This window comes from Oncorhynchus nerka, linkage group LG6 (genome assembly GCF_034236695.1).
Source record: "Oncorhynchus nerka isolate Pitt River linkage group LG6, Oner_Uvic_2.0, whole genome shotgun sequence".
Classification (NCBI taxonomy): domain Eukaryota; kingdom Metazoa; phylum Chordata; class Actinopteri; order Salmoniformes; family Salmonidae; genus Oncorhynchus; species Oncorhynchus nerka.
Window position 1 is genome coordinate 37,035,948 of NC_088401.1, and position 214,136 is coordinate 37,250,083.

The 214,136-nt window shown below is 42.5% G+C and overlaps 1 protein-coding gene across 1 annotated transcript; it reads left to right on the forward strand.

Moving 5' to 3' along the window:
* Positions 1-14,096: 14,096 nt before the first annotated feature.
* Positions 14,097-142,972, forward strand: LOC115130434 (E3 ubiquitin-protein ligase RNF152-like). Its single transcript, XM_029661580.2, has 2 exons — positions 14,097-14,324; positions 138,941-142,972. Exon 2 carries the CDS (start codon positions 139,406-139,408, stop codon positions 140,045-140,047), a length of 642 nt encoding a protein of 213 aa, XP_029517440.1. The 5' UTR covers positions 14,097-14,324; positions 138,941-139,405; the 3' UTR covers positions 140,048-142,972.
* Positions 142,973-214,136: the final 71,164 nt, after the last annotated feature.

The window sequence follows — 214,136 nt, forward strand, 5'->3', positions numbered from 1 at the left end:
AGAGCAGGACATACCTGGCGTTTAATTAATTTCTAGGAATAAGGTGATTTCAGAAGAAATGAAATTGACAAACTCTTTATCTGAGAGTAAAATGGGGTTAAGACGCCATTGATACCACCTAGGAGGTCACGGGGGAAACTCTAGTTCAAGCACTAATGGTGAATGGTCAGAAATAACAATACTCTCATAAGTACGCCGCCGACGATACGTTTTTTGTCCAAAAAGAAGTAATCAATGCGGGAGTATGTTTAATGAACATGAGAATAAAAGGAATACTGTCTATCTATAGGGTGTAGGAAACGCCAGGCCTCACACATAGCATATTTCTGAAGAAAAGATTGAATAAGTTGGGCACATTTAGATGGGCCTGTAGTTCTTTGTGAGGACTTGTCAATAACTGGGGACATTGTACAGTTGAAATCCCCCCTAACATCAACAAAATGGAATCTAAATTGTGTATAGCAGATAAAAAGGAATAAATGAAACTCGTGCCATCCCAATTGGGAGCATAAACACTAGCCAAAACAAGAGAGAGGTAGACAATGGTTACTATGACGTATCGTCCCTTAGGATCAGCAATAACCTCAGAAGCTACAAAGGGAGTAGATTATCAACCAAAATGGCAGCACCTATTGATTTACTATGAAGGTTAGAGTGGAACACTTGACCAACCCAGTCCCTATGCATCCTAAAATGCTCACCAGTCCTCAAGTGAGTCTCTTGTAGAAATGCAACATTTGCATTCAAACCCTTTAAGTGTGTCAGCACCCTCTTATGCTTCACAGGGTGGTTAACCCCCTTGATGTTCCACGAAATGTACTTGATCGTATTATTTTGGCCACCCTGAGCACTCCCGTTATACAACCCTGTCATTAGAGCATAGAGTGGAAAAGAAACAAATACCCAAAAAGCCCAGAATAACTTGTCTCAGAATAATAATGTACGGTGTAAGATACTTGGAAAAAGTACAGAAAAAAAACTAAAAAGACAGAATGACCACATTAGAACTGAACAATTCAACCTCCTTCCTCCCCCCAACCACCTCCCCCCATCGCAGACAGTACCTCCCCAAACGAGGTACAAGCCTAAATATGTCTGTGAGAGTGCGGTGTTAAACCCACACTCTTTAAAGTCACATTTATGTTAGTGAATCAAGCAGTAAAAAGAGAGAAAAAATGTAATAAAAATTAAATAAAAGTGAATCCCTTGTGCAATTGAAATTACAAGAGCACCACTTGTAGATATATATAATTATATTCCCAGTCTTATAACAGGCATTGAGAAAGAAAACAAATAAAATGTATCAAGGCTCTCAACCAAAACCTAATAAGAAGTAAGCAAATCGTAGTAAAACGATCAAAAAATATATAATAATAATTGTCTAGTTTGACAAAAAAACAACTTACAGCCAAGACCAAAAAACTGTGTGTGTGCAACGTTGAAAGTTTGCTGGGCATAAATGACGCTCAAAACCGCCCAAAACATGTTGCCTCAGTACAAATGGATGCAGTAAACAAATAACCAGAAATATTTTGAGTCACTGAGACACTATGTAAACAAACTGAATAGGTGAATGAGATAACCTGGTAAAACAAAGGAGTTAAGTAAAACATTAATACAATGAAATTAAAATGACTGAATGCTTGTAAGGCCAGCACACTAGATGATCAAAACATTAGGTCACATCAAATAAGCCTGAATGGGTTCACCAACTCCCCAACTATACAATAATAGTATGTTATAACTAAACATAATTGTACCACGGGTGGGCTATTTACTTACTATCCACAGTTCGATCTATGGGCAAGTTCAAGACTTCTTGATGTGACGTTGAATGTGAGCCATAGCCTCATCCGGAGAATCAAATGTGTAGTCTTTACCATCATGACACAGCCATAAACAGGCAGGAATTGCAGTCCGGACTTAGTAGTCCGTAGTAGTCGTTTGGCCTGCCCGAATGCTGCGCGCTAGCTGGAAACAGTGGGGGAGTAGTCCTGGTAAATAGAGAAGCTCTGTCCTTGAAAGCTCAGAGTGGTATTGCGGGCTCGTCGAATCTCCATCTTCTCATGGAAAAATTGCACTCAAAGAATGATGTCACGGGGCCTCTCACCATCCCAGTGCTTTGGGCGCAGCGACCGGTGTGCATGATCAATCAGGGGCTACTCATCCATGGCAAGAACATCCTTCAGCAGCCCAGAAACTAAATCTGTGGCGCGAGGCATTTCTGCTGACTCTGGGACCGATACCAGTCTCAGATTATTGCAGCGAGAGAATCCCTCTAAACTCACACAACTCTCCTGCACCTTTTTCAGATCCACAGCCAGGCATTTCACATCAGCCTCCAGGGAGGTAGTTAAGTCAGAGACATTGGTAGCAGAATCGTTGTAGTGTGCAACTCTGTTGTTGTTTGGAGTGATGTGATTGCTGGCACCATCTCGTTCCACAGGATGATTAGATCTGCTTTTAAAGTATCAGAAACCTCCTGTATTCGGGCCTCATTTGAAACAACTACTTCCGTTTTCATTTAAACTATCTCAGAGCGTAGTAGTTTGATGGCCTCGAGAATGTTCATTTCAGCGGCGCCGGGCCAAGCCGTACCCCCGGGTAAAGTGTGAGTCCCCAGGCCCTCAGACTCAGGAGAGGGTGGTGATAAGAGTGGGTCTTGTAAGCCAGGTTTTCTCAAAGTCATGTTTTTGGCCTTATGTTTCGTCGACATGCTGACATTCGAAAGCAAAGTAGTCTTGGTTTTTACGGAAAGGGATCACCAAACTAATATTTGAAAATAAATACGGTTCTGCTTCAAAATTCACATAAACTTTAAGAATACTGCAGGAGCAAATGGAAAACACGTTAGTAGCACATGGCGGTGTAGAACTTTTAGAGGATCTGGGGACTCATGTCAAATCTTTTCAGGATCCTGAGCGGGAAAAGGTCTTGTCGTACCCTCTTCACAACTGTCTTTGTATGTTTGGGCCATGATAGTTCGTTGGTGATGTGGACACCATGGAACTTGAAACTCTCGACCGGCTCTACTTCAGCCTTCAGGAAGTACAGGAGGGGACTAAGCATGCACCCCTGAGGGGCCATCACGAAGTCCATGATCCAGTTGTAGAGGGAGGTGTTTCGTCCCAGGGTCCATTGCTTAGTGATGAGCTTTGTGGATATTATGGTGGTGAGCTGAGCTGTAGTCAACCAACAGCATTCTCACATAGGACTTTTGTCCAGGTGGGAAAGGGCAGTTTGGAGTGTTGATTGAGATTGTGTCATCTGTGGATCTGTTGGTGCGGTATGTTAATTGGAGTAGGTCTAGGGTTTCCAACATGATGGTTTTATGAGCCATGACCAGCCTTTCAAAGCATTTAATAGCTAATGACGTGAGTGCTACGGGGCGGTAATCATTTAGGCAGGTTACCTTCGCTTTCTTGGGCACATGGACTATGGTGGTCTGTTTGAAACATGTAGGTCAGGGAGAGTGAAGACACTTGCCAGTTGGTCTTTGCATGCTTTGAGTACACGTCCTGGTAATCTGTCTGGCCCCGCGACTTTGTGAATGTTGACCTGTTTAAAGGTCTTGCTGACATCGGCTACAGAGAGTGTGATTAGGGTTGCAAAGGGTCGGAAACTTTCTGGTAAATTTCCGGAATTCTTCCGGAAATTTTCCATGGGAAGTTAAGCCCTGGAATTTGGGGAATTTTGCTTAAATTCATCATAATTTAGCTTATAACAGTGAACCTTTTTTTGTGTGATACACATAAGGCAACTCTAGGTCTTGTGGCATATTTTGGTTAAACTATCCCCAATTCAATGGAATTGCAACCCTCTGCATGCACAGTGCATTCTTCCATCACATGTGCAGTACACTCTTCCATCACATGTACAGCTGATTCTCAAGATCTTGCACACTAATGAGATGCTATTGAGCCCACACTACTATACTGTCTGAGCAATGGACTACATGCTTTCTGGTAAGTTTTGATTGCAATATTGGGTGGGGTGAATATATTTTATATGACACATTATTTTTTTGCTAACTAGTAAATAGTAGCCTACAGCAAAGTGTGTTTAAATCATTTCTAACTTGTTACCAATTTCTGCTAGTTAATGTTTGCTTCCATGTGGGTTTTAGCTTGCTTGAGCCTGCTAACTGACGAGTGTTAATTCACCTGTTTTATTTTAAAACATGTATCTTACAAAGGAGTTGTTTAATCTAACTGCTTAACTGTTTATCTGTATTTGGAATTGTATTTGGTGTTCTTTTACTATTTTTTTCTAAACTTTACAGGAAAATGTCACGGGCACTATCTGTTGTGTGGAGACATTTCACTGCAACTAATGTAGAAGGAAATGTTGCGTACATTTACAAATACTGTGCCAAATCATATGTTATTTTGACTCAATGGAGGAACGTAGTCAGAGAAAGGCTGATGAACGTCTTGCTTGAGCTGTGTATGCAACTGGTTCAAATCTGATGCTCACAGGCAATGTGCATTGGAAGAAATTTCTGAATGTTCTTCGCCCAGCATACACCCATCCAGCCAGACATGCTTTATCCAGTCATTTTCTGGATGCAGAGTTCTACAGAATTCAAGTGAAGGTCAAGCAAATTATAGAGAAAGCAGACTGTAATTGCAATCATCTCTGATGGGTTATCGAATGTTCGTGGGCAAGGATTAATTACCTACATCATCTCCACCCCTCAACCAGTAATCTACAAGAGCACAGACACAAGGGACAACAGACACACCGGTCTCTACATTGCAGATTGCCTGAAGGGAGTCATCAATGACCTTGGACCACAGAAGGTATTTGCACTGGTGAAAGACAATGCTGTGAACATGAAGGCTGATTGGTCTAAAGTGGAGGAGTCCTACCCTCACATCACACCCATTGGCTGTGCTGCTCATGCATTGAATCTGCTCCTCAAGGACATCGTGGCACTGAAAACAATGGATACATTCTACAAGGGAGCAAAGGAAATGATTAGGTATGTGAAGGGTCATCAAGTTATAGCAGCAATCTACCTCACCAAGCAAAGTGAGAAGAATAAGAGCACCACATTGAAGCTGCCCAGCAAAACCCGTTGGGGTGGTGTTGTCATCATGTTTGACATGAGAGGAGGGGAAAGAGTCTCTCCAAGAAATGGCCATATCACAGTCTGCCGATATGGACAGCCCCATCAAGAGGATCCTCTTGGATGATGTATTTTGGGAGAGAGTGGTAAGCAGCCTGAAACTCCTGAAACCTATAGCAGAAGCCATTTCACGGATTGAGGGAGACAATGCCATCCTGTCTGATGTTCAGACTCTGCTTGCAGATGTAAGAGAAGAAATCCGTACTGCCCTACCCACTTCACTGTTGTTCCAAGCAGAGGAAACTTCAGTTCTGAAATACATCAAAAAGCATGAAGATCTCTGCATGAAGCCCATACACGCTGCAACGTACATGTTGGACCTCAAGTATGCTGGCAAGAGCATCCTGCCTGGTGCAGAGATCAACAAGGCCTATGGTGTCATCACTAAAGTGTCTCGCCACCTTTGTCTGGATGAGGGTAAGATTGTTGGCAGTCTGGCGAAGTACACGTGCAAGCAATGGCTTTTTGATGGAGATGCAATATGGCAGTCGTTCCATCATATCCCATCAGCCACCCGGTAGAAGGGACTTTGTGGATCTGAGGCCCTTTCCCCTGTTGCCTCCAAATCCCACCAACATCAGCCGCCTCAGAGAGCAACTGGTCCTTGTTTGGGAACACACACACCAAAGCACGGAACAGGCTGACCAATACAAGGGTTGAAAAATTGGTAGCCATCCTGTCAAACTTGAGGCTTTTTGAGCCTGACAACGAGCCATCCTCAGCAAGGTTGGAAAGTGACAGTGAAGATGAGGCCTCAGAGTCTGATGTTCAAGAGGTGGACATTGAGGAGGTCCAGGGAGAACACATGGAAGCCTGAGAGGAAGACAACCAAAGGTTTTGTTTCTACACTATCATTTTACAGATGTACAGTATGTTGAAAAGGTTTTTGGGAGATGCGATGGATCATTGGGGATCTATCAATATTCCCTTTCTTTTGTTGTTCAGTGAAATCATCCCATGTTCAATTCATAACTAAATAGTTTTTTTTTCTATTGGAAGGATTTAATCATTTGCAATTAGGTCTACTTATTAAAAGGTAAAACGTGTATGATTCTGTCTCCATATAATATGGTAAATATATCCAATGCAAAAAACATCTACATTTAAATGGTATTAATATTCATTTGTATATATTTTCGTTAATTCCCAAATATTCCCATTAATTCTCACAGAAAGTTTCCACCTCTGAATTTTCCCCAAAATGTGCAACCCTAAGCGTGATCACACAGTTGTCTGGAACAACTCGTGCTCTCCTGCATGCTTCAGTGTTGCTTGCCTCGAAGCGAGCATAAAGGGCCTTTAGCTCATCTGGTAGGCTCGCGTCACTGGGAATCTCGTGGCTGGGTTTCCCTTTTGTAGTCCATAATATTTTTCATGCCTTGCCACATCTGACGAGCGTCCACTGATGGATTGTGTGTTTCAGTGATGAGTTGAGAGGGCTTTCTGCTGAAGGACTGATTAATATGCCAATGCTGCATGTCAAGAGGATGCGTTGTCCCACAAATGTTGCTTTAAAAGTGGCAAGCACTCTGATGCCAGTCACTAAACTATACAGGATCTGTATGGTTTACTTGATCTCATCTGCACACAAAGCCCCCCGTGAGGGATGCATGATGGGATTGGGATGAGGGATGGTGTGATGGTGGTGTTGTGTGTTATTGTATTTTTGTCTGTACTGAGCAAAGCTGTCACACAAGTAGGCGCAGCAATATGGAGGCTGGATGGCTAACCTTCTCATTGCATTTTTGGAATCCCAAATGGCACCCTATTCCCTATAGTGTACTACTTTTGACCAGGCACCGGCTCTTGTCAGAAGGCATGCACTATATAGGGGATATGGTGCCATTTGGAATGCACTCTAGGTCGATAATCCTAGATGCCATAGGAAAACCATTTTATCTTTCTGAAGAACCAAAAATCTTGTTTTTTACCAAACCAGAAAGGTTTTGGACTCCAGAATCGGAATTGAATAGTTTTAAGCCTTATTTGCATATTTCCCAGAGTGCCTTTTGAGTGAATTTGAGAGTTACTATAACACCCATGACTGTGTTTGCTAGTGGTAGACATTATTATTGCATTGTCTGGTAGCTTTCAACAAATGAGATCTTAAGAGAGCGTTTCCTAAACTCTTTTACCTTAGCATTACACAGCTGTTTCAAGTAATCAACTAATAATTTAGCTTTGATCATTTGATTCAGGTGTGTGGTGTTAGGGAAAAACACAAAACCTCCACCCCTTGAGGTCCTGAGGAATGAGTTTGGGAACCGCTGTCATAAGTGAATATGTTGTCATTTAAATGGTATAATTTAAAGCAAGGCAATACAGTACATAATTCAAAAGCCCTTCTTTTGAGGGCCTAGTTTCACCCTAATACAGTCTGAAACTCCTAGTTCACAGGCCACATCAGGACTGCAAATAACATTATGCTGGCTTGCAAAGTGATGTGTGATTCCTATTGGAATCCAGCCAGATTGTTTAAACATCGAAACTGGAACAACCATTTCAGTAACGGATGCAATAAATCCAAGAAACAGATTGGAATAGTATAGAAAAATATGTGTTAATGACATTTGAGTCGCATGGGACGAATCACACAATTTACATGCAAAAACATAGATTGAAACAAACAATTAAAAAACCTACCTAGAGCATAGGTGTGGTTTTGGTTAAACTCGGGTTATGGACACCAACACTGAGGTTATTTTACACCACTGAGTGTTCATTTAACTCTTTACAGTGTTAATGAAAGCCTTGAATCAACACTATAAATGTTACACTGAAAAATCAACACTGGCCAATTTGCTGTGTGCTATGAAAGAGAATGAGGAGGGGTCAAAAGTAGTGCACTATACAGGGAATAGGGTGCCATTTGGGATGAAGCTAAGTATGGGGCTGTTGGGATGTGAACTGAACACATTTGTGGTGGCTTGCATCTCATTGTCATTGTGTTATTTTATGGGACAGATGTGTGAGACAAGGGTGAGAGACTGGAACAAGGAATTGCTTTAGCGCGTCATACCTACTGTATTTCTGTCTGCTTGAATGGCAAATAGCTCATATACACATGAAACTTGAAATTACCCCAGGAGTCGATAGAACATCGCTCAGAGATGCACAAATACGATATAACATTCAAAAGAGGGAATCGTACTTTAATGTACTAAATAAGGCATAGGATACCATTTGGGACACACCCAATCGTCCATAAGATGTCCCAAACTCCCTCAGCCCCTGCAGCAACATCACTCATTTACAGGCTCCAGGGTAGATGGCTATAACAAAGGCTTGAGTGAATCATCGCACATTTAAATTACATTATCGTCCATAATTAAAGCAAAGAACAGCTTTCCACTGCACTGATAGGAGCAGGGAAGTCCAGAGGGATGTGGGTTCAGCAGTGGACCCCAGAGGGATGTTGGTTCATTTCCCAGACACATCAGGTATTCATTCCCACACCTATAATGTTTTTTATTAACAATTAATCTCAATTAAAACAAATTTCCCCCATTCAACCTAGAGTTAGAGTTTCATTACAAGGAATGTAAAGTAGCCTATGCAGAACATACTGTATCACTGACACCAGCGTCATGGCTCTGACTGAACCATGGTTGTATGTCTCACCCTTATGGAAAATCACAAGATGAAATCTTGTAAAAACATGTGTTTTGGAACACTTCGCGTGTTGATGTGGATTTTCACGTGATCGCAAAACCTTTCACATGTCGATTCAAAGTTTCATATGGGATTTCACAGATGCCCTGCAAACAAAAATGGTCTTTATGATACACACAGTGCTTTAATCTTACGTATTTGACTACATTGCGTGTTTATTTATACAATCATTATTATTCAACATGTCCTTACCTGGAATTTGAACTCACAACCTTTTGGTACACTGCATTCTAATCTTCCTGCTACGCCACCATGTCTGTGTCAATAACAGATTTCACCTGTGTTCCTGTATTCCTACACTTTGGACTTCAAAGTCAATCTCAGCTTTGTTAAAAATCCACGATTATATTTATCATAGAGATTCAGGAGTAACATTAAAAAGGAATAATATGCCAAATCAGCATTCAACAACAATACAGAAAACCCTCAAATTGCTGAAATAAGTCAATTAAATTAGTGATGAGAGAATAGTCAGAATAAATGATAACTGAAATAGCAGTGCAGATGCCACTCTTTTAGTAGGTGCAAAAGAGTATAGTATAATGTGTGTTGGACCGTTACAGCCTTTGTAGTGCAGCAGAAAGGTCAGTTTAATTCAAATCCAGAGCTTGTGAATTCAAATCCCAGGTTGGTTCATACCTTAGCTGAAAAATGATAACACATGCAAATGCATGTCATCGTGTGAAGTTTAAAAAACGTTTCACATGTTAAGTGTTTCAAAAATACATTTTCACATGTGAAATGTCACAAACTGTTTTTTTGAAATATCCTAAATGTTTTTTAATAAGTTACCAGCTACTGAATTGGTTGTGAAAATAGTGGAAACAAGTTTTAATGTACCTTAACAGCTGAACTGTATTTTTACAGTAAACATTACTGTAAAACAACTAACTGTATTCAGGAAATACAAAAAAATTCAAATTCAATTTTTTTTCAATAATTGATCTCATATTGGTCAGCACCCTTGGGCCGCAACCGCACCTAGAATTTGAACTCACAACCTCTTTGATGCCAGCAAACTGAATTTACTGCTTCACCAACAGGTTTATTTGCAAGAACACATTTCTGCACTTTTCAAAAAGTTTCCTGGAATCGAGTCAATAATTGTGCCATTATCTGACAACACCAACAAAAAAGTAGCTGTGCTCGGGGACACTTGACATTAAGGTCTAGATTCAATCAGATAAAGCATGAACATGCTATTGCCAACATCAGCATAGCTGGTGCATATCCGTAAGTGTGCATTAACACTTGAGATTTGAACCGGCAACCTCTTGGTCTGAATTGCATTATTGTCTCAGCAGTTCCACAAGATGGTTATTTGCTACCAAGAACATAGATCCACACACTCTCATATAATTCAATCTAGTACAGGCTTATCTGAAACACAAACGAGATAGAATAAAACAAGGAATTTTTCAAACTATTGAATAGTTTGGGGTAGGCCTCGTCTCTGACAAATGCTCCTCATAGCCAGATGCTGATGACAGGTTGCCCTATGCTGGGGAAAGGAGTTCCAATGATGGGCGTTAAGGTTATTATGCTGGTGGTGATGGGGAGGTGGAAGGTCGTTGGAAGACTGTTGCTGCAAATCAACAAGTGGGTGACACAAGGTTTGAGTTTACTTATGAATACTCCCCTAGTTTCATGCCCATTGGTTGAAAGGAAAGATATTTTTGCACGGGTGAGCCAATAGGTTAACCAGCAACAGTGGCGGGATTGCATTAGTATGCCATGCTCATAGGCTGAAGTTAATAGGTGAATGACATTCCACATGCTTGCTAATAGGAAAGGAGGAGGAAATTATGACACCCGATAAATACCTGTCATGCTGATGAGGTAACATAGACACTATCATATACATACTGTACCTGATATGCTCATAAGGTATCATTATAACCACTACCATATAAATCCCTGATTTGCTGATGTGAGATAGGAAGCGATGTGATTTGAGTTTACTAGATTCATGAAAAGTGATGATCCATTCAGACCAGCCTTATTGATTAAACTTTAGTAACTACATCAGTACGGTTATGGTACAGTGTTGTTCCCAGGTGCTCATCTACGTAAACGTGCCTTAGGAATGCTGCAAGAAGGCATGAGGACTGCAGACGTGGCCAGGGCAATAAATTGCAATGTCCGTACTGTGAGACGCCTAAGACAGCGCTACAGGGAGACAGGACAGACAGCTGATCGTCCTCGTAGTGGCAGGCAACTTGTAACAAAACCTGCACAGGATCTGTACATCCGAACATCACACCTTCGGGACAGGTACAGGATGGCAACAAAAACTGCCCGAGTTACTTTTTATTTTTTTATTTCACCTTTATTTAACCAGGTAGGCTAGTTGAGAACAAGTTCTCATTTGCAACTGCGACCTGGCCAAGATAAAGCATAGCAGTGTGAACAGACAACACAGAGTTACACATGGAGTAAACGATTAACAAGTCAATAACACAGTAGAAAAAAGGGGAGTCTATATACATTGTGTGATAAGGCATGAGGAGGTAGGTGAATAATTACAATTTTGCAGATTAACACTGGAGTGATAAATGATCAGATGGTCATGTACAGGTAGAGATATTGGTGTGCAAAAGAGCAGAAAAGTAAATAAATAAAAACAGTATGGGGATGAGGTAGGTAAAAATGGGTGGGCTATTTACCGATAGACTATGTACAGCTGCAGCGATCATTTAGCTGCTCAGATAGCAGATGTTTGAAGTTGGTGAGGGAGATAAAAGTCTCCAACTTCAGCGATTTTTGCAATTCGTTCCAGTCACAGGCAGCAGAGAACTGGAACGAAAGGCGGCCAAATGAGGTGTTGGCTTTAGGGATGATCAGTGAGATGCACCTGCTGGAGCGCGTGCTACGGATGGGTGTTGCCATCGTGACCATTGAACTGAGATAAGGCGGAGCTTTACCTAGCATGGACTTGTAGATGACCTGGAGCCAGTGGGTCTGGCGACGAATATGTAGCGAGGGCCAGCCGACTAGAGCATACAAGTCGCAGTGGTGGGTGGTATAAGGTGCTTTAGTGACAAAACGGATGGCACTGTGATAAACTGCATCCAGTTTGCTGAGTAGAGTGTTGGAAGCAATTTTGTAGATGACATCGCCGAAGTCGAGGATCGGTAGGATAGTCAGTTTTACTAGGGTAAGTTTGGCGGCGTGAGTGAAGGAGGCTTTGTTGTGGAATAGAAAGCCGTCTCTTGATTTGATTTTCGATTGGAGATGTTTGATATGAGTCTGGAAGGAGAGTTTACAGTCTAGCCAGACACCTAGGTACTTATAGATGTCCACATATTCAAGGTCGGAACCATCCAGGGTGGTGATGCTGGGTGCAGGCAGCGAACGGTTGAAAAGCATGCATTTGGTTTTACTAGCGTTTAAGAGCAGTTGGAGGCCACGGAAGGAGTGTTGTATGGCATTGAAGCTCGTTTGGAGGTTAGATAGCACAGTGTCCAAGGACGGGCCGGAAGTATATAGAATGGTGTCGTCTGCGTAGAGGTGGATCAGGGAATTGCCCACAGCAAGAGCAACATCATTGATATACACAGAGAAAAGAGTCGGCTGGAACTAAAGGGCCGAGCCAGAACCCTGAAAATTTGCCAGAGACAATTATTCCTCCTCCACCAAACTTTACCGTTGGCACTATGCATTGGGGCAGGTAGTGTTCTCCTGGCATCTACCAAACTCAGATTCATCCGTCAAACTGTCAGATGGTGAAGCATGATTCATCACTCCAGAGAACACGTTTCCACTGATCCAGAGTCCAATGGCGGTGAGCTTTACACCATTCCAGCCGACGCTTGGCATGGCGCATGGTGTGTGCGGCTGCTCGGCCATGGAAACCCATTTCATGAAGTTGCTGACAAACCGTTCTTGTGCTGATGTTGCTTCCAGACTCAGTTCGGAGTTGCTTCCAGAGGCAGTTTGGAACTGGGTATTGAGTGTTGCAACTGAGGACAGACGTTTTTCCGCGCTATGCGCTTCAGCACTTGGCAGTCCCATTGTGTGAGCTTCTGTGGCCTACCGGTTCGTGTTCGAGACGTTGTTGTTCCTAGACGTTTCCACTTCACAATAACAGCAGTTACAGTTGAACGGGACAGCTCTAACAGGGCAAAACTGACTTGTTGGAAAGGCTCTTCAGTAAGGCCATTCTACTGCCAATGTTTGTCTCTGGAGATTCTATGGCTGTGTGCTTGATTTTATACACCTGTCAGCAACAGGTGTAGCTGAAATAGACAAATCCTTCTAATTTGAAGAGGTGTTCACATCATTTTGTATATGTAGTGTTTTTACTTTATTTTTACTGCAACTTTAGGCAAAGCGCAGAATTGTATTCTTGGTAATAAATGTCTAGACAATCTCCATTATGTCCATAGACCTGGAGGCGCAGCATGAACTTCAGGTAGCTAGCAACTAATAGTGAGGTTGACTCCCAAGTAATCAGCATACTAACATTAACACCTTCATTTAGCTGTAAAAATACGGAAACTACTTGTAGATTTACCATCATACAGTGTTCTGAGAATGTCCTAAAAAAGTCCCTGGGACATCCCTGGAACAATAATGTAACTAGACAAAACCTGGAGGGGACCATAACTTTACATTTTATTTAATTTCTGTCATACCTTTTTAAGTAAAGTATTCTAAATTACATTTGACATCTCAGCTTTCACATGTGCTCAAATGTTGTCACATGTATAGTGTTATGGTACAGTATCACATTCCTCATGTTGTCACATTTATTTCACATGAGATCGTGTTTTCACATGTCATGTGTAGTTTCGTGTTCTCACATGTTGACATTTTGCATCCACATGTTGTCACATTTATTTCACATTCATTTAATGTGTGAGATCATGTACTCATGTGCTTACATGTCACATGTTGCTTCACGTGTATTCACATGTTATCACATTAAATCACATCTGATCACTGAAATGCATCTGTTTTTTTTGTAAGGATCACTGATGTAATGGACAGGTCGTAGACATTCAGTGAATAAAGAAATTCAGTGTTAACATGAAACTGACAAAGGTGAAGACCATTAATAAAAAGCCAACTTTCCCTTACTTGACTACGCAACGGATCACCTACATTGTGTCACACAAGGTGGCTCTCTCTACACATCGGAAGTGCTAAACTCAAATTGAATTGTTTCACAATACCTAGCAGTTAAACAGAACGGTCTTCATAATAGAGGAGAATTAATATTAGAGGGCGTATCCATCTGTGCGGAGGCTGATATATCAAGGGTAAGAGAGCGCGGAGGGAGGGTCTTCGTTTGGTTGGTAGGAACAGGCACACTGTAAACAACCACTCGGTGAAGTAGCCCACTCAAACTACATCAAGGCGAAGCCAGCATTTTTTAAGTCGCTGTCTATCCAGTGTAGTCTATACTCGTGCGGCAGAGACAGCCCAGGTAAAGACATAACATATCAAACAGACACTGAAGCCGAAAGTGGATTGCAGCTGTACTTTCAGTATAGATGTCACACAGCGGATATATAAGGTGAGATTGAGATGATATTGTTGACGTGCATATTGTATGGTATGCTTTATTGTTTGAGTTGTCTAAACAATATAAACTTATTTATTGGATAAGGCTACAAATGTTCAGTAACATACACTGTCTGCAGCTTGCTACCCTCGTTAGCTTGGTGCTTTATCCTTTCTCTGATAATAATGTTACAGGAAACGTTAAACATGTGTTATGACACCGATTGCTGCAATAACACATTGATTGCCCCTTTATATTTTAAAATCAGTTAGCCTACACATCAAGCTTCAGTTTGGTTGACAAATAAGTGTATCATGCAATGCATTGATGGGGAGGTCAAAATTCCAATATATCACGTTTTTTTTTAGAAAGCTAATTGGTATTTCAAAATGTCTACCCTGTTAATAGTGTTATGTAAAAACTGTGTTACAGTCTTTTTGTAGTTGCTTCTATTTGACTTCAGAGCCCAATCTGCTCCCTGATATGGAGAGAGAACAGAGAAAGATAGACAGACCATGACATAATAGGAAGGTTTTGCATTGTCTCCAGTCCATCGCATGATTTGCCTATTGCTTGTGGGCCTAGGATATAGAGTAGGGCCTAGTCTGATTTAATCAGGCTGTAATACACAATTAATTGGTATATATCTACAGCCTGAAACGAATGCCTGCAAATTCGTGTAAATGTTCCTTACAAGCCAGAATGTTGAATACAATTAAATGTAAACTTACTCTACTGGTTGTCTGTGCGGTATGTCCTTCAGCTGCTTGAAATTTGAGACAAAATATCTACAGGAAAATATAGTTGTTTACCCAACATTTTAGAGAGCCTGTAGGTATGTAGTTCGTTTTGGCACCTAGGTTAATTTTGTTTTATATTAGATATTTAGTTTTCTCTCGTCAATAGCTATTGAACCAAGCATGCCATGACAGTGACATCCGAATATTGCTGTATATACCAATTTATTCAAGTTTTAATGTTATGTGCACATGTACATTGAAATGCCTTCCTTGCAAGATCTAAACCCAACAATGCAGTATTTCATATCAATGTAGTGCTAAATATAACATAAGGTAGAACAAGAACACACAAGATATCAAAATAATAAATAAGAACATGAGAAAGTAAGAAGCTATATACAGTACAGGGTCAGTTCCAATACCACTATCCTGATCACTAGGCATCAGGATTCATGATAAATAGAGTAACAGCAGCGTATGTGTGCAGAGTCAGTATAAATGTGTGAGAAAATTGTGTGTGTGTGTGTGTTGGAGTGTCAGTGTGCTTGAGTGTATAGAGACAGTGTAAAAAACAAATACAAAGAACAACTCAGTGCATGTAGCCATTTGGTTGCTATTTTGCAGACTTATGGCTTGGAGATAGAAGCTGTTACGGAGCCTGTTGGTGTCAGACTTGATGCACCGGTTACTGCTTGCTGAGTTGAAGCAGAAAGAACAGGCTATGGCTTGGGTGGCTGGAGTCATTAACAATTTTCCAGGCCATCCTTTCACACCATCTGATATACAGGTGCTGGATGGCAGAGAGCTCCGTCCCAGTGATATACTGGGCTGTCTGCACCACCCTCTGTAGTACCATGCGATCGAGGGCAGTGCTGTTGCCATACCAAGCAATGATGCATCCAGTTAAGATGCTCTCAGTGGTGCAGCTGTATAACTTTTTGAGGATTTGAAGGCCCATGCCAAACCTATCCAACTCCTGAGGGCGAAGAGGTGCTGTTGCACCTTCACAACTGTGCATTTGTGTGTGGACCAATTTAAGTCCTTAGTGATTTGGACACAGAGGGACTTAAATCCTTAATTGTGTATTACAGCCTGATTAATCAGGCTAGATAAAGAGCTTATTCTGTAGACAGCAATTCAGGCTTTGATGGTGGATGTATGATATTGACCCTTTCAACATGTACATGTTTCATAATTCTATCTAGTTTTTTGGGGGGCAAAATAGCCCAATAATGTATTTTCAGGAATGTTGGCAAGTTTACCAAAAGTCATAGTAGAGAGAATTATTTATTTCAGCTTTTATTTCTTTCATCACATTCCCAGCAGGTCAGAAGTTTACATACACTCAATTAGTATTTGGTAGCATTGCCTTTAAATGGTTTAACTTGGGTCAAATGTTTTGGCCCATTCCTCCTGACAGAGCTGGTGTAACTGAGTCAGATTTGTTGGCCTCCTTGCTAGCACACACTTTTTCAGTTCTGCCCACAACATGTCGGTAGGATTGAGGTCAGGGCTTTGTGATGCCCACTCCAATTCCTTGACTTTGTTGTCCTTAAGCCATTTTGCCACAACTTTGGAAGTATGCTTGGGGTCATTGTCCATTTGGAAGACCCATTTGCGACCAAGCTTTAACTTCCTGACTGATGTCTTGAGATGTTGCTTCAATATATCCACAAAATTTCCCGACCTCATGATGCCATCTTTTTGTGAAGTGCATCAGTCCCTCCTGCAGCAAAGCACCCTCACAACATGATGCTGCCACCCCCGTGCTTCACGGTTGGAATGGTGTTCTTCGGCTTGCAAGCGTACCCCTTTATCCTCCAAACATAATGATGGTCATTATGGCCAAACAGTTCTATTTTGCTTCACCAGACCAGAGGACATTTCTCCAAAAAGTATGATCTTTGTCTCCATGTGCAGTTCCAAACTGTTGTCAGGCTTTTTTATTGCGGTTTTGGAGCAGTGGCTTCTTCCTTGCTGAGGAGCGTTTCAGGTTATGTCGATACAGGCCTCGTTTGAATGTGGATACAGATACTGTTGTACCTGTTTCCTCCAGCACAAGGTCCTTTGCTGTTGTTCGCACAAAAGCACATGAATCTCTAAGAGACAGAATGCATCTCCTTCCTGAGTGGTATGACGGCTGCGTGGTCCCATGGTGTTTATACTTGCGTATTATTCTTTGTACAGATGAATGTGGTACCTTCAGGCATTTGGAAATTGCTCCCAAGGATGAACCAGACTTGTGAAGGTCCACAATTCTTTTTATGAGGTCTTGGCTGATTTCTTTTGATTTTCCCATGATGTCAAGCAAAGAGGCACTAAGTTTGAAGGTAGGCCTTGAAATACATCCACAGGTACACCTCCAATTGACTCATGATGTCAATTAGCCTATCAGAAGCTTCCAAAGTCATGACATAATTTTCTGGTGTTTTCCAAGCTGTTTAAAGGCACAGTCAACATCTTGTATGTACACTTTTGACCCACTGGAATTGTAATACAGTGAATTATAAGTGAAATCATCTGTCTGTTAACAATTGTTGGAAAAATGACTTGTGTCATAACCGACTTGCCAAAACTATAGTTTGTTAATTAACAAGAAATTTGTGGAGTGGTTGAGAAACAAGCTTTAATTACTCCAAACGAAGCGTATGTAAACTTCCGACTGTATATGTGCATATTTACCTCAATTACCTAGTACCCCTGCATATCGACTTGGTACTGGTACCTCGTGTATATAGCCAAGTTATTTTTACTTTTTGTTTAATTATTCCTTTTTAAATGTTTCTTTTTCTTCTATTTTTTTTCTTTGCATTTCACTGTTAGTCTACACCTGTTTTTTATTAAGCATGTGACAAGTAACATTTGAATTGATAATTTCACAAATGCAAAATATAGACTTACTGTACACGTTTATCCGGCTTTATCACAGTTGCAGGCAACAGTATTTTTCAGTTAGCACACATTTCTGGCGACCTTCTTCTGTTACACACAGGTGTTCGGATTATGCTAGATAACTAATTAGCACAGGTGGTCGCCTCTGTCTTCCGTAAACAGGAGCTGTAACATGGAGATATGGCCGTGTGGGAACACTAACCATATAAAGGTGTGTAGTAATTTAACCTTTTATTTTTTTGAAAATGATTTCTTGCTGATATGAAAGATAAGGACCTTATGCTTCCAATACCGTATGGCAAGCAAAGCGTGTTCACTTGCAGAATGAGCGTCGGGGCTCTTAACAAAAGTCCCCTCGGCTTAAGGCAGTTAGCGTATATGAATGGGGTCGGTGGCAAAGAGCTTTGATAAGATAATACTGAATATTTGAAAGTCTGTTTTAACAGTAAAGGATACTAATACAATATGTAAATAAGAACCATTGATGGCATTGACTTGTAAGCATAATCAGAAATGACAAGGATAGCAAAACAAGATATTGTTTTCAAAACCGGATGTTTTAGAGAACCACACATAGCAGAGATACAACATTTGGGGGGAGATTTTCAGTTTCAACATTTCTTTAGCCCCATCCCTCAGCAGTTTACCAAAACAAGAGTTGGAGGTGTCCACTTTGCCCTTTGTTCCCAAACCCCTACTTTCTTTAGATAAATATATGGATACTATCCATTGGATAGTTATGTTTCTTAACTGTGTTGACAAGTATTTTCCAATACAAATTAAAAGGCTGGAAGGTAAGAACGCTGGAGGTCTGTATCATTTTAGGTTCACAAAGGTGGGCATGGCACTTTGGTCGATATTTTTGCATACACAGTAGCTGAGGAGTGATGTCAGTGGGAGTATTAAAAATAAATTAAAAAATACACATTTCTCCAGTATAAATAGAGCAGTGATTGACACCCAGTCTTATTTAATCAATGCGTTGGTGGGAGGACATATGACAAAGAATACCAATTAAATTTAGGTTTCAGAATGAATATGCCTCTGTTGATTTTACAGTTGGATAATCTTCAATGCCAGGGCTTTCATCATCTCTTTCATACATCCTTCTATATTCACACCCTTCAGGTGTTTGTCTAACATCTCCTGGGAACCTTCCTCCCTTTCTCTCCTCCTCCTGTTCTTAATAGACTTTCTACCCAACTCTCTCTTTCTCACCACCTCTCTTCATATCTCCCTCTCTCTCTGTGTCTCTCGGTCTCTCCCCCCTCTCTCTACCCCCCCCCCTCTCGATCTCTCCCCCTCTGTGTCTCTCGGTCTCTCCCCTCCCTCTCTCTATCTCTACCTCTCTCTCTCTCCCTGTCCCATTTTCCAAAACTGCTCCACCACCTCCACTGTTCCCTTCATTAATTTCTCCTTTCCCAAGATGGCTTTCTCAGTACCTCTCCTCCTCCTCCTCCTTTTCTCCTCTCTTCCCTCCATTTGCATCCTGGCGCTACGCTCCACGCGTCTGGCTGGAGTCAGATGGCTAATTGTGTCCCATCTGTTGGGAGAGGTCTGTGCTAAATCCATGCTAAGGCCCTATTCTGAGATGAAGGATTCTCTGAGGAGCGGAGTGGCGAAACAGATTTCTACTTTTCAATTCATATTACCTCCTTGCCTTACCTTTCGTTGTGGCTGGCAACATCACATTCTTGGTCCACAGCTCAAATTGACTGTAAATATCACAGTAGCCACTAAGCCACAGTAAGAACAAACTATTTAACAATCCTATCAACTTTTCTTCTAAAACATGTTACAGTGGTTAATAATGCAACAATTCACAAGCATGTGCAGACAATTAAAGGGTATATTTTCTAATCTTTACACATTAAATTAGCAAACAATACACAGCTAAATCCTGCTAGCTAGCTAACTAACTCTATGCTTAATGATCTAGTAACGTTTACCCCCCCCATATGAATGACACTGTTTGCATACAGTGTCATTCATACTATAATATAGGCTACACAACTAGGTAACGTTAGCTAGCTAAAAAAAATAATTTCTGCATCCTCACATAAACGTTGTGGCTGTAGCTTAATGCTAATGTTCAGCTGAACCATAGCTGGAAAGGAGAGCTCTTAGGCTTACACTGGCTACAGTATTAAAGTTACCTTAGAACAAACCAGGCTTAATTTTATCAATATCATGGAAGTCATTACAGGGCTGGACATTAACTTTGTCCTTTGGACAAGTAAGACTGATTATTTATTTTTTTGGTCTGAAAGCTCAAGTCAATTATCCCCCTAAAATGAATGGTCTGTACACCGTGGGCCAAAAAAGGTGACTGAAAATTGTCTTTTGGATGCAAGGAACCACTGCACAAAATACATTTAATTATTATCACTGGTATTGACAATGGAAGGCTGCCGGTCTCTGATTCCTGTATTATATCTCCTGCCATTGTGGCTTTGAGCAATGCACTTGGGGAAAACCATCCACGCCGCGGACACCAACACCTTCTTCGCCCGCTTTGAGGATAACACAGTGCCCCCGACGCGGCCCGTTACCATGGACTGTGAGCTCTCCTTCTCGGTGGCCGACTCGAGTAAGACATTTAAGCGTGTTAATAACACTCTCACTGCTGCCGACCCAGACGGCATCCCTAGCCGCATCCTCAGAGCATGCACAGACCAGCTGGCTGGAGTGTTTACGGACATATTCCCAGTCTGCTGTCCCCACATGGTTCAAGATGGCCACCGTTGTTCCTGTACCCAAGAAAGCAAAGCTAACTGAACTAAATTACTATCACCCATAGCACTCACTTCTGTCATCATGAAGTACTTTGAGTGGCTAGTCAAGGCTCATATCACCTCTACCTTACCTGACACCCTAGACCCACTTAAATTTGCTTACAACCTCAATAGATCCACAGACGATGCAATCACAATAGCACTGCCATATCCCATCTTTACAAGAAGGATACCTATGTAAGAATGGTATTCATTGACTATAGCTCTGTATTCAACAACATAGTATTCCATAGTAGCACCATAGTAGCTCATCATTAAAACAAATCAATCAAATCAAATTTTATTTGTCACATACACATGGTTAGCAGATGTTAATGCGAGTGTAGCGAAATGCTTGTGCTTCTAGTTCCGACAATGCAGTAATAACCAACAAGTAATCTAACTAACAATTCCTAAACTACTGTCTTATACACAGTCTAAGGGGATAAAGAATATGTACATATGGATATATGAATGAGTGATGGTACAGAGCAGCATAGGCAAGATACAGTAGATGGTATCGAGTACAGTATATACATATGAGATGAGTATGTAAACAAAGTGGCATAGTTAAAGTGGCTAGTGATACATGTATTACATAAGGATGCAGTCGATGAGATAGAGTACAGTATATACGTATGCATATGAGATGAATAATGTAGGGTAAGTAACATTATATAAGGTAGCATTGTTTAAAGTGGCTAGTGATATATTTACATCATTTCCCATTATTAAAGTGGCTGGAGTTGAGTCAGTGTCAGTGTGTTGGCAGCAGCCACTCACTGTTAGTGGTGGCTGTTTAACAGTCTGATGGCCTTGAGATAGAAGCTGTTTTTCAGTCTCTCGGTCCCAGCTTTGATGCACCTGTACTGACCTCGCCTTCTGGATGATAGCGGGGTGAACAGGCAGTGGCTCGGGTGGTTGATGTCCTTGATGATCTTTATGGCCTTCCTGTAACATCGGGTGGTGTAGGTGTCCTGGAGGGCAGGTAGTTTGCCCCCGGTGATGCGTTGTGCAGACCTCACTACCCTCTGGAGAGCCTTACGGTTGTGGGCGGAGCAGTTGCCGTACCAGGCGGTGATACAGCCCGCCAGGATGCTCTCGATTGTGCATCTGTAGAAGTTTGTGAGTGCTTTTGGTGACAAGCCGAATTTCTTCAGCCTCCTGAGGTTGAAGAGGCGCTGCTGCGCCTTCTTCACGATGCTGTCTGTGTGAGTGGACCAATTCAGTTTGTCTGTGATGTGTATGCCAAGGAACTTAAAACTTGCTACCCTCTCCACTACTGTTCCATCGATGTGGATAGGGGGGTGTTTTCTCTGCTGTTTCCTGAAGTCCACAATCATCTCCTTAGTTTTGTTGACGTTGAGTGTGAGGTTATTTTCCTGACACCACACTCCGAGGGCCCTCACCTCCTCCCTGTAGGCCGTCTCGTCGTTGTTGGTAATCAAGCCTACCACTGTTGTGTCGTCCGCAAACTTGATGATTGAGTTGGAGGCGTGCGTGGCCACGCAGTCGTGGGTGAACAGGGAGTACAGGAGAGGGCTCAGAACGCACCCTTGTGGGGCCCCAGTGTTGAGGATCAGCGGGGAGGAGATGTTGTTGCCTACCCTCACCACCTGGGGGCTGCCCGTCAGGAAGTCCAGTAACCAGTTGCACAGGGCGGGGTCGAGACCCAGGGTCTCGAGCTTGATGACGAGCTTGGAGGGTACTATGGTGTTGAATGCCGAGCTGTAGTCGATGAACAGCATTCTCACATAGGTATTCCTCTTGTCCAGATGGGTTAGGGCAGTGTGCAGTGTGGTTGAGATTGCATCGTCTGTGGACCTATTTGGGCGGTAAGCAAATTGGAGTGGGTCTAGGTTGTCAGGTAGGGTGGAGGTGATATGGTCCTTGACTAGTCTCTCAAAACACTTCATGATGACGGAAGTGAGTGCTACGGGGCGGTAGTCGTTTAGCTCAGTTACCTTAGCTTTCTTGGGAACAGGAACAATGGTGGCCCTCTTGAAGCATGTGGGAACAGCAGACTGGTATAGGGATTGATTGAATATATCCGTAAACACACCGGACAGCTGGTCTGCGCATGCTCTGAGGGCGCGGCTGGGGATGCCGTCTGGGCCTTCAGCCTTGCGAGGGTTAACACGTTTAAATGTCTTACTCACCTCGGCTGCAGTGAAGGAGAGACCGCATGTTTTCGTTGCAGGCCGTGTCAGTGGCACTGTATTGTCCTCAAAGCGGGCAAAAAAGTTATTTAGTCTGCCTGTGAGCAAAACATCCTGGTCCGTGACTGGGCTGGATTTCTTCCTATAGTCCGTGATTGACTGTAGACCCTGCCACATGCCTCTTGTGTCTGAGCCGTTGAATTGAGATTCTACTTTGTCTCTGTACTGACGCTTAGCTTGTTTGATAGCCTTGCGGAGGGAATAGCTGCACTGTTTGTATTCGGTCATGTTACCAGACACCTTGCCCTGATTAAAAGCAGTGGTTCGCGCTTTCAGTTTCACACGAATGCTGCCATCAATCCACGGTTTCTGGTTAGGGAATGTTTTAATCGTTGCTATGGGAACGACATCTTCAACGCACGTTCTAATGAACTCGCACACCGAATCAGCGCATTCGTCAATGTTGTTATCTGACGCAATACGAAACATATTCCAGTCCACGTGATGGAAGCAGTCTTGGAGTGTGGAGTCAGCTTGGTCGGACCAGCGTTGGACAGACCTCAGCGTGGGAGCCTCTAGTTTTAGTTTCTGTCTGTAGGCAGGGATCAACAAAATGGAGTCGTGGTCAGCTTTTCCGAAAGGGGGGCGGGGCAGGGACTTATATGCTTCGCGGAAGTTAGAGTAACAATGATCCAAGGTTTTTCCACCCCTGGTTGCGCAATCGATATGCTGATAAAATTTAGGGAGTCTTGTTTTCAGATTAGCCTTGTTAAAATCCCCAGCTACAATGAATGCAGCCTCCGGATAAATGGTTTCCAGTTTGCAAAGAGTTAAATAAAGTTAGGTCAGAGCCATCGATGTGTCTGCTTGGGGGGGGATATATACGGCTGTGATTATAATCGAAGAGAATTCTCTTGGTAGATAATGCGGTCTACATTTGATTGTGAGGAATTCTAAATCAGGTGAACAGAAGGATTTGAGTTCCTGTATGTTTCTTTCATCACACCATGTCTCGTTAGCCATAAGGCATACGCCCCCGCCCCTCTTCTTACCAGAAAGGTGTCTGTTTCTGTCGGCGCGATGCGTGGAGAAACCCGTTGGCTGCACCGCTTCGGATAGCGTCTCTCCAGTGAGCCATGTTTCCGTGAAGCACAGAACGTTACAGTCTCTGATGTCCCTCTGGAATGCTACCCTTGCTCGGATTTCATCAACCTTGTTGTCAAGAGACTGGACATTGGCAAGAAGAATGCTAGGGAGTGGTGCACGGTGTGCCCGTCTCCGGAGTATGACCAGAAGACCGCCTCGTTTCCCTCCCTCGTTTTTTTTGGGTCGCTGCATGCGATCCATTCCGTTGTCCTGTTTGTAAGGCAGAACACAGGATCCGCGTCGCGAAAAACATATTCTTGGTCGTACTGATGGTGAGTTGACGCTGATCTTATATTCAGTAGTTCTTCTCGACTGTATGTAATGAAACCTAAGATGACCTGGGGTACTAATGTAAGTAAATAAATAACACGTAAAAAAAACAAAAAACTGCATAGTTTCCTAGGAACGCGAAGCGAGGCGGCCATCTCTGTCGGCGCCGGAAGTAGGCTTGAGGCCCTGGGTCTGAACCCCGCCCTGTGCAACTGGATCCTGGACGTCCTGACGGGCCGCCCCCCAGGTGGTGAAGGTAGGAAACAACAGCTCCACTTCGCTGATCCTCAACAGTGGTGCCCCACAAGGGTGTGTGCTCAGCCCCTCCTATACTCTCTGTTCACTTATGACCGCATGGCCATGCACGCCTCTAACTCAATCATCAAGTTTGCAGACGACACAACAGTAGTAGGCCTGATTACCAACAATGACAAGACAGCCTACAGGGAGGAGGTGAGGGCCCTGGGTGTGTGGTGCCAGGAAAATGACTTCACTCTACGTCAACAAAACAAAGGAGCTGATTGTGGACTTAAGGAAACAGTAGAGGGAGCACCCCCTCATTCACATCGACTGGACCGCAGTGGAGATGGTGGAAAGCTTCAAGTATTTCAGCGTACACATCACTGACAAACTGAAATGGTCCACCCACACAGATAGTGTGATGAAGAAGGTGCAACAGCACCTCTTCAACCTTAGGCTGAAGAAATTTGGCTTGGCACCTAAAACCCTCATAAACTTCTACAGATGCACAATTGAGAGCATCCTGTCGAGCTGTATCTCCTCCCGGTACAGCAACTACATGCCCGCAACCGCAGGGCTCTCCAGAGGGTGGTGCGGTCTGCACAACGCATCATCGGGTGCAAACTACCTGCCCTCCAGGACACCTACAGTGCCCGATGTGACCGGTAGGCCAAAAGGATCAGGGACAACAACCACCCGAGCCACTGCCTTTTCACCCTGCTATCATCCAGAAGGCGAGGTCAGTACAGGTGCATCAAAGCTGGCACCGAGAGACTGAAATACAGCTTCTATCTCAAGGCCAACAGACTGTTAAATTGCATTCACTAGCACATTAGAGGCTGCGGCCCTATATACATAGACTTGAAATCACTGGCCAATTTAATAATGCAACACTAGTCACTTTAATAATGTTTACATATTTTGCATTACCCATCTCATATGTGTATATACTGTATTCTATTGTACTGCATTTTAGTCTATGCCGCGCTGACATTTCGTGTCCAAATATTTATATATTCCTAATTTCATTCCTTTACTTAAATTTGTGTGTGTTGAGTGTATTGCTGTGAAATGGTTAGATATTGCTGCACTCTTGGAGCTGGAAACACAAGCATTTCACAACACCCGCAATAACATATACTTAACACGTGTATGGGATTTTGATATCCCCCCACAAAGTAAAATACTGCACTGAAGGATACTGTATAAAACACATGTGGTCTGCCAACCATCCATCTGGAGAGCTACTGTGTGTGCTGGCTCTTGACTCAACCTTAATCAAACACACCAGAGTCATCGTATCAAGGTCCTGTTGAGCAGTTGATTTCTGGGGTGTTTGAGCAGGGCTGGGGAAGAAGCCTGCACACCCAGTAGCTCTCCTGGAATCTCCTGGATAATGGTTGGCCACCCTGCAACATTACAATTCCCACCAAATACTTTTTAAGTCTGTTATTAAATAATTCCCTCACTCAATGAACCAGGGATCAAGTGGCTAACGTGGGCGAGGTAGCTAACGAAGATGTTTATCTATATTTAAGTCTCGAATATTCAGTGTTCCGGCCAGGGAGATATTGACAGTATAGACAATAGGCTACTTGTCAATTAGGCTATTCTAATATATATTTTTGTATTACTTTGTCAGAATTACATAGCCACTATTGAATAGAGGAGAATCCTAACCAATTTTGAGCACTTGGGAGACTGTTTTACAACTGGAGTATGCAGCATTGGTTTCATCAACTGCACACCTGCATCAACTGTTTGTCGGCCATTTGTGGTTATAGTCTACACGAGTGCCGGTGGAAAGTTATTTTAGGACATCAGACATGACAAGAACATTAATACATGCTAATAGCTAAATAGTTAACCATCCAAACTACACTATGTTTTGAATTGGCTAACTCGTTAGTCTGTTTTAGGCTTTATCATTATTGTACCTGCTCGCTCTCTCTCTCCTCTGGCAATGGCCCATTGGCACACATGCAGGTGAGCTATACTGCAACTGAGCAAATAACCCATGAACTAGCAATGAATATCAACAAATGTGCACAGGCAGCTAGGTTCACTTTGGTCTCAAAAATGCATCTTGCGTCTTGCATGATTGAAAGACCGCTCGTGCCTGTCAATGAAAGCCATCAATAATTATACTCCTATGTGCTGTGAGATCTGTCAATGCAGGCCTACAATTATACTCCAGTGCACTCTGCAGAGATTGGGAGGTAAGTGCATAACACATCGTATCCGATGGACACTTTGGCCGTGTCTAGATTTGACAGTTCATATATTTCTGTATTGTGATAATGGAGTTCTGATCATGGACTTCCGAACACATCATGAATCTACATTTATATTTAAATATGTCCACTATTTCCATGTTGTGTCCATTCCCGATCTATATTCAAGTGCCAGTATGCATTCTACAAACTGTGGAATAGGCAGCATATGATAATAACATAACAACTGATGGCAGTAGCTAACTACTGTAGCTAAGTAGCCAGCTAACCGCTGTAGCTAGCCACCGAGTTAGCAAGCAACACTAAAGGGATTGCAAATAAGTCTCTCGTAATTTATTTAAAAATATTAGCTAGCTGGCTAGCATTTATGAGGCCGGGCAAACACGTTCCCCACACTCTAGAAATGTATTTCCTCCAACGTTATAATGAAAAGGTGCCTCTAGGGCACAAAATACATGTTTTCTGGAGACTTGTGGGAGGAATGCTGATGACGTTGCCCACTATGCGATTTTGGTAGCCGGATTGCGTCCAGACTGTGGAGGAATCTTCAAAAAATGACAGATCTGAACAGAATCCGACCACAAAGCGGCTTTTGTGCGTCTTGACCCGTCTTGTCAATGAGCTCTTCGTATTCTGATAGCAGAAGTCGCATGTAATGTCAAGTGTAGATGACCTTTGATACAATTCTGATTGGAGTAGCCTAATTGTCTGATATTGGGATCTTTCATAATGTTTTTTTACATGTCCATTCAAACAACTTAATCCCTTAATCTATAATCTGCTTGTCCGGCAATTATTTTTACTTGCCCTGGGCAAGTGGACAAGCTTTAATGTCGAGCCCTGCATCATATGAAGTAAAAGCAAATTGCTATAAAAACATTTGCTGTAAGAGTGCTGGCTCAACAAGATATTTCTGTTTACACTATCCTGCTTGGAGGGGAGCAATTGTTGGACGAGTGTCGTGTGCTACCTCTGTAGGTAGCGGTCAAGACGTGACAAGTTCATAAATTTACATTGCATTATGTGTTCCCGAAGAGACTTTTAGCAAAAATACAAGTGTGAAGACCCTCTCATTTGTGTCAGGATTTTTACCATATTGACTCAGTTCTGCTGGGGGCAATGGCACCATGTTAACCACTTTCAGTGGGCTCAGATTCACAGAAACACATCTTAGTTTTTTTCTAGTTGTTCATGGACTCTTACTTGTGCTGTTAGGCTTGGGATGTGATTGAGACATTCCTGTGGCATTGACTGACTTGACAGAAATGTGCTAAATAATGCTCCCTCCCTCTCCCATTCTGTAATATTTTGTACATGTATCAACGAGTTGTATTGGTAACCTCACTCCTCAGCTTGAAATGCCTCCACCTGCACCATCACGTTCTTGTTAGCGTTGTTGAGGGCAGAAATGCGTGTTTGTGAGACAGAGGACACAAGATGAATCCCAGTGAGTGAGGGAGATACAGTATACTGTTAATCAAGCAACAGAGCCCCATTACATAAGGATTGGGCTGAAGTGCAGACAGATTTACATTTACATTTAAGTCATTTAGCAGACGCTCTTATCCAGAGCGACTTACAAATTGGTGCTTTCACCTTATGACATCCAGTGGAACAGCCACTTTACAATAGTGCATCTAGGTCTTTTAAGGGGGGAGAAGGATTACTTTATCCTATCCTAGGTATTCCTTAAAGAGGTGGGGTTTCAGGTGTCTCCGGAAGGTGGTGATTGACTCCGCTGTCCTGGCGTCGTGAGGGAGTTTGTTCCACCATTGGGGGGCCAGAGCAGCGAACAGTTTTGACTGGGCTGAGCGGGAACTGTACTTCCTCAGTGGTAGGGAGGCGAGCAGGCCAGAGGTGGATGAACGCAGTGCCCTTGTTTGGGTGTAGGGCCTGATCAGAGCCTGGAGGTAGTGAGGTGCCGTTCCCCTCACAGCTCCGTAGGCAAGCACCATGGTCTTGTAGCGGATGCGAGCTTCAACTGGAAGCCAGTGGAGAGAGCGGAGGAGCGGGGTGACGTGAGAGAACTTGGGAAGGTTGAACACCAGACGGGCTGCGGCGTTCTGGATGAGTTGTAGGGGTTTAATGGCACAGGCAGGGAGCCCAGCCAACAGCGAGTTGCAGTAATCCAGACGGGAGATGACAAGTGCCTGGATTAGGACCTGCGCCGCTTCCTGTGTGAGGCAGGGTCGTACTCTGCGGATGTTGTAGAGCATGAACCTACAGGAACGGGCCACCGCCTTGATGTTATTTGAGAACGACAGGGTGTTGTCCAGGATCACGCCAAGGTTCTTAGCGCTCTGGGACGAGGACACAATGGAGTTGTCAACCGTGATGGCGAGATCATGGAACGGGCAGTCCTTCCCCGGGAGGAAGAGCAGCTCCGTCTTGCCGAGGTTCAGCTTGAGGTGATGATCCGTCATCCACACTGATATGTCTGCCAGACATGCAGAGATGCGATTCGCCACCTGGTCGTCAGAAGGGGGAAAGGAGAAGATTAATTGTGTGTCGTCTGCATAGCAATGATAGGAGAGACCATGTGAGGTTATGACAGAGCCAAGTGACTTGGTGTATAGCGAGAATAGGAGAGGGCCTAGAACAGAGCCCTGGGGGACACCAGTGGTGAGAGCACGTGGTGAGGAGACGGATTCTCGCCACGCCACCTGGTAGGAGCGACCTGTCAGGTAGGACGCAATCCAAGCGTGGGCCGCGCCGGAGATGCCCAACTCGGAGAGGGTGGAGAGGAGGATCTGATGGTTCACAGTATCGAAGGCAGCCGATAGGTCTAGAAGGATGAGAGCAGAGGAGAGAGAGTTAGCTTTAGCAGTGCGGAGCGCCTCCGTGATACAGAGAAGAGCAGTCTCAGTTGAATGACTAGTCTTGAAACCTGACTGATTTGGATCAAGAAGGTCATTCTGAGAGAGATAGCGGGAGAGCTGGCCAAGGACGGCACGTTCAAGAGTTTTGGAGAGAAAAGAAAGAAGGGATACTGGTCTGTAGTTGTTGACATCGGAGGGATCGAGTGTAGGTTTTTTCAGAAGGGGTGCAACTCTCGCTCTCTTGAAGACGGGAGGGACGTAGCCAGCGGTCAGGGATGAGTTGATGAGCGAGGTGAGGTAAGGGAGAAGGTCACCGGAGATGGTCTGGAGAAGAGAGGAGGGGATAGGGTCAAGCGGGCAGGTTGTTGGGCGGCCGGCCGTCACAAGACGTGAGATGTCATCTGGAGAGAGAGGGGAGAAAGAGGTCAGAGCACAGGGTAGGGCAGTGTGAGCAGAACCAGCGGTGTCGTTTGACTTAGCAAACGAGGATCGGATGTCGTCGACCTTCTTTTCAAAATGGTTGACGAAGTCATCTGCAGAGAGGGAGGAGGGGGGAGGGGGAGGAGGATTCAAGAGGGAGGAGAAGGTGGCAAAGAGCTTCCTAGGGTTAGAGGCAGATGCTTGGAATTTAGAGTGGTAGAAAGTGGCTTTAGCAGCAGAGACAGAGGAGGAAAATGTAGAGAGGAGGGAGTGAAAGGATGCCAGGTCTGCAGGGAGGCGAGTTTTCCTCCATTTCCGCTCGGCTGCCCGGAGCCCTGTTCTGTGAGCTCGCAATGAGTCGTCGAGCCACGGAGCGGGAGGGGAGGACCGAGCCGGCCTGGAGGATAGGGGACATAGAGAGTCAAAGGATGCAGAAAGGGAGGAGAGGAGGGTTGAGGAGGCAGAATCAGGAGATAGGTTGGAGAAGGTTTGAGCAGAGGGAAGAGATGATAGGATGGAAGAGGAGAGAGTAGCGGGGAGAGAGAGCGAAGGTTGGGACGGCGCGATACCATCCGAGTAGGGGCAGTGTGGGAAGTGTTGGATGAGAGCGAGAGGGAAAAGGATACAAGGTAGTGGTCGGAGACTTGGAGGGGAGTTGCAGTGAGGTTAGTGGAGGAACAGCATCTAGTAAAGATGAGGTCGAGCGTATTGCCTGCCTTGTGAGTAGGGGGAAGGTGAGAGGGTGAGGTCAAAAGAGGAGAGGAGTGGAAAGAAGGAGGCAGAGAGGAATGAGTCAAAGGTAGACGTGGGGAGGTTAAAGTCGCCCAGAACTGTGAGAGGTGAGCCGTCCTCAGGAAAGGAGCTTATCAAGGCATCAAGCTCATTGATGAACTCTCCGAGGGAACCTGGAGGGCGATAAATGATAAGGATGTTAAGCTTGAAAGGGCTGGTAACTGTGACAGCATGGAATTCAAAGGAGGCGATAGACAGATGGGTAAGGGGAGAAAGAGAGAATGACCACTTGGGAGAGATGAGGATCCCGGTGCCACCACCCCGCTGACCAGAAGCTCTCGGGGTGTGCGAGAGCACGTGGGCGGACGAAGAGAGAGCAGTAGGAGTAGCGGTGTTGTCTGTGGTGATCCATGTTTCCGTCAGAGCCAAGAAGTCGAGGGACTGGAGGGAGACATAGGCTGAGATGAACTCTGCCTTGTTGGCCGCAGATCGGCAGTTCCAGAGGCTACCGGAGACCTGGAACTCCACGTGGGTCGTGCGCGCTGGGACCACCAGATTAGGGTGGCTGCGGCCATGCGGTGTGGAGCGTTTGTATGGTCTGTGCAGAGAGGAGAGAACAGGGATAGACAGACACATAGTTGACAGGCTAGAGAAGAGGCTACGCTAATGCAGAGGAGATTGGAATGACAAGTGGACTACACGTCTCGAATGTTCAGAAAGTTAAGCTTACGTAGCAAGAATCTAATTGACTAAAATGATCAAGTCTTCACTCTTTCTCTCTCTCACGTCTTCTCAAATTCAAGCTGCTTTATTGGCATGAAAAACATTGCGTCAATATTGCCAAAGGAAAACTGTATACAATATACATGGTAAAAAATAATGAAGAATTATAATATAAAAATAATACAAATAACAGTAACAGTCAATAGTAGAAATATAATAAATATGAAAAGGCTAAACATGAAAAATGAAACTACAACTAACTTAACTGTTATCCTCAACATTACATCAGTACTACAACTACAGTCATCATCATCACTATTACTACTACTACTACCATCATCATCATCATTATTCAACTGCTATTTTTACCATCACCCCTACTACCCATACCACTACTATTTGGAATAATGACCACAACAATCATAATAATAATAATACTAATAGTAATAACAATAATACGAATAATTATTATGTTACTGCTTACTATGCCGATGTTATAATTCAGTGTCCCTCAGCCTATGGCAAGGCAAATACATATTTGGTTGGAAGAGGAGCCGTTGCTCCTTCGACCCATGAGTATTTTTAGTTTTTTCTCTGGGTTTAATAAATAAAAATGTGGAATAAATGTAGTAGTTTCTGTGAATAATTCATGTCTTGGTGACAAATATTTCTCACAGTAAAGGAGAAAGTGCATCTCTGTTTCTACCTCCCCTCTCGTGTAGTGACCACATACACCCTCCTCTTCGGGTAGCCATGTTTTTTTTTCAGTCTGCCAGTTTCTATTGCCAGTTTGGTGGTCACTCAGCCTGTACTTGGTAAGGATCTGTCTCTGCTTCGTATCTCTGACAGTGTAGAGATAATCGGCCAATTCATATTCTCTGTTGGGGCCAGATAGTAATTTAGTCGGCTTTGGGATTTTGTTTTGTTTTTCGTTGTAAATATTGTTGTAAATATGAGTCCTTTAATTGGTTAATGATTTTGTTTATTTGAGTTCTGGTGTTAGCTTGGTTGGTTAGGTCCAACACCAGCTGACTGAGAGGGCTCGTTTCTGGGCTCAGCTCTTGGGTTTGAAGTGCTTTAAATCGGAGACTTGAATTTGGACTTGAATTTAGTTGTAGACAAAATTGTAATGATCTTTTTTTGTACTTTCATTATCACTAGAAAGCGACCTAATCCTGCACTAAATGCATTAGTTGGGGCAGGGCCTAAACTTTGGTTTTAGAAGTGGGGGGGGACATAATTATTATTATTATATTAGCTTTTTATCAGGTTGGATAAACACTTGAAACAGCCTACCCGACTGCTCGGAGGCATTCACATGGTCCTAAAGCACACCATTTCCTTGCGCAAGCGCTCTCTCTCACTCTTGCATGCTCTCTCTTCCTATATACATTCTTTCTTTCGCTCTCACAATCTCTAACTCTTCCTATATCCCTCCTCTCTCACTCTCATACACTCTCTCTCTCCTCTCTCTTTCTCTCTCCCTCTCTCCCTCTCTCTCTCTCTCTCTCTCTCTCTCTCTCTCTCTCTCTCTCTCTCTCTCTCTCTCTCTCAATCTTTATATATCCCCCTGTCTCTCTCCGCTTTATTGGCATGGAAAACATATGCTTATATTTCCAATGCAAGTAAAATAGATGATAAACAATAAAAATGTACAGTTGTAACTAGTGCGATGAGAGTCGGGAAGCAAGTTCAGTGAGTGTGTGTTTAAAAAAATAAACACAACATAATTAGAAACAAAAACAACGCACAGACATGACACAGAAATAATAACTCCTGGGGAAGGACCCAAAGGGAGTGACATATATAGGGCAGGTAATCAGGGAAGTGATGGAGTCCAGGTGAGTCTGCCGCACAGGTTTGTGTAACGATGGGGACAGGTGTGCGCCATAATGAGCAGCCTGGTGACCTGCAGGAGAGGGAGCACACGTGACAACAGTAAACATTACACTCACAAAATGTACAAAGGAATAGACATTTCAAATGTCATATTATACAGTGTTGTAACAATGTGTAAAGAGTTAAAGTACAAAATAAAATAAATAAACATACAGTGCATTCGAAAAGTATTCAGAACCCTTTACTTTTTTTTGTTACGTTACAGCCTTATTCTAAAATGTATACAAAAAAATTATATTAATCAATCTACACACAATACCTCATAATGACAGCATTTTTGCAAATGAGAAAAAAACCATGAAACATTTCCATAAGTATTCAGACCCTACTTTGAAGCACCTTTGGCAGCAATTACAGCCTCAAGTTTTCTTGGGCACGCCTGTATTTGGGAAGTTTGTCCCATTCTTCTATGCAGATCCTCTCAAGCTCTCTCAGGTTGGATGGGGAGCGTCGCTGCACAGCTATTTCAAAGTCTCTCCAGGGATGTTCGATCGGTTTCAAGGCTGGGCTCTGGCTGGACCACTCAAGGACATTCAGAATCTTGTCCCGATGTCACTCCTTTATTGTCTTGGCTGTGTGCTTAGGGTCCTTGTCCTGTTGGGAGGTGAACTTTTGCCCCAGTCTTTGGTCCTGAGCACTCTGGAGCAGGTTTTCATCAAGGATCTCTCTGTACTTTTCTCCCTTCATCCTTCTCTCGATCATCACAAGTCTCCTGGTCCCTGCCGCTGAAAAACATCCCCACAGCATGATGCTGCCATCAACCTGCTTCAGGGTAGGTCTTAGAGTTTTTAGGTGCCTTTTTGCAAACTCCAAGTGGGCTGTCATGTGTCTTTTACTGAGGAGTGGCTTCCGGCTGGCCACTCTACCAGGCCTGATTTGTGGAGCGTTGCAGATGGTTGTCCTTCTGGAAGATATTCCTATCTCCACAGAGGAACTCTGGAGCGCTGTCAGAGTGGCCATCAGGTTCTTGGTCACCTCCCCGATCAAGGCCCTTGTTCTTCACTGGTTGTCTTGTGGCAACTGGTCACAAATATGGAAGCTGTGATGGCACACTGGTATTTCACCCAATAGATATGGGAGTTTATCAAAGTTGGATTTGTTTTCAAATTTGTTGTGGTTCTATGTAATCTGAGGGAAATATGTGTCTAATATGGTCATATATTTGGCAGGTTAGGAAGTGCAGCTCAGTTTCCACCTCATTTTGTGGGAGAGTGTGCACATAGCCTGTCTTCTCTTAAGAGCCAGGTCTGCCTAGGGTGGTCTCTCAATAGCAAGGCTATACTCCCTGAGTCTATACATAGTCAAAGATTTCCTTCATTTTGGGTCAGTTACAGTGGTCAGGTATTATGCCACTGTGTACTATCTGTTTATGGCCAAATAGCTTTCTATTAAAATAATTATATATATATATATATATATATTCTTTCCAATGTGTAATTATCTTTTTATTTTCTCATGATTTGATTGGGTCTAATTTTGTTGCTGTCCTGGGCCTCTGGTCTGTTTGTGTACAGAGCCCCAGGACCAGCTTGCTTAGGGGACTCTTTTCCAGGTTCATCTCTGTGTAGGTGATGGCTTTGCTATAGAAGGTTTGGGAATCGCTTCCTTTTAGGTGGTTATAGAATTTTAACGACTCTTTTCTGGATTTTGATAATTAGCGGTTATTGACCTATTTTTGCCATGCATGCATTATTTGGTGTTTTATGTTTTACTTGGAGGATATTTCTGCTGATGTCTCAATTTGGTGTTTGTCCCATTTTGTGAATTCTTGGTTGGTGAGTGGACCCCAGACTTCACAACCATAATTGGTAATGGGTTCTATAACTAATTCAATTATTTTTTGCCAGATTCAAATTGGTATGTCGAATGATGTTCCTTTTGATGGCGTAGAAGGCCCTTCTTGCCTTGTCTCTAAGATCGTAAACAGCTTTGTGGAAGTTACCTGTGGCGCTGATATTTAGGCCAAGGTATGTATAGTTTTCGTGTATTCTAAGGCAATGGTGTCTATATGGAATTTTTATTTGTGGTCCTGGCAACAAGATCTTTTTTTGGAACACCATTATTTTTGTCTCACTGAGATTTACTGTCAGGGCACAGGTCTGACAGAATCTGTGGAGACGATCTAGTGCCCTCGCCAATTTGTTGATACGCTATATGACAAATGATGTGGACACCTACTCGTCGAACATCTCATTGCAAAATCATGGGCATCAATATGGAGTTGGTCCCCCCTATGCTGCTATACAGACTCCACTCTTTTGGGAAGGCTTTCCACTAGATGTTGGAACATTGCTGAGGGGATTTGCTTCTATTCAGCTATGAGCATTCGTGAAGTCGGGCACTGGTGTTGGGTGATTAGGCCTTTTTATTTTTATTTTTTTAAAAGAATTTTACCCCCTTTTTTGTCCCCAATTTCGTAGTGTCCAATTGTTGTAGTAGCTCCTATCTTGTCTCATCGCTACAACTCCCGTACGGGCTCGGGAGAGACGAAGGTTGAAAGTCATGCATCCTCCGATACACAACCCAACCTAGCCGCACTGTTTCTTAACACAGCGCGCATCCAACCCGTAAGCCAGCCGCCCCAATGTGTCGGAAGAAAAACTGTGCACCTGGCAACCTTGGTTAGCGTGCACTGCGCCCGGCCCGCCACAGGAGTCGCTGGTGTGCGATGAGACAAGGACATCCCTACCGACTAAGCCCTCCCTAACCCGGACGACGCTAGGCCAATTGTGCGTCGCCCAACGGACCTCCCGGTCGCGGCCGGTTACGACAGAGCCTGGGCGCGAACCCAGGGTCTCTGATGGCACAGCTGGTAACTTCTTCCATTTAAGATTGATGGAGGCCACTGTTTTCTTGGAGACCTTCAATGCTGCATACATTTTTTAGGTATCTTTCCACAGATCTGTGCCTGTCTCAGAGCTCTACAGACAATTAATGGGGTTGATGTGCAGGCCAGTTACACCCCTCCAGCCGATGCTTAGCATTGCGCATGGTGTTCTTAGGCTTGTGTGCAGCTGCTTGGTCATGGAAACCCATTTCATGAAGCTCCCGATGAGCAGTTCTTGTGCTGACGTTGCTTCCATAGGCAGTTTGGAACTCGGTAGTGAGTATTGCAACCGAGGACAGACGATTTTTAAGCGCTATGCGCTTCAGCACTCGGTGGTCCTGTTCTGTGAGCTTGTGTGGCCCAGCACTTCGCTGCGGAGCCGTTGTTGCTCCTAGATATTTGCACTTCACAATAACAGCACTTACAGTTAATTTCTCTAGGGTCTGTGGGACGCTAGCGTCCCACCTGGCCAACATCCAGTGAAATTGCAGAGCACCAATTTCCAAAAGAGAAATACTTATTATAAAAATTCATAAAACATACAAGTGTTAAACATCGGTTTAAAGATTAACTTCTTGTTAATCCAACCGCTGTGTCAGATTTCAAAAAGGCTTTACGGTGAAAGCATAACATTCTGAGAACAGCGCCCAGCTGACAAATCATTACAAACAGTTACCAGCCAAGTAGAGGAGTTACAAAAGTAAAATGAATCACGATAGAATTAATCACTTACCTTTGAAGATCTTCATATGGTTGCACTCACAAGACTCCCATTTACTTAATAAATGTTTGTTTTGTTCGATAAAGTCCCTGTTTATACCCAATAACCTCAGTTTTGTGTCGAGTTTTGTTCAGTAATCCACAGGCTCAAAGGCAGTCACAACAGGCAGACGAAAAATCAGAAAAGCATCATTAAAGTTCATAGAAACATGTCAAACAATGTTTATAATCAATCCTCCGGTTGTTTTTAGTCATAATAATTAATAATATTTCAACCGGGCAATAGCTTCGTAAATAGAAAAGGAAAACAAGAAAGGCGCACTCTCGGTCGTGCGCAGGAAACAACTCTGGGGACTTTCCCAGACCACTCATTCAGAGTGGTCTAACTCCCTCATTTTTCAAAATACAAGCCTGAAACCATTTCTAAAGACGGTTTACATCTAGTGGAAGCCATAGGAAGTGCAATATGAGTCCTAAGTCATTGGTATCTGTATTGGCAGTCAATGGAAAACTACAAATAAAAAATCGCACTTTCTAGATGGATTTTTCTCAGGTTTTCAACCTACCATATCAGTTCTGTTAAAATCACAGACATTATTTTAACAGTTCTGGAAACTTTAGAGTGTTTTCTATCTAAATCTACCAATTATATGCGTATCCTAGCTTCTGGGCCCGAGAAACGAGCAGTTTACTTTGGGCACACCTTTCACCCGAAGGTGAAAATAGTGCCCCCTACCCTAGTGAGGTTAACTTTGGAAGCTATAGTAGCTTAGAATTTTGAGAAACGGACTTATTAGAATCAAATCAAATTTTACTGGTAACATATACATGTTTAGCAGATATTAATGCGAGTGTAGCGAAATGTTTGTGCTTCTAGTTCCGACAGTGCAGTAATATCTAACAATTCCTCAACAACTACCCAATACACACATCTAAAGGGATGGAATAAGAATATGTACTTATAAATATATGGCTGAGCGATGGCCGACCGGCATAAGGAAAGAGGCAATAGATGGTATGAGATACATTACTCATCTTATATGTATGTACTGTAAGGTATGTAAACATTATAAAAGTGGCTAATTGCTGTTTACCCTTTTGCGTTTAGGGAGCAGTATTTTCGAATTTGGCAAAAAAAACATACCCGTTTGACACCACCTATTTCTCAGCCCCAGAAACTAGAATATGCTTATAATTGTCCGATTAGGATAGAAAACACTCTAAAGTTTCCAAAACTGTAAAAATATTGTCTGTGAGTATAACAGAACTGATATTGCAGGCGAAAGCCTGAGGAAAATCCAATCAGGAAGTGCCTCTTATTTTGAAACCTCAGTGTTCCTATGCATACCTATCCTCCATTTAAAGGGAGATCAACCAGATTCCTTTTTCCATGGCTTCCCTGAGGTGTCACCAGTCTTTAGACGTAGTTTCAGGCTTTTATTTAGAAAAATGAGCATGAAGGATCACATTGCGTAAGTGGATGGGTGGGGGGCTCTCGGAATGAGTTTTGCGCAACTGAGTAAAGCGGCCATTGTTTCTCCCGCTGTTATTGAAAAAGCTACACACTCGGTTGATATATTATCGAATATATATTTTAAAAACAACTTGAGGATTGATTATAAAAAACGTTTGACATGTTTCTATGGACATTATGGATATTATTTGGAATATACATCTGCGTTGTCGTGACCGCTCTTTCCTGTGGATTTCTGAACATAACGCGACAAACAAACGTCGCTATTTTGGGTATAAAAATAATCTTTATGGAACAAAAGGAACATTTGTCGTGTAACTGGGAGTCTCGTGAGTGAAAACATCCGAATATCATCAAAGGTAAACAATTGTTTTGATTGCTTTCCTGATTTTCGTGATATAGCTAGTTAATGCTTAGTGTACATAATGTTATGTTAAGCTATCGATAAACTTACACAAACGCTTGGATTGCTTTTGCTGTAAAGCATAATTTCAAAATATGAGACGACAGGTGGATTAACAAAAGGCTAAGCTGTGTTTTGCAATATTGCGCTTGTGATTTCATGAATATGAATATTTTTTAGTAATATTATTTTGACTGTGGCGCTATGCTATTCAGCCGTTGCTGATGACGGTACCGTGATGGGTAGCGTCAATGCCTTGAGATAGAAGCTGTTTTTCAGTCTCTCGGTTCCAGCTTTGATGCACCTGTACTGACCTCGCCTTCTGGATGGTAGCGGGGTGAACAGGTAGTGGCTCGGGTGGTTGTTGTCCTTGGATGATCTTTTTGGCCTTCCTGTGACATCGGGTGCTGTAGGTGTCCTGGAGGGCAGGTAGTTTGTCCCCGGTGATGCGCTGTGCAGACCGCACAACCCTCTGGAGAGCCTTGCAGTTGCCATACCAGGCAGTGTGATACAGTTGCGCCTTCTTCACCACACTGTCTGTGTGGGTGGACCATTTCAGTTTGTCTGTGTATGCCAAGGAACTTAAAACTTTACACCTTCTCCACTACTGTCCCTTCGATGTGGATAGGGGGGTGCACCCTCTGCTGTTTCCTGAAGTCCATGATCATCTCCTTTGCTTTATTGACGTTGAGTGAGAGGTTGTTTTCCTGACACCACACTCCAAGTGCCCTCACCTCCTCCCTGTAGGCTGTCTCGTTGTTGGTAATCAACCCCACTGCTGTTGTTGTCTGCAAACTTGATGATTGAGTTTGGGGCGTGCATGGCCACGCGGTCATGGGTGAACCGGGAGTACAGGAGGGGCTGAGCACGCAACCTTGTGGGGCCCAAGTGTTGAGGGTCAGCGAAGTGGAGATATTGTTTCCTACCTTCACCACCTGGGGGGACCCTGTCAAAGTCCAGGACCCAATTGCACAGGGTGGGTTTGAGACACAGGGCCTCCAGCTTAATGATGAGCTTGGATGGTACTATGATGTGTAATGCTGAGCTCTAGTCAATGAACAGCATTCTTACATAGGTATTCCTCTTGTCCAGATGGGATAGGGCAGTGTGCAGTGTGAAAGCGATTGCATTGTCTGTGTAGCTGTTGGGGCGGTATGCCAACTGAAGTGAGTCTAGTGTGGCCGGTAAGGTGGAGGTGATATGATCCTTGACTAGTCTCTTGTGAGTGCTACGAGGCGATAGTCATTTAGTTCAGTTATCATTGTGTTCTTGGTGGCCATCTTGAAGCATGTGGGGACAGCAGACTGGGATAGGGAGCAATTTAATATGTCTCTGAACACACCAGCCAGCTGGTCTGCGCATGCTCTAAGGACATGACTAGGGATGCTGTCTGGGCCAGCAGCCTTGCGAGGGTTCACACATTTAAATGTCTTACTCATGTCGGCCACGGAGAAGGAGACAGGGGGGCCGCAGTCCTTGTTAGCGGGCCGCGTCGGTGGCACTGTATTAACCTCAAAGCGGGCAAAGAAGGTGTTTAGTTTGTATGGAAACAATCCGTCGGTGTCTGTGACGCGGCTGGTTTTCATTTTGTAGTCTGTAATTGCCTGTAGACGCTGCCACACACGTCTCGTGTCTGAGCCGTTGAATTGCGACTCCACTTTGTCACTTTGTCACTATACTGACATTTCACTTGTTTGTTTGCCTTGTGGGGGGAATAACTACACTGTTTATAGTTGGCCATATTCCCAGTCCTCTTTCCATGGTTAAATTCGGTGGTTCGCTATTTCAGTTTTGCACGAATGCCGCCATACATACATGGTTTCTGGTTAGGGTAGGTATTAATAGTCATAGTGGGTACAACATCTCCAAAGCACTTCCTTATAAACTCACTCACCGAGTCAGCGTATAGATCGATGTTATTCTCTGAGGCTGCCCTGAACATTTCCCAGTCCGTGTGATCAAAACAATCTTGAAGTGTGGATTCCGATTGGTCAGACCAGCATTGAATGGTTCTAGTCACGGGTACATCCTGATTGAGTTTCTGCCTATAGGATGGTAGGAGCCAGATGGAGTCGTGGTCCCTATACAGAAAGGGGGTATCCTATGACAGTGCCAGGTTTAAAGTCACTGAGCTCCTCAGTAAGGCCATTCTACTGCCAATGTTTGTCTATGGAGATTGCATGGCGGTGTGCTCGATTTTATGCACTTGTCAGCAACGGGTGTGGCTGAAATAGCCAAATCTACTAATTTGAAGGGGGGTTCACATACTCTCACTCTCTCTATCTAAAATGAGTTTTCCATGCATACAAACAATAGGCATATTGATACACCGACTGTATCCCAAATGGCTCCCTATTTATACAACGGGTGGGTCTAATCCTGAATGCTGATTGGTTAAAACCACATTCCATCCGGTTTCTATTCCACAAGTTGCCACCGGTTAAATCTACGACCTTAAAATGCCTATTTACTCTGTTCCATCTGACTGCACAATCCACTGTCTCATCAGCCCAGCCAGGTAACTTATAAACACTATAAAAAGCATCTAAACATTATCTCACATTTCTTTTAGTCTAACATTTTGTTTTCAACAGTGGAGATTTGTATAAATATTGCTGTTGGTCTCTGACATTTGCAGCATTGTTTCAATATTCAAATTCGATCTCCTGCTGTCCCCTACTAATGAACGTGTCGGGAGTCGGAGACAGACAGGCAGGCAGCATTTCTCAGCCAGTCGAAATCATGAATTAGCTGGCATTTTTTTATGGATATATTCCACAAATGTCAATTGAAAAAAGGTTAAACGAAATGCAGCTAATATGCAGCCTTTCCAGCTTAGTTTGAAGTGACTGTGTTACTGCAGTTGCGTTATTTGATAGCTCCTCTGAACAACAATGTCCTTACGAGTGAGCACATTTTCTATGACAGGCAAAATTGCGCCTCATTAGCTCATTTTTATGGATGTACCCAAATAAATGTCACTAGAAAACAGCTTTAAAAAAATGCAAATTAAGCTACTTTGCTGTTATTCTGGCGTTACTTTTTGACGTGACTGTTAATTAGCTGTAGTTGGCTAACTACAGTAGCAAGCAAGGAATAAGAACATTGCCAGTCAGTATGGCAATGCAACATTTAGAACGCGTCCATAGATACAGAACAAAAAGACTGGCTCTTGTCTCAAGCGACCCTATATTTGTGTCGGGACTATATCTTGTGGAAGGATGAAATTGTATGAATAAATTAATCAATAACATTTTTAATTACAATGTCAATCATTCTTTGAATATGTTGGCAACCCGTTGTATAGAACACAATGCCCTCGAAGCGGGTGTTTGGACAAAAAAACGTAGTGCACTGTATAGGGAAATAGGTTGCCATTTTGGATTTACTCACCCACTGACTTATCCTTAATGACAATATTAAATGCATTTCCGAGGCCTTTCTTGAGCTCCGGTATTTAATAAATACTGTTTTTCTTTCTTTCTCACCTACTAGTTTTGCTGCAATGTCTCCAAATGTAATCAATCACCATCTCTAAGGTGTTCTTGTTTTAGACATCTTCTTGTTAATTATTACTGTTATTTCTAGCTTCCTGGATGTATTGTAAACTTGGTCTGCGTCCCAAATGGCACCATATGCCCTACATAGTGCTCTACTTTTGACCAGAGCGCTATGGGAACCCAATTGGAGCTGATAAAAAGTAGATCACTACATGGGGAATAGGGTGCAATTTGGGGCACAGTGGGCAACAGCAAATGCGTCCATTGTTGTCAGATCAAATTAATTTACTCTGCTTCCAGCGTGCTACTAAGACAGGGGTAAGGTAGAGAGGTAGCATCTGCCGTGGTGGCAGTGATTATTTTAGCATCTGCAGCGGTGGTAGTGGTTATTTTGTTGTACTGTGTGCTGTAGCTAACCCTTCACAACATTGAAAGCTGAAAGAAATTACCACACTAACAGTTGTTGTCAGAGAACAGTTTCAGTGCACACCATGGCTTCACAGCACAGGTGGTCTTCTGTTACATTTTGTTTTGTTCTGAACAGACCTTGTTGATTTGCGTACGTACGTACTGTACGTTAGTAGGTAGTGTACTGGCCAGTGTGTGTGGGAGGTTGGGGACACTGCAGTGACAGTGGTGAATGAATGGCACGGTTTGATACTGTTCAATTAATTACATTCCAGCCACTACTATTAGCCATCTTACCCTCACCAGCCTCTATTGTGTCATGTGCTGGGTCAATTCAGTTGTAACATTGATGCTTTGGCAATATTAACTCAATGTTTTTCAGGCAAATAAAGCAATTTGAATTTGAGAGAGAAACATAGAGATTGCGATGAATGGATGTCACAGTAACATTGATAGTTGCAGTGTAATATCCCTGAGCTGTGAATGTCTAACCCTATACAAACTATATAATGATGTAGAGACAGAGAACAGCGATATGACCCCTAAGTGTGTCATTAGTGCGTCCCAAATGGCACCCTTATCCCTTCATAGTTCACTCTTTTGACTCGGACCCATAAGGCTCTGGTTAAAAGTAGTGCTCTTTAAAGGGAATAGGGTGCCATTTGGGACACACATGTTGTAATTTACTTGGTACAGTCATTGACCTGACACTGCTCATGACCCATGACCTTTTTATTATCCAGTCAATGATATACAGCCAATGGACTAATCTAGCATAGTTCACTTCCTACCACTCAGATGTGTGGCTTATTCTCTCTCTCTTTCTGCTTATTCAGATTGAGGAAGGTTGGATGAGCGTCTGCAGAGCAGACTGGCGAAGAAATGTTTTCTTTTCAATGTATTTTTTTATTACATCCTAGCCTTCACGTTTGTTCTCCATGGAAAACAATTTTGAAAGTTGAATTTATGTTCCCAAAATGTAATAATGATGGTGTTGCTGCTTCCTGTTGACAAGACATTTTGATAATAGCGCAATGTCAAAACACAGTTTTATCATTTCCAAATCCATAACCAATATGCATAAACAGTTTGTGATATATTGAAAACTGAAATGTACTATCTAAACATACAGTTGAAGTCATACGTTTACATACACCATAGCCAAATATATTTAAACTTAGTTTTTCACCATTCCTGACATTTAATCCTTGTAAATATTCCCTGTCTTAGGTCAGTTAGGATCACCACTTTATTTTAAGAATATGAAATGTCAGAATAATAGCAGAGAGAATGATTTCTTTCAGATCTGATTTCTTTCATCACATTCCCAGTGGGTCAGACGTTTACATACACTCAATTAGTATTTGGTAGCATTGCCTTTAAATTGTTTAACTTGGGTCAAACATTTTGGGTAGCCTTCCACAAGCTTCCCACAATACGTTGGGTGAATTTTGACCCAAGTTCCTCCTGACAAAGCTGGGGTAACTGAGTCAGGTTTGTAGGCCTCCTTGCTCATACACGCTTTTTCAGTTCTGCCCACATATTATCTATAGGATTGAGGTCAGGGCTTTGTGGTGGCCACTCCAATGTCTTGACTTTGTTGTCCTTAAGCAATTTTGCCACAACTTCGGAAGTATGCTTGGGGTCATTGTCCATTTGGAAGACCCATTTGCGACTTTAACTGATGTCTTGAGATTATATATATCAATATATCCATATAATCTTCCATCCACATACTTTTCTCACCTCAAGATTTTGTGAAGTGCACCAGTCCTTCCTGCAGAAAAGCACCCCCACAACATGATGCTGCCACCCCCATGATTTACGGTTGGTATTCTTCGGCTTGCAAGCCTTCCCCTTTTTCCTCCAAACATAACGATGGTCATTATGGCCAAGCAGTTTCTGTTTGGCCACATTTCTCCAAAAAAGTACGATCTTTGTCCCCATGTGCAGTTGCAAACCGTAGTCTGGCTTTTTATGGCGGTTTTGGAGCAGTGGCTTCTTCCTTGCTGAGCGCCCTTTCAGGTTCTGTCGATATAGGACTTGTTTTAGTGTGGATATATATACTTTTGTACCCGTTTCCTCCAGCATCTTCACAAGGTCCTTTGCTGTTGTTCTGGGATTCATTTAAACTTTTCACACCAAAGTACGTTCATCTCTAGGAGAATGCGTCTCCTTCCTGAGTGGTATGACGGCCGCGTGGTCCCATGGTGATTATACTTGCGTTCTATTGTTTCTACAGATTAGTGTGGTACCTTCAGGCATTTGGAAATTGCTCCCAAGGATGAACCAGGCTTGTGGAGGTCTACTATTTTTTTATGAGTTTTTTGGATGATTTCTTTCGATTTGTCTCATGAAGTCAAGCAAAGAGACACTGAGTTTGAAGGTAGGCCTTGAAATGCATCCACAGGTACACCTCCAATTGACTCAAAGGATGTCAATTAGCCTATCGGAAGCTTCTAAAGCCATGACATAATTTTCTGGAATTTTCCAAGCTGTTTAAAGGCACAGTCAACTTAGTGTATGTATACATCTGACACACTGGGGTTGTGATACAGTGAATTATAAGTGAAATCATCTGTCTGTAAACAATTGTTGGAAAAATGACTTGTGTCATGCACAAAGTTTATGTCCTAACCGACTTACCAAAACTATAGATTGTTAACAAGAAATTTGTGGAGTGGTAGAAAAACGACTTTTAATGACTCTAACCTTAGTTGGACTTCAACTGTACATGTACAACAATACATGTACAGTTGATATCACATCATAATCATATCACATTAAAAGCGAGGACCTAATAAACTGCACACACATCAAAAACAGTACTGTTCTAGCAATAAATTACTTACAGTAGGGCAAAAAAGTATTTATACAGCCACCAATTGTGCAAGTTCTCCCACTTAAAAAGATGAGAGGTCTGTAATTTTCATCATAGGTACACTTCAACTATGACAGACAAAATGAGAAAAATAAATCCAGAAAATCACATTGTAGGATTTTTAATGAATTTATTTGCAAATTATGGTGGAAAATAAGTATTTGGTCACCAACAAACAAGCAAGGTTTCTGGCTCTCACAGACCTGTAACTTCTTCTTTAAGACGCCCCTCTGTCCTCCACTCGTTACCTGTATTAATGGCACCTGTTTGAACTTGTTATCAGTGTAAAAGACGCCTGTCCACAACCTCAAACAGTCACACTCCAGACTCCACTATGGCCAAGACCAAAGAGCTGTCAAAGGACACCAGAAACAGAATTGTAGACCTGCACCGGGCTGGGAAGACTGAATCTGCAATAGGTAAGCAGCTTGGTTTGAAGAAATCAACTGTGGGAGCAATTATTAGGAAATGGAAGACATACAAGACCACTGATAATCTCCCTCGATCTGGGGCTCCACGCAAGATCTCACCCCGTGGGGTGATCACAAGAACGGTGAGCAAAAATCCCAGAACCACACGGGGGGACCTAGTGAATGACCTGCAGAGAGCTGGGACCAAAGTAACAAAGCCTACCATCAGTAACACACTACGCCGCCAGGGACTCAAATCCTGCAGTGCCAGACGTGTCCCCCTGCTTAAGCCAGTACATGACCAGGCCTGTCTGAAGTGTGCTAGAGAGCATTTGGATGATCCAGAAGAAGATTGGGAGAATGTCATATGGTCAAATGAAACCAAAATATAACTTTTTGGTAAAAACTCAACTCGTCGTGTTTGGAGGACAAAGAATGCTGAGTTGCATCCAAAGAACACCATACCTACTGTGAAGCATAGGGGTGGAAACATCATGCTTTGGGGCTGTTCTTCTGCAAAGGGACCAGGACGACTGATCCGTGTAAAGGAAAGAATGAATGGGGCCATGTATCGTGAGATTTGGAGTGAAAACCTCCTTCCATCAGCAAGGGAATTGAAGATGAAACGTGGCTGGGTCTTTCAGCATGACAATGATCCTAACCACACCGCCCGGGCAACGAAGGAGTGGCTTCGTAAGAAGAAGCATTTCAAGATCCTGGAGTGACCTAGTCAGTCTCCAGATCTCAACCCCATAGAACATCTTTGGAGGGAGTTGAAAGTCCGTGTTGCCCAGCTACAGCCCCAAAACATCACTGCTCTAGAGGAGATCTGCATGGAGATATGGGCCAAAATACCAGCAACAGTGTGTGAACCTTGTGAAGACTTACAGAAAACGTTTGACCTCTGTCATTGCCAACAAAGGGTATATAACAAAGTATTGAGAAACTTTTGTTATTGACCAAATACTTATTTTCCACCATAATTTGCAAATAAATTCCTAAAATATCCTACAATGTGATTTTCTGGATTTTTTCCCCCTCATTTTGTCTGTCATAGTTGAAGTGTACCTATGATGAAAATTACAGGCCTCTCATCTTTTTAAGTGGGAGAACTTGCACAATTGGTGGCTGACTATATACTATTTTGCCCCACTGTATAAAATTGTCAGATATTAAAAAAAAAATTATACAGACTAGCTAAAAGAAAATGTGAAAATTGACAAATTGTCTGGTGACTCATTCGGCCATGTGGACAATAGGCTTTTTTGCTCATCTCAGTCATGAAGAGGAATAACTTTGTAGGTGTTTCTGATTAATAAAAAATGCCATGCTGGTGGGTGGTAACAACATAATATAATAAAAAACACAGCCCTGAAAATAAATAGTGTCATATCATAGGAAAAGACACCGCAAATTAAACAAATTTGCTCAAAGTGGACAGTTCAGATTTGTCACTTCAAAGCCAACTATATCATACTTTGACTAAAACAATGACTAAATTGACTTAAATCAATATCGTCTTTCAGCTTGAAACAGTGGATTTCTTCTGGTGTGGGTGTTTTAATGCAATTTCACATAACTCAAAACAAGTCTCATATGTCTACACATTTCAGCTGTTTCAACAAACATTGCTCTGCTATTATGATTTTTACTGTAGGAGACTTTGGCTCAACAACAAAATTCTGTTTACTCTGTCGTGCCTGGAGGGGGGCAAGTCTAGGGACATTGTTGTGTGCCATCTACGGAGGTGGTGTACGAGACATGATAATATGCATCTCGTACATGTCTTAGATTACAGTAATACGTCGAGCTGCAGGTATTTGTTTTATACCTCGAATCTATCATAGTGTAACAACGGCCTCTCTCTCTCTCTCGCGATTCAGCCATTTGAGCATTTCTGCATTAAACAGAGGATGAAAAGAAACTATTCTAGTTTGAAATGGCTGGCCTGAGGAGAGCGCGTATCTTGCCTCCCAGACCTGGAATACTACATCCACTCCTTTGTTCCCCGCACAGCAGGGTTCCCTGTTGCTGCTGACCAAGATGACCAAAGGCATGACCGGTGATGGAGAAGAGGAAGGAAAGGGTAGTCTGAAAAGACGGGCTGTACGGCCTCCTCTTCCTGGTATCCTGATGGCTACTGTCCAATCACTGGAAAATAAACTTTGAACTCCAAGGAGGGCTTCATTCTGAGAGGACATCAGGGAATGCTATGTCTTTGTTTTTACAGAGACATGGCTTGCTATAAAACCAGATGGCTCTTCCATTTTCCATACAGAGAAATCTGTACCATGCTGAGAGCCCATACTGCAGCATTCAATGTCAGCAGAACGAACCCAGATGACTCGGTGGCAAGGCAAGCTCCGAAATCCATTCCGGACACAAAAAGAACTTGAATCGATGTTCAACAACTCATACTCGTGACGCATGTGGCAAGGACCACAGACTATCATGTACTACAAAGGCAAATCTAGCTGTGAGGTGACCCCCGAAGCCTCCCTCCCAGACAAGCTTAACACATTATATGCTCGCTTCAAGGCTGACAATACCAAGCCATCCAGGAAGGCTCTCGCTGCTCAGGACGACCAGGTTGCTTTCGCTTACTGAAGCTGATCTGAGAAATTTAAATGCAGGGGACATCTTCTCTGACATCTTCAACAACCTGTCCCTGTCCTAGGCTGTAGTCCCCAGCTGCTTCAAGGAGAGCACCATCGTCCCAGCCCCCCCCCCCCCCCCCCAAAAAACAAGGTGACAGCCCAAGTCACTGCTGCCCCATCACTCTCTCTCTGGTCATCATGAAGTGCCTCAAAAGTCTGCTCATAGCCCACATCAAGGCCAGCAAGCCAGGCACACTGAACCCGCACCAACAGATCCACGGAAGATGCCATTTCCATCGCTATTCACACTGCTCTTATTGTTCCCTCCAAACTTGACACCAAGCTCAAAGCCCTGGGTCTGGATACTCTGCAACTGTGTCCTGGACTTCCTGATGGGCAGATCCAGACTGACTCTTAACACAGGGTCCCCCCCAGGGGTGTTTCCTCAGCCCTCTGCTGTACTCCCTGTTCACCCTAGACTGTGTGGCTTCATATGACACCTACTCTATCATATTTTTTTGCTGATGACACCAGGGTTTTAGGCATGATAACCAACAATGACGAGACAGCCTATAGAGAAGAGGTAAGTGAACAACAACCTCTTCCTCAACGTGAGCAAAACAAAGGAATTGATTGTTGTTTTCAGGAAGCAGAGAACATGCCCCGATCCACATTGACGGGACTGAAGTTGAGTCAGCAGTTTCTCGGCATCCACATCACCGAGGACTTGACATGGACCAACACCACCACCACTCTTGTCAAGAGGGCGCAACAGCATCTCTACTTCCTAAGGCGGCTGTATAAATTTGGCATGCCACCCTGGTTCCTCTCCAAACACACCGCTGAATCATCAAGAGTTTCTTGACTGGTTGCATCATGGCCTAGTACAGAAGTTGCTCCGTCCACGACTGCAAAGACCTCCAGTGGGTGGTGAAGATGGCCCAGTACATCACAGGGACCGTACTCCCATCCATCAAGAACATCTACTAGAAACAGTGCCTGAGGAAGGCACGCAGCATTATGAAGGACCCCACACACTCCAGCCTTGAGCAATTCACTCCCTTACTTTTGGGCAGACGGTATCAGAGCATGAGGTCTGATACCAACAGGCTCAGAGAGAGTTTCTATTTACAAGCCATCAGACTGCTGAACACTTGAACTGGACTGACCACCTGCACTGACTCTCCACACCTTAGTACACATGCACTCACTCACGCACACAGGCACTAATCCACACATGCACACTTCCACACATATACAGTGGGGTCTGAAATGATTGACACCCTTTATAAAAGGTTAGGGTTGTATATTGTATGCTCAAAAAAATGTGGAAATTATTGTGGATGCTACCTTGATTACGGATGATCCTGAATCATACTATAATTATTATAATATAATTATAATAATAATATATTATACTTACGCAAAAAGAAAACATATTCTACTGCCATTTACTGTGTTTGGATTATTTTATTAATGCTTGTAGTTGCATTTTCAAGAAAGAACTTGTAAGTAAGCATTTCGTTGTACGGTGAATACAATGCGTATCTTGTACATATGACTAATACTTGAAACTTGTCTCTTTTCCACCCTTCTGTCAGACATAATCAACATATTTTGCAAGATTGTATCCTGTGATTCTAATCATGAATGTGTCCCAAATGGCAGTCTATTCCATATGGGCCCTGGTCAAAAGTTGTGCATTATAATGTGAAAAGGTTGCCGTTTGGGGCGCACGCCATGTCTGCCTCTGAAATCGTTGTGTTGACATCACGTTACTGTGTAGTTAGCAACAGCATCATCAGCCAGACAGACACAACAGTGCATTCAGAAAGTATTCAGACCACTTCCTTTTTCCATTTTGGTATTTTACAGCCTTATTCTAAAATATTTTTAAAACAAGAATCCCCAGCAACCTACACACAGTTCCCCATAATGACAAAGCACAAACATGTTTTTAGAAATGTTTGCAAATGTATAAAACATACAAATCAGAATGACCTTATTTACATAAGTGTTCAGAACCCTTGTTATAACTTGATTGGAATCCACCTGTAGTAAATTCAATTGATTGGACATGATTTGAAAGGGCACACACCTGTGCATTTAAGGTCCCACAGTTGACAGTGCATGTTAGAGCAAAAACCAAGCCATGAGGTCGACGGAATTGTTTGTAGAGCTCTGAAACAGGATTGTGTCGAGGCACAGATCTGGGGAAGGGTACCAAAGCATTTCTGCAGCATTAAAGGTCCCCAAGAACACAGTGGCCTCCATCATTCTTATATGGAAGAAGTTTGGAACCACCAAGACTCTTCCTAGAGCTTGCCGCCTGGCCAAACTGAGGGCCTTGGTCAGGGAGATGACTCTAACAAAGATCCTGAGTTCCTCTGTAGAGATGGGAGAACTTAACAGAAGGATAACCATCTCTGCAGCACTCCACCAATCAGGCCTTTATGGTAGAGTGGCCAGACGGAAGCCATTTCCCAGTAAAAGGCACATGACAGCCCACTTGGAGTTTGCCAAAAGGCACCTAAAAAGAACTCACACCATGAGAAACAAGATTCTCTGGTCTGATGCAACCAAGATTAAACTCTTTGTCTTGAATGCCAAACATCACTTCTGGAGGAAACCTGGCACCATCCCTACGGTGAAGCATGGTGATGGCAGCTTTGTGCGGTGGTGATGTTTTTTAGCAGCAGGGACTGGGAGAGTAGTCAAGATTGAGGGAAAGATGAGAGATCCTTGATGAAAACCTGCTCCAGAGTACTCAGTACCTCCGACTGGGGTGAAGGTTCACCTTCCAACGGGACAACGACCCTAAGCACACAGCCAAGACAATGCAGGAGCGGCTTTGGTACAAGTCTGAGTGGTCAGCCAGAGGCCGGACTTCTCTGGAGAGACCTGAAAATAGCTTTGCGGCAACGCTCCCCATCCAACCTAACAGATCTTGAGAGGATCTGCAGAGAAGAATGGGAGAAATTCCACAAAAACAGGTGTGCCCAGGCTGTAATCTCTGTCAAAGGTGCTTCAACAAAGTAGAGTAATAGGTCTGAATACTTATGTAAATTTGATATATATTTTTTTATCCATTTGCAACAATGTTTAAAAAAAAAACTGTTTTGGCTTTGTCATTATGGGGTATTGTGTGTAGATTGAGGAGGAAAACAATTGAAGGCTGTAACGTAACAAAATGTGGAAATAGTCAAGGGGTCTGAATACTTTCAGAATGGGAATAGGGTGCCATTTGATATGCCAACTGTCTGGCTCTCACATTCACAGCTTCATTATTTAATGTGGAAATTGACACAAAACAGTGGTAATTTCTCCTCATAAAAACGTTATGAGGAACATCAGTACGACGACCAACACAGTGGTAATGTTGTGATTGTAGTGTACGGTAACTTAAGCATATAGTGTCCTTGTAATGATGGGGCGGTGAGTCGGAAGCAGGTGCAGGTGAAACGTTTTTAATCAAACAAAACCAAGAACACGACACTAACAGAAGGCAGTACGCCGATACACAAGTACATTTGCTTTTGATCGATCTGTTCTTTTTAAAATTTTAAATAAATTATTGGAAAAATGTAACACAAAAAAAACCACTCCCCGATGCTTCCCTTAGGTGAGGTGTTACTGACTCTGTTTTCATGTTGGTGCGTGTTTCATTTATAAAAACACTTACTTCATGACTCTCAGTGCACTCGTTACAGAATAACACCTCACCTAAGGGAAGCATCAGGGAGTGTTTTTTTGTTTTTTTTATGTCAGTGTAAATGACGTCGGGTCCGGAAGCCGCTACAGTCTCTCATGCCTCCGCCGCATCGCCAGTCTCCTCTTCTTACACCGGCTCTCCAGGCTCCCCTGCCTTAGACAGTCTGTCAGGTTCCCGCGCCCCAGCCAGCTCGACAGGTATCTGCGCCTCAACCGGCGTGCCATGTTCAAGCACTTCGGCAGGGGTGACCGGTCTGCTCCTGATCCCCGGGTTCGTCCCCTTTGTCGGCGTCGGGGAGTGTGTACAGTAACGTATACTGCCTCTCTGGCCTCTAGGTCATCAGGCTGCTGATTATCCCACACATGTCACCATCGCCAAGCGCACCAGGGCCTCATGACACTCACCTGGACTCCATAACCTTTTTGATTTTCTTCCCTAAACAGTTGAAGTCGGAAGTTTACATACACTTAGGTTGGAGTCATTAAAACTTGTTTTTCAACCACTCCACAAATGTCTTGTCCTAACAAACTTGCCAGAACTATAGTTTGTTAACAACTACTTTGTGCATGACACAAGTAATTTTTCCAACAACTGTTTACAGACAGATGATTTCACTTATTCACAGTATCACAATTCCAGTGAGTCAGACATTTACATACACTAAGTTGACTGTGCCTTTAAACAGCTTGGAAAATTCCATAAAATCATGTCATGGCTTTAGAAGCTTCTGATAGGCTAATTGACATCATTTGATTCAATCGGAGGTGTACCTGTGGATGTATTTCAAGGCCTACCTTCGAATTCAGTGCCTCTTTGCTTGACATCATGGGAAAATCAAAAGAACTCAGCCAAGCCCTCAGAAAAATAATTGTAGACCTCCACAAGTCTGGTTCATCCTTGGGAGCAATTTCCAAACGCCTGAAGGTACCACGTTCATCTGTACAAACAATAGTACGCAAGTATAAACACCATGGGACCACAGCAGCCGTCATACCGCTCAGGAAGGAGACACGTTCTGTCTCCTAGAAATGAAGTACTTTGGTGCGAAAAGGGGGATGCTTGCAAGCCGAAGAACACCATCCCAACCGTGAAGCATGGGGGTACTTCGCTGCAGGAGGGACTGGTGCACTTCACAAAATAAATGGCATCATGAGGAATAAAAATTATGTGGATATATTGCAGCAACATCTCAAGACATCAGTCAGGAAGTTAAAGCTTGGTTGCAAATGGGTCTTCCAAATGGACAATGACCCCAAGCATACTTCCAAAGTTGTGGCAAAATGGCTTAAGGACAACAAAGGCAAGGCATTGGAGTGGCCATCACAAAGCCCTGACCTCAATCCTATAGAACATTTGTGGGCAGAACTGAAAACGCGTGTGCGAACAGGGAGGCCTACAAACCTGACTCAGTTACACCAGCTCTGTCAGGAGGAATGGGCGGAATTCACCCAACGGAATTCACCCAGGAGGAATTCACCCAACTTGTTGTGGGAGGCTTCCTGAAACGTCCCAAGTTAAACAATTTAAAGGCAATGCTACCAAATACTAATTGAGTGTATGGTAATGTCTGACCCACTGGGGATGTGATGAAAGAGTAATAGCTTAAATAAATCACTCTCTACTATTATTCTGACATTTCACATTCTTAAAATAAAGCGGTGATCCTAACTGACCTAAGACAGGGACTTTTTTACTAGGATTAAATGTCAGGAATTGTGAAAAACTGAGTTAAAATGTATTTGGCTCAGGTGTATGTAAACTTTCGACTTCAACTGTATCTGTCACTGACTCATGTCGGTGCGTTGTTTGTGTTTATTGTTCTGTTTATTTATAAAAATACTCACTCCCTGTACTTGATTCCTGACTCAGTCCTGGAGGTTAGGGGCCTATCCCAAATGCCACCCTATTCCCTGAACAGTGCACTACAATTTTACTAGAGCCCTTGTCAAAAATCGGGTGTCATTTAGGACGTAACCGATCTTGTGCTTGGTATGTAAGTGGGGTTTTGTTTCATTTCTCCCTTCTGTTCACTGACCAGGTAGCTGGATATTTTATTCTCCCTCTATTTTTGCTCCCTCTCTGCCTGCCTAGCCATAGGCATATCATTTTACTTTCAGATTTGACTCGGGATTGAATCAGAATGTTAATTCCCCTACTGAAGAATTGCCTTGCTGTAGTGATATCTAGGTTCAGCTGCAGTCAACAGGGTCGTTTTTTTTGCTGGGTAGGACTTACTGGGAGAGACTGGGCTGCTGGAAAGGAGGGAAGGGGCTTTAGGGGAATCTTTAATAGGTTATTATCCCTGGAGGGGAAGTGTGTGAGTGTTTGTTGAAACGGCCGCCCAACTGTGTTGATTCTGCTGGGGTGGAGTCGTTGAAACGCATACGCCTGTGGAGCTCCAGATTGTGGATTTATTTCCTGGTTCCGTAAGGGCACAGAGCATGTGTCTCAAGTTGCACCATATTCCCTACATAAGGGCACTACTTTCGATCAGGGCCCATAGGGATCTAGACAAAGTAGTGCACTATGTAGGGAATAGGTTGCTATTTGGAATGTAGAAACAAACATCTCCCATAGGGCTGCTTCTCAGTGAAACCTTGCCAATGATCTAAAAAAGGAGAATGAGGGAGAGAGCAAGAGGCAGAGTCAAATCACAGTAGCTTTACACAGAGGATGCTTTTTCAAGTCTGTTATACTTTCATATTTTCAAACCATCTCAGTCAGTTTAGACAGACTTTAGTGTACTGCCACGCTTTCGCTCTCTTTATCCCCTTTTTAATTTCTCTTACTACCACAATGATGATTCTGTGTTGTGTGTGTGTGTGTGTGTGTGTGTGTGTGTGTGTGTTTGTTACACTGTGCAGTCTTTCCAATTTAGACTCACAATCTTACTTATGTGCTTGGCAGTTGCAGCCTGATCTTGGCTGTGTTTTACACACTAATGTCGGTAGATATAGGCGATAGATGTTAGCTTTTGTATGGGATCTGTCTAACATGGATAATGCCATACTTGACTGTTGCTGTATGTTGTACAGTAGTAGGTGTGTGTGTGTGTGTGTGTGTGTGTGGGTATGCTCTTGATTCATTAATTCATATACACACAGACAGAATGCCTCATTGACTTTACCTATCTTTCTTTATTTGCTTAAACTGCTAACAGTATGACAAACAGGCCAATCTGGCTACCGTGATAATTGATCATCAAATCAAATTATTTATATAGCACATTTCAGACATGGAATGCAACCCAATGTGCTTTACAGGAAAAAACTCTGACAAAACAATGAGAATAAAAGCTGAAATATTTAATACACAAAGTTAAGATAAATACAAAAGAATGACACCAACTGAACAACTAAGGAAAAGCTAAAAATGTGTTTTTAAGATCTCTTTTTAAATATGTCCACAGTTTTGGCAACCCTCAGGTTCTCTGGCAGGCTATTCCAGAGGCTGGGGGCATAATAACTAAAGGCTGCCTCTCCATGCCTATTGGTCATAGGCTTTGGGATAGTTTAAAGACCAGTGCCAGAGGACCTGATGACCTACTGGGTACATAACTTAAAAGCATGTCTGACATGTATTGGGGAGCACAATTTTGGATTGATTTAAAAACCAATAGAAGAAGCTTAAACTCACAGGCAGCCAATGCAGAGATCTTAAAACCGGTGTAATGTGTGCTCTCTTTGGTTTTGTTTAGTACCCGTGCTGCACCATTCTGTATGTTTCGCAATTGACTTTCTTGGCTTTCTTGGGTAGACCAGACAGGAGAGCATTACAATAGTCAAGCCTGCATGTAATAAACGCATGGATGAGTCTCCCCATCAGCCTGAGAGAGAAATGGCCGCACCTTGGCAATGTTCCTTCGGTGGTAAAAAAACAATTTTTATCACATTCCTTATGTAGTTCAGAATCTAAAATAACACTTCGTTTTTTTTAACTGGTGTTTTATCTTTATTGCCCATGAATTAAAATGTGCGGCTAGATTCTCTCTCTGTGCTTTGGCTCCAACAATATGTACCTCGGTCTTGATTTAGCTGGAGGGTTGTGAGCCATCCAAGTATTTAAATCACTAATAAAGTAATAATTTATCTGTGGAGGTAAAATCCTCTGGTGACACAAATGTAAAGTTGTGTATCATCTGCGTAGAAGTGAAAATCAATGCTGTGCTTTCTGATAATGCTGCCGAGGGTAACATATATAAACTGAAAAGTACCGGTCCCAAAGTCTAACCTTGTGGAATGCCACACGTGATATGTATTTTCTCTGAGTCATGTTCACCAAGGGTGACAAACTCTTGCCAGGTTAAATAGGTATTAAACCAATTTAGATATGGACTGGAGAGGCAGACCCACTTCTCCAGTCTGTCCAGAAGGACATCATGGTCAATAGTGTTGAATGCAGCACTTAAATCTAAGAGAACAACAGAGAGCTGTTTGGCATCTTTTACCACTTTATTTAAGGCTGTCTTTGTGCTGTGGTGGGTACGAAAACCAGATTGGAATTTTTCAAAAATACATTTGACACTTTGAAAATCATTTAGCTATTTAAACACCAATTTCTCCAGAATTGTGCTTATAATAGAAGATTGAAGGTTGTTCGAAAATTGCTAAGAGCTGAAGAATCTAGATTACTTTCATTCAGAAGGGGTTTCACCATAGCAGTTTTTAGTGCAATGGGGAAAGTGCCTGTGAACAGGGAGAGATTAACAATAGCTTGCACTTTTTCAGATATGAAATGACATTTTTTTGAAGGGGGTGGGGATAGGATCGAGAAGGCAGATAGAAGGCTTAAGTTGTGATATCAAATCTAATTTTATTTGTCACATGCGTCGAATACAACAGCTTGTAGACCTTACAGTGAAATGCTTACTTACAAGCCCTTAACCAACAATGCCGTTCAAGAAAAAGTTCCGAAAATATATACTAAATAAACGAAAGGAAAAAAATTAACTCAGCTAAAAAAGTTATGAAAAATTAGGACACTAAAAGAGGCCTTTCTAGTGGTCCCTGCTCATCTGTGTGAACATGCCTTAGGCATGCTGCAAGGAGACATGAGGACTGCAGATGTAGCCAGGGAAATAAATTGCGATGTCCGTACTGTGAGACGCCTAAGACAGTGCTACAGGGAGACAGGAAGGAAAGCTGATTGTCTTCGCAGTGGCAGACCATGTGGAACAACACCTGCACAGGATCTGAACATCCTAACATCACACCTGCGGGACAGGACCAGGATGGTAACAACAACTGCCCGAGTTACACCAGGAATACACAATCCTACATCAGTGCACAGACTGTCCGCAATAGGCTAAGGGAGGCTGGACTGAGGGCTTGTAGGCTTGTTTTAAGGCAGGTCCTCACCAGACATCACCGGCAACAATGTCGCCTATGGTCACAAACCCACCGCCGCTGGACCAGACAGGACTGGCAAAAAGTGCTCTTCATTGACGAGTCGTGGCTTTGTCTCACCAGGGGTGATGGTCGGATTCGCGTTTATCGTCAAAGGAGCGTTATACCGAGGCCTGTACTCTGGAGCGGGATCGATTTGGAGGTGGAGGGTCCGTCATGGTCTGGGGAGGTGTGTCACAGCATCATCGGACTGAGCTGTTGTTATTGCAGGCAATCTCAACGCTGTGCATTACAGGGAAGACATCCTCCTCTCTCAGGTGGTACCCTTCCTGCAGGCTCATCCTGACATGACCCTCCATCATGACAATGCAACCAGCCATACTGCTCGTTCTGTGTGTGATTTCCTGCAAGACAGGGATGTCAGTGTTCTGCCATTGCCAGCGAAGAGCCCGGATCTCAATCCCATTGAGTACGCCTGGGACCTGTTGAATCGGAGGGTGAGGGATAGGGGCATTCCCCCCCAGAAATGTCCGGGAACTTGCAGGTGCCTTGGTGGAAGAGTGTGTTAACATCTCACAGCAAGAACTGGCGCAGTCCATGAGGAGGAGTTGCACTGTGGTACTTAATGCAGCTGGTGGCCACACCATATACTAACTGTTACTTTTGATTTTGACCCCCCCTCTTTGTTCAGGGACACATTATTCAATATCTGTAAGTCACATGTCTGTAGAACTTGTTCAGTTTATGTCTCAGTTGTTGAATCTTGTTATGTTCATATAAATATTTACATATGTTAAGTTTGCTGAAAATAAACGCAGTTGACACTGAGAGGACATTTATTTTTTTGCTGAGTTTTATATATCAAAAAGTAACAATAAGAGGACATAACAATAACAAGGCTATATACGCGGGGTACCGGTATTGAGTCAGTGTGCTGGGGTACAGGTTAGTCGAGGTCATTTGTAAAGTGACTATGCATACATTATAAACAGCAGTGTAAAAACAAACTGTTTCATCAAACTTCTCATCAAATCAAAATCAAATGAAATTGTATTAGGTGTAGACCCTTACTTATAAGCCCCTAACCAAAAATGCAGTTAAAAAAATTCAAATAAGAAAGGAAATAAATGGAACAAGTAATTAAAGAGCTGCAGTAAAATAACAATAGCGATACTATATCCAGGTGGTACAGAGTCAATGTGCAGGGGAAACCGGGTAATTGAGGTAACATGTACATGTAGGCAGAGTTATTAAAGTGACTATGTATAGATAATAACAGAGTAGCAGTGGCGTAAAAGAGGGGGGGGGGCGGCAATGCAAATAGTCTGGGTAGTCATTTGATTAGATGTTCAGGAGTCTTATGGCTTAGGGTAGAAGCTGTTTAGAAGCCTCTTGGGTCTAGACTTGGCTCCCGGTACCGCTTGCCGTGCGGTAGCAGAGAGAACAGTCTATGACTAGGGTGGCTGGAGTCTTTGACAATTTTTAGGGCCTTCCTCTGACACCACCTGATAGAGGTCCTGAATGGCAGGAAGCTTGGCCCCAGTGATGTACTGGGCCGTACGCACTATACTCTGTAGTGCCTTGCGGTTGGAGGCCGAGCAGTTGCCATACCAGGCAGTGATGCAACCAGTCAAGATGCTCTCGATGGTGCAGCTGTAGAACCTTTTGAGTATCTGAGGACCCATGCCAAATCTTGTCAGTCTCCTGAGGGGGAATAGGTTTTGTCGTGCCATCTTCACGACTGTCTTGGTGTGCTTAGACCATGTTAGTTTGTTGGGGATGTGGACGCCAAGGAACTTGAAGCACTCAACCTGGTCCACTACAGTCCCGTCGGTGAGAATGGGGGCTTGCTCGGCCCTCCTTTTCCTATAGTCCACAATCATCTCCTTTGTCTTGATCACATTGAGGGAGAGGTTATTGTCCTGGCACCACATGGCCAGGTGTCTGACCTCTCCCTATAGGCTGTCTCGTCGTTGTCGGTGATCAGGCCTACCACCTTTTGTGTCATCTGCAAACTAAATGATGGTGTTGGAGTCATGCCTGGCTGTGCCATCATGAGCAAAGAGGGAGTACATAAGGGGACTAAGCATGCACCACTGAGGGGCCCCCATGTTGAGAATCAGCGTGACGGGTATGTTGTTACCTACCTTTACCACCTGGGGGTGACCCGTCAGGAAGTCCAGGATCCAGTTGCAGAGGGAGGTGTTTAGTCCCAGGGTCCTTAGCTTAGTGATGAGCTTTGAGGGCACTATGGTGTTGAACGCTGAGCTGTAGTCAATGAATAGCATTCTCACATATGTGTTCCTTTTTTTCTAGGTGGGAAAGGGAAGTGTGGACTGCATCATCTGTGAATCTGTTAGGGCAGTATGCAAGTTGGGTTAGGTCTAGGGTTTCTGGGATAATGGTGTTGATGTGAGCCATGACCAGCCTTTCAAAGTACTTTATGGCTACAGACGTGAGTGCTATTACCTTAGTGTTCTTGTGCACAGGGACTATGGTGGTCTGCTTAAAACATGTTATTACAGACTCGGACAGGGAGAGGTTGAAAATGTCAGTGAAGACACTTGCCAGTTGGTCAGCGCATGCTGCGGTACACATCCTGGTAATTCGTCTGGCCCTGCGGCTTTGTGAATGTTCAACTGTTTAAAGGTCTTTCTCACATTGGCTGCAGAGAGCGTGGTCACACAGACGTCCGGAACAGCTAGTGCTCTCATGCATGTTTCAGCGTTATTTGCCTCTAAGCGAGCATAGAAGTAGTTTAGTTCCTCTGGTAGGCTCGTGTCACTGGGCAGCTCTCGGCTGTGCTTCCTTTTGTAGTTTGTAATGGTTTGCAAGCCCTGCCACATCCGACAAGCGTCGGCGCCGGTGTATAATGATTTGATCTTAGTACTGTATTGAAGCTTTGCCTGTTTGATGGTTAGTCGGAGGGCATAGCAGGACTGCTCATAAGCTTCCGGATGACAGTCCTTGAAAGCGGCAGCTCTAGCCTTTAGCTCAGTGCGGATATTGCCTATAATCCATGGCTTCTGGTTGGGGTATGTATGCACTGTCACTGTCTTGCTTGATACCGAGCCTAATGTTGGTTATCTTTGAAATATGCCGCAAACTCATCACATTTAGATGTCGAGGGATGTTCACATAAATCCTACCCCCAAAAACCTATCAGGCCATCAATGTTCGAGAAGAGCACTCTAAGTATTCTGATTTAATAGTGATCATGTTAGAAAAATGAGCCTGTCTGGTATTTCTAATTGCCTTGTTATATATTCCAAGTTGCTCTCTCAGAATATCATAATGGACCTGCAACTGTGACTTTATCCACTTCCGCTCTGCCTTTCTGCAATTCCACTTTTAATTGATTAGTTTCCTCACTCATCCAAGGGGCTCTCCGATTGGATGTTGGCTTTTTCAACTTTACTGGAACTATGACATCAATGATTTCCCTCTATTTGCTCATAAAGTTGTAAACTAAATCATCCTGCACATTATGTGTTCACTTCACTCCAGAGTGTCTCCATGGCAGCCCTTACATTAGGCTGTGGTGCTCTGCCAGCACCTTGCCAGAGGGGAGGTGGACAGTAGATGGTGGATGGCCACGGTCACATGTGTGTCCCCTAGTCTGAACCCTGTGACCTCCCTCTGGCTGTACTGCCTGTCGACAGATGTTATTCTAGCTGCTGGTGATATACTCCAGGGGCCGGATTCACGAAACCTTCTTAAAAAGAAATGTCTTCTTAACTGCCATCATTTCCTTAAATATACACTTAAGCAAATTTGCTATTCCTCAATAAAGTGGAAATTATTTTCCTATGTTTCTTCCTTAGAAAGAAGAAATGTGATTCTTGAGAATAATGTTCTATGATTTCTTCTTGGAAATGTACTTAACTTTAGGACAGCTAAACTCTTGTCTTGTGAGGAATGTATACTTTTGTCACCATTAACGTTTTCTTGCGCCACAGACACAGTGGGCTACCGGACATTTAAATAGACCAAGAAAACTAATTATCTACCTAGCTAATAATTAACAATATATTACCATGTTCTAGAAGTGTTGAAAAGCTAGCGTTAGCTCGTGAATTTGCAAAAAAGATCTTGGCTCACTTAGCCCCTGGTGAAGGATGGAATCAGGGGTTGGGGTTCTAATGGGCGAAGGGAGCAATAGGGCAGTTCTGGCAATGGCAGATGGGCTTGTCCATCTTTAGCCTAGTGGGCCGGTCTAAATTTGGGGTTTTGGTACAGAATGATAATTATTAGGCTAATAATGGGGGCCTCAAAGAAAAAATGGGCTGGTGTGCGACCGAGAAAAAAAAATGGTTGGGTGTATTAGGAATGCTGATTTCTGGTCCCAGTCTGTCCCTGGAAGGAAGTGTGTGGATTTGCAATGAGATTTGAAGGCATAGTTGAGCAGAGAGCCTGGGGCTGAAACCTTTTAATGGTCCTTCACTATATCAAACCAGCTAAACCATTCCAGCCAGGCTCATGTTGATGTTGAACTTTTCCAAGATGAGATGCTGTTTATTTTCTTATGTGAGGCTTGTGAGCATCTATACGTGTTGTACAATTTGAATTAATTGGACTGTAATCTAATACCTACCACAGAGTTTTTCAAACCTCTGCATCTCAAATAGCACACTATTCCCTATGAAGTGCACTACGTTTGACCAGGGCTCTGTTCAAAAGTAATACGCTACATATGAAATAGGGTGCCATTTGAGATGTAAACACTGGCATTCTGGATATGGGTGCATATATACAACAGTTTATTCTGAATACTAATTGTTATTAAAATCCTTCCCTACCTGGTGAAGAACAGTGTCTGCTCCCCAAATGACACCATGTTCCCTCTCTCTATAAACTGCTCACTGGGTCCTGCACTGCAGCTTCCCTCTGCTCCAGCCTCTCCAACCTAATGTGTGTATATGCGTGGGTACTGTATTTACGATAGGTTAGGGAAAAAAGCAGAAGGCAAATTCCTATCTATTATGGACATGATATCTTATCTTACATACAGTTGAAGTTGGAAGTTTAAATACACTTAGGTTGGAAAAACTTGTTTTTCAACCACTCCAAAAATGTCTTGTTAAGCAAACTACGGTTTTGGCAAGTCGGTTAGGACATCTACTTTGTGCATGACACAAGTCATTTGTCCAACAATTGTTTACAGATATTTAAACAGCTTGGAAAATTCCAGAAAATGATGTCCTGACTTTAGAAGCTTCTGATTTATGGCTAATTTATATAATTTGAGTCATTTGGAATTGTCCCTGTGGATGTATTTTAAGGCCTACCTTCAAACTCAGTGCCTCTTTGCTTGACATCATGGGAAAATCAAAAGAAATCAGCCAAGATCACAGAAAAAAAATGTAGACCTCCACAAGTCTGGTTCATCCTCGGGAGTAATTTCCAAACACCTGAAGGTACTACGTTCGTCTGTACAAAGAATAGTATGCAAGTATGAACACCATGGGACCATGCAGCCGTCATACCGCTCAGGAAGGAGACGCATTCTGTCTCCTACAGATGAACGTACTTTGGTGTGAAAAGTTTAAATGAATCTCAGAACAACATCAAAGGACCCTGTGAAGATGTTGGAGGAAACGGGTACAAAAGTATCTATATCCACAGTAAAATGAGTCCTATATCGACATAACCTGAAAGGCCGCTCAGCAAGGAAGAAGCCACTGCTCCAAAACCGCCATAAAAAAGCCAGACTACGGTTTGCAACTGCACATGGAGACAAAGATCGTACTTTTTGGAGAAATGTCCTCTGGTCTGATGAAACAAATATAGAACTGTTTGGCTGTAATGATCATTGTTATGTTTGGAGGAAAAAGGGGGATGCTTGCAAGCCGAAGAACACCATCCCAACCGTGAAGCATGGGGGTGCTTTGCTGCAGGAGGGACAAGTGCACTTCACAAAATACATGGCATCATGAGGATGGAAAATTACGTGGATATATTGAAGCAACATCTCAAGACACCAGTCAGGAAGTTAAAGCTTGATGGCAAATAGGTCTTAAGAGGCAAATAGGTCTTAATAGGTCCATATAGGCTTAAGGACAACAAAGTCAAGGTAATGGAGTGGCCATCACAAAGCCCTGACCTCAATCCTATAGAAAATGTGTGGGCAGAACTGAGAAAGTGTGTGCGAGCAAGAAAGCCTACAAACCTGACTCAGTTACACCAGCTCTGTCAGGAGGAATGGGACAAAACACAAATAAAGTTAAACAATTTGAAGGCAATGCTACCAAATACTAATTGAGTGTATGTAAACTTCTGACCCACTGGGAATGTGATGAAAGAAATAAATGCTGAAATAAATCACTCTACTATTATTCTGACATTCCACAATCTTAAAATAAAGTGGTGATCCTAACTGATCTAAGGCAGGGAATTTTTACGATGATTAAATGTCAGGAATTGTGAAAAACTGAGTTTAAATTTATTTTGCTAAGGTGTATGTAAACTTCCGACTTCAACTGTAGTTAACTTTAATCGGAGCCCTATGGGCCCCGGTCAAAATAAGTGCACTACATAGGGAATAGGGTCCCATTTGAAACGCAGCCTATGACAGTGTGTACCTGGTAATGAGGAAAGCATTTATTGTGCAGCAGGCAGCAACTAGCGAGGTAATCAGTAATTAATTGCTTTAATGCCTGGACAGCACTGTAATGGTTCTGGAGATTAACAATTAGACTTGTACAAGGTGTGTGCCTTGTCCTTCTTTCTGTCTCTTTCTCATTTTCTTGCTTGCTCTGGCTCTCTCTCTACCTCTCTTTCTCTACCTCCAAAGAGATGAGCAGTAGGAGATTATGAAATTCTGAAATTGCAGCTGGCTTTTGTGAAATAATAGAGCTGTAATTAGGAAGAGCAGGGAAATGTTAGAGCCAATCTAGCCAGATCTGTCTGGTTTAGCCAACAATTCTGGTGTTGGTTGTTATGCCAAACATGTAGCCATGTAATGACAATTTACGATTAATGAGTTGGCTGAGGCACAAATAGATATAGCAGGCTAGGGAAATCAAATCTACCTTAGTTCCTTCCCACAGATCCCAAATCCAACAATCATTATGCTACAGACAACAGTCCTGTCTGTCTGCCTGCCTGCACGCTTATTCTCCCTCCTTTTCCATTCCCCCTAATTACTACAGAAAGCTGGGCTGTAGAACCAAAGCTACGTAAGATGATGCAGATGACAAGATAGAAAGAATGAATGAATGAAGGAGAAATAGAGCAGCAGAAAAGAAGAGCTGAGAGAAAGGGAGAGTGAGTGGTGGAAAGAAAAAAGCCAGGGACAGAGAATAAGTTGTCTGGCTTGTCTTGACATTTCTCTCTGTCTCCCCGGGGATAAATCCCTGGGTTTTAAACGATCTAGACTACTGATGGAGGAAAGGTGTGGAGAAGGAGAGAGGGAGAGCAAAGGGGAGAGGGGGGGAGAGGAAGAAAGGAGGAAAGAGTGACATGAGAGGAGGGGATAGGGAGAGAGAAACTACTTACACACACAGCAGGTAATGCTACTAGCACATAACATATGCAACTTTATAGTACAGCATTTCTCTGTACCAGTGACTGTACCATAGTCCTCCTCCTTTTTTAGCCAGCTCTTTTTTAACCAGCTCAAGTTTAAGACAAATACAACATCTAAAAGCACCACTGGAGATACAACTCACCAGTATATCGTTGCCTCCCTGTTAATGCAGTCTGTTTCTGCATATTATCTGCTGTCACTCTCTCTCTCTGTCTGTCCGTCTGTCACCCGGTCCATCTGTCTGTCTTTGCTTCTCCTTGTGCTCTTCTGTTGTCACTCCTAAGTGTTAATTGCTGTTACATATAGAGCCAACATACAGTGCCTTGCAAAAGTATTTATCCCCCTTGGCATTTTTCCTATTTTGTTGCATTGCAACCTGTAATTTTAAATTGATTTTTATTTCGATTTCATGAAATTGACATACACAAAATAGTCCAAATTGGTGAAGTGAAATGAAAAAAACTATTAAAAAAAATTAAAAACAGAAAAGTGGTGTGTGCATATGTATTCACCCCCTTTGCTATGAAGCCCCTAAATAAGATCTGGTGCAAACAATTACATTCAGAAGTCACATCATTTGTTAAAATAAATTCCACCTGTGTTCAATCTAAGTGTCACATGATCTGTCACATGATCTCAGTGTATATATACACCTGTTCTGATAGGCCCCAGAGTCTGCAACACCACCAAGCAAGCGGCACCATGAAGACCAAGGAGCTCTTCAAACAGGTCAGGGACAAAGTTGTGGAGAAGTAAAGATCAGGGTTGGGTTAAAAAAAATTATCAGAAACTTTGAACACCCATTGGAGCACCATTAAATCCATTATAAAAAAATGGAAAGAATATGGCACTCCAACAAACCTGCTAAGAGAGGGCCGCCCACCAAAACTCACAGACCAGGCAAGGAGGGCATTAATCAGAGGCAACAAAGAGACCAAAGATAACCCTGAAGGAGCTGCAAAGCATAGGACCACTTTAAGCCGTAAACTCCACAGAGCTGGGCTTTATGGACGAGTAGCCAGAAAAAAAGCTGTTGCTTAAAGAAAAAAGTAAGCAAACACGTTTGGTGTTCGCCAAAAGGCATGTGAGAGACTCCCAAAACATATGGATGAAGGTACGCTGGTCAGTTGAGACTAAAAATTAGCTTTTTGGCCATCAAGGAAAACGCTGTGTCTGGCGCAAACACAACACCTCTCATCACCCTGAGAATACCATCCCCACAGTGAAGCATGATGGTGCTAGCATCTTGCTGTGCAAGCACCACCATGTTTCTTCGCATCTTCAAAGTGGTAGGCATGTTGTGTAAATCAAATGATACAAACCCCCCAAATTAAATTTTTATTCCAGGTTGTAAGGTAACACAATAGGAAAAATGCCAAGGGGGGTGAATACTTTCGCAAGCCAATGTATTAAGGCAGTACATCTATCCCTCTGCTTTCTTCCGACCTCCACTGCACTCACCTCTGAGCGGTCTCTGCTAAGCCTAGCATCCTTTCCCACAGAACTTGTACTAGAAGACCAGGGAATCACACTGCCTGTGCTGGGCCCATCAACATCCCAGTTGTGAATGAATAAACACATGTATTAGATAAAGAAGAAAGTTTATAGAATAAATGCCTAAGAGATTACCATTGGCTCATAATACGTTATGAAAGCCTAACTACTTACATTATATTGCAAATATAAGTGCCTGGCTGTCATACATGCCCCCCCGTATCCTAAGGGTTAATTAATATTACAAATATAATATAGAACCAAAATATCAATAAACTGACAGTACTGTACATTTCGCTCTCTCGCTGTCACTCTGGGTGTTTCTCAATATGCATACTACCGTGCTCCACACTCTCATGCTCCAAGTAGAATCTCTGTGGACATTCTCTTGACTATGTTTTTGTCAGGACGAGAGTGTGGAGAATGCATAAAACATTTAAGAAACATCTGCTCTCCCCCTACTGTATTACCTCGCGCTGCATCTCCCCATTCTCTGAAACGTCTTCCAGCCAGGACAATGGCAACAATAGAGACAAAACAAGACATACACAAAGCAAAAATTTTACTTCATAATTATCAGCAAGATACAGTTCAAGTCAGAAGTTTACATAAACCTAAGTGTAAGTCATTAAAACTTGTTTTTCAACCAATCCACACATTTCTTGTTAACAAACTATAGTTTTCTTAAGTTGGTTAGGAGATCTACTTTGTGCATAAAACAAGTAATCTTTTCAACAATTGTTTAAAGACAGATTATTTTATTTATAATTTACTGTGTCACAATTCCAGTGGGTCAGAAGTTTACATGCACTAAGTTGACTGTGCCTTTAAACAGCTTGGAAAATTCCAGAAAATTATGTAATGGCTTTAGAAGCTTTTGATAAGCTAATTGTCATCATTTGAGTCAATTGGAGGTGTACCTGTGGATGTATTTCAAGGCCTACCTTCAAACTCAGTGCCTCTTTGCTTGATATCATGGGAAAATCAAAAGAAATCAGCCAAGACCTCAGAAAAAAAAATTGTAGACCTCCACAAGTCTGGTTCATCCTCGGGAGTAATTTCCAAACACCTGAAGGTACTACGTTCGTCCGTACAAAGAATAGTACGCCAGTATGAACACAATGGGACCACGCAGCCATCACAACACTCAAGAAGGAGATGCGTTCGGTCTCCTAGAGATGAATGTACTTTGGTGCAAAAAGTGCAAATCAATCCCAGAACAACAGTAAAGGACCTTGTGCTGGAGGAAACAGGTACAAAAGTATCTATATCCACAGTAAAACGAGTCCTATATCGACATAACCTGAAAGGCCGCACAGCAAGGAAGAAGCCACTGCTCCAAAACCACCATTAAAAAGCCAGACTACGGTTTGCAACTCCAAACCGGAACAAAGATTGTACTTTTTGGAGAATGTGCTCTGGTCTGATGAAACAAAAATGTAACTGTTTGGCCATAATAACCCTCGTTATGTTTGGAGGAAAAAGGGGGAGGCTTGCAAGCCGAAGAACACCATCCCAACCAAGAAGCACGGGGGTGGCAGCATCATGTTGTGGGGGTGCTTTGCTGCAGGAGGGACTGGTGCACTTCACAAAATACATGGCATCGTGATGATGGAAAGTTCTGTGGATATATCAGTCAGGAAGGTAAAGCTTGGTCGCAAATGGTTCTTCCAAATGGATTTTCCAAAAATAAAATATTAAGATGTGTTAAAGAACACAGACACTGAGCAGAGGAACTCTGCCTAGAAGGCCAGCATCCTAGAGTCACCTCTTCACTGTTGATGTTGAGACTGGTGTTTTGCTGGTACTATTTAATTAAGCTAACAGTTTAGGACTTGTGAGGCGTCTGTTTCTCAAACTAGACACTCTGACGTACTTGTCCTCTTGCTCAGTTGTGCACCGGGGCCTACCACTCCTCTTTCTATTCCGGTTAGAGCCAGTGCACTGTTCTGTGAAGGGAGTAGTACACAGCTTTGTACAAGATTTTCAGTTTCTTGGCAATTTCTCGCATGGAATAGCCTTCATTTCTCAGAACAAGAATAGACTGACGAGTTTCGGAAGAAAGGTTTTTGTTTCTGGCCATTTTGAGCCTGGAATCGAACCCACAAATGCTGATGCTCCAGACACTCAACTACTCTAAAGAAGGCCAGTTGCCAGTTGCTTCTTTAATCAGAACAACAGTTTTCAGTTGTGCTAACCTACTGTAATTGCAAAAGGGTTTTCTAATGATAAATTAGCCTTTTAAAATTATAAACTTGGATTAGCTAACACAACGTGCCATTGGAACACAGGAGTGATAGTTGCTGATAATAGGCCTCTGTACGCTTATGTAGATATTCCGTAAAATTCAGTTTCCAGCTACAATAGTAATTTACAACATTAACAATGTCTACACTGTATTTCTGATCAATTTGATGTTCTTTACTATCTATATATATATATAACATGGTCCGGCCCTTCTGTCATTTGCCAGATGGCCAATCCACCCATGGGCAGGTTGATGTATTAGTTATTACACACAGTAGAGTAGAGTTGGCCTATAATTTGGTTTTAACTTGATGTAATTAGGAGATTAAGGCCTCAGCAGTTTTCCCCCAGCTAATTTGTTTAGAAGATGCTAATTTCCCCCAGGTGCCTTGCAGGAGTGCCGGTGGTGACAGCTAGCTCAAACACAACACTGACTCAAACGTAACAATGGCCTACAGGTGTCCACAGTGTTACTTTTTGTGGTTTGTCACAGTTTCGTTTTACCGCAGCTTACCTCACACACATGTGAGCATACACACCCACACAATGCTAATAGCCACTGAATAGAGCTGTAAGGGGAGGTACTGTGTGTCATCAGTGGGCTGTAATGAATGGTGATAAATGGGTGGTTTGGCTGGTAGTGTGTACCTCCCAGCATTCCCTCACAATGGGAGACAGAGACAGCCGAGCCACGTTTCAATCAGCAGCCAGACGCCTGGACATCATATGAGCTGACAGCACAGACATAACTAAAACACATCCAGCTTCTGTGAGATATGGGGCTCCAGAGATCAGGGTTTATAGACTGAGAGGGGGAAGTGAGGAGTGAGAGCGACAGAGAAAGACAGTGAGAGATACCTATTTCAGACAGAATTTACAGTGTTTTCTGTAAAAAAGAAGGCAATGTATATATGACCCCTTTCAAACAGTCCTTTATTTGCCACTTTCTTGCAGGTATAATTTATATACACCCCAGTGTAGCCTGCATCGCGGCGGGATGAGAGTAGGGGGTGTGCCAATGTGGCCATAGCCTGCTTGTATTCGTAATCATATCCATAATTGACTGTTGATAGTCTGATAGAGGGTTCCAGACTGAGACCATTTAGTCAAATTTTGTGACTGTTTGACTTGGCTGTGCGAGTAAAAATATGTATTGGTCGCATCGGTGCAAGCTGCACTTTCTAAACAGGTCACCTCAATCAAAATTTCCTGTCATTTGGCTAAAAAGATGAAAGTGATTGCCCAGCCCCTGTGCCGGTTTTGCTGGAGCCTGCTTCTGAGATGAGCTAGCCAATCTCAGTCCCATCTGCCCTCTGGGAGAGAAAAATGTGTTCTGAATTTACAGGGAAACACAGCTATAGAAGAGAAGATGGTCCCAGATTTCTGTAGGTATCATTTGTATTTATAAACTCTTATAAATTTACTGTTAGTACATGGCTACTAATAGTAATCTAGCTACTGTGTTTTGAGTTTCACTTCCTCAGGTGATTAAGTAGTCCCAAATTCAGGAGATGTTTTATGGCTCGGTTTTGAGAGTGGTAGGCAGAATCTTTAAAGAAGGTACCGCAATCATGACTACCTCTGTTGGTGGGTTTTACTGTGCAACATTTGTTACCACCTACATCTTTCAGATATAACGAAAATATGGTATAAAGACGACGCAATGGTAAAGATTGCTCATATGCCTCACATAAAGCTCATTCTTGCGGGAAGCTGCTTCAGACCACCAAGTGCGAACAGTCAGTATCTGGATAACATGTGTGAAGTGCTTGATAATGTATGTGATATCAACAGAGGTATATTTTCAGGCTGATTTTAAATATTGACTGGCTTTCATCAAGCAGCCCACTCAAGAAAAAGCTTCAAACTGTAAACAGTGCCTGCATCCTGATTCAGGTTATCAGTCAACCTACCAGGGTAGTTACAAACAGCACGGGAATTAAATAATCAAAATGTATTGATCACATTTTTACTAATGCTGCAGAAATTTGCTTTCTACATCCATTGGATGTAGTGATCACAATATAGTAGCCAGGAAAATAACCTCACACTCAACGTCAACAAAACAAAGGAGATGATTGTGGACTTCAGGAAACAGCAGAGGGAGCACCCCCCTATCCACATCGACGGGACAGTAGTGGAGAGGGTAGTAAGTTTTAAGTTCCTCGGCGTACACATCATGGACAAACTGAATTGGTCCACCCACACAGCCAGCGTTGTGAAGAAGGCGCAGCAGCGCCTCTTCAACCTCAGGAGAATGAAGAAATTTGGCTTGTCACCAAAAGCACTCACAAACTTCTACAGATGCACAATCGAGAGCATCCTGTCGGGCTGTATCGCCGCCTGGTACGGCAACTGCTCCACCCACAGCTGTAAGGCTCTCCAGAGGGTAGTGAGGTCTGCACAACGCATCACCGGGGGCAAACTACCTGCCCTCCAGGACACCTACACCACCGGAAGGCCATAAAGATCATCAAGGACAACAACCACCCGAGCCACTGCCTGTTCACCCCACTATCATCCAGAAGGCGAGGTCAGTACAGGTGCATCAAAGCAGGGACCGAGAGACTGAAAAACAGCTTCTATCTCAAGGCCATCAGACTGTTAAACAGCCACCACTAACATTGAATGGCTGCTGCCAACATACTGACTCAACTCCAGCCACTTTAATAATGGAAATTGATGTAAAAAATGTATCACTCGCCACATTAAACAATGCCTCTTAATATAATGTTTACATACCCTACATTACCCATCTCATATGTATATACTGTACTCTATATCATCTACTGCATCTTTATGTAATACATGTATCACTAGCCACTTTAAACTATGCCACTGTTTATATACCCTACATTACTCATCTCATATGTATATACTGTACTCTATAGCATCTCCTGCATCTTTATGTAATACATGTATCACTAGCCACTTTAAACTATGCCACTTTGTTTACATACCCTACATTACTCATCTCATATGTATATACTGTTCTCGATACCATCTACTGCATCTTGCCTATGCCGTTCTGTACCATCACTCATTCATATATCTTTATGTACATATTCCTTATCCCTTTACACTTGTGTGTATAAGGTAGTAGATGTGGAATTGTTAGGTTAGATTACTCGTTGGTTATTACTGCATTGTCGGAACTAGAAGCACAAGCATTTCGCTACACTCGCATTAACATCTGCTAACCATGTGTATGTGACAAATAACATTTGATTTGATATCTAGGAGTTCCAAAGGCTGTGTTTAATATAGTGTATAAGAGGTCATACAATACGTTTTGTAGTGGTTCCTATTTTGTTGATGTAAAAAAATATTTGTTGTGTAATGAGGAGCAACCAGACGCTTCACTTGACACATTTATGAAATTGCTTATCCCAGTTAATAATAAGCATGCACCCACTAAGAAAATTACTGCAAAACTGTTAAATCCCCGTGGATTGATGAGGAATTGAAAAATTGTATGTTTGAGAAAGATTAGGCAAAAGGAATGGCAAATATGTCCGGCTGTACAAACAATTGGCAAATGTAGAAACCATGTAACTAAACTGAATAAAAAGATAAAAGAAGAAAAAACTACTATGAACCAAAGATAAATTATATAAAGAATATCAAAAAGCTTTGAAACACTAATGAAATTTTGGGCAAAAAGGAAAACTCTTCTCCATCATTCATTGTCTATCAACAATGACAACAATTTTGCCACTGCTATTTGCCATAACTTCAATCTAAGCCAACTAGAAAGTGTGTGCCCTCAGGGCTGGAGGGAAGCAAAAGTAATTCCGCTACCCAAGAATAGTAAAGACCCCTTTACCGGCTCACTATCAGTACAAACCCTTAGTAAACTTTTGGATATTTTTTGTTTGTTTACCCACCTACAATGCCATTTTACTGTAAACAAATTGACAACAGACTTTCAGCACGCTTACAGGGAAGGACATTTAACAAGCACATCACAAATGACTGATGTTTATCTGAGAGATATTGATTATACAAATATTGTGGGAGCTCTTTTGTTAGACTTCAGTGTGGCTTTTGACATTATGTGTTATGGCTTTACACCACTTGCTATATTGTGGATAAAGAGTTACCTGTCTAACAGAACACAGAGGGTGTTTTTTAATGGAAGCCTCTCCAACATAATCCAGGTATAATAATAAATTCCCCAGGGCAGCTGTCTAGGCCCCTTACCTTTCTCAATCTTTACAAGCCAGTGTGTCCATGTATGCGGATGTGTCAACACTATACACGTCAGCTACTAAAGCGAGTGAAATCACTGCAACACTTAACAAAGAGCTGCAATTATTTTCAGAATGGGTGGCAAGGAATAAGTTAGTCTTAAATATTTAAAAACTAAAAGCATTGTATTTGGGACAAATCATTCATTAAACCCTAAACCTCAACTAAATCTTGTAATGAAAAATGTGGAAATTGTGCAAGTTGAGGGGACTAAACTGCTTGTAGTAACCCCAGATTGTAAACTGTCATGGTCAAAACATGTTGATACAACAGTAGCTAAGATGGGGAGAAGTGTGTCCATAACAAAGCGCTACTCTGCCTTTTTAACAACATTATCTACAAGGCAGGTCCTACAGTGTCTATTTTTGTCACACCTGGACTACTGTTCAGTCGTGTGGTCAGGTGCCACAAAGAGGGACCTCGGGAAGTACAATTGGCTCAGGACAGGGCAGCATGGCTGGCCCTTAAATGTAAACAGAGAGCTAGCATTAATAATATGCATGTCAATCTCTCAAGTGGAGGAGAGTGACCAAAAACTTGTTTTTGTAGGAAGTGTTGACATGCTTAATGCCCTTAGGTGTCTGTTTTAAACTACTAGCACATAGCTTGGACACCCATGCATACCCCACAAGACATGCCACCAAAGACATGCCTCCACAATCCCCAAATCAAGAAAACTAGGGGAGGCGCACGGTACTAGCATTAGAATCAGTAGAATAAGATTTAAAAACAGATAAGGTGTATTTTTATGGAACAATTGGGACTGTGGAGACACACACACACACACACATAGATATGATAACACACGCACTCGACACAAATAAAATAAAAGTGATCATGCAAGAAGAGCACACCTGTATCATTTAGGACAAACAGGATTGGCTCCATCGCCGGATTGTCCTGTAATTCTTGCTTTCTTATTGGACATCATGCAGTTGATTTGGTTTTGCAGTTCAAACACGTACACATGGATTTTGTAGATATGTAATAGTAGAGTAGTGGCCTGAGGGACCACAATGTGTTGTAAAAAGTGTTATGAAATGTAATGTCATGTAATGTTTAAAATTGTATTAATGTTGCTGGACCCTAGGAAGAGTAGCTGCTGCCAAGGCAGCATGGGGCTCCTTAATAAATACAAATGTAGGATTTATGTAAAAGGGACTAGGGAGAAAGGGGGGTGGAGCATATGGAGAAGAAGAAGAAAAGGGAGAGGGAGGAGTGGGGGTAGAGAAAGATGGCGTGAGAGTATGTGTTTTAAAAAGAATGGAAAACTGTGAAGGAGATTTGTTCCCTGCCCCGAGGTACAGTGTAACTCAAGGTTTCGCAACATAGGCTAGTAATAATGACAGCCTAAACACACGCATGTCCCTCCAGCTCACCAGTCAGCATAACTCAGAGGAGAAACATTTCTCTATTCCACTTTCAGACACACTTTTTGTGTCACAAAGCATAACACACATATCATTTTCCCGATGCAGTATATTTCCATTACTATTGTGTTTTAGTCCAATAAGACTGGTTTAAACAGGCTGCTCTATCTGCGGTTGTAGCTGACCACTGACAAAATCTACAGATAACCATCTGCTTTCTGTCGAGAGAGAGAGACATATTTTGCAGATTCAAGGTTATCATTTTTGATGTTTATTGCTTTGAACTGAACAAATTGGAAGGACACATTTTACAAACAGTATTTTAGGAAAATTATAAATGAGTCCCATTGAGCACATCTTAAGGCTGGTCTACGCACCACATGAGGGACAGAGTTTTACAGTGTGTGTGTTGCAAATGTATTTTGTGCACTTGATGCATGTGTACTGTGTCTTCCTGTCCTTCTTGGATCTACACACATCGGAGTATCTATATCCACAGTAAAACGAGTTCTATATCGACATAACCTGAACGGCCGCTCAGTCAGGAAGAAGTCACTGCTCCAAATCCGCCATAAAAAAGCCAGACTATGGTTTGCAACTGCACATGGGGACAGAGATCATACTTTTTGGAGAAATGTGGCCAAACAGAAACTGCTTGGCCATAATGACCATCATTATGTTTGGAGGAAAAATGGGGAGGCTTGCAAGCTGAAGAACACCATCCCATCCGTGAAGCACGGGGGTGGCAGAATCATGTTGTGGGGGTGCTTTGCTGCAGGAGGCACTGGTGCACTTCACAAAATAGATGGCATCATGAGGCAGGACATTTATGTGGATATATTGAAGCAACATCTCAAGACATCAGTCAGGAAGTTAAAGCTTGATCGCAAATGGGTCTTCCAAACAGACAATGACCCCAAGCATACTTCCAAAGTTGTGGCAAAATGGCTTAAGGACAACAAAGTCAAGGCATTGGAGTGGCCATCACAAAGCCCTGACCTCAATCCTCTAGAAAATATATGGGCAAAACTGAGAAAGCGTGTGCGAGCAAGGCCTATACAACCCTGACTCAGTTACACGAGCTCTGTCAGGAGGAATGGGCCAAAATTCTCCCAACCTGTTTTGGGAAATTAAACAATTTTAAAGGCAATACTAGCAAATACTAATTGAGTGTATGTAAACTTCTGACCCACTGGGAATGTGATGAAAGAATAAAAGCTGAAAAATCATTCTCTCTACTATTATTCTGACATTTCACATTCTTAAAATAAAGTGGTGATCCTAACTGACCTAAAACAGGGATTTTTTACAAGGATTAAATGTCAGGAATTGTGAAACTGAGTTTAAATGTATTTGGCTAAGGTGTATATAAACTTCCGACTTCAACTGTACATCAGGCCGTGGTAGGAGAGTCAGACACACACACACACACACACACACACACACACACACACACACACACACACACACACACACATACATGCAACAACATCACTTACACTTACTTCGGGTAGTGGATTTGATGGTTCTGTGGTTCGGGCAGATGGTACATCAGCATCCTCCTCACGATGGCTGCAGAAGCTAGGATCCTTGGGATATGTTGCCTCCTCTGGATTTGAGGTCTTACCAATGCCTTGTCCTGGTCCTTGAGAAAGATCAGTCTCTTCTGGAGCTTCCCTCTGTTCCAATCTGGGTTCAACGCTATCCAGATGACAAATGCGTTGCATGACGAGATGTTGAAGAATATCACAAGTGGCCAACGTAGGGTTCTTCTTCTGCAGCTGTAGCCAGTCACCAGCTTGTCTAAATTGTCCACCCCTCCTTTTGTGGCATTGTAATCCATTATGATTTCTGTTTTTTTTATATTCCTGGCCACAGAGTCTTCGATCCCTATGCAGCGTACTCATGAGTACCACATTTTGTCTTTCTTTGGCACGTAGGTCACTAGGGACGTGTCGGCCGTGAACACAAACTTCGAGAGAATTGATTGGCCTGTTCCGTTTATTCAACTCCTGATGTGGGTTCTCTGGCTTGTTTTTTCTTACTGTTCCTACCATCGTCAGCTGCCTCTTGAGGAGCTCCTGTCCCAGCTTTTGCGGAGTAAAAATAGTTATCGCTTGTGATGTTGTGCCCACAGAGTCCCTGTGTCATATCTAGGACAACCCACACCCCTTGGTTCTTCTCAGGGGCTCCTCCATCTGGCTTCCCCATATACACTTGCAAGTTCCACACATATGAGCATCACAGGCAGCATCACAGGCAGCCCAGATCTTGACTCCATATTTTGCGGGTTTAGACTGCATGTACTGCAGGAAGGGGCAGCAGCACATAAATGGCATACGCTGCACATCAACAGCAACGTTGGGCGTCGGGTGGTAAAACCAGGGAAGGCGGTCCAACCACTTGTCCCAAACTGACCTGATTGCAGCTAGCTTGTCTCTCCACTGCTGAGCTGGTCTGGTGTCTCAATTATCAAAGCGGATAATCCTGGAATTAATGTGGAAGTTTTCCAGACACATTTTTGCACGGAAAAGTTCTCTGCCAGTTTCTGCATCCCACAGGGATTCTGTGGATTCCCCATTGGATGTCTTTTACGCTGCTGCTACTCTCTGGTAACATCTATGCATAGTCACTTTAACGCTACCTACATGTACATATTACCTTGACTATCCTCTGTACCGGTACCCCCCGTATATAGCCTCGCTACAGTTATTTTATTGCTGCTCTTTAATACATTTTTTGCTTATCTATTTTTTACTTAACACTTATTTTTCTTAACTGCATTGTTGGTTATTAAGGGCTTGTAAGTAAGCATTTCACCTTACACCTGTTGTGTTTGGCACAAGTGACAAATAAAATTTGATTTTAACACCAAGGATAAGAACGCTGAATTATGCATGTAAATGAGTTTGGTCCATCTTTCTCCAAAAACACATTTTCTGGATGGTGTCTGGGATGAACAGCTCAAAAGAAGACTATGTCCTGCACATGAGTAACCACCATCCGATTCGGCCCTGGTTGCATCCTTATCACATTGGCAGTCATGCGGGGGTGGCTCATTCTTTGGGCAAGAACAATTTTTGGACATACACATTTCTTCTCCTGCAGGCTGTTGATGAACTGGTTGCTGACGGGCTGGTCCTGGGGCTGGTTGAGGGTCAATCTCATCTTCTTCCAACTCACTGTCAGACTCTGAATTTTCATACTCAGAAAATTCTTAATCTTCCAAAGTGGAAGATGTTCCTTCCACACTAGTTTCTCTCTCTGCAAAAAAAAGTCTAAGGCCCTCTGAGCAGAGATTATTTTTGCCATATTGATTGATTGTGGTAAGGAGCCACAAATGCAAAGCTATTATTTGTTGTATCCCTCCCCCATTTTCACCTGGCTGGGTAGAGTGTGGGAAAATACTGAATTTGTATTGAAATAATGTATCAAAATCATATATAGTAATGACATTGTGTTGTTATACACACTACAAAGGGTAAACAGTGCGAGAAAAGCGGGAGAGGCAGACAGGCAGGGAGACAAACAGGTTATTGGTGCCTTGTTGAAACAGCAGGCCCAGAGAGGAAGAAGACAGAGTGGAGGCACACAGCAAACCTTTTTGTTTCATTTTTACTTGTTTTCACCTACACACACTTATTACCATCGGGTCCAGTAGACCCAAACACCACATATGTCACATAAATATGTAGGAGTGTGCACTCAATGAAAATGTGTTCTTCATGTAAAGTCTCAGGTTGAAAAAATAATTAATTGTATCATTTTCTTTTAGTAAACATTGAAAATGGGTCCCACAGTCCCTAACACCTAAACCTATTTTATTTCAGTTAAGAAGAAGTAGAATTTATAATTCTTTCTATTTTGGTGTCTTGTTACCATGACAATGGCTGCTCCAAAGGATGGGATACATTTAGGTTAACCACTGATTAATAATATATAAATATCCAGTATTTCTCCTGCGTTTAACAAGAGAAACATCTTTAAAGTAGGATAGGTTATGTTTCGGTCACACTTTATTTATAAAGTCCCATATCAACCTGGACTCAGGTTCATCATCAATTTTGTATGTTATTTTACGAAATACAATTTGTATAATATGTTACGAATTGCAATTTGTATTATATGTTTCAAATTTGCAATATGTATAATGTGTTACGAATTCCAATTTGTTGTGGCTAACGTTACCTAGGTGGCTAATGCTAAAGTTAGCTAGGTGGCTAACATTAGCTAGGTGACTAACATTAGCTAGGGTTAGAGTTAAGGTTAGGAGTTAGGTTAAAAGGTTAGGGTTAGTGAATGGGTAAGCTAAGTAGTAAGAAGTTGCAAAGTTGCTCAAATGCTAAAGTTGTCCTTGACAAGATTCAAACACACAACCTTTGGGTTGTTGAATGTTTGTTATACTCTCGTCGCCCATCCATCCATCCACCTGGACCAACCACCCTCCTTTTTTGTTTGTTTTTGACTTAAGTAACCTTCTGCCTCATGTCACCATACTAAACGTAACATACAGGATCATACTAATTTGATTGAGCCGGATTTACTTTTACTTTGTTACGTCTGGTCTATGAGACCAGGCTGCCCATATACATGATCTACAGATGGTCATACTATTAACACACCATATGTTGATAAGCAACTGCTTGCTAAGGTTACAATTAGGGTTAGGTTTAGAATAAGGGTAAATGTTAGGGTTGGAGATACGGTAAGGATTAAGGTTAGGGTTAGTGCATAGTTTGTTGAACTGTTGTTGACAGTTAGTTGAACATCTACAAACCATCTACTTGGGACTATCCAAATAAAGTGTTACCCATGTTTCTACTATGATGACTAGCAGCTGGCTTAGAATGTGTGACGTGTGAGTGTACAGTATGTGTACCTCTCATCAACACAGTATGACTTCCCTCTTTCTGGATGTGTCCTGCTGCTCCACATTGACTGGCTTTGCTGACTGTGCATTGTATAGGTCCTCTTTATGTGTCTTTCATTGACTGTGTTTAGGCTGTGGTGTGTTATTCATTGACTTTATATGTGTGTGTGTGTTTCATTGACTCCTCTCTTAATGTATGTGTTTGCCTGGTTCTTAACGACCAGCTCATAGTGTGTCATTCCCATCGATTGGTTCTCTGGTGGTGATCCTCTTAAGGCTTTTGTTACTGTGCTGATTTCAGTCTCACACTGCTGAAGTGTGTGTGTGTGTGAAGGGTTGTGTACAGTGGAAAAAGAACACCAGGTGTTAGCACTTTACAGTCATTAGGTTCCATTCAGACTGATGCTGTTGTGTGAGTGAGTCCCAAATGGCACCATATTCCCATCATAGTGCCCTACTTTTGACCAGGCCCCATGTGGTTAAAAGTAGTGCACTATGGAGGAGATGGGGTGCAATTTGGGACATACTTTCAAACAATAGGGCTTTTGTGTGAAGATCGTCACTAAATGGATGTGGTATTAACCAGGGTAGAACCCTCACTCATTGAAGCCACGAAGTTCAAGGTTGATCACGGCACTTCAGGAATTATTTGCAAAAAACAGGATACCCAATTATAGTGAAGTGGAAAATGGCAATCATCCTGTAAATAAATAACAATTTAGAAGACAATCATGGTACCAATAATTACTTGTATTACGCCAGATGTCCTTGAACTGATTATGTTAAATCACACACAGACGTTAAGGATCATTTAGTAGCTAATGGCAGCCTGCAATACCCCGGTCGGCCTGCAACCTAAGATACTCAAGAGGTGGCAGCACTGAGCTAGCTTGCAACCTCACTTCCTTGAGTAGCTCAAACTGCGCATGTTACAGTTGAAGTCAGAAGTTTACATAGACCTTAGCCAAACACATTAAAACTCAGTTTCACAATTCTTGACATTTAATCAGAGTAAATCAAATCAAATCAAATGTATTTATATAGCCCTTCGTACATCAGCTGATATCTCAAAGTGCTGTACAGAAACCCAGCCTAAAACCCCAAACAGCAAGCAATGCAGGTGTAGAAGCACGGTGGCTAGGAAAAACTCCCTAGAAAGGCCAAAACCTAGGAAGAAACCTAGAGAGGAACCAGGCTATGTGGGGTGGCCAGTCCTCTTCTGGCTGTGCCAGGTGGAGATTATAACAGAACATGGCCAAGATGTTCAAATGTTCATAAATAACCAGCATGGTCGAATAATAATAAGGCAGAACAGTTGAAACTGGAGCAGCAGCACAGTCAGGTGGACTGGGGACAGCAAGGTGTCATCATGTCAGGTAGTCCTGGGGCACGGTCCTAGGGCTCAGGTCCTCCGAGAGAGAGAAAGAAAGAGAGAATTAGAGAGAGCATATGTGGGGTGGCCAGTCCTCTTCTGGCTGTGCCGGGTGGAGATTATAACAGAACATGGCCAAGATGTTCAAATGTTCATAAATGACCAGCATGGTCGAATAGTAGTAAGGCAGAACAGTTGAAACTGGAGCAGCAGCATGGCCAGGTGGACTGGGGACAGCAAGGAGTCATCATGTCAGGTAGTCCTGGGGCATGGTCCTAGGGCTCAGGTCAGTTGAAACTGGAGCAGCAGCATGGCCAGGTAGACTGGGGACAGCAAGGAGTCATCATGTCAGGTAGTCCTGGGGCATGGTCCTAGGGCTCAGGTCCTCCGAGAGAGAGAAAGAAAGAGAGAAGGAGAGAATTGTTCCACTGGATGTCATAAGGTGAATGCACCAATTTGTAAGTCGCTCTGGATAAGAGCGTCTGCTAAATGACTTAAATGTAAATGTAAATGTAATTAGAGAACGCCACTTAGATTCACACAGGACACCGAATAGGACAGGAGAAGTACTCCAGATATAACAAACTGACCCCAGCCCCAGACACATAAACTACTGCAGCATAAATACTGGAGGCTGAGACAGGAGGGGTCAGGAGACACTGTGGCCCCATCCGAGGACACCCCCGGACAGGGCCAAACAGGAAGGATATAACCCCACCCACTTTGCCAAGCACAGCCCCCACACCACTAGAGGGATATCTTCAACCACCAACTTACCATCCTGAGACAAGGCTGAGTATAGCCCACAAAGATCTCCGCCACGGCACAACCCAAGGGGTAAAAATTTGCTGTCTTAGGCCAGTTTGGATCAACACTTTATTTCAAGAATGTGAAATGTCAGAATAATAGTAGAGATAATTATATATTTCAGCTGTTATTTCTTTCATCACATTCCCAGTGGGTCAGAAGTTTACATAAACTCAATTAGTATTTGGTAGCATTGCCTTTAAATTTTTTTATCTTGGGTCAAACATTTTTTGTAGCCTTCCACAAGCTTCCCACAACAAGTTGGGTGAATTTTGGCCCATTCCTCCTGACAGAGCTGGTGTAACTGAGTCAGGTTTGTAGGCCTCCTTGCTCACACACACTTTTTCAGTTCTGCTCACACATTTTCTATAGGATTGAGGTCAGGGCTTTGTGATGGCCACTCCAATACCTTGACTTTGTTGTCCTTAAGCAATTTTGACACAACTTTGGAAGTATGCTTGAGGTAATTGTCCATTTGGAAGACTCATAGCAACCAATCTTTAACTTCTTGACTGATGTCTTGAGATGTCTTGAGATGTTGCTTCAATATATCCACATTATTGGCCATCTATTTTGTGAAGTGCACCAGTCCTTCCTGCAGCAAAGCACCCCCACAACATGATTATGCCACCCCCGTGCTTCATGGTTGGGATGGTGTTATTCGGCTTGCAAGCCTCCCCCTTTTTCCTCCAAACATAATTATGATCATTATGGCCAAACAGTTCAATTTTTGTTTCATCAGACTAGAGGACATTTCTCAAAAAGTATGATCTTTGTCCCCATGTCCAGTTGTAAACCGTAGTCTGGCTTTTTTTATGGTGGTTTTGGAGCAGTGGCTTCTTCCTTGCTGAGCGGCCTTTCAGGTTATGTCGATATAGTACTTGTTTTACTGTGGATATAGATACTTTTGTACCCGTTTCCTCCATCTTCACAAGGTCCATTGCTGTTGTTCTGGGATTGATTTGTACTTTTCGCACCAAAGTACATTAATCTCTAAGAGACTGAACTCGTCTCCTTCCTGAGCAGTATGACGGGTGCGTGGTCCCATGGTGTTTATACTTGCATACTATTGTTTGTACAGATGAACGTGGTACCTTCAGGCGTTTGGAAATTGCTCCCAAGGATGAACCAGACTTGTGGAGGTCTACAATTATTTTATGCGGTCTTGGCTGAATTCTTTTGATTTCCCCATGATGTCAAGCAAGAAGGCACTGAGTTTGAAGTTAGGCCTTGAAATACATCCACAGGTACACCTCCAATTGACTCAAATGATGTCAAATAGCCTATCAGAAAGTTCTAAAGCCATGACATCATTTTCTGGAATCTTCCAAGCTGTTTAAGGGCACAGTCAACTTAGTGTATGTAACCTTCTGACCCACTGGAATTGTGATACAGTGCATTATAAGTGAAATCATCTGTCTGGCAAATTTTTTGGGAAAAACTACTTGTGTCATGCACAAAGTAGATGTCCTTACCAAAACTATAGTTTGTTAACAAGACATTTGTGGAGTGGTTGAAAAACAGGGTTAAATGACTCCAAACTAAGTGTATGCAAACTTCCGACTTCAACTGTACGTCTACATAAATCTCACACTCGAGGCGCCATCTTAACCAACATACAGTGGGGCAAAAACGTATTTAGTCAGCCACCAATTGTGCAAGTTCTCCCACTTAAAAAGATGAGAGAGGCCTGTAATTTTCATCATAGGTACACTTCAACTATGACAGACAAAATGAGAAAAAAGAATCCATAAAATCACATTGTAGGATTTGTAATGAATTTATTTGCAAATTATGGTGGAAAATAAGTATTTGGTCACCTACAAACAAGCAAGATTTCTGGCTCTCACAGACCTGTAACTTCTTCTTTAAGAGGCTCCTCTGTCCTCCACTCGTTACCTGTATTAATGGCACCTGTTTGAACTTGTTATCAGTATAAAAGACACCTGTCCACAACCTCAAACAGTCACACTCCAACTCCACTATGGCCAAGACCAAAGAGCTGTCAAAGGACACCAGAAACAAAATTGTAGACCTGCACCAGGCTGGGAAGACTGAATCTGCAATAGGTAAGCAGCTTGGTTTGAAGAAATCAACTGTGGGAGCAATTATTAGGAAATGGAAGACATACAAGACCACTGAATCTCCCTCGATCTGGGGCTCAAAATGATCACACGGAGGGACCTAGTGAATGACCTGCAGAGAGCTGGGACCAAAGTAACAAAGCCTACCATCAGTAACACACTACGCCACCAGGGACTCAAATCCTGCAGTGCCAGACGTGTCCCCCTGCTTAAGCCAGTACATGCCCAGGCCCGTCTGAAGTTTGCTAGAGAGCATTTGGATGATCCAGAAGAAGATTGGGAGAATGTCATATGGTCAGATGAAACCAAAATATAACTTTTTCGTAAAAACTCAACTCGTCGTGTTTGGAGGACAAAGAATGCTGAGTTGCATCCAAAGAACACCCTACCTACTGTGAAGCATGGGGGTGGAAACATCATGCTTTGGGGCTGTTTTTCTGCAAAGGGACCAGGATGACTGATCCGTGTAAAGGAAAGAATGAATGGGGCCATGTATCGTGAGATTTGGAAAACCTCCTTCCATCAGCAAGGGCATTGAAGATGAAACGTGGCTGGGTCTTTCAGCATGACAATGATCCCAAACACACCGCCCGGGCAACGAAGGAGTGGCTTCGTAAGAAGCATTTCAAGGTCCTGGAGTGGCCTAGCCAGTCTCCAGATCTCAACCCCATAGAACATCTTTGGAGGGAGTTGAAAGTCTGTGTAGCCCAGCAACAGCTCCAAAACATCACTGCTCTAGATGAGATCTGCATGGAGGAATGGGCCAAAATACCAGCAACAGTGTGTGAAAACCTTGTGAAGACTTACAGAAAACGTTTGACCTCTGTTATTGCTCACAAAGGGTATATAACAAAGTATTGAGATAAACTCTTGTTATTGACCAAATACTTGTTTTCCACCATAATTTGCAAATAAATTCATTAAAAATCCTATAATGTGATTTTCTGGATTTTTGTTTCTCATTTTGTCTTTCATAGTTGAAGTGTACCTATGATGAAAATTAAAGGCCTCTCTCATCTTTTTAAGTGGGAGAACATGCACAATTGGTGGCTGACTAAATACTTTTTTGCCCCACTGTAGGTATGAATAGTATCAATAGATTGATGGCTTTGTCCATTCACACAGTATATGCAGTCATTGTTATGGACTAGGGACTTTGGAGAGATGTGTTAAGAGGTAGCACAGTGTGTGTTAGTCTAAGTGGCCTTTAACCTGTTGAGTGTAGGGGGCAGTATTTTGATGTTTGGATGAAAAACGTACCCAAATTAAACTGCCTATTTCTCAGGCCCAGAATCTAGAATATGCATATCATTGTCAGATTCGGATAGAAAACTCTCTAAAGTTTCCAAAACTGTCAAAATATTGTCTGTGAGTATAACAGAACTGATATTGCAGGCGAAAGCCGGAGGAAAATCCAACACGGAAGTGGCTTCTATTTTGAAAGCTCCATGTTCCATAGCGTGCCTTCGCTCCATTTAAAGGATTATCAACCAGATTCCTTTTCCTATGGCTTCCCCATGGTGTGAACCATCTTTAGACATAGTTTCATGCTTTTATTTTGAAAAATGAGCGAGAAAGATCACATCGCGTCATTGTATGGCTGGGTGCCAGCAGCTTTTGTATGAGCAACAGCTTGGAGCAGCCATTTCTCTCTCTCTCTCCTATTGAAGAAGCTACAGTCCCTGTTGATATATTATCAATTATATATTGTAAAAACAACCTGAGGATTGATTATAAAAAACGTTTGACATGCTTATGCGATCTTTACGGATACTATTTGGAATTTTCGTCTGCCCCGTCGTGACTGCTCGAACCTGTGGATTTCTGAACATAACGCGCCAACCAAATGGAGGTATTTTGGATATAAAAATAATCTTTATGGAACAAAAAGGAACATTTATTGTGTAACTGTGAGTGCAAACATCCGAAGATCATCAAATGTAAGCAATTTAATTTATTGCTTTTCCGACTTTCGTGACCAATCTACTTGGCTGCTAGCTGTTTCATATTTTGTCTACTGAGAGAGATGTCCTTACATAAACGCTTGGTATGCTTTCGCCGAAAAGCTTTATTGAAATCTGACACGCCAGGTGGATTAACAACAAGCTAAGCTGTGTTTTGCTATATTGCACTTGACATTTCATGAAAATGAAATATTTTTAGTAATTTAATTTGAATTGGGCGCACGCTCTGCAATTCAGCAGTGGTTGACGAAAATGATCCCGCTAACGGGATGAGTGCATCAAGAGGTTTTAACCACTGCATTCAACTTCACGGTACTTGAGGAGACAATGTGTGAAAGGATGAATCACAAGTTCTTATAGCTTCAAACCACAAACTGTTCTACATATGGAATATGATGTTGAGCAATTTAAATTTTTACTTAATGCTCTAGTCTACAGCCGTGGCCAAAAGTTTTGAGAATGACACAAATATAAATTTTCACAAAGTCTGCTGCCTCAGTTTGTGTGATGGCAATTTGCATATACTCCAGAATGTTATGAAGAGTGATCAGATTAATTGGTGAGCGCTACCATCAGTCCTGTGTCATGCCAACAGTAAAGCATCCTGAGACCATTCATGTGTGGGGTTGCTTCTCAGCCAAGGGAGTGGGCTCAGTCACAAATTTGCCTAAGAACACATCCATGAATAAAGAATGGTACCAACACATCCTCCGAGAGCAACTTCTCCCAACCATCCAGGAACAGTTTGGTGATGAACAATGCCTTTTCCAGGATGATGGAGCACCTTGCCATAAGGCAAAAGTGACTAAGTAGCTTGGGGACCAAAACATTGATATTTTGGGTCCATGGCCAGGAAACTCGCCAGACCTTAATCCCATTGAGAATTTGTGGTCAATCCTCAAGAGGCAGGTGGACAAACAAAAACCCACAAAATCTGACAAACTCCAAGCATTGATTATGCAAGAGTGGGCTGCCATCAGTCAGGATGTGGCCCAAGTTTATTGACAGCATGCCAGGACGGATTGTAGAGGTCTTGAAAAAGAAGGGTCAACACGGCAAATATTGACTCTTTGCATCAACTTCATGTAATTGTAATTATACTTCAGTATTCCAAAGTAACATCATACAAAAATATCTAAAGACACTGAAGCAGCAAACTTTGTGGAAATTAATATTTGTGTCATTCTCAAAAATTTTGGCCACGACTGTACTTCTAATAAACTGATACTTACCCTTTTCTCATCTGCAAACATGTGGCCATCGCTCTACTCTTCCAATAATTCAAATGTAGTCCTAAACCAAACAATCTTATGATTAGTGAGTGTCTCCTTTTGCCAAATGTCAAGCTGTTCTCCTTTCAAGAATACGGTGTTAGTATATCTGTTGCACTGCTGTGCTGCTGTTCCAAGAGCTTTCATCTGATTGTGTCGGTAGAGATTGTGAAGGAGGTTTAAACAAAACCCTCAGACTTTGTGTGTCAAACTTTGTAGGAGGAAGTGCTAAATAGATGCATACCAAAAGGAAAATATTACATGAAAATATGCAATCTCAACATACCTGGCTCATGTTGACTTTATGTGGAAGAGACAAAGAGCGTGTGTATGTGTTTACAGTATGTTTGCGTATGTGTGCATGTCTGCATTTTTTGTGTGTTTATTTGTTTTGTGTCTGACCTTTTGATTACCCCACTCCCCCACCACTTCCCTTCTCCCTCCCCTGGGCTGTTGGGTATTATTTGTGTGGAGACATGAAAAGAGAGAGGTTCAAAGTGGAATGGAGAGATGGACAGAAAGAGAAATAAAAACAAAGTGGTGGAAGAGACAGACAGAGAGAGCAATAATAACACCTCGTCAAGGAGTGTGTTTATATATCATGGTCAGGGGGGTCGATCCCATACTTAATGTAAGTATGGGATCGACCCCTGATCATACAGGATATATCAGATCATCCTCCCTCTGCCCACTTTCCCTGTCTCTGCCTCCCCTTCTCCCCCTGTCATTCCTCTTCCCCTGCTGCCTTTACCCCTGCCCCCCTGGCCATGTCCCATCTCCCCTGCCTCTTCCCCTGTCCCTTGTCCCTACTCCTGTACCTGTTGGTGTATCTGTCTAGCTATCTGTCAGACAGACAGGCCCATATGGTACTGAGGTTGGGAGATAAAAAAATGTTTAGCAGATGTTATTGCGGGTGAAGCAAAATGCTTGTGTTTCTAGCTCCGACAGTGCAGTAAAATCTAACAAGTAATATCTAGCAGTTTCACAACATATACCCAATACACACAAATCTAAGTTAGGGAATGGAATTAAGAATATATAAATATGGATGAGTAACGTCAGCGCAGCATGACTAAGATACAGTAGATTAGAATACAGTAGATTAGAATACAGTATATACATATGAGATGAGTAATGCAAAATATGTAAACAGTATTAAAGTGACTAGTGTTCCATTTATTAAAGTGGCCAGTGATTTCAAGTCCTATGTCTATAGGCAGCAGCATCTAATCTGCTAGTGATGGCTATTTAACAGTCTGATGGCCTTGATAGAAACTGTTTTTCATCCTCTCGGTCCCAGCTTTGATGCAACTGTATTGACCTTCCCTTCTGGATGATAGTGGGATGAACAGGCAGTGGCTCAGGTGGTTGTTGTCCTTGATGATCTTTTTGGCCTTCCTGTGACATCGGGTGCTGTAGATGTCCTTGAGGGCAGGTAGTATGCCCCCGGTTATGCGTTGGGCAGACTGCACCACCCTCTGGAGAGCTCTGCAGTTGCGGGTGGTATAGTTGCCATACCAGGTGGTGATACAGCCTTACACAGATGCACAATTGAGAGCATTCTAAAAGTGTGAGGGTTTTAGGTGCCAAGCCAAATTTATTCAGCCTCCAGAAGGCGCTGTTGTTCCTTTACCACACTGTCTGTGTGGGTGGATCATTTCAGTTTGTCAGTGATGTGTACGCCGAGGAACTTTAAGCTTTCCACCATCTCCACTGCGGTCCCATCGATGTGGCTAGGGGGTGCTCCCGCTGCTGTTTCCTGAAATTCACGATCATCTCCTTTTGTTTTGTTGCCGTTGAGTGAGAGGTTATTTTCCTGGCACCACACTCAGAGCCCTCACCTCCTCCCTGTAGGCTGTCTCGTCATTGTTGGTAATCAATGACAGGAAATCCAGGAAATCCAGGACCCAGTTGCACAGGGTGGGGTTCACACCCATGGCCTCAAGCTTAATGATGAGCTTGGAGGGTACTATGGTTTTGAATGCTGAACTATGGTTGTCTGTAGACCCTGCCACATACGTCTCACGTTTGAGCCGTTGAATTGCTACTCCACTTTGATTCTCTATACTGACGTCATGCCTGTTCGATTCCCAGTCATCTTGCCCTGGTTTAATGCGGTGGTTCGCACTTTCAGTTTTGCGCGAATGCTGCCATCTATCCACAGTTTCTGGCTAGGGTAGGTTTTAATAGTCACAGTGAGTACATCTCCTATACACTTCCTGATAAACTCAGTCACCGTATCAGTATATTGATCAATAATATTCTCGAAAGATACTCGGAACATATCCCAGTCTGCGTGATCAAAACAATCAAAACAACAAGTGGTGTGCATGCCTCCTAAGTCGGACTAGAAGACCAATCCGAGTACCTCTCCTCCGCCAGGGGTGTTTTGAGTCGGGCTCTGGAATCAGTTAAATTGCTCTGGGGGGTGCAAACAAAGAATCCACTTCAGGAAAGTCGCATTCTTAGTCGTAATGCTGGTAGTGCTGGTGAGTTACCACTGCTCTGATATCCAATAGTTCTTCCCGGCTGTATGTAATAACACCCCAAAAATTCTGAAATAATAATTTAAGAAATTATACATAAAAAATGAAATACTGCAAAGTTTCCTAAGAGCTAGGAGCATGGAAGCCCTCTCTGTTGGCGCCATTTTTCCCTTGTAGTATACTACTTTTGACCAAAGACCATAGTGCTCTGGTCGAAAGTAGTACACCGCTGATATTGAATAGGTTGCCATTTGGGATGCATGGCCTAACAATCTCAGCATAATGAACATCTTCCTACTTAGCTACAGAAGTCAGACCACCAGACTAGACCTGACACTAGATTCCAAATTCTCATTTATGACGTTATTTGAGGTTTCTGAAAAATAAAAGTTCTAAATATTCTTTATAGGTAGTGCATGACCCTAGGATTGCAACAAATACATTCTAAGTTGTTTTAATGGGCTTTCTCCATTCAAATGGCTTTATACTTTATATATTTAAACCCCTACAACTCATCCAGAACGCCGCAGCCCGTCTGGTGTTCAACCTTCCCAAGTTCTCTCACGTCACCCCGCTCCTCCGCTCTCTCCACTGGCTTCCAGTTGAAGCTCGCATCCGCTACAAGACCATGGTGCTTGCCTACGGAGCTGTGAGGGGAACGGCACCTCAGTACCTCCAGGCTCTGATCAGGCCCTACACCCAAACAAGGGCACTGCGTTCATCCACCTCTGGCCTGCTCGCCTCCCTACCACTGAGGAAGTACAGTTCCCGCGCAGCCCAGTCAAAACTGTTCGCTGCTCTGGCCCCCCAATGGTGGAACAAACTCCCTCACGACGCCAGGACAGCGGAGTCAATCACCACCTTCCGGAGACACCTGAAACCCCACCTCTTTCAGGAATACCTAGGATAGGATAAAGTAATCCTTCTCACCCCCTTAAAAGATTTAGATGCACTATTGTAAAGTGGCTGTTCCACTGGATGTCTTAAGGTAAAAGCACCAATTTGTAAGTCGCTCTGGATAAGAGCGTCTGCTAAATGACTTAAATGTAAATGTAAATACTGTTCAAACAAAAATAATGGGACAAAACTGACTGTTTTTAATATTATTTGTAGAACATGACATAGGAATCAAAATCCTCTTTTGTTGCCTCACTCTGGTACTTGACCAATGTTTGCCATTTGCATTGCACAGCATTCATTTTCATACATTTCTTGATTTCCTGCACTAATTTGTTATCATTTACAAACGATGTCACATTTTTTTTGTCGTAGTAATACCTCTATTCCGTAAAAAAAAAAATCCTTTATCAGAATAATTATTATACCATGTAATTTCAGGTCTTACGTTAGCCACTAGAGTAGTGAGTCGGGCAATTTCCCAGGGTCTCTACTTGGCAAGCTTGCTCTCCTGAAGTTGACTTGTGCTTGTAAGTTAGCAAGCAGTTCTCAGCGGAAATTATATTGAGTCATTACTGAATTATTTAATGTAACAAATTAAACATGACAATTCCGTTGGAGAACATCCAATAAAAATCCACACCGGTGTATGGATCAATATCGGTATTTAGTCAAATATGATATGCTGCCTAGCCCTACTTTACACCAATAGCCCATTTACAATTGAATCCCTGCAAATTCCTACAAAGAGCTGGTTTTGTACACCCATCATGTTCCCCTCTCCTCTTAAATTGTATTTATTTAACCTGGCAAGTCAGTGACATTAACTCATTTTAGATCAATTTCTACCTTCATTGTTATGAAACCAATTAACTAGCCTGCTAATATTGTTGCACTCACTAAGTTAACTGGTCTGTAACCTGATTAAACCTGATTAAACACGTGCATCTACAGTATGTGAGAAATCAGCATATGAGGATCTTGCTGTATTTTTTAATTATTTAACCTTTATTTAACTAGGCAAGTCAGTTAAACAAATTCTTATTTACAATGACGCCCTAGGAACAGTGGGTTAACTGCCTTGTTCAGCGGCAGAAAGACATTTTTAACTTGTCGGTCTGGGATTTGATCGAGCAACTTTTCGGTTACTGGCCCAGCGCTTTAACCCCTAGGCTACCTGCCGCCCCTAAATTTACCAGGATTAGAGCCCGACTGATTTGGGATTTTGGGGTCTGATACAATTTGAGGGAGGAAAAAGTCATCGATTTAGCGATATATCTGTCAATATATTGTTTTTTAGAGGTGGAATGAAAAACACACTTTTTTTTTTTTTACACATTGTGCTCCAAATGATTAGCAGATACAAAGGATTAACATTATTTAAGAACATTTTATTCGTAGTTTACAGTATATCCACCAAAAACCAACTATATCCTCTATAAATAAGACAGTACAACTTGTTTAGTTTACCTTCTTTGGGACAACTTAAATATGTGCTATCTATGGCAGTGGATAAGAAGTATGCACAAGTGTTTGTGCTAAACCACCACAAGGGGTGGTTGGTAGAATGAATGAAACTTTGTCTCATGTTCACAAGTTCACAAATAAGCACTGAAATGCAGTAACATGCCTTTCGTAATGTCACCACTAGGTGTAAGCGTTAGCATTTGTCTTAAGTAGATTTACTACAGTGTTTACAACAGTCTAAGGTCATGTAAACACTTTATGGCAACCTTGCAATGAGAGTTCATTATGACCTATACCTCAGTGGTTATGACAAGCACAAGCTAGCTGTTCATTACGACAATGTCTTCTTACGTTACACTGTTACTCAATGGAAAATGTATTGGCTATACATTTCAACTGCACATGGCATGCGCTGATGACTGAAAACATTTATTCAGGCAAACGCTTGCCCCACCCGTTTTAGTCACATGTAATAATTTAGCTAGTTAGCTACATATCTCATCATGACTGCAAGCACATGGCCTGAATGATTTATCTGTGCCAACTGTCTTGCTTTTTGCAGGAAAACAAACTAAATAAGCCTACCTGCTAATATAACAGAACCAGAGAGTAACAGTGTTTTTGTGTCAAGGACAAGTGTTCACTTTGGCGCCAGTCCAGTCTTGGCACACAAGTAGCACAGATTGCTTGCTAGCTAGCTAAGCTATCCACCTTGTTGGCTAGCTAGCCAGCTAACATGAACTAAGTGAGAATGTGACTAGGACAGGGCTGCTTGCTTGGTGAAATGTACTTTTGATTATTTACTTACTCAAATACGCTGGCTGTGGAAAGCTCCTCACCATCAAACAACCATACCTACTCTCTCGCTCTGTGAATTATGTTCAATGAGCAGCTCATAGAGCACCCTCTCTTCAGGCAACCATTGAAAATGACCGCAAATGTGCAGACATATGTTTATTCTATTTATATATATAATATCTGTGCTTTATCTGTGGAATAAAGACCAATACAAATATTTCTGTGAAAGGCTAATATGGACCAATAATAACTGATGAACCGATGTATCAGTTGGGCTCTAGTCATGACCTCTTTTCCAGCCAGTCCAAGCAGATAAGTATTAATTCAGTGGTGACCTAAAATAAATATATACAGAAATAATACCACAAAGAGGCAGGGTTAAACTAATGAGGTTACACAAAACAACACCAAACACTGGCAGGCCGGGAGGCCTCCGGTAACAAATTGCCAATCATCCTGATTGCTCACAGCTGTCAACTTTATCCAGGCTTCCTGGCAGAGCACAGCCCTTGACCCGGTTGGTGCTGCCACCAGGGGATGGAGTGTGGAAGTGTATCCTGGTAGTGATGCCTAACTGTTCGAACACTAAACTACCCCATATATCATAAGACCATTTGATATGGGTCTACTGTATACTGTAGCTCTTTGCATGCCGCTAAGGTGTGAGTGGGTTCCTCTTGCTTTCACACTTGAGCAACAAGTCATCATTCGTGAATAGCATTTTTTTTACATAATCCGTGACCTTATTTTTGCATAAAACAGAGAGGAATAGAACTCTTAACTTCACTTATCCGTTTCAGTTGTTAATCCTTCAGAGTTTTGTTCGGATATCTATCAGAAAACGCATTGCTTTCATGTTGCTGCTCTCTGCTTGTTGTCGCGTGTTTTTCGTTGTCGTTTGGAGGCCTCACATAAGTATCACAGATGCCCCCTCATCTGTCAGAAGAGACTGCGCTCATTTTCCAGCATTTGCCAGGAACGAGGGGGTATGAGGGCGGATGAGGGAAAGGAGGAATATCAAAGGCTGTTGATTTGCCAACATCTGGTGGTGTTTGCAGTGGGAATAAAAACATTTGAAAGGCGACTGTCATTAAAAAGGAAATAATAGCTGCAGGGTTCTAGAGGGTGGAGAATTTAAACCAGTTGTCACTTTATATCAGTTACCCTTTTTCCAAAATATGTCCCCTGGAAAGAAAGAAAGAAGTGTTTTTATTAGCTTTAATCGCTGTATTTTCATGTGTAAGGGGAATACAAAGGACCTAGGAGGGTGTGTGAGTATGCCAACTTACAGATGTCTCTGTGGGTGATTGAGATGAGAAAGGGTGAGAATGAGACATGAGTGTGTCTAATATTGATGGTTTAATTTCAAGGGATTCAATGCGTCCCAAACGGCACCCTATTCCCATAGGGCTTTGGTCAAAAGTAAGCTTCTACAGAGGGATGCCATTTGGGATGCAGGCAGTTTCTTGGCTGGCCCAGGGCCGGGGTGTGGTGTAGTGCCAATCATTTCATCGATCCGTTTGTGTTTTCACCAGCCAGAGGTGTCCACCACCACACTGACGCCAACCAGTCAGATGAAATATCTCCTGAAATATCACCCCCTTCTTCACACCAACCTTTTCTTTTGCGCTTAAAGACACGAGGAGCGGGAGAGCAAGAAAGCGAAAGGGAGAAAAAAAGAGAGAGGGGATATGAAAATAGCCAACAGATGACAGGACAGTCATCCCTCCAGTGTCAGTGAACCCTAGGGTAGCAGTTGTCATGACTACTGGCTCTGACAGTATGGGTTGAGAATTTGGCCCATTCCTTTGTTTTTGTATAGCTCAGATCAGGCTTATTCTGTCACACACTGATTGTACATGCCTTTCTTTTGTTCCAATTGAGGACAACCACCGCACAGCTTTCGAGTCAGAAAGTTAAAACTGATCTAGTAATAGGGTGCCATTTGGGACACATCCTTATGTCCACAGTAAGGCCCTTCCTTAGTAATTAATGACAGGGGTTATCTTTTCAATTATTTGTTTTGTTATCTCACATGAGGGATTCACCTGAATCTCAGCAGCTTGTAGAATCAATCACACTGTCAGACAGATCGATCAAGAGGCAAATGAGATGAGCCCCTCCCCTCATCATAAAAAGCCACTCTCTCACCCTGTGATCATTCACACTACTGTAAGCATTCCTCAGTGTGACTTGATCTCTTTTCCTGTTGAACTGTACAAAGGTGTGCCACAAGGTTACACACTGGTGGGGGATGGCAGCACAAAGGGACTGGTACGACTGGAGGAAACTCCCCTCTTGCACTGTCCTAGAAAAGCAACTCATGCCAGCTTGTGTGGCGGAAGCCGAATGTAATTTGGGGAAAACTTGACCGGCAAAGTCTAAACTAGACTTTTTGCCCACATGAATGTCAAGGACATCGAGGAGCTGGGCCTCGCCAAGCCTCCGGTGGTTGAGCCGTCACTGGCCAACCACCTCAACCCCAGTGCATCGTCGCTGACAGGCACTTTCCTCCCTGGTAAGACGGACCGCTTTTCTGCATCAATCAACCAAAAGGTCTGCGTGGCTGCCACATGTTCTGTATGGGTGCTGGACGTTATGTCCCTACTGCTGGTTTACCAGGCCAATTTGATGCTAGAGATGCATAATCTTCTAGCCATCGGCAATTCTAACCCAGACCTTTGGGATGAGAGCTGTGTCGTCACAGACTTCAACCTCCGAGCCTCCAGAGGCTGGCCGTGCTATGAGCCTTGCAGTGGTGGTGAAGGGAGCCTTTTGGCTCAACTTTACAGCCTGTCAGACAAAGAGAAAGCAGATTTCCTTGATGCTCCTGTCGAGTCGAAGGAACTGTTTTGGTCCGGCTGTCTCCAAAGTCGAAGCTTTCAACTTCTGCCTGCGCCGTAGACCAAGGAATTGTGTCTACCCGGCTTACCCCTCCATGGACCAAGGCATGGCAGCAGGAAGAGTGCAATTCACTGGCACAAGGGGTTTCCCGCGCAAAGCCCCCAGCGATGCAGTGGGCACTGACCCCACAGTACAACTCCCTAATCAGGGGCCGACTGGGGAAAATGGGCCTGTACTGCAGCCACATCGAGGGCCTGCCCATCTGATTCCCTGCGGGAGAGCAATGGCACCCGAACTAGGGATATGCCCCCTGTGGCAGAGCGGGGCAGCCAACAGGTCACCTTGTGTTCTGCCCCACCACAATGGGGGAGAGGCACATCTGTGCTCCTAGAACCCTTCCCTTTGTGCAGCGACCCATTCTCATATGTTCGCTCTCAGGGTCTGCTGTATCCAGGTGTCATGCCAAGCACAAAGAGCAAAAATACAATGAAAGGGCAAATTGCTCCATCGCCACCGGAGGATGCCCTTGCACCAATGGTGAGCAATAGTCTACCGACCTGTATGCTACTCGCCACTAGAGCAGGGAACTGGCACGCATGCGCAGTCCAGCCTTAGGTCTTAGGTTCACGGTTACGAAGGATTACAGACTGCAGTTCGCGCTGAGACCACACATTTTCAATGGAATTTTGGAAACCGTAGTGACTGGTGACTCTGGCTCACATACTAGAGCAAGAAATCTACTCTCTGTTGTAATAACTGCCCTTTGAGGATCACAATGGGTCAGTTCAGCTTGGCAATGATTGACAATAACCAGACCATCTGTCACCAACAGAAGAGGCGAGGAGGGAACTGGGCCGGTTTGACAGTTCACACCATGTTGAAAATTACAGGAGAAGCGGGCTCTTTCTCCTCCTCCAGTAAAATCCCCCATAGTAATCACTTTGTTAAAAGGCTTTTCCCACCAAAACTATAGTCAAAAAGTCAAAAGTGGATACTGGAACAATAATTCTAACATAAGAATGTGGGGAATGGTCAATGGGGAGCTATAGAAAACTAATGTTAAATTGGTTTTGATTTTGTGATGTCATTAAAAAGGTTATGAAGGAAATACTGTAACTTGAAAATATTGTATATGAATGAATGTTGTATATGAAATAAGATGAAAGTATGTATGATAAGATAGGAATGTGATTATAGGAGGTATAAGATAATCTATCCCCTATAAGCTCTGCATAGTAAGTAACCCCGCCCCGAGTGTGGTCAAAGAGTGTCTCAGACTGACGGAACTGTCCCCTTTGGCCAGAGGGCATGAAAGTATTAGATTAACATTAGACCATGTCTAAAGTGGTTTAACTTCTTGTGACTCTCAAACCCGGGTCCGGAAGCGTAATCATCGCCTGACACTAATTAGCATAACGCAACGGACATAAATCTTCCTAGAAAATCTTCCTATTCATGAAAATCACAAGTGAAATATATTGGAACACAGCTTAGCCTTTTGTTAATCACCCTGTCATCTCAGATTTTCAAAATATGCTTTACAGCCAAAGCTAGACAAGCATTTGTGTAAGTTTATCATAGACTAGCATAGCATTATGCCTTGCTAGCAGCAGGCAACCTTGTCACAAAAATCATAAAAGCAATCAAGTTAAATCGTTTACCTTTGATGAACTTCGGATGTTTTCACTCACGAGACTCCCAATCTTTTCCCAAAATATTATTTTTGTAGGCGAAATAGCTCCGTTTGTTCTTCACGTTTGGCTGAGAAATCGCCCGGAAATTGCAGTCACGAAATGGCGATGAATATTCCAAATTAGCTCCATAATATCGACAGAAACATGGCAAATGTTGTTTATAATCAATCCTCAAGGTGTTTTTCTAATATCTATTCGATAATATATCCGTCGGGACAATTTGTTTTTCAGTAGGACCGATTGGAGTAATGGCTACCTCTGTATTTTATGCGAGAATCTCTCTCGGAGCCACCATGTGACCACTTACGCAATGTAGCCGCCTACGGATATTCTTCAACATAAATGCGTAAAACTACATCACAATGCTGTAGACACCTTGGGGAATACGTAGAAAGCGTAAGCTCGTTGATGGCACATTCACAGCTCAATAGGGACTCATTGGAACGCAGCCCTTTCAAAACCTGGGGCACTTACGGATTGGATTTTTCTCAGGCATTCGCCTGTAACATTAGTTCTGTTATACTCACAGACAATATCTTTACAGTTTTGGAAACGTTAGTGTTTTCTATCCAAAGCTGTCAATTATATGCATATTCTAGCATCTTGTCCTAACAAAATATCCCGTTTAAAACAGGAAAGTTTTTTTTCCAAAAATGAAAATTCTGCCCCCTAGTACCAACAGGTTAAGCGCTGAATCTCCGAGACCAGGAAACGGGAGGCGGGAGCTACACATTTTAAATGGTTGGAACTTTGAACCTCAACACAAGGTGAAGAAATAAACTCACCTTCCTACAGACTAGAGAGACGGCGAGCTGCAGCTCATGTACATCGTGGTCCGAATCCTGAATTCCAACACAAGGCGGAGAACAAACTCCCCTCTCAGAAAATCACTGAGACAGCTGTGTTGAGTCAAAAGAGAATCTAAGTGAGACTGTCCTACTATGCTCATCACCAATTGGAACCATCGACACGGCTGGCTAGCTATCTTTCAGAGTGAACAAAAGTAGAAGAGACAGGTCCTGACACTTTCGGACAATCAGAGCCTTACAGGCGTGCCACTGAAAGGCCGATCCACATCCTTCCTAAGAAGGCCTGGTTCCGACAGAGAGAAACGGCAAACAAAGGCACTCGCACGTAAATATATTTATGCTTTCTTATTCCAAACGGACAGTGGTTCGTGTGCAAAGTATATGATTAATGTGAGAATAGTTTTAAAATTTATTGACGATAAGTGTCCCTCTTTCTCCCTCTCCACGTCGTTGTTTAAAAAGCCATATTGTGCCAGTCTGCTAGGGACCTTTGTCTCATGTAGTAAGTGTGTATGTTTATTCTGTTATTATTTAATTAGCTAATAAATAAATAAACCAATTGGTGTTGTACTGAATCATGAGTAAGGCTGGGGTTTTTGCAGATGCATAAGGTTACGACTGTTCAGAATGATGATATGATAAGAGATAATGATTAATATGTTAACTGTTTTATGGATGTGATAGGTATAGACCTTTAGAGTTTAATTCAGGAGATGGTACTTCTAAACAAGACCCCCCCCCACCAAGATGGCGGACTGAACACAGCAATGTAGATCACCTCAAGATAAAAACATTTTATTCAATATCGGTAAATTAGACTAAATATTAGCACTTCATAATCTGGCAGGTAATAACCTTCAATCTAGATAACAACACAAAACAAATCATAAGACTAGAGAAATGTATTGACAAATATTACAAAAACAAGCAACACCCAAACATGATGGCGAGTATGACAGGGGAACCTATCTCAAAATGAAAACGTGACTCTTCTCTTCACAGACAATTTAATATTTTCACAACCGGGAATGGTAAAGGTCGGAACCGATCTGTTAAAATCAATAAATGACAAACGGGGCATACTTGAACTAGTCAGTAAGGATAAAAAAAGAGTTGAAGGCAAGCCTCGAGATGAATGACGAAAATGCTGCGACATTGGAGAAAGACACAAACAAGCTAAAAGGGACAGTCAATAAGATTGAAACCAAAGTTAATGAACTTAAAAAGGAGAACATCGTTCTGAGAGAAACCTTACTTGACATACAGACTAGATCCATGAGAGAGAATCTGGTACTTACAGGTATCCAAGAGAAAGAAAAAAGTTCCTGAATCTCTAGTTAGAGAGTTTCTCCTTACAGTGCTTCAGATCCCACGTGAAGCTATCGACTAAATTCAACTCGAACGTGTAAACCGCTTCGGACAGAGAGGGCAGAGGTATGAACCAATCGTTGCCAAATTTGCTTTCTTTAAAGATAAAATAGTGGTAAAAAGCATGGGTAAAAGTCTTGCTCGCATGAAAATAGGCCTGAATGATCTGTTCCCGAAAGAGCCGTTCTGTAATTTCCTTCTAATTTTCAAGGAAAATAGATTGAAAGGGAAACGCATAGGCCTCGTAGTCGATAAATTGTATATTGATAACCAATTGTTTAGAGACACAAAGACTACTCTAAAAATTACGAAGTTCTCATAGAGGTGGCAAATAATGAAACACACAATACTAGCCATGGTATAGATTGTAATAATACAAAAAATTGCTTCTCTATCTATCTTCAAATATAACTACTTGGAACACAAAAGCAGTAATTCAACATGGTGGAGATAAAAACACAGCAGACAAAGGCACAGGATGTGGGTATGTGTGGCTGTATTGAAATGGATGGTGTGGTGTGTGTGAGTGAGTGAGAAAGGAAATGGTTGCATATCCCAGATCCAATGTATGTCTGTGAGCAGGGGATGTGAGAGCTTTCGATTTGTGCAGATGAAGGATATACATTTTAGAATTAATTATACATCGTATTTATTTATTTATTTATGTATTGTCCTATCATGGTGGAACTGCTTTTTAATATAAATTATACATGTATTTTATTTATTTATTATTTATCATGGGGACCTACATATTAAAAATAAATTATACATGAAATGTATTTATTTATGGTCCTATATTGATGGAACGGTCCACAACCCTATACCCTAGACACCTACCTGAATGACCCAGATACTAATGAGAAGTCCCTATCTGTTTTATGTGCCTGCTGAAAGCGGCCTGTATGCAGCCAAAATGTGGTCTGAGACAGCACCGTACCCTCAAGATTCTGAGCCTAACTGGGATCATGAGACAGATCATGTGACACCTTGATTGCAAACAGGTTTACTTTTTAAGAACTATGTGACTTCTGAAGGTAATTGGTTGCACCAGATCTTATTTAGGTGCTTCATAGGAAAGCGGGTGAATACATATGCACACACCACTTTTCCGTTTTGAATTTTTTGAAACATGTTATTTTTGAATTTCACTTCACTATCAGGGAAATACCAGTGGCAGAGAGCCACCTCGGCTTCTACTCTCAGTACGCCCTGGTTCTCAAAAAAGGGGGAGGATTATGGCCCATTCTGGACCTATGGATCCTTAACAACTATCTGAAGAAGTTCACATTCCATATGCTTACGTTCAATGTGGTGTCTCGCTCTATTAGACGAGTTGACTGGTTCACCTCAGTCTACCTGCAGGACACTTATATTCACATAAGCACCCTGTCAGTCTACAGGATGTTTCTAAGGTTTGCTTTTCACAGGCACAGCCTACGATTACCTCGCTGTTCCATTCGGCCTAGTGCTTGCTCCCCGACCATTCAACAAATGTGTAGAGGCAGCTCTCACAACCCTGAGAAACACCCCTGATAGTCTCCGCCTACAGTTGAAGTCAGAAGTTTACATACACTTAGGTTGGAGTCATTAAAACTCATTTTTAAACCACTCCAAAAATGTCTTGTAGACACAAACTATAGTTTTGGTAAGTCAGTTAGGACATCTACTTTGTGCATGACACAAGTAATTTTTTCAACAATTGTTTACAGACAGATTATTTCACTTATAATTCACTGTATCAAAATTCCAGTGGGTCAGAAGTTTACATACACTAAGTTGACTGTGCCTTTAAACAGCTTGGAAAATTCCAGAAAATGATGTCATGGCTTTAGAAGCTTCTGATAGGCTAATTGACATCATTTGAGTGAATTGGAGGTGTACCTGTGGATGTATTTCAAGGCCTACCTTCAAACTCAGTGCCTCTTTGCTTGACATCATGGGAAAATCAAAAGAAATCAGTCAAAAACATGTCTGGTTCATCCTTGGGAGCAATTTCCAAATGCCTGAAGGTATCACGTTCATCTGTACAAACAATAGTACGCAAGTATAAACACCATGGGACCACGCAGCCGTCATACCGGCAGCGTAGCCTAGTGGTTAGAGCGTTGGACTAGTAACCGGAAGGTTGCAAGTTCAAACCCCCGAGCTGACAAGGTACAAATCTGTCGTTCTTCCCCTGAACAGGCAGTTAACCCATTGTTCCTAGGCCGTCATTGAAAATAAGAATGTGTTCTTAACTGACTTGCCTGGTTAAATAAAATTAAAATTAAATACCGCTCTGGAAGGAGGCGAGTTCTGTCTCCTAGATATGTACGTACTTTGGTGCGAAAAGTGCAAATCAATCCCAGAACAACAGCAAAGGACCTTGTGAAGAAGCTGGAGGGAACAGGTACAAAAGTATCAAAATCCACAGTAAAACGAGTCCTATATGGACATAACTTGAAAGGCCGCCCAGCAAGGAAGGAGCCACTGCTCCAAAACCACCATAAAAAGTCAGACTACGGTTTGCAACTGCACATGGAGACAAAGATCATACTTTTTGGAGAAATGTCCTCTGGTCGGATGAAACAAAATTGAACTGTTTGGCCATAATGACCATCGTTATGTTTGGAGGAAAAAGGGGGAGGCTTGCAAGCCAAAGAACACCATCCCAACCTAGAAGCCCGGGGGTGGCAGCATCATGTTGTGGGGGTGCACTTCACAAAATACATGGCATCACGAGGAATGACAATTATGTGAATATATTGAAGTTACATCTCAAGGCATCAGTCAGGAAGATACAGTTTGGTGACAAATGGGTCTTCCAAATGGACCATGACCACAAGCATACTTCCAAAGTTGTGGCAAAAGGGCTTAAGGACAACAAAGTCAAGGTATTGGATAGACCATCACAAAGCTCTGACCTCAATCCTGTAGAACATTTGTGGGAAGAACTGAAAAAGCGTGTGCGAGCAAGGAGGCCTATAATCCTGACTCAGTTATACCAGCTCTGTCGTGGGGAATGGGCCAAATTTCACCCAACTTATTGTGGAAAGCTTGTGGAAGGCGACTCAAAACGTTTGACCCAAGTTAAACAATTTAAAGGCAATGCTACCAAATACTAATTGAGTGAATGTAAACTTCTAACCCACTGGGATTGTGATGAAAGAAATAAAAGCTGAAATAAATCATTCTCTCTACTATTATTCTGACATTTCACATTCTTAAAATTAAGTGGTGATCTTAATTGACCTAAGACAGGGAATGTTTACTCTGATTAAATGTCAGGAATTGTGAAAAACTGAGTTTTAATGTATTTGGCTAAGGTGTATGTAAACTTCCGACTTCAACTGTACATCGACGATTACCTGCTTTCCTCTCCAAGCGGTACAAGAGACGACTTCCCTTGTATCCCACTTCGCTGAGCTAGGGTTCAAGATAAATCAGGAAAAAAAGTTGTTTGGTGACCACACAGACTATCTAGGCATAGTGCTGGATTCTCTCATCAGGCAACACGATTGGATGACTGCATTGTGTCTTTCCGACAGTGCCTCTCCCTGTTCCACAGTGGGCGCTTGATCACGTTTAGGACGTGCCGCCGAGACCTGGGGGTTGTTGGCGTCCACCATCTCAGTAGTTCCTCTTGGCCTACTGAGGATGAGAAACTTCTAGCACTTGGTGTTTGCCCAACGTTGGGTGTTTGGCCAACATCTGTGTACACAGCATAACCTCAATCTTCAAATAAAGGTGACCTCCACCTGGCTCTCGGCTCTCCATCACAGGAAGAGCCCCTCAATCTTCATTCTTGGCACTCCTCTAGGGTGTAGTGGCAACAAGGAAAATGGTGATGACCGATGCATCACTCACAGGCTGAGGCGCAGTTCATGAGGTTGAATGCAATAAATGGACCTCACAACTGTGTATTGCTCACACAAATTACCTCTAAATGGTGAGTTTCTCTCTCTCTAAGACACTTTCATCCTTCCCTTTGTAATTCTAACGTTTTGATCAGAATGGACAATACATTTGTTGTGGCTTACATCAACTGCCAGGGTATCACTCGATCCATGCGCTTACCCAGACTTTCCATCGGGATTATTCAGTGTAGCAGACAACACCTAATGTCACTACACGTGACTCATGTTCCAGGCATAGTGAACGTAGGAGCGGACTTATTGTCCAGGGAGAATCCCCTCCAAAGGGAAGTGGTGAAACAGATCTGGGAGAGATACTGTCAAGCATCCGTAGATCTATTCTCATCGCAAGAAAACGAACACGGTCTGTTATTCTTTACGCTAGCAGGACATGGACCACTGGGGGTGGACTCACTGGCACACCCTTGGCCGAGGGTGAAGAAGAGTGAAGAAGGCTCCTCCCTCATCTTGGTAGACCCTCGATGGCCAGACAAGCTCTGGATAATGTAGATCATTCTCCTCGGGTACGACGAGCCCTGTCAACTCCCGTTACGCAGGGATTTTCTGACCCAAGTGAACGGAGAGAATTTCCACCCTCATCCGGACAATATGGCCCTCTGTGCCTGACCATTGAGAGGTTAAATCTGGATGCGACAGTCCTGCCTCGCCGAGTCATTGACACTGCCCACATGAAAAAAAGACTACAGTTTACTACAGTATTTACTATATAGAATGGTATACTGTAGTAAAATGTAGTATACTGTAGAATACTATACTACACACTGGTATCCTTCAATACTATCGAAGTAAATAGTACACTATTATCTGCAAAAAAACACTGTAATAAATACTACAGTAATGTCCGCAAAAAACAACACTTTTTAAACTATAGCAAATACTACAGTATTTAATTTGCATATACCCTTCCCATTCCCCATATGCCACCCATAAGAAAGAAACCTTCAGGCCATGTATAGACCATATAATGTTCACAGGTTATAGAAAATGTGCTCTTTTAGTATTTCTCCAGTATGTTTCTTTCAGGAGAATTCCTCCACTTCTATGTCAAAGATAATAAACTAGAAACACTATAGTAAATACTACATTAATGTCTGCAAAAACACTACAGTAAATACTACATTATACTACTGTCCTCAGAAATACTACAATCAATACTACACTGTACTACCATCTGCAAAACACTACATTAATCACTATAGTATATACTACAGTTCTACTACAGTATTTATATTACAGTTAACTACAGTATCCTAGATTTGAAATTTTAACATTTGAGTCATTTAGCAGACGCTCTTATCCAGAGCAACTTAGAGTTAGTGCATTCTTCTTAAGATAACTAGATGGAACAACCACATCACAGGCATAGAAAGTGCATTTCCCCTCAATAACGTAGAGTCAGAGCTGGGGGGGAGGGTCAAGTGTAAGTGCTGTATTTTATTTAGTAACATTTTTTATGGGGGAGGGTGAGGTGAGGAGGATTATTTAAGATAATGTTTGAAAAGGTTTCAGATGTTTTTGGAAGATGGGCAGGAATTCTGCTGTCTTAGCTTCAGGGGGAAGCTGGTTCCACCATTGGGGTGCCAGGACTGAGAAGAGCTTGGACTGGGCTGAGCAGGAGCAGCCCACACATAGGAATGGAAGGCCAAGAGACCTGAGGTGGCAGAATGGAGTGCTCGGGTTGGGTTGTAGGGTTTGAGTATAGCCTGAAGGAAGAGAGGGTCAGTTCCTCTTGTTGTTCCGTAGGTAAGCACCATGGTCTTGTAGTGGATGCGAGCTTCAACTGGAAGCCAGTGGAGTGTGCAGAGGATCTGGGAGACATGAGAAAACTTAGGAAGGGTGAAAACCAGGCGTGCTGCAGCGTTCTGGATAAGTTGCAGGGGTTTAATGGCACAAGCAGGGAGCCCAGCGAACAGCGAGTTGCAGTAGGTCAGACGGGAGAGGACAATTACCTGGATTATGACCTGCGCCGCGTCATGTGCGAGGTACAGTTGTACCATACGGAAGTTGTAGAGAAGGTATTCCCAAACTGGGGTATGCACAATGCCGTTGGGGGTACGCCAAATAAATATGTAATTCATTTAAATAAATAATCACATTTTCAAACAGTCGATTTACATTTTCCAACGGGGATATAGATTTGGGTGAGATTTCTTTCTCGCCTAAGTAGCCTTGTTTCACTGCCGAAAATGTTATTAAACCATCTAGTGTTCAGCGAAATAACAACACAATATCAAATACAGGTAGCCTAGTCAAATAGTTAGCGACCATGTAACGCTTTTACAACATACAGAAGTGGGCTGATTATCAAGGGGCAAAGTATTGACCCGTTTTTTAAAAATTGAGAGACGAGCTTAAAGGTTTCATTACTGACCATAATTTTCACTTGTCTGACTGGCCTATCTGTGATGTTTTTTCTCGCCTGAATAATCTGAGTCCAGGATTACAGGGACTCTCCGCAAATTAATTTAATATGTGGTACAAAATTGAGGCTATGATTAAGAAGTTGAAGCTCTTCTCTGTCTGCAGTGACAAGGACAACACCCAGGTCTTTCCCTCATTGTATGATTTTTTTGTGTGCAAATGAACTGAAGTTTACGGACAATGTCAAATGTGATATAGCAAAGCACCTGAGTGAGTTGAGTGCACAATTACGCAGGTACTTTCCCGAAACAGATAACACCAAGAACTGGATTCGTTATCCCTTTCATGCCCTGCCTCCAGTCCATCTACTTACCTACCGATATCTGAACAAGAGAGCCTCATCGAAATTGCAACAAGCGGCTCTGTGAAAATTTAATTTAATCAGAAGCTACTGCCAGATTTCTGGATTTGGCTGCGCTCAAGAGTATCCTGCCTTGGCAAATGGCGCTGTTATGACACTGATAGCCTTTAACCACGTACCTATGTGAGAGTGGATTCTCTGCCCTCACTAGCATGAAAACTAAATATAGGCACAGGCTGTGTGTGGAAAATTATTTAAGACTGAGACTCTCTAATATAATCCAACGTTGCAAAGTTATGTGCATCCTTTCAAGCACACCCTTCTTATTAACCTGCGGTAAGTTATTCACCATTTTTGATGAACAAATAAGGTTTTATATGTAAGATGGTTAAATAAAGAGCAAAATTATTGATTCATATTATTTGTGCCATGGTCCTATAAGAGCTCTTTATCACTTCCCACGAGCCGGGTTGTGCCAAAAACTTACACTCATTCTTATGTTTAATAAATGTATCTTCTAGTGTGTGTGTGTGGCAGGCTTACAATGACCCTGGTGCTAGAGGGTGTCCGCAGCTGGAGGTTGAATATTTGAAGGAGTACGGGACTATAAAATGTTTGGGAACCACTGTTGTAGAGCATGAACTTGCAGCAGCGTGCCACTGTTTGATGTTTGCAGAGAATGACAGGGTGTTGTTGAGGGTCACGCCAATGTTCTTTGCACTAAGGGAGGGCGACACTGTGTAGTTGTCAACCTTGATGGAGAGATCTTTGAGCGGGCAAGCCTTCCCCGGGAGGAAGAGCAGTTCCGGCTTGTCGAGGTTGAGCTTGAGGTGGTGTTCCAACATCCAAGTTGAGATATCTGGCAGGCACGTTGAGATGCGTGTCGCCACCTGGGTGTCGGAAGGGGGTAAGGAGAAAAGCAGTTGAGTGTCATTTGCATAGCAATGAGGGGAGAGACCATGTGAGAATATGACAGAGCTGAGTAACTATTTGTATAGAGAGAAAAGGAAAAGAACCATGAACTGGGGGACACCAGTATTGAGAGTACCTTCTGCAGAAACAGATCCTCTCCACGTCAACTGGTTGGAGTGGCCTGCAAGGTAGGTTACAATCCAAGAATGTGAAGAGATTGAGAAGCTAGGCCCTGAGAGGGTGGAGAGGAGGATATGATGGTTCACGGTGTCGAAGGCAGCGATAGCTGTAGGAGGATGAGAACAGAGGAGAGAGCGAGTCAGTTTTGGCAGTCCGGAGAGCCTCCGTGACACGTCTTGTAGCCTGGGTTAGAGTCAAGAAGATTGTGCTATTGTGTGTTTTTTTCTCATTCTCAATTTATTTTGTACATAATGTTTCTACCACCGTCTCTTATGACCGAAAAGAGCTTCCAGATATCAGGACAGTGATTACTCACCTAGTACTGGAGTAAGATTTTTTCTTTAACGAGTCGGACTTACTTCAGGATTTACTTCAGACACCCGACAAGGCCCTCATCCCGTCATTCGTAGTAGAAAGAGACGGAGATATCAGGGACGTAGGTCGGGGTGCCTTGTAAGGATCGGATGACGAGTGAGTAATCTGCCTTTACCATCGGTCCAATTAGCCAACGTATGTTCATTGGATAATGAAATAGGCAAACTACATCACGTATATCCTACCAACGGGACATTAAAAACTGTAATATCTTATGTTTCACCAAGTCGTGGCTGAACAACGACATGAATAACATACAGCAGGTTTTACGCTGCATCGGCAGGATAGAACAGAAAAAACTCTAGACCACCTTTACTCCACACACAGAGACACGTACGTAAAGCTCTACCTTGCCCTCCATTTGGCAAATCTGACCATAATTATATCCTCCTGATTCCTGCTTACAAGCAAAAACTAAAGCAGGAAGTACCAGTGACTCAGTCATTAAAAAACTGATCAGATGAAGCAGATGCTAAGCTACAGGACTATTTTGCTAGCACAGACTGGAATATGTTCCGGGATTCTTCCATTTACATTACATTACATTTAAGTCATTTAGCAGACGCTCTCATCCAGAGCGACTTACAAATTGGTGCATTCACCTTATGACATCCAGTGGAACAGTAGTGCATCTAAATCTTTTAAGGGGGGTGAGAGGGATTACTTTATCCTATCCTAGGTATTCCTTAAAGAGGTGGGGTTTCAGGTGTCTCCGGAAGGTGGTGATTGACTCCGCTGTCCTGGCGTCGTGAGGGAGTTTGTTCCACCATTGGGGGGCCAGAGCAGTGAACAGTTTTGACTGGGCTGAGCGGGAACTGTACTTCCTCAGTGGTAGGGAGGCGAGCAGGCCAGAGGTGGATGAACGCAGTGCCCTTGTTTGGGTGTAGGGCCTGATCAGAGCCTGGAGGTACTGAGGTGCCGTTCCCCTCACAGCTCCGTAGGCAAGCACCATGGTCTTGTAGCGGATGCGAGCTTCAACTGGAAGCCAGTGGAGAGAGCGGAGGAGCGGGGTGACGTGAGAGAACTTGGGAAGGTTGAACACCAGACGGGCTGCGGCGTTCTGGATGAGTTGTAGGGGTTTAATGGCACAGGCAGGGAGCCCAGCCAACAGCGAGTTGCAGTAATCCAGACGGGAGATGACAAGTGCCTGGATTAGGACCTGCGCCGCTTCCTGTGTGAGGCAGGGTCGTACTCTGCGGATGTTGTAGAGCATGAACCTACAGGAACGGGCCACCGCCTTGATGTTAGTTGAGAACGACAGGGTGTTGTCCAGGATCACGCCAAGGTTCTTAGCGCTCTGGGAGGAGGACACAATGGAGTTGTCAACCGTGATGGCGAGATCATGGAACGGGCAGTCCTTCCCCGGGAGGAAGAGCAGCTCCGTCTTGCCGAGGTTCAGCTTGAGGTAGTGATCCGTCATCCACACTGATATGTCTGCAGACATGCAGAGATGCGATTCGCCACCTGGTCATCAGAAGGGGGAAAGGAGAAGATTAATTGTGTGTCGTCTGCATAGCAATGATAGGAGAGACCATGTGAGGTTATGACAGAGCCAAGTGACTTGGTGTATAGCGAGAATAGGAGAGGGCCTAGAACAGAGCCCTGGGGGACACCAGTGGTGAGAGCACGTGGTGTGGAGACGGATTCTCGCCACGCCACCTGGTAGGAGCGACCTGTCAGGTAGGACGCAATCCAAGCGTGGGCCGCGCCGGAATTGCCCAACTCGGAGAGGGTGGAGAGGAGGATCTGATGGTTCACAGTATCGAAGGCAGCCGATAGGTCTAGAAGGATGAGAGCAGAGGAGAGAGAGTTAGCTTTAGCAGTGCGGAGCGCCTCCGTGATACAGAGAAGAGCAGTCTCAGTTGAATGACTAGTCTTGAAACCTGACTGATATGGATCAAGAAGGTCATTCTGAGAGACATAGCGGGAGAGCTGGCCAAGGACGGCACGTTCAAGAGTTTTGGAGAGAAAAGAAAGAAGGGATACTGGTCTGTAGTTGTTGACATCGGAGGGATCGAGTGTAGGTTTTTTCAGAAGGGGTGCAACTCTCGCTCTCTTGAAGATGGAAGGGACGTAGCCAGCGGTCAGGGATGAGTTGATGAGCGAGGTGAGGTAAGGGAGAAGGTCTCCGGAAATGGTCTGGAGAAGAGAGGAGAGGATAGGGTCAAGCGGGCAGGTTGGTGGGCGGCCGGCCGTCACAAGACGCGAGATTTCATCTGGAGAGAGAGGGGAGAAAGAGGTGTGAGCAGAACCAGCGGTGTCGTTTGACTTAGCAAACGAGGATCGGATGTCGTCGACCTTCTTTTCAAAATGGTTGACGAAGTCATCTGCAGAGAGGGAGGAGGGGGGGGATTCAGGAGGGAGGAGAAGGTGACAAAGAGCTTCCTAGGGTTAGAGGCAGATGCTTGGAATTTAGAGTGGTAGAAAGTGGCTTTAGCAGCAGAGAGAGAAGAGGAAAATGTAGAGAGGAGGGAGTGAAAGGATGCCAGGTCCGCAGGGAGGCGAGTTTTCCTCCATTTCCGCTCGGCTGCCCGGAGCCCTGTTCTGTGAGCTTGCAATGAGTCGTCGAGCCACGGAGCGGGAGGGGAGGACCGAGCCGGCCTGGAGGATAGGGGACATAGAGAGTCAAAGGATGCAGAAAGGGAGGAGAGGAGGGTTGAGGAGGCAGAATCAGGAGATAGGTTGGAGAAGGTTTGAGCAGAGGGAAGAGATGATAGGATGGAAGAGGAGAGAGTAGCGGGGAGAGAGAGCGAAGGTTGGGACGGCGCGATACCATCCGAGTAGGGGAGTGTGGGAAGTGTTGGATGAGAGCGAGAGGGAAAAGGATACAAGGTAGTGGTCGGAGACTTGGAGGGAGTTGCAATGAGGTTAGTGGAAGAACAGCATCTAGTAAAGATGAGGTCGAGCGTATTTCCTGCCTTGTGAGTAGGGGGAAGGTGAGAGGGTGAGGTCAAAAGAGGAGAGGAGTGGAAAGAAGGAGGCAGAGAGGAATGAGTCAAAGGTAGACGTGGGGAGGTTAAAGTCGCCCAGAACTGTGAGAGGTGAGCCGTCCTCAGGAAAGGAGCTTATCAAGGCATCAAGCTCATTGATGAACTCTCCGAGGGAACCTGGAGGGCGATAAATGATAAGGATGTTAAGCTTGAAAGGGCTGGTAACTGTGACAGCATGGAATTCAAAGGAGGCGATAGACAGATGGGTAAGCGGAGAAAGAGAGAATGACCACTTGGTAGAGATGAGGATCCCGGTGCCACCACCCCGCTGACCAGAAGCTCTCGGGGTGTGCGAGAACACGTGGGCAGACGAAGAGAGAGCAGTAGGAGTAGCAGTGTTGTCTGTGGTGATCCATGTTTCCGTCAGTGCCAAGAAGTCGAGGGACTGGAGGGATGCATAGGCTGAGATGAACTCTGCCTTGTTGGCCGCAGATCGGCAGTTCCAGAGGCTACCGGAGACCTGGAACTCCACGTGGGTCGTGCGCGCTGGGACCACCAGATTAGGGTGGCCGCGGCCACGCGGTGTGGAGCGTTTGTATGGTCTGTGCAGAGAGGAGAGAACAGGGATAGACAGACACATAGTTGACAGGCTACACAAGAGGCTACGCTAATGCAAAGGAGATTGGAATGACAAGTGGACTACACGTCTCGAGTGTTCAGAAAGTTAAGCTTACGTAGCAAGAATCTTATTGACTAAAATTATTAAAATGATACAGTACTGCTGAAGTAGGCTAGCTGACAGAGGCTGCGTTGTTGACTATGTAGGCTAGCTGGCAGTGGCTGCGTTGTTGACACTACACTAATCAAGTCGTTCCGTTGAGTGTAATAGTTTCTACTGTGCTGCTATTCGGGGCTAGCTGGCTAGCTAGCAGTGTTGATTACGTTACGTTGCGTTAAAAGAACGACAATAGCTGGCTAGCTAACCTAGGAAATCGCTCTAGACTACACAATTATATTTATCTTCCGATGGTATTGAGGAGTACAACACATCAGTCACTAGCTTCATCAATAAGTGCATCAATGATGTTGTCCCCACAGTGACTGTACGTACATACTAGGGATGCACAATATATCGGTGAACATAGCTAAAAATACCAACATCGGTATCGGCCCGATATCTAGTTTAACGGCGATTTTAAAAACTGATGTCAAAGCTACCGTGCATACCTATATAACATGATGTAATAATGCCACGTAAAATGTTGCGCTACATGTGCAACACAATATTCCTAACCTAGCCCACACAATGTCTGCTGTGTGGATCGAGCAGTCAACAAGTTGAGCAGTCATTTGAAAGAGTAAGAAAATTTCAGCGAGACAACTCAAAGGCTAAATCCATTGAAGCCAAGATGATGGAATTCATTGCCCTTGACAATCAACCGTTTTCTGTCGTGGTCTATGTTGGTTTTCGCCGACTGGTCGAGCATCGGCACACACTACCAAGTGTGCTATTTTTCAGATGTTGCCCTACTGGAGTTACACAGTAATAGCGTCACCGCTATTAGCTTCATGACATATATACCATGAAATGCCGTTTGGGTATTTGCGTGTCAAAAAAGATACAGTAGCACTGTCAAAGCTGTACTAAAAAGTCTGCAAACACCACCACAAACAACTTGTTTAAAATACTGCGTTGGTAATAACGCATCATTAGTTCGTTCGTAACTTCTGGGGTAGCTAGCTTTAGCTTGGTACCTAGCTAGCACCTGAAAACAATGACCAGAAGAAACTGCAGTCATTTTCATTATTCTTAGGAATTATTTAGGAATCCTTGTGAGTAAGTATTAACTAGGTTGCCACTTGTTGTTTGCCTATTGAAATTGAACTTCAGTTCATGAAAATAAATATCTAGCCAGCTACTTAACCCTGTTGCCCAAAGCTAACGTTATAAGCAGCCAGCTAGCTTCATCTGACTAGTGAGGCTCGACTGGACCGGATTATGTGTTGTGAAGCTAGCCACAATAAAGAATTAGGCACAATAGTGGAATTTGCGGTTTGCCTTCAAAATAAAAGTATGTCATTGACAGTGATGAAAATGAATACAAATAGTAGAATTATGTCATACTTTTATTTTGAAGGTTAACCGAAAAGTCCACTATCGTGGCTAATCCTTATTGTGGCTATCTTCACATAGATGGGTCCGACCACCATTAATCAAATAAGAACTGTCTTATAAATTGGGGTTATGATGACACCTAGCTATATAGTTAGCTAGCTAACTATATCTACTGAAACAGATTATGTTGTGTTATTTGACACGTCAAATAGTGTTATTTGACATGTATCTTTTTTGACTCGCAAAGACCCAAATGGCGTTCCATAGGAATCCTGGTTGAGAATGAAACGACTGAACAAATGAACAGGAAAACAGCACAGCAAGTGAAGGAAATAGGTTTTGATTATGTTTTGCTGGTAATCGGGATATAAATAAATGCCTACAAAATTTGTTTTTGGTCAGTGTGGTGTGTGTGTGTGTGTGTGTGTGTGTGTGTGTGTGTGTGTGTGTAACCTTTATTTAACGAGGCAAGTCAGTTAAGAACAAATGATTATTTACAATGACGGCCCGAACGACACTGGGCCAATTGTGCACCGTCCTATGGGACTCCCAATCACGGCCGGAAGTGATACAGTCTGGATTCAAACCGGGGACTGTAGTGACACCTCTTGTACTGAGATGCAGTTCCTTAGACCGCTGTGTCCATGTGTGTGTGTTAACTATTTAACTACTAGAATGCTTAAAATGCCAAACATTTTAAAAATTGAGTAGCGGTATCGTGTTTTAGCAAGGAAAGTATCAGATATCTGTATCGGTCATATCAGTGCATTACTAGTACATACCCCAACCAGAAGCCATGGATTACAGGCAACATCCGCACTGAGCTAAAGTGTAGATCTGCCGCTTTCAAGGAGCGGGACTCTAACCCGAAAGGTTATAAGAAATCCTGCTATGCCCTCCGACGAACCATTAAACAAAGTGTCAATACAGGACTAAGATTGAATCGTACTACACTGGCTCTGACGCATGTCAGATGTGGCAGGGCTTGCAAACTATTACAGACTACAAAGGGAAGCAAAGCCACGAGCTGCCCAGTGACACGAGCCTCCCAGACGACCTAAATTACTTCTATGCTCACAAGGCTGCAGGGCCCAACGGATTACCAAGATGTGTACTCCGCGCATGCGCTGACCAACTGACCAAGTGCCTTCACTGACATTTGCAACCTGTCCCTGACTGAGTCTGTAATACCAACATGCTTCAAGCAGACCACCATAGTCCCTGTGCCCAAGAGCACTAACATGTCTGTAGCCATGAAGTGCTTTGAAAGGCTGGTCATGGCTCACATCAACACCATACCAGAAACCCTATACCACTCCAATTTGCATACTGCCCAAACAGATCCACAGATGATGCAATCTCTATTGCGCTCCACACTGCCCTTTTCCAAAAGGAAGAAGGAACACCTATGTGAGAATGCTATTCATTGACTACAGGTCAGCGTTCAACACCATAGTGCTCTCAAAGCTCATCACTAAGCTAAGGACCCTGGGATTAAACCCCTCCCTCTGTAACTGGATCCTGGACTTCCTGACGGGCCACCCCCAGGTGGTAAGGGTAGGTAACAACACATCCGCCAAACTGATCCTCAACACGGGGGCATGCTCAGTCCCCTCCTGTACTCCCTGTTCACTCATGACTGCATGGCCATTCACGACTCCAACGCCATCATTAAGTTTGCAGGTGACACAACAGTGTCACCGACAATGATGAGACAGCCTATAGGGAGGGGACCTGGCTGTGTGGTGCCAGGATAACAACCTCTTCCTCAACGTGATCAAGACAAAGGAGATGATTGTGGTCTACAGGAAAAGGAGGAGCAAGCACGTTCCCATTCTCATCAATGGGGCTGTAGTAGAGCAGGTTGAGAGCTTCAAGTTCCTTGGTGTCCACATCAACAACAAACTATCATTGTCCAAACACACCAAGACAGTCGTGAAGAGGGCACGACAAAGCCTATTCCCCGTCGGAGAATGAAAAGATTTGGCATGGGTCCTCAGATACTCAAAAGGTTCTACAGCTGCACCATCGAGAGCATCCTGACTGTTTGCACCACTGCCTGGTATGGCAACTGCTCGGCCTCCGACCGCAAGGCACTACAGAGGGTAGTGCGTACGGCCCAGTACATCACTGGGGCCAAGCTTCCTGCCATCCAGGACCTCTATACCAGGCGGTGTCAGAGGAAGGCCCTAAAAATTGTCAAAGACTCCAGCCACCCTAGTCATAGACTGTTCTCTCTGCCCCCGCACAGCAAGCAGTACCGATACATATTATCTCAATTACCTCAACTAATGGATGCCTCCGCACATTGACTCTGGAAGGTTGCGAGTTCAAACCCCCGAGCTGACAAGGTACAAATCTGTCGTTCTGCTCCTGAACAGGCAGTTAACCCACTGTTCCCAGGCCGTCATTGAAAATAAGAATGTGTTCTTAACTGACTTGCCTGGTTAAATAAAGGTAAAATTAAAATAAAAAAATAATCAATTCACTACCCTAGTACCTTGTTTGTGATAATACCTCAAAATATTGCTGATTTCAAAGCTGATTGTCACCAAAAACTTTATTCACTCACTTTGTCTCCCGATCCTCACCTCTCTCCCAGTCAAGATCATATTTGATCTTTGAAGTCTGTGAATGATGTCATGGGTCTCAAAGAGACAGCGCACAGCTTTATCAATTAAGATACTGCTTATTTTATGCAAATGTTGTTGAAATCAGCCAAAAGAGCTCAATAACTAAATTAATGCACATACTCATATTGAATATGCCTAGGCTACGTCTTGATTTACCCAGTTTATCAATAGACTACAGATTTACCATTCAAATAAAGTCTTAGCATTATGTTATGTAGTCTAATTGATTGCATACTGTAATTGATTCATTAATGCATACATTCAAAAATCTAACATGGATCAAGTGCCATTCTGTGACTTTGGCAAATACGCCTTATTTATTTGCCATGTTATCGAGTATTGTGGTGGTATCAAGTATTGTGGTACTAGGGGAGGTCCCAATCTTGTCAGCGGTTATCACATTGAATTGTGGAAGCTATTATATTGGCCTACTATAGCAAGAGGTTACAGCCTTCGGAAGGCCTGAGAGCTCACTCCAGAGGTTTAGCTACTTCTTGGGCACTATTTAATGGCATCTCCTTGCAGGAGATTTGTGATGCAGCTTTTTGGGCATCCCCTCTTATGAGATTCTACCAGCTAGACATCACTGTGCCTACTTTGTGTGTTGGGAGTGATTACAGCCTGGAGTGTTGGGGCCTCTGATACAGTTAGACTACCTGGCTTAGGAGAGCATGCTGCCATATGGGAGTTGGCCATATCCCGAATGTGAGATATTGAAAGGTATAATTGAAAAAGAACTTAAGGTTACTTCCGTAACCACGGTTCTCTGATACAGTCTCTTACAAAATATTTCATCCCCCTTGGCATTTTTCCAATTTTTTGGCATTACAACATGTAATTTAAATTGATTTTTATTTGGATTTTGTGCAATGGACATACACAAAATAATCCAAATTGGTGAAGTGAAATGAAAAAATAACATGTTTCAATCATTCTACAAAATAAAAAACAGAAAAGTGGTGTGTGCATACGTATTCACCCCCTTTGCTATGAAGCCCGTAAATAAGATCTGGTGCAACCAATTACATTCAGAAGTCACATCATTTGTTAAATAAAGTCCCATTGTGTGCAATCTAAGTGTTACATGAGCTGTCACGTGATCTCAGTATATATACACCTGTTCTGAAATGCCCCAGAAACTTTGAACATCCCACGGTGCACCATGAAATCCATTATTAAAAAATGGAAAGAACATGGCACCACAACAAACCTGTCAAGAGATGGCCACCCACCAAAACTCACAGACCAGGCAAAGAGTATCTGTCCATAGGACCACTTTCATCCGTATACTCCACAGAACTGGGCTTTACAGAAGAGTGGCCAGAAAAAAATACTTTGCTGAAAGAAAGAAATACAGAAACATGTTTGGTGTTAGCCAAAAGACATGTGGGAGACTCCCCAAATATATGGAAGAAGGTACTCTGGTCAGATGAGACTAAAATGTAGCTTTTTGGCCATCAAGGAAAACGCTATGTCTGGCGCAAACCCAACACATCTCATCACCCTGAGAACACCATGTTTTTCTTCAGCAGGTACTGGGAAACTGGACAGAATTGACGCTAAATACAGGGAGATTCTTGAGGGAAACCTGTTTCAATCTTTCAGAGATTTCAGGCTGGGATGGTTTTGCCTTGAAGAATTGCAGATGTGTAGCCTCCACCCAGTGGCTAGATGTGCCAAGCTTATAGAGACACCCCAAGAGACTTGCAGCTGTAATTGCTTCAAAAGGTGGCTCAACAAAGTATTGACTTTGGGGGGGTGAATAGTTATGCACACTCAAGTTTTCCGTTTTCTTGTATTATTTCATGTGTTTTTCACAATAAAACGTATTTTGCAACTTCAAAGTGGAGGCGTGTTGTGTAAATCAAATGATACAAACACCACAAAAATCTATTTTAATTCCAGGTTGTAAAGACATCAAAATAGGAAAAATGCCAGGCGGGTGAATACTTTCGCAAGCCACTGATGTAAGAGAGATAAGTGAGTAAGTGAGATAAGTGAGATATCTCACTGCATTCCCCTACTGGCAAGAGTGTGAGGATGTTCGGCATGCGCGAGAATGATGAATGGAGGGACTTACCTTATTTGCCACTCGACCGGTCTCTCCGACAGACGTGTTTGATTGGTTTTCTTCGAGCTTCTGAGATTCGTGAGATATCTCACTCATAATATTAGAAAACTGGGATTACGCAAGTAACCTTAAGCTATAGCTGTAGCCTCCCATTGTGTTTTGCTATATGGGCTCAAACAATACTTTGTCTGCGTCCCAAATTGTCTGCAACCATATTCTCTGTCAAGGATCATCAACTAGATTCAGCCATGGGACAATTTTATTTTTGAGCGGATGGTCAGGGGCTGGAACATAATTACAAATAATTTGTAGACTGCATAATTATCTCAAGAAACCCAAACAGAATTAATATTTGACAAACACATAATCATTCCAAACCTTTCTTACATTTGTAGACGATCATGATCACGTCTCATTGCTTAAGAATACTTGTGAATCACTTGGATCTAATTTCCTGATGTTTTTACAGTATTTTATATCCAACAATGAAAATTCCCATAAATAAATCATATTAAACCCTGACCTATACTGCACCACTTTTGACCGGACCCCTATGGGCCCTTGTCAAAAGTAGTGCACTATATAGGATATCCAGTTGAAGTCGAAAGTTTACATACACCTAAGACTCAGTTAAACTCAGTTTTTCACAATTCCTGACATTTAATCCTAGCAAAAATTCCCTGTCTTAGGTCAGTTAAGATAACCACTTTATTTTAAGAATGTGGAAGGTCAGAATAATAGTAGAGACTGATATATTTCAGCTTTTATTTATTTCATCACATTTCCAGTGGGTCAGAAGTTTACATTCACTCAATTAGTATTAGGTAGCATTGCCTTTAAATTGTTTAACTTGGATCAAACATTTCGGGTAGCCTTCCACAAGCTTCCCACAATAAGTTGAATTTTGTCCCATTCCTCTTGACAGAGCTGGTGTAACTGAGTCAGGTTTATAGGCCTCCTTGCTCGCATGCACTTTTTCAGTTCTTCCCAAAAATATTCTATAGGATTGAGGTCAGGGCTTTGTGATGGCCACACCAAAACCTTGATTTTGTTGTCCTTAAGCCATTTTGATACAACTTTGGAAGTATGCTTGAGGTCATTGTCCATTTGGAAGATCCATTTGCGACCAAGCTTTAACTTCCTGACTGATGATGTCTTGAGATGTTGCTTCAATATATCCACATAATTTTCCTACCTCATGATGCCATCTATTTTGTGAAGTGCACCAGTCCCTCTTGCACCAAAGCACCACCACAACATGATGCTGCCACCCCGTGCTTCACGGTTGGGGTGGTGTTCTTCGGCTTGCAAGCATCCCCCTTTTTCCTCCAAACATAACGATGGTCATTATGGACAAACAGTTCTATTTTTGTTTCATCAGACCAGGGGACATTTCTCCAAAAAGTACGGTCTTTGTCCCCATGTTCATAAGCAATCCGTAGTCTGGCTTTTTAATGGCGGATTTGGAGCAGTAGCTTCTTCCTTGCTGAGCGGCCTTTCATGTTATGTCGATACAGGACTCATTTTATTGTGGATATAGATACTTTTGTACCTGTTTCCTCCAGCAATTTCACAAGGTCCTTTGCTGTTGTTCTGGGATTGATTTGCACTTTTCGCACCAAAGTATGTTCATCTCTAGGAGACAGAATGCGTCTCCTTCCTGAGGTGTATGACGGCTGTTTGGTCCCATGTTGTTTAAACTTGGGTACTATTGTTAGAAGGTACCAGATGAACGTGGTACCTTCAGTCATTTGGAAATTGCTCCCAAGGATAAACCAGACTTGCGGAGGTCTACAATTTTTTTTCTGAGGTCTTGTTTGATTTCTTTTGATTTTCCCATAATGTCAAGCAAAGAGGCACTGAGTTTGAAGGTAGGCCTTGAAATTGACCCATTTTCTGGCATTTTTCAAGCTGTTTAAAGGCACAGTCAACTTAGTGTATGTACACTTCTGTCCCACTGGAATTGTGATACAGTGAATTATGAGTGAAATAATCTGTCTGTAAACTATTCAACTTTCACGTGACCCATCAATTTAGACAACTGTCTGGGTAAGCATCTAATAATTATAAAATATATTTTTATCTGGATACTTTCAAAGTCAGATCAGGATATAGGGGACAACTACAAATACCTAGGTGTCTGGGTAGACTGTAAACTCTCCTTCCAGACTCACATCTCACATCTCCATTCCAAAGTTAAATCTAGAATTGGCTTCCTATTTTGCAACAAAGCATCCTTCACTCATGCTGCCAAACATACCCTTGTAAAACTGACCATCCTACCGATCGTTGACTTCGGCGATGTCATTTACAATATAGCCTCCAATACCCTATTCAATAAATTGGATGCAGTCTGTTACAGTGCCATCTGTTTTGTCACCAAAGCCCCATATACTACCCACCACTGCGACCTGTACGCTCTCGTTGGCTGGCCCTTGCTTCATACTCGTCGCCAAACCCACTGGCTCCAGGTCACCTGCTAGGTAAAGTCCCCCCTTATCTCAGCTCGCTGGGCACCATAGCAGCACCCACCTGTAGCACGCGCTCCAGCAGGTATATCTCTCTGGTAACCCCCAAAACCAATTCCTCCTTTGGCCGCCTCTCCTTCCAGTTCTCTGCTGCCAATGACTGGAACGAACTACAAAAATCTCTGAAACTGGAAACACATCTCCCTGACTAGCTTTAAGCACCAGCTGTCAGAGCAGCTCACAGATTACTGCACCTGTACATAGCCCATCTATAATTTAGCCCATACAACTACCTATTTCCCTACTGCATTTATTTATTTATTTATTTATTTTGCTCCTTTGCACCCCATTATTTATATTTCTACTTTGCACATTCTTCCATTGCAAATCTACCATTCCAGTGTTTTATTTGCTATATTGTATTTACTTCGCCACCATGGCCTTTTTTTGCCTTTACCTCCCTTATCTCACCTCATTTGTTCACATTGTATATAAACTTATTTTTCTACTGTATTACTGACTGTATGTTTGTTTTACTCCATGTGTAACTCTGTGTTGTTGTGTGTCGAACTGCTTTGCTTTATCTTGGCCAGGTCAAAATTATAAATGAGAACTTGTTCTCAACTTGCCTACCTGGTTAAATAAAGGTGAAATAAAATACAAATTTATAAATAAATAAATATAGGCCAAGGACAATATAAAGTTTGTTTTTTCCCTTATTGTAGGCTACTACTTAAACCGCTGTTACTCTTAATCGTTGTTTTTTTTACTACACTACCTTACTCACGCTGTTTATCAAATGGCTTCACATGTGAATTCCTAGAGAGTGTCACGCCCTGACCTTAGCTTTGTTTTTCTTTATTATTTTGGTTATGTCAGGTTGTGACGAGGGTGGTATGTGTGTTTTTGTCTTGTCTAGGGTTTTTTGTAATTCTTTGGGGTTTTGGTATTTCTAGGTATATGTAGGTCTATGGTGGCGTGAATTGGTTCCCAATCAGAGAAAGCTGTTTATCGTTGTCTCTCATTGGGAATCCTATTTAGGTTGCCATTTGCCATTTTGGTTTTGTGGGTTATTGTCTGTGTGTAGTTGTATGTCAGCAGTCATGTTATATAGATTCTTGTTCGTTTTGTTATTTTGTTTAGTATTCTTTGTTTAATAAAGAATAATGTATTCATATCACGCTGTGCCTTGGTCTCATCAATACGACGAACGTGACAGAGATGGGTGGGGCTAAGGCTAAGGTGTGAACGATGCTGAAAAGGTGAAGACAAAAAAGAGCTCTCCGGTAGGTGTACCAAAACATTCAAAGGCAATTTTCTCAAAAGTCGGGTTTCAAGTTTAGCAACTTTCAAAGCAGAATTTCTTTCCCATTGTTCCTCAACTAGAGTGTATGATATAGCATTTTGTAAGTCTCTACTTTTATCCAATGAAAAAAAAATCTCCATCTCAAATTCTGCTAGATACAGTGCATTCGGAAAGTATTCAGACCTCTTGACTTTTTCCACATCTTGTTACATTACAGCCTTATTCTAAAAATGTATTCAATTGTTTCCCCCCCCCAATCTACACACACTACCCCATAAAAACAGTTTTTTTTTTTTTGCAAAGGTAATAAACAAACTACTGAAATATCACATTTACATAAGTATTCAGAGCCTTTACTCAGTACTTTGTTGAAGCACGTTTGGCAGTGATTACAGCCTCGAGTCTTCTTAGGTATGATGCTTTAAGCTTGGCACACCTGTATTTGGGGAGTTTGTCCCATTTTTCTCTGCAGATCCTCTCAATCTCTGTCAGGTTGGGTGGGGAGCGTCGCGGCACAGCTATTTTCAGGTCTCTTCACAGGTGTTCAATGGGGTTCAAGTCCGGGCTCTTGCTGGGCCACTCAAGGACATTCATCTTTCCCTCGATCCTGACTAGTCTCCCAGTCCCTGCCTCTTAAAAACATCCCCACAGCATGATGCTGCCACCACCATGCTTCACCGTAGGGATGGTGCCAGGTTTCCTCCAGACGTGACACTTGGCAATCAGGCCAATGAGTTCAATTTTGATTTCATTAGACCACAGAATCTTGTTTCTCATGGTCTGAGAGTTGTCTTGACTTAACAGTCATCAGATTAATGAAAGTAATTTATTGAATCAACTAACTATGTTTTTATTTGTTACCTGATTTAAATGAATCATGTAATAATTAACTCATTAGGATTTTGGGGCACCACGAGAGCGGTTGTTTAGAGATTTTACCATCTCCCGAATTAAACTCTAAAGGTCTTTACCTATCACACCCATAAAACAGTCAAGGTTAAATCATAACCTCTTATAATATCATCATTCTGAACAGTCACAACCTTCTTGGAACTGCAAAAATCCCAGCCTTACTTATGTTTCAGTACTACACAAATTGGTTTAATTATTTATTTACTAGCTAACTAAAATATAACACAGAATAAACACACACTTAATACATGAGGAAAAGGTTCCTAGCGTACTGACAAAATATGGTGGCTTTTTACACAATGATATGGAGAGAGAGAGAAAAACAGAAAGAGATACTTATCATTGATACATTTTAGAAACTATTCTCACATAATAATATACTTTGCACACAAACCACCCCCCATTTGAAGTAAGAAAACATTAATGTATTTACGTACTGTGAAAATATTGTACAATCCAGGAGTGAAAAGCTCTTACAGACTTCTCCAGAAAGACTCACAGTTGTAATCACTAGTGATTAACATGTATTGAGTCAGGGGGTTGAATACTAATGTAATCAAGATATGTTAGTGTTTTATTTTTCATAAATGTTTTACATGACAGAGTATTTTGTGTAGATCCTTGAAAAAGGGGGTGTGAATACTTTCTGAAGGCAATGTATTTGACCTGATTGTTGTAGCGAACATCCTCTACTTTCATCATACGTGTTGAATAAGCTTGATACCTCTGGCATGTTATTTCAAAGATTATTTTCAACAGCAAACCAGTTTGACCCACTGAGAGCTTTACACTGGAGAGGTACTCGAAGGCTTAAGAGTTGTGTTACAGATGTGTTACTGTTACTGTGGTTATAATGACAAAGTATCTGGTGTTGATCTTGAGAAGGTGAAAAGAAACAGTTTCAGGGCTGGCAAGTCAAATGAACAATATTCTCTGATATATTCTCTCTCTCTCGCATATATCTCTATTCCTTTACAAGAACACCAAGCAACATTTGTGACGACACTCAAGTATCTTCCAATGTTAGATCCCCGCTTGCCTCCCTCTGTTTCTAGATATCATCAGTTTGACTGATGGAGTGAGGAAAGCTTTGCCTTTCGGTAGTGTAGAATCTAGTGTGTTAAAAGTAAATAAGTTTTAAAGGCGTGTGTGTTTGAAGACCGTCTAATGGCGGCGACCATCAAAAATAAATGGATAGATCAAGTTTTAGTAGAATATAAAGTGTGTGTGTGTGTATAAGCGTTAGTAGAACATCAAGTGTTACAAGTCCTCTCACGCTGTAGTGCTGTGCTGCTCGAGTGAAGAAGGTCAAGCTGTCTCTTTCAGTGTGTGCAAGTTTGCATGTGCACACACTGACATTCCGGGGACTTGTCAGGACATTCTGGTCCTGATAATGTAGGAAAACATGTACAAAAAACACACACACACACTCCTGCTGCGTTACCTGTCGATGTGTGAATGATCTCATTCTCAGTCCCGAGTGGTGTGTGTAAAGTACCAGCTGGTTAGCAGCAGCATGTGTTATTTCAAATAGGCACGTTCTTCTCTCCCCTGCAATTCATCCCCAGGTTATTGCTGTACGATATGTATTGGTTCGTCAACAACTCTAAGGGGCGCCCTGTAAAATCTTTTTTAATTTTCTTTTTTTTTTACTACAAATGACATTTATTGGTAACACTTTACATTAAGTTGCCCCTATTAGTATGCAATTAACACAGTGAATACTGAGTTAACAACATAGTAGTTACACTATATAATTACATGGCAATAGGGTTGTTGCGGATTCAGTTATTACACAATTGGAACAAGGAATGTGTAATTACACATTCACTTGCTGAAGGTTATTCCACGTGTGTAACTACTAATGTTATTACACATTTTTTTGTTCCAATATGTAACTAATGTTTTGTAATTACACGTTTGAAAGTCACCTGTGAATTACCATTTCAATAACGCTAACCTGTAATACCAGGGTTAATAAACAGGCTAGGGTCTGGTAACTACAATTATAACAAGGCACACCCAGTCATTTTAACAGGTCATTTTCAATTTGTGTATTTCTATGTTATGAATGAAGTGTAATGTAAGAACAATGTAGTTACATAGAATTTACTTGTAATTCTCATATATCTACCCAGGAGCAAGTAACTTAATGTAAAGTGAAACCACTATGTAGTTGCAATGTTAGCCTATTGACTTTGCAGACAATAGGCTAACCAGGAGAAATTGGGAGACAGGAGAACATTAGGTGTAACCATTTTAGGTACATTGTACTTACAATGTACTACTCTTCAACAACCAACTTTGTAATTACAATGTTGTTACAAGGGATATACTGTACATGTATTTACAATGTACTTAACCAGGAGCAATTAACTTAAGTTAACTTAACTTACTTGGTAATGACAATGTAACAACCTTTGCAACAGTAGGCTAACCAGGAGAAATAAGGAGACAGTAGAATATTTTTCAGTTAGACTTTTTAATGGATTTGAAAAATTAATATTCAGAAATGTATATTTAAACCATTCAAATTCAATGCCCCATTTCAGACTACTATATCGGCCTAAGCATATGGGTGTTTTGAATGAATCATCGCCTTAGAAAGCGTTGTCCATTTTGAGCCCAAGCCACCCCCCCCCCAACAAAAAAAACTGAATTAAAATAATGATTGTGCTATTATACAAAACGTAGCCTACCGCATATTATGCATGGCAGAAGAACATTACAAATCTGATTTAACATTGTTAATTGGTCTAGCTTAAACTCCAAAGTTGAACAAGTTATATTAATTACCATTGAATGTGGACTGTATTATTATGCATACTGAATAGACTGGTTACCTTATACTAAGCTCCAAACGTTTTATCCATGAGTCTGGTATAAGGTATGCGCCTAGGGCCTAGGCAATGCAATTGATTGCGCAGGGCGGCATACAGAGTTGGCCTACAATTATAGTGAATTTGTTTTTCATTTCAAATAGCCTAGTAAGAGGGCATTTTTTTATATTGTCATCATGAATAGGCTGACACATTACCTTTTAGCTACAGAATATCTCTCCACCATGTGTTTCCACCTCCTCCCCTCTCTCCTTCATTACTTTCTCAAGAGCGCAGAGAGAGGGGCTGTCCGATATGTTTTGTTGTGAAAACATCTTACTATCGATGTTCCCTGACCAGATTTCACTTGGTTTCCAAAAGTAATCACTGGGTAAGCTGCAGGAACAGGGTTGGACAGACCATGGCATGCAGAGTTTGGCTGTAATATCACCAGTTGTGCATCAAGAGGATGCATGCTCCTGTGTTTGTTCGCATTGTACAGGCCGTGCGTAGGTACATATTCCGTATGAACGTCTTTAGCAACGCACATGTCCCGCCCATCTGAGGATCTGTCTTTTCCAGACCTCTTTTTCCTGTGTTTGAGGCGTGCAGAATCTACTCTTCTCTTAAATCTTCCTGGGTGGATTGCTTTCATTTTTACTTCTGAGACTCTATCTTGTGTCCTTTTTTTTTCTCTTCTCCCCATTAAATGTCATGACCGCGTAAATGTTCGTAATGACCTGTCAAACACACCCCGGTAAATGGCTGAAATGTGCACAATGTCTTTCAATTGAATCTATAAGAATGCTGAAGCTTAATCTGGGATTTAACGCACTGTCCTGACACTTGCGTCACAAGAAAGAGGAGGAAGATCACTTCTTTCTTCTTTTTTTAAATGATAGGTGTGCATGTTTTGTGGAACTGAAAGAAAGTCATTTTAATACAGTTGAAATGTTTACCAATTTGTAAGTCGCTCTGGATAAGAGCGTCTGCTAAATGACTTAAATGTAAAATGACTTAAATGTAAAACAGTGGTTGATGTGTGGAGTGAGATAACCGGAGGAGCTACATGGCATGAGAACCGGAGGGAAAGTGGCTTTCGATGACACATTTTTTCTGTTCCTGCCCATTTGAAAATGGGCCATTCTGAATCAAAACTAATTTGACATATTAGTAAATGTAACGATCTGAGTGTAGTGGGTGAGGAGTCAAGCGCAGGAAGCAGAGAGTTCAGGTGAGTGCTATTTTAATGCACCGAACAAACGGCGAACATAAGCAAACCCTCACGAACACACAGGGCGTAATGAGCAAACAAATGCCCCCAAACAGCGGGACTTAAACGGTCCAGGGAAAACCCACAAAATGGGAAAAACACAAAACCTATAGACGTGCACACAAGTGCACTAAAACAGATGGTCACAATAATTAATCCCGCACAAGGAACTCTGCGGGCCGGCTGACTAATAAAGCCTACTACCTAATTCAAAACAGGTGCACTCAATCAACACATAAGGAGGGGGAGGAAATAATCAGTAGCAGCTAGTAGGCCGGCGACGCGACCGCCGAGCGCCACCCGAACGGGAAGGGGAGTGTCCTTCGGTCGGAGTCGTGACAGTACCCCCCTTGACGCGTGGCTCCCGCAGCGCCGACACCGGCCTCGAGGTCGACCCGGAGGACGAGGCGCAGGGCGATCCGGATGGAGGCGATGGAAATCCCTCAACATTGACGGATCCAAAATGTCCCTGGTGGGTACCCAGCACCTCTCCTCCGGACCGTACCCCTCCCAGTCCACGAGGTACTGCAGGCCCCTCACCCGGCGTCTCGAGTCCAGAATGGCCCGTATCGTATACGCCGGGGACCCCTCGATGTCCAGAGGGGGAGGAAGGACCTCCACTACCCATCGTCCTGTAGGGGACCAGCTATCACCGGCCTGAGGAGAGACACATGAAACGAGGGGTTAATACGATAATAGGAAGGGAGTTGTAATCGATAACACACCTCGTTTATTCTCCTCAGGACTTTGAACGGCCCTACACACTGCGGCCCAAGCTTCCGGCAGGGCACGCGGAGGGGTAGGTTTCGGGTCGAGAGCCAGACCCTGTCCCCTGGTACAAACACGGGGGCCTCACTGCGGTGGCGGTCAGCACTCCTTTTCTGCCGTCCACTAGCCTGTTGAAGGGATTCCTGGACGGCCCTCCAGGTCTCTTTGGAGCGCTGCACCCATTCCTCCACCGCAGGAGCCTCGGTCTGGCTCGGATGCCACGGTGCCAGGACCGGCTGGTACCCCAACACACACTGAAAGGGGGACACATTAGTAGAGGAGTGGCGTAGTGAATTCTGGGCCATTTCAGCCCAGGGGATGTATCTCGCCCACTCCCCTGGCCGGTCCTGGCAGTACGACCGCAGAAACCTACCCACCTCCTGGTTTACTCTCTCCACCTGCCCATTACTTTCGGGGTGATAACTGGAGGTCAGGCTGACCGAGACCCCCAGACGCTCCATGAACGCCCTCCATACCCGGGACGTGAACTGGGGACCCCGATCAGAGACGATGTCCTCCGGCACCCCGTAGTGCCGGAAGACGTGGGTGAATAATGCCTCCGCAGTCTGTAGGGCTGTTGGGATACCGGGCAACGGGAGGAGACGGCAGGACTTAGAGAACCGATCCACAATCACCAGAACTGTGGTGTTGCCCTGAGACGGGGGAAGGTCGGTCAGGAAATCTACGGATAGATGTGACCATGGCCGTTGTGGAACGGGGAGGGGTTGTAACTTCCCTCTAGGAAGGTGCCTAAGGAGCCTTACTCTGGGCGCATACCGAACAGGAGGAGACATAAACCTTAACGTCCCTAGCCAAGGTAGGCCACCAATACCTCCCCCGAAGGCTCCCCACTGTCCTCCTCACCCCAGGGTGACCTGAGGAGGGTAGGACGTGAGCCCACCGAATCAGTTGGTCCCGAACACCAAGCGGCACGTACCTCCGCCCCGCCGGACACTGAGGAGGCGCGGGTTCAGCTCGTAACGCCCGCTCGATGTCCGAGTCCACCTCCCATACCACCGGTGCCATCAGCTTTGAGGCCGGAAGGATGGGAGTAGGTTCGGTGGACCTATCCTCCGTGTCGTAGCGGGACAGTGCGTCCGCCTTCACGTTCTGGGAGCCCGGTCTATATGATAAAGTGAACCGGAATCGAGTGAAAAACATGGCCCACCTTGCCTGCCGCGGGTTCAGTCTCCTAGCTGCCCGAATATACTCCAGATTTTGGTGGTCGGTCCAGATGAGAAAGGGGTGCTTAGCCCCCTCAAGCCAGTGTCTCCACACATTCAGAGCCCTGACCACCGCTAACAACTCCCGGTCCCCCACATCATAGTTACGCTCCGCTGGGCTGAGCTTACTCGAGAAGAAAGCGCAGGGGCGGAGTTTTGGTGGCGTACCCGAGCGCTGTGATAGCACGGCACCCACCCCAGCCTCGGACGCGTCCACCTCCACTATGAATGCTAGAGAGGGGTCCGGATGCGCCAACACGGGTGCATCCGTGAACAGCGCCCTCAACCTGTTGAAAGCTCTGTCCGCCTCTGCTGACCATAGCAACCGCACCGGGCCCCCCTTTAGCAGTGAGGTAATTGGAGCCGCTACCTGGCCAAAACCCCGGATAAACCTCCGGTAGTAGTTGGCAAAACCCAAAAACCGCTGCACCTCTTTTACCGTGGTTGGAGTCGGCCAATTACGCACGGCCTTACTGCGGTCACCCTCCATCTCCACCCCGAGGTGGAAATGCGATAACCCAGAAAGGAGACGGCTCGTTTGGAGAACACACACTTCTCAGCCTTGACATATAGGTCATGCTCCAGCAGTCTACCAAGCACCTTGCGTACCAGAGACACATGCGCGGCGTGAGTGGCTGAGTAGATCAGAATGTCATCGATATAAACAACCACTCCCTGCCCGTGCAGGTCCCTGAGAATATCGTCTACAAAGGATTGAAAAATGGCTGGAGCATTTTTTAACCCATACGGCATGACGCAGTACTCATAGTGGCCCGATGTGGTACTAAATGCGGTTTTCCACTCGTCTCCCTTCCGAATACGCACCAGGCTATACGCGCTCCTGAGATCCAATTTTGTGAAGAACTGCGCTCCCTGAAAGGATTCCACTGCCGTAGCAATGAGAGGTAGTGGGTAGCTGAACCCCACTGTGATGGCATTTAGACCTCTATAATCAATACACGGACGCAATCCTCCCTCCTTCTTCTTCACAAAAAGAAACTCGAGGAGACGGGTGAAATGGAGGACCGAATGTACCCCTGTCCCAGAGATTCCGTGATATATGTCTCCATAGCCAACGTCTCCTCTTGGGACAATGGGTACACGTGACTCTTGGGAAGCGCAGCGTTACCCTGAGATCTATCGCACAATCCCGTCCCGGTCGATGTGGTGGTAATTTAGTCGCCTTCTTTTTACTAAAAGCGATTGCCAAATCGGCATACTCGGGGGGAATGCACACTGTGGGACCCTGGTCTGGACTTTCCACCGAGGTGGCACCGACGGAAACTCCCAGACACCTTCCAGAACACTCCTCTGACCACCCCTGGAGAACCCCCTGTTTCCACAAAATGTTAGGATTGTGCCGGGCCAGCCAGGGAATCCCTAACACCACTGGAAACGCAGGCGAATCAATAATATAGAGACTGATACGCTCCCTATGATTCCCCTGCGTTACCATGTCCAGTGGGATCGTGGTCTCCCTGACCATCCCTGACCCTAATGGCCGGCTATCTAGGGAGTGCACGGGGAAAGGGAGAATCTATCGGCACAAGCGGAACACCTAATTTAATAGCAAGTCCGCGATCCATAAAGTTCCCAGCTGCGCCTGAATCGACTAGCGCCCTATGCTGGGAAGAGGGAAAAAATTTAAGAAAAAAAATCAAGACAAACATGTGACCAACAGGGGGTTCTGGGTGAGTTTGGTGCGGACTCACCTGGGGTGATCGAGAAATGTTCCGCCTGCCATCTCGACTCCCAGACGGACCCCCCCAGCACCGATCGGCCGTGTGTCCTCTCCGACCACAGTTGGTGCAGAGGGAGCCTCCTCCTCCGGTACCCCTCGGCAAAGCCCCTCCCAACTCCATCGGAACAGGAGTGGAGGTGCTGGGTGGTGGAACACACAGGACCCTCTCCAAACGCCCGCGGGCAGCCAGCAGATTGTCCAGTCGGATGGACATGTCAATTAGCTCATCCAATGAAAGAGCGGTGTCCCGACATGCTAGCTCCCTGCGGACGTCCTCCCGGAGACTACACCTGTAGTGGTTGATAAGGGCCCTGTCGTTCCACCCGGATCCTGCTGCCAAGGTACGGAACTCCAACGCGTAATCCTGGGCGCTCCTTTTCTCCTGCCGAAGATGGAATAGTCGTTCTCCCGCCGCTCGGCCATCTGGAGGATAATGCAGCTGGTGGTCACACCAGATACTGACTGTTTTGATTTTGACCCCCCATTGTTCAGGGACACATTATTCCATATCTGGTAGTCGCATGTCTGTGGAACTTGTTCAGTTTTTGTCTCAGTTGTTGAATTTTGTTATGTTCATACAAATATTTACACATGTTACGTTTGCTGAAAATAATTGCAGTTGACAGTGAGAGGACATTTCTTTTTTTGCTGAGTTTATGATCACTTGATGAGAAACAGCGTGTGCAGCCTGAGGAAAGGAACAGAGCGCAATCTTTTTTTGCAACTTTCTCAAATCATAATTCAGCTCATATATGTTTTGATTTCTAACGTAGCAGGCGTAAAAGTGTAACCGGAGCCGGGACAAAAACAAAACCAAGTTGTTGTTTAGTAATTTAATATAAAATAATGGCACTGGGCTTATACACATCTTTTCTGCTAAATGAACAAGCCAGCCTGTGGCATGGCGCATAGCCCAATAACATACAGTAGGCCAACGCATATTCTGTTCTTCTGAAATACATTGTCTTCATATCATAATGTTTCTTTAGACCTGCCTAAAATAAATGATGTCAGGCCTCCCGGGTGGCGCAGTGGTCTAGGGCACTAGACTACCGCGCCACCCGGGAGACCACTAGAGACCCTGGTGGTAGCTACTATCTTGTCTGATCGCTACAACTCCCGTACGGGCTCAGGAGAGACGAAGGTTGAAAGTCATGCGTCCTCCGATACAGAACCCAACCAAGCCGCACTGCTTCTTAACACAGCGCGCATCCAACCCAGAAGCCAGCCGCACCAATGTGTCAGAGGAAACACCGTGCACCTGGCAACCTTGGTTAGCACGCACTGCACCCGGCCCGCCACAGGAGTCGCTGGTGCGCGATGAGACAAGGATATCCCTACCGGCCAACCCCTCCCTAACCCGGACGACGCTAGGCCAATTGTGCGTTGCCCCACGGACCTCCCGGTCGTGGCCGGTTACGGACTGGGCGCGAACCTAGAGTCTCTGGTGACAGAACTGGCGCTGCAGGACAGCGCCCTTAACCACTGTGCCACCCGGGAGACCCTGGTGGTGCATTCTAGAAGGGCAAGGAAGGGAGTCAAATCCAGACTCATTGCATAGAAGAAACAAACATTTGTGAGCGTGGAGTTTGGCCAGAGCAATGAGTCTGGTTAGCCAGGCTTGTCTTTTACTAAATTGTATTTAATTATAGAATGGGTTGATGCCATTGAATATAGAAGATAGAGACATTGTATCATCAGTTGGATCTGGTTAGATATTACTATAATATTGATATTACTATAATATTGATATTACTATAATATTATTTGCTTGCAAGCCATGGCTGACATCAAGCAAAGGATACTAAACCTGGATAGGTGGATATAAGCTTCTTATTTCACATTGAGTTAACAACATTAAGGCCGGATTCAATCGAACAGCTATACACCTGTTAAAGACAATGTTCCCATGGTTATGGAGACCGCATGCATACATCCGCTAGTGCTGAGCGATTAACTACAATTTCATTTTTCGGGGGGGGTTACTGAACAACAACTTGGTTTTGTTTCTGTCCCGGCTCCAGTTACACTTCTACGCCTGCTACGTTAGGTTAAGTACACACAGACTGTATAGAACGCATTAGAGAGACATGTATACAACACAACGACGGGAAGGATAGAGACAGTTCATGGAAGTATGCCTTATCTCCTTTGAAGAACTAGTAAAATACGTTTGTCAGACAGCCCTGAGGCATACTTAGCCAGGCTAGCCTAGCTAAATAGGATGACTAAAGACAGTACATTATAGGGAGCACAGAGATAACTTTAGATGGTCTGGCTGGCTGCTACTGCCTGAGCAGAGATGAGATGATGACTGAAGCCCTTTCCTGCAGAATGACTAAAGTGCCCTCTAGTGTCCTCATGGGTGGCATATTATTAATATTTTTCATAATTTCATAATTAATAAACATGATTTATTTTTAACCAATGAAATTCTGGTGTTTCTATGTCAAATGGTTTTGTTATATTTCTGTCTTATGTGATCTATTTAAAGTGTAATATTGGGAGGCAAACGCAACATGTAATACATGGTACAGGTGTATTTTCTTTAAACCCGTAACCATGTTTGTGAGGTGTATACTTTTATTTCAAAGTAGATTTGTTTAATTAAGACTACCAAGGAACACTCTGTGTGACCCTGATTTAGCCCACTGCAGTTAAAGGTTAAGGAATTAAAAATAATAAAGTAATCAAATAAAAACGAATATACACAACTAAAATATTTTATTATTCCTATTTTTCTGTGGAAAATTCCATCTGACAATGGAATATTTTCAATGTTCAATGGCAATTGAATGTTGGCAATTTTCAGCTGTAGAATTTCCATCAAAAAGCTCTAAAATCATTGTAATGTCATTCTTCTTTCTTTTTTTTTTCAAATCGAATCGACCTCAAAAAGCACTAATAGCTCAGCTAATATCCGCTCAATTGGAAATTCCTACATGAAAATATACTACAGTTTACAATACAATACTACAGTACTTACTATAGAATTAAACTGTAGTATACTGTAGAATATTATAATACACACTATATTATCCCTCGATCATGTGTAGTACTGACAATAGAACAGCGGTGATTTTAGCCTGTAAATCTTGTTGGAGCGAAATAAATTAAGTTTCATGTATGTAACCCCCGAGCTGACAAGGTACAAATCTGTCGTTCTGCCCCTGAACAGGCAGTTAACCCACTGGACTAGTAACCGGCCGTCATTGAAAATAAGAATTTGTTCTTAACTGATCTTGCCTAGTTAAATAAAGGTTCAAAAAAAGCCACTACACAATACAACACTAAACAATACATGAATTCCTGTCTTTAGTCCACAAAAACACTACAGTGAATACTACAGTAAATTCCGCAAAAACACTACAGTATTTATACATTACAAGGTAAGCATTTCCTTTGTGTGGACAGCACTATTATGATAAAATTGTTTATCCTCAGAAAGACCACTTTCTCAAATGATTAACGCCACATTATTTCTTATTTTTCTATGGACATTTCTATGGAAATTTAGCCAGCTGAGACATTCAATTAATAAGTATGGCTCTATTGTTATGTCTAGTCTGTCCAGTTTTCCACCGGGGTGTGTTCATAAGAAAGGAAAGGTAGCCAAGAAAGTTGTCAAATATTGGCGTTGGAGGAGATGCAAGCTCCTCAAGAGATTTATGATCACCTCCCTCTCCAGGACACACACACATACTCCTCTGCCTCTTCAGCTGTTTCACTGATGTATCCCAGAGGTAGTGGAGTGTGTATGTATTGGTCACACTCATGTGGGTGTGTGGGCCAGAGCCCATATAGTATCGATGCCTGGCAGGCTCTCGTACTGCTGATGGAGACTCTGTGTGTGTGTGTGTGTGTGTGTGTGTGTGTGTGTGTGTGTGTGTGTGTGTGTGTGTGTGCTGATGGAGACTGGCTCCTCAAGCTGGAAATTGGCATAATGTGTCCTACAGCGGTCTGCTGCACAGGCCTCTATCAGGGATTCCATCTGTCCTGGACACACACAAACACACACACACTTTTCATAATCGAGATGCCTCCTTCGATGCCTCTTCTCTGTTTCGCCTGCATGTGATGTCTAAGAAAAATGGAGTGGAATTGAGATTAATTGTTGAGTGGAGGATTAACATAGGAGTGAGTGTGGAGCGTAAAAGTGCTTGATAACTCAGACAAGGGTTTGTCCTAGACCTAGCCTCATGCCATGTAATGTCAACTAACCTCCTAGTTTCAATGTACAGAGAGTAAGAGCTTGTGAATCTCAGGCAGAGTTTTTAATCTTTGTACCTGTAAGTAAGTGGCCACTCGTGTGTTAAGTCGTTCACACCTCAAGGCACTTTACACATATGGGGCCAAGCTCCCTGCCATCCAGGACCTCTATACCAGGCGGTGTCAGAAGGCGGCCCTAAAAATTGACAGACTCCAGCCACCCAAGTCATAGACTGTTCTCTCTGCTACCTGACAGAAAGCGGTACCGATGCACGTCTGGAACCAACAGGACCCTGAACAGCTTTTAAACCCAAGCCATAAGACTGCTAAATATACTGAACAAAATATAAAGTGTTGGTCCCATGTTTTATGAGCTGATATAAAAGATCCCAGAAATGTTCCATACACACAAAAAACATATTTCTCTCAAATGTTCTGCACAAATTTGTTTACATCCTTGTTAGTGAGGATTTTTTACTTTGCCAAGATAATCTATCCACCAGACAGGTGTGGCATATCAAGAAGCTAATTAAACAGCATGAACATTACAGAGGTACACTTTGTGCTGAGTAAAAATAAAAGGCCACTCTATAATGTGCAGTTTTGTCACACAACACAATGCCACCGATGTCTCAAGTTTGTGGGAGTGTGCAATTGTAATGCTGACTGCAGGAATGTTCACCAGAGCTGTTGCCAGATAACTGAAAGTTAAATTCTTTACCATAAGCTGCATCCAGCGTCATTTTAGAGAATTTAGCATTACATCCAACCGGACTAAAAACCGCAGACCACATGTAACCACACCAGCCCAGGACCTTCACATCTGGCTTATTCACCTGCAGGATCGTATGAGACCAGACAACTGATGAAACTGAGGAGCATTTATGTCTGTAATAAAGCCCTTTTGTGGGTAAAAACCCATTCTGATTGGCCGGGCCTGGCTCCCAAGTGGGTGGTCCTATGCCCTCCCAGGCCCAACATTGGCTGTGCCCCTGCTCTGTCATGTGAAATCCATAGATTAGTGCCAAAGGCATTTATTTAAACTGACTGATTTCCTTATATCAACTGTAACTCAGTGAAATCTTGAAATTGTCGCATGTTGCGTTTCTATTTTTGTTAACCAAATAGCTACCCAGACTATTTAACCATCTGCATTGATCGTCCTTTTTTTTGCACCGTTTTTTTGTCTCATACGCTGCTGCTACTGGTTATTATCTGTCACTTTATTCCTAGTTATATGTACTGTATAAATGTACCTCAATTACCTCGTACCCCTGCACATCAACTCAGTACGGGTACCCTGCGTATATAGCTAAGTTATTGTTATTCATTTTGTATTCATTGTTACGTGTTCTACTTTTCTATTTCGCAATTTTCTTTCTCTCTGCATTGTTAGGAGGGCCCGTAAGTAAGCGTTTCACTGTTAGTCTACACCTGTTGTTTACGAAGCATTTGACGAATAAGGGAAATAGGGAAATAGTGTGCCATTTTCGATTCAAACGTCCTCTCTTTCTGAAGGTAATAGGCGTTAACCTGGGTTTCTTTTTCCATCCTCTCCTCTCTTCTTTTGTCTTCCTCCCCTGCTACATTCCTCACCTCCCTCTCTGACTTGCTCCAACAAGTTTATCATTTTTGAGAATGTGTGTGTGTGTGTGTGTGTGTGTCCCTGGTTATTTTCAGCAGCTGTCAGTGAGGAGGAGTGAATGTTCTCCCTCTGCTGATTGTCCTTGCTGTGGAGCGAGACAGGGGAGACTGGAGGGACAGAGAGTGTGTTTGTGTGTTACAGCCCCTCTCAGCTGAGGGAGTGTGTCTGTCCTTGCAGATGGTCCCAGGGGCCCAGAAGGGCTGTGAAGAAGGGACAGGGTGCACGAGTAGGGCACTCACCATCATTACTAAATCATATTCCCTTCCTTGCACAGTCATATGATATGATGGACCAAACCTTGACTGATACTAAGACTTTTTAAAATTCATTCACAGTTGCTTTTGAGGGTTTTCTAGAGGATGTTTGACAGTGAAGTGTGTTCTCTCCCACACTAGGTGTAATGTGAAAATGAGTCACAGAACTATAATGTCAGAGAAAGGGAGCGAGAGCGAGGGTAAATAACAGAGAATAGAGGGGAGAAGTGGATGAAGGAGGTAAAGAGAGAAGAGTGGAAGAGTGGGTGTATAGGAATATTGAATCACAAAGAATTTCTGCCAGATCAAAGCTAATCCTTATTTTAGGAAGGGTTTTTACTAATACCCCTGGCTGTCTTACCCCTCAAAGGCAGGGCTTTCTTTATCTTTCTCTCTTCTTCTCCATCAGTCTCTCCGCCCGCTCTCTCATCCCCTTCAACTTTAAAATTACAGATTTTTCTGCATTTGACTTGACTTTGACATGGTGGTAGAGAACGCAGAATGATTTAGAGAAACTAGGTCACGCGGATAGTGAGGAGAGAAGCGGGTATCGCGTCAAGACCAACTCAGAAAGATGCATTTTGCCTGGGAAGGGAGAGAGGAAAAGAGAGGGGGGATGCTAACCACTCCAAATGGGTTGTGTTAACAATGGATTTAGCAACCTAACAAGTCAGACACCTTTGTATCCCAAATGGAACCCTATTCCCTAACTAGTGCACTACTTTTGACCAGGGCCCATAGTGAATGGGATGCCATTTGGGACACAACGGTCTTTTCCACATGGACGTCTTCACAATGGCTGCAAGTCCATTACAACGTGGGAACAAACAGGTGTAAGAGCTGAGGGGTTTAACTTGACAAGCTGAGGGGTTTAACTTGACAAGATCTAATTTGCCAATACTGTTGACATGATTGTAGAGCTCTCCAACCTCATTCCTGGACAGCTACCATCCTGTAGGTTTTCATTCCTAACACGATAGGAACGTATTTCCTCCAACGTTATAATGAAAAGGTGCCTCTCGGTCCCAAACCACAAGTTTTCTGGAGACTTGTGGGAGGAGTGCTGATGAAGTCTCCCGCTGTATGTGCTTTCAGGAACCTGATTGTGTCCAGACTGAGGAGTCCGAGCACAATACATCCCTGACCATCTCATGAAGTGGTCAGCCAGATCTGAACACAATCAGACCACAAAGCGATGTTTGTGCATCTAGACCCTTCTTTTCAATGCAATATTTGTTTTCTGATAGCAGAAGTTACATGTAAGGCTCAAGTGTAGACACTATCTAAGTTACTAAGACATGTGGCTAATACCGTACAAGCTGCAGTGTCCCTATAAGGCTTAGAGATGGAAGAGGAAAGACAAATCTCAATTTACGTTGAGTCCAAACCTCATTTCACACTCCCAACTCACAGGAAAATAAAGCGTAGGAAGAGATCCTCATTAGCATTTTAACAGCAATATTTTGACAGAACCTAATCATCTATCTGCAATGTACATGGATTAACTAACATGGCTGATATGATTATGCAAGATGAAGTGTGGGAGTAAGAAAAACCAAAATAAACTTTCACAGAGCCTGTGCAAACTAATGGGGTATTAAACAGATCACAACATTTCCTTTGCAACTTTGGGCGTTCACCTTCACATTTCAAGTCCTCCATGAATGCAGGCTGCTAAAGAGAAGGACAAACTCATTTGCTTTCATGGAGGACTGGCTTGAATTCTGAGGATGACCACACAAATTATTTTCACCATGAGCAAAATCTATTGGTTTTCAATCCAAAGTTGCAAAGAAATGTTGTGATCTCTTTAATAGACACTTAAGGGCCCAAGCAAAATGGATGAAAAAGTGGTGGTATAGCAGCAACAGCGGCATCTAGTGATCAGAAACTGAGACTTATTTTTGGTACATAATGCAGACGACTTCAATGACTCATTTCTCTGAACAGTGGGGGAAAAAACATCAGATTCACAGGGAATACATTACATAGTATAAAGTAGCAGTTCTCCAAGCTGCATCTTTATAATACTTGTCAAGCATAGAGAACTGACACTGTATACTGGTTGTTGAGGTGGGATTGCCGTGGGGCTTGGGGGATCTGTGGGTTACTTTTGACAAATGTTTTGTATTCCTCATGCCTTACTCATTGGTAGGATGAAGTCTGTTCCATATCCGATGTTGGGTACTATATTTATTTAATATTATCTGAATCCTGTAAACTAAAATGGCCAATTTGGGTGCAATCAATTAGCTATATTTCCCTGAAATTAATTCAAATGTAAACAAAATAATGTTTCAGAAATGTACCTGTTTCTAAGTACAGGAACGATTTCAGAACAATCTGAGATGGTGGGTGTCATGGCTTGCTGACCCGGGCTCCGGGTGGCACAGTGGTCTAAGGCACTGCATCTCAGTGCTTGATGCATCACTACATCACCCTGGTTTGAATCAAGTCGGTATCACAACCAGCCATGATTGGGAGTCCTAATAACAATTCACCCAGTGTTGTGTGTGGCGTGTGTGGTGTGTGTGTGTGTGTGTGTGTGTGGCGCTACCCAGGGGGAAATGAGGGAGACAAAGGCTGCCTGTTAAATGGCACCCTATTCCCCCATAAGTCTCTGGTCAAAAGTAGTGCACTATATTTGGAATAGGGTGCTATTTGGGGGACACACAAAGCCAACATGCTCCTGCTCTTAGAAGTGATGCCCACTTCTAAACACGCACACTTTTATTAGATTTTTTTATTTCACCTTTATTTGACAAGGTAGGCCAGTTGAGAACAAGTTCTCATTTACAACTGGGACCTGGCCAAGATAAAGCAAAGCAGTGCGACAAAAACAACACACATAAACAAACATACAGTCAATAACACAATAGAAAAATCTATGTACAGTTGTGCAAATGTAGAAGATTAGGGAGGTAAGGCAATAAATAGGCCATAGAGGCGAAATAATTACAATTTAGCATTATCACTGGAGTGATAGATGTGCAGATGATGATGTTCAAGTAGAGATACAGGGGTGCAAAAGAGCAAGAAGATAAATACCAATATGGGGATGAGGTAGTTGGGTGTGCTATTTACAGATTGGCTGTGTACAGGTACATTGATCGGTAAGCTGCTCTAACAGCTGATGATTAACAGCTAAACCCTCTCTGACTCGTGGTCCTCTTCAGCCATTAATGCTGCTGTCTTCTCTCTTGTTTCACAGATGAACCACCATGTGACCTTGATCTTCCTGTGACATCACACCGACACTGAGACGGCGGGTGGGTGGAAGGACACACACGGAGGGACGCAGAGCAGAGCACCGAGAGGAGAGCACAGGAGAGGCTACATACTTAAACAGCGCAGCTTTGCTGTGAGGAGGATTCAAGCCCCTTGTAGAGGATCTTGATACCGTTTGGCTTTCTGCTAATACAGTCAAATAATAAGAGACGTTCTTCTTTGTCATCTTGGTTTGTGTTGCAGTAGTCAAAAACACCAGCATTTTACAACAAAGGGTCCCAAGCACCTTTTCATTTGTTTATGCAAGAGGATAAGAGTTGAGCACGTTCTCACCTTCTTCTGAAACTAGCCTTGTGAAGCCAGCCTATTCTGTTTATAGTAAGTGAAACGAAACGGTCAGTCTGCTCGGCCAGGCTATCGAGGACCCATAATAACAGTCCATAACAAAATGGAGACTCTGTCTCTCTCGCAGGACTCCATCTTGGAGTGTCAGATCTGTTTTAACTACTACAGCCCGCGGCGGAGGCCCAAGCTGCTGGACTGCAGACACACGTGCTGCTCCGTGTGCCTGACCCAGATGAGGTCCAGCCAGAAAGAGATCCGATGCCCCTGGTGCCGCGGCGTCACCAAACTCCCCGCCGGCTTTTCCGTATCCCAGCTCCCCGACGACCCCGACATCATCACCGTTATCGCCATTCCGCACGCCTCCGAGCACACGCCGGTCTTTATCCGCCTGCCTAGCAACGGCTGCTACATGCTTCCCCTGCCTGTCGCCAAGGACAGGGCACTGTTACCCGGCGAACTGGGCTGCCGGTTCTTGCCAGGTGGCAGTGGGCAGCAGAAGGTGGATGTGGCGGTGGTGGCTATGCCTGAGTTGCAGCCCCTGGGTCTGGGGATGAGTCTCGAAGGCCTGGAGGAGACAGAGAGAAGGGGAGTCGGGGGAGGTGGTGGTGGAGGGGGGAAGGGCTCCACGTGGTCCGGGGTGTGTACAGTGATCCTGGTAGCCTGCGTCCTGCTCTTTCTCCTGGGAATCGTGCTCCACAACATGTCCTGTATCTCTAAACGCTTTACTGTCATCTCCTGCGGCTGAAGGGAGGGGCCAGAAGGCATGTCAATTAACATGCCTCTCCCACCCCCTAATGTGGCTCCACCCCTCCTCAGCCAGGACTATGACGAGAATAAGGGATTTTACACATATCAGGGGTGGCCAAGGAAACTGCCGACAGACACACAGAGAGTGAGACAACCAGGACAACCGCGAACAAACTAGGGAAAGAATCTTGCCTCCAATTGTTGACTTGGAGTTATTCTGGATACAAATACTCTCTCCCTCTGATTTGGGGTACCCTATGGACCTGGGGCCAATGGTAATTCACCATGGCCGATCTGTCCTGGTCTGTTTCTTTCTGTGGTCAGTAGAGTTACTTCAGTCAGTGATCATGTTGTTTAGCTAAGTGTCAGTACTGAGTACATATCTCCAGCTGGAGCTGCAATATACAGTGTTAGGACCTTTTGGCAGACCTGGGATCAAATACTTTAACAATCTTTTCAAAACCTTTAAGGGATTGCTTGAGTCTGTCTGGAGTGACAGGTGGGCAGGGTTTGGCATTTTTGGGACTTTTCTATTGGTTTATTAAGCCGGGAAAGTTTAAACGGGCACAGATGTATTTTAAATTGATTTTTCAAGTAATTGAAACCCAGATCTGCTTCTAGGCTGCTTTTGTCTTTGCTGCGATTTAGCAGTGTATAAATTAGCTATGTACAGTCCACCAAACCACCGTTGCTCATAAAGGGACTGCATAAAGGGACTGAACAATCAATACTGGTGGTGGTGGTTCACTGTGTTTGTGTCCCAAATGGAACCCTATTCCTCATATAGTTCTCTATTTTGACCAGGGCCTATAGGGCTCTGGTCAAACATAGTGCACTTGAAAAACAAGTATTTCGCTGCATCTTAGATAACATCTGCAAATCTGTGTTTTTTTATTTGATATTGGGAATAGGGTGCCATTTGGGAAGCAAGCCTGTGTTTCTTATTTTCTCAGAATCACTCTAACGTTCTGAAAACAGTGTTTACTTACTGTTGCTCCAATATGTAATGCAGTACTGTATGTATGTATGTATGTATGTGTTTGTATTTTGATCAATAATGTGTTAAACACAAAAACAGGGAAATATGTGATTGTGTGTTGTGCTATATACATATAAACCAGCCTATATTTGACAGAAAGCACACACTACATGTATTCAGTAGCCAGCCAGCCTAAAGTAATAATGATTAAGTTACTGTTGAGTATTACAATGAATTGCCTAACCCCGATACCCTTCACTGAGAACAGATGGTCATTGCTTTTAATATTGAACTCTCTCCCTAAGTCCCAAATGGCACCCTCTTCCCTATATAGTGCACTACTTTTGACCAGTCAAAGGTAGTGCACTATATAGGGAACGGGGTGCCATTTAGGATGCATCCTATGACTTTGACCTGGTTATCACGAGTGCCCATACACTCTATCTCTACTATCAATCTCCCTTTAGGTTAATACTATATTTGATGTTTGTATGGGGGGTGTTGGTTCACAGTGAGGTGGAGTGTGGGTGCTGGGAGGGGTTAGGAGTGGGCGGGTGGGGAGTCCCCATCTTAATGCTAATTGCATTGATTTCTGAACCGTTTTAAATACTTTCTCTTCTATGCCGGTGTTTCTCTTCTTCTGTGTTTCAAATGGCATACCATTCCCTGTATAGTGCACTACTTTCAACCGGGGCCGGTAGTGCCCTGGTCAAAGTAGTGCACTATGTAGGGAATAGGGTGCAATGTGGGACACATCCCATGTCTTTGTTGTTGTTGCCAAAATGATTGTGATCCAGTTTCTACTGTATTAAAGCAATTGAGTGTAAACACCAACAAACAAACAGGGTGAACTATTTTGTATAGCAGCCATGTACAGAATGATTGTATTTATCCTTGTTGTCCTATTTTCTATTTGTGTTCTACATGTTTACTTCTGTCTGTCTGTAATAGTAGCCTGGTCTAGAATCAACTCTTGTTGCAGCAGGTTAGAACCCTTGGTGGACAGTGTTTTGTAAAGATGTGGTTGGACTGGTCTAAAATCAGTGCTAAAGACAGTGGGTTATTTAGGCACCTTGTTAGGTTTCCAAAATTCCAGTAACTTTCCCAATTTTTCCAGAAATCCTGGTTGGAACCAATCACAGCCAGAGAAAGAGGAGGAGGTTGTAGAAATGAGAGATTTCAGTTGTTGTGGGATTAGCTGTTTAGCTCTTACCTAGGGATAATTGCACTGGGTTTCTAGGCTAGCTATTAAACTGAGATTGTGCCATCTCACTTACTGACTGGCTTTTTAAGGAGTCCAATATGGAGTTACATTAGTGCCAAACATAGTAGCAGCCCAGGATTTCTGTTTGATGTTTAGAGGGGAAGGATAGAGAAAGCCTATGTGCCAAATGGCACCCTATTCCATTTAAAGTGCACTACTTTTTCCAGGGCCCCAACGTGCACTATATAGGGGATATGGTGCCATTTGGGATGCAGGCATAGAGGTCATGCAGAGGTTCCATCATGGCCGTTGGTGGCCCTGGCATCTCCCTGCGATACGCAGTAAGTGGTGGCTCAATAGCTGACAACTTTTTTTTCACTTATCGTAACAGACATTTTGAGGTGGTGCATATAGGTCAGCAAAGGGGCAATTGATTGTCAGCTATTGATTAACTTATCTAATGATACATAAGCCGCCCTGAGTATTGTTATATTAGACAAACACTGAAGATGTATTGAATATGCTGTAAATGTATGGTGCCAGTAAACCAGACTAGTTACATTAGTTACACTAGTTACATTGTCTGTAGATAGATACCGCAGTAAACAGCATAAACAGTACCCACTGGGCATATACTAGTTGAATCGATGTTATTTGAATCAACGTGTAAAACTGATTTGATTTGAAAAAAATACTTAAAAAAAAAAAAAAGATTCATCCAACTTTTAACCTAAATCCAATGGCCTGGTGACATTTTTTGTTGATTTCACATTGAATTTACCAAATGTAAATCAAAACTAGATGTTGAACTAATATGGACACAACTCAAGGCCTCACACCCAGCCAGGCTTTGGTTTGGTTCCCAAATTGCTACTGCTAAATGACTTAAATGTAAATGTAAATGTCTCCATCATAGCTAGCCTCTTATCTGAAGGTCTAATGGCCAAAGAATTTCTTTAGGTCAGTGGTGGCTGTTGAGGGGAGGATGGCTCATAAATTGGAATGGAAAGTTACCTTTCCATGTATTCCATTTCAGCCATTACAATGGGCCCGTCGTCGGGTTTAAAGTGGCACCAGCCACCACTGCTTTAGATCAGTGTTGTTTGATGTAATAATACATACAGCCAGTAAAATGACTTGAACCAATGGACTCAATGTGTTGGAAATCCATGTTGTACTGCCAATAGATCCATTGTTAAAAGATGCAATGCATGATGCTTGGATGGAGTTAGTAGAGGTTGGGGTCTCATATGCAAATGAAGGTAAAGAGGAATGTCAAATAATATACACTGCTCAAAAAAATAAAGGGAACACTAAAATAACACATCCTAGATCTGAATGAATGAAATATTCTTATTAAATACTTTTTTCTTTACATAGTTGAATGTGCTGACAACAAAATCACACAAAAATGATCAATGGAAATCAAATTTATCAAGCCATGGAGGTCTGGATTTGGAGTCACACTCAAAATTAAAGTGGAAAACCACACTACAGGCTGATCCAACTGATGTAATGTCCTTAAACAAGTCAAAATGAGGCTCAGTAGTGTGTGTGGCCTCCAAGTGCCTGTATGACCTCCCTACAACGCCTGGGCTTGCTCCTGATGAGGTGGCGGATGGTCTCCTGAGGGATCTCCTCCCAGACCTGGACTAAAGCATCCGCCAACTCCTTGACAATCTGTTGTGCAACATTGGTGGATGGAGCGAGACATGATGTCCCAGATGTGCTCAATTGGATTCATGTCTGGGGTCAGTCCATAGCATCAATGCCTACCTCTTGCAGGAACTGCTGACACACTCCAGCCACATGAGGTCTAGCATTGTCTTGCATTAGGAGGAACCCAGGGCCAACCGCACCAGCATATGGTCTCACAAGGGGTCTGAGGATCTCATCTCGGTACCTAATGGCAGTCAGGCTACCTCTTGCGAGCACATGGAGGGCTGTGCGCCCCCAAAGAAATGCCACCCCACACCATGACTGACCCACCGCCAAACCGGTCATGCTGGAGGATGTTGCAGGCAGCAGAACGTTCTCCACGGCGTCTCCAGACCGTCACGTCTGTCACATGTGCTCAGTGTGAACCTGCTTTCATCTGTGAAGAGCACAGGGCGCCAGTGGCGAATTTGCCAATCTTGGTGTTCTCTGGCAAATGCCAAACGTCCTGCACGGTGTTGGGCTGTAAGCACAACCCCCACCTGTGGACGTCGGGCCCTCATACCACCCTCATGGAGTCTGTTTCTGACCGTTTGAGCAGACACATGCACATTTGTGGCCTGCTGGAGGTAATTTTGCAGGGCTCTGGCAGTGCTCCTCCTTGCACAAAGGCGGAGGTAGCGGTCCTGCTGCTGGGTTGCTGCCCTCCTACGGCCTCCTCCACATCTCCTGATGTACTAGCCTGTCTCCTGGTAGCGCCTCCATGCTCTGGACACTACGCTACCACTAGAGTGAAAGCACCGCCAGCATTCAACAGTGACCAAAACATCAGCCAGGAAGCATAGGAACTGAGAAGTGGTCTGTGGTCACCACCTGCAGAACCACTCCTTTATTGGGGGTGTCTTGCTAATTGCCTATAATGTCCACCTGTTGTCTATTCCATTTGCACAACAGCATGTGAAATTTATTGTCAATCAGTTTTGCTTCCTAAGTGGACAGTTTGATTTCACAGAAGTGTGATTGACTTGGAGTTACATTGTGTTGTTTAAGTGTTCCCTTTATTTTTTTGAGCAGTGTAGTTATAAAAGGTGTCTGTACACAATGTTTGATGAAGCATTAGAGTGGGGATTTTTGGACTGCGTCCCTGAGTAGGATGTGTGTCCCAAATGGCACCCTATTTCTTATATAGTGCACTACCTTTGACCAGAGCACTATGAACCCTGGTCAAAAGTAGTGCACTAAATAGGGAAGAGGGTGCCAATTAGGACCCAACGATGGATACATTTTCTCACCTTTCTATCCCTAGAACACCTGTACTGTATGATTATGAGAGAGGGAAGGAGACTTAGGGTTGTCAGTCTGCTTGTGTGTTTGTCAATCAGTGATGTACATTTCCTATAGTAGTTTCTGTTTGTGTCCGGGTTGACAGAAAAACACAGCTGTTTCAGTGATCTATTAAATAAACCTGTGAAATTAACCAGCACTCTTTTGTCTTATTTATTTTTTCAACAACTATTTGTTATTTTAAATCAATTAATACTCTTAAGAATAACAGGCCCAGCAGCCTAGTTAGTTGGGTTTTGGGGCACAGAGTTGAACAGCAGACATAGAAGCGTGAAGAAATATTATGGTTTTACTTACAGTGCTTGTAAAAGCCCACAGTGCAAATTTGATGGTGAAGGCATTTTCAGTCTAGGTATTCAAGGCAAAATAAATAGTTGAAGGTCAAGTTTGCTAACTACCTCTCTCAAAGAGTGCAGTATATAATGTCAGAACATCTGCTGTCTCAGCCACTGCCTGTCACCAAGGGTGTACCAGAAGGCTCGATCCTAGGCCCCACACTCTTCTCAACTTACATCAACAACATAGCTCAGGCAGTAGGAAGCTCTCTCATCAATTTATATGCAGATTAAACAGTTTTATACTCAGCTGGCCCCTCCCTCAGATGTTGTGTTAAATATTCTACGACAAAGCTTTCTTGGTGTTTAACAAGCTTTCTCTGCCCTTAACCTTGTTCTGAAACCTCCAAAACAAAGGTCATGTGGTTTGGTAAGACAAATGCCCCTCTCCCCACAGGTGTGATTACTACCTCTGAGGATTTAGAGCTTGAGGTAGTCACCATATACAAGTACTTGGGAGTATGGCTAGACGGTACACTGTCCTTCTCTCGGCACATATCAAAGCTGCAGGCTAAAGTTAAATCTCGACTTGGTTTCGTCTATCGTAATTTCTCCTCTTTCACCCCAGCTACCAAACTAACACTGATTCAGATGAACATCCTATCCATGCTAGATTATGAAGACATAATTTATAGATCGGCAGGTAAGGGTGCTCTCGAGCGGCTAGATGTTCTTTACCATTTGGCCATCAAATTTGCCACCAATGTTCCTTATAGGACACATCACTGAACTCTATACTCTTCTGTAAACTGGTGATCTCTGTATACCCAACGCAAGACCCACTGGTTAATGCTCATTTATAAAGCCCTCTTAGGCCTCACTCCCCCCTATCTGAGATATCTACTGCAGCCTTCATTCTCCACATATAACACCCATTCTGCCAGTCACATTCTGTTAAATGTCCCCAAAGCATGTGTTCTTAACTGACTTGAAGAGTTAAATAAAGGTTGATAAAAGTTTTGACAAACAGACATTGACAAACAGACAGGGCAATAGGCTACAAAGACTAGGCTACTTACTGTAGCAACCTAACAAAAATGACTAGCAAATGCGAAAGACTAGCATACAAAAAGATGATGGGCGAAATGTTACATCTCAACTTAGCTATTTAGTGACATTTATCATGTTTATCTTTACTTTTTTTGTACAGAAAGTTCATATTATTTTCACATATGATCGCCAAGCACTCTGGAAATCAGATCGACAGCTACTAACCTCAATTTCGACTTCAAATACGACTTCAACTCCGACTCGGCTGTTCCGCTGTTCATACTCGGGCCTTATTCATTTGTTCAATGGGCTACCGAAACGCTGCAGGCATAGACGCAGGAGACGAGATGGAATCCTGGTGAAATTGAGGCGAAGAGAAATGGGGCTCCCCTCTGTTCTTTTGGCAAATGTTCAGTCACTCGAGAATAAAATGGATGAGCTTCGTTTGAGAGTCTGCTATCAGTGAGACTTGAAAATCTGAAATATTGTATGTCTTACTGAAATGTGGCTGGAAGATGACGCTATGCACGTAGTACACCGTGGATTCTCCATGCAGTGGCAGAATCAGACGCTGGATTCGGGGTTGTGGAAAGGATGAGTGTGTTTTTTATATATAACAACTGGTGTGCAGCTTCAAGGGGGAAGGAAATCTCAAACTTTTGCTCACCTGATATAGAAAACCTCATGGTAAGCTGCAGATCCTTTTATCTTCAAAAACAGTTCTAATCCATAATTATCATGGCTGTCTACATCCCTCCACAAGCCAACACCACTCTGGCCCTCAACAAACTGTATGGGGCCATAAACAAACAAGAAACTCACCCAGTGACAGCGTTTCTGGTGGACGGAGACTTTAACGCTGGGAGACTTAAAACCGTCCTACCTCATTTCTACCATCATGTCTCCTGCGCCACTAAGGGCGCTTAAACTCTAGACAACTTTTATCGTACCCACAGAAACGCATAAAAGGCCCTCCGTTGTCCTCCTTTCGGCAAATCTGACCAATGACACCATTCTCCTGCTTCCTGTTTACAAACAAAAGCTTTAACAGTAAGCACCAGTCATTTGCTCAATACGGAAGCGGTCAGATGAAGCAGACGTAAGGCTACAAGACTGTTTTGCTAGTACACACTGGGATATGTTCCGGGATTCATCCGATAGCATTGAGGAACTTACCACAACAGTCATGGGCTTCATCAAGAAGTATATAGACAATGTCATCCCCACAGTGACTATAAGAACATATCCAAATCAAAAACCATGGATAACAGGCAACATCCTCACTGGGCTAAAGGCTAGAACTACTGCCTACAAGGAACAGGACAAGGACATGGATGCATACAAGAAAGCCCACTACTACCTCCAACGAGACATCAAACTTGTAAAAGGACAATGTAGGAGAAGCTGCAATCCTATTACACTGGCTCCGACGCTCGTCGTATGTTACAGGGCTTGCAGACGATAACAGATTACAAAGGGTAACCCTCAAATGAGCAAAATGCCTGTTATACTCACTTCAAGGAATATAACACTGTGCCTTGCGTGAAAGCCCCTGTTTTTCCAGATGACTGTGTGATCTCACTCTCCGTGACAAATGTGAGCAAAAGTTTAAAAAGGTTAACAATCAGACGGAATACCAGGGTACATTCTCAAAGCATGCACAGACCAGTTGGCAAGTGTCTTAACTGACAATCTCTCCTTGTCCCAGTCTGTAATCCTAACATGTTTCTACGCACCACCATTGTCCCTGTTCCCAATAGCTACAAGGTAACCTGCCTAATTAACTATCGCCCTATAGCACTCACATCTGTAATTATGAAATGCTTTGAACGGCTGGTCATGACACACATCAACACCATCATCCCAGACACCCTAGACCCACTCCAATTCACATACCGCCCCAACAGCTGCACTATCGAGAGCATCTGGACTGCTTGGTATGGAAAAGCACTACAAAAGGTGGAGTGGACAGCCCAGTACATCGCTGGGGCTGAACTCCGTGCCATACAGGACCTCTATATCAGGTGGTGTCAAGAGGAAGGCCCAACAAAGACACCAGCCACCCAAGCCATAGACTGTTCACTCTGCTAGCATCCGGCAAACGGTACCGTAGCATCGGCTCTCTGACCAGTAGGCTCCGAGACAGCTTCAACCCCCAAGCCATAAGACTGCTAAGTAACTAGACTGCTAAATAGTAAATTAATGGTACCCATACTATCTGCACTGACCATGTGCAGACTCACTAGACTATATACCGTGTATACACACCCACACTCACACACATGACATTGACATTCCCACACAAATCCAAAAATCATTTACATATACTACATAAAGTGCATTTGGAAAGTATTCAGACCCCTTGACTTTATCACATTTTGTTACTACACAGCCTTATTCTAAAGTGTATTATCGTTTTTTTCCCCCTCATCAATCTACACACAATGCCCCATAATGACAAAGCAAACATTTTTGAAAATGTCTTGATAATAAAACTGAAGTAACCCAATTACATAAGTATTCAGACCCTTTACTTAGCAATTTGTTGAAGCATCTTTGACAGCGATTTCAGCCTCGAGTCATCTTTCCCTCAATCCTGACTAGTCTTCCACTCCTTGCCGCTGAAAAACATTCCCCCAGCATAATGCTGCCACCACCATGCTTCATCTTAGGGATTGTGCCATGTCTCCTCCAGACGTGACGCCTGGTATTGAGGCCAAAGAGTTCCATCTTGGTTTCATCAGAGCAGAGAATCTTGTTTCTCATGGGCTGTCATGTGCCTTTTACTGAGGAGTGGCTTCCGTCTGGCCACTCTACCATAAAGGCCTGATTGGTGGAGTGCTGCAGAGATGGTTGTCCTTCTGGGAGGTTTTCCCATCTCCTCAGAGGAACATGCACTGTCAACTGTGGGACCTTATATAGACAGGTGTGTGCCTTTCCAAATAGTGTCCAATCAATTATAATTTACCACAGGTGGACTTCCATCAAGTTGTAGAAACATCTCAAGGATGATCACTGGAAACAGGACGCACCTGAGCAAAATTTAGAGTCTCATAGCAAAGGGTCTGGATACTTATGTAAATAAGATATTTCCGTTTTTAAAATGTTCATAAATGTGGAAAAATATTTTTAAAACAGTTTTTGCTTTATCGTAATGGGGTATTGTGTGTTGTTTGATGAGGAAAAACATTCATTTAAACAATTTTAGAATAAAGCTGTAATGTAACAAAATGTGGAAAATGTCAAGGGGTATGCATACTTCCGAATGCACTGTATGCACACACGCACACACACACACACACACACACACACACACACACACACACACACACACACACACACACACACACACACACACACACACACACACACACACACACACACACACACTTTTACACATAATTTGGTCTTGCTACTCTGTTCTTTATTTTACTCATATTATCTATCCTGATGCCTAGTCACTGTACCCTGCCTTCATGTACATATCTACCTCAAATACCTCATATTTGCATATTGATCTGGTACGGGCACTTCCTGCACATAGCCCGATTCTTGTGTATTTAATTTTGTTTCTCTTGTGTTACAATTTAAATAGTATTATTATTTTTAAACTCTGCATCGTTAGGCAGGGCTCGTAAGCAAACATTTCACAGTAAAGTGTACACCAGTTGTATTCGGAGCATGTGACATATATATATATATATATATATATATATATATATATATATATTTTATTTTTTATGTTTATTTTTTTATTTAATGGCTACAAAGACAGAATGCCAAAATACTACATAAACAGAGATAAAGCAACAGCAGAACATTGTCTATACTGTCCAGCCCTCTCGACCATGTGGCCAGAACCTCATACATAGCTTGAAACCGAACATAGCTTGAAACCGAAAATGGCCTAACTAGACTACAGGAGGGGAGAATCTAAATTGGGTTGACGTTTACAGAAGAGGAATCACAAAATACAGTATATTAGTGATAACTAATTTAGCTAGTTGTTTTATAGATAAAAGCAAAAGTAGCACATTGTTTTTAAATATGTATATTATTTTCTCCTTAGAGAAAACAGCTGATTCTAAGGGGGGTGGCAGACTTTAAAAAAAAACTTCAGCTCTAGCCGGAAGCCGGTGAAAGGATACTCATGAGTATCTTCGGTGAGAGGAGGCTACACAGGAGTGGAGTACACTTCTCTGTTCATCTATTAACGAATTGACACTCTCCTCGACCTCTCAACAAACACTTACCTGTTAAATGGTCACAGAGGAGAGGAGGATGGAGGAGTAGAGGACAGGACAGGCTGTTGCACAATTGAGAATCTCCTGAGCATCCACGTAAATAGACCTCAAAACGAGATATGAAAAAATAAACAAACATAATGGTGATTGGAAATAGTATAGTCATTATAGTAAATGTAATATGGGAGTGAACGTTATTTAGAATAAGGGTTACATTGAGAAAATCATCCCTCTTTGAAATGAAAATGGATGGCCTGTAATAGGTGCGTATTGGTGGAAGGGAAGTCCGGTGCAGGAGAACGAACTTGGTATAAAGGGAGTCGTTTAATAAGTGTTCATAAAACTAAACTAAAAACAAAATATACAAAAAATAATAAAAGTGGGTACAAAACCCGTCGCACACTGACACATGACTTGCACAAAACATACAATCAAACAATCTCCGACAAGGACATGAGGGGAAACAGAGGGTTAAATACACAATATGTAATTGATGGGATTTAGAACCAGGTGTGAAGGAAGACAAGACAAAACCAATGGAAAATGAAAAATGGATCAGTGATGGCTAGAAGGTCGGTGACATTGACTGCCGAACACCGCCCGAAAACAAAGTGGATGGCAGAGAACATGTCTACCATTTACCCTCACTTCTTCGACAGACCAGAGCTTTAGATATGCAATTTTAGAAACTGTTCATCGTCCCGGAAGCATTACATTGCAAATTAGAAATATCAATAACACACAGGGCTAAGGGCCAGAAAGTTGCGAGTTCGCAAATCACCGTGGACAAGAGTACGGGTGGAAAGATCTCCATTATAATAAAATGACTGCATGAATCTATTGTCGCGTCGTATCAGCCCAGACAGAGTAGGTCTGCCGACACAGAAAAACGTAAGTTTCAACAGCTGGCTACTCTTTTTCAATGGATTAACCCAATGAGAGTGTTTCCCTAAAAGCTGTCTGGGTTTAAACATCTATTGTACAGAAAGTGAATAGCTTAATTAATTGGTAGTGACAGAATTAGATTCCTTCCCAAGCAAAGTCAGCCTCTGAATGCCAAAGAAACAAAGGATTTTGCAGCTTGTTTCTTACATAAAGCATCAAAGACCAAAGCGTTTTTATAGATCACTTTATATAATCGGATGCGTTTTATTTTCTGTAAAATCTTAAAATAGCAAGGGTTAGGCTGGTGCTTTTTGCCATTTTCTTAAGTAAAAGGGAGACCCATGGCATACCCTCCCATACTCCCTCAATTTGGTTCCCGAGTGGCACAGCGGTCCAAGGCACCTCCAAGGCATCTCAGTGCAAGAGGTGTCACTATAGTGCCTGGTTCGAATCCAGGCTGTATCACATCCGGCTGTGATGCGCCTATAGTGCGGCGCACAATTCGCCCAGAGTTGTATGGATTTTCCCGGAGTAAACTGTCATTGTAAATAATAATTTATTCATAACTGACCTGCCTAGTTAAATAAATAATACCTTTTATTTTTTAAATTAAGTCTTGGTTTTAACTTAACAGCCCTTCGCTGACACAGAGGTAGCATATTTCAAGAGAGAGTGGTGGGTGAAGAAATTGACCGACACATCTAAGAATATAGCAGCCTATAGCCTTGTTTTGTCAGTCAAACAGGTAGGCAGGCCGACCTCTTATTTCTTAAATAGGAAGAAACAGGCTCCAACACAAAGCCCTCTTGTTATTAGTGAAGTCTAATTAAAATGAAAATGATTTAAATTACTTATACCACCATGAGCTGTCCATTTCAGATTGATTGTGCCACAGCTGCTGCTTCCAATTTCAGCACAACAATGTAAATGACTATAATCTGGGTTATTGTGGGGTCAATAACTCTGAAAAATACATCATGGGCAAGAAAAGTATTGTTTTTAATAAAATCAATTATATTAGTAGCAAGCTATCAAAATTGACCTCCGGTCCTCCCCATCTTCGCTCTCTCCTTCTCAAACTGAACAGAAAGTAGTATGGTTATCCAACAGGTCGATCGCGAGCTACTAGTTGTTCGCAGCCCACCTACGAGTAGCTTGCCAAACAATTCTAAAAGTACATGGCAATTTTCACGTTTTCCTCTGCAAACTGTCAGAAACAAATCTCACAAGTATCAGACGCCGCAAGCTCCTAGCTACTATTTAATCAAGGCAACATTGACATGATTTCGTACCTGGTTAACGACTATTGGCTTAAAAAGCCAAACCTACCACAATATCTGCCAATTATTCCCAACACTTTTGCCTCTCTCTGTCTGTGTGGTGCGCACGTTTGATTATCACTTTGTGTATAGCAGGTACTTTCCCCAAAACCTTCTCAAATAAATGTTAACTGTAAAGTAGGCTTACCTGGCAGAAGTATATCATTAGTAAGAAGACAATTTCTATCTTTCATTTGTTTATTGAAAACCTTGCCATGAAATGAGATCAGCTCATCAGAAGGGCACATTCCTCATTATATGGGCAATTAAAAGGAAATTACACCCAAAAGTCTAAATGTGTTAGTTTTCTTCCGTTCTTCCATTTAAGAATTTAAGTATTGACATGGACTCAGAACATCCAATTTAGTTGTTTCTTTATGAACAATTGTATGAACACCTAACATAAGACACCCAACATAAGAATCACTCAAGCATACGTTTCACTAACTGGTCACAAAACAATGATTGATAGGCAGCTTAAGCTTCTCCAATGAAACTATTATTTGGTCGGTTTATATTTCAACCAACCGCCTTTCCTTTTGAATATAATCAATACATGTAAACGTAGGCCTATCTGTGTAGCATGTTTCCCCTCACATCCCTTCCCTTTCTGTTCATTTCACATCAAATATTTATTGATATTCTGTCAGGAAGGTAATTAACTACCTACCTCTGTTCCATTAAAACAGCTCTTTACCTCAGAGAGAGAGCAAGAGATGCAAAAAGAAGGGGGGAAAAGACAGCTGGGGAGGGGGAGCGAGAAAGAGAGGGAGAGACCACAGAAGGATGGTGGCATCTTAATTGGAGAGAACTGGTTCATGGAGCAGAATGAGTGAATGGTATCAAATACATCAAACACATGGTGCTCTGAAAAAGCATTGGATTTTTATTGACAATTACACTCTGTTTTCGGAGCGACACAGGTCCTAAAAAGGGATGGCCAGAACCCGAACAGGAGAAGAGCTTGGATGATAAGTGCTCCCATATATACAAAAAAAGTGATGGGATATCAGTCCTTGCCCACAACAGGTAACCCTCATTGATCAAATGGCACAGTTCTAAGCAATTTTATATCCATGCCATTTCAAGCCAAGCCCATGGCTATTTCATATAGAGGCTTAACTACTGGTCATAGCATGTTTGTGTTAGAGACTCCATCGGATCTGAAATCCTGCAGCTGCGGCCTTGGACTGATTTATGTAAATGTATAAAGTTTGAATTTAAAAAATGATGTTATTTGTCATTCTGTCTTCTCAAACCATCATGGGCATTTTGATAGTAAAAACAAAATGCCTGTGTCAGACTCTGATGTGTCTCTGAATGGACATAATGTTTATAGATCGGACATAGCTTGCAGAGGTGGGGTTGTCACCATATTCATAAAGAACAACTTGAATGTTGCTGTGTGTATTACCACCTCTGTCCCCAAGCAATTTAAATCCCTTGTCCTAAATGTGGGCCTTGTTTGTCGCCCCTCCCAATTGCTCTCAGCAAATTTCTGACTTGATGTCTAACAATGCTAAATTTGAATGATTAATATTGGGTGATTTTAACCTGGATTGGTTGGTGCCAGTATCAGAGAAACTGAAAGATATTTGTACTAAGCTAAATTTTACTCAACTGATAACTATACCAACCCACCAACACAAAACACCATGAAAAATCTACTCTTTTGGATATCATTCTGACAAACACTCCTCATAAGTAAACAGCCAATGGAATCTTTGCTAATGAGCTCAGTGACCATTGTCCATTTGCCTGCATTAGAGATACTAAGCTATCTAAATAGCATCTGTACATTATTACAAAGATACATTTTTGAACTTTCAATGAGCAACATTTCCTGTATGACCTTGGGGTGTATGTTTGGGAGAGTGTGTCCTCTATTCAGATCAGGCCCTTAAATATTTGACCTCTCTAACTAACTCTGTTTCAGATAAGCATGCCCCATATAAAATATTAAAGGTAACCTATGAATTGTCTTAAAGATTTCATAAAATAAACTTAAGGCTAGATTGACTTATTCTACCTCTGGCAGTCCTTCAGACATTTGAAAAATAGATGTCTTGCTCTGAACAGCCTCAGCTGGCCACCTATTTGAAAGAATGTTTTATGAAAATACCTCAAGTTCCACTAGAGCAGGGCTGCCCAGCCCTCTTCCTGGAGATCTACTGTCCTGCAGGTTTTCAGTCCAACCCTAATTTAGCAGTTCTGATTCAGCTAGTTAACGACTTGTTGAGCAGCTAATTAGTAGAATAAAGTGTGTTAAATTAGTGTTGGACTGAAAACACACAGGATGGTAGATCTCCAGGAAAAGGGTTGGGCAGCCCTGCACTAGAGGGAGTTCTTTACTCACCTCTAAACAGATAAAGTGCATTCGTAAAGTATTCAGACCCATTCTTCCACATTTTGGGTGAAGGGATGGAGTGGTGGAGTGAAACAATAAAGGTAGTGCCAGTAATCTGTAAGATTGTAAGAGGTGAGAGAATGGGATAGAATGAGAGAGAAAAGAAAGAGACGAAGAGAAGGGGGGAAATAAATGTTGGGTGGATAAGTGGATGTGTGTTGTTTAGTGGAGCCAGTCCTTGTTCATGGCAGGAGATAATTGATGGTGTTGTCGAGGGACGATGGGGGGCGGTGGGGCACAAGGAGGGTGTATACTGTATATGGAGGTAGTTTGTCAAATCCATGCCACAGCCCTGTTCTGTCTCAATGGGAACCACAGCAGGGAGAGCTAGTGGAGAATATGTGCATCCCAAATGGCACTATTCCTTATAAAGTGCACTACTTTTCTATTTAGGATGCATCTTTTGTCAGCAGGCAGGCAGCAGAACTCACAGGCGAGAAGGAAACATAAAGCGGTCATAACAATGAAGAACATTGTGATCTTTGTCTTTTTCTCCAAAAAATGGTCTGTGGCATGTGCGTGTGTGTGTGTGTATGTGTGTGGTTGATCACCTATACAGTGCATTCGGAAAAGTTCACACCCCATCCCTTTTTCCACATTTTGTTACGTTACAGCATTATTCTAAAATGGATTCCCCAAAAAATTCTACATCAAAATACACACAATACCCCAAAATAACAGAGCAAAAGATTTTTTTTTAGAAATGTTTGCACATTTTTTACAAATAAAAACAGAAATATATGATCAAAAATCAAATCAGATTAGTCACATGCGTCCCGAATACAACAGTCAATGTGCGGGGGCACCAGTTAGTTGAGGTAATATGTACATGTAGGTAGAGTTATTAAAGTGACTATGCATAGATGATAACAACAGAGAGTAGCAGTGGTGTAAAAGAGAGGGGGGAGACAATGCAAATAGTCTGGGTAGCCATTTGATTAGATGTTCAGGAGTCTTACAGCTTGGGGGTAGAAGCTGTTTAGAAGCCTCTTGGACCTAGACTTGGAGCTTCGGTACCACTTGCCGTGCAGTAGTAGAGTGAACCGTCTATGACTAGGGTGGCTGGAGTCTTTGACAATTTTTAGGGCCTTCCTCTGACACCGCCTGATATGGAGGTCCTGGATGGCAGGAAGCTTGGCCCCAGTGATGTTCACACTACCCTCTGTAGTGCCTTGCGGTTGGAGGCCTAGCAGTTGCCATACCAGGCAGTGATGCAAACAGTCAGGATGCTCTCGATGGTGCAGCTGTAGAACCTTTTGAGGATCTGAGGACCCATGCCAAATCTTTTTTCCTCCTGACGGGGAATAGGTTTTGTCGTGCCCTCTTCATGACTGTCTTGGTGTGCTTGGACTATGTTGGTTTGTTGTTGATGTGGACTTGAAGCACTCAACCTGCTCCACTGCATCCCCGTCGATGAGAATGGGGTCGTGCGCGGTCCTCCTTTTCCTGTAGTCCACATCATCTCCTTTGCCTTGAATGTTCAGACCATTTGCTATGAGACTCAAAATTAAGCTCAGGTGCATCCTGTTTCCATTGATCATCCTTGAGATGTTTCTGCAAATTGTTTGGAGTCCACTTGTGGTAAATTCCATTGATTGGACATGATTTGGAAAAGCACACGTCTATATAATCTCCCACAGTTGACAGTGCATGTGCAAAAACCAAGCCATGAGGTTGAAGGAATTGTCCGAAGAGCTCCGAGACAGGATTGTGTTGAGGCACAGATCTGGGGAAGGATACCGAAAAATGTCTGCGGCCTTGAAGGTCACCAAGAACACAGTGGCCTCCATCATTCTTAAATGGAAGAAGTTTTGAACAACCAAGACTCTCCCTAGAGCTGGCCGCCCGGCCAAACTGAGCAATCAGGGAGAAGGGCCTAGGACAGGGAGGTGACCCAGAACCTGATGGTCAGTCTTACAGAGCTCCAGAGTTCCTCTGTGGAGATGGGAGAACCTTCCAGAAGGACAACCATCTCTGCAGCGCTCCACCAACCAGGCCATTATGGTAGAGTAGCCAGACGGAAGACACTCCTCAGTAAAAGGCACGAGAGCCCACTTGGAGTTTGTCTAAAGGCACCTAAAGGACTCCCAGATGATGAGAAACAAGATTCTCAGGTCTGAGGAAACCAAGAAGAACACTTTGGCCTGAATACCAAGCATCATGTCTGGAGGAAACCTGGCACCATCCCTATGTTTAAGCATGGTGGTGGCAGTATCATGCTGTGGGGATGTTTTTCAGTGGCATGGACTGGGAGACTAGTCAGGATCGAGGGAAAGATGAACGGAGCAAAGAATAGAGAGATCCTTGATTAAAATAAACTGCTCCAGAGCGCTCAGGACCTTGTCATACGCAAGACGAATCCAAGCTGTAATCTCTGCCAAAGGAGCTTCAACAAAGTACAGAGTAAAGGGTCTGAATATTTACGTAAATGTGATATTTCAGTTGAACATTTTTTATAAATTAACAAAAAATATATATGAAAATGTTTTTGCTTCGTTATTATATGGTATTGTGTGTAGATTGATGAGGGAAAAAAAACTATTTCAGAATAAGGCTGTAATGTAACGAAATGTGGAAGAAGTCAAGAGGTCTGATCACTTTCCGAATGCACTGTACATTGAACCATTGAAGGTCTTGAGTGATGCCATATGAAACCAGGACAAAATAAGACCATGATTTGGGGGAGGTTCACGGAATTGAATCTATAGAATGATCCTTTGGATGAAGTATTGCTGACATATACTTGACATTTGTATCTAAAGCCATAATTTCATAAAAATTCCAACTTTGATTTTGCTTTATGCTCAATTATGCTTTTAAATGCAAATGACAAATATATGTCAACAATAATTTTAACAAGGGCAATTCTATGGACAAAATTGCATGAACCCCCCCCCCCCCCACACACACACACAATGTTTTTTGTACTGGCTTCGTATGGAATCATTCTCTTATCTGAGTGTTGTTCTGAGGTTTGTATTTGACCATATTCAACATGGTATATTAGTCTTATTAGTCATATTAGTCTTGTCAAATATGCAGAAGTTGTTGAATCATTGTTGAATCATTGTATCATTGTTCATGGTATTAAGACTATATACATGTAGATTGGTACAGCTTATTTTTGGAATAATGGAAGTAGAGGAGAGATTGCTGATCGCTTGAAAAACGTTACTTTTGATATCCATTTGTTGAAAGCAGTGTTGGGTGATGTGCATTGAGGTGAATTTAAAAGCAATATCAATATTTCAAATAACATTTTGTATGCCACGTCAGGGAAAACATTTTTCACAATTTTTTTTCTATATGCTCTTAGGATTACTTTTGTAAAGGATACTTACATGTTTCTGACATGGGACTCCCGAGAATTTAAAGAATAAGAATGAGGTGAAACTGAATAAGTTTAACATCTATTGTAGACTATTGTCAAAATAAGTGCACAGTAAAGGGAATAGGGTGCATTTGGGACACAAGCATTGATGTATTGGACTTAGCTGACTAAAAGTATACGTGCAATTGTACCCAGCATCTAATCAACACACCACATTCCTATGAAATGAAACAAATGTCCTCTTTGTTGAAATGGCAATATACTGTACAGTTGAAGTCGAAAGTTTACATACTCCTAGGTTGGAGTAATTAAAACTCATTAAAGCTAGTTTTTCAACCACTCCACAATTTTCTTGTTAAAAAAACTATAGTTTTGGCAAGTCATTTAGGACATATACCTTGTGCATGACAAAAGTAATTTTTCCAACAATTGTTTACAGACACATTATTTCACTTATAATTCACTGCATCACAATTCCAGGGGGTCAAGAGTTTGCATACACTAAGTTGACTGTGCATTTAAACAGCTTGGAAAATTCCAGAAAATTATGTCATGGCTTTAGAAGCTTCTGACAGGCGAACTGACATAATTTGAGTCAATTGGAGGTATACCTGTGGATGTATTTCAAGGCCTACCTTCAAACTCAGTGCCTCTTTGCTTGACATCATGGGAAAATCAACAGAATTCATTCAAGACCTCAGAAAAAAATTGTAGACCTCCACAAGTCTGGTTCATCCTTGGGAACAATTTCCAAACGTCTGATTGCACCACGTTGATCTGTACAAACAATAGTACGCAAGTATAAACACCATGGGACCACGCAGCCGTCATACCACTCAGGAAGGAGACGCGTTCTGTCTCCTAGAGATGAACGTACTTTGGTGCAAAAAGTTCAAATAAATCCCAGAACAACAGCAAAGGACCCTGTGAAGATGCTGGAGGAAACATGTACAAAAGTATCCATATCCACAGTAAACGAGTCCTATATCGACATAACCTGAAAGGCCGCTCAGCAAGGAAGAAGCCACTGCTCCAAAACCACCATAAAAAACCCAGACTACGGTTTGCAACTGCACCTGGGGACAAAGATCATACTTTTTGGAGAAACTGTTTGGCCTTAATGACCATTGTTATGTTTGGAGGAAAAAGGGGAAGGTTTGCAAGCTGAAGAACACCATCACAACAGTGAAGCCAGGGGGGGGCAGCATCATGTTGTGAGGGTGCTTTGCTGTAGGAGGGACTGGTGCACTTCACAAAATACATGGCATCATGAGGATGGAAAATTATGTGGATATATTGAAGCAGCATCTCAAGACATCAGTCAGGAAGTTAAAGCTTGATCGCAAATGGTTCTTCCAAATGGACAAGCATACTTCCAAAGTTGTGGCAAAATGGCTTAAGGACAACAACGTCCAGGTATTGGAGTGGCCATCACAAAGCCCTGACCTCAATCCTATAGAAAATTGGTGGCAGAACTGAAAAAGCATGTGCGAGCAAGGAGGCCTACAAACCTGACTCGGATACACCAGCTCTGTCAGGATGAATGGGCCAAAATTCTCCCAACTTTTTGTGGGAAGCTTGTGGAAGGCTACCTGAAACGTTTGACCCAAGTTAAACAATTTAAAGGCAATGCTACCAAATAATAATTGAGTGTATGTAAACTTCTGACCCACTGGGAATGTGATGAAATAAATAAAAGCTGAAATAAATTATACTATACTATTATTCTGACATTTCACGTTCTTAAACTTCTTAGGGCTGAGATCCCGTTATCGGGATCGATATGACAACACCCAGTAAAAGTACAGGGTGCCAAATTCAAAACAAAAGAAATATCATAATTAAAATTCCTCAAACATACAAGTATCTCATACCATTTTAAAGGTAATCTTGTTGTTAATGCCACCACAGTGTCCGATTTCAAATAGGCTTTACAGCGAAAGCACCACAAACGATTATGTTAGGTCAGAGCAATATCACAGAAAAACACAGCCATTTTTCAAGCTAAAGAGAGGAGTCACAAAAATCAGAAATCCAGATAGATTTAATCACTAACCTTTGATGATCTTCATCAGATGACACTCATATAACTTCATGTTACAGAATACATGTATGTTTTGTTCAATAAAGTTCATATTTATATTAAAAAAATCTCAGTATACATTGGCGCGTTATGTTCAGTAGTTCCAAAAACATCCTGTGATTTTGCAGAGAGCCACATCAATTTACAGAAATACTCATAATAAATATTGATAAATCAAATCAAATCAAAAAATCAAATCAAATGTATTTATATAGCCCTCCGTACATCAGCTGATATCTCAAAGTGCTGTACAGAAACCCAGCCTAAAACCCCAAACAGCAAGCAATGCAGGTGTAGAAGCACGGTACAACTGTTATGCATGGAACTTTAGATACTCTTCTCCTTAATGCAACCACTGTGTCAGATTTCAAAAAAGCTTTACGGAAAAAGCAAACCATGCAATAATCTGAGTACGGCGCTCAGAGACCCAACAAGCCCAAAAGATATCCGTCATATTGTGCAGTCAACAGAAGTCAGAAATAACATTATAAATATTCACTTACCTTTGGTGATCTTCATATGAATGAAAGGAATCCCAGTTCCACAAGAAATGTTTGCTCGATAATGTCCATCATTTATGTCCAAATAGCTACTTTTGTTACCGCATTTGGTAAACAAATCAAAACTCAAGAAGCACGTTCACTAGTTGCAGACGAAATGTCAAAAAGTTCCGTTACAGTCCGTAGAAACATGTCAGACGATGTATAGAATCAATCTTTAGGATGTTTTTAACATAAAACTTCAATAATGTTCCAACCGGAGAATTCCTTTGTCTTCAGAAAAGCAAAGGAACGAGAGCTGCTTCTCACGTGAATGCGCATGACCAGCTCATAGCTGCTGGCAGACCTCTGACTCATTCCCCTCTCATTCAGCCCCCCTTCACAGTAGAATCCTCAAACAAGTTTCTAAAGACGGTTGACATTTAGTGTAAGCCTTGGGAAGGGCAAGATTACCAATATCCCACTGTGTCTTCAATAGGGGAGGAGTTGGAAATCGACCAACCTCAGATTTCCCACTTCCTGGTTGGATTTTTTTCTCAGGTTTTTGCCTGCCATATGAGTTCTGTTATACTCACAGACATCATTCAAACAGTTTTAGAAACTTTGGAGTGTTTTCTATCCAAATATAATAATATGCATATATTAGCAACTGGGACTGAGGAGCAGGCAGTTTACTCTGGGCACCTCTGGGCACCTTATTCATCCAAGCTACTCAATACTGCCCCCAGCCATAAGAAGTTAACATAAAGTGGTGATCCTAACTGACCTAAGACAGGGACTTTTTACTAGGATTACATTTCAGAAATTGAGGAAAACGGTGTTTAAATGTATTTTGGCAAGGTGTATGTAAACTTCCGACTTCAGATGTATATAATATTCCTCAAATTCCAATCTTTCTTTACTGAGAGGACTAGAATTAGGTCAGTCTTAAATTGATGTGTATGATAACACAAGGGAATATAATTCCCTCTGCCTTTGAAAACAACACTCTTTCCTCCCAGTAAATTCTGGCTCTGATAAATTGAAGCCCCCCCCTATGTTACTTAAACGACAAACCAAGTGTCATTTGAAAATGGGTCATTTGGTTAGGAGACCAACAGGAATAGTTTTCAAATTCCCATTGGTGCTGCAGTGTCAGAAACAGGGATATTGGGTTCCATATGAGATGCAGTCATGCTTTTTTGAGAGAGAGGAACCGAGTATGATGATTCAGATCAAATAAAACAAAATTAATGTGGATTTGTTCTGTAATAACTCTGTCTGAATCGTTTGGAACACTCTCAAATGGCACCCTATAGGACACAGCATGTGTTGATTTATATTCACAACGAGACTGGAATCCTGCATATTCAGATGACCATAACTTCACACAGCCATTCATCCGTTTCCAATGGCAATGTTCACTCAGTGCCTTCTGGAGTAAAAACCATGTGTGTGTGCGTGTGTCAGATGATAATGTTCATAAACACACCGCAGCATAGCAACCCGAAACCACGTTCGCCTGTTGACTAACTTTGTGTGAGATCTTAAGACTTGGGTTAGCTCACTCTTGATATTCCATACATTCTGTGTACGGCCCGTGCACTGTGTGTGTGTGTCTGCGTCTTTGCGTGTGCATGTGTCCTCGTATGTGTTTAATTAGCTATCATTCAGTAAAATTTACCTGTGTCTCTCATTAGGTCTGTCTCGGTCTCTCCATTTTACCCCTCAGGAATTGATTTGGACGCACACACACACACACACACACACACACACACACACACACACACACACACACACACACACACACACACACACACACACACACACACACACACACACACACACACACACACAAACAACCTGCTGTCTGATTTCAGGCATGGCACGCCCTCTGCAGTTTCAAGTTTTATTTGTTACATGCACAAGTACAGTGAAATGCTTTAAGGGAAACTTCACCTCTCGACACTATTTGAGTGATGAGGTGTTTCAGACATAATTGTGCACCATAGAGGTATTTTAGCATGTTCTTTGGTTGATGAACCTCTTAAGTCGACCCTCTACTTTTTTGAACATTCTGTTAAAAATCGCGCAACATTTCAGCGCCCTGCTACTCATGCCAGGAATATAGTATATGCATTTGCTTAGTCTGTGTGGATAGAAAACACTCAGACGTTTAAAAAAAAACTGGTTAAATCACTGCTGTGACTTTGTTCTGAACGGCATTTACATCTGAAAAGCACAGGAAAAAATGATCACTGAAAATGGGAAAATATATCCATGCGCTACTTGAACCCATTGATAAAGGTGAACCACAATTAATTGACTGAGGTTGCAGTACCTACAGCCACACGGTGTCTAGAGTCTTGTCATTTCCTTCGAGTTTTTCTTGGTCAAACACATGCAGGGCACCGTATTTCCTTAGGTCTAGGACCGGATATTTTCGTTGAGTTTCTAGCCGGACATTTTTCCAGACGGACAGCTAATGATCTTTACATTGCCTCCTGATGAATTTTAAGACTTGGGTTAACGTTTACTAATACCTAAAGTTGCATTACAAACGTATTTGAAGTGTTTTGTGAAAGTTTATCGTCGACTTTTTGAATTTTAAAAAATGACGTTACGTTTTGAAACTATGTTTTTTTCTCTCATTTATCACACAGTCTACATATAACGATATCTAGGCTTTATATGGACCGATTTAATCGAAATAAAGACCCAAATAGTGTTTATGGGACATCTAGGAGTGCCAACAAAAAAGATGGTGAAAGGTAATGAATGTTTTCTATTTTATTGTGCGGTTTGTGTAACGCACAAATGCTAATTATTTTGTTTACGTCCCCTGTGGGTCTTTTGGGGTGTTGCATGCTATCAGATAATAGCTTCTCATGCTTTCGTTTCAAAGCATTTTAAAAATTGACTTGTTGCCTGGATTCACAAGTAGTGTAGCTTTAATTCGATACCCTGTATGTCTTCACCTATTTTAATGAACTTTTGAGTTTTAACTAATACTATTTGCATTTAGCGTAGTGCATTTGCATTTCCAGAGCTTTTGGGACATGTTCTTTGGTTGATTAAGCCTACTGTCTGCTTAAAAAATGAAGGGTCAAGTTTTGTAGCAATTATTGTGGCCTTTGAGTTTCGCCGATTGCACGATCACGCTAGTAAGCGAGTTGATATGGTTCTCCTTAGACTTGTCTCAACGATGTTCCTATCTGCCATGAAATTGCAGGATATTAGGTTGACTCATTTCCCCTGGCTTTGTAAAGACTACAGCATGATGGGAGCCCTACTTCCCTGTCCAATTGTTTTCCCACACTCGAAAGCAGGCTTTTCAAAACGGGCCAGCATTCATTTCTACAGGTTCACGGGAGATAAGTTACAATGCACTGTCTATCTGAGCTGGCTAAATAATTACAATGGCTGCTTCTGATGATTCCTCTTTCCAAGAAGAACTTGATGACAAAACAGTTTTTGATTTTCTTTTACAAACTAACATAGGAACATACTGCCTTATTTATTTGAGCCAGAATACACTGAAGAGGAGTTGAGACAGCCAGAACAAGAATTGCGAGACCAGCAAGCAGCGATAGGGAGCCACGGTCAGACTCCAACTGGTGCGGGTGCTTTCTAGCCATGCTGACAGAAGAGGAATGTTTATGCTGCAACAAATTCGATCGCGGACAGTTCTTACTGGAGACGGTCACTGCAGATGGTCAAGTTTCGACTCACATATGGATAGAGGTGCACTGGAGACGTTCTTCAGAACCTCATAGATCAGCAGACAGCAGCAGCCTAGACTAGCTGAACCAGGAGGAAAATGACAAATAGGTAAGTTGTTTTGCTGTCGGTACCCTTACTAAAAAATATTATTACAGTCAGAGTGCATTATAACTGCAGTACTCCGCATTATAACTGAAGACAGAGTGCAGTATAACTGCAATATGCTGCAAATGCTGCGTCCAAAATAACACTGTTTTTTTTACTGCAGTAATATTGCAGTGTAACTGCATTTAGAGTGCCATATAACTGCAGTTCAACTGCATAACACTGCAGTTATTCTGCAATTACTGCATCCAAAATACCACAGTCGACCGCAGTTACTGAACTTTATTGCAGTTACAAAACTATAATGTTTTGTAAGGGTAGCTAGCTAGCAATATAAGCTCTCTTTTTTACAAGAGGCAGTGTTGTTAAGCAATCTGACAACGCTCTGAGTTTACGAACTCCCAGAGCATACTCTGGAACTCCAGAATAAATTGACGAACACACCAGTAGTGTAAACCAGCCTTTAGTTTGAAATCTTTAGTTATTTCGTACATAGCCTCACATGTAAATCCATAAAGAGATGGGTTGGGCTAAAGCTTAAGACGGTGTGAACGATGCTGAATGAGTGTAGACAAAGAAGAGCTCTCCAGTAGGTAACAAAATATTCAGGGACCATTTTCTCAAAAGTGAGGTTACAAGTTTATCAACTTTCAAAGCACAATTACTCTCCCATTGTTCCTCAACTCTAGTGTATGACATACCATTTTCACTTTTCCACTTTTACCCAATGTAAAAAGCATAATTTACAATTTTACTACATAAGACCGAATCGAGCGGGTCGGTCACTAATAATAATAATAATAATAAACAGTACAGCAGCAGCATAAGTGATGGGTGGGTGTGTGTGTGTGTGTGTGTGGTGAGTGTGTGTATGTTAGTGTAAGTGTGTGGATGTCTGTGTGAGAGTGATAGGCAGATATACATGTAAACAGGGCTGAAAGGTGACTGGTAGCGGGAATATATAAATACTTATGGTAATATACTAATGGTAATATATGCAGGTACAGATAGATAGCAATAAAAAGTGTTCCATAAAGGCTCAGAATAAGTTAGAGGAAAAACAAAAAGAAATGGAGTAACTTATTCAAGAAAGATCAAGTGCAATATAATATAAAATTAAAGTGAACTGGATGGAATATGGGAAAAAATTCACCAAATTCTTTTCTTAACCAGAAGGGGGTTATGGTACCCATTTGGGAACGAACCCTCCCACGTTCAGCTGGAACGTGCCGCAATGGAACGCAAAAATATTCTTAGAAATATTTAACCTCCACACATTAACAAGTCCAATAGCTCAAATGAAAGATAAACACCTTGTTCATCTACCCAGCAAGTCAGATTTCTAAAATTTTTACGGCGAAAACATAGCACATATTTATGTCAAACCACCACCGAAGACACAGCTAATTTGAATAGCCAAGTTGAACAAAATATGCAATCAACAAACGCAGGATTAAAAGAAAAATAATTCACTAACCTTTTGAAAATCTTCATCAGATGACAGTAATATAACATGTTACATAGTACATTTATGTTTTTTTCAATAATATGCAATTTATATCCATAAATCTCTTTTTACAATGACGCCATGTTCAGAAAATGCTACTCAAATGTCCGGAGAAATTATGATAGCTCTGTCAGATAACGTAAGATAACAAGCAATACACATCATAACCTTAACTAAATATACATGTTCTACACATAGATAGAAAGATACACTTCTTCTTAATGCAACCGCTGTGTTACATTTATTTTTAACGTTACAGAATTCGTTCACTAGGCTATAATATGAGACGGCGCTCAGAAATTAGCATTACGTCTCCTCTATCTTGGAGTCCACAGAAACCCAAATTTACCACATAAATATTCCCTTACCTTCGATGTTCTTCCATCAGAAGACCTAGAAGGAGTCATACTTACCAAAAACAGCGTTTGGTTTTGAAGTCTGTGTCTTTAGGTTATCAAACGCGACAAATTCCGGTCGAAATGCAGCCAAAATTCTTGTGGATGCGCACCAAAACTTCAAAATTACATATTATATGTCGACTAAACTGGTCAAACTAAATGCAGAATCAAGCTTTAGCATGTTATAAACGTGGAAAACAATCCTTGGCACGAACAGAAACACCGGCATCGTTTGGTCAATCCTGGAAGAAAGAGAGCTCTGGAGTGTCCTCGCGTATGAAAGTACATGTTTTTTCGCGTGACCCGAAGGTTTCAGCCCGCCAAAAGTCTCGTGGGCGCGCGATTCTCACAATGACAAGCCCCATTGAAAGCAGACATCGCGCTGAAGACGTGGAAACTGTTCCCAGGTCTGTAGCTGCTTGGGAAGGGTGGGGGCGATGACGTCAAAGTTGGGCCAACTTTTCTGATGACAAGAGAGAGTTTGGGAGAATGGCTGCCCTGAGAGTTCTGCTTTACATACAGACATCATTTGAACGGTTTTAGAAGCTTTAGAGTGTTTTCTATTCAATAATAATTATTATATGCATATATTAGCAATTTTGGACAGATTTTTTTTCTGTTTACTATGGGCACGCAATTCCTCCAAAGGGGGCAGTAGTCAGCCCTATCCTTAACTTCAGTTTTTTTTACTGAAACTTGTTACAAATGACGGGGTCACCCATGATTTACCAAACAATATTTTGAAAGAGGAAGTACTTGCGAGGGTTAACATGCTTAAATGTCTTGTTCACGTCGGCCATGGAGAAGGAGAGCCCACAGACCTTGGTAGCGGGCTACGGCGGTGGCACTGTGTTATCCTCAAAGCGGGCAAAGAAGGTGTTTAGCTTGTCTGGAACCAAGACGTCAGTGGTGGTTTTTACTTTTGTAGTATGCTACATACAGTTGAAGTCGGAAGTTTACACGCACCTTAGCCAAATAAATTTAAACTCAGTTTTTCACAATTCCTGACATTTAATCCTAGTAAAAATCCATTCCCTGTCTTAGGTCAGTTAGGATCACCACTTTATTTTCAGACTGTGAAATGTCAAAATAATAGTAGTAATAATAATTGACTCAAATGATGTCAATTAGCCAAATCAGAAGCTTCTAAAGCCATGATATCATTTTCTGTAATTTTGTGTTTGCGTCAAAACATTTTTGTTTACAAAAATTAATAACTGAAATAATCAAACAATATCTCAAATTACACATTTTTGTAGGAGGGAGTTCCTTTGGCTGATCCTGACACTCTGCGCCCTGGTCAGAAACAACCCAACAGATGTGCTCACGAGCGGGCCGCTAAGGGAATCATTTCCCGCAATGATCCAGGACTCCTTATAACCAACTGCAGAGTACAAACACAGAGGGTGTACGTCCCCCTAGAAGCAGAGAATGTGTACCGCGAACACATTCCACCTGCGTTGCATTCGAGTTGGACCTGGGCTTACTGGACCACCCATGCAGTTAAGCACGTCCAGCTAGACACTGTCCATATGTTGACCCAACTCCAAAAGTTCACAGTCGCCCAGTCAGAACTAGCAGAGCCCAGGCGAGAAAAACTATTTGTCGGGGCGCTACTCTCGATAGGTGCAGCCGTAGAGTCACTATTTGCTCTGCCGTCAAAGCAGTCAGTCTAGCCACATTCAAGAGAAATGTTAGGGAGACTACCGAAGAGATGCCATTTATTTATTTATTTTTAACCTTTATTTAATTGGGTAGGCCGGTTGAGAACAAGTTCTCATTTAATACTGTGACCTGGCCAAGATAAAGAAAAGCAGTGTGACAAAAACAACAACACAGAGTTACACAAACAAACGTACAGCCAATAACACAATAGAAAAATCTATATACAGTGTGTGCAAATGTAGAAGAGTAGTGAGGTAAGGCAATAACTAGGTCATAGAGGCGAAATAATTACAATTGACCATTAACACTGGAGTGATAGATGTGCAGATGAAGATGTGCAAGTAGAGATACTGGGGTGCAAAAGAGCAAGCGAATAAGTAACAATATGGGAATGTGGTATTTGGGTGTGCTATTTTCAGATTTACAAGCCACATTCACAGTGCTTTTTGTGTAGCGCAAATGTACACAAAAACTTCAGCTAGTTTAGTGCAGTTTAGTCTAGTGACATGTCTGCTGCTGATGTCTGATGTCCTTTTATGGCCTGTACAAACTGTCCAAATACAACTATGAAGCTGTTGTTAAACAAGGCCGTCTGGACCATCTCAGCCGCCCTGGCTTCCCTGTCTGCTGCATCGGCTGCTGCCTCATCTTCACACAGCTGATTGAAATGTTGATCCTGCTGCTGATGCTGGGCCTCAAGTGTCTCCGGGTATGAGGCCTCGGTCTCCATCATGAAGTTCAGGTATTTGCTGGTTGTGATTGCAGTGTTTTCTCTTTCCTGATAAAATATATTGGCAGAAGTAATGACATGTACAGTACAGGAAAAATAAGGTACAGACTCCATATCAAACTTGAGGACAGCCAGTGTGAGTGCTGTTTTGTTCGCCAACCATGTATTGTCTGATCAATGTTATTAAATATTATCCAGCAAAGGCCAGTGTTGGTCCAACCATATATACCAATCAGGTACAACAATGAGGCAAATAATAAAGGTCCTGGGTCAGAATATGATTAATTGAATCAATTGACATTGAACTGTTTACCAACTGAGAATGGACCTTTGGTGCCTTGGGGTGCAGGGCTTAGTGGTTGCAGGAGCATTGTTTCTGTCAATGGACCCTGGGTGTCTGGGGGTGCAGGGCTCTGAGGTTGAGGGTTCAACATTAGAGCACACAGCTTCCTCTGAGTCTGTAGGTTCAGGAATTTCCTCTAAAAAGTATGTGTTTGTTTGTATAACGTAAAGTTGGATATCCGGCTAACGTCAAACAATTCCATGGATGTTTATATGACCTGTTATCGAACCTGGGTCACATTGTATCGCAGTGCTCACTCTCACATGCTACAACTAGCAATGCTAAAGACATTGATAGCTAGTTGAAAACAATGTATTTTAATTTTGTATTTATTAGGATCCCCATTAGCCAATGCTAATGACAACAGCTGGTCTTACTGGGGTCCAACACATAACGAAAAAGACATAATAGACAAAACACTTTACATACATTTATGGGTGTGTGTGTGTGTGTGTGTGTGTGTGTGTGTGTGTGTGTGTGTGTGTGTGTGTGTGTGTGTGTGTGTGTGTGTGTGTGTGTGTGTGTGTGTGTGTGTGTGCTGTATGTAAGTTGACTATGCAAACCATTTTGGAATTTCCAACACATTAATGTTACTTATAAAAACAAGAAGTGATACAGTCGGTCTTTCCTCAACTCTTAGCCAAGAGAGATTAAATCTTTATGTTTTGACCACAACAGTTTACAATCTAAGGTACACCAAATAATGTTGGTTCCGCAACTTGTTCAACAGCCACACCATTCATGACCAGATTCCGCAGATGTCTAGTACTTAGGCAATTATTTGTACCGAATACAAAGCTCTTAGTTTTAGAGATGTTCTGGACCACTTTATTACTGGCCAACGATTCCAAAATCTGACTACAACTCTTTGCTAAGGGTTTCAGTGACTTCATTAGCTTTGGTTGCTGATGTGTATATGGTTGAATCATCAGCATATATGGATAAACATGCTTAATTTAATGCTAGTGGCAGGTCTTAGGTAAAAAATAGAAAATAATAGAGTGCCTAGAGAGCTGCCCTGCGGTACACCACACTTGACATGTTTGGCATTAGAGAAGCTTCCATTAAAGAAAACCCTCTGAGTTCTATTAGATAGATAGCTCTGAATCCATTATATTGCAGAGGTTGAAAAGCCACAACACACACATTTTTTATCAACAACAGGTTATGGTTAATAATATCAAAGGCTGCACTAAAATGTTCCCACAATTTTCTTACTATAAATTTATTTCCTCCAATCATCAGTCATTTGTATCATAGCAGTACATATTGTGTGCTTCTCTATAAGCAAGTCTTGTTAATTTGTTTTCAGAGAAATAGCACTGTATTTGCTCAAACACTTTGCTAATAGCTGGCAGCAAGCTGATAGGTCTGCTGTTAGAAGCTGTAAAGGTCGCTTTACCACTCTTGGGTAGGAGAATAACTTTGGCTTCCATCCAGGCCTGAGGACAAACACTTTCCTCTAGGCTCAGATTAAAGATATGACAGATAGGAGTGGCTTTGGATTCAGCTACCATCCTCAGTAGTTTTCCATCTAAATTGTCATTGCCAGGAGGTTTGTCATTATTGATCGATAACAATCATTTTCCTACTCATCCCACAATAACTTTACAAAATTCAAACGTACAATGCTTTTCTTTCAAAATGTGGTTGTTTATGCATGGATATGATGGCCCACTGTTTGTTGTTGGCATTTCCAGCCTAAGTTTGCCCACTTTGACAATGAAAATAATTGGGAAAAACATCAAATGGTTTTGTGATGAATAAGTCATCTGATTCGATGAACATTTAGTTGATTTTTCTGCCCCTATTTTCATTTAAAGTACAGTAATTCTTTCCATAGTTCTTTAAAATACAGTTTGTCCTTCTTTAGTCACATCATTTATCAATTAGCAGTAAGTCAGCCAGACTTTTTAGCCACTCCCTTTGCACCATCTCCACTACAGCCTCGAACCCGAGGCTGTAGTGGCACCTCAGCACTTCGATTCAGTGCCTTAGACCACTGTGCCACTTGGGAGGCACCTCTGTCAGTTTCTTAACAGGTGCATGCATGTTTATCAATAATTGGAAGAAGTTCAGTGTCTGGATGCTCCTTATTAATCACAACAGACCAACAAATATATAGCATCCATATAAGAGTTAAAGATCATTTTTGTTGTATGATCTCATCCAATATTTTAAGGCCAGCTTTGGAACTTTGGGTTTCCTGCATATAGCCAATACATTGTGATCACTGCATCCAATGGGTACAAATATAACTTTAGAAACCAATTTCTACAGTATCATTAAACATGTAATCAATACATGTGGATGATGTTTTTACTGTAGTGCTTCAAATTCCCTGTTAGTTTGATTAATAACATTCAGAGTCTGTTAATCAGTTGGTGTTTGTAAGTGTGTTTGTGCTGCAGGGTTGAAGCTACGAACCCATAGGCTTGGCTCTCTTATCCCGTTCAGGCTTTTGGGGGGGGGGGGGGGGGTTGGGCAATAAGCCTGTCATAGCGGATGTATGCAATGTCCCCACACACTCCGGCAGCTTTCATGACAGCGATAAGCTTCAGAATAGTCCTTATTGAGGAGGATGTTTGCGAAAGTATTTACCCCCCATGGCATTTTTCCTATTTTGTTGCCTTACAACCTGGAATTTAATTTTTTTTTGGGGGGGGGTTCCATTATTTTACTCACACAACATGCCTACCACTTTTTTATTGTGAAACAAACAATAAGACAAAAAAACTTGAGTGTGCATAACTATTCAATACTTTTTGCAGCAATTACAGGTCTGCAAGTCTCCTGTGGTATGTCTCTTTAAGCTTGTCACATCTAGCCACTGTGATTTTTGCCCATTCTTCAAGGCAAAACTGCTCCAGCTCCTTCAAGTTGGATGGGTTCTGCTGGTGTACAGCAATCTTTAAGTCATACCACAGATTCTCAATTGGATTGAGGTCTGGGCTTTGACTAGGCCATTCTAGGACATTTAAATGTTTCCCCTTAAACCACTCGAGTGTTGCTTTAGTAAGAAGATTGTGATATTTTTTTATAACACAACCCTGATCTGTACTTCTCCACAACTTTGTCCCTGACCTGTTTGGAGAGCTCCTTGGTCTTCGTGGTGTCACTTTCTTGGTGGTGCCGCTTGATTAGTGGTGTTCCAGGCTCTGGGGCCTTTCAGAACAGGTTTATATATACACTGAGAGCATGTGACAGATCATGTGACACTTAGATTGCACACAGGTGGACTTTATTTAACAAATTATGTGACTCTGAAGGTAATTGGTTGCACCAGATCTTATTTAGGGGCTTGAAATCAAAGGGGGTGAATACATATGCACGCACCACTTTTCCGTTTTGTATTTTTTTGTGTGTTCTTTTTTTCATTTTACTACACCAATTTGGACTATTTTGTGTATATCCATTACATGAAAAACTAATACAAATCCATTTAAATGACAGATTGTAACACAACAAAATAGGATAAAACGCCAAGGGGAATGAATACTTTTGCAAGGCACTGTACCTTGTCTTTGAACCTCAGGAACTTGACCACTATTATATTACCGTGCTGATCATCACTGCTTGGCGACATCATGGCTTCAAATATCACTGCCGGTGATGTTGAATCCAGTGTGGTTTCGAAACACCAGGAAAGTTTAGCAGTCTGAGACACTTTTGACGTTGTGGTCTTTTATATTTTTTATATTCTTCTTTGAGTTTCTTAATGTATTCTCTGCACTGTTTTACTGACCGATGGATTCCCATCTCAGCTAACATATCTGATATTTTTTAGAAGACCTTTTCATTCTTAGTGGAAGAATCCAGTTGCCTCTGGATGCTGGAGTTTGTCCAGATGCTCAAAAGCACTTGGACATCTCCAACTGACCAATTCTCTCCTTCCAGTGTGACATCATTGCTTGAGACTAATCATTGAGTTCAGCCATTTGTAACCCCACCTACTGGCCTACTTGGTTTGAGGTCAGTACCAGATATCAAACGAGGCTGTATATCCAGCTTGGTTCGAGGAAAAACGGGCCATGGGCAAGAGCAAATGAAAAAGAAACCATGATATTCACACCACGGCATGGCCCTGCAATGGAAAAATGCCATAAGGGGGCATGTCAAATAATTTCAGCCTCCTGAGGGAGAAGAGGCACTGCCGTGCCTTCTTCGAACTATGCTGGTGTGAGAGGACCATGTTATGTTGCCCCCCCCCCCCTTTGGTAGGAAAAGAAGTTGGAGAAGTTGGAGGATATTTCTCATCCACTCATGTCCTCAGCACCTTGACTTGGGTATTGTTCATGTGAGGCTTATCTCATACCAGCTTCCTTCCTCCCATAAACCCCATGTATACCAACCAGCCTGTTGTGTCCATCCAATGCTCTTTTCCATCTCCCCTCATTTCCTCCACGTATATCCATTCACTATTGTTTTCCATTCCCCTCCTCTGTTGCATATCCGTCTCCTCTCTGTTATATCCCGCTCTTCTCCCTTCTGACAATACCCTGATTCCCAGTGCAATTACACTTTAAGTGAATCATACTGGTTGACACTCAGCTCATTCTCACCCACAGATTCATGTTACTTGCTCTCTTTCTGTCTCTCTAGGAGTGTAAAATTGTCATCTTAATGTTAAGAAAAACATAATTATTATATATTTTTAGTGAACAGCGTGACGCAAACCCATGCACATAAGCAGATACTGTATGTGGCAGAGTGAGAGTGAAGTGTTGCATCTCACTCATCTCAATATCCTAGCCTATTCATTAATGATAGGCCCTGCTTTACTGAAGTTGTGAAACATTGCATGCCAAGAAATTGCGACATAAAGAATTACATTTCGAGTTAAAGCTTTTTATTGCTGATAGATAGGCCTAGTGCACGGTTCTGACTGTCTGCCTGGTGGCCGACCTGCCTACACTGTGCCCCTCCCCTTTCTCTCCATCCCTTGCTAGCTCGCTATGAAAGATGCAAGTGTTTGTGTTCTCAAAAGTAGGCTCCTCTATTCCAAAAATACTGAATCTTATGAGTCAATTCCTAGCGCAATCGAATTTTGACACAGAGAAATGAGAGTCGACATTGGGAGTTTACGTGCAAGGAGTGAAGGAATAAATTATTTTGGATTCTACTCTCCACCACTATGACATCGTCATTAACAGTTGAAAAAATTGAAGAAAAAGGCAAGCGACAGCAATATGATATATGGCAATACTTTAATAACTTAAATGAAAAGGAAATGCAAACTTTGCGAGGTGGAATTGGGGTACACCATCTGAAAGGTATGCCACATGATATTTCCAAATTTCCGTTGCTAGCTGCAGCACAGCTCCATTGTGAATTCAAGTAGAATTTTATGAATTACAGAAAACCCTTTAAATGTTAAGAAATGTCTCGACCCAAGCACACACTCACTCGCTCTCGCTCAAACATATTTATACTTCTCAGAGGACAATCCTGAACCTATGGAAGCAGAGGAAGCTGAATGCTCGAATAGTGAAGCCACAACCTCAGAGCACTGCACCCCCAGACAACCAGGATCCATCAACACAATCAATGCTCCTGCAACCCCTGAGCCCTGCACTCCGAGGTGCCAAGGTTCCATTCTCAGTTAGTGAACAGTTCAATGTCAATTGATGGTCATGTTCAGTTGTTTAGCCCAAATCACACAATTTAGCTGTCTTCAACAGGGGTGGGCAATCTTGTCCACAGAGGGCTTTTGTCATGGCAGGGTTGTTTATAAATATTATTCAAGGAGACAGTGTGGATCTAGGAATCACACTGATTCAATTAATCATACTCTGACCCAAGATCTTTATTATTGGCTGCCCTCAGGTTTGCTTTGGAGTTTGTGCCTTATCACACCTGAACTGTACATGTCATTACTTCTGCCTATATATATATATATTCCCAGGGAAGAGAAAACACACTGCGAGCACAACCAGCAAATACATGAATTTCATGAAGGAGACGAGGCCTCATACATGGAGACATTTGAGACCCAGAGTGAGCAGCTGGATCAGCACTTTAATTAGCTGTGTGAAGATGAGGTAGCAGCCAGTGCAGCAGACAGGACAGCCAGGGCGGCTGAGATGGTCCAGACCTCCTCGTTTAACAACAGCTTCATAGCTGTATTTGACAGTTTGTCTAAGCCATAAAAGGACGTCACTTACCAGCAGAGATGTCACTATATTAAACTGGCTCAAGTTCTGATTTAAAATACATATTTTTTTACTTAAATTTGCACTATACCAAAAGCATTGTGAATGTGGCTTTCAATTACTGTTCATTGAATGTAGCCTACTGTTAAACAATTAAAATAAGGTACATTAGGTCAGATGACCTAATCAGACGATAATTAACTCAATCAACTATATTTTCTCCACCTATGCTATGGTGAGTTGATGTGTGTTCCATTGACCTAATCATACAATACTTAAACCAATCAACTATATTATCTCCACCTATGCTATGGTGAGTTGATGTGTGTTCCATTGACCTAATCATACCATTGTCATGACGTTGGCCTGTTGGGGGAGGTTTATGACCCCCATAAATACCCCCCCCCCCCGTTTCTCTCTCTCTACTCTATAGAGTTGACTGTTGAAAAGCCCTTTGTTAACATAGAGAGTCTGGGAACATCAAAAGGTGGGGGAAAGGAACAATATTTTGGTAATCCAACCAGCTGAAAATATGCGTTGGTACTTAGAGAATACGATGTCAGATCAGTTGGCGTCTGAGACGTTATTACTGATGATAGGACAACATAAACTTTATCTTGCACCTTATGCACCTTATTGCAAGCAACTGTAGTTAGCTGTCCTCATTCCAAATCATTTTTGAACAATTCACAATGGCAGATACACATATCATGACTGTCCTGTGAGGATCACAATGGGTCAAATCAGCTTGGCAATGGTTGACAATAGCAAGACTTTTTCTCACCCACAGAAGAGGGGAGGAGGGAACTGGGCCGGTTTAACTGTTTACACCCTGTTATAAATTACAGGAGAAGGGGGCTATTTCTCCCCCTCCAGTAAAATCCACCAAAGAATGTACTTTGCATGCTTTTTCCCGCCGAAACTCAAACACGTTCAAATGTGAATACTGGAACAATATTCCAAACATAAGAACGTTGGGAATGGTCAGTGGGGAGCTATAGAAAAGTAATGTAATATTAGTTTTATTAAATGATGGTATGGATGAAATACTGTAACTTAAAAAGTATATCCCCTTTATCTGTCAAGTTGTGCATATCATATGAAAAATTATAAGTGTATTTTTGTTAAGATATTAACGTGATTTTAGGAGTCATAAGAGATAACTTTCTATCATACAAGTAGCCATGCCCCGAGTGAGGTCAGAGAGTGTGTCAGCCTGACTGACGGAACTGTCCTTTTTAGCCAGAGTGCATACAAGGCTTGGTAACAGACATTAACATGAGACCAGGAAACGTGAGGTGGGAGCTGAATGTTTGAAATGGTTGGAAATTTGAACCTCAAGAAATAAACTCACCTTCCTTTAGACCAGAAAGACAGCAAGCTGCAGCTAATGTCCACTGTTGTCCGAATCCTGAATACCAACATGAGGGGGAAAACAATCACTGGTGCAGCTGAGTAACATATCTAGAAAAGCGAATCTAAGTCAGACTATCCAACTACACTCATTGCCAACGGGTGATCGACACGGCTGGCTAGCTATCTTCCAGAGTGAACAACAGTAGAAGACGGGAAAGGAGAGACCCCTTTTGGACAATCAGAGCCATACAAGCTTGCCGCTGAAAGTTCCCAAGTAGGGCTGGTTCCGACAGAGATAAACAGCATTCACACATAAATACATATATGATTTCTTATTCCAAATGAGCGGCGGTTTGTGTGCAAACTGTATGATTACTGTGAGAATAGTTCTGAAATGTATCGATGATATGTGTCTTTTTCTCTCTCTCTCCCTCTCGTTGTGTAAAAAGCCACCATATTGTGTCAGTCCGCTAGGGAACTTTGTCTCATGTATTAAGTGTGTATGTTATCCTGTTTTCTCATTTAGTTAACTAGTAAATACATAATTAAACCAATTTGTGTAGTACTGAATCATGAGTAAGGCTGTTTTTTTTTTACAGATGCATGAGGTTACAACTTTTCAGAAGGATGATATGATAAGAGGTAATGATTAATAAGATGATTGTTTATCGATGTATTAGTTTTATACATTATAGAGTTTAATTCGGGAGATGATAACTCTTTAAACAACCTCTTACATGGTGCCCCAAATTCCTAATGAGTTATATGTTACATGATTAAATTAACCAGGTAACAATTAAACCTAGTTAGTGGATTAAATAAATAACAGTTATCAGATTAATGAAAGTAAAGTCATGACACACAACATCTAGCTAAACAGATACGCATACCTCTCTTGGGTGTTTCTTTTGACACATACGCTTGTCTTTAAACTGGCTGAAGAGATCCTCCTCAAATGATGATAACTTATGTTATGTATTTCTCTGTCTATTTTTCAGCTGTCCCCTCTCGTTCAGTCTCCATTGCTGCCCACAAACAAAAATGAAGGCACAAAAATGAAAAGGATGGCATAAAACTCCACCAGCGTGTCTCCCTCAATATTTAAAAATGGCCGTCACCGAGGATCACAACAATGTTGCTGTCGAATTGCGTCATCGGTCTCTGTCTTAAAATGTTCACTATAGCAGTTTTCCTGGAAAACAAGCAAGAACCTACCAGGCAAGTCCGTGTTGGTTCCAATTCCTCTAGAGAAATTGCGCCATAAGTCTGGTCCTTGTCAAGCTTCAATCCCCCAACACTCTTTCTTGAGAATGGCCAACACCAACACAGAGGCTTCATCTCAAATGACACCCTATTCCTTGAATAGTGCACTACATTTGACCTGAGCCCTATAGGCTCTGGTGAAAGTAGTGCACTATAAAGAAAACAGGGTCCCATTTGGGACTCAGACTAAGGTCCTTGTCAAGCTTCAGTCCTTCAACATCCTCTCCCCTGATGGCCCTCAGTCACACTGACTTGTCCTCTTTACCTTCCATCCATGCCTGGATGTCACCAGACACACACCCATGGCCTCAGTTGTCTCACAGTTGTCTCTCTCTCTCTCTGGGCTCCACTGTGCTGTGCTGCACAGGCTGGCTCATCCCCTGCCACCATGGGCCACTTTCCAAAACGCTCCTTAGAGAACACCACACAACAACAAATAAACAGACAGACAATCAGAGATGAAGCCAGATGAATAGGGAGGGGAGCACTACCTCAGGACAAAGTTTAAACTCATATGCATTGCGTATAAAAGGAGTGACTACGATCTAGGATTTCTTTTCATAACTGAAGTTCCTTCTGGAAGGAATGTAGTAATTATATTCTACTGATCCTAGTCTGAGACACTTTATGGTCTAACGTCTATCCAGAAAGACCTGAAAAAACCACACCTATGTTCTGTGTATAGATCTCTCTCTCTCTCTCTCATCATTAGATGGTAGTAATCTTCCATTAGAGAGACCAATGGGCTATACACAACATGGCATTCTCTATGTAATATCTCGACTGACATGCTTGATAAATCCTCCCTATTTTACAATTGCAATGATTGATAATCATTCTGCTCAAAGCCTTGAATGCTCATCCTGACATGCTTGATAAATCCTCCCTTTTTCTTTACAACTGCAATGCTTGATAATCATTATTCTCAAAGCCTTGACTGCTCACCCTAGCCCTCATCTCACAAAGAAGTGGTGTCACATTTAATTTTGTCCCGCTTCTGAATTTGGCAGTGACTTGCAAGCACAATCAAAGACAATATTGATTGTACTCTATGCAGTCCCTAGTGGGGTGTATACATTTATTTAACAAGCTGTAAGCAAGGCATCTCACTCCAAATGATATTATTGTTCAGTTGATTCATGGCATCAGGTTATCCGCCTTCGGTCCGAGAAGGGGTTGTGATAAATGCTAAAAATAGAAAATCTGATGTAGCAAAATGTGTTCCTAAAGGAACCTAAATGTACATTAACAGTCTAAATCTTCATGCTGTCATGACGTGTCCTTGGGGGGGTGGGGCTAAACCGATAACAAACAAAAAAAGCCTATAGGGGAATCATAGGTGCCCCTCTCTCTCCACAGTTTTATGATGGTCATAAATACCTGCAGGGAAACTCTCTCTCCCACTCTCAGAAATGGAAGTTAAATCCCGTTGTTACCACGTAGAGAGAAGTTGCAGCATGGTAACATCAAAAGGTTGAATAATTCAACAGTATTTCTGTCATTCCAAACATTTGGAATGGTCCGTGGGTATTTAAAGAACAATCATGTCGACTTTGTTAGTAATTTGTGGTGTAACTAAAGACAGTAGAACAACATAACGGTATCTCTGAATGTGTATAGTTCCCCGTTACCAGATTTACATCTAAATATTGTGGAACGTACATGATTACATTTTAAACTATTTATGAGAAGATGTGATGTTAGATTAAATTAGAGAATTGTTTTTCATTTGAAGTCTTAAGCAAGTCAGTGGCCACGCCCACGCGAGCACAGACATTACATCGGCGTCATGGGACGCCCCCTTTTTCCAGAGTGTATAAAACCCATTTCCGACAAAATGTACATTAGGCCAACGAGACCAACAGCGTGAGCTGAGAGGGATGCAATGGCTATAACTCCGAAACTTTCAACAGAGAAGAAGATTTAGTCAAGAAAGTGCAAGGACAGGAGCCCCCACGTTGAAATGGCTACTACTCCATGGACCAACGTCACAAATGGTTAAGAAATCTACAAAACTGAAGACTACACAGGAACATTCAGTCTGCAGCTGTTTAAGTACTTTAGTCTAGTAAACGCGACCGTGAACCACCAGGTGGTACTCTGAAAGATCCATTCTGGAGAACATTTCCCTATCAAACGTCTGACGTATCAATTATAACAAGCTACAACTACAAAAGACTTTGATCTCTGGTGGACAAACCAGAGACTTATATTGACTCACTCTACAGCAGACAGACCGGCAATCACAGAGAGAGACAACAAAGGCATACACTCGTAAATAAGTTAATTGGAATTCCTTTTGAATGACAGACTGGCAGATCTGGAAGAGTCTGGCTGACTGGCAGATCTGGACGATCCTGGCTGACTGGCAGATCCTGGCCGACTGGCGGATCCTGGCTGACTGGTGCTACTGGCAGATCCTGGCCGGCTGTTCATGTGCAAAGTAGCATTTCCATGAGCCGAGTTATCAGCTGTGTGTATGATAGCGGAGTCCTTTGTCTTTTCTCTCGCTCTTTCTTACCTGTCCCTCCCTTTTCATTTGATGTAACAAGCCATCATATCGGTTTAGTCCACTAGGGACTTTTCATTGTATCATGTTAGTAACCAATGTATAACCTGTCCTGTGTGTGTTTATGTACTTCTGTGTGATTATTTAGTTAGTTAGTAAATAAATAATTAAGCCAATTGGTATATTGCGGATTCATCATTTATGCTAGGGTTCGTGCAGATATCCAAGAGTTTTCGACATTCAGAATATGACTGATGAGGTAATAATACATTAATAAGTGACTGTAATCGATAAGATGTGAAAATATTTGAAGAGTTAAATTCGGGAAATAGTAACTCTTTAAACAACATTTTCCCATTGTGCCCCGACTTCCTAGTTAATTCATGTTTACATGATTAGTTTAGTCACGTAATAATTACACATAGAGAATTTATTTGATAATATAACAGTCTTCATATTAATGATAGTCCAAGAAATGACAATGCCTAGATCCTGTTCAGAATCAGCCCTCCAATGCAGCAATCACATCTGTAGCTGCTATATAATACTTCTAAAGCAGAACAAATGATGAATTATTATTCCTGCCTTCACAGAAGGTGAGAGAAACACAGAGAGAAAAAGAGAGAGAGAGAGAGAGAAAGAGTGGGGAGAGAGACCAAATGGGAAAAAAATATTAAATTCACTTGATCACGTGATTTTATGCTAAGTTAATGTATTAATGTGACGTTAGCACATGAAAACATGATCTCGTGAAATAAATGTGACAACATGGGATGCAATATTTCAACATGTGATACCATGAAACAACACATGACAACATTTGTGCACAACACCCAGGTGTCAAATGTCATTGAGAAGATTTAACTTTTAAAGTTGCACTATTGTAACGGTTTTCTAATGGTGAAGGAGAATCGGACCAAACTGCAGCATGTAGATTTCGATCCATGTTTAATAAAACAACATAACACTAATCAAAACACATGCACTACAAAACAATAAACGTAATGAAAACCGAAACAGCCTAAACTGGTGTAAACTAACACAGAATCAGGACATAAAGACACTAAGGACAATCACCCACAATACAACCAAAGAATATGGCTGCCTAAATATGGTTCCCAATCAGAGACAACGATAACCACCTGCCTCTGATTGAGAACCACTCCAGACAGCCATAGACTTTCCTAGAACACCCTACTAAGCTACAATCCCACTAACATACACACCAAAACCCCCAGACAAAACACACCACAATACAAAAACTCCATGCCACACCCTGGCCTGACCCAATACATAAAGATAAACACAAAATACTTAGACCAGGGCGTGACAGAACCCCCCCTAAGGTGCGGACTCCCGAACGCACCTCAACACAATAGGGAGGGTCCGGGTGGGCGTCTGTCCATGGTGGCGGTTCCGGCGCGGGACGTGGACCCCACTCAGTTAATGTCTTAGTCCCTCTTCCTCGCGTCCCTGGATAGTCCACCCTCGCCGCCGACCATGGCCTAGTAGTCCTCACCCAGAACCCCACTGGACTGAGGAGCAGATCGGGACTGAAGGACAGCTCGGGACTGAGACAGCTCGGGACTGAGGGGAAGCTCGGGAGTAAGAGAAAGCTCAGGAGTGAGAGAAAGCTCGGGAGTGAGAGAAAGCTCAGGAGTGAGAGAAAGCTCAGGAGTGAGAGAAAGCTCAGGAGTGAGAGAAAGCTACCAGGACATCTCCAAAAAGGTTTTTTAGAACCTTCTTTCAGGGTCCCCTGGATTACTTGGGACAACCACCCTTGGGATTTGAACTCACAAACTCTTGGGACCTGAAGTTCCTGTTGCACCACCAGGTCTGTGAACGTAATGTAGATGGGCTATACATATCTTACCAATAATTCATTTTTGCACTTTGCCTAAAGTATACACAACAACTTGATGTTATTTCTATAAAATTACAGTATATTGCCTTATTCTGATTTCAATTAGTGTGAAACAAATATTGTATTAATTTTGTACTGTGACCACACTTGAGAATCTCTGCCTATGGCTTAGTATGAAATGTAACCATAATGCTGAGGCGGCATTGGCACGCACTACGCTCTTGAGGTCTCGATTGTTGATAAGCAGCGCTCATTACTACTATCCCCCTTCCAGTTCTAAAGTTTGAGAGGCATGTCTCTTCACTCATCTCTTTGCATAGACCACCAGATGCACTGTTTTCTTACTGTGGGAATAAATATTTATTTATTTATTTTTATTTAACCAGGAAGGGCTCATTGACATTAAAATCTCAATTTCAAGAGCGTCCTAGCCAAGATAGGCAGCACCAAGTCATTACAAAAATTATTACAAACAACATGGAAATCTACAAATAACGTAAACTTCCCCATTCCATACAAATGTGCGTAACTGCAACATTCAAATGAGGCTACAAAGAAAACTAATGGGACTGTAGCAACTGTGTTGACGTCAAAATCGGGGGTGTGAACTGGGTTTCTATTCAAGCATTGATCGACATGGTAATGGCTCTATAGTATTGGAGAAAAGTTGAAAAAACTGACCCTCCTCTTGATGTGTCATGTCGTAACGTACAGCACGCAAAAAGCAACTATTTCTGTCTTACAATCTCTCTCCACCAGGTGTAGCACTTCTATCATCCTTTAAAAACAAGAAATGGACAGTGACGGGGTTAAGAGGGGGATACCTAGTCATTTTTGGCGTCATCATTGCATGTGATCATCATTCTCAAAGCCGCTGTTTACTTCTAAGATTACTTTAGCACCGCCCTAAAAACCCGATTCAAATTCGACACAAACCTTCAAATAGGTATGTAATGACACATTATATAAACTCTTTATAGTGTTTTATTTACATTTTAGAGGCGATAAGGTGATACATTGGATAGATTGAATGAAAAAAAAAAGCAATTTTCCCACACGACATCTCTCCTTCTCACTATCGCGCATGAGTTTCACTTCCCCACCCACCATTTTTTTTAAAGACCCGACAGGGCTCATTGCCTGCTTGAATTATGCAGAAACAGGTAGCGTTTAGGTCATGTAATTGATTCTGTTGGAAAGGGGAGAAATTGTGCCTTACAATGGTATTGACAGTTGATCTGGAAGTATTACGTTTTTGGGGCGCTAAAATAAGGGCAATTGTACGGACCAAGGCGATGTACGAGTTTACGTGAGTTTACGTTAATCTAGTAAAAACCATAGAATTCACAAAAACATTGACAGGTCAGGGAATCAGTCTCAAGATCATTCATCAGTGATTTAAACATACCAATCAGGACAAGTTCTTCCAGTTTAAAAGTATTTTGTAAGGCGTTCCAAGACGATATATTATCAGTTATATTATTTTCGATTACAGCTCATGAAGTACTGCTTTATCATCTTCTCACCCCCTGTCTCTGTGTTCAGGCTTCTCACCTAACGTTACCTCTTCGTTATCGCTCAGGGGATGCGCTGCTGTTAATGGCAAGCTGCCTTTCCAGAGCGCGCACTGATGCTGTAACTAGCAAGTTGGTTGTCTCTTCTTTCTTCAGTCGAGTGCTGCGCTGCATTCTGTTGTTATGTGAATGATTGGCTGAGGCTTGGATACAGACAGTATTGGTCTAAACGCGCATCACTCATTCGCTTGCAGCCAGTAGTGATCCAATCCCCCTCCCCACCCAAAATTTTCTCATCGGATCTACAAAAATCACGTACGTCACCTATTTTGAATTCAAAACGGCGAATTTCGCTGAAAAGTGACTAGTTTGCAAGCCTGATAGTCACTTTAATAACTCTACCTACATGTACATATTACCTCAATTACCCCGACAGTGGTACCCACACATTGACTCTGTAATGGTAACCCCAGTATATGTGACTCACCACCTGGATTCGGTCTTATGTATTTGAATTTCTGTTTTTTTACATTGGCTAAAAGTAAAGACTCAGAACTACAAAATGGTATCTCATACACTGCATTTGAGGAACCAATGGGAAAGTAATTCTGCTTTGAACTTTTAAACTCGCTTTTGAGAAAACTGTCTTTCAATGTTTTGGTACTACTATTGGAGAGCCCTTCGTTGTCTAAACCCGTTCAAGCATTATTCACACCCTCTTAAGCCTTAGCCCCACCCATCTCTTTAACGTCTCTAGGGTAGAGGGCAGCATTTGGAATTTTGGATGAAAAGCATGCCCAAATTAATCATCTACTCAGGCCCAGAAGATAGGATATAACAGAACTGATTTGGCAGGCGAAAACCTGAGACAAATCCATTCAGGAAGTAGGATTTGTTTTTGTTGTTGTAGTTTTCTATTCAAATGCCATTACAGTATCCTTGACTTAGGACTCATATTGCAGTTCCTATGCCTTCCACTAGATGTCAACATTCTTTAGAAATAGTTTCAGGCTTGTATTCTGAAAAATGTGGGAGTAAGAGCAGTCTGAATTAGTGGACCCTGCCGTGTCACAGAGCTTTTTCATGCGAGCGACCGAGAGAGTGCCTTTCTTGTTTACCTTTTATATTGATAACGTTATTGTCCGGTTGAAATATTGTAGATTATTTAGGCTAAAAACAACCTAAGGATTGAATATAAACATCATTTGACATGTTTCTATGAACTTTACGGATACAATTTGGATTTTTTTGTCTGCCTGTTGTGACTGCGTTTGAGCCTGTGGATTACTGAAGAAAATTCGAACAAAACAGAGGTTTTCGGATATAAAGAGAGACTTTATCGAACAAAAGGAACATTTATTGAATAAATGAATGTCTTCTGAGTGCCACCATATGAAAATCATAAAAGGTAAGGGATTAATTTTATCTCTATTTCTGACCTGTGTAACTCTTCTACTTGGCTGGATACTGTTTGTAATGATTTGTCTGCTGGGCTGTTCTCAAATAATCGTAAGGTATGCTTTCTCTTTATAATGAGTATTTATGTATTTGAATTTGGCGTTCTGAAATCTCTCTGGATGTTGGCCACTGTATTTTCCACCATAATTTGCAAATAAATTCATTAAAAATCCTACAATGTGATTTTCTGGATTTTTTCCTCATTTTGTCTGTCATAGTTGAAGTGTACCTATGATGAAAATTACAGGCCTTTCTCATCTTTTGAAGTGGGAGAACTTGCACAATTGGTGGCTGACTAAATACTTTTTTGCCCCACTGTAACTGTAATATTACATTATAAATACAAGTTCAATCTGTACTTCAATGCACATATGGTGTGCATTATAAAAAAGAGGAACAAAGAGGAGGTGTGGAGAGAGGTGTAGAAGACAGAAAAGGAAAGAGGTCAAACAGAGGAGCAGGGAAGACAGCATATGATTAATGAATTACAGTGCTACCCTAATATTCTCTCAGTTCATCACAATAACATAGTGTCTCTAGCGGTGTCTCCTAACCAGCCTTGGGCTCCCAGTTGGCCCGAAATGTATCTTAAGATCTTAAATCAGGTGGCTATAACGGGACTGGCTTCCTTGCTCACATCAAAACATACCTGCAGACGAGAGACAGATGGATAGAGAGAGAGGATGATTAACTTCTTAATAAGGCCCCTTTTTCTCCATTTGATGTGCCCAAAGCAAACTGCCTGTAGCTCAGGCCCTGAAGCCAGGATATGCATATTATGGGTACCATGGGAAAGAAACCACTTTGCAGTTTGTAGAAATGTTAAAATAATTAGGAGAATATAACACAATAGGTATGGTAGGAGAAAATCCAAAGAAAAACCAACCAGGATTCTTTTTTTTTGAGAGAGAGTCTATTCTTTTACAAATGGAAGAGAAAGCTCATATTGTAGAATAGCTACCTGAGTGCTCTCAGCAGTCTATGTTCAAAGATTCAGGCTTGTAACTTCAAAAACGAATAAGAAATAGGAGTCTTGAAAGTCTGTGTCATCGCGCTCTAAGTTGTGCACCTGGTCCTGTGGTCTTTCTCCATGAATAGTGAACACTGAGGTGCGTCCGAGGTTATAGAAATGCTAGTTGTGTGTGCCTCTCTGAGTGGTTACTGACTGTATGTACGCAGACATCTGAGTGTACCTAAAACATTTCAAAAGAGAGGGCTATGTGTCTCACCACTTGGTTATTGCAAGACTAACCCACAGGGAAATCATGACTTGGCAGCAAGAGGGGCTTTCATAGTCCCTGGCTGATCGTTTATGTGGTGTAAATCTGAAAATTAGCAGCTGACATCTTAAGGGTTTGTTAATTAATGCATGCGAGACAGGTCCCATGAACAACAAGACAGGCAGAGAGGAGGAGAGAAAAAGAACAAAGAACAGTTTAATTACCTCTGGTTATGGACACTTTTGCCAGTAATAAAGCTTCCATGGCCTGTTCCTTGGACAGTGAACATACATCTGGCAATATCTACATTTTCAACCCCTTGATCAGCTCGCACTCTGAAAGTAAAGAAAATAGATTATTTTTTTGTTTATATGGAAACAATAACTGAGATATGACCGTTCAATCTGAAGCAGAAGATGTCATTTTCAGGATACGTCAATACAGCACAGAAAGCTTAACACCAGACTGGTATTGTGGTTGTTCATTAGGTGATGAGAAATATGCAATATGCATACAACATAATATTACTTACCTTCCTTGAAAATCCATCTATACCGCCAAAGATGACAATGTTGTTTCTTGAAAAAAAGCATTGGAATTAAAAGTGAAATGTTTAACCTATTAACCTGCTTCATTATTTATGTATTATCAGTTGATGAAGAACAACTCCAATTTCATACATCATTGAAAATGTGTCTACAAATAAGTAAGAATACAAAAGTTAAAATAACTTCTTAGATTTGATGGAGACATTATACATCTTAGTACCTTATCAATTTATAATTTGTGTCAATGTGGAGGAGAGACGGGAGCAGGAACAGAGTATATTTTTGCAGAGCAATGCAACAAAGCTGGATCATTCTAGCATGATACCTGCACCATCTACAAGCTGCAGAGACACCCTAACTCTTCACCATTGTACACAATGGCCCATTGCTTGGAGACTTCATTTGATCATTCTAAAGACAGCATTGGGAATCCTTGCCTTAATGGCCCTGACTTTCTGGTCTAACTCTTCATCTGACATAGCAGAATAGCATTAATTCCCTGACAGACATATTGGGTTCTGTATATGACCTGTAATTCAGTAAAACAAATTGTAATTGTTGCATGTATCAGTAAAATGTATGTTTAGTATATTAATTATTATTTTTTATTTTTTATTATTATTATGTATTTATAATATCTGGATAATGAAATTTCAATAAAGCGTTTCACATTCTCCACTGGTTGAGTTTAAGTATCTCATTGAAATACTACTCCTATCCTGAGTCCTCAGATTAATGCAGATGAAAGGAGATAGATATGCATAGGAAGTGTTGTGTACTGTTTTTTTCTGTATATATGAATTACAAATCAGCCTTTACTTGAAAGGCTGGTAATGGCTCACATCAACACCATTTTCCCAGAAACCCTAGACCCACTCCAATTTGCATACCTCCCAAACAGATCCACAGATGATGCCATCCCCATTGCACTTCACAATGCCCTTTCCCACATGGACAAAAGGAACACCAATGTGAGAATGCTATTCATTGTCTACAGCTCAGCGTTCAACACCATAGGGGTTGGTGCTCAGTCCCCTCCTGTACTCCCTGTTCAACCATGACTGAACGGCTAGGCACGACTCCAACACCATCATTAAGTTTGCAGATGACACAACAGTGGTAGGCCTGATCACCGACAACGATGAGACAGCCTATAGGGAGGTCAGAGACCTGGCCAGGTGGTGCCAGAATAACAACCTATCCCTCAACGTAACCAAGACTAAGGAGATGATGGTAGACTACAGGAAAAGGAGGACCGAGCATGCCCCCATTCTCATTGACGGGGCAGTAGTGGAACAGGTTGAGAGCTTCAAGTTCCTTGGTGTCCACATCACCAACAAACTAGAATGGCCCAAGCACACCAAGACAGTCGTGAAGAGGGCATGACAAAGCCTATTCCCCCCCAGGAAACTAAAAAGATTTGGCATGGGTCTTCAAATCCTCAAAAGGTTCTACAGCTGCAACATCGAGAGCATGGTTGATTCACTGCCCTCGACCAGCACAAAAACATCCTGTGGCGGACTGCAATAGCATCGAACAGTCCCCGCGATATGCAACTGTTCAGGGAAGTCAGGAACCAATACACGCAGTCAGTCAGGAAAGCTAAGGCCAGCTTCTTCAGGCAGAAGTTTGCATCCTGTAGCTCCAACTCCAAAAAGTTCTGGGACACTGTGAAGTCCATGGAGAACAAGAGCACCTCCTCCCAGCTGCCCACTGCACTGAGGCTAGGGAACACGGTCACCACCGACAAATCCATGATTATCGAAAACTTCAACAAGCATTTCTCAACGGCAGACCATGCCTTCCGCCTGGCTACTCCTACCTCGGCCAACAGCTCCGGCCCCCCCGCAGCTCCTCGCCCAAGCCTCTCCAGGTTCTCCTTTACCCAAATCCAGATAGCAGATGTTCTGAAAGAGCTGCAAAACCAGGACCCGTATAAATCAGCTGGGCTTGACAATCTGGACCCTCTATTTCTGAAACTATCCGCCGCCATTGTCGCAACCCCTATTACCAGCCTGTTCAACCTCTCTTTCATATCGTCTGTGATCCCCAAGGATTGAAAGCTGCCGCAGTCATCCCCCTCTTCAAAGGGGAGACACCCTGGACCCAAACTGTTACAGACCTATATCCATTCTGCCCTGCCTATCTAAGGTCTTCGAAAAGCCAAGTCAACAAACAGGTCACTGACCATCTCGAATCCCACCGTACCTTCTCCGCTATGCAATCTGGTTTCCGAGCCGGTCACGGGTGCACCTCAGCCACACTCAAGGTACTAAACGACATCATAACCGCCATCGATAAAAGACTGTACTGTGCAGCCGTCTTCATCGACCTTGCCAAGGCTTTCGACTCTGTCAATCACCATATTCTTATCGGCAGACTCAGTAGCCTCGGTTTTTCGGATGACTGCCTTGCCTGGTTCACCAATTACTTTGCAGACAGAGTTCAGTGTGTCAAATCGGAGGGCATGTTGTCCGGTCCTCTGGCAGTCTCTATGGGGGTGCCACAGGGTTCAATTCTCGGGCCGACTCTTTTCTCTGTGTATATCAATGATGTTGCTCTTGCTGCGGGCGATTCCCTGATCCACCTCTACGCAGACGACACCATTCTATACACTTTCGGCCCGTCATTGGACACTGTGCTATCTAACCTCCAATCGAGCTTCAATGCCATACAACACTCCTTCCGTGGCCTCCAACTGCTCTTAAACGCTAGTAAAACCAAATGCATGCTTTTCAACCGATCGCTGCCTGCACCCGCTTGCCCGACTAGCATCACCACACTGGATGGTTCCGACCTTGAATATGTGGACACCTATAAGTACCTAGGTGTCTGGCTAGACTGCAAACTCTCCTTCCAGACCCATATCAAACATCTCCAATCGAAAATCAAATCAAGAGTCGGCTTTCTATTCCGCAACAAAGCCTCCTTCACTCACGCTGCCAAGCTTACCCTAGTAAAACTGACTATCCTACCGATCCTCGACTTCGCGATGTCATCTACAAAATTGCTTCCAACACTCTTCTCAGCAAACTGGATGCAGTTTATCACAGTGCCATCCGTTTTGTCACTAAAGCACCTTATACTACCCACCACTGCGACTTGTATGCTCTAGTCGGCTGGCCCTCGCTACATATTCGTCGCCAGATCCACTGGCTCCAGGTCATCTACAAGGCCATGCTAGGCAAAGCTCCGCCTTATCTCAGCTCACTGGTCACGATGGCAACACCCATCCGTAGCACTCGCTCCAGCAGGTGTATCTCATTGATCATCCCTAAAGCCAACACCTCATTCGGCCGCCTTTCGTTCCAGTACTCTGCTGCCTGTGACTGGAACGACTTGCAAAATCGCTGAAGTTGGAGACTTTTATCTCCCTCACCAACTTCAAACATCAGCTATCTGAGCAGCTAACCGATCGCTGCAGCTGTACATAATCTATTGGTAAATAGCCCACCCATTTTCACCTACCTCATCCCCACAGTTTTTATTTATTTACTTTTCTGCTCTTTTGCACACCAATATCTCTACCTGTACATGATCATCTGATCATTTATCACTCCAGTGTTAATCTGCAATATTGTAATTATTCGCCTACCTCCTCATGCCTTTTGCACACATTGTATATAGACTCCCCTTTTTTCTCTACTGTGTTATTGACTTGTTAATTGTTTACTCCATGTGTAACTCTGTGTTGTCTGTTCACACTGCTATGCTTTATCCTGGCCAGGTCGCAGTTGCAAATGAGAACCTGTTCTCAACTAGCCTACCTGGTTAAATAAAGGTGAAATAAAAAAATAAAAAAATTCACTCCCTGGGACTGCAATTGCTCGGCCTCCGACCGCAAGGCACTACAGAGGGTAGGGCATACGGCCCAGTACATCACTGGGGCTAAGCTGCCTGCCATCCAGGACCTCTACACCAGGCGCTGTCAGAGGAAGGCCGTAAAAATTGTCAAAGACCCCAGCCACCCCAGTCATAGACTGTTCTTTCTGCTACGGCATGGCAAGCGGTACCGGAGTGCCAAGCCTAGGACAAAAAGGCTTCTCAACAGTGTTTACCCCCAAGCCATAAGACTCCTGAACAGGTAATGAAATGGCTACCAGGACTATTTTCATTCCATCTTTTTACTCTGCTGCTACTCTATGTTTATCATATATGCATAGTCACTTTAACTATACATTCATGTACATACAACCTCAATTGGCCCGACCAACCAGTGCCCACGCACATTGGCTAACCGGGCTATCTGCATTGTGTCCCACCACCCACCTCCCGCCAACCCGACTTTTAAGCTACTGCTACTCTCTGTTCATCATATATGCATAGTCACTTTAACCATATATACATGTACATACTACCTCAATCAGCCCGACTAACTGGTGTCTGTATGTAGCCTCGCTACTGTATATAGCCTCACTACTGTTATTTGTCACTGTATTTTTACTGTTGTTTTTATTTCTTTACTTAACTATTGTTCACCTAATACATTTTTGGCACTGTTGGTTAGAGCCTGTAAGTAAGCATATTCAGCGCATGTGACAAATAAACATTGATTTGATTTGATTCATGTTACTAATCTATTGCATAGTAACAATGTGTAATCATTGATGTACCAGGAGCAGGAGTGGTAAACACTGTTTAAGTGTGTAATTGTAATACATACATGCAGACACAGCATCATTCAAAGAATGGAGTTTGATACACCTGATATTGGATTTGACTGAAAAAGAATGTCTCACAGAGATTCATACTTGAACCACACCTTTATTTGCCAAGGAAGAGTACATGATCAGTGAATATATTCAATGTACAGGCTACAATGTGGATATCTCATGCATGGTAATAACTACAGTACATGTACAGTATATAGGACTTGCATCCTTGGCACAATAAAGTTATTATATTCTACTCAATCCATAGGCTTCATTAAGGCCATTCAGACTTGAAGTCGAAACAACAATGATAACTGAGGTTCATAGGTTCTGAACTAATATTCACAACAAACGTTTTATGGTCCATAAACAGATCGGCTACATACTGTAGTTAGCTACACATCCATAGGAATACAGTTATTTTTAACCTCCACTACACAATAAGCAAATAAATAGTTAGCTAACTATGTTACTTCAGCTGCATTGCATGGCAAATATAAGCAAGGCAAGCTAACACAATTGTACATTCAATTTGCAGTAAATTCTTTAGCTAGCTAATTATTTACATCCATTGTTTCACAAGACGGCAGCCTGGTTTGCTAGTTTTCTCAGGAGTCGTTAAAACATGAATTATAATTTCATACTCATGTCATAACACTAGCTAGCTAGCTAGCTAATGTTAGCTATTCAGCTAACTTGCTAAATAGCGATTTTCATAAATTAACTTTATGACAAAAATTATGCACAATCGTTTGTCTCTACATTAACTAACACATTCCTCCTAATTGTAAATTTTTAGCTTGTTTGGTTATGATGTTATTATTGCTTGCATTTGCTTCCACCGTAATGTTTTGTCAGCCATCTTTTCTGAAGAAAGTCACCAGTGACGGATGGCTCTGTCAAATTCGTCATTGGAACCACTCAATATGATTGGTCGAATGAAAACCTTGGGAACAAAATGCATAATGAGTGCTCTAACTCCCCTTTGTGGTGGTCTGGAACAATGAAGCCGTGATGCTGGATACCTCTAAGTCCCGCGTTATAAGCTCGCAACTTTTTTTTTTCGATTTCTCTCCCTCTAAAAACAGAAATAAATAATAAATAATAAGTAACAAACTGGCTTTATTTACATATCAGTAACAATGTTTCACCCCATGTTCAAGAATGGCCTTTTTCTAACTCACTTTACGTTATTTGAAAAAACAATTATGTCCAAAATATTGTTATTTTTAAAACAAAGCTATTATTATTATTAATTCATTTAGAATTATATAAAAGCCCCTTAGATATTCTCACAGATATATTATTAACCCTGTTTTTCATAATCGAATTCCGTAAACAACATTTCTAGCAGGACAATATATATTGGTCATGTTGATCATGGCTCCCGAGTGGCGCACAATGGGATTGCCTTGCCGTTCTCCAGCTTTATCCACTAACTAGGGAACCGCTGACTAGGGAAACATTCCCAATGTTCTTAGTGACTGTCTGCACGTTCAAACTTAAACAATGTAACTAATAATGTAATGAAAAATGCCCCTTAGATTTGAATTCGGAGGGCAGATTTTATTAAATGTTAAAGCATTAGACCTCTCAGTAAAGGCGACAGTCAAAAGTTATACATAAATCCGAACTGGATTTAACGAAAAATGGCATGAAAGCGCACATTTGTAAATCCCAAACTCTAAAAGTAATTGGAAAAGTAGACATGAATTATTTGTGACATTGTGGTTACAATAAAGTGTGTATAAATGTAAACTGGTGGCATTTTGAAAACAGGTTTTAAACACTTTTTTCCCCAACAAGTGTACTGTAGCAGGTGTAGCCCTACAATATTAGCAGGACAATAGACTCCTAATAGTACAGCTAGTGTAGGTGTGTGTCACGACTTCCACCGAAGTTAGCTCCCCTGCCTGTTCGGGCAGGGCTCGGCGGTTGTCATCACCGGCCTACTAACCGGCCTACTCCCTTTTTCGTTGTCTGTTTGTTTTGTCTTATTAGTTGTTTTGTCTTATCACTCTATTTTTGTGCTTGATTGGCTTCCTTATTTAAAGTACGTTTACCCGCCCTTGTTTCATGCGGAATTACTCATATGTTACGTGTGCATGTTTTTTCGTGTTCGTGCTCTGGACCTGGTACCCTGTGTGTTGGGTTGGTCCACATTTTCCACGCCCTGTTTTGTTGGGCATTATTTTTCTGTGCGATATTAAATGTGCACGTCTTCCTGTGGAACTAAATGCTCTCTGCGCCTGATTCTTCCCTCACGCACCAAGTTACCCATGACAGTGTGATCATCCCCCTACTTGCAATGCTCTGCCTATTCAAGGACATCAGAGTACAAAAATCAGTTAACCACCTAACTGAGGAACTCAATATAACCTTGCGCAATACCCTAGATGCAGTCGCACCCCTAAAAAACTAAAATATTCGTCATAAGAAACTAGCTCCATGGTATACAGAAAATACCCAAGCTCTGAAGCAAGCTTCCAGAAAATTGGAACGGAAATGGCGCCACACCAAACTGCAAGTCTTCCGACTAGCTTGGAAAGACAGTACAGTGCAGTATCGAAGAGCCCTCACTGCTACTCGATCATCCTATTTTTCCAACTTAATTGAGGAAAATAAGAACAATCCCAAATTTATTTTTGATACTGTCGCAAAGCTGACTAAAATGCAGCATTCCCCAAGAGAGGATGGCTTTCACGTCAGCAATGATAAATTCATGAACTTCTTTGAGAAAAAGATCATGATCATTAGAAAGCAAATTATGGACTCCTCTATAAATCTGCGTATTTCTCCAAAGCCCAGTTGTCCTGAGTCTGCACAACACTGCTAGGACCTAGGATCAAGGGAGACACTCAAGTGTTTTAGTACTATATCTTGACACAATGATGGAAATAATCATGGCCTATAAACCTTCAAGCTGCATACTGGACCATATTCCAACTAATCTACTGAAAGAGCTGGTTCCTGTGCTTGGCCCTCCTATGTTGAGCATAATAAATGGCTCTCTATCCACCGGATGTGTACCAAACTCATGAAAAGTGGCAGGAATAAAGCATCTCTTGAAAAAGCCAAACCTTGACCCAGAAAATATAAAAAACTATCGGCCTATATCGAATCTACCATTCATCTCCAAAAAAATTTAAAAAGCTGTTGCGCAGCAACTCACTGCCTTCCCGAAGACTAACAAAGACTGATACGCTTCAGTCTGGTTTTAGACCCAATCATAGTACTGAGACTGCACTTGTGAAGGTGGTAAATTACCTTTAAATGGCGTCAGACCGAGGTTCTGCATCTGTCCTCGTGCTCCTAGACCTTAGTGCTGCTTTTGATACCATCGATCACCACATTCTTTTGCAGAGATTGGAAACCCATATTGGTCTACACGGACAAGTTCTGGCCTGGTTTAGATCTTATCTGTTGGAAAGATATCAGTTTGTCTCTGTGGATGGTTTGTCCTCTGACAAATCAACTGTAAATTTTGGTGTTCCTCAAGGTTCCGTTTTAGAACCACTATTGTTTTCACTATATATTTTACCTCTTGGTGATGTCATTCGGAAACATAATGTTAACTTTCACTGATATGCAGATGACACACAGCTCTATATTTCGATGAAACATGGTGAAACCCCAAAATTGCCCTCGCTGGAAGCTTGTGTTTCAGACATAAGGATGTGGATGGCTGCAAATGTTCTACTTTTAAACTCGGACAAAACAGAGATGCTTCTTCTAGGTCCCAAGAAACAAAGATCTTTTGTTGAATCTGACAATTAATCTTAATGGTTGTACAGTCATCTCAAATACAACTGTGAAGGACAGCTGCGTTACTCTGGATGTTGATCTCTCTTTTGACAAACATATTTTTTATTTATTTTTTATTTCACCTTTATTTAACCAGGTAGGCTAGTTGAGAACAAGTTCTCATTTACAACTGCGACCTGGCCAAGATAAGGCATAGCAGTGTGAAAAGACAGCAACACAGAGTTACACATGGAGTAAACAATAAACAAGTCAATAACACAGTAGAAAAAAAAATAAAAATAAGGAGTCTATATACATTGTGTGCAAAGGCATGAGGAGGTAGGTGAATAATTACAATTTTAGCAGATTAACACTGGAGTGATAAATGATCAGATGGTCATGTGCAGGTAGAGATACTGGTGTGCAAAAGAGCAGAAAAGTAAATAAATAAAAACAGTATGGGGATGAGGTAGGTAAATTGGGTGGGATATTTACCGATGGACTATGTACAGCTGCAGCGATCGGTTAGCTGCTCAGAAAGCAGATGTTTAAAGTTGGTGAGGGAGATAAAAGTCTCCAACTTCAACGATTTTTGCAATTCATTCCAGTCACTGGATAGGGCCAAACAGGCAGGATATAACCCCATCCACTTTGCCAAAGCACATCCCTCACACCTCTAGGGGGATATCTTCAACCAGCAAGTTACCATCCTGAGACAAGGCTTGAGTATAGCCCACAAAGATCTCCACCACGGCACAACCAAAGGGGGGGCGCCAACCCAGACAGGAAGATCACGTCAGTGACTCAACCCACTCAAGTATGTACGGCAGGACCAAATCGGAAAGATAGGTAGGAGCAAGCCCATGTAATGCTTTGTATGTGCTTTGGCAAAGTGGGTGGGGTTATATCTTGCCTGCTTGGCCCTGTCCAGGGGTATCGTCAGACAGGGCCACAATGTCTCCCAACCCCTCCTGTCTCAGCATCCAGTATTTATGCTGCAGTAGTTTATGTGTCGGGGGGCTAGGGTCAGTCTGTTATATCTGGAGTATTTCTCCTGTCTTATCCGGTGTCCTGTGTGAATTTAAGTATGCTCTTTTTAATTATTTATTTCTCTCTCTCAGAGGACCTGAGCCCTAGGACCATGCCTCAGGACTACCTGGCCTGATGATTCCTTGCTGTCCCCAGTCCACCCGGCCGTGCTGCTGCTTCAGTTTCAACTGTTCTGCCTGCGGCTATGGAACCCTGACCTGTTCACCGGACGTGCTACCTGTGCCAGACCTGCTGTTTTCAACTCTTTCGAAACAGCAGGAGCGGTAGAGATGCTCTCAATGATCGGCTATTAAATGCCAAATGACATTTACTCCTGAGGTGCTGACCTGTTGCACCCTCTACAACCACTGTGATTATTATTATTTGACCCTGTTGGTCATCTATGAACATTTGAACATCTTGGCCATGTTCTGTTATAATCACCCGGCACAGCCAGAAGAGGACTGGCCACCCCTCATAGCCTGGTTCCTCTCTAGGTTTCATCCTAGATTCTGGCCTTTCTAGGGAGTTTTTCCTAGCCACCGTGCATCTACATCTTCATTGCTTGCTGTTTGGGGTTTTAGTCTGTAACTGTACAGCACTTTGAGATATCAGCTGATGTAAGAAGGGCTTTATAAATACATTTGATTTTATTTGATTATGGCTATAAGCAGGCCTATTAGGAATTCTATCGTCAAATGTATTTCTTTGATAGGTTGGCTGTATCACAACCGGCCGTGATTGGTTGCAATTTCAGTTTAATCAACCAGAAAAGACAGAACAAATAATACAACAAATTTTGTGATTAAACTCAAATATCCTAATTGATTTTTAAAAAATGATGAACTGGAACCTTTAACATGAGGAAGAGGGAAAAAGTATTGTTATTATTATTATTATTACTATGTATCAACTCTGACTGTGATTGGGATTCCCATGGGGCGTCTCACAATTGGCCCAGCGTTTCTCTCCCTCTAAAACCAGAAATAAATGTTTTGGCCTTTACAAATATTATTTTGGCCTTTATTCAGATTGCAATCACTCACTTTCTTTTGTTGAAAACAGAATAATCTCCAAAATATTGTTATACAGTATACAATCAAGCTGATGGCACAGTCATAAAGCCCTGGCACCTACATAAAGTTGTGTGACTCACTCATTCACGGCTTTGAATCAAAACAAATAAGTACCAACATTCTGTATGATAGTCTATAATAAAGAAATGTTTTTGTTATCCTGACCTGGACACCATGTACAGTATTATAATATCCCATTATGGGCCACTAGCAGGATAATATACCTTTACTAACACATCTCTGTATTTTGATACTTTGTGAAAGGCAATTGATCAGCATTAAACATTTTGTGGATGGGGCCTCCCGAGTGGCGTTGCGGTCTAAGACACTGCACTGCCACAGATGCTGGTTCGATACCTGTGTCGGACACAACCGGGAGACCCATGAGGTGGCTTTTGGTTTCTCTCCCTCTAAAAACAGATATAAATAACTCTAAATAACAAACTGGCTTTATTTATACATTTGTGAGAATGTGTCACCCCATGTTCAACAATGGTCTTTTTCTCGCTCACTCTAGGTTAAATTAAAACTTAGAATGATATAAAAGCCCCTTACATATTCTCACAGATCAGATTTGCCCGAACAAAAAAATGCCCCTTAGATATTCATTTAGAATCCTCCAATCCTCTTATGCTCTTAGTACAGTAGCCTACTGCCGACAGTAACGTTGTACAGCTCCATATTTTCCATTCCATCCTAATGGAAACCATGAGGATTTTTTTTTTGTAATTCTTGAAATAGAACACTATAATATTAATCAAAATGAATTAAACAAAATATCTTAAAATCAATCTCATATATTATGTTATTATTATTATTATTATTTTAATTATCTGGTAATTCCAAAATGGAAGACTATCAAATGCTTCTAAAAAATGCCCTCTGGTGGCCAAACTTGCACTAACTACCATTAATGGTAAAAATGGCTGACAATTAAATAACGTGCCATAGAATTCTGCAGCAGCCCGCAAGGTGTGCTGCAGTATGACACAACCTTTAAAGGAGAACCACTATAGAAAAGAGATGAAATGTGCATCAAAAAAGCATGGGCTTGCCTTGGGCTCTGTTTCAAAATATCACTGTATTTATATGACAGCTGTTGATGATGCTGTGAAGCAAGTTGTGTGGGAAAAATATATTGTATTTTATTAAGTTATGTTTCATTATATTGTTAGCAGGATATAAAATATACGTATGTTAACTGTGGTGAGGGTAGCCTAAGTTTGTCTTGTCTGTTTAATAATCAAAATCCCTATTGATTTCATGTACAGTAGCTTGTGAAAGTATTTAACCCCTTTGCATTTTTTCCGATTATGCTGCCTGACAACCTGCAATTAAAATGTATTTTTTGGGGGGGTTGTATCATTTGATTTACACAACATGCCTACCACTTTGAAGATGCATTTTTATTTATTTACTGTGAAACAAACAAGAAAAAAGACAAAAAACAGAAACCTTGAGCGTGCATAACTATTCACCCCCCCCCAAAGTCAATAGTTTGTAGAGCCACATTCTGCAGCAATTACAGATGCAAGTCTCTTAGGGTATGTCTCTATAAGTTTGGTACATCTAGCCACTGGGATGTATGCCCATTCTTCAAGGCAAAACTGCTTTAGCCATTTCAAGTAGGATGGCTTCCGCTGGTGTACTGCAACATTTAAGTCATATGACAGATTCTCAATTGGATTGAGGTCTGGGCTTTGACTAGACATTCCAACATTTAAATGTTTCCCCTTAAACCACCTGAGTGTTGCTTTAGCAGTATGCTTAGGGTCATTGTCCTGCTGGAAGGTGAACCTCTGTCCCAGTCTCAAATCTTTGGAAGACTGAAACAGGTTTCCCTCAAGAATTTCCCTATATTTAGAGCCATCCATCATTCCTTCAATTCTGACCAGTTTCCCAGTCCCTGCCAATGAAAAACATCCCCCAAAGCATGATACTGTCACCACCATGCTTCACTGGGGATGGTATTATTGGGGTGATGAGAGGTGTTGGGTTTGCGCCAGACATAGCATTTTCCTTGATGGCCAAAAAGCTACATTTTAGTCTCATCTGAGCAGAGTACCTTCTTCTGTATGTTTTGGGAGTCTCCCACATGTCTTTTGGCAAACACCAAACGTGTTTTCTTATATTTTTCTTTAAGCAATGTCTTTTTTTCCTCACCTCCCTTCTGTAAAGCGCAGCTCTGTGGAGTGTATGGCTAAAAGTGGTCCTAAGGACAGATACTCCAATCTCCGCTGTGGATCTTTGCATCTCCTTCAGGGTTATCTTTGGTCTCCTTGTTGCCTCTATGATTAATGCTCTCCTTGCCTGGTCTGTGAGTTTTGTTGGGCGGCCCTCTCTTGGCAGGTTTGTTGGGGTGCCATATTCTTTCCATTTTTTAATAATGGATTTAATGGTGCTCCGTGGGATGTTCAAAGTTTCTGATATTTTTGAATAACCCAACCTAATCTGTACTTCTCCACCCACAACTTTGTCCCTGACCTGTTTGGAAAGCTCCTTGGTCTTCATGGTGTCGCTTGCTTGGTGGTGCCCCTTGCTTAGTGGTGTTGCAGACTCTGGCGCAGCCATGTTGTGTTTGGGCTGCACAGGCCAGTCACATAATTAAACTCAAAATATACAATTCTATTCTTTTGAAAATACCTTTTATTAGTCTTATGGTGTTTCTTAGGACCTGATTAGAATGAAATAATAATACATTTTATTGTGATGGTGTTTTTTGTGCCCACGCCTACTCTTCAACTTGCCGGCATGTGCACGGGAGATATCAAAGGCTTATCCTAGCAAAAATGTGGTGAAAATGAATTGGGCTCTTCACATGTGAAAACATGTGTTCTTGGAACACTTCACGAGTTTGACATTCTACACATGAAAACGTGTTTTTTTCACAGGTGAAAACATGTGTTTTTGTAACCCTTCACATCTGACATGTTTTTCCGTAAAGGTGTGTTAGGATATTTACAAGAGTTTCTCGAGACATTTATTTTACCAGTCGTCAGGATATAACATATAATACATCTCTACACTTAGCAAAAAAGTGCCATCTGCACAGGTATTTTAGTTATCAATTAATCTGACTATTATCTCATCATTGATTTAATTGACTTATTTCAGCAATTTGAGTTTTTTTCTGTATAGTTGTCTAATGTTGGTGGGGCATATTATTCTGTTTTAATGTTACTCCTGAATCACTATGATAAACAATAGTTTTTCTTGAGTTTATTTTTTATCAAAGCTGAGACTCACTTTGAAGTCCAAAGTGTAAAGATTACAGGTGAAATCAGTTGTTAACACAGGCGTGGTGGCATAGCAGAAAGATCGAGATGCTGTTAACCATGAGCTTGTGAGTTCAAATTCCAGATGAGGACATGTTGATTAATGACTGCTGCATAAATAAACATATACAGTTGAACACACTGTACTGTATGTTAACAGCGCTTTGTGTATCATAATGACTAATTGTTGTTTTCCTATGTGAAGTGTCCCAAAAACACGTGTTGAAGTGAGGTGTTCTAAAAAAAAAGTTTCCTACATAGCATGTGTTTTTTTCCATAACGGAGGTTGGCAGCGAGAGAGAGAGAGAGAGAGAAAGGGAGAGAGAAAGAGGGAGGGAGGGAATGTCCCATCACCCATTTCATTTATGTACCCTATTATTGATTCAGTTATTTATTGCCATGCATGCCTTGCAGCAAATTATTGGCCTATACTTCAGAGTATTGACTTTATAAACCTTTATTGTGCCATCATCACATAAGCCAGTAAACCCCTTTCTGCATACAATGCATTTTTTTTTTACACTTATACACATTTTAAAATGAGGCATGTAGAGGAGTGCAGTGTGCAGTGAAACCTGTTCCTTGTCATGCAATGTGGTCTCAGATCATTTTGTATTATTATGTATGTAAATCTGAAGCATTTAGTTTGATATGTTACGTTTTGTATGGTATGTATTAATTTGTGGCTATCCGTCACTCATTTGGTATATGTTACGATTTACAATTCGTATGATATGTTACGAGTTGCAATTCGTACAATATGTTATGAATTAGCCAAATGTACAATATTTTACAATATGCAAAACGTATGATATGTTACGAATTCCAATGTGTTGTGACTAACGTTAGTGTTAGAGTTGCGTAAATTCGAATCTGGTATCAGGATAAATATAACAATGAGTCACCGATTTTATACTATGTATTTTTTATTAGTTAAGTAATAAATGGCAAATGCAACTTTCGTATATACGGGCTCACTGTAATACCACGCAGGGCAGAACAGAGAACTGACAAGATGTATGTAAACAGTATTCGTTATACTGTGATAGACAGTTCCAACCCGTCTGTTGGCCGATCACAGTAGAGGCTGAGCGTGGTTTAAACTTGCTCAGCCTATTGCAGGCGCTCAGGCGGGTCCCCGCCTCTTGGCGCTTCTGTTGATAGATGTAACTGTTGCTGTGAAGAACATCCATGCGCTCATGCTCGATACCGTTATCTCGCACCTGGCTCCTGTTACAAAAGACCGCTTTTTCTGCAACCCCACCCTCTGAATGTGCCCCCCCAACTCATTGCACAGTCCCTGTCTTCTGTATTTTTCCATCATGAGAAAGGCCCATGGCCCTGAAACTTTTAACAATGATTCAAGTCAGCTATGTTGCTTAACACATACATACATCCACACAAGCCAACAGCAGATAATATTCAATCATATATATGCTAATGGCTATAATGTAAAATACAGAATCCAACATTAGCTAGGTAGCTAGGTGGCAAACGCTAACATTTGCTAGCTTTAGGGTTAGGGTTAAGGTTAGGAGTTAGGTTAAAGGCTTAAGGTTAGGTGTAGGGGAAGGTTTAGCTAACATGCTAAGTAGCTAGAAAGTTATACTTAGCCTAGTTACAATGTTGCTAATTAGCTACCATGCTAAAGTTGTCCGTGATGAGATTCAAACACACAACCTTTCTGTTACTAGACGTCTGTATTATATGCCTGGCCTCCCTCCCTCACTCTCTTCTTGTCTTAAAACCTCTACAGGATCGGTGCCCCCCCACGGGATGGTTAAGCTAACGTAGGCTAATATGATTAGCGTGAGGTTGTAAGTAACATGAACATTTCCTAGGACGTAGACATATCTGACATGGGCAGAAAGCTTAAATTATTGTTTATCTAACTGCATAGTCCAATTAACAGGTGCTATTATAGTGAAAGAATATCTTGCAATTGTTTGAGGAGAATGCACAATTATGAACTTGAAAATGTATTAACAAACCAATTAGGCACATTTCGGCTGTCTTGATACAACATTTTGAACAGATACGCAATGGTTCATTGGATCAGTCTATAACTTTGCACATACACTGCTGCCATCTAGTGGGCAAAATCTAATTTGTGCCTGGACTGGAATAATACATTATGGCCTTTCTCTTGCATTTCAAAGATGATGGTACATTTATTTATTTTAAATGCTTGTTTTTTCTTTGTATTATCTTTTACCAGATCTAAAGTGTTATATTCTCCTACATTCATTTCACATTTCCACAAACATATTTTCTTTCAAATGGTATCAAGAATTTGCATATCCTTGCTTCAGGTCCTGAGATTCAGGCAGTGAGATTGGGTGTCATTTTAGGTGAAAATAAAAAAAAGGGTTGGATCCTTAAGAGGTGCATTAAGTAACTTTCTTTATATCTTATGGAACCATATCAAACGTAACATATCAAACAAATTTTAGTGTTCTGGATTTACATTTACTATGTTACGTCTAGTCTATGAGACCATTCTTTCTCAGCTCAGCCCTTCTTGCTGCCTTCAGCATGTCTAATCCATCGGAGTGTGGAGAAAGCAAGCAGACATACACACATACCACATATACACACACACACACACACACTCACACACTCACACACACACACAGACACAAGCACACACACTGCGGAGAAAGTGCTAGATGAGGCATTTTCACTAAATCCCCCTCCATCAAAGTCGTCAACCTGCCTGCCTGTTCTCACCTCTGTCTCTACCTGCACCCCAAATGGCACACTATTACCTATTTGGTGCACTACTTTTGACCAGGACTTATAGGGAATAGGGTGCCATTTGATACACATATCCTGCCCCCTGTCTGCCTCAGCTCGCAGGTTTAACATTTCACACACACTGTCAACAGCTCCTGTGACGACTCATCTAATCCGATCTAGCTGATCCGGCTGAGGATGAGATAAGTCGTTAGGAAACCACATGCTGACAGCCTGTCTGCTTCTGTGTGTGAGAGAGGTTATCTGTTTAGGTTTGAGTGTGTGTGTTTTCTTATGTGTATGCTTATGTGGAAGTTTGTGAAAGAGAACATCGGAGCTCTGAGCAAAGCATTGGTTTATTAATAGGATAAGCAAAGGTTGAGGAGGGACTTTCAATGCATTCCTGTCTCTGTCTGTATCCCTGTCCTGTCCTGGTAGAGTCCATCGCTGCCCTCGCTCCTGGATTGCAGGAAGTAGTGTGTGTGTGTGTGTGTGTGTGTGTGTGTGTTTGTGTGTGGGCATTTCCTGTCTCTGAGTGTATGTGGTACAAGAGTGTGTGTTTGTGTGTGTGTCTGTCTGTCAGTGTGTGTGTGTGCGTGTGCGCCTGCATGTGAGCATATGAGTCACTGTCCTTATAATATCTGCATCCTTCTGTCCTATGTGAACTCAGGTGGGCTTGGGCCTAACCAATGCATGGATGACTTTATACTGTATGTTTGGCATTTGTGGGCTGCAGTGGAGGCTGCTGAGTGGAGGGCGGCTCGTAATAATGGCTGGAGCGGAGCGTATGGAATGGCATCAAACAAATGGAAACCTATGTGTTTGATGTATTTTATACCATTCCACGAGCCCATCCTCCACAATTCAGGTGCCACGACCTCCTGTGACGGGCGGAGACGGCCTGTTGTTTTCTAAGAGAGACAGGAATTGAAAGAGAAAGAGACCGAGCGCTAGAGAGAGAGAAAGAGAGAGAGGAAAGAGAGAATCAGAGATAGCGAATCAACATGAGAAGGCTAGAGAAGGCTTGAGAGTGGATGAAAACGTCAGCCTTCCACATCAGTATTGTTGTTTCTCTATCAAAGTTGTTGTGTCTTCTTGCAAGTAAATATGAGATGCTTTTGACCCTGTTGGCCACCTTGTTTGCTGTGTCTATTTCTACCTGTGCCAATGGATGCCCATCGATCTGTTTACGCCTTCAGAACGGAGCGTTAATTAATGCACAGGAGAGGCTGGCAAGCGAGCCACGGTGGATTAAAGGAGGTCACGCTCATAACAAATGTAACTAACACTGGGAATACACATTGTGCTGCTCTGGGTACTCGGTCCTGACAGGATGCTATGTCTTTGACACTATGTGTGCGTGTGTGCATGAGCGCATGCATTTGTGTGTAGCTCTTCTGACCTGTTCAGTTCAGCAAAATAGTTATTCTATCGAGGTCCATACTTCAATGTTCAGCTCTGACTCTCCAGATAAAAGACACTTATTGGAATAATCTGGCGAGGTAATTCACCTTGGTAAAGTGTGGCTATTATATGAATTACCCTTATGGAAAAACTACCTTCATTTCACGTGAAGACATGAAGTGTTCCAAAAACACATATTTTCATGAGATCACGTGATCCTATGTGAAGTTAATGTGACAACATGTAAACCAACACGTGATAAAATAAACCATACATGTGAAAATGGGATCACGTGAAGTGTTCCAAAAAATACATGTTTTCACGATTCCACACGTGAAATCTTATGGTTTCTCTGTAAAAAATAATTGCCAATTATATGCTGTGTGTTTACACAATGGCTGCACACATTAACGTAGCAAATGCTAAGTATTCAACACATGACTATGGAACTGTGGGTGAAAAGGGTAGAATGTAGAATTCACTTGTCAACATTTTGAGAAGAAACTGAAAGTGGACTGTTATCATTACAGAATTACAGAATATCTAATAATTGTAAATTCAGGAACAAATTCAAATGTGTCATTTGAGAACTGAAGTGCGGTGATATTTATGGTCTCTTATCCTGTCTCATAAGCTGAACCCTGTGATATGTACTCATAGTACTGGCATGGTCATCTCCTCCAGTCTGGAGTGAATACTCCAGGCCATGCTTTCTCAGAAACAATCCTGGTGTCATCATGACAAGACTCTCTCACACCCCAGTGCCTTCTGAGCCCTCTGTCCCGACCTCACCCTTACCCTTTCCTCAACCGCCTCACCACTCCACCACCCAGCTGGATAAATCCCCAAGAATGAAGAGGATCTCGTCAGGAAATAACCTCTGCTGCTCCAAAGCAGTGGGAAATTATAGTCTTAGGTCCCAAATGGCACCCTATTCCCTATAGGCCCTAGTTAAAAGTAGTGCACTGTATAGGGAATATGGTGCAATATGGGACGCATACAGGTTCTTAACCCCCCCCATTGCTAATGTGTGTCGGATCTACTTGAGACAAATTAATACTCACACTCAAGTCCTGAATGTCATCTTAGCCTGTAAGAAATGAAACTCTGACTCATTCTGACACATTTAAAGCTGGAATCCTTAATGGTGAAACTGCCACGTTTGTTTGCAATATTGCGACAACAAAGACGTTACTGCAAACAACAAACACTGTTTTATTCCCTCTGACATCACAAGCTGATTTTTTCTTTACCAAAAACAATGATGACCATAGTGTGGACAGCGGCGCTGTTTCGCTTACTGTTGATTCTATGAATAAGAAAGATTAGCGGAACAGTAAAGCTACTAAAGTACTTTGAATAGTATAGAGGAGAAGTGAATGGAGGAGTTATTTTTTCTTCAATGTTGTAATGAGTGTTTGGTTCTGTTCTATCTGTGGGTGTTTCCTCCAGAGACCAAAAAATATTGATTCTGTAGAATGTCAAACATTGGCAGAGCTAACACAGAAAATACATTGTAATGCAATATTCCTCTTCCTGCACAATCACAGGCAGACACATGTACAAAGCTCTCCCTCGCCCTCCATTTGGCAAATCTGACCATACTTCCATACACCATTCTTCCTGCTTACAAGAAAAAATGAAAGCAGGAAGCACCAGTGAATCGGTCTATAAAAAAGTGGTCAGATGAAGCAGATGCTAAACTACAGGACTGTTTTGCTAGCACAGACTGGAATATGTTCCGGGATTCTTCCGATGGCATAGAGGAGTAGACCACGTCAGATGATGCAATCTCTATTGCTCTCCACACTGCCCTTTCACACCTGGACATAAGGAACACCTATGTGAGAATGCTATTCATTGACTACAGCTCAGCGTTCAACACCATAGTGCCCTCAAAGCTCATCACTAAGCTAAGGACCTTGGGACTAAACACCTCCCTCTGCAACTGGATCCTGGACTTCCTTGACGGTTGGGTAACAGCACATCCGCCACACTGATCCTCAACACGGGGGGCCCCTCAGGGGTTGGTGCTCAGTCCCCTCTTGTGCTCCCTGTTCACTCATGACTGCACGACCAGGCACGACTCCAACACCATCATTAAGTTTGCCGATGACACAACAGTAGAGGACCTGATCACCGACAACGATGAGACCTGAACATGTGGGGGAGGAGGTGAGAGACCTGACCGTGTGGTGCAAGGTCAACAACCTCTCCCTCAACATGATCAAGACAAAGGAGATGATTGTGGTCTACACAAAAGGAGGACTGAGCACGCCCCCATTCTCATCGACGGGATTGTAGTGGAGCAGGTTGAGAGCTTCAAGTTCCTTGGCGTCCACATCACCAACAAACTAAAATGGTCCATGCACACCAAGACAGTCGTGACGAGGGCACGACAAACCCTATTCCCCCTTAGGAGACTGAAAAGATTTGGCATGGGTCCCCAGATCCTCAAATGGTTTTACAGCTGAACCATCGAGAGCATCCTGACAGGTACAGAGGGTAGTGCGTACGGCTCAGTACATCACTGGGTCAAGCTTCCTGCCATCCAGGACCTCTATACCACGTGGTGTTAGAGGAAGGCCAAATATTGTCCAAGTCTCCAGCCACCCTAGTCATCGGCCGTTCTCTTTGCTACCACACGGCAAGCAGTACCGGAGCGCCAAATCTAGGTCCAAGAGGATTCTAAACAGCATCTACCCCCAAGCCATAAGACTCCTGAACATCTAATCAAATGGCTATCCAGACGATTTATTTGCATTGCCCCACCCATCTTCAATGCTGCTGCTACTCTCTGTTATTATCTATGCATAGTCACTTTAATAACTCAACCTACATGTTGTAACGGTTGTCTGTGGTGGAAGAAGTTGAGGACCAATGCGCCGCGTGGTAAGTGTTCCCATTCTTTAATAGAACTCAGAACACTAAAATACAAAACCAACAAGAGAACGAAATGAAACCGAAACAGTTCTGTCTGGTACAGATACGAAAATAATCACCCACAAATCAAGGGTGAAAACCGGCTGCCTAAGTATGGTTCTCAATCAGGGACAACGATTGACAGCTGCCTCTGATTGAGAAACATACCAGGCCAAACACAGAAATACCAACTCATAGAAAAACAAACATAGACAACCCACCCAACTCACGCCCTGACCATACTAAAACAAAGACATAACAAAAGAACTAAGTTCAGAACGTGACAGTACCCCTCCCCCCCATCCCCCCAAAGGTGCGGACTCCGGCCGCATAACCTGAACCTATAGGGGAGGGTCTGGGTGGGTGTCTGTCCATGGTAGCGAACCTGGCGTGGGACGTGGACCCCGCTCCACCATAGTCTTTGATTGTCTCTTTACCCGCCCCCGTGGCCTCTTTAGAGCGGCGACCCTCGCCGCCGACCTCGGACTGGTGACCCTAGCAACGGGTCCCGAATGAACGGGAGATTCCGGCAGCGCCGGAGTAACGGGCGACTGACCGGCGGCTCTGGCAGCTCCTGACTGGCGGGCAGCTCTGGCAGTTCCTGACTGGCGGGCAGCTCTGGGAGTTCAGGACAGACGAGCGACTCTGGCAGCTCAGGACAGACGGGAGACTCTGGCAGCTCAAGACAGAAGGGAGACTCCGGCAGCTCAGGGCAGACGGGAGACTCTGGCAGCTCAGGACAGACGGGAGACTCTGGCAGCTCAGGACAGACGGGAGACTCTGGCAGCTCAGGACAGACGGGAGACTCTGACAGAGCTGAGCAGGTGGGAGCACCTGTAGGGAGGAGACGGAGATATAGCCTGGTGGAGGGGGCTACCACCGGAGGGCTGGTGCATGGAGGAGGCACCGGATAGACCGGACCGTGGAGGCGCACTGGAGGTCTCGAGCACTGAGACTGCACAACCCTACCTGGCTGGATACTCCCCGTAGCCAGGCCAGTGCGGCAAGGTGGAATAGACCGCACTGGGCTTTGCTGGCAAACCGGGGACACCATGCGTAGGGCTGGTGCCATGTACCTCTGCCCGAGGAGACGCACTGGAGACCAGATGCGCTAAGCCGGCTTCATGGCACCTGGCTCGATGCCCACTCTAGCCCGGCCAATACGGGGCGCTGCTATGTAACGCACCGGGCTATGCCTGCGCACCGGGGACACCGTGCGCCGCACAGCATAACACGGTGCCTGCCCGGTCCTCCTCTCTCCAAGGTAAGCACGGGGAGTTGGCTCAGATCTCCTACCTGACTTAGCCACACTCCCCGTGTGCCTCCCCCAATACATTTTTGGGGCTGCCTCTCGTCTCTGTTGCGCTGCCGTGCCAACTCCTCAAAATGCCGCCACTCTGCTTTGGCTGCCTCCAGCTCTTCCGTGGGGCGGCGATATTCCCCAGCCTGTGCCCAGGGTACCTTGCCGTCCTCCCATGTCCAGGAGTCTTGATATTTCTGCCGCTGCCCGTTACCATGCTGCTTGGCCCTTGGTTGGTGGGTGATTCTGTAACGGTTGTCTGTCGTGGAATAAGGTGAGGACCAATGCACAGCGTGGTAAGTGTTCATATTCTTTAAACAAAACATATTTTACTTAGGTTTAAAGATGCACTTCTTGTGAATCCAACCACGGTGTCAGATTTAAAAAATGTTTTACGGCAAAAGCATACCTTACGATTATTTGAGAACATAGCCCAGCAGACAAATCATTACAAACAGTAACCAGCCAAGTAGAAGAGTTACACAAGTCAGAAATAGAGATAAAATGAATCCCTTACCTTTGATGATCTTCATATGGTTGTACTCAGAAGACATTATTTTACTCAATAAATGTTCCTTTTGTTTGGTAAAGTCTCTTTTCATCCAAAAACCCGTTTTCTTCAGTAATCCACAGGCTCAATCGCAGTCTAAACAGGCAGACAAAAAATCTAAATTGGATCCGTAAAGTTCAGAGAATCATGTGAAACGATGTTTTATTCAATCCTCAGGTTGTTTTTAGCCTAAATGATCTATAATATTTCAACCGGACAATAACGTTGTCAGTATAAAGGTAAACAAGAAAGGCACTCTCTCGGTCGCACGCATGAAAAGCTCTGTGACACGGCAGGGTCCACTCATTCAGACTGCTCTTACTCCCTAATTTTTCAGAATACAAGCCTGAAACAATTTCTAAAGACTGTTGACATCTAGTGGGAGGCATAGGAACTGCAATTTGAGTCCTAAATCAATGGATACTGTAATGGCATTGACTAGAAAACTACAAAAACAAAACCATCAAAAATCCTGAATGGATTTTTCTCAGGTTTTCACCTGCCAAATCAGTTCTGTTATACTCACAGACGCTATTTTAGGAGTTTTGGAAACTTTAGAGTGTCCAAATCTCTAAATCTACCAGTTATATGCATATCATATTTTCTGGGCCCGAGTAGCAGACCGTTTAATTTGGGCATGCTTTTCATCCAAATTCTGAATGCTGCCCCCTAGCCTAGAGAAGTTAACACTGGTGCCCATGCCCATTGACTCTGTACCGGTGCCCGTGTATATAGCCCCGCTATTGTTATTTTGCTGCTGCTCTTTAATTTTTTGTTATTTTTTATCTTGCTTTTTTTAGGTATTTTCTTGGCTTGTAAGTAAGCATTTCACTGTAAGGTTTGACAATTTGATTTGATTTATAGCCAAATAACCTGAGGACAGAAGAAACAACATTCACAACAATATATTATTAAATTACCACTTTCCTGGGGCCAGATGTTTACATAACTCCGGCTGGTATTGAATATTGTCTCAGGAAGAAAGGTAGTAATTCAGTTTTCTGGAAAACAAGCAGGCCAGGAAACGGGAGAAAGAGAGAAGAGGGAGAAAGGAAAGGAAAATAGATGAAAGCAGAGGAGAGAATTGGAAGGGAGATGAGTAGAGGAGCTTGTAACAACAACCTCACAGAGACGGACATGTTAATTTCACTCTTCTAGATAATGATTAGACAGGAACGCATAGAGGCCCACCTGCACAAGCCACTGCCGCTGCCATGAATGACGGACTGGCAAAATCAAGAAGCACCAACCCCAAAAATGCCAGAGGGTTTTGTGAGATTGGCAGCTCTATACAAACGTTATCGGTGTGTGCTGCGTACATACCCCAAACTGAACACTGAACCATATCCTAATCTAACACACTGACACTGATCAGACTTCATAACAAATGCTCCCGATGCTCCAGATCTCTCATTTTTTTGCAGTTTTCTCTTTGCAGGAAAGTAGCATTTAGTCATTGGGGGTATTGGGATAATACACTCCGTGCCAAGTCCAATTTGTCAGATCTGGCTTCTGTCAGCTTGGACAGTTTTCTAACAGCAACTCTGTGTCATTTTGGAGAGGTGGTGGGCATGGGACGAAGAGGAGATGGAGGAATGGAGAGATGGAGGGAGATATAGAGGAGGGTCAGGGGACAGTTAGATATCAGTTTTACTTACCCTTCTCTGACATAACCCATAGCCTCTGATAAATGCAGTTAACACCCCACACATCTCTCTTTCTCCCACTCCCTTCCCCTTCTCCAATCCTCGACTCCTTCTTTCTATGCACTTACAGTATAAAGATAAAGGTGTCTGTCGGCAGCATTAATAATAAAAGTGCAGAACTGGTAGCTATCAGGACAAGGACTGTTTGTTGTGTTTGTTATGCAGTCATTTATCTGAATGCATAGAGGGAAAGGTTTCATTGGATTAATGCCTGATGAAAAGGTGTTCTCCTCTTACACAGCCAGTACTACTTATACAGTAAACCTGCGTCCTAAATGGCACCCTAGTATAGGGATTAGGCAGACATTTGGGTATGTAGCCTCAGTCCTTTAACGAGCAGCTAGGTACAGTATGAGTCCATCCATGACAAATCCATCCATCCAGGCCTTAAAATGTTTGGTGTTATACGGGATACACAGAGAGCACACAACACAGTTAAACGGATTGCCCAAACGGCAAAAAACAAAAGCTCCACTGTAGCTTGGAGGGATAAAGTGTGAATAACCCATCACGCTGCACAGATCTCTCGCTCTCTGTCTGGTGCAAGTTAGTTTGCCTTGCCTCCAGTTTCAGCTGATCGAGGGAGTGAATCTATTTTGTACAGCATGTTATTAGAGGATGATTCAGTGGACTCTGCTCTGCTGTGAGTTTACCATGGGCAGGATTAGTGAAGGGAGCCAGCCGGCGTCTTATTAACTTTGCTGCAGTTTGAAACCCTCTTATGGGAGACAGAGCACCGAGGCTTAAGACAAATTACCCCCGACGCCTCTGCATAACACTGGGACAGGAGTGTGCGTGTCTGAGTGAAAGAGAGAGAGAGAGAGAGAGAGAGAGAGAGAGAGAGAGAGAGTGTATGTGTGTGTGTGTGTGCACATGTGTGTGCATGCCTGTGTACGTGAAAGGTGGTGGCGGTAGTGATGGAGGGGTATGATGAAGGAGCAGGGAACTACAGTAAATGGTATTGGGAGGATGTTAGAGACAGAGATGTTTTTTTAATATATAATGACACATGCTCTATATGCTCTGTAGAAGGGATTTAGGCCTGTAGCAAGAATGATTAATAAGGAGGTTAATCACAGCACATCATTAATATTTGTGATTTAGAATAGAGAGGATTCAGTGGAAATGTGAAGTTACAGAGTTTTAATGTCTGCAAGGTTTTTGTCACTTATACTAATTAACAACTGATTGACAATTTGCATAATGCTTCCATTACCTGATGAATCATATTGGGTGCACTGTATTATACTGGTTGGCTACAACTTCCATGTTTTCCTTGTTCTTTCTAGTATACATGTATTATATACTTCAAGTGGCTGGACATGTTCTTTGCAAAATGGAAAACGTCATTGCACTAAATGACAGGACAAATGACATGCAGGACAATATGACGTGGTTATAATACATGCACGTCTACAACAGTTCTCACAGAATAGAGCGGAATGTACAGACAAAACAAAACCGTTGGCTTGGAATTTGAGTGTTCCACTGTGTTGTGTATGCTTCTCAATGGCTATGAATAAAAGCAGTAGAAAATGTTGTGAACAATGTTCCATTTCTCCCTCCTGTCCTCTCTTCCCTTCCTCTCTGAAAAAAAGGTATCATTAATTCATTGAGGTCATTTTAGGCTCGCTGAGCTTACATTAGCATCACAGAACATAGTAGTGGGATCATTGTCTGTTTGTAGGCTACGTCTGTCTGTTGCAGGGTTTGGCTGGTGGGCTGGATGGGCTCGTTGTAATGGTTGGAATAAATGGAATGATATCAAACACATGGAAAACAAAAGCCTCCTCTGGTCGGTTGCAATGTTATAGAGAGAAACACAGACTCAAACGCCATGACATCCAAGGTTAACTTTTTGAATTCCAACAGGGACATATTAATGCTTTTAATTGGAATCTGTTTTATCATTACACCATTACGGCTGAAATGGATGTTCTTAGTTAGAGTTTCACCTGGGAAGCTCGTCTGTATAATTGTTGTTGTGAAAATAATGGAATGGACGCCTCCCCGAGTTGCCTGTTATGCTTTAGGCACAGGTACTGATATGAGGACAACAGGGGGAATGAGATTTTAATCAAC

Bases quoted from the DNA above. Each gene is read 5' to 3' on its own strand.
- LOC115130434 (XM_029661580.2), top strand. From the start codon at position 139,406: ATGGAGACTCTGTCTCTCTCGCAGGACTCCATCTTGGAGTGTCAGATC.